Source organism: Sorex araneus, chromosome 1 (assembly GCF_027595985.1).
Source record: "Sorex araneus isolate mSorAra2 chromosome 1, mSorAra2.pri, whole genome shotgun sequence".
Classification (NCBI taxonomy): Eukaryota; Metazoa; Chordata; class Mammalia; order Eulipotyphla; family Soricidae; genus Sorex; species Sorex araneus.
Window position 1 is genome coordinate 208,759,575 of NC_073302.1, and position 288,358 is coordinate 209,047,932.

At 36.9% G+C, this 288,358-nt stretch overlaps 1 protein-coding gene, 1 long non-coding RNA gene and 1 pseudogene across 2 annotated transcripts; 2 read left to right on the forward strand and 1 right to left on the reverse strand.

Annotated features, from left to right (window-relative positions):
• The first annotated feature begins 56,394 nt into the window (after positions 1–56,394).
• Positions 56,395–157,792, forward strand: LOC129402171 (uncharacterized). The gene is made up of 3 exons (XR_008628579.1): positions 56,395–56,481; positions 150,358–150,482; positions 157,661–157,792. It is a non-coding gene; the product is annotated as an uncharacterized LOC129402171 (long non-coding RNA).
• Positions 157,793–183,828: 26,036 nt separating this feature from the next.
• LOC101555303 (small vasohibin-binding protein-like) lies at positions 183,829–184,032 on the forward strand (annotated as a pseudogene).
• A 39,711-nt stretch (positions 184,033–223,743) lies between these two features.
• On the reverse strand, positions 223,744–224,614 carry LOC129405138 (40S ribosomal protein S3a-like). The gene has a single exon (XM_055140825.1). The coding sequence runs from the start codon at positions 224,591–224,593 to the stop codon at positions 223,799–223,801; it is 795 nt and encodes a 264-aa protein (XP_054996800.1). The 5' UTR covers positions 224,594–224,614; the 3' UTR covers positions 223,744–223,798.
• Between the last annotated feature and the right edge of the window lie 63,744 nt (positions 224,615–288,358).

Consider the following 288,358-nt stretch of genomic DNA (forward strand, 5'->3'; position numbering starts at 1 on the left):
ATCTATATTTTTAAATCTATTTCTATGTCTAACATTATGAAATATTTTATCAAAACATGGTGACTGAAAAATCTCAAGTACACTAGTGTTAGTTGGAAATAAAAACAAAAGACAATCTCAGTCTCCTGCACATCTCCCTGACAATTTGTGCTGAAGTGACGTGAATTGAGAAATCTGTGTCATATCACTCAGAACTATCAAATGCATGTCTAGGCAAGCTTTATCACTAGGTCAAGTCTATTTGTGACCAAACTTTTTTCTTGCTTTGTCAATAACACTTCATGAGAACATTTAGATGTATGCATATGAACTATATACAACTATAATGAAAATTTGTAATCATGAGAAAAAATATATATATAGTAATACATGGTTTAATTTTATAGTAAGAGAAAATTATAATATGAAAATAAGTCTGATTAGCAATAAAGCCCAATAAGTTACAATTTTCTACTTCAGGACTTTTTCAAATAACAGAAGGAGGCTTAGGAGGTAGCTCAGGGGTCAAAGGCTGATGCTTATGCAAAACCCAAAATTTTTGACCCCGACGTAAGATTCTCCCATTGGTTAGTGATCTTGGTGGCCATCAGCATCACTGGACCCAAGCAATACTGCATCTCCAGCCCTGACTTTAAATGCTCCTGTACATGTGGCTGAGTATTGTTGGGAGTGTCAACTTGAAACTCCTGAGCGTAGTATGGGACGTCACCCCAAATAAAAAATATGTAGAAAATTACAAAAAAATGCCAATAATCTCAAATAATAACCATGTGGAAAGTTTTTCAACAGTTGATCAGATTATATGTATATTCAGAAAAATTGCATTTTATTTTATCATTAAATTTTCTTTCACTATACTCTGTATTAGAAGACATAAAGAGAGGAAAGCAAATTTATAGACAGTACAAAAGGTTATGTTAGCCAATTAAGGTTGAAATTGTATTCCTGCTTTACGTTTGTTTCTGCAAGAACATAGCAAAAACACTTATACTTTATAAAGATATTGGGATATATATATCCTTAGCTTTAGAGAAGTATTATAAATAAGTGGAAACTATAAAATAATCATAGCACTAAGAGTAATAGTAATAATGATAATAACAAGAGCACATAGGTGTAATAATAGTGATTTGAAAGTGTAGATATATTGAGTAAATATTAAGTTTGTGACATTATTGTTTTTGTAAATGTTGGCTTATATAATCACTCACAAATTTGAAAATGTTAGAATTTTTAACATACATTTAAATAATTAATTTAGATTAACTAATTAATTAATTAATCAAATGACATAGTAATCAATTGCTATATAGCTATGTTATAACCATATAACATAATCCCATCAACGGCTAACATCCAGAGACTATAAAACCAAGGTCCCGGAAGAGAGCGAAGAAGAGTTTCTTGTCCCTGCACCTGGCTGTTTTCACCAGTGTCCCTTGGAGGGGATGGGTTGTGTTTCCCTCCCCGCCCTGAGCAGAGCCCTGGCAGTTGAAGACCTCCAGAATCCAGCCACAGCCATGCTCAAGGCCCCTCTCCACACGTTTGGAATAGCCTCATGCATGAAGGTACTGCAGAGGAACCTAGGTGTGCGGGACCTGGGGTCTAGATCTTCAAGGCTGCTCAGATCGGGACTGGGCCTCTTCCACCCAGAATCCCTATTTTACAGTAGCTAGGCAGTTACATCCAGAAACTGCCCCCCGTGCTCTGTAATCCCATCAACAGTCAACATCCAGAGACTATAAAATCAAGCTCCCAGGCAGCTTATAGCCTAATTCTTCCTCTCGGAGAACCTGGCAAGCTACTGAGAGTTTTCTGCCCACAAGGGAGAGCCTAGCAAGCTCCCTGTAGCATATCAATATGTCAACACCAGTAGCAATGATGGGTCTCATTCCCCTGACCCTGAAGAGCCTTTAATGCAGCACCATTGGGGAAGGACAAATAAAAAGAGGCTGCTAAAATCTCAGGGCTAGGATGAATGGAGACATTACTGGGCCTGCTTGCGCAAATCAACAGGATGACAGTGATACAGTGATCTAAATTATTAGGTTTGCAATTTTAGCAAAATAAAAGGTTTGAAAACTGATAAGATTCTTTAAAATAATCATGTTAATAATTTTTAAACAATGTTTACACAGAGACTCTTCAAATATTAATGACTCCCTAAAATTTTAATAAGGTACATAATAAATTTCATTTTACACTAATTGGGAAAAAACTTAATGTTTGAGTACAAACTTTTTCATACTAAGATTTAATGACAATTAAAATTTTTGTAATGCTATCTATGACAGTGGAGATCACAGAAGCATAAAAATATAGAAAAAGAATCTTTAAGAATTTGGCAACAAATTTCAATTTTCATAGCAAAACCATTTTTTTATGTTTTAGCTTATGAAAAAAGGCTACACTAGCACAAGACAGTGACAAATAGAGATGCTACTGGCGCCCACTCGAGCAAATCAAATGAACAATGGGATGACAGATACAGTGATGAAAAAAAAGTGATCTATGTCTATCACTACCCCCAAGCCCAATTGAAATTATTTGTCAGGGATGTGAAAAAATAGCAATTGCTGTGGTTCTATGTTCTTCTAGGTAATTACAAATGGATGCTAATCTGATGGGAACATAGCAGCAGTGACTAACCTCGCACGCTTTGAAGATTGGTCTTCAAGTCAGGGAATCTTGGGGGACATCCCATATGGTTTTATGTTCTAAAACTTCTCTGCTTGTCCCTTTAAATATCAAGCTCTACTAGCATGATCAATCATGATATTGGCCATGGAAGTCTGGAAACATTCTCTTAGCCAAGGTTGCTTGGAGCAATTTACTGAGGATCTTTGTGATGCTAATTCGTGTTCCACTCTGAAAATTGAGTTTTTCTGGTCTGGGGGGATGGTACTGTAGTTAAGGCACTCACTTACCTTGCACACAACCAACCTGGGTTAGATTCCCAGCACCATATATGATCTTCTGAGCACCACCAGGAGTGAGCTCTAGGCACAGAGCTAGGAGTACACTGCCTTATGCACTACCAGTGTGCCCAGAAAACTAAAAGAAAAATCAGTTTTTGTTTCACCCTTTTTGAGGGAGTGGTCATTTTATTTATTCAAATCAGAAAAGTCTGCTTTTGACTAAATTAGCAATATCTTACATCACTCTTTGTCTTCCATTCCATTTCTGCTTTCTTTGACAAACTTTTCTCAGAAAATAGTTTTTCTTACTCAGTAAAATTGTGCTCTTGTCAATAACAGAATAAGTTTTCAGCCTCAGAGAGAATAGAAAAGATCCATTTAATTCTGGATTCTTTCTTACCTTTATGAGGTAGCTTGTTGGTGAAGAGTACAAAGTTATAATGTATTGATAGGAAATTTGGACCATCCCTCAGAACTCAAATTTTGTCTAGCTTCTTTCCTTTTTTTTTTTTTTTTGGATTTTTAGTCACACTTGGCATTGCTTGGTGGTTATTCTTGGCTCTGCACTCAGGAATTACTCTTGGAGGTTTTCGGAGAATGGTTCAAAGCCTCAAGCAAGGCAAACACCCTTCCCACTGTACTATCACTGTGTGGGCCCCTTTCTACTTTTTAACCAGACTTACAAGTGACATCATAAATGACAATGTGATCACCATCACTGTATCACTGTATCAATGTCATCCTGTTGCTCATTGATTTGCTGGAGTGGGCACCAGTAAAGTCTCCATTGTTAGACTTGTTGTTACTATTTTGGGCATGTCAAATATGCCATGGGTAGCTTGCCAGACTCTGCCATGTCAGGGGGATACTCTCAATAGCTTGCCAGGCTCTCCAAGAGGGATGGAGGAATCAAACCCGGATCAGCGCATGCAAGGCAAACGCCCTGCCGACTATGCTATAGCTCCAGCCCTCAATTCAAATATATCTTCTGTGGTGCACTAGACAATACAATAAATCGAATTCAGTCTGGGTTGATTACATTTTGCTTCCAAAAGACTTTCATCATTAAGGAGAAAGGTAAATCCTTTCTCCCAAGTCTTTCACATTCTTCCTTTTTTCTTCCTCTACTCAGAATTGAATATTAACAGAATCCCTTAAATCATTTAGAATGGAGCGTAAAGCAATATCTGATTTTTTTCTGTTGATGTAATCAGAAATCTTCTTTTAAAATATGAAAACAAATTAAAATACTGAAATAATAAGTAATAGTCTACAAAATCCAAATAATCATTTAATTTCATACTTTTCACTTATTCATGTTTTAATATTCATGTATTTTACTACTTGTACATTCTTTGAAAATTATAATTTTTAATTTTGAAATTTCATTTGTTTGAAATGATGTTAGCGATATTGTCACACTATCAAGTACACAGATTTCATTATTTAGAAGTGAACATGAATTATCAAATTTTGAGCCAATATGTCATGTTACAAATATAAAATTACAACAGTCAAGTGTTTATACAATTAAAAATGAAAGATCAAAAAAAATTAGACAGTCAGAATGTACATTCTATGCAATAGAATTTGGTTCTCAGAAAACTTAGGACTTAAAGGTATGTGTGTATATGGATTTGAAGACATAAAAATGACAATACAAGAGAAATGTGCAAAATGCCAATTTTTTCTACAAAGTAGAGAGCTACCATATTGTATGCCTATTTTTGTATCTCTGTGTGACTATAATCAGAAGTAATAAAAGAAAATTTTGGTAAAATGAATTCTGTTGTTTTGATGATGATGATGATGATGGTGGTGCTGTTGTAAATAGAACCCAGGGCCCCACCCGGGCGACATATGCTTGTTTCTGCTGAGCTACATCCACAGCCAGTAGATAAATTTCAACTCACTATTAATACAAAAACTGAACCAAGTGATCAGGACAAATATCATAATATCTTTTCTAATTATAGTTTCTTTTTTTAAATGCAGAATTTTAGTCCTTTTAAATTGATCAGCTATGCTAATTTGCTAAGTGAAATTTCCATTACCATCATCTAAGAGTTCTAATATCCACAGTTTTACCCAAATAAAGACGTCAGGGAGTTTGCTCCCTCTGTTTTTCCAGTCTTGTGTTATCCACTTCAGTTAATCCTGTAATCCTTTTTCTTCTAATTGTTCTATATCCAAGACATTCTCTGAAACAATGACTTATTATTTATTGTGCTGTTTTTCCAAGTTGTGTAGATTTTACTTTGAGTCCTTAATTCACCCAGCAACTATCTAATTTTTATTGAAACAAAATACCTAGCAATACATTATAATTTTTTACTCTTCACCAAAAAGCTACCTCATAGAGAATAGAATGGATTCAGAATTAAATGTAGTCCATATGCCACAATTTCTTTAGAATATCCATTTGCTTTCTGTGTCTTCTTCTCCACAGAGATAGATAGGGCTGCAGCTTTCCAGATTTTTTTGTTTGTTTGTTTGTTTGTTTTTTTGCTTTTTGGGTCACACCCGGCTATGCACAGGGTCATTCCTGGCTCATGCACTCAGGAATTACCCCTGGCGGTGCTCAGGGGACCATATGGGATGCTGGGATTCGAACCCGGGTCGACCACGTGCAAGGCAAACGCCCTACCCGCTGTGCTATCACTCCAGCCCCAAGCTTTCCAGATTTTGGTACTATTGCCATGTAATGGCATGTAATTAAGCACAAGTCAACTTAACTTAAAGTTAAGTTCAGGCTGTTTTTTTCCTAAGATAGATGTAACTGTGAGGCATTTATGTGTGGTATAGAAAAAGATACAGGATTGGGCCACTTAAGGGAGAGATTGCATTAATTACCAGACATTAAATAGAAGGAACAAATTATGAATATTGTGCATGCACTTTTACTACCAGTTTAACCGATTCTCTTTCAAATGCTTTGACCTGCCTTATCTGGAAGAAATTTTCTTCCTGTTTATATAAAACACTGAGCTTTTGTTTTGGTCAAATAATGAAGTGCTGTGAGACTTCTCCAAGTCTTTCAACACATGTGAATTGAAGAATTAAGGATATTCAAGGCAGGTCAAAAGACATCTTAGTATTTCAGCTCAAATTCTTTTTTCCACATATGAATTAAAATCAAATTAAAGGTTCAGTTGAATTCCTTTAGTTCTCATTACATTGTTTTGATACAGTTATCCCTAGAATCTAAAGCAATATCCAAAGCTTTCCAAGACCAAGAAGAAATCTCAAGTAACAGAAATGAGGAAGTATAGTGGTCAGAATGATTGACTGGGGTTGACTGACTAAATTTGAAGTTTTGAAGCTGATTTTATTTATTAAGTTAACAAAAGGAAACAAATTGGAATAATCATAAGGCAGTTGGACAAAAACAATCACAAATGAACTGGTAATAAACTCGGGTCATTGTATACCATGCCCCAGATTTTAGAAGTTTTGATTAATGTTTTGGGATTAGGTCTGAAACTTTGAGTTTCAAAAGTTTGAGTAAAAGGGTTTCTTTTTCTAAAACACATTGCATTCTTAGTGTTACTGCTTATTTCTCTAAAATCTGGTAAGAAATAGGGCTAAAAACCCAGAAACCACAGAGCTCAGTTATAGAGCAAATGGTCTCAAATCTTATAAATGTATAAAGAACAAAAAATGAATCATGAGTCACAAAATGACTCCTCCCTGGAAATACTTTAAATTAAATTCCGACTATAAAAGTTGTAGATATGAAATCGCTGATGTTTACAAATAGCTGATCACACACAGATCTCTCTAAATCAACTGTTTGTTTGGCACCTTAAAAATCTTCTGCGCCATCTAATGGAAATAATGCAAACTGCAACTTGCTTGGGAAGACAAAGCAGGTTTTATAGACAGGATCAATGCAGACTAGATGAAAGCTATAGAACCTAATAGATCAAATACCAACTACTAAATGTCATGTCTTGTGGGAATTGGCCCTCAGTTTTATAGTATTCACAATTCAAACATGCCCAAGGTATTATGATTTCAACATGCAAATGAATTAAAATACAATGTATCCTTTCTTCCTAGCAGACAATGAAATTGATTCAAATGAGTTGCCAAACCAAGATCCAGAGTATTCCAGAATATTTTAAAGACACTTATTCATTTGAAGGTAGGTTGTATTTAGTTTCTCACATCTATGCTACATGTACACAGCCATTTAATTCTTAAGATGTTTACTACTTTCAAACCTTGTGATTTTTATGAATTTTATGTCAGAGTCTATACACCTAGTATTGTAAACTCAAACAGTGATAAGGAGGTAATTTAAACTTAGAGTCCAGGGTATGGTTATGTTGATCTTGACAAAGTGAAATTCACACTCCCTTCTGAAATGTGAGTATTACTCAGTAACATGTGATTGTTGTTCAGTGAGAATGTCCAACAGAAGTCAGAAACGTGTCTTCCGATGACTCTTCCCTTAACTTTAAGCACGCATTCCTACTCTAGGATGCATCTGTGCCCCAGATAGAGCCAAAAACAGCGACCTACAATTCTTGATTACTGGTTTATCATAATTAAAGTCAACCATCTAATGAGAATATAGTTGATAAGTCCAACCTTTTCTGGAATCATCTGGGTTTTAAATCTTTTGAGAATATAGTGCTCTCATACTTTAATTAATTTGCATAGACTTGATTTAACTCTATATGATAATGGGGTGTATCAAATTGCAGATATTCTACCATATTTGTATTGTTTCTGTTCAAGGAGTTCTACGTATAAAATGCCCTAACTCCATAGCCACACTGTTGCCTGTGCAGGCCTGTGATAAAGGCTGCTGTCTGAGTTTGTCCAACCACATTTTGTTACTCCTTGTCCTTAGATTGGAGTCAAGCACACATAACTAAATGAAAAATGGATTTCACATCTGAAAGATATTCCACATAAAACATGCTTTAAAACTTCTTGGACAAATGAAGAAAAGAAAATGACTAGTAATTAATTGGACTCCAAGCATAAAGAAGATACAAAGAATGATAAAAGATAGAAGAGGTGTTAGTGTTGGCTATGAGTGAAACAAACCAAAAAGATGTATTATACTTTCACCAAATGTTTTAGATATGAGGGTTTTATTTTTTTCAATCTTTCTCTCTGCTTTTCAATCTCCCATGTTCACTACCTCACTGTTATGAAATATTTCTCTATAGCAACTTCCATTTAGAAGGATATGTGCTTCCTTCTCTCAGCAACTGGCAGTGCCTGAAGGAATATCTTTACACTAACCTTGGGACAGCTGAATGTCCAATCTGCCTTCAAGCAATACCTTTGACCATAGAAATACATTCTTACAGTTTAACATGTCTTTATCTTAATAGACAGTATTGACTTGTTTTTTCATCAGTCATTTGTCCTTCTGTGGAACCAGATTCTGTGTTTGAGAAACACAGTGAAATGCCCATTGAATATTTAGTAAAATATGGGCATATAGTAGATTTCCAATAAACATGAGTAATTATTATTAACATTCAAGAACTATCAGGTGAACTACTCTTTTATAATATAAGAAGCAGTGCAGTGACAGCATTGGTTCTATGACTAGGATGGATTACTTTTGTAATGTGTTCTGTATTTCTGGTGTAGAGGAAACTTAAGTGCTTCATCAGGCAATGAAGAAGGAAGGAACAATGGTAGTGAGGTCATCCAACTGCAAGGCTAGTCTGGTCATTGCTATTATCAATATAAAAATATATTTAACATTTATTTGAAGGCAGCATCTATATATCTTTCACTTTGGAATGTTTATTTTACCTTAACAACAAATTACATATGCAGAGATTTTTAGAGGGTGTTGGTGCTTAAGCAATACTCTACACTTGGCAATCGTAGGTCTCTATGACTCTATGTGCAGGATCACACTTGGTGCCTCCCAGAGAACCAAATGGTTCCAGGGATCGAACGGGATTGGTTGTGTGTGCAACACAAGTTCTTTATCCCCTTTGTTGGCCCATATGTAAGTATTTTTTTAAATAATGGAAAGGTCCTTGAGAAGAGGTTAAGTAGGCTGGAGTGCATGTTTTGTAAGCAGGAAGCCTAGTTTCTCCCCCAATACCACATAGTGCTGGTAATCAGAAATAGCCCTGAGTGCTGCCAGGTATGGCCACAAATAAAAGTAAATTAATAAGTTACAAATGAGTTATTTAAAATAATAACTTAAAAAGTTACAGTTTGGGCTGGAGTGATAGCACAGTGGGTAGGGCGTTTGCATTCCATATGGTCCCCTAGCACCGCCAGGAGTAATTCCTGAGTGCAGAGCCAGGAGTAACCCTGTGCATAACCAGGTGTGATTCCCCACCAAAAAAAAAAGAAGAAAAAAAGTTAGTTTATTTTAATTATAAACGGTATTTGGGGGTTGTTGGATTACTAAATAAATTGCATAAAATATTTTGTTGTATAGCGATATAAATCCATATTTATGTAGGCCAGCATTATTCACTGGTGGTAACAAAATTTATTGTTATTAGGATGGAGAAACTCTGTTTTGCGCTTGTGCTCACCATTCTACTTATTGAATCAGTAAACAAGTAACCTACTGTATATAAAGCCAAGTAGTAAGTCATTCCCTTTAATAGTGAAATGAATTTTATTAGATATTAAAACTCAATTATATTCAGAATTGAGTATATTCAAGTTCTGAGCAATTGAGAACTAGTTAAGTGGTTCAAATATTGCATATTGTATGCTGATTATTTTTTTAAATCTCGACTTCTCAGATTTTCTATTTTATAGATGACTTGGGCTGGAACGATAGTGCAGTGGATAGGGCATTTGCCCTGCACAATGTCGACCTGGGTTTGATTCCTCCACCCCTCTAGGAGAGCCTGGCAAGCTACAGAGAGTATCTCGCCCTAACGGCAGAGCCTGGCAAGCTACCCATGGCGTGTTGGATATGCCAAAAACAGTAACAACAAGTCGGATGTTACTGGTGCCCATTAGAAAAAAATCAATGAGCAACGGGATGACAGTGATATAGTAATACATGAGAGTTGACACATCAAATATTCTTGAAACTATAGCCAAGTGCTGCTTCACTAGCACTGTTTCTTCCATTATTATGTTTTTAAATAGCATAATAGCTTTGTTTTGGAGTATTGGATTTGTTGCATTTGAATTTAGACTCTGCCTTTGGCCCTTTCCAGTGCTAATATTAAGTTCCCTCAGTGCTAATATTAAGTTCCCTCAATATTTGAATTTGAAATAATAGTTTTATTCACCTTTCTATCCAATTTTGTCCTAAATGTTTCAGGTTTTTAAGCAACAGCCTATTCTCTTCCCTGTCACCTTCAGTTTATGAGCCCAACTCTAGTTTCTTGTCTAAAACACAGTTGCACAAAAAAGAACAGTGCTGTTCCAAACCAAGCAATAATGTAAAAAAAAAAAAAAAAAAGGATGTTTTAAAATGAGGCTTAAAAATCTGTCATCTTGTTTTGTGGAAGTTATCCTCAGAGACTCAATGCTGGGAGCTCAGTAAATTTTAGATTTGCAAAATACATTTATTCTAATGTCTTAAATGCCAAAATATTATGGGAATATTGTTCCCAAGAGCGAATGATCCGATCTGAAGGTCTTTGTGGCAGAGGTTGCTGGAAGAGCTTTGAAAAAAGTCATTTCTCTGAACTGAGTCACGGGCACAGGGGAATGTCTGAGAAGACTGCAGTGGAATGAAGCAACTTCTATGGAATGGACTTTGGCAAGCAAAACATTCGGGCGTTAGAGAGAATACAACATACATGATTTAAGCTTTGTTGGTATAAAATTATAATTAGATAGATATTTCCCCACTGGTTTTCACTGTCTATCTCCTTTATAACATTCACTGTAGAATTATAAGGAGGTAGCATCTTTGCCTTTAAGTTTTGCTACCAACTTACTTTGCATACAATAAAGTTTTTAGAAGCATTTATTCTGAAAATATCTCCATGTATTTCCCATTTTAATTTAATTTTAATACTGCCAGGCCATAAAGATAAGACAGAGATTAGGGGTTAAATGCTTACCTTGTATGAAGCTGACCTATTCCAATCCCCAGCATGACACACAGTTTTCTGAGCATCACCAGAAGTCTCCCAGAGCACAGTCCCATGAGCAAATCCCTGGTCATAGGCCAGGATGATTCTAATTCACCCCCGCTGATCCATCATACAAAATATACCCTTTATACAAATTGGAAAGTGGATAAAATATAAGAAAAATATTATAAGGCCCAAACTATATAAATAATTGTTAAAATTTTGGTTTATATATTTTCGGTGTTTTTTTTCTTGCACCTGTATATGATTATGCTAGCCTGCTATCACTTAAAAATCTATCTTTATGGCTAGAGGAATCAGTCAGTTTGGGAGATGTGTGCCAAAAGTAGATAATGGACCAAACATGATGACCTCTCAGTGTCTGTGTTGCAAGCCATGATGCCCAAAATTAAAGAGAGAGTATGGGGAATATTGTCTGCCATAGAGGCAGGGGGAGGGTGGGAAAGGGAGGATATACCGGGGATATTGGTGATGGGGAATGTACACTGGTGGAGGGATGGGTGTTTGATCATTGTGTGATTGTAACCCAAACATGAAAGCTTGTAACTATCTCACAGTGATTCAATAAAATTTTTTAAATATTAAAAATTAAAAAATTAAAAAATAATTAAAAAAATCCATCTTTAAATGAATTGGGTAAAATTAGTTTATTACTCAATTAAGTGAGTAAAAATAACTATATATACAACTAATTTGTAAAAATTATTGAGAATATTTTTGATATATCATAAATATATTTATAATTTTTTATATAAATACTCAACTATGACTTTTTTGTTGCTGTGGTTGTGATTCTTTACAATTACACTTTAATTTCTCTCCTTTACATACGCTAAGTATAATTTCAAAAGACAAAGATAGAACACTCCATTCTGTGAGGTCATAAACTTGGAGTGAAATGGTGACAGTGACAATTGAGAAAACAATATTTTTGTTGGTCCCTGATAAAGTTTAAATTTGGACATTGAACTACTTAACTGTTACATAAAACATTATTTATGTCTAATTACTTTTAAATTGCATAAAATCATAAATTTTTAAGATTTCCCAGGAATACGTTTGGCGTATGGAAAGATTCATTAACTTAAGGTAACACAGTTTTTCATTTGCAGTATCTGTTAAATGCTGTGTAATGTCTTTTTATGGAGTTTCAGGTGCTCATCATTTATGAATATTCATGTTTTTACTGAAAGTACTTTTAACAAATGATTTTACATTTATGATATTAATTCTACTCCATATTTCTAAAGTAAAGAAACAATGGGTATTTACGTATTTTATGTTCAATATGTTGAACATATCAAATTCTCTGTAGACAGCAAAAAGAAAATAGTATAAACCCATCAATATTAAATACCAAATTTCAATCACAAATGAGTTGCAATTTGATTCAATTGCAAATGTTTTTTCCTCTCATAGCACAATTAAAATTTACTCACAGATTTTTTCATTAGAAAATAAAATCAGCTGCTTAGTTCTAAAAATGTACTATGACAAGAGCAAGGGCATTTTTTTCTGCTGGTTTTGCTTTTAGAGACATGGTATTCTGGCTTTCAGAACTATGATCTCAGTAATGTATTTTATAAGGTATGAACTCTTTAACATAATGTAGAGTGCAAGGTTTTGCGAAGGACCAGCATCATAAATTAGACTTTAGTTGCTTAAGACACGAAAAGCAATATTATGTCAAATATATTTGGTATTCACATACTACAATTAAATTAAGAGAAAATTTCTATAGTAGTTCTTACTAAATCCTAATCTACCTTTTCCTTGTAAATTTTGTTTTCCCCAGAAAAGTATGAAACTTATTTACTTCCTTCATTTCTACTTTCACAAGCAAACAAAATAAGAATATGATTACTTTCATATGTAAATGATGAAACAAAACAAAGCAAATTTTCAGACTTTAATAATAAAGTAGTGGTTTTTTAGAAGAAATAAATTTGGTTGCTTAAAATGGTGAAAGGGATCAATTGCATAGTGAAGAATGTAAACTAGATTTTTGGTGGCAAATATAGTATCAGCAAATGGTGATTTATAAAGGCAGTACACCTATGGTCTGTATAATATTATAATTGTGTTATCTCAATGAGAAAAATTGATAGAGATGGATCAAAGAGTTAATGCACATGTTTTTTATGTCAGAAGCCTGAGTTCCGTTCCCAGTACTACATCTTAGAACACAGCAAGGAGCAATCCTCAGAAAATGTGCCAGGAGTAACCTCTGAGAACAGATGCATTTGGTCCAAAAAATACAAAAAAACAAAACAAAACAAAAAAAAAATGGAAAAACAGATAAATAAGACCAAGATTAAACCAGGATGCAAAACTTTCAAATATTAAGCCAGGTTCAACATATAAAATATTTTTGTTGAAGTCAGAATGAAAGATATGTACGAAAGGAAGACCTTGGAGTCCGGCAAAGATGAAACCAAAACTTCCTTGTTTCTGGTAAGTGAAGGACTCATATTGCACTCTAGAGACCACTTCCAGATATTGATAAATGTTTCCTTGGATGATTAACTAGTCAGAAATATTTCTGCATAGTTCTCAGCCAAATTTGGATGACCAAGAAATTTAAGTTGTGGGACTCAAATGTAATTACCATTTTCATTCTAAACACTGTGGCTGTGTATAAAATTTTAGGATAGTGTTTATTAGTTCCCTTTCTATCAGTTACACTTTTCCATTTCCTCCTCCCCTTAAATTATTTTTATATACTCCTCAGTAGAATCCAGAGACTGAAAAGAGAATAATTCTTGATCTCCATTCAATGTTAAACTTTTACATAGTTTAACAAATACTCTATGCCTGATCCCATCTTAAGCAAAAAATAACAAATTAGCACTCATTTTAAATTTTTTTCTCTTTTAACTCTAAGTCAGCACCCACTTTACCAAAAACTTTTTAAATGGAAAAGGAGTGATACTAATATACTGAATGTAAAATAAGGCAAGTAGTTGATCTCAGAGTGTACAAAGGCTGACCTGGCAGGACTACTGGTCAATCTTTTAATATGTTTTTAAAATAGTATTATAATATTTTAGGAGACTAGTTCTTTGGTCATGTGTTTGAAATAAGGTTTTCAATAGCTTTAAAAGAAATGGGTGTATACCTTATTGAATTCTGAAAGCAGAAGAATTCTAAGCTTTAAAAATAAGTATTCATCTTTTCCCAAAGATGATATTTTCAGTTGTAAATGAGCACAGGTTTTATTTTAAATGCAGCCTCTCTATCTCTTCTCATTCCTTTCTTTATTCCTAGTCTTTCTTAGCCCCACTTCCATGTAAAGCCACTATTAAAGAGAAAGTTGAAGCTTGGAGTTACAGAGGAAAATTATCAGGTACATAATTTGTTCTCAAAATTCAGCTACAGGAATTGAAACCCCTGTGTTTTGTTCACCGTCATCACTGTCACTCCATTGTTCATTGATTTACTCGAGTGGGCGCCAGCAACGTCTCCATTCGTCCCATTCCTGAGATTTTAACAGCCTCTCCTTACTCATTTTTCCCAATGACTGGAGGTTTTTTTCAGGGTCAGGGGAATAAGACCTGTTATTGTTACTGTATTTGGCATATCAAATATGCCACGGGGAGCTTGCTAGGCTCTTCTATGTGGGCGGGATACTCTCAGTAGCTTGCTGGGCTCTGTGATGCTGGGGACCCAGCCCCGGCAGCCGACCTCCACTACCCCACCGCCACCATGCTCCAGGCCTTGCTTTCCACATGCTTGGGCTGAGCCTCATGCATGAGTACTTGGGTATTGGTTTCATATATTGTTCTTTTTTATATCCCACAAATGAGTCCAATCATTCTTTGTCTGTCCCTCTCCTTCTCACTCATTTCATTCAGTATAATACTCTACATGTCTATCCACTTATAAGCAAATTTCATAACTTCATTTTTCTTATCAGTTGCATGGAGAGTTGCATGGTATTCCATTGCGTAGGTGTACCATAATTTTTTTTTTTTTTGCTTTTTTGGGTCACACCTGGCGATGCACAAGGGTTAGTCCTGGCTCTGCACTCAGGAATTACTCCTGGTGGTGCTCAGGGGACCATATGGGATGCTGGGAATCCAACCCAGGTCAGACGCATGCGAGGCAAACGCCCTACCCACTGTGCTATCAGTCCAGCCCCGGTGTATCATAATTTCTTTAACAGTCATCTATTCTTGGGCTCTCAGGTTGTTTCTAGCTCCTGGCTGTTATGGACAGTGCTGCAATGAACACAGAAGAGCAGAGAACAATTCTGCTTTGTGCTTTGGGTATATTCCCAGTGGTATTGCTGGGTCATTTGGAAGCTCTTTTCTAGCATTTTGAAGAATGTCCATACTGTTTTCCAAAAATGCTGATCATTTTTATATCTTTAGAGGAAATATATTATTTGTCATCTCTCAGACCTTTGCCTTCTTTTACTAATTTCTTTTCTTTCTTTATTTTATTTTATTTTATTTTATTTTATTTTGTTTTGGGGTCACATCCAGTGACCAGGGGTTTCTTCTGTTCTATACTCAGGATTTACTCCTGGTGATGCTCAGGGAACCATATGAAATGCTGAAGATTGAACCCAGGTCAGCCGTGTGCAAGGCAAACACCCTACCTAGTGAATTATCACTCCAGCCTCTACCAATTTCTATAAAGCATTTTATATTTTCTAATTTTTTGTAACATCTAAAATATGTTTCTATAGGCTGGAGTGATAGTATAGCGAAAGAGGCTCTTATCTTGCACAAGGCTGAGCCCGATTCTTTCCAGACACTACATATGGTCAGCTGGAGCCCCACCAGAAGTGGTTATTGAGTACAGAGCCAGGAGTAAGCCCAGAGCATAGGGTTTGGCCTCCAAACCAAATTAAATGAATAAAATGTACTTCATTTTCCCCTTTTTCAAGTGACATCTCTAAACATAACTTAATCTTACTCACTCCAGTGTAGACCAAGCTGATAGTAGGTACCTTGTTACCAGCAAAAATCCCATTCCAAATGGAAAGTAATATGTTTTGTGACATCAGTCAGAAAGTAGTGTTTTCAGACTGATGGGATGCTTCTAAAATAAGTAAAATTTAGTAATTGTTAGACTTCAAATGTAAAATAAGAGGCTGATATTATGCTCAGTGGTTAAACTGTGAGCACATCTACTGTAGCACTGTAGCACTGTCATCCTGCTGCTCATCTATTTGCTCAAGTGGGCACTAGTAATGTCTGCATTGTGAAACTTGTTGTTATTGTTTTTAGCATATCGAATATGCCATGGGTAGCTTGCCAGGCTCTACATGCGGGTAGGATGCTCTTGGTAACTTTCTGGGCTCTCCAAGAGGGATGGAGAAATAGAACCTGGGTCAGTTGCGTGCAATGGCAAATGCCCTACAAATGCCCTATCCACTGTGCTATCGCTCCAGTCCAGTGAGCGCATCTACAATTGAAAAAAAATTAATACTGGGTACTAACTACACTGACTATTTTTCTTTACATATATGACTTTCAGAATTTTTCACTTTGGGTGAAATAATTCTAGGATTTGCTTTATTTTTCATAGAGAATTATTATAGATTTGGTCCATTTATGCTAGATTCTTGGTTAGTAGTTAGTCTTGGTTAGTGACTATAGTCATGCAGTTTATGATTGGTTAGAGGCCCAAGGCGTTTGCTGCTATGGCACTTAAAGAAACCTCATGACTTGTTTGTGTGATCTACTTATGGAACACAACCTATTTTATTAATATGAGATATGATTAAAGCTAGAAATATGGAGAGATACGAGGAAACCCTGACTTTAGTGGCCCATAGGAAGACAAAGGACTCATATTGCTTTGGTCATGGTTGAAGAGAAAGAATAAAATACTTGGAGGCTGAAATTGATAATACTTGATTTAGGTCTTTATGGGAATATGTAATAGGCCAACAGACTCCCATTTCAAAAATTGGACCATTTAACCCCTTAACTTCAATATCTCCTGGTCCAGTCAAGAGGATAAAATTTGTAATCAAATAATTTCAGAGAGGAAAAATAAATAAATGTAAAGAAGGATCACTAAGATAAACTTGATTCAATCCCACTGCAATACCTTATCTTCGGTATCTTAGAATCAGAAGATGCTGCTATGGAAAAGGACGTTAGATAATATACTTGAATTGTTTCTTCATGAATGCATCTATTAAAACTGGTTCTCTAAGCTCATCTGTTACATGGTATCTGTTGCTGCACTGGCAATAAATCCCCAGGGATAAAGGATGAAAAACTCAGGGGGATCTGGCAAAGTCTGGAAATAGAAATAGACCATCTGCCTCATGGAGAAATTGACAAGAGACTCAGAACAGATGCAGGCATCCCTTCACCATGAGGCAGATGGATAAAGAGAGCAAATAGGACCCAAAGCTGATTCTAGAAGCACTGGAAACTGGTTCTGAAGAATAAATTACAAATTTACCAATCTTAGCTCAAAGGCTTCCGTAATAGGTTTCTACTCTGGTTTTCCACACTGTAATTTACTACTTTCCCCCAACTGCATATTTTCAGAAAGACAAATTTAACATAATCCAGATAAAACTTTTATATTTACAATGTCCTACCTCCTTCTAGGCAATGCATATTTTACCCACCCATACAATTATTTTTGTCTGCAAAATCTTTATCCACATAATTTATAATGATATTTTTATTTTATAAATATTCATCAGATATTGTTTGTACTTCTCATTCTTATTTTATAGTCGTGTTGTTTTTGGTCTGGTGTGGGGATTGTTTTGGCCACAGCCAGTGATGCTTAGATCTACTCTCAGCTCTGTGTTTGAGGGACCACATGGTGTCAGGAATTAGACTTAAGTCACCTTCATGTAAGGCCTTCACTCCTGCAATATCTTTCCAGCCTTTATAGTGATATTGTATGATATTGAGTTTTGTATTTGGTAAGATAACAATTCAAAATTTTTCCACTTAAGAGAACTCAAGATAGCCAACAAGAGGGAGTCTATCCAGTGTTCTACCTTTAAGAAAAGTGTCTGTACCAAAGAGTGATCTAAATACAGCTCCCTGCCAGAGTTCCAGCAGAAAATGTCACTGAATGCAGTCATACCCTCCTCTCCCCGTACCCCTCAATCCCCCAAGCAGGGGGATCCCACTGTGCCTCAAAACATCCCTGTGCCAGCTGAGATACAGGCCAGCGATCATGAACATGGCTGTGTTAACACTAATGATCCAAAAGCAAACTTCAGCTGTGTGCTATAAGGTACAGGAAAACAGGCAGAAGATGCACTGTGCATCCAGATTTCTTAATTCTAAACTCTGTTTTCACATCCATTGAGCATGGAAGCAAATGACTGAGAAATGCACGTTTGAGTGAGAGCCAGTGTCAGTACCCGACAATGCTTCTGCCTCACTGCTTGCTTCTACTCCTGAAGTGAGCCTGGCCCATCCCAGGCCAAGATATCAAGCTCTCTGATGACAGACACCTGCTTAGGCAAGTAAGACACATTCACACCCTGATGCCAGACTACTATCTAATGCTAGCAAGCAGGCTACATGCTCCTTTTCCTTTTTAATTAATTAATTTATTTTTTGCTAGCAAGGCATGGACAATCAAATCATGAAGGTAAGTGCAGTGACAGATGTGCTATCTGTTTATTAATTCTGGGTTACTGCATAAGTTATATATCCACCCATAGACTTGTGTAAATACGAGATGTGCCATTGCTAAGTTTTGGTATATAAAGCCCCCAACTGTCTTCCAGGCTTTTCCAATACTGCTCAGGTAGTCTGGAACATTTGTGATGTACAGTCTAACTCCAAGAGCTGTATGTGACTGTGATCTTTAATTACTGCTCAGGTTAGTTATACTTTGTCTTTGTATCTACTGCCAGACAGCAGGAACTCCGGGTGGGTCAGAGATGAAACCTATGAGACCCTGGTGTAGTGCTCCTTCAGGCCATGTGTGACCACAAATCTCAGCAGGCATTTAGGATCACACAATCTCAGAGTCAAGGACACTGATTTGATTTGATAAGCATGAATCTCGATCATTGCTCAGGCCAGATTACACATAGATTTCCACTCCTGGACCTACATAACATTAGGCATAATGAAGTATTGGAGGAATTTACACTGGTCAGCAAACGTGGACAGGCGGCCAGGAAAGGACTTTGGTTCCACCAAAACGTTCTAAATTTTTATCAAACTTCCAAATTTCTATCAACACTTCCTATCAGTGTTTAATAAAATAAATAAGTCAGTGGCATAGACCATCAATAAGCTCAGTGAAGTTATATGTCAGCATATTTAAAAAACTCAAAACAAAAATGAACTAAGTCCACAGTAGCTGAGAAGAAAACAAAACAGTAATGGGACTGGGCAACAGAGAAGAAACTAAAAATTGAAGCTATGACTCCAAGGACAAGGCAGACAAGATTATTTTAAAAGGAGAAAATAAAGGAAAAAACCATGAAAATATAATATATTTATGGGGCATCACAAAGAGCAACACATTCATATTTTAAGTATTTTAGGAGAGAAAAAAGGGGAAAATTGTTTATAGAAGAAATATTAGCTGAACATTTTCTAATCTGAGGAGGAAAATGGAGATATACACCCTAATCTGGGAAGTCCAGAAAGTTTCAAATGAAATAAATCCAAACATTAGGACAACAGGACACACTGTAATTCAAATGCTGAGAACCAAAGAAAAAGAGAGACTCCCAAAAGCAATGGAGAAAATCAGATTCACACAAAATAGAACCCCACAAAACACATCAGATTTGTCAACTGTAACTCTACAAGCAGAAGGAGTGATGTGATATGTTCGTGGCTTGAATGTTAAGAACTTCTAAGAATCCTCTATCCTGTAATATAATCCTTTATATTAGAAGGAATGATTCAAAACATTTTCAGACAAATTATAGCTAAAGGCTTTCATTGTATCTAAACCAGTTCTGCGAGAAATGCTAAATAATCCATAAAGGGGTTGGAAGGCCCTATTGGAAACAGCAAGGTATATAAAGTACATGAAACAGGGGGAAGAGAGTAAAAGAGGGAGATATCAGACTGAACAAACTTGAAATTGCTTGCTTTAAAATTAGTAGGGAAGTATAGGGGTCAGGGACTTATATTTGCCATGTATTTGTCCTGAGTATGGTCTTGGAGACCCCGGGACCCTGAACACTGCTAGACTCAGATTGGGTTGCTTTAACATTGGATTGTTTTGACACTGAGCCTGGTTGGTTTAACTACTACTGAAGTCATCCTGGGCCCACTGAGCTGTCACTGGGAGGCCACAGCAGCAAACTATTAAATAAGTAATTGAAAGAGGGAAATAGTAAACTCAAATAAGAAATTAAGAAAAAAAATGCAAAAAGAAGCAAACTGAAGGTAGTCTTTAAACAAAAAGTTGAGGTCAACATGCAAATATAGATGAGAAACCTATGAATTGCAAAAAACTCAAAATCCTCATAGTATAATTATAATAAATTTATTTTTGTCAATAATTTCAAAACATATTTAACATTTTTTTAAATATTCAAAAAGTAATATTTTAATTTATTTTTAAACTTTCATCACTGGACAGATCAACCAAGAAGAATATTAATAAAGAAATGATAGGTCTAAATCAGTGTTGGAAGAGCTTGGATTAATAGACATGTTAAATACACTATTTTCCACTGTACATGAAACCATCTCCAGATAGATCAGAGTAAAGGTTCTGAATGTCAAGAAAATGGAAATCACACCAAGTTTCCATTCAAAGCACAATATTTTGAGGACAGAAGTACATAAAAGTACTAAACCATTTGGAGATTACACATCATATTATTGAGTAACTATTGGGTCAAACAGAAAATCAAAGAAAGATATAGGAGATCTTTGTATGAATATGAATAAAGACAACCTCTGGGACACAGCAAAAACATTGTTAAACTGAAAGTTGATAGAAGCACAGGCTTACATCAGCAAAAAGGAGAAATTTCAAATTACCTAATCATACATCAAGATAAACTAAAGAAAGACTAACAAATGAAACTCAAAATAATTAGAAAGAAGGAAATAATAAAAAATTAGATTGAAAATAAAGGCTACAGAAATCAATGAAACAATACAAAAAGTCAATGAAATCAAGAATTGTGTTTTCTAAGAAATAGTTAACACTTAGATCACAGATAAAAAGAAGTTTTAAAAAGCTAATAAACTGGAACAAAATAAAAGGAGTTACAAAAGAAAACTCAAAAATACAAAGGTCATAAGTGATTACAATGAACATTGTTAAGCAACTAAACTGGATTAGCTGGGAGTGTGTGTGGGGGGGGGGTGGGGGGGTGGGAATGCATTATTCCATGACCAAATGACCAAATCAGGAGGAAATAGAAAACCTGAATAACAAGAAAATTGAAACAGCAATTAAAAATTCTCCATAATAAAAGCAAACTCCATGTCCAGTTACATTACTAGTGCATTCTAACAAACTTCAAAGAAGACCTATGACACATACTTCTTAAGTTCTTTCAGAAAAATGGAAGAAATCTTTCTAAAAGATTCTTACAGATAAATATAATTCCAATATCAATATCAGAAAACATATTATTATACAATAAAATTAGATAAAAATCAAGATCATAAGTGTCAACACCTTTAGTCAGTACATTGCTATCACTGTAATAAATTTTAAAAACTGATAAATTAGGGCCAGGAGATAGTACAGAAAGTAGGGTGATTACTTTGCATTCAGCTGACACAAATTCTATCCCAACATCGCATATGTTCCTCTGGTCCACTACTTAAGAGTCTAAATAGTGAGTGCAGAGCCAGGAAAAAGCCCTGAACACAGAGGAATGGGACCCCACTCCCCTCAAAAAGTTAATGAATCTCAATAAAAATTTGTTAAAAAACTTAAAAAATAGATGTGAGTATCTCTGATAAATATGAATGCTAAGATTTTTAAAAAATCTCAGCAAGTCAGTTCAACAATGCATTAAAAGTATAATATTCCAAAATTAAGTGGGATTGATTCCAGGATTGAAAGGATACTTTAAGACATGTAGATAAAATAATGTGATAAATCAACAAAAGAAAGCTAAAATGGTATGACTATATCAATAGTTGTTTAGTGATTTTTTTTTTCTTCTTGGGTCACACCTGGCGATGCACTCAGGAACCACTCCTGGCAGTGCTCAGGGCACCATATGGGATGCTGGGAATCGAACCCGGATTGGCTGCATGCAAGGTAAACGCCCTACCCACTGTGATATTGCTCCAGCCCGTTTAGTGATTTTTTAATAAAATTTAATACTATTTATTATTATAAAAACTCATCAAAATGAGAATAGAAGTAATTTATCTTAACATGGTAAAGGCTATATATAACAAATTCACAGACAACATCATACTCAGTGATAAAAAGCCAAAAACCTTCTATCAAGGATTATCAAGTCAGGAATATCAAGTCAGTAAGGGCATTTTTCCTCTCTATAATTTGACATGGTCAAAAAATATATAATTTAATATAGTAACCCAAAACATCAAGTACAGGGATAAACTTGAAAAAAGAAAGACTTACACATCAAGAATTGTGAGAACCATTAAAAGAAATGGAAGACAACAACACACGGAGAATGGGGGAAAATATGAATACAATACAGTTGACATTGTCAAAATGAAAATCCTAGGGACAGGAAAGATAGTAAAGTGGATAAAGAGTTTGGCTTGCGTGCGACTCAACTATGTTCAATCCCCAGCACTGCAAATGATTTCCTAAGCCTTCCAGGTGTGATCCCTAAATAAACTTTGTGGCCCCAAAGTAAACAAACTAAGCAGAAAAACAATAACAAAACACATCCTACCCAAAGCTTTATATAGGTTTAAACAAAATTCTATCAAAATTCTAATAACATTCTTCAAGAACATAGAACAAATACAACTAAAATTTATGTGGACTCATAAAACTCAATGAATATCCATAACAATTCTTAGAATAAAGAAAATTGGAAGCATTGCATTTACTGACTTTAAATTATACTATAGAGCTATATTTATCAAGAGAAAAGTCACACTGGAATAAAAACAGATTTTCAGAACAAAGGCATAGGATGGAGAACCTGAATAACCTCATATGTTTGGGCATTTAATTTATGACAAAGGAGGTAGGTATATTAAGCAGAGAAAGGAAATCTTCAACAAATAGTGCAGGAAAATTTATTACACACATGGAAAAATAAAACTGGACTCTCTTTATGCTACACACAAAAATATTCAATATTCATTAAATACTTGGTAATCAACTCAAATCAGCAAAAGTCATTGAGAAAAACATTGGCAGAACTCTCAATGATATTGACTTTTGAGGTGTATTTGATAATTTTATTCCATCAGCAAAGAAAGCAAAATCAAAATGAAATTAATTGGATTACACCAAGCTAAAAAGTTCCTGTGCTGCAAAAGAAACTTTGGTTAGAACAGACATCTTTTATTTGGAAAAAATAATGCACACAACATACGTCAGTCAAAAGAAAAATAACCAAGCTATATAATGTTCTCACAGAACTCAACATCACCAAAACCAACAAAGACAAAGAACATTAAAAAATAATAGGAAGGACACTTTTTCTACCCTGGAGAAGCCCTTGTTCTCTCTTAAACACACATTTCTTTTCCCTCCTTCCCTTCCTTCCTCCCTTCCTTCCTTCCTTCCTCCCTTCCTTCCTTCCTTCCTTCCTTCCTTCCTTCCTTCCTTCCTTCCTTCCTTCCTTCCTTCCTTCCTTCCTTCCTTCCTTCCTTTCTCCCTTCCTTCCTTCCTTCCTTCCTCTCTATCCCTTCCTTCCTTCCTTCCTTCCTTCCTTCCTTCCTTCCTTCCTTCCTTCCTTCCTTCCTTCCTTCCTTCCTTCCTTCCTTCCTTCCTTCATTTCTCCCTTCCTTCCTTCCTTCCTCTCTATCCCTTCCTTCCTTCCTTCCTTCCTTCCTTCCTTCCTTCCTTCCTTCCTTCCTTCCTTCCTTCCTTCCTTCCTTCCTTCCTTCCTTCCTTCCTTCCTTCTTTCCTTCCTTCCTTCCTGCCTTCCTTCCTTCCTTCCTATCTATTGTCATCCGATTCAGCCCTGTGGAGAACCACTATGGAGAGTTCTCAAGTTAATAACAAAAGTTCCAGTACTGGAGAGATAATAGGATCTGAGATATGTCACTTGCTTTAATTTTGACTGATGCTGACTTGATACCCTACACTGCATATGGTCCAACAACATGTCCGGGGTGGACCCCTGAGCACACAGCCAGTAGAAAGCCCTCATTGGTTTGTGGACACCCAACAAAACAAACTAACAAGTAAAATAGAATTTCCATATTACTCAGACATTATCCTCCTTGACCTATCTCCAGGGAAGAAAGAGCTTTCTTGAAAAGATACATAAATACCTATGTTTATTGTATTGCTATTCACAATAGCCAAAACTAATGAGTAGACAAAGATACTGTGGCATATATACATGATAATAAAATGCTTTTTAGGTATTAGGAAAAGTGAAACCTTACTTTTTGCTGCTACTTAAATAGAAGGTGTCATGGCAAGTGAAGTAAGTCAGAGGGAGAGGAACAAAGGATGATCTCATTCCTAAGTTATTTAAAAAGAAAGAAAGAAAAAAACCAAAGGGAATGGTCAGGGGCCAGTGGAAAAGAAATACTCTTGGACTCCTATAATAGAACTGCGGTTAACAAGGCAGGTGTGACAGAAGGGAAGGGGAGAATGAGGAGTGACATGCGGACAGCAGGATATGGTTTTAGATAGTAGCGTCGATGGGGTACAGTAACTGTATGCCAAAAAGCATATGTTAATGCAAGTATAAACCGTACCACATCAACAGTAATATAATTAAAATATGCATATTTTTACCACAGGGAAGTGGTAAAGTCTATCTCATTAAGCCCTATTTCTAATTTACCATACATCTCCGTATGGCCCCATATCAGCTATATTTACAGGTCTTGAACACGTTATATGGCTTACACCTCATCTCTTTGGCAGACAGAAATTCTGCTAGAATATTAGGGCAGAGGAAGCAGAGAGTTGATAGATCAGACTCTATCTTGTGGGGACTTAATAGCAAATATGACTGAGAGGCAAAGAAGATCTGAAGGAAACTCTGAGGGGTAAGCAGACAGCACGGTGCGGAGACCAGAGTTTCCCAGAACTCTCTGTAGAGGGTAGCTCATTTATGAGAGTTTATGTCAAACGAGCACCTTCTTTTTCTTGGCGATTGGGCATAGTATTGTGGCATTAAAGAGTAAAAAGCAAAGAATAAAAGGGCAGGGGATTCTACTGATAACAATGGACCTAGCATAAATAATTGTTTTCTAGATAATCAGCCTGACTGGCATGTTCTCTTCAGGCGTCATTTTTCAGTTGTTTTGCTGTATAAGTGAGGAATAAACCTATTCTGAGTAGGATGCTCAACCATATTCAAGGATAATTAAGAAAGAAAGAATTAAAAACAATGTACATGTTTTCAGATGCTAAAATCATTCATACTTAAGTAAATGGAGGATAAGTCCACAGATTGGTTAGGTGCTTAACATTCACCATTTCAAAGTTCTTTTTCTGTGACTAAACATCATTATATAAATATATTCTCTCTTGCTCACTCGCTCACTCGTTCTCACTCTCTGTGTGTATGTGTGTGTGTACCTTGGGCATATCCTATTCTTAAGAATATTTGTTCATTGGCTGAATTACCACATATCAGCAGGTTCACCAGTCTATGGATAGAAAAAATGCAGGTAACAGTTTTACAACCTTGCATTGGTATTCATTAGTTTAGCATCTCTATAGCTTTGGTGAACCTCAGCTGCCCTCAGCCCACGTAATTTTTGTGACCCTAACACTACTTAATGGCTGTCTATGTGGAGACAGGCTGGTGGATACAGGTACTACCTAGTCAGGTATGGTGTGTACCTTTCTGTCACCTTCTATCATGTTTTCTAGATGAATAATACCGTGAAATTATACAAATGTTATGAAGAAAAATAAACTTTACTCGATCTCTGCCAAGTTTCATAATCTCAATTTAACATCAGTTCAAACTCTAACTATATATGAGTGCAAGTATACAACACAGAAATAGAAAAAGTTAAATAGGAGACAAAATTTTTCTTACAATATCAGGGATTAAATTATTTTCCTAAATACTTCAAAATTATGCCCTCCACCTTTGATGCTCAATTCCAAGTATTTCTAAAAGGCCAAAGCCTTATTTCAGACACCGTTAGCAAACCATATGCTCCAGGAAATTGTGTGAAAGCCCCAAAGCAACAGAATTATGGATCTACCCCACTTCTTTATTATTGACAATCATTGCTGTTACAAAATTTAGCCATATGTTAATAGTACTTGAAAGCATGAAACAAACAGCAAAAATTGAATTTAAACAAAGTTTCTGACACTGTTACATGATCATGTGATGTCTAAGAATAAGGACATTTCCATCTCCTCTGTCAATGAAAAGAAAAAGCGCTTGGTTGTGTGCCACAGTCTTGCATCATTCTGATTTTTCCAGAATGGACTAAATCAATTGAAAGATAAACTCACTGCAGTCAGGCATATGCTGACATGCTGGCCCCATCACAAAAGCTCATGGACAGATTTCCTCTAGACCCAAACAAACTATGTAAAGAGTCTGTTTTGATTCTTGTTAGCTTTGCACTCTCTCAGCAAGCTGCTAAGAAAATTCAAATATGGCTACTCTTTTGGAAAGAAATGCCATTCCAGGATCTTTCAGGTTTTAAATATATATATACATATATATATATATATAAAAGACAAAGTTATTTTTGTACAACAGTGCTCTCTACAAAGCATTCTTAGGATGGTAAACAGTTCTGACAGTTCAGTTAGTTTGGAATTTGCATTCAATGTGTAGTTTACAAGACTCAGACTAATTAAAATTTATGTAAAAATTGACCCTTAATGTTATGAGAGTACTTGGCTCATTTTTCTGAATATGAGGCACTTCAGCTTGTCAGTAATGTGATCTGTGTGGTGTTTGTGCTACATTACTCCCAGATCCTAAAATTCTTCCCGATGATTAAAAGCTAGAATTATACAGGTAGCATGTTTTTTTTTTTTCTAAAAGAAAGTATGTTATGTTGGAAAGCAGAAAGACTAATTTAATAATTTAAATAATAATGAATATCAGGAATCATATTGTTTATATTTTTGGGGATGTTTACATGATTAAGTCTGGCAAAAGCAACTAGCTGGTAAAGATGTATATGATCAATTTTGTAAATCACCTTGTTCTAGCTTATCTCATGAGTGTTTACAACCATGTTAAAGAGGGGATAAGTTCTTCATTTTTAATATTGGGTTAATAAAAATTACAGTAAGTGCATTTTTAGCATCAAATTATTGCTCTATTTGATCAATTTTCTGCCTTCCTATCTTGCTTGGGTGAACTCATGCCTTGAATCTTTTTTACCCAAAATTTTGTGGTCTTGCCACCTTTCATAAAAGCCTCCAGCAACTTTTTTGTTGTTTATCTGAAGTATATATGAATAATAATGAGGTATTTTTATAAGTGACAGCAAAGACACTGCAATTCAAGTGTTCTTTTATAATAGTATATAGTGTCTCAGATAAGAAATGTGAGGTTCCCAAATGTGGATGTTTTGTGTATGTCTCGATCCCAACATGAGAAACTGGCAACATCTACCTTGCTGTGATTTAGGCTTAGCATTGGTTGTATATATCCTCTTCAGAATGGTCCCTATAATCAGAAAGTGATTGTTGGAGAAAGACATTGTTCCTGGCGTACTGGTATAGGAACTTAGGCCTAGGCTGTGTCTGTATGCACTTCACATTATAGATCTTAGAATCAAGTATCTTATAATGTTCAGAAATTTCAGTCATTGTTACTCTCACCTAATAGGGAGTTTTAGTTACTTAACTTATATCAAAGCAGTCATTTTTTTACTCCAAAAAGTAGGGTAGAAAATAAAAACCCCTCAAATCATAATGTTACCTTTTAGATAGAGCTTGATTCTGAAAAATATTAATAAAGGTAGTGTGCTTTCTTATAACAATTTCTGCATAGAAAAATATAGTAACTGTTGAGAGACATAAATTATAGAAGTTATGAAACATGAGGACTATAAATTCTTCTAGCATTAAGTAGAAAAAACAAGGAACTAAAAATAGGGGAGGTTCTCAAAAGCACAAAATGTAATTTCCACGAGGTTAAGTGTGTAGATCACATTGTAGATCACTTGTATATCACATAAGTCCTAATTATTGGAATTTAATTTCTTCTGAAAACTTCATACCAACAATAATTATCATGGATGGTATTATGGTTTGATACTTTGAGATTTGAGGAGTGAAAACATCAATTTTTTTCTCAAAAACTTTAATAATATGCTAATAATACACATTCCTGTAATGGTGATTAATACTTAATAACTGTTGTAGGAGGCCAGAATAACAAAATCTCTAACTCAAGGAAGTCAATAATATGTATAGATCTTATCCTTGGCATAGGAATCTAAATTAATGTGGACAAATTAAATAATGATATTTGAAGTATTTTAAGCAAAACAAGGAAGTATATATACGTATACACTTTTCTTTTTTTTTTCTTTTTGCTTTTAACTTATTTGTTTGGTTTTGGGGCACACCCAGTGATGTTCAGGGTTGACTCCAGACTCTGTGCTCAGGGATCTCGCCTACAAGGCTTAGGATAATACATGGGGTACTGGCGATTGAATTCGAGTCAGCTATGTGCAAGGCAAGTCCCCTGCCCATTGTAGTATTATTCTGGCCCTCAGGTAGTATATTATTTCAAGCTTTACAAGGAAGATTATCCATATATTTGGTTATTTTCCTATTATTGTATATTATTGAAATCCTTGGAAATAAACTATATACAAAACTATTTATTTTTTATCAATCTATTTATTTGTTTTTGGTTTTGAACCACATTCAGGATGCTTAGGAGTTATTTCTGGCTCTGTACTCAGGAATTACTCCTGGCCATCCTCAAGAGACCATAAGTAATGCTGGGCATCCAACCTGGGATCCTGTCTGAGTCAGCCATGTGTAAGGCTAATGCCTCACTTGGTACCCAGCTGCACTATTGCTCCTGCCCCTCATCTCATTTATGAAAGAGTCTACTGATCTCAACATATTAAGTATTGATGTGTACAAAGTCTTATTGAATGTTCTGATATCAAAGAATTATTAAAGAATTATTGGGATCTGTAACCTCTCCATGAGAATTCTGAATCTTAAATGGAGTACTTTTCATGTAGAAAAAAAACCATGGGGGTTTATTTGTAGAAAATTAATTTAAAATCAGAAAATATATGATTAGCGTGACTGAATCATATGATCTACTAAACTGTGTCTTTAATTCTTTGATATCCTTATATAGCAGTGGGACAAACAAGAAAATGAGATTATCTAAAGCTAATATGTTAAAGGTTAAAGTGGTATATGAGACTACATTTACATTTTGTACAAGTGATGATACTTTCCAGCTATCAACTGCATTGCTAATAAGATTTCCAATTCTGTCTGGTAGTTTTCTTGCAAAACTTTCAAAACCATTGTGACTTGCAACCTCTCCCTGCAAAATAGTTCTTTGTTTTCTACTTGTATTTCTCCACTTGCTGGCAGTATGAGCAGAGTTGTAGCTCTGAAGTCTGATCTGTTATGATGCCAATCTTTCTGATAGTTAAGAATATACTAGAACCAAGAATGGCCAGAATCTTCTGACCATTATTGTATCATCAAAATCTTTCCTTTTGCTGCTGGTTGGAGCCAAGACTGTCACTTCCAGACAGATTTATAGAGTACTGGTTTACATATTTTATGGCCAATTGCCATTGTATAATGAAATTTTAACCTTTCAACAGTGTGTATATGCAAAGTAACTCTGTTATTTTCATAGATATATGAAAAATAACTGGAAAAATATTGCTGGAGTGATAGCATAGAGGGTAAGGCATTTGTTTTGCACACAGCGACCCTGGTTCGATTCCTGCGTTTCTCTCAGAGACCCTGGCAAGCTACTGAGAGTATCCCGCCCGCACGGCAGAGTCTGGCAAGCTACCCATGGCATATTCAATATGCCAAAAACAGTAACAAGTCTCACAATGGAGACATTAATGGTGCCCACTCAAGCAAATCGATGAGCAATGGGATGACAATGCTAAAGTGCTATATATTTTTACCTCTCCCTTTAATTTTATTGTTTCAAAGCAAACCTGCTTGGAGTGCAATGTGCAGTAGCTTTTTTAGTAACACAGAAATTCAGGTCAAACACAGGAATAGGCTTGCACCCATCCTCGCCCATGCACATGCTCACACACACACTCACACACACTCACACACACATACACACAGAGAAATGCATACACACACATTTTTTTTTTCTGGAGTGGCAACTCTTGTGAATGGGTCTTAACTACTTGTGAAGATAGGACTGGAAAAAGTTCCTGCAAGGCAGGAGTAGCCTCATTAAGGCAGTCATCCAACACAGTTTAAGACACATAGTATCTACATGGTATGGAAACTGGTTTTACTACCAGGATTATGGGGTAATTTGGTTTGCAGGTTTGAGCAAAATTAAGCTCTTTGCAGGAAACAATAGTAAGTTCAATCTCTACCCAGGTTTTCTTTCATTAGAAGAAAAGAATTTCAGGTGAAGACAAATATCGAAATAAAATCATTTCATTGGAGAAGATATGAAACCTAAGGAAAATGTGATTTTTTTCAGAGAGAGAAGAAATGAAAGGTCAAAAGGAAAGGAAATGCATACACTAGAGCGCATTTGATTTTATCAATCAAATTGTTTTATAATATTGTTATTTATTTTTATATTTCGAAAAGTTTGCCTTTCTCATCATTTTCATTTGAATAAAATGCAGGAATGGGTTGAGACTCCAGCGCTACAGCACAGTAGTTGGAGCACATGCCTGGTATGCTATTCACGGAGTTCCAGCCTCAGCCCTGCCTGGCTTCCCAAACACCGCCTGGGAAATCTGAGCACCTGCACATTTGTGGGCACTTTTATTAACTTACCATGATCTTAGTATTGGCAGAGGAACCCAGGTGTACGGGACCCAGGCCTGAGAACTCCAAGCCTGCTCGGATTGGGACCGGGCCTCCTCCACCCAGACCTCCCATTTTCCAGTAGCTAGGCAGCCAGACCCTCAAACTGCTCCCGGCGCCCGTGTAATCCCATCAACGGCCAATATCCAGACACTAAAAAACAATGGTCCCGGAAGTGTGAAGCCGCACTGGAGGCCACATAACCTCTTATAGCCTAGTTCTCACTCTTGGAGAACCTGGCAAGGTACCGAGAGCATCCTGCCCACACGGCAGAGCCTGGCAAGCTCTCCGTGGCATTTTCGATATGCCAAATACAGTAATAATGATGGATCTCATTCCCCTGACCCCGAAAGAGCCTCCAATGTGGCACCGATGGAAGGACGAGTAAAGAGAGGCTGCTAAAATCTCAGGGTAGGATGAATGGAGACGTTTCTGATGCCCGTTCGAGCCTGATGAACAATGGGATGACAGTGATGACAGTGATACGGTGAATCTTAGTAATCTCTGGTGGGAAACTCAGACCTGAGTTCTTTCTCCCAAACAACAAAAACCAACAAAACCAAAACTGAAAAAAAATGCATTGCTCCATAAATTTGAATTTTTTTAGATATGCATATAAAATAATAATAAAAATTATTTCTATAATATATGGGGCAAGGAGAAAAATAGATGAATTTCCTAAGACTAGGTATACTCTAATACGATCAAATGATGCTAAGGATTCTTATGTCAAAAAATTATTTTATTGGAGTCAATTGTTATCTGTTTCAATGAGTGTTTGTTGTGTGTGTTCTAGATGAAGGACTCACATTGCTATCTAAATATACAGAGGTGGACTGGAGATATAGTACAGTGGGTCACTTGTCTTACATACTACCAATCTGGTTTTAATCCCTGGCACCACCATATGATCCTTAAGCACTGCCAGGAGTAATTCCTGAGATTAAGCCCTGAGCGCTGCTGGGTATGACTCCCCGATAAATAAATTAATTAAAAAATAAATGAACAGAGTCATCAGAGGAACCTTAGAATTCAGAGGCACTGGTGTTTCAAGTCTTCAGTATAAGGGGAAATCTTTTAAAGCTTCATTGAAGTAGCTTTACTTCTCTCTCTCTCTTTTTTTTTTTTGTCTTTGCAAAAATTTAATCTGCCTTACAGGTTCTGTAATCATTGTTTTGTAAAACAGAGAACTGCATCTTGGTAAATAATTCAGGAAGAACTTTTTGAGACTAATAGCTGTGCAACAATTGCATTTGATTTTCTGGGTTTTTTTTGGCATTTTATACATGATTTATTACATGAATTAAAGAAAGATTATTTTTCTTTTTATTACTTTTTGTTGTCATTGATTGTTTTATTGACAGAGCAATGGTTTACAGAGTGTAAATATTTATATTTTAGAGGTACAATATTCCCACACCACACCCACAAGCATTTCTCTATAGATAGTTCTAAAGATAAATGGGACCACATCATAACTTTTCTCAACCAATATAAAGACAATAGTGGAAAAATGCTTTCAAATTGGTCATCTGCTTTTATTTTATTTACTCTATGAGAACTGCAGTTCTTTTGATTTTTGTTGTTGCTGTTTGGCTTTGGGGCATTCCCAGGCACTGCCCAGATCTTACTCCTCATTCTGTGCTCAGGATCACTCCTGGCATTGGTCAGCAAAGCATATGTATACCCAGGGACAAAAACAGGCTTAACTGCACATAAGACAAGAGCCTTCCCTGCTACACTATCTTCCAGGACCTATTTCTTTTTTTTTCATCTGGACTTTATTGATCTAATAAAATTCCATTAAGAATTGAAATGAATTATACATTATTGTGCTCATGTTTCCCCCATACAAAGTTTGAGACCCCATCCCTTCACCAGTGCCCATCCTCTACCACCAGTAAACCCAGCATCTCTCCCACCCTCCCCAGTCCCGTCTCCCGCCCCCCACCCCACATTGCCACTATGGCAGGGCATTCCCTTGTGTTCTCTCTCTCTGATTAGGTGTTGTGGTTTGCAATAAAGGTGTTGAGTGGCCATTGTGTTCAGTCTCTAGTCTACATTCGGCACATGTCACCCCTCCCCTGCATGACCTCCGACCACATTTTACTTGGTGTTCCCTTCTCTGAGTTGCCCTAAATGAGAGACCAGCCTCCAAGCCATGGAGTCAACCTCCTGGTACTTATTTCTACTATTCTTGGGTGTTAGTCTCCTAGTCTATTATTCTATATTCCACAGATGAGTGCAATCTTTCTATGTCTGTCTCTCTCTTTCTGACTCATTTCACTTAGCATGATACTTTCCATGCTGATCCACTTATATGCAAACTTCATGACCTCATTTTTTCTAACAGCTGCATAGTATTCCATTGTATAAATGTACCAAAGGTTCTTCAACCAATCATCTGTTCTAGGGCACTCAGGTTTTTTTCCAGATTCTGGCTATTGTAAACAGTGCTGAGATGAACATATAAGTGCAGATGTCATTTCGACTATACTTTATTTGCTTCTCTGGGATATACTCCCAGCAGTGGCATTGCTGGGTCAAATGGGAGCTCAAACTCTGGTTTTTTGAGAATCGTCCATATTGTTTTCCAAAAGGGCTGAACTAGCCGGCATTCCCACCAGCAGTGTAGAAGGGTCCCTTTCTCCCCACATCCTCTCTAACAGTGGTTGCTTTTGTTCTTTTGGATGTGTACTAGTCTCTGTGGTGTGAAGTGGTATCTCATGGTTGTTTTGATCTGCATCTCCCTGATGATTAGTGATGTAGAGCACTTTTTCATGTGCCTTTTGGCCATTCATGTCTCTTCCTTGGGAAAGTTTCTGTTCATTTCTTCACCCCATTTTTTGATGGGGTTGGATGTTTTCTTCTTGTAGAGTTCAACCAGTGCTTTATATACCATTGATATCAACCCCTTATCTGATGGGTATTGTGTAAATATCCTTTCCCATTCTGCAGATAGTCTTTGTATTCTGGTCACTGTATCTTTTGCGGTGCAGAAGCTTTTTAGTTTTATGTAGTCCCATTTGTTGATCTCTGTTTGTACTAGATTGCTTAGTTACATGTCATCTTTGAAGATACCTTTATCTTCAATATCGTGGAGGGTTTTTCCGACCTTGTCTTCGATGTACCTTATGGACTGTGGTCTGATGTTGAGGTCTTTAATCCATTTTGATCTGACTTTTGTGCATGGTGTCAGGTCGAGGTCTAAGCCCATTCTTTTGCAGGCAGTTGTCCAGTTGTGCCAGCACCATTTGTTAAAGAGGCTTTCCTTGCTCCACTTCACATCTCTTGCTCCCTAATCAAAGATTAGATGATCCTACATTTGAGGTTGTGTGTAGGGATATTCCACCCTGTTCCATTGGTCTTTGGCTCTGCCTTTGTTCCAGTACCATGCTGTTTTAATTGTTACCGCTTTGTAGTAGAGTTTAAGGTTGGGGAGGGTGATGCCTCCTATCATCTTTTTCCCAAGAATTGTTTTAGCTATACGTGGGCGTTTAATGCTCCATATAAATTTCAGGATTGCTTGATCCATTTCTTTGAAGAATGACATGGGTATCCTTATAGGGATCGTGTTAAATCTGTATAATGCTTTGGGGAGTATTGCCATTTTGACAATGTTTATTCTCCCTATCCATGAGCAGGGGATATGTTTCCATTTCCTCATGTCCTCTTTTATTTCATGGAGTAGCGTTTTATTGTTTTCTTTGTAGAGGTCCTTTACTTCTTTAGTTAAGCTGATTCCAAGGTATTTGATTTTCTGGGGCACGATTGTGAACGGGATTGCTTTTTTCATGTCCCTTTCCTCTATCTCATTGTTTGCATATAGGAAGGCCATGGATTTTTGGGTATTGATTTTATAGCCTGAAACTTTACTGTACAGGCCAATTATTTCTAAATGTTTCTTTCTAGAGCTTTTAGGCTTCTTTCGGTATAGTATCATATCGTCTGCGAATAGTGAGAGCTTGATTTCTTCCTTTCCAATCTGAATCCCCTTAATATCTTTTTCTTGACTGATGGCTATTGCTAATACTTCCAGTACTATATTAAAGAGAAGTGGTGAGAGTGGGCATCCTTGCCTAGCTTCCAGAACCTATTTCTGGTTTTTATATGAGCCTCTGGGGATGTTCCGGGGTCTATGGCTACTGCAGATCTATGGAACTATCATATTCAACAGCTTTAGGCAGCCCTTTGAGCTATCTCCTCAGCCCCAAAAGCTGCAGTTTTGTGGGTGAAGAAGAGACAACAAATCTGTTGTGTCGTAGGATCTCCCTTATTTATTCTAATATTCATTCTGATATAGTGGCTTAGCATATTTTGAGCAGGAAGAAATCAAGAGGCATCTCTTTTTCCTGGGAGTTGTGAAGATCTTAATGTTCTAATCTTTTAAAATTATTATCGTTGTTGTTGTTGTTGTGTTTGGGAGCCATACTCTGCAGTACTTAGGGCTTATTTCTGGCTGTGCACTCAGGGATCATTCCTCACAGTGCCTGGTGGGCCGTGTAGAGTAAGCAAGATCAAACGGTGTCAGCTGCATGCAAGGCAAGTAACTTACCTTCACTTGCTTCAGCACTTCTAAACCTTCTTATTTATCCTTTAGATATCTTCTTACAGTGTTAGCTTTGAGTTGTGGCTATTGTTTCATTTGTTTTTGTTGACTAATTAGATAGTGGAAGGAGCAATAATATAAGAATTATTGAACAAAGTATTATCCTCCAGGTTGATTTTCATCTAAATCCCTTAAATGAAAATCCCTTAGATGGTAGACAAAGAAAAAATTTGCTTCCCATAAAGTAGTACATTGCTATGAATGGCACAGACTGGCACTGGCTGGAGCCACCTGGCACAGGTTGGCACAGACAGGCAGTGCCTGGCACAGACTGACAATTTCACAATAGAGCACTGACAAGCTGAGTATCTCCAAGAAACATGGAAAAGTTCCTCCAAAATAAAGTGTCCTCCAGCATAATTATTCCCACACTGTTGATTTTCATTCTTGTTGACTATCTTTTTAGGTATGTAAAAGTTTTATATATTTTTATACTTCTTTTGTGCATATATGTTAGCAAGTGTTACATCTTCATGATCATCTGATACCTTAATGTCCATCTCTTCCTCTCATTACTATTTTTAACAAAATATTTGTTTTATCTGATAGAAAATATACCTTCTTACATTTTGTTGAATGACAGTTTTCATCTATTCAAACAGATCTATTCATCTATTCAACAGATCTATTTCATCTGTTCACAGACCTTGTGCTTTATATTTAATTTTATCTTTGGTCCTTTAGTGGATATCTTTTAAAGGCAAGAAGGTTGGGTATGGTTTCCTTATTCATTGCCTCTCTATTTTTTTTTTGACTGGTGAATTCAGAACATTTAGGCAAATTATTGATGAAAGTAAATACCATTTTATATGCATTAAAAATGTATATATATATATATATATATATTGGTTAAACTTGGCTTTATCCCTTGCACCCCATATGGTTAGGTCCTGAACATGACTGGTTTTGACAATCCTACAGCTCCCTTTAATATTTTCTTAAAGTTCATATACAAACTTTTATGTATTTATGCATATAAAATATATAGAAATACAAAACATGCAGAATATATAAATTATATAATGTATATTAATATATTAGCATCTTGGTATCTACTAGTAGGATACCATTCCAATTTATAGAAACACCTTTATTATTTCATGGATGGCTGGTTTAGTTGCAATGAATTATTTTACTGTAGTACTCTTTCAAATATGAATGATAACCTATTTAGATAGAATGCTCAAGTTTGGAGATCTTTCCCAGGCAGCAGTCACTCTTGTCTCTGTAGACTTGCTGTTGGGAGGATTGTTAATAGTCTTGTGGGGGGTGTTCCCTGTGGCCCTACTTTAGGTTTGTTCTTTAGAAATATTCTGACTTGAGCTTTGAGCTTTGTCACCTTAATTTTAATGTGGCCTGGTGTGCATGAGTTTGTTTTATTTGAAGCTCAATTCTTCCTGGATCTGGGGATAACTTTACTTTGTAAAGTACTTACCTATTATAACTTTAGATAAAAATTCTAGTATTTATTGCTTCTTCCTTCTTTCATTTTTTTCCTTTTTTTTTTTTAAAAGTTTTTATCATCAAGGCTCTGAGGTTACTCCTGGCTTTTTACTCAGGAATTACTCCTGATGGTGCTTAGGGGACTGTATGGGTTCCTGAGGATGGAACTCAGGTTGACCTCATAAAAGGCAAATGCCCTACCTACTGTACCATTGCTCTGGCCCTTCCTCTTCCTCCTCTTCCTTCTTAAATCCCCATGATGTGAATGTTATTCTTCTTGGTCTCTGATCTGGTTATTATGTTATATTCATTGTTTTTAATTCTTTCATCTTTATACTGATCCTTTTATATAGTGTCCATTATCTTTAAGTTCAGTAATTAATTGTTTTTTTTCCCATTCTACTGTTGAGACCTCCGTTCCCCCGCCTTTTTTCAGATAAGCTACTGTATTCCTTAGATATAATATCTCTATTTGAATTGTAAACGAGCTTTTTTTTTATACTTTCTCTTTGTTGAAATTCTCTACCACTGGTCTCATTTCAATGTTTATTATTAGAAATATTGATAAAAGTCCTTTTGGCTTGTTTCTGTAACTTTATTGTGTTGCAATATTTTTTCCAAACTGTTGCTTCATCCTGCAGAATTATTATGTTCATCTATTGTTCCTTTACTTCGTGCTCTACATGGGCTTGTGCACAGGATTATGGTCACAGGCCTGGCTACAAGCAGAAATTTACCATTGAAAATGTCTTGCTTCAATCTTCACTCCCAGTTCAAGCAACCAGGAGTGTCTAAACAGCTGCCTGGTAGTAGTTCTAACATCAAGATTAAACATTCCTAGGAATGGCAAGGGTATTCAAAAGATGGAGTTCCTAGCACCAGCTCTGGCACTAAATTTAAGCAGGTCTGGGTGAAACCACAAGTTTCTGGTTGCAGATAATTGGCATTAGCTGTAGTGTGGTGGTTATCAGAGTATTCACAGGTGAAAGTACTCATCATTTGATGGGGCACATGATCCTGCAAACCTAGATGGATTTTGGTTATCTGTACCAGGACAAAATTAAAGGAAGGTTGGTGCAGAGCTCCTGCGGGTAGTGGAATGAATGCTATGTGACTGGCAGTGATCTTTCTTCAGAACGCTTCAGTTTTCCATTAACCTTCATCACAATAAATCAATGAATAAATACTTCTGGTTCCTTTCTTATTTTAAGATGCTGTTGTTGATTTGTAAAGAGAAGGAATAATTGATTTATGGAGTGCCTTTCTGGTTCTAAATCCTTATGTTATAGCAACTCGTGGTTGTGGTTGTGGTTTTGAGTATTTGCTACATATGACCTGTCAATGTTAATTGTGTAAAGTCATTCGGAAACTTAGACAAGAGATATGGGTTGACAGAGGAATTAGAAGATCGACTAGTATCTTCTTCAAAGAAAAAAATAACAAAAGTTATATTTTTTTGTTGCCCTGTATTATTATCATTATTAGTAGTAGTAGTGGTATTTTATGATTTCTTGAGGAATGGCTAGGCTCTCTAAAGTGGTGCTGAGATGCCCTGGGAGTCCCTCCTGATGACTCTTGACTAACTAGGTCAGCAGTTCTATGCAAGGTCCCAAGGACGTTGTGCTAGTCAGATCCTGTAGTACCTGGGGTTATTGGGCCCACTCAGACAGTGCGTACAGGCTTTCAGAGCTGCACCCTGGTGCTGCTTATTGGCCTCCAGTGCTGGACTCAATGATGCTTAGTGGACCAAGTAGTGCTTAGAATCAAACCAAGGTTGGTTGCATGCAAGGCATGGACCTTACATGTATATTGTTTCTCTGCCCTGTTGTTTTGCCTATGTATCTGGACCTCTGTTTTCTGGTCCACATAGTCACTCGATTTTCATAAACCCAATAGTTACTAGACTACCCATTCCTGTATCCATTAGACTGAATCCTGAAATCAACAGTTATTTGAAATGGTGGTAATCCTCTGTTGATATTTTGAACAATTAGGAAACAATAATGTTTATAATGATATTAATATGAAGCTATATCATACCACTACTTTTTTAGTGTTTTTGTCAATTAGATAAACAGTATAATCAGAGTTAATGGATTAATTGTATTAGACACAGAAATTTAGTTTTGCCTGAAAAAACGGTAAGAAAAAATTAGAAAACATAATTAAACTGTGTTATAAATATCACGCACAGCAGGAAGGGCATTTGCCTTGCACGCGGCCTACCCGGGTTCGATTCCTCCAATCCTCTCGGAGAGCCCAGTAAGCTATCAAGAGTATTCCACCCACACGGCAGAGCCTGGCAAGCTACCCTTTGGCATATTCAATATGCCAAAAACAATAGCAACAAGTCTCTCAATGGAGACATTACTAGTGCCTACTCAAGCAAATCGATGAACAACGGGATGACAGTGCTACAAGTGCTACAATGCAATACATCTCATGGTATGGGTGAAAAGATGACAATGGAAACACTATGGAAAAGTAAATCTGGACACCAGAGTTTCAGATGTTATTCTTCATTGTGCTATAGAATGTTTAATCTATTTATAGTTCACTTTTCCTACTGTAAAATAAGACATATGGACCAGAGTTTGAGATTGTCTTAACATAAATATTATACAATTCTATAATGCCAGAGCTTCTATACTTTAAATGTAAATTAGTGTTAGTTCCCATTTTACAAGGAGAAAGAAAAGAAACGAGCCATACTCCAGCTGAAGTTAGTATTCACAAACACTGGAGTATCTTAAGGCAAAGGCCAATAGCTCCTATCACCCCACCCTTGAAATAATAGCAGCTTCTTCTCTTTGCATCAAGTTGGCTAAGACACTGATTCTATAGTAAGGGTAATTAGAAAAGAAGTGTTTGCTAGGGAGTTCTGGGAAGCATCCAGGATATATTTATTGCAAGGGAAAACAGAAATTCATGTACATTAACAAGACTGTTGACTTTGAAAAATAACATATTATTAATTCAGGGAATATGTACATGCCTTATAAAAACTTAATAGATTCAGAAAAGAGAATGGTAGTGCTTGCTAAAATATGCCATTATTTCTGAAGATTTGTTTTGAAATGTTCACAAGCAGGACGAGTTGAAACCAGTACTCTTGTCTGTTTCAGCCCAGAGGGCTCTTTGGATGCACGTCTGAATCCAACAGGTTCTTACATGCCACCTGAAAAACAGTTGTTATTTGGAGAGACTTGAAATCACTTTTAAAAGGCCAGTTTAGGATTTTTTTTCCTCTAAAGCATAAATCAGTTGCTAAAGTTCTCTTTTGCTCCTTTTTCCTGTCCTTCGGTTTTAGGCCTCAGAGCAAATAGTTCTTGACTCAATGAGAAACCATGCGTTTTTGGCTTTTTCTCAAACACATAAGCCCCAGCTTGGAAAGAAATTCCCTCACTTAGAAAAGTAGATGCTATTGTTCCTAAAAGTTCCTTTCAGTGAGAGAATAAAATGCAAGAAGTGACTGTCTTCTTTCTCCTGGTAAGTTACAGAAAACTAAAACCCTAAATTCAGCATTTTTCTAATAAGATTTTCAAAGAATGACACATAACATTTTAAGGGAAGCAAAAAATTTAACCTTTAGAATATGAAAACAACAACATGAGCAATAGGCATGTAATTTCAGAAGGCAAAAAAAAACACCCAAAAACACTGCATTCTAGCAGCCCTGTTAACAATTGGCTACCATAGATTCTACATTTTTTCCAGTAATATAATTTCATAGATACTGTTTGTATTACAGTTAAAGGCTATAATCAAGAAACTGGTATTATTTTACTGTTATCAATTTTGGGAGGATAATAGGTGGAAACAAGATATATAAGCATGTGTAGTGTAAAACAAGCAATCAAGCACCTATAAAAAATTGGTCAATTTATTGGGTATCGTTCCCATAGAAATAGAATTTTTTTGAAAAGTCAAGCTAAGAAAGTCAATTTCTCAAGTTGCTAATGTGAAAAGATAACCTAGTTATGTGATCCACACAGTATGATCATTGCAGAGACTACAACTCCTAGAGAATGTATTGGTAGAATCTACATTTGATTAATTCTCTTTTACAATTCAAAAGTATGATATCAAAATACATTTTGTGGGGATGGAGCAATAGCAGAGCAGGTAGGGTGTTTACCTTTCACTCGGCCAACCCGGATTCGATTCCCAGCATCCCATATGGTCCCCTAGCACCGCCAGGGGTAATTCCTGAGTGCAGAGCCAGGAGTAACTCCTGTGTGTCACTGGGTGTGACTCAAAAAACAAAAAGAAAAAAAATACAGTTTGTGAACTTCTTATTTTTTTTAACCTTAAATTTTTTAATTTTTTAATTTTTTTATAATTTATTAATTTTTTAATTAGTCACGGTGAGGGTACAGTTACAGATTCACACATTTTCGTGCTTGTTTTACCCTCATGCAATGTTCGAGAGCCCATCCCTCCACCAGTGTCCATTCTCCACCACTTATGAACCCAGTATCTCTCCCTTCCTCCTATCCCATCCCCCCCACTCCACCCCGCCTCTGTGGCAGAGCATTCCAATTTGCTCTCTCTCTCTACTTTTGGGTGTCGTGGTTTGCAATAGGGGTATTGAGTGGCTATCATGTACAGTCTCTAGTCTAATTTCAGCGTGCATCTCCCTCCCTGCTCGGGATTTCCAATCACATTTTACTTTGTGTTCCCTTCTCTATCTGGGATGACTTTCCCCCAGCGTGTGAGGCTAGCTTCCAAGCCATGGAGACAACCTCCTGGTATTATAAACTACTATTCTTGGGTATTAGTCTCCTGCTGTGCCATTTTATATTCCACAGATGAGTGCAATCTTCCTATGTCTGTCCCTCTCTTTCTGGCTCATTTCACTTAGCATGATACTTTCCATGTTGATCCACTTATATGTAAAGTTCATTACTTCATTTTTTCTAACAGCTGCATAGTATTCCATTGTATAGATGTACCAAAGTTTTTTTAACCAGTCATCTGTTCTTGGGCACTCGGGTATTTTCCAGATTCTGGCTATTGTAAACAGTGCTGCGATGAACATATAAGTGCAGATGTCATTTCGACTGTACTTTTTTGCCTCTCCAGAAATGGATCAAGCAACCTTGAAATTTGTATGGAGCAATAAACGCCAACTGATAGCTAAAACAATTCTGGGGAAAAAGATGATGGGAGGCATCACCCTCCCCAACCTTAAACTTTACTACAAAGAGGTAACAATTAAAACAGCATGGTACTAGAACAAAGGCAGAGCCGCAGACCAATGGAACAGGGTGGAATACCCCAACACACAACCCCAAATGTATAATCATCTAATCTTTGATAAGGGGGCAAGAAAGTGAAGTGGAGTAAGGAAAGCCTCTTCAACAAATGGTGCTGGCATAACTGGAAAACCACATGCAAAAGAATGGGCTTAGACCTCGACCTGACACCATGCACAAAGATCAGATAAAAATGGATTAAAGACCTCAACATCAGACCACAGTCCATAAGGTACATTGAAGACAAGGTCGGAAAAACCCTCCACGATATTGAAGATAAAGGTATCTTCAAAGATGACATGGAACTAAGCAATCAAGTAAAAACAGAGATAAACAAATGGGACTACATTAAACTAAGACGTTTCTGCATGGCAAAAGACATAGGGACCAGAATACAAAGGCAATCTACAGATTGGGAAAGGATATTCACCCAATACCTATCCGATAAAGGATTGATATCAAGGGTATACAAAGCACTAGTTGAACTCTACAAGAAGAAATCATCCGACCCCATCAGAAAATGGGCGGAAGAAATGAACAGAAACTTTTCCAAGAACGAGATATGAATGGCTAAAAGGTACATGAAAAAAATGCTCTGCATCACTAATCATCAGGGAGATGCAGATCAAAACAAGTATGAGACACCATCTCACACCACAGAGAATGGCACACATCCAAAAGAACAAAAGCAACCGCTGTTGGAGAGAATGTGGGGAGAAAGGGACCCTTCTACACTGCTGGTGGGAATGCCTACTGGTCCAGCCCCTTTGGAAAATAATATGGACACTTCTGAAAAAATTAGAAATTGAGCTTCCATGTGAACTTCTTAAGTTATAGAAAAATTAAGGTCTGATATGATCTATAGTAGAAAGGAGTCTAACAGATTACAATATGCTTTCTCAATTATAATTTAATTAAAATGTTTCATAGTGGTTATAGTAGGCTAAGGGTGCCTTCATTCTTTTCTTATATTAATATGTTTTATATAATACATTAATGAGTTAGTTATAACAAATATTACATGTGATTTGTCATGTTCAGACCAGTAAGAAGAGGTTCATCTAGATTTGAGCTCAAGTAGTTTGGATCCTTCACAATCTGCATTGAAATGAAAAGGTATTTTAAAAGTCTTGTAGTTCAGTCCTCCAACTTTATAAGGAATCTGAAGTCAATGATGATGATAATGATGATGGAGTTTGGGCCATAAGCAGCAATACCCAGGCCTTATTCCTGGTTCTGTGGGTAGGGATCCTTCCTGATGGTTCTGGAGAACCATACTCAGTTTCAGGACCTAACAGGAGTCAACCGTATGCAAGGGAAGGAACTTAATCCTTGCACAATCTCCCTAGACTTTTGGACGTGAGTTCTAAAAAATGAAAAATGTTTGCACATCACAGTCAAAGTTAGTGACAAAATCAGAAGCAAGATCTTGATTTCATTAGTCCCATTTGAGAACTCTCAATCATTTCTTTCTTTCTTTTTTTTTATCTTGGAGAAGCAAAGTACTTAGTAATGTCTTGAGCCATATATAATTAGATCACTCTCTCTTTCCTTGGGTTTATACCAAAGTTGATGAGAAACTAACTGGGGTGTCCTGCCCATTTAGTGTGAGATGTGGATGCCATTTGCCAGACAAGACAGAAGCATCTGGAAGCTCAGAAACTCCGGAGAAAGCACACTTTTCATGTCAAGGAAGGTACTTCTTTCTTAAAATTCAGTGTACTTCCAGTATGCATTTGTCACACAATGTATACCTTTCAGTATTTGTTTTGAAACAAAAGCACAACTTCGCCTTATACTCTTCTCTCCATCTCTGTGTCTTTGGGAGAATAAAAATAGGCTATTACTGAGCTCCTAAAGCAGCTTTTTCTTCTTGGCTTTCTGGTGATATTTTAGCCTTTTAGTCCTTGCTGGATCACATATTTATTGGTGGAAGCAGAAAAGAATTAAAATTGCTGAGCTTCTGTGTAGGTCGTGAACAGTAGAGCATTGAAAATGCTGGCTAAAATAGATGTACTTTTGCAGCACTCTTCACACTTTTGGAATCATCACTGTGATAGTAGGAAAAGCTGATGCTCTCCTACATGATACATTCCCATAAAACTCATAAGAATTTTATGGAAAAATAAGGTTTTGTGAAAAATGTGCAGTCACTACATTCATTAAATATTGTTTATCATAACTATAGCATAAATCAACTACAATTTGGTTTTACCACACAAGTGGACACCTGAAATAAAGATGAAAGCCACATTATAATTGCAATTTCCTTGAGTGTATTTGGCTTTATTTAATCAAAATATTAAAAGTAAATATTAGCACATTTTTAGTATACTATGACACTCATAGTATCAAAACACTGGCCAAGTCTAAAGTGTAAAACTGTTTCATTAGATGACCAAATAATTTATAGATTAGGGTCAAGTACAGAGCCCTTTTTTGTTGTTGTTGTTCACTTGTCTATCCAGATCCTGTACTATGTATTTGGCTCTATGTTGAGGACTTTGAAATATTAAGATGAGCAAGAAAAACTTTTGGACCTAAAAGTTTATATTTTATCAAGAGATGGAAAAAAATTCAAATATTTACAGTGTGGTGGGGTACTATTGTGGAGCTAGGCAGAAGGAGACCATGTAGGACAATGGCCTTATTTGGGGTCTAGGGACTGTCTGAAAAGTCTTCTTAATTTTTGAGGGAGTCAGGTGGCTTAGAGTCCTAAGAGAAGCTAAACAAATTGATGTCAGTCACACACAATAGACGCTCTAGTGAATTCTGAAAGATTTCACTCTGGATTAAAGCATCTTCCCTACATACTGGAAGTATTCCAAGAACTTTCCTTTATCATAAGAAGGCTTCCTTGTTGGCATTCACACACTTGTTAATGAGGAAAGAGCATAATTAAAAGCTCTTTTTGTCTGGCCCCAAGGCAGAAAAGTGATAAAAGTCCATTCTCACTCCAGAGTTAGGGAGAGTTGAGTAGTTCTACTCATCTCTGCCCAAACCTTTGTCTCAACTTCCCTACAGGTGTTCCTCCTGCAGGAAATTTTCAATATAAACAACTCACAACTTTTCCATCTTGAAATCTACTTTTAGGCAGCATTGAAAGTTACGTGTGTATAAGTGAGTGGAATAAACATATTTCTAGAAAATTATTGCTGAAGAATGTTGTGACTTTGTTAGCATTTGTTATGTTAGAGACCACAGACTTTGGACAGTGAAACCTTGTCCAGAAAAAAAAATTGCAAGAGGAAAAATAGAGAGATTGTTTCTCACAGATCCTGGAGGAAGTTTATCATATACTTGGAAACCACAAAGGCTAAGTCAAGGTCCTGAGAGAGAGAGAGAGAGAGAGAGAGAGAGAGAGAGAGAGAGAGAGAGAGAGAGAGAGAGAATGGCAGGAACTCATATATTAGGGGTCATATTTAGTTCTAGGCAAAACAAACAGACCTGGCATCTTCTTTACAAGATTCAAACTCAAAAACAAAAGTTGATTCTGGGGCCAGGGATATAAAGCAGCAGACAGTGCATTTGCATCTCATTTGTCTGACTCAGGTTTGATCCCCAGTACTCTTATTGTCCCATGAACCCACCAGGAGTAATTCTTGAGTGCAGAGTCAGGAATAACTTCTAACGTCACTGGATGTGACCCCAAGCCAAACAAAAATAGAGAAACCAGTAATCTCTGCCATGGTCTTATCTATAGGGTCTCCAGGATAAAGTTCCTGAACATGAAAGGGAAGCTACATCAGGAACTTAGTTTTAATTGTGACTCTTAGTGCAGTTATGTAGATCACATGAACTGATGGGGGGCTAGTACCATTTAATGACCCTGCAAGTCACTTGGAAAGAGCAGAATCACTGCTGAAGAGACTTCACTATGGACTAGCTAACCTAAATTCCTCAAGGAGACAAAAAATGGCATGATCTGTGTAGGGCACCGCAAATATGTCTTGTGTTCTAGAGCTTAATAGGAGATGAAGCAGGGTGGCATAGTGAATGCCAAGACTTCAGGAGGTTTCTTTTTTTTTATTAGTTTATTTTTAAATCGAGAGTCATCGTGAGGGTACAGTTACAGATCCATACATCTTTGTGCTCATGTTTCCCCCATACAAAGTTCGATAACCCATCCCTTCACCAGTGCCCATTCTCCACCACCAGTAAACCCAACATCCCTCCCCAGTCCCGTCTCCCCCCACCCCACCCTGCCACTATGGCAGGGAATTCCCTTTTGTTCTCTCTCTCTCTGATTAGGTGTTGTGGTTTGCAATAAAGGTGTTGAGTGGCCATTGTGTTCAGTCTCTAGTCTGTATTCGGCCCGCATCACCCTTCCCTCACATGACCTCCAACCACATTTTACTTGGTGGTCCCTTCCCTGAGTTACCCAGAATGAGAGACCAGCCTCCAAGCCATGGAAACAATCTCCTGGTACTTATTTCTACTATTCTTGGTCGTTAGTCTTATAGTCTATTATTCTATATTCCACAGATGAGTGCAATCTTTCTATGTGTCTCTCTCTTTCTGACTCATTTCACTTAGCATGATACTTTCCATGTTGATCCACTTATATGCAAACGTCATGACCTCATTTTTTCTAACAGCTGCATAGTATTCCATTGTATAGATGTACCAGAGTTTCTTCAACCAGTCATCTGTTCTAGGGCACTCGGGTTTTTTCCAGATTCTGGCTATTGTAAACAGTGCTGTGGTGAACATATAAGTGTATATGTCACTTCGACTATACTTTTTGGCTTTTCTGGGATATATTCCCAGCAGTGGTATTGCTGGGTCAAATGGGAGCTCAACCTGGTACTGGAACAAAGGCAGAGCTGCAGACCAATGGAACAGGGTGGAATATCCCCACACACAACCTCAAATGTATGATCATCTAATCTTTGATAAAGGAGCAAGAGATGTGAAGTGGAGCAAGGAAAATCTCTTTAACAAATGGTGCTGGCACAACTGGACAACCACATGCAAAGAAATGGGCTTAGAACTCGACCTGACACCATGCACAAAAGTCAGATCAAAATGGATTAAAGACCTCAACATCAGACCACAAACCATAAGGTACATTGAAGACAAGGTCGGCAAAACCCTCTACGATATTGAAGATAAAGTTATCTTCAAAGATGACACGGAACTAAACAATCTAGTAAAAACAGAGATCAACAAATGGGACTACATTAAACTAAAAATCTTCTGCACCGCAAAAGATACAGTGACCAGAATACAAAGACTATCTACAGAATGGGAAAGGATATTTACACAATACCCATCAGATAAGGGGTTGATATCAAGGGTATATAAAGCACTGGTTGAACTCTACAAGAAGAAAACATCCAACCCCATCAAAAAATGGGGCGAAGAAATGAACAGAAACTTTACCAAGGAAGAGATACGAATGGCCAAAAGGCACATGAAAAAGTGCTCTACATCACTAATCGTCAGAGAGATGCAGATCAAAACAACCATGAGATACCACCTCACACCACAGAGACTAGCACACATCCAAAAGAACAAAAGCAACCGCTGTTGGAGAGGATGTGGGGAGAAAGGGACCCTTCTACACTGCTGGTGGGAATGCCGACTGGTTCAGCCCTTTTGGAAAACAGTATGGACGATTCTCAAAAAACTAGAGGTTGAGCTCCCATTTGACCCAGCAAGACTTCAGGAGGTTTCTAATCCCAGTAGAGAGGAGTTGACAGCATCATATGTGTAAGACACTGAGAATTTTAAGCAGAGGGGTAACCAGGTATTTTTGAATGTTTGCTAGTGATAGCAGTAGGTAACACAAAACAAAACGGGGAAGAGCTTCAAGTAACTCTTATTTCCTAACACAAATAAATGGATAGTGGTGTCATTTATTCAATTAGAAAATATAGGGAAAGTAAAATATGGAGTAGAAGTTGTGCGTTCACTGTTATGTTTTGACATTCTTTTGTGGATATCTAGATCAATTTGATAAATTACCTATTAGACATTGAGAATGAGATTTTAATTTCAGGGAGCTCTGTGGTAGAGATAAAATTGGAATTGTAAGCCAGAGAAATAATATAGGAAAATACAGATGGTAAGTTACGTGGCTTGCACGTTGCATACCCAAGTTCAAACAATAGCACTGCATTTGGTACCTTGAGCTCCATCAGGAATCACCTTGATCACAGAGCCATGAGTAAACTCAGAGCACACTGGGTGTGGCCTCAAAATAAAAACAAAACAAAACAAACACAGACCAAAAAAATAAATAAATAAAGGAAATCTGACTACAGCCAAGAATGAGAGCTGAGGCCTAGGAGGTGGGATAAAGACTGCAGGATCAAAGAATTCACATCTAATAACAGTGATTTGATCAGAATGACATTTGAAAGGTATTTAAAGAAAGTTGAGTTTCTTTACAGATACTATTATGTCACAGAATTAGGAGTTTCCTATCTGAAGCCAGAGAAGGCAGGGCAAAGCCAGTAAAGACACTATTATAGAGCAAAGACACTATCAAGATATTTTTTCACTTATAATTTACCCAGTCAAGTTGCTCACACAGAGAAAATTCTAAGATGACTTACTTCTTCCTGTGTATTGTTTGCCCCATCACCCTTTCATTACAGATTACAATACATTTCTGCAGTGCCTTTCTAAACCTATGGATATGCTCAGTAGAATAATTGTTGAAGTTAGCATATAGTATGATGTTAACCAAAAAAATGCTGTTATCAGATTTTCTGAGATGATAGGTTAAAGAAATTCTAAGATATCACTTCTAAATAAAAGCTGGGTGCAAGCAGAATATTTTAGGAAACGCTTATAGTATTGAATTCAAGGCATCTTAGATGAAAAGTGAGAAAAAAGTCTTTAGTAGATTCATAAGCAAAAAGGCTCTAAAGTAAATTTTACAAAGTAGACAATAACATACTTCTCAACACCTCTTCTCAATTCTGGACATTGTAATTGTCTTGAGATAATAGCTTAAGCAGCAATATAACAAATAGCTTGTTATGTATCTGACATATTTGAAGGAAAATAAACCTTTGAAATACTAACTTTTGCATACTTCTGGTCACTAGGGTTTAATGTTCTTGTGTATGTAGTGTATCTGGAGTTCTTCTGGAATAGTATTAACTAGTTTGTTTTTACCAACTGTTTTTTTTTTATGTCAGATTTGATCTTCTGTGTAAGACAAGGGCTATTTCTGGTAGGAATGAAGTGACATAAATATTTTACAAAAATATCATGCAAACACCATCTCTAATCTCCTAATCATCAATTCTGCTGTCATCAAACACACCCACTTTACTAGAAAAAGAATTCAGAGGGGGAAAGTGGAGATGATCTTCCTAATATGAAATATCCAGAAATATAGTTAGACTAAAACTTGCAAACACGTTGTTGCAGTTAAATGCCATTCTATCTTTGACCCTTTGTCATAAATATAAGGTTTCTCTGAAATGTTGTATGAATGAGAATACTAACCAAAGCCAATTACTTTCAAATGTCCTATTTCCAATCTACAAATAATTCTTGGATATTTTCTGTGATTATAGACTAAATGCTACTAACCATAAATTTACATGAATGAACACAATGTGACTGAAAATATTTAAATTCTGCATATTTCAGTTCCCTTGATTGTAAAAGCAGAAACTAACATTTGATGTAGGTGATAGTATATATGAAATTTATTAGATAAGTATGTTAAATGGTCCATAAATAGCACTGGTTTCATTCTATGTTCAGTTTAATTCTCTCTACATCACCTATAGCACTGTAATTGTTGGGCCTGTTTTAGGAATGCAGTGGCGACATGCATGGATGCTTTTGAGGAAAAACACACATCAAAATGTTGGTTGTAGCATTTTGATGGAACTTGACATCATGGGGTCATTTATCTACTTTAAGCTGTTACACATCTATGCCAATGTACTGAGACTTACATGTCTCATTGTTCTGTATCACTGTCATCCCATTGTTCATCGATTTACTCGAGCAGGCACCAGTAACATCTCTATTCCTCTCAGCTCTGAGATTTTAGAAGCCTCTCCTTACTAGTCTTTCCTAATGATTGGAGGCTCTTTCAGGGTCAGGGGAATGAGATCTATCTTTACTGTTTGGGCATTGTTCTGTGTAGGGAAGCAAACCCCCTCAAACCCTTTTAATGCTAACGTAAACAAAGAAAAGAACATGGGAGCCTCCTTTACCTTTTTAGAAAACAAGTATTGTTTGAGTTTGAGTTCAAGGTAATGTTGGGGATCCAGGAAGAGAATTCTTCCGATGAAAGCATTCACTTGGAAAAGATAGTGTCTCATTTCCGTTCAAATTCCCTCAGGTGTATTTACCTGTCAAGATGATAAAGTTATTTTTTGCCTTCTAAGGACACAAATTTGAGTAAACTTGAATTGTTTCTTCAAGTAGTCATATTAGGTTGTAGTTCTACTGGTAATATTAAATTGACCCAGAGGCTTTATTTTCACAGGGGGATACTTATTTGAGCTTTTAAAAGATGTGTGTTTTTTATTCATGACCAAAGTGTTCTTCAGCTGAAGAAGTTAACATGTTTTATGTCCAAAGTGTTATACTACCATCATCCTCCACTCATGCTGCCTCTACAAACTGGTTTGATGTCCTTGACAGCATCCGAGAATTTATAGCCTATGGGCCTCAAGGGGTTCAGTTTAATGATTTTTTTTTTTAGAAAAGCAAGGAAATATAATTTCAGAGAGCCCTATAGTCCTACATTAAACCCAATTCCCCAAGGTGAATTTTTCCTTTTCCTGTTCAGACATACTTGCCCTTTGCATCAGGGGTATTTCAGAGGGCTCCTTCCCTAGGGCACCTCATGACCTGGTTTCAAATAAACTTGTAGGGAAAGAGGCTATGGATTCAATTGTTAGTACTCCATTTACACTAAAATGATTTGAAATTTAGCTTTTTCATATCACATTTGAAATTTTGCATAAAATATTTAAGAACCACTCATCAAGAACTTCAGATCTAATTAAAAGAAAAGCCAAAATACAAAATGGCAGTTTTTGAAATAAAAATCATCTCTAAACTAAATGACAATTATGAGTATTTAAATAAGCTGTAGGAAACAAAGGGACTTGTGGAAGTTCTTCTAATCAATCCGCCCGAAAAACACTGTGCTTTGTGTTTCTCAGGCTTTCTATGGGATAGGGAAAATAATTGAAAGCTGTGTTTAGTATTTATTATGTGCTTTACTATTCTGGACACTTCATAAAGTACTTTATATAAGTTGATTAAATATTTTGTTCTTGACAAGTTGATAGTTGGAATATTTTAAGAAAAAGCACATATTCTGACTAAGATTCCAGAAGTTGTACTTTGACCTACTTTGACTTGAACCCTGTCTCTCTGTACAGAACCTATAGGCAATGCAACCTCTATATTTGCAAGCAGAAAGGAAATGGAGAGAAAGTGATTTTCTGCCCAAGTGACAGCAGAGGATTTTTCCAAGCTCAAAATAGGGCTTTTGTCTAACCCTTAGATCTGAAGAGATTTGATTGCTGAAACAGGAGAATTATTGAAAAAAAAGGGAACTCAGAATTATTGAGAAAGAGTTAACAGGGTGAGGGAGCCCAAAGGGACCCTTCTCTGTTTCAGAGGGGCACAGTTTAGGGTTCATAAGGGGAACCAATGTTCCATGTTGTCATAAGTCTGGTCAGTTTGGTTGTGTCCATCCATATTTGTTCAGGTTTAGGGTCCTTTGTGGCATCACATACATCCTGCCAAGCATGATACACTTCAGCCTGGGGGCTCTGGGAGACATGTTAGGACCTATCATGGCATGTTGCTTCCTCCTGTGTAAGACCCTGCCAGGTCTTTTAGGGGAACTTTTGGAGGTTGCTAGTTCTGGGTTCTACATCAGAATATCCTATTATGAGACAGTTAATATGAGAGGTTATTTGGAGGTGGGGGTGAGGATCAAGTGTGGGTGGTTTCAAATATATAGAAGGTTATAAGGAGCGGCAGTAAAATATGACTATCCTCTGTCATGCAAATCTGATTCATTCTGTTTGGGAATTTTAATTCCCAAGCAGGAATCTGCATACTAGAGAAAATGTAGAATAAGACCAAGTTAAAAATCTTTTCCATGAATGATAACTTAGAGGCTATGCTTTGTGTCTAGTGACAGGGTATGCTTGCTGACTGTAGGTTCTGTCTCTGGATCACAAACATAGGTAAATGATATGATGTGTTGATATGTGACAATACCGCATTTTTATAAATGCGATAGATGGTTTTCTGTTAGGCAGCTCAGAGAGCGAGGTGGGGGTGGGGGGGGATTGAGGGAGGGATGGTGAGGGAGAGAGGGAGGGAGGAAAGGAGGAGGGGAGATGGGTGATCAGGACAGAGCTTTTCCCCCTAGGAAAGTTTCATAGATCAACAGGTGGCGGTGATTCATAGCTCTGAACACAAGAAACTAGGACATATTTTTCTTTCTCCGACCAGATTCCACCCGTGAAGCAATCTTCTTTAACTTTTATGTTTATCTTTCTGTACCTAAACCTGTCACAGAATTCAGCTTTTACCTGTGCCATCTTGGACTGCTTTCATTTCTCAACTGCTGAAGGCGTCTTTCTTCATTCTCATCTGTCTTCATCTGTGTTAGGTTCCCCCACTCCCGTCTGTGGACTCCCTTGCTTATCCTTATCACTTCCCCCTTCACTGGACCGCACTGCCCCACCTTTTAGAGGTCTCTGGAGTGTGTTTCTGATTTTTCTTTCCCCTCCCATTAATAGCTCCTTGCTGCCCCCTTCTGGCTCAAATTACAGCTAATGTTACCATTTGCATACTCAGGGGTTAGAGTTAAACAGCCACTTGCAAGAAAAGATAATTCTTCACTTTCGTTTTTCTTTGTCTTAATACAAATATCTCTGTATGCTTTAATCATTATTTTTCTACTACTCTTTTACTAGCAGTGAAACATTTTTCGGAGATTTATTGTCACTTATCATATATATATGTATATTTTTTTTCTCCCGTAACCATAAAGTCAATAAGATTCTTTCAGTTTAAACAAAGTGCATTTTTCTTTTCATGGTATTGTGCATAGTAGTATGATTTTGTAAGCCATTGGAATACATAATCAGCGAACATCTCAGTTAATTCAACCACAACAAGTAACAGCTATTAAAATCATTGTACTATCTGTACCTTTTATTTGTATGATTTTATATGCATGGTTCTGTCACCTGTGTTGCATTTTAGCAATATGGAATTAGCTGTTTTTGACACTTTCAAGGCTGAAGCTTCCTTTGGGGGGCCATTAGGCCATCACACTCACAACTTGGTTGGGGTCTCAACTATCAGAAGATTATTAGCATCAGTAAGGCAGATGCTTCGTCTGTATTCTCCTCTCACTATAGAATGCTAGGTTCTTTTATGCTGTTATGCGTAATAAATGTGGTTGACTGGCTGTTCTGATTTCATGATGTGTTTTCCAAAATGGCAATAAAAATGATAATGAAATGTTAAGTTATTCTCAGTGACTAAATTCCTGCCACCAAGAACATCATAAATCGTCATTTTAGTGATCAAATCCATTTGACCATAAATTTCAACTAAGTCACAATAACCTCTGAATTTCTCTCCAGCCCCCTTAATTCCATATGTTTACCAAGTACCTGCAACATGGTGGAATGGCCTTTCAATTAATTCAAACACAAGTGAAAAATACAGTATATATTAAGGTGGCTTGTGAAATGACAAAAGCTAAAACAACTATTCTATAATAATTGGTATCTGTCAAGAGCATTTTAACACAAGTGCTTTTGTTGTCAATAATTCATCTTTCCATCTTGCCTCTTCCCTGACCATAGAGAAATTAATTCATGCATATATTTTATGTAAAGTAAAAAGCACAAGATAGAATCAAAAGAAAAGTCACATACCAATGAAATACTCAAAATGACCCAACTCTGAGGGCTATGCTCTTTCTTGCTAATGCTTTTAGCTAAAGTGCAATCATTTTCCAAAGCCTGAAGAAGAAACCACTGCATTACTGCAGTGATAAGTCTTGATGCAAGAAGTTTTGTTCTATCCCCCCTCTATTTCAGTGATTGAAAACTCAAAACAAAATGCTTAAAAGTCAAGACTGGCTTGTATAGATATGTTTATAATAAAAGGAGGTGACAAAAACTTAGACAAATATTCTCCATTTTTTTTGTCTCAAGATCACTTTGACTATCTGAAGTCTTTCATGGTAAAACTTCATAAGAATTTTGGTATTTGTTCTACTTCCATTGAGATTTTGATTGACTCTACATACTGTTTTGGGTAGCCTGATTACATTTTAACAATGATATTTCTCCTAATCCATGAGCATGAAATATTTCTCTTATAATGACATAGAGCTTTTGATATAGAAATCTTTGCTGCTTTATTTTTTATTTTGGGGTCACACCTACTGTGTACGAGACTTGCTTTTGGCTCTGCTCAGGGATCACTTCTGGCAGTGCTGAGGTGGGTGTGAGGGAATATAATTGGTGCTTGATCAAACACTAGTCAGCCTGGTGCAAGGCAAATGCCCTGCTGCTATACTAACCCTTCAGCCTTTTGATGTATAAATTCTTTTAACTCCTTTGTTAAGTCTATTCCCAGGTACTTAATTCCTTCTAATGCAAAAGGAAATGTGATATTTAGAAATGTCTTTCTCTTCTAGCTGATTGCTTACATACAGCAATGCAAAGATTTTCTGTGTTGATTTTTAGCTTGGTATTTTGCTGTATTGATATGTATCAATAATTTTTAATTGGAGTCTTTAGGATTTTTGAGTCTATGAAGTTCCTGAGCTGTTGTTTATCCCCAAAGTAGTGTATGATTCCTTCTAGTTTGAATGAGAGTTTAGCCAGATAAAGTATTCTTGGTGAAGCGTTGATTTCATTGAGTTTTTTCACTATATCCCACCATTGCCTTCGAGCTTGGAGGGTTTCCTCTGATAGGTCTGCTGTGAGTCTAAGGGGTGCTCCTTTGTATGAAATTTCCTTCTTGGACCTTGCTGCTTGCAGTATTGTGTCTCTCTGAACGATGTCCATCATTGTAACTATGATATGTCTTGGGGTTTTTCTGTTAGGATCTCTTTTAGCTGGCACACTTCGGGCACCTTGAATCTGGATGCCCGCATTGTCCAGCTGTGGGAAGTTTTCCACAATGATTTGTTTGACTGTGTGTTTTTCGTTGGGGTTGGTTCCCTGTGGTTCTGGTAGTCCAATGATTCTAATTTAATTGTTCCTCTTGAAATCATCCCCTAGGACTCTGATTCTGGCTAGAGCTATTTTGAGGTCTCTTGCCATGGTTTGTTGTTGCCTGTAGGCCTCTTGCAGCTCATCTTCAAGCATACTGATTCTGTCTTCGGCTGAAGTCATCCTATTGTTGAGGGCAGCCAGAGAGTTTTTGATTTCATGTACCGAATCCTTCATTTCTTTTTGAAGGTTTTTCATTTCTGCTCTCATTTCTTCCCGTATTTTGTCGGCTGTCTGTTGTATTGTTTCTGCCAGGTCTTCCTTGAAGTTGTCCATCTTTGCATTGAGTTCATTGAACATGTTGAGGATTTCAACTCTGAATTCTTTCTCAGAGAGGTCAAGTTTGTAGGAAACGCCCATTGAGGTTTCCGGACTCCTTTGATCGTCCTCTGCTTGCAGTGGGGATTTTCGCTGTTTCTTCATGTTGTTGTTGTGGTATGAAAGTGGGCCCTTGAAGATGAGTGTCCCTGTTTCCTTTTGTTGCGAAAAAGGATTGTGGATAGGCTCAGTTAATAGTGGTTGGCTTTTTACTTGCCTGTTGTAGAACCTGGTCTCCTACTGAGATGTTTCCTTCAATTCTTATGTGAAGTCTTGTGTTTTATTGTCCTACTGCTTGCGAATAGCTAGATGTTAGTCTTGGATAGGACGTTGAGGGAACTATCTGCCGCTGCGTGAGCTTTGGCTGCCGGTAATGAGACCACGCCCACTTTTATTAGGCCACGCCCCTGATGATTAGGCCACGCCCCTTTCCCACAACCCGGCAGCGGCGGCATGCTCAGGGCTGCGGAGCAGGCTGGGTCCGGAAGGGCGGGTCGAGGGAGCGTCACAGACCTTTGCCGGAAGACCAGTCTTTAGGATTTTGTATGTATAATATCTGGTCACCTGCAATAGCAGTAGTTTTATTTCTTCGCTAATTAGAATATGTTTTATTTCTTTTTCTTGCCTAATTGCCCTTTATAGGACTTCTTGTGTTGTGTTGAATAATAGCAGTGATAGTGGACATCTTTTTTTTTTTTTTTTTTTTTTTTTTTTTGTGTGTGTGTGTGTGTGTGTGTGTGTGTGTCTGACCTTAGAGGAAAATCTTTCAAATTTTTACCATACAGTATTTTGTTAGTTTGAAGTTTGTGGTATAAGATCTATCCACATTTTGTTAAAAGGTTTTCATGTTTATTTGGGGGAAGCCACACCCAGATGTACTCAAGACTTCCTCCTGGCTCTTCTGACCTTGGTCTCAGGGATTGCTTCTGGTAGGGCTAGGAGGGCCATATGGGGTACTGGGACTGAATCTCGCACTGCTGCATGCAAGACAAGCACCCTGCTTGCTGCTGTATTATCTCTCTAGCCCCAGTTAAAAGTGATGTTTTTTTAATTATAAATGAATGTTGATTCTTTTTTGAAAAAGTCTGTGTTTATTGACATGATCACGATTTAATCCTTCCTTTTATTGATACAATGCATTACATTAATTGATTTGTAAATGTTAAAGAATTCTTGCATCTTTGGAGACAAACATATGGCTAACATAAAATGTATGAAGCACAAATCATAATTACAGTTAGATGTAACCTCAATACAGACAATAGCTGTAGTCGAAAGGCCAGGGAATATAAGTGCTAACAGAAGGATGGAGAAAAAGGAACCCTCATTCACTGTTGGTGGGAATTTAAATTAATCTATTCTCTCTGATCAACAATGTGGAAATTTCTTAATATATTAAAAATAGATCTACTGAATGACCCAGCATTTCTACACTTAGGTATTATGGAAGAACTACAAAAACATAAATCCAAAGAAGATATATGCAAAACAATGTTTATTATAGCACTGTTAACAATAACCAAGAGAAGAATCCAAATGTCTAATAACATATGCCTAAAGAAAATTAAATATATATATATACATATATATATGAATGGCAGCCTATGTACTTATAGAAAAAACATACCATTTTGGTCTTTTTTTAACAATATATCTTCACACTTTAGAGCAATTTTAGGTATTAAAAACAATTTGTGTAGAAATTTCTCATAATTTCCTGCCTCTACATATGCATAATCTCCCACATATTATATTCCATGGTACCAGAGTAGTACATTTAGGATATTATATGAGTCTACCTCAGCTCAAAAGTTTATATTATAGTTTACTCAGCCATTATATATTATGTGTTTGGACAAATCAATACTTATATTAGTTGTATATAATTATATTTGTCGTGTTATCATTCCACAGTTATTGTGTTGTACATTATCATTTCACTGTATTAAAAGTTTTTTGAGGAAAGAAGAGAAAATACCAGGCTTAGGGACAGGTACCTAAGGGCAAGGCATGTACGTGAGCCAGGGTTAGTCCCTGGCACCATGTGTCCTCCTTCCTGCCATTGCTGGGGGTGATGCTGGTTCCCCCCACTCCCAGAACTCCTGAGGTGACTCTGGAGCGCCCTGCCAGGGTCCGAGCATAGAAACCAAGATACCTGTATTGAACTGCTGAGTATTTCACAGCGTGGTCTCCAAGCCACCACACACTCTTGGGAGACTTCAAAATGTTTTTCAGCTCCACATACTCATTGATTTCTTCTCCTAAATCTTGGAAAGGACTAACCCTTTTATGGTCTTTTTAAATTTTGCCTTTTCCAGAAATTTCATATCATACAGTATCACACTTTTCAGAGTGGCTTTATTCATTTCATAACAAGCATTTACTTTTCCTGGAAAGGAATATTGCAACCAAACTCAAGAAACTGATATTAAAGACCAATTTTATATTTCAATTGTCTATTCAACACCCTAAATTATCTTAGAAACTAGTATTTTTTAAAGTTTGTGTGATATCTTCCTCAGGGCAAACATTGAAAAAGCAATGTTTATTCTCTATCTTCTTAGTATCTATAAAATATCCTCAAAAAAGACACAGTTCTAGAAATCCCATTAAAAATTCTGTTGATGCTATTTTCATTTTATTCTTTCCACCCTTTCCTAGATAAAGCCTGAATGTAGAAGAAATTTATTGCCAGCTTTTAAATTCTGTGTAATTCTTTTATTTTCTACTTGGTTATAACAGAGAATGATGAGGATAATAGAGCTGAGTTTTATAAACTATATGTGAAATTTAATTTTAGATAGTGAGTACCCTGGGGTACTGTATAATATCTCCTTTTTTCTTTTTGAATATACTTCAAACTTTAGAAGTCTTCAGATAACACCTTTAGATGAAATCAATCAGGCACTTAAGCAGAATCAGATTATTGCAGGAGATGCACACATGTGCCCATGTGTGCTCAGACACACACACACACAGACACAACACACATACACTGACACAGACGTACCCCAATCCTTTCATGATATCCTTTTTGGTTACTCAGTGTTCAGTTAATATACATATAATCATAACATCACCATCTTTTTCTATTTCTTTCACACACATTCATATATTTTTCTGATAACTTCATTTTTAAATTTTAAGCATTGACAATGAAGACTTCATGATAAGAGATGAAACTACCTCCTAGAGAAACTACCTCCTGGAAAGCACAGCACTCAATAAAAGTTGTTCGTAGTTCCATTTAATGTTCTAAATGAAATGACATATACAACAATATTTATTTTCTTAGCAAGAGTGATTTGTAGCATTTAATAGGCATAATAATGAAGTGAACTTTGTGCTCTTCTAAGAAAATATCAAATGACTTCAGAATCTTTCAGAAACATAATAATTTGACAAGTTATTCTCCTTGGCTGCATTATTTTAAATGCAGCTTAAAAACTAGTAGTCCAAGTTCTCTGATCTGACAATGAACAATTAAGTGTGCCACAAAGCACATATCCTCTATTCCTACTATTTTCATTGCATTTAAATTGGATAAAGTCATGGTGAATAGCCCCATTGTTAGGAATATCACTGACTCTTTAGATTATGTGTTTTCCTATTAAATATAGGTATACGGCAGTATAGTTTTGAACAATTGCATAGGATGTTGCCTTAGTTTTCAAAATGGCTAATAGGGAAGTTTGAACTTGGCGTGTAATTTGGTATCTTTAAACCAGAGCTTCTTGTATTTTTTCACTTCATGACCCCTTTGAACCCAAGAAAATCAAATATTAACTAATAGTAGATTAGTAGATATAACAAAATGTAGTTTAAAACATAATTTAAAAAGTGACCACTTAAGAAGGTAGGCTAAATCTAAGATAAATTTTCACTGTGTCACTGTATCACTGTCATCCCTTCGTTCATCGATTTGCTCAAGCGGGCACTAGTAACGTCTTCATTTGTCCCTGCCACATGCTAGTGTAGGCTGATGGCATCTGTTCGCTCCAGGAACACGAAGAGCACGATTTTGTTACTGTTTTTGGTATATCAAATACATCACGGGTAGATTGCCAGGCTCTACCATGCAGAGGGAAAAAATGAAAAAATAAAAATAAAAATAAAAAAAGAGGTTGCACGGTCTCATTCGTGATCCTAAAAATCCAGTAAAAAAATTGGGTCACTTTCTTCCAGGAGCTTTGTTTTATAGTCTCTGTGTCTTGGCTGTTGATGAGATTTCATGGCAGTGGGGGTGGGGGTGGGGAGTTTGTGGGTGTGTCTGCCAAGCTACTGTAAAATGGGGAATCTGGGTGGAGGAGGCCCACTCCCAATCCAAGCAGGCTTGGAGATCTCAGCCACGGGTCCCACATACCTGGGTTTCTCTGCCATTTCCTTCATGAGTGAGACTCATCCAAGCTTGTGGAGAGTGGCCTCGAGCATGGCTGTGACTGAATTCTGGAGGATTTTGGCTGCTGGGGCTCTGCTTGGGGTGGGGAGGGAAATTCTATCCTCCCCCCTCTGAGGGGGCCCCGATGAAGACAGCCTGGCATGGGGGCAGTAGATAAATTCTCAGAAACCATTAATAACATAACGGGGAAAATTGATCGTACCATCTCTGTGATTTCAGGATGCCTGGTAATTATTGTTAGTTCTATGCAATATATCTGAGTCCTGTTAGGTTGATTTTTATGGGCTTCCTTATTTTGCAATCCTTGTACTGTAAAGGTTATAAAGGAAGAAGTATGTATGATAGTAAGACTCGTACTAGCTTTCACTTTACTGTTTTTGACTTTTTTTGCGGGGAGAGTGTCACACATCTATATTCAGGGCTCACTCCTGGATTTGTGCTTAGTGACCACTTTTGGCACTGCTCTGAGGAACAGCTATGGTGCCAGGGATCGTGCAAAGAAAGTACTTTACACGTTGTGCTATCTCTCTAGTCCTTATGAAAATTTTAAGAATGACTAGAAACTATTTTTTTCTCATTTACAGACTCCTCCAGAGGCCCTTGATAGATTTGCCATTAGGCAGTTTGTGTGTCTAATTTGGATTTCCTTGGAACTTACTTGAAGGGGAAACTATTTCTATAATGCTGAGGACAATTACCAAGATTCATCATTTGCATCTGTTAGTCTTCTGGAAAATAATTTTCTTGAAACATCTAGAGTCATTTATCCTGGAGGCCTCAGGGAGTGATTTTTCCATAGGGCTCTTTTAAGGAGCTGACATCTGGCCTGTCTTTTGTTTCCTACTTAGAGTAACCAAGAGTAGAGCAGAAATATCTTTGTTTGCTTGTTTGCATGTTTGTTTGTTCTGGACAGTGACCTGGCCATTCTAAAGGCTTACTTACTCCTAGCTCTGCAGGTAGAGATCACTCTGACAGGACCAAGGAATCTTATGCTGTCCTGCGTCAGCTGCATGCAAGGCAACACCCTATGTGCTGTACTCTCCAACCCCTGAAAGATCTCACACTAAATTAGTTAAATCACTTTTTCCATAAACATCTTAATAACACTATAGTGCAAACAAAGATAACTATAGCACTTTTTATAAATAATCAAAGTTATCCAATATCCCTTCAGAGTATTTATTTCTCATATATAGACTCTATTGTAGTGATAAAAAAGATATAAACTTAAAGGCAAGGCTATGTAGCTTCAAACTTTGGTTCTATATTGGAAACTCCCTAACTTACCTGTTGCTGGTATAAATATAAATATGTTTATATTTATACCTATATATATTGACAAATATCACTTGTCATCCATTGGTCTTCTATTTGCTCGAGAAGGCACCAGTAAAGTCTCCATTCATTCCTGCGTGTGTGCTAGTGTAGCCCAATGATATCTGCTTGCTCCAGGAACAGGAAAGGCCTCAAACCATTCATTCAGGTTTTGACAAAGAAGTCTGACCATCTCGTTGGTGGGAAGCCACGTGGTCTTTTGATGTCCTGTGGAATCCAGTCGGTAACAACTCTAGTCCAGCGGTCATCTCTGAATTGCCTTACATGTCCGGCCCATCTGATTTTTGATGCCTTTGGCAAACGAGACAGCATCCCTGATTTTTGATCATTGATGGAGGTCAGAACTCTGGATTCCTTCTCTCCCGTGAGTAAAACATGATACTCCTAGCATGGATATTTCCATTCCTCTTTAAGATACCCGAATAGCATTCTCATCCTATCTGCGTAGGGCCCAGGTCTCTGAGGTGTATGTTAGTGCAGGAAGAATGGAAGAGTCAAAACGATGTACCCAGAGCCAGAGGTTCTTTGTCTTCTTAACCACTTCTTCGATGCTCTTGAAGGCATTCCACGCTGCTCTCTTCATCCTGCCCAGTTCTGACGCCAAGTCATTCCTCATGTTGAGTTCTCGACCCAGGTACACATAGCTGCTGCATTCAGAGATGTTCATTCCATTAAGAGAAAATGGAACGTCAGGGACAAGTTCATTTTTCATGAACATTGTTTTGTTGAGATTTAGCTGAAGTCCGACCTTTCCACACTCTTAGTCAAAGTCTGCCAGCATTTGTGCCGCTTGGCTAATGTTTGGTGTTATTAGAACGAGATGTCATCAGTGAAGCAGAGGTGGTGTCGTTGCCAACCGTCTATCTTCACTACCATTCCTTCACATTCCAGTCATCACATGATGTTCTCGAGGGTGGCACTGAAGAGTTTCGGTGAAATGGTATCACCCAGCCGAACCCCTCTCTTTGTTGTTTTTTTTTCTTTTTTGGTCACACCCGGCGATGCACAGGGCTCACTCCTGGCTCATGCATTCAGGAATCACCCCTAGTGGTGCTCAGGGGACCATATGGGATGCTGGGATTCGAACCTGGGTTGGCCACATGCAAGGCAAACGCCCTACCCGCTGTGCTATCACTCCAGTCCCTGAACCCCTCTCTTTATGTCAGTGGTCAATGATCACTTCCTTGTAGAACGGTGAGGTCCTGGTGGCAAATCCATAATCAGCTCCCAGAGGATCTTGATGTACTGAGTTTGAATGCCCTGTTTGGCTAGGGTTTCAATGACTGCTTCAGTCTCAACAGAATCAAAGGCCTTCTTTGAAATTTCTCATTGAAGTTTCATGAGAGTTCAAGATACTGCTCTGAACGTTAGATAGAGCAGTATCTTGAACTCTCACGAAACTTCAATGAGCTTGGTCACTGTGTGGATATGGTCAATCATACTGAATCCTTTTTGGAACCTGGCTTGCTCACATGGTTGTCCTTCATCTACTGTTCTGCCTATTCTATTCAGGATGTCTCCAGTGAGCAACTTGTAGACCATGGACAACAGGCAGATTGGGCGATAGTTGCTGATGTCGTGGATGTCTCCCTTTTTTTTTTTTTTTTTTGCTTTTTTGGGTCACACCTGGCGATTGCACAGGGGGTTACTCCTGGCTCTGCACTCAGAAAGTATTCCTGGCGGTGCTCAGGGGACCATATGGGATGCTGGGAATCGAACCCAGGTTGGCCGCATGCAAGGCAAACGCCCTACCCACTGTACTATCACTCCAGCCCCAGGATGTTTCCCTTCTTCTTGTACAACAGAAAGGTTCTGCTTGTTTTCTATTGGGGCATTGGGACAGAAGCTTGCATTTGGACAAGTAACGTGTCAAGAGCCGAGCCAGTATATTGATAAGTACTGGCAGCAGATTCTTCAGGTGTTCGGGTTCAACATTGTCTGGACCGGGTGCTGTATGCGTCTTTACCAACAAAATGGTGTATTGGATTTCAGAAGGTAGACGTTGGGAACGACATATCCATCCTGCGGAATTTGGTATGTAGACAGGTGGATGTGGCTGTCAAAGAGATCCGAGTAGAAGTTGTGAATAATCTTTTCCATTGCCCTTCTGGAAGATGTGCTAGATCCATCAGGATGTCAGAGGGCAGTCATCTTGGTCTTGTAGTTGGCAAAGGATAGGCGAATTTTGCAAATAATTTTCCCAGCTTCTGCTGCATCGGCCAACACTACTGCTCTACTCTCTTTGAGGTCTTCCTTTATCACTTCTCTGCACAGCTTTGTGAGCTCGGACATTAGCTTGTGGTTGCCTGAGGCTCATGCCAAACCACATTGGCGAATGAGCTCGAGAGTTTCAGAAGACAGGCCTCTGTTTGTGGCTTTCCCACTCTCTGCACTCTTCGTGCAGTCATGGAGGTACTGAACCAGTCAATCGTATTCCTTGTCGATGTTGTCAATGATGGCATCTTCCCACGTTGCTACAAAGTGCCAAAGAGCTCCCAGTTGATGGTCATTCTGGGATTTCTCTTCTTAAACTTAAACTTTGCAGTCCTTTCTCCCCACTCTGTGAAGTAGAATTTTGCACAAGAAGACAGTGGCCTGATCCCGTTTGGAATTTTGGGACAACAGCGACATCAGTCAGGCAAAACCTTCGATTGAATATGATGTGGTCAAGTTCATTGTGGAACTGTCTGCTGGGAGACTCCCATGTCCAACGTTTAGATTTGGTCTTGTGGAGTTCTTCGGGCAACCTTCTTGGTACTACCTTGGTTTAAAATCAATGACCTTGTAGAAGGTGTGATCTTCTTTATAAAACTTCTCCAACTCCCTGTAGAACTTCTTAATTTTTTCTTCATCATAGTTGGATATTGGTGTGTAGACGACGAGGATAGAAATTGCCAGCAGTGATTCCACATCTATTAAAGCATAATCATCTGTGAAAAACTAAAGCTCGCTGAGGGGCGAGTGCACTCACGGGCTCTCTGGGCGGCTCTGTCTCACCGCCCGCGTTCACTGTGTGGACTGGATCGGGATGGCCAGTGGTCAAGGACAGGCGAAGGAAGACCCTCCCCCTCTCCCCTCTCCCCTCTCCCCTCTCCCCTCTCCCCTCTCCCCTCTCCCCTCTCCCCTCTCCCCTCTCCCCTCTCCCCTCTCCCCTCTCCCCTCTCCCCTCTCCCCTCTCCCCTCTCCCCTCTCCCCCTCTCCCCTCTCCCCTCTCCCCTCTCCCCTCTCCCCCTCTCCCCCTTTTTGCTCAGGGTGCAATACATTGACTCACCAAAGGCACCAAAATATCTTACAGGAAAAACATTGAGGCAACATTTTTCTCTTGTATCTGCAGGCCAGTAATCTAGGCCTCCAGAAAGAAGATACAAAACCAAAAACTAAGCCTTCCTTGGGCTGAAAGGACTCAGATTTACATATCAAAGACTGGGCTGGGCTGCCACATGAAATCTACATTGTCAATTACAAACTAGGCAGCACCTGAAATCTACATCCCAAAGACTAGGCTGGGCCACAGCCTGGAATCTACAATGTAGCAGAATACCTATTCTCTAGGACAGATACTCTTTCAGCAGGACCCATCAATAATGAAATCCCATGGTTGTGTTTCTCCTCTCCTTGTCCAACAAACATATAAGCATTCTTAATATTAATTGTTTTGTATGGGCATAGCAAGAGATACATTAAGCTTTTAGAATTGCTCTCCTGGGGCCATCTCAATCTCAGACTACAGTGCTCAGGCCAGATTAGTCTTTCCTATTCCTAGCAGGGTCCTAGTCTCGTCATTACTTTTAAGATCATGACAGCACTTGTCCATGATCAGACTCTTAACTTATAGTTAAGAATAAGGCACTTTGGGGTCGGAGCGATAGCACAGCGGGTAGGGCGTTTGCCTTGCACGTGGCCGACCCGGGTTCGATCCCCGGCATCCCATATGTCCCCTGAGCACCGCCAGGAGTAATTCCTGAGTGCAAAGCCAGGAGTAACCCCTGTGCATCTCCAGGTGTGACCCAAAAAGCAAAAAAAAAAAAAAAAAAGAATAAGGCACTTTGGCCAGGCCCATCTCGATGCCAGGGTAGCACATAACTTACTGCTTGCCCTGGGTCCGTCTCGTCCCCCACTGGGACCCTGCCTTTTAGAGGGCTAGGAACTGAGGGCAACCAAGGCTACAGTCAAGAAAGCAGATGCCCTGGAATTAAAGCCAATTAAATCCCAATTGCAAAGGCATATTAATAAATGTCTTTCTTTGTCCATATAAAAGGGACTTGCTCTGAATAAACTATGCAAAGGACTCAAGGAGAAGAGGAAAACATTATTTACAAGTCAACAGAACACAAAGAAAGAAGCTACAAATAAACACAGAGGAATGGGAGCACTGTGACGGGAGTAAACCAATAAACCTAAACTACCTGAAGCTATGTAATCCTACAATCATCAATTCGGGTTGTTAGGCATTCAAATGAATCAATGCTCATGGCCAACTTCGCGTTGAAAAGGACACCGATGCAACTGATGCCTCTTTTGTCGTATGTTCCGAGGAACAGTTTTTGTACAGTGTCGAAAATGGCATGATGTGATTTGATTCCTTCTCGTTTCGGTTAGACAAATGATGTCGTACTTGATCTTCTGGCTTGCACCATCAGGTTCTCGATGGATGTTTCTGATGTCAGCATAAATGCGTTGAATGTATAGACAATCATTTTTGTCTTTCTTCATTTTGGCAGTCTAGTTTGTCCCTGAGATTTTATCAGCCTCTCCTTGCTCATCCTTCTTAAGGCTGCTCTACTGGGGGGCTCTTTCGGTGTCAGGCAAATGAAGCCCATTGTTGTTACTGTCTTGGGCATATCGAATACACCAAGGGTAGCTTGCCAGGCTCTGCCATGCAGGTGGGGTAATCTCTGTAGCTTGCCGGGCTCTCCGAGAGGGATGGAGGCTTTTAGGGCAGCCTCCAATTACTCTTACAGGTAATCCTATGGTTCATGCCATATCTGAATCCCATCAGATATGGTGCGGAAATTATGGAAAATAGGTATTAAGTGTCTGGAAAGTGGCCTAGAGTGTGTCCGTGGCTGGGTAGTGGAGGTATATATATATATATACATATATATATACACATATATATACACACATATATGCATATATATACATATGTATATATGTATATACAGATACACATACATCTATACATATATCATATGTATATATACATCCATATAAAAACTTCCTTATATTTGCAAAAGTATGTATATTGGTAAAATATTATGTAAATATGCATATATAGGTGTTATTTTAAGACCATATACATATGTAGGGCTATAGAGTGGTCAAAAAACATATTATGCAAGTCATAATAGACATTGCAGGAGTGTATATTTCTAAAACATTTAGAATAGTGATTCATAGTAAATACCTTTGAAGCATTTTATGAGTAAATAAAATTATCAACGATGTCCTACAAGAAGGAAATTTTAAGACTAATAAAAGGAAGCAAGACATTGAAAGTAGCACGTATGGGGTTATGCTAATGCTAGATGGCATTGCTTAGATTTGTTTTCATGAATAGACTTTATATATACCTTTGCTGGATTGTCTATAAATTTATTGAATGATCAAATACTCTGTTCATTCTTTGGTTATCATTGTTTTTAATAGAAGTTCTATTTTATAAAATATTTTTATTTGATTTGAACAAAGTTGCAGTCCTGTTGGTTCACAGGATCTATCACCATAGAGATTTTTGTAAGGAAGCACTTAGACAAAGACATTAAATTATCATTTATTGATAAGAGACTAAAATTAGTAAATTAATTTTTTATTTATAAATCTTTAATAGTCATTTAACTTCAGAAAGAGTCATAGACATATGGTCTTTCAATATCTTCCAGTCAAGATATTCTAAAATCAATTTTTTAACTTCCAGAAATAAATCTAACTTGGTTATGTCATTTCATTTTCCTGATTATAGGTATTTAGTGTCTCTCCATTATCCATTCAAAACATGCTTCAGTTGACATATAAGGCATTTTGTGATCTGGTCTTTATTTCTTTTATTTAAAATTTTTTTTGGCCTAGTCTCTTTATAGTTCTTCATTTCTAACTCACTTTAGCTCTAGAAATATACATATTTGAGTAGAATAAACCTTTTAACTATTACCTGACTAAAACTCCTCTCAAGTGCTTGTAATATGCTTTCGACTCCCACTTTCCTACTTTGTACTACTTCTCTTCACTGTTTCACCAACATAGGTATATTAAATTCTCTCCTCCTATTTCCCCTTTAATAAAGATCTTATAAAGGGCCTACTGTGAGACTATTTCAACTACTTTACATTCATTATCTCATATAATCTTCTCAATATGTTTGTAATACAAATATCCCTTCTCCTTTTTTTCAAACTAGGGAACTGAGTGGGTGATATGCTGAGAAGTTTATACTATCAGTTGATTAGAGGATAAGAATTTGGAGGGCATTGTTGTACTATACTGATGCTCGTGTGTATTTGCATTTTTTCACGCATCAGATCTTTCTAAGTGTTTAAACATATGAATCTCTGCTCTATGACCTTTATAATCTAATGTGTTCACAACATCACAGATGCTCAGTACATAATACCACAATTACGTCATTAAAATATTTTAATGTTTATAATTACAATAATTGAATAAAACCACATGAATCCTCAAATGTATATTGTTCCTTTTACTTTTTTTCTCTATCTTCTACAATTTTAGCTTTATAAAAATTCCAGCAATGATGCTACCCATGTTCTTCAATGGATGTGAACCTTTGTGATTCCTGAGGAATGCTTGGAGAGCTATAAATTTTCCCCTTAACACAGCTTTAGCTGCATCCCATAGGTTTTGGTAGCTTGTGTCTTCATTCTCATTTGTTTCTAAGTATTTTTTGATTTCTTCCTTGATTTCCTTCCTGACCCACTCATTGTTCAACATTGAATTGTTTAATTTCCAGGTATTTGATTTGATTCTCTGTGTCGGTGAGTGGTTAGCTTCTATCTTCAGCGCATCGTGGTCTGAAAAGATGGTTGATACAATTTCTATTTTTCCCATTCTATTGAGGTATGTTCTGGGGCCCAGTACATGGTCTATTTTAGAAAATGTTCCATGTGCACTGTTGAGAGAGTTCTCCTCAAACTTTTCCAGGAAAGTGAAAAAACAGGAACTCTCCCAAACAGTTTCTATGAAGCACATATCTCCCTAATACCAAAAGCAAACAAAGACACCACTAAGAAAGAAAATTATAGACCAATATCCCTGATGAACACCGATGCGGAGATCCTCAACAAAATATTAGCAAATAGGATCCAACAACTCATCAAAAAGATCATACATCACGACCAAGTGGGATTCATCCCGGGGATGCAAGGATGGTTTAACATTCGGAAATCAATCAACATAATTTATCATATCAACAAAAGTAAAGATAAAAACCATATGATCATAACAATAAATGCAGAGAAAGCATTTGACAAGATCCAACATCCTTTCATGATGAAAAACCTCACCAAAATGGGGTTTGGAGGAACTTTCCTCAAGATAGTTGAAGCCATATACCACAAGCCTACGGCAAGAATTATCCTCAATGGGGAAAAACTAAGGGCCTTTCCTCTAAGATCAGGCACAAACAAGGATGCCCACTCTCACCACTCCTCTTCAATATAGTACTGGATGTACTTGCGATAGCTATTAGACAAGAGAAAGAGATTAAGGGCATCCAGATATGAAAGGAAGAAATCAAACTCTCACTATTTGCAGATGATATGATACTATATCTAGAGAAGCCTAAGCCTCTACTAAGAAACTCTTAGAAACAATAGACTTATACAGTAAAGTTGCAGGCGACAAAATCAATACCCAAAAATCCATGGCCTTCCTATATGCAAACAATGAGGCAGAGGAAAGGGACATGAAAAAAGCAATCCCATTCACAATCGTGCCCCAGAAAATCAAGTACCTCGGAATCAGCTAAACCAAGGAAGTAAAAGACCTCTACAAAGAAAATTATAAATTGCTACTCCATGAAATAAAAGAGGACATGAGGAAATGGAAACATATACCCTGCTTGTGGATAGGGAGAATCAATGTTGTCAAAATGGCAATATTCCCCAAAGCATTATACAGATTCAACGCGATCCCTATAAGGATACTCATGACATTCTTCAAAGAAATGGATCAAGCAATCCTGAAATTTATATGGAGCAATAAATGCCCATGGATAGCTAAAACAATTCTTGGGAAAAAGATGATAGGAGGCATCACCCTCCCCAAGCTCAAACTGTACTACAAAGCAGTAACAATTAAAACAGCATGGTACTGGAATAAAAGCAGAGCCATAGACCAATGGAACAGGTTGGAATATCCCTACACGCAACCCCAAATGTATGATCATCTAATCTTTGATAAGGGAGCAAGAGATGTGAAGTGGAGCAAGGAAAGCCTCTTTAACAAATGGTGCTGGCACAACTGGACAACCACATGCAAAAGAATGGGCTTAGACCTCGACCTGACACCATGCACAAAAGTCAGATCAAAATGGATTAAAGACCTCAACATCAGACCACAAACCAAAAGGTACATTGAAGACAAGGTCGGCAAAACCCTCCACGATATTGAAGATAAAGGTATCTTCAAAGATGACACAGAACTAAGCAATCTAGTAGAAACAGAGATCAAAAAATGGGACTCCATTAAACTAAAAAGCTTCTGCACCGCAAAAGATAAAGTGACCAGAATACAAAGACTATCTACAGAATGGGAAAGGATATTTACACAATACCCATCAGATAAGGGGTTGATATCAAGGGTATATAAAGCACTGGTTGAACTCAATAAGAAGAAAACATCCAACCCCATCAGAAAATGGGGCGAATAAATGAACAGAAACTTTCCCAAGGAAGAGACACGAATGGCCAAAAGGCACATGAAAAAGTGCTCTACATCACTAATCATCAGGGAGATGCAGATCAAAACAACCACAAGATACCACCTCACACCACAGAGACTAGCACACATCCAAAAGAACAAAAGCAACCGCTGTTGGAGAGGATGTGGGGAAAAAGGAACCCTTCTACACTGCTGGTGGGAATGCCAACTGGTTCAGCCCTTTTGGAAAACAATATGGACGATTCTCAAAAAACTAGATTTTGAGCTCCCATTTGACCCAGCAATACCACTGCTGAGAATATATCCCAGAGAAGCAAAAAAGTATAGTCGAAACAACATCTGCACTTATATGTTCATCGCAGCACTATTTACAATAACCAGAGTCTGGAAAAAACCCGAATGCCCTATAACGGATGACTGGTTGAAGAAACTTTGGTACATCTATACAGTGGAATACTATGCAGCTGTTAGAAAAAGGAAATCATGAGTTTTGCATATAAGTGGATCGGCATGGAAAGTTTCATGCTGAGTGAAATGAGTCAGAAAGAGAGGGACAGACATAGAAAGATTGCACCCATCTGTGGAATATAGAATAACAGAGTGGGAGACTAACACCCAAGAATTGTAGTAATATGTTTCAAGAGGTTGACTCCATGGTTTGGAGGCTGGCCTCACATTCTGGGGAGAGGGCAACTCAGAGAAGGGATCACCAACTACAATGTGGTCAGAGGCCATGCGGGGGAAGGGTGTTGCGGGCTGAATATAGGCTAGAGACTGAACACAGTGGCCAGTCAACACCTTTATTGCAAACCACAACAACTAATTAGAGAGAGAGAACAGAAGGGAATGCCCTGCCACAGTGGCAGGGTGGGGTGGGGGGAGATGGGATTGGGGAGGGTGGGAGGGATGCTGGGTTTACTGATGGTGGAGAATGGGCACTGGTGAAGGGATGGGTTCCCGAACTTTGTATGTGGGAAGCATAAGCACAAAAGTGTATAAATCTGTAACTGTACCCTCACGGTAATTCACTAATTAAAAATAAATAAATTTTAAAAAATAAAATTAAAAAGATAACTAGTATTAAGATGTTGATTGAGTTTTTGGACTGAGGAAAGGATAAAAACATCTTAGAGGTATTTTGTCTGCTAGCAGTCATGGAGGGCTTTGGAATACTCTAGGTGGTGTTTCCTTTGAATCTGGTGGGCCACCTGGAAGGGCTTTCTTATGTTGATTTTGCTGGGTATATGCTGGGCCCAGAGACAAGTAGCGGTGGAGAGACTAGTGAGAGAAGGAGAATCCAGAGAGCTGAGATTGAGGAATGAGGGCCTAGGAAGGAGGAGTAGCACTGAGAATCCAGAGGTCAGAATTAGAGTCAGAATCCAGAGGAGAGAGAGAGCCCAGGCTGAGAGATGGAGCATGGAGAGATGAGCGGGAGAGACATGAGGGGCAGTGTGAGGCTAGAATGGAGGCTCAGAGAGACTGGAACGGGTGCGTGGAGAGAATGGAATAAATGGTAACCAATCAATCAGCCGGCTTGGCCCTCGTTTCTTCTTTTGTCTGGCCCATGGCCTGAGCCACCCCACCGACTCCCCAAACCCAGGCGCCTATGGGGAGAGCTGCTGGGGCTCTTCCCCAGCTGCCCTGGTCAGAGACTTTTACAGCTAATGAAATGCAGAATTTTGATATACCCAAAAATTTATTTTGATATTTTGGAGAGAACCACGGTTAATCTAGAGGACCAGTAAGGCCATGCCAACAGGGCTTGTAGACCACTTGGTTACAGGATCAAACCAGAGTCTTACAATAGAGCAAGTGCTCTATTACTTTAACCCTATGTCTGGCCTTAAAATGATATTTTAATAATGTATTGCCAAGATGCTTTTTTCAAATAATTGTTAAATTATTCCATTTTACTTTACCGTTTTTTGAGGTACCACAATTTATAAAACTTTTAATTATACTTTTTTATGCATACACTATTCCCATACCATACCCATCGGAGAGCCCTTTCCCTTACCAATGTACCAAGGGCTCCTACCCACCACCAGCCCTGTTCAGGCAAGCTCAGTTTTGTAAACAGAATTTCCAATTCTAATGTCTTTGGACACTTGTTTTTCCCCATACTATGTTGTTTTTTTATATCTTACATATTTTCTAGTAGGTAGGGAAAAGGATGTATAGATTACAATAAACATAGACACATCAAAAGAGAATGATTTGTTGGCTTTTCTTTCATTTTAATCCCTAATTTCTGCACTACTCATAATTATTTGGGGGTGAGTGCTTTCAAGAAATCATCAGGAGCTCAGGGGTTCCTTCATATGATATTCTGACAACTGGATTTGATATTTCAATGCTCAGATGAGGAATTTGGTGATGGCTTAGATCCAGCAAGGTCAGAGTTCACCAGACTTATAGCTGTTCATATTTTAAGGAGCTATATTGTGCCGGGGATTAAACTGGCGTCCTTGCTCTTGGAAGGCATGAATTCCTGACCCCTGAGCTCTCTCCCCATATTGTTTATATGTTTTTTTTATAAGTCTGATTAATTTTCTTTCAGACTTTTAATCATTCATTCTATTGTCCTCTACAGAAACACTCTAATCCCTTTCTTTCTTTAACGATATTTCATGGCTCTTGCACTGGGATCCCAGGAAAAACGCCGCATCTTTACCAAGATAAAAAGTATCTGTAGTTTTTCTTTATCAAGATAAAAAAGCATTTTAGCTAACTCCATATGACAAAAAAAATTAGCCAACTCATCTTAAAAGTGGTTTAATATGATTGGTTACTACTAATAGAAACTCACTTAAATTACTCTGCAATTTTAGGCTTAAATTAATGCTATATTACCCCCACCCCCATCCCATCCTCTCTGCCCAAGTATTTTGGTCCTTGGGAAACATGACTTTGGGACAATCAAATAGATGTAACATGGTCAAATTTTAGGGTCTTTTTCTGGAGGAATTTGGGGGGTAACCACACCCATAGGTGCTCAGGACTTACTCCTGGAAGGCACCCTATGGAGTGTCAGGGTTTAAACCTGTGTGTAAGGAAAGCTCCCTTCCCAAGGTACACTTTGGCTCACAAACATCTGTTGCTTATAGTGTCTTTATTTTTTCTCATTATTTATAGAACAATAACTCAGAAATTTATCACTAAGAATATGTTTTTATGTTAAAATCTATCCGATTGAATTTAATGGTGTATGTGCAGGAATGTGTAGGTACAGATTTATTGCTAGAATAATTTTTGTCCTTACTAGTCTGCTTTTGATTTTCATTCTTTGTTCCATTTGCTCTCCTACAAGATTTCCGATGTAATTGCCTGCTATATCAATTTAGTGGCCCCACCTACTACCAGACACAATGGCCAATTCTAAGTTCTATTTTATTTCACAGGTCTTGCTCTAAAGATATCAGGTTTTATATTTACCATAAAACAATATTTTCTGTAGCCATTATTGTTCTCACTTCCCAGGAGTAAAATATTTAAAAATGAGGCCCAGAGATGAACCAAGAGCCGCGGCACGAGAAGCAGAGCCTCCCTCCTACTGACTGTGATCCTGAGGTCTCCTAACCCATTTTGGCACCAGAGCAGATTCTTGCAGCCATGCATTTTGACTGCGAACTGAACTACAACCTCGTGCAGCCCGGGGAGGGATTTTTTTCCCTCTCCACCCCATTTTTCTGAGCGAAAATGGCGGCAGCGGCAGCAACCACGCGGTGAGAGCCACCCTCTAAGACCCCTACACCAGGAGGTAGGACTTTCTTTAGTGACGTAGCCTGTAGGTGATCCTGGGAGGGGAGGTGTTCCCGGCGCGCCTTCCGCCCAGAGATGAACCAAGAGCCGCGGCACGAGAAGCAGAGCCTCCCGCCTACTGACTGTGATCCTGAGGTCTCCTAACCCATTTTGGCACCAGAGCAGATTCTTGGAGCCATGCATTTTGACTGCGAACTGAGCTAAAATATTAGAAACCCAAAACCGCGCGGCCGCTATCGCGGCCGCGCGGACTCAAAATCTTCACCTTTACCAAGGAAGAGAAATTATTAGACGATGCTTATTCAGCAGGCCTGATTGTTGGGGAAAATTTCCAATCAACAATAGTGAGTTCTGTATGGAAATATGAAATGTACTCAATATATAGAGAGAATAATGGGAATATCATCAGCTACTTAGATGGGGGGTGGGGTGGGAGGTGGGTGTATTGGGGTTTTTGGTGGTGGAACGGGTGCACTGGTGAAGGGATGGTGGTTTAATCAGTATTTGACTGTGACTTAAACCTGAAAGCTTTGTATTTTTTTTGTTTTCACGGTGTTTCAATAAAATATTTCTTAAAAAAAAAAAAAAAAAAAGTAGATAATGGACCAAATATGATGACCTCTTAGTGACTGTGTTATAAGACATAATGCCCAAAAGTAGAGAGAGATTATGGGGAATATTGTCTGCCATGGAGGCAGGGGGAGGGTGGGAAATGGGGGGAGTATACCAGAGATACTGGTGGTGGGTGGGGAATGTGCACTGGTGGAGGGATGGGTGTTTGATCATTGTGAGATTGTAACCCAAACATGAAAGCTTGTAACTATCTCACAGTGATTCAATAAAATTTTAAAAAGAAAAAAAAAATATTTAAAAATGAAAATGTTCTAATAAGCAAATAAAAATCTATAAAATAAAATAGTGGTTCTAAGAACATGCTACAGTTGGATATTATTTATGCCACTTAAATCAATCTGCAAATTGTATCTAAATGGTAACCAGTAGGCAACAGAATAAAGAACTTAGTGTTGTATGAATGCAAATAAAGTAAATCACATTATTTGTTTCTTCACATTTTCTGGAATGTGTCACTAAATATGGTTGAATTATTTTTGCAAATTTATGAGAGCACTTAAGTTCAATAATATCTATTTCCAGGAATAGTCAGAGTAAAACCCAATTGATAAATTCAGTTTTTATCTTTATATTGGGAAATAGTGTTAAAAAGAAATCTCAGACCCAAAATGGAAATACTGGTGCTAAATTTTTTAAGATTCAATACTTGACCTACTTGTTTAAATCTGCTCTAAGAATGTATCCTTAACTAGTCAATATGAAATTTTATGACCAACATCAGTAAATAATTATCTCTATTTCCCAAAGGAATAGGAAACAATATGTCTCATTTCTTTTATATTCCTCATCTATAAGTTATATAAGCCTCAAAAATCATTTTTTATTTTACCTTTTCCTGAATGCAAAAGTAAAAAAAAAACCCTTTTATTTTGTTCATTATTTTTTTAATACCCCTCTCCTTGTTTGATAAAAGCTGCCTTCCAATCAAATGCATAAAATTTATTTTTAAAATGAAATCAAAGTTCTAAAAAATAAATAAATAAATAAATAAATAAATAAATAAAATGAAATCAAAGTTCTGATAAGTCTGTGTAGACTAGTTCTCAGTTGGACTGATTTTTATTGATTGGTCTCTTTGTCAGTTTCTCATTTCTCCTTCCTCCTTTAATGATGGACCTCTCTTCTTGTCTTTGAGACTCTGGATGAGCTATAAGTCAAAATCCTGAAGATTTACTATTATCAACCCATCCTTCTAAAATACATTTTATTTTGTTATAGTAAAATTCATGGAGTTAACTTATTTTTATCATTGAAAGATATATTTATGAAGAGAAGTGTGTCTGATATTTACTAAGAAAAGGTTTTATTTTTCCGTTTAGACAATCACGATATATCTATAAAACCTAACTATTTGTGTATTTCCTGCAATTTTTTAAATTAAGAGTTATTTCTGTGCCCTGCCTAGATCAGTGTTCAGCTCACAGGCTGGGAAAGTAACAGAGTGATAAAAGTGTCTATCTAACCATTCCCTCCCACCCCCATCCCTAATACTAAAAGTCCCAGATCAGAATGAAGACTAAGCAACAAAGTTATTAGTTTTGTAACAGAAGAGGATCCAGCAAGTATGATCTCTAATGCTGTATACCTTCTCCCTTCACACCAATAGTGTTTCTTGAGAAAAAGAGATGCCTTAGAGCCATGAACATATCAAACTCATGGATTTTTTTTTTTTTTTGCAGATTTTCCCAGGCTGGCCCTTCCTTGCCCTACCCAGTCTAATTCTGTCCTTAGGGGCATATTTCAACATTCCTCACTTGTTGAAGATTCCAAGAGGTTATGCAACTTCTTAATCTCTTTGCAGATCAAACTGTATGAAAACTTAATCTGCGTAGTTCTAAAGTCTAGAAACATTTCCTGGTTTATGAGAGTTTTATATCAGATGGGCAACCTTAGCTTGATGTTAAGTATGCTAAATTGAAGTTCTTACGGATCACAATGGAAATGTGAAAACAGAAGAAAGGAGTTATAAAAAACTTCTATAGATTCATCATGATGATTCAGCAACAGACTATGTGAACAAATATTTGATCAGACAGATGTAGAAATCTTTATTCCAAGACTTGAGTAAAACTCTAAGAAAGAATTATAGATTTTCAAGATGGATTGAAGAATAGTGGCTGATAGGGAGATAGTACAGGGGTTAAGGAGCTTGTCTTCCACATGGACAGTACCCTTTAGCTCTCCCACACAACATACGATACTCTGAACACCATCAGCAGTAGTCCTTGAACACAGAACCACAAATAAACATAGAGTGCCACTGGGCTTCACCCCAGCTACCCATACTCTTCATCCCTCATAAAATGAAGTTACTGGATTTGGGAATAAATGTTAAAAAGGAAACATAAAAAGAAAACTTAAAACTTGTTTGAAAGAAATTGGTAATCACACCCAGAGGCTGTAGTAAAAAAAAGAAATCATAAATTAAACATTAAGAGAAAGAAATAATGCAATTAAGAAGATTCATATATGAAAATCCTCTTTGGATAAAAAGGCAACATGGGAAAATTAAATAAATGGCAAATGAGTAAGTAATATAGATATAGATGCTAAAACAATAACATTTCTGTACTAAGCAGTGACAGTCTGCTACATATAGGCTATGTTTGTAAAAAACATTTTTTCATCTAAAAAGTAGGGGTGCATAAAATGATAAATTAGACTACACTAAAGTATTTAAAAGTAACTTTCAAGGACAATTTAAAATATAAAATGCAAGGCACAGATTAGAAGAGTGTAACATGTATCTGACAAAAGACTTGCATTCTGATTTTATAAACTACTTTTATAAAAATATTAAAAAGATAAGCATACATCCAAAAGTTAAGAAAGAAAGAAAACAAATAGAAAGATACAGCATTAAGAAATCTTCTAATAAAAGATTGGCATTAAAGAAAGGTAAATTGGCATAAACACTGATAAAACATTCATTCTCACACTCTCTCTAGCCAGCACCTCCAATTTAACTGGACCCAACCCATATCACGTGTTTTTTATAATCAAGGACTGAGCAATGGCATTTAATTGAACCTTACAGATATCAACACAGTCAGATAAAAGAGGAGATACTGAGCTCAGATCAATATGGATATGTACATAAAACTTTGAACATCAGAGTGCTACTTTTCTGAGATAAGAATGAGCATTTGCATTATTAAAGCATGCTAAACTTGAGCCTTCATGAAGAGAGCAGATATCATCTCTGCTTCCATTATAACATGTTCTCCTAGCAACTCTGAGGTATCAAATTCCTCTAAAGTCCATGTAATTTCTGTTTTTAGTATTCAAGTTATGATCTCAGTTTTACAAGAGATTTCTCTGGTCTTCAAAATCATCCTCTATGGTGAAGATTCCATAGGTCTTGCGTGGCAGGCTATAGAGCTTTATATGGGGACTGTGCTACAGGAATAGCAAATGCAACTTCTCTTAACTCAATTTTAAGACACTATAAATAGAATAAATCATAAGTAACTCACAATGACTTATTGGGGCATCAGATCCATGCAAAATGGAATTCACCTTTATAGGTCAGATAATTTATCCTGTGACAGCAAGACCTTAGGTACTTTTTGCTATACAGACAATTTGGGTTGCTCATTTTAGCAGTTATTTCTTCATTAATTTTCCATATATTTTGGAGTACGTTGATCAATTTAAGGTAGTTTATTTTAATAAACTATTTGCTGTTTATTGCTACCACCCCAAACACATACTAATTTAGTACATAGATAATAATATATTTTTTTTATATTCTTTCTCTTCCCCTAATCAGTTCTTGGCATGTAGTCAGTAGTTAAGAATCCACCCAACTTATTTAATTAATATAATATTTAAAAGATGTGTGGATTTCATAAAATAAACACAGACATTAGGAAAACTTATTTCCAAGGTAACTTGTCAAAGACTAGCATTCTGAATAAATGAGACCAGGAATGTTATCATTTTTAATTCCAAGATTAGTAGAAATATCAGTGTCATGCTTGAAAGAGGTTTATTTTTGAAAAGTCTTGGACATAAAGGAAGTTCAGAAATCTTTCTGAAATGTTCTTAAAAAATGTTCTTAAAACTATAATTTAGGAAAGAAGCCAAAATATGTAAATAAAAAATCTCAGATTTCAGAGTGTCAGATTTCAGGAATATGATTTCACACATAAGGCAATTATAAAACTTCTCTCATAGTCTCCTTTTGTTGATCCTTTAGTACGTTTTTCTTCTTGACTGTATGTGTCAAATCTTACCCAAGTATTGGTTGGGTGTTTTGGGGATGAATCTGAGACAACCAGAGGCATCTGATTCCTTCATAGTTAAGTCAAGAAGTATTTAGTGCTGCTTTGCCAGACTTTAAAGACAAGGAATGGTGAAGAAAGAAGTGTAAAAGTAGCAGAATATACTGACTGCTAAGGATCAGGTCTTTATGCAAATGAGTTTGTTATTTGAAAACGCAATAGATTCTGTTTGTGAGAAGCTGTTATTTGGATATATGTTTCCATTCCAAGACTTCTTACCAGTAAAAATGTAGAGCATTTGCTAATCAAACAATAAAAATCCAGTGAGTTAGAATTAGTGACAATACTGTCACTCCTTCAACATTTCTCTTTTTCTCAGAATTAAACTTTCTCCACAGGAAGCAGGTTTTGCTGTTGATTTTGTATGAAGACATTAGAAGAGTGAGCTTTTTTCCAGTTGCTTTAACGTGAAGTCTTCTTGGCACTCAAGACCAAGTTACCCAATTACAACCTCAATATAGCACTGTAGCACTGTAACACTGTCATCCTGTTGTTCATCCATTTGCTTGAGCGGGCACCAGTAACATCTCCATTGTGAGAAGACTTGTTACTGTTTTTGGCATATCAAAACGCCATGGGTAGCTTGCCAGGCTGTGCTGTGAGGGCGGGATACTCTTGGTAGCTTGCTGTGTTCTCCCAACAAAGGTCAATCAGTATAATTGAGCTATGGTTAGAATTGTTAAGCCACCTTGAAAAATGAATTGAATCAGCCTTCCTTGGGAATTTTTTTTTTGCTTCTTTTTGCATTTCTTAAGAATTGCCCTGGGCAAAAAATTGAATTTTGTGAGAACTGCTATAGGCATTCTTTTACAGTCTTTCAGTCTTTCTCTCTGCACCCAGTGATCCTCTGACCTTGTAATGCATCCTGAAATACTCAAGTAACTCACCAATATTTCCAAATTTTTGACAAGGATCTACCTTCCTTTATCCCACAATTTCCAATTTTCTTAGCATATTTTCTTTCTGATAGGTGCTAAGAAGAAGTCAAGCAGAACTAACTAAATCACACTATTTTGTCAAAAATCTAATTTCTCCATAAGTATATTGACCCCCAAAATAATTTCAGGCAAAAGGATGTATTTGTGACAGTTGTAAAAGGTGTTAATTTAAGAGGTGTGGGAGGTACCACAGGAACATCCCAGTTTTTAACTCCTGCTCTATGTCTTGTTTTTTTTAATTCCAGAGGTTAATTGGATATAAATCATTTGTGCCCTTTTAATAAAGTTGTCTATTATTAATATTGGAAATGATAGATACTACCCTGGCCTTTCAGGTGCTGGGGCTTAGCCAGGCCAGCCCAGCAGCGCTGTGGCCTTCCAGGGCCCACTCAGTGTACTCAGGGCATTCAGTGCGCTCTGACATGTCCAGAGGATTGATGATGTGCCACTGGGAACTGAACCCAAATCATGCATGTGATAGACATGCACCTTAACCAGTGTACTATTTTTTGGATCTTTGGTTTTCTGTTTTTTTTTTCCCATGAAATCAGTAGTTTGCTCATAAGTAGAAAGGATCTTTCTCTTGGTTCCTTTCTCATTTCCTAGAATTGAAATAGTTCTCCTTTGTAAGTATGTAGAGGCTTTATTCCATAGTTATTACATCACTGTAACTCAATTATTAATCTGACCCTTAATCCGAAGTGTACAGTGAAGTCAAATTTTTCTCACTAATCCTGATAATACCACCAAGTCTAGTAGGCATTTCCGCATTAGTCTTTTGACTGATCTCCCCTCGGAGGCAGACCCTCTCCCCCTGTTCCAAACTTTCCAAGGATGAATATGTGATTTGCTCATAATCAATTTGCTCATATTCTCATTCGCTCACATGTGCTCCTGTTCAGATGCTCAAAAGTGATTTGCTCATATATGAATGCCTCAGAAATGCACTTGGGTCTATCTTTCTAACATTTGGTTCTATCTTGCTTAATGTTGATTTTTCTTATCCACAACTGCCAGTACTCAGAGATGACTCTTGGCAGGGCTTGGGAGACAAATGTGGGTCAGCTGCAGGCAACCTAAGTGCCTTACCAGCTGAACTACCTCTCAGCTCCTGAATTTATTTATTTATTTATTTTATTGTATTTGTGACTTTTTTTTTTGAGTCATTGTAAGATACACATTCACAGAACTGTTTATTATCGGGCTTCAGTCACACAATGTTCCAACACCCGCTTGTGTACATTTCCCACCACCAATGACCTCAGTTTCTCTCCCGCCACCCTCCAACCCCCATTATATTTTTTAAATCTTCCCTTAGCCTCATTTTTATATCTAAGGGGTTGCAATGATTGTCTTTATTTCATCATTAGTTTGCTATGAACATTAAATGTTCCTAAACGTTGCTTCAAAGGTGCCTGACATATAAAAAGAAACTAAAAACTTGTTGATAACTATTGACCTGGTGACCCTTGTGTAAAATGCATAGTTAAAACACAATTTTGTTATTCTTGTTGGAACTGTGCCATTCATTTAGAATATGCAATCAATGGAACGAATGACTCAGCTCTTAATTCAAGCTGTACAGAATCTTGGATCTCAATTTTTGGATATTGCACAATTGCCTTTCAATAGAAAATGTGACAAAAACATGTTCAGGTTTTGCATGCTGCCTTTGTTTTCACAGATGGTGCCAATAATATGGCTTTCTTTTCAGAGATCTGGCTAGAGGCTGTGGGTTGAACCCATGGTTTCACACCTGGCTTAACACCTGGTTTCAGGACAGCCTTGTCGTAGACTGTTGGGAAGAGGTTTTGTCAAAGTGAGATTAAACCCGTTTGCTTGAGTGAGGGGGCTGAGCCTGGGCAGTGGCATGAGACATGCTGGGGACAATGGTTCAGTGTGCTTTCCTTGGGTCCTTTCAAAAGCCAAGAATCACCTCACACTTCGGTGATGGAAGACTGACCCCGAACTGCCCTCTGAGTGACCATTTAGCCTTCTGACCTCTAACACTGATTCCGGACTGAGGTTGAGGTTGAGGGCACCTCACCCTTCCCCACCCCTGCACAGATGCTTTCGGCACTTGGTGACGCTGAGGTGCAATGCTTGTAAGTATCAACCTCATGGCAGAGAGAGAGAAGAGGAAAAACTTCCCCGCAAGGCTGCTAAAGAGTCAATAGAGAGAGACTCGCTGTAGCTGAGTTTGAATTTACAATTCACCCAGAAAACAGGATATGCCTTTGAAAAAGATACAAGTCAGGATACATTTTCTTCCTTCTCACCTACACAGCCCTTTTGTTTATTCCTCCTCCTCCTCTCAGCCTCTTCATTCCTCTACACCTGCTCTTTCACTCCTTCCATATATTTTGATCTACAATTTAATTAACTGTGAATGGACTTTGGAATTCAATTCAAGGAGCATTAAAAGTTGTATACATTCATCTAAGCACATTTCAAAACAAGATGTTAACTACTTCTCTCACCACCTTTCTTGCACATTTTACTAGAAAATTTTATTTAACCTAGAACCCTACCTCTGCCCACCTTTCTGATTTCTAGCTGCATTTTACATCAGTTGAATTAGATTTTATATAAACAAAGTTGCAGATTATGTAGTATTTTATGTTTTTTTATTCAATATTAGTTCTTCAGAGGATGAACCCATCAATATTCCCATCAATATTATTGTATGTATAAAATTAATTTTAATTTTAAATTTAATATATGATCAACAAAACATACATTTTAAAATCAGTTTTGCTTTTGTGGTTATTTAGACTATACTAAGCTTTTTGTTATTAATAAAGCAGACTTATAAACTAATTTGGGAGATTATAATATTTTGTTTCTTTTGGAAAAATACTTGAGAGAGAAATTTCTGAGTCATCAGAGAGATGATTGTGGGAATTTATAAGAAACTTATTTACTTCTGTCACTGGGAGCCATCATTTTGTACCTAATAAGTAATGTGGGAAAGTCACGGTTACATCTATATCCATCTGCAGTCAGTATTGGTAGATATTTTAAAATTATGAAAAATTTTGAGTACCTTTTATGTGTTTATTTGTTATTAATTGTTTCTTTTTTAAATAATTTGTTGAGATTATTTTGATACTTTTTAATTGGGTATTCATTTTGTTTTCCTGTGAGAGAAAATTATATGCATTCGAATAATAATATTATCAATAATCAGTAAAAGACACCAAATTTTATTAGTGTCTTTTACTTTTTCCATTTCACCTCAATATTACAGAGCACTTAATATCTGTTTTAATCTTAACAGAAATCCTATGGAACAAGCATTATTATATACATATAATACAGAGGCTTTGAGAGATTAATTTATTTATGCAAAGAACCTATGTAGCAAAATTTGAATCTAAACTACAAATTTTTATTTGATTTTCATTTGGGAAGAAGCCCCTCTAACTCAATAGTTAGAGGGGCTGAGAGGCCACACCCAGAGCTAATTTTATGAATCTGGCAACTAAGAATTATGTTGGTCTGTAGAAATAGCTTTATTATCTCAGTATAGTAAGTAGGGGATGGCCATGTATTTGGTTTGATCCCCTGTATTTCTCTGAGCTCCAGTAGGAGTGAGTTTAAGCACAGATCCATGACGTAAGACCTTAGTACCACCAGCTATGTAATAAAAAGCAAACACACATATATGTATATATATTATTCGCATATATAAAGCTTTGCCCAGATTACCTAGTAGCTTAGATCTGATTTATTTAATATATGTAAAATAATATTCAGGAAAGACAAACCCTTGTTTTCTCAAGCATGCTTGTTATTAGCTAAACCATAAAGAGAGCACATATGTTAGAGCAGAAACCACAGTGAAATAAGTATCATTGTGGTTTTTGTCAAATGTTTATTTATGCAAACTCAAAATTTGTAGGAAGAATTCAACAAATCACTATGATTTAGTTATTTCCTTACATTCACCTCGGGGAGGATAGTAATTTTCTAGTTTATTTTTAATCATTGGTAATCAGGGATATTTGACTACTGGAAATATCATCCAGATTAAAATCAGAAAAATATAACAAGAGCCAATAATAGAAAGAAATATAATTTTCCATCCTAGGATTTTTTTTAAGAATAATTGCTTAAAATTTCCACATATTTTTTGTGTCCCATCTGAAGCCAGTAAGTTTAAATCTGACTTTTTAATGAAGATCTTGCCTATTGATAACACAGGTTCTTAGAGATTATGTTGTTATTCTATTACAATAGCACATGGATTGTAATATTTAAATTCAATAGATTTTGTTAGCTCTTCAACTTTTGAATTGTAGGTGGAAGATTCAGCTTTTTAGGCTCTTTAAGAACATGCAAATATTTGTACACCAAGAAGATATCAAATATTAGATCACCTTTCTGTGAGAAAACATTATAAATCATAGCAAGCAGCACTTTTTTTTTCTTTTTGGGTCACAACTGGCTATGCACAGGGGTTACTCCTGGCTCTGCACTCAGGAACCACTCCTAGTTGTGCTCAGGGGACCATATGGGATGCTGGGAATAAAACCTGGGTCGGCCGCGTGCTAGGCAAATGCCCTACCCGCTGTGCTATTGCTCTAGCCCCAACAAGTAGCACTTATTTCATGAGCTCCCACTCCTGAAACTTGGAGGATTAGGATATTTTTTGTTCTATTTCCTGTCCTAAATATTTTAATTTGATTGAGGAAAACATTAACAATATTGAGTAAACATGGGAAATTCCGCCTGAAGATGAATTTTGGGATGTCTGAAAAATTGTATGTGAAAATGACTCTGAGACTCTTACTGATATTATTTGTTATTTCTGCCTCTACCCCAAAAGTAGAGGCAGAAATAACAAAGATAACTATGTCAAACTAAACTTGAAAAAGTATGATCAACAAAACGAAAAGCTTTAGAATGGAGAAAATACTGCAAACCATGTATCTGATAAATGGTTAATAGTCAGAGATGTGAGGAACTTAAATATTTCAATAGCAAAAAATTTTAATAACCCAATTGAAATACTGGGCATATGACCTGAACAGATATTTCCCCCCAAAGAAGACATATGGAAGAGAACATACGAAAAGGTATTTGAATCAATGCCCAATAATAAATGAGATGTTACATCATATTTATTATAATGACCATTTAATAAAAAATAAGATATGTAAGGATATAGGGAAAATATTTATCTCTATTGATGGGAATGTAAATTGATAAAGTCATTATGGAAAACTATGGAGAACCCTCAAAAAAATTAAGAGCACTCTTGGTGTAGTAAGCCCAAAGGAAATTATAAGAACTATCTGTACAAAGTTCTGTACAAAGAATATCTGTACGTACTCCATGATCATTGCAGCATTGTTTTACAATAGCAATGATGTCTAAACTACCTTAGAGTTACCTTTTAGTGCATAAATATATGTATGACATATGTGCACATCTATGTACATATATAATATAATCACATGTGCTTAGAGAGATGCTGAAATAGACATATATCTATTTTGCATATAATAAAGTTATTATTTATTATATAAATTCATACAATGGGAAAATAATAGACTAAATCTGAGGGGGATTGTGAGAGTTAAATATTCTAAAGTCTTTAGCAGAATTTTTAGTATATCATAATAAAAAGGTGATAGTAACTAGAATATTAACTATTGTCGTACTTTTTGCTTGACTTTAAAATTAACCCTGTGGCCTATATATTGCTTTATAGCTGAGAAAACATGCAATGTATAGAAATAAATAGAAAGAGGTTGCACAGCTTGGAATAATAATAGAATCAGGACTGATGCGTATGTTACTGCCCAGTCTGTGATTCTATGATTTTTTACAAAGTCCACATGTTATAGAACACTTTTGAAGACGGTTTAATTCCTACCAAATTCAAAGTAAGTACTATTTCCTCTGGGTAACCAGTCATAACAGTTTTTACAAGTATGAAATTTTAGATTATAGGCAACATATTATCAAAATATCTACACCTGCTGGTTTTGTGTAAATGTTGATGTCGTTTGTAGATGATGTGGAAAGTGAAGAGAGGATGTTCAAGACTTGAGATGCTTGATTATAATGTTTTTTTTTTTTTTTTGCTTTTTGGGTCACACCTGCAATGCTCAGGGGTTACTCCTGACTTTGCACGCAGGAATCACTCCTGGCCATGCTCAGGGGACCATATGGGATGCTGGGAATTGAACCCAGGTCCGCCGCGTGCAAGACAAACACCCTACCACTGTGCTATTGCTTTAGTACCATATTATAATGTTTTTTATAGGTTAATATAGCTGTATGATTTGAGATGTCACCTCAACTTTATTCAGTTTTTTAATCTATGAAACAGACTTTGTGATGTCATGTATCACTCTGCCAATGTAGCAGGAAAAAAAACTAATGAATCAGTTGACAATGAAAACAGAATATATTGGATTAGAGATGAACCACAAGTCATATTCAGAGCTAGGTTGCTGAATCTAAGTTTCCTGATCCACTTTATGGTTGGGAGAGTTTAAACTCTTCAGATCCCTAGAAAGCAGGGAGAATCTGAAGAGTGTCTGTTGCCATGGTAGGAAATATTCCGGAGATACTGGTTGTCTCTGTGTTGAAGATCTAATTATAAACACAGTAAGATTCAAATTGTACAGCTATCACTGCACTCTCACAGAAATGGTCATAGTATGGGTAGCCCATAAAGACCAAGAAATGGCATCCTTTAAATAACCCAACACTATTTTTTAAAAATTTATTCTTTTATTGAATCACCATGTGGAAAGTTACAAAGTTTTCAGGTTTAAGTCACAGTTATAGAATGCTCGAACACCCATCCCTTCACCAGTGCACATATTCCACCACCAAGAATCACAGTATACCACCCCTCCCTACCTCCCCAGCCCCCCACCCTGCCTGTGTAACTGATAAATTTCACTTTACTTTGATTAAATTCAATATTTCAACAACAAAAAAATCCTCACTATTATTATTTGGAGTTTCTCCCCCCTAAAGTCGGACCTGCTAAAAAGGAAGCATTTGATAATTTATTTTCCATTGCTGAGAATGAAGAGATATGAGGTCAAGAGGCCGCACTAGCAGCTGCAAGGTTTTAGATTTCTGTATTTTAGTATTTTAGTAACTAAATCCAGAGAAATATCTGCCAGAGATTGCATCATTGCAAGCTTGTACCTCTCAGCTACTTTATATTCCACATATGAGTGCAGATCAAAATAACAATGAGATATCATCTCACACCACAGAGACTGGCCCACATCCCAAAAAACAAAAGCAACCGGTGTTGGCGTGGATGTGGGGAGAAAGGGACACTCCTTCACTGCTGGTGGGAATGCTGACTGGTTCAGTCCTTTTGGAAAACAATATGGACGATTCTCAAAACATTAGAAATTGAGCTTTCATTTGACCCAGCAATACCACTCCTGGGAATATATCCTGGAGAGGAAAAAGGTATAGTAGAAATGACACCTGCATTTCTATGTTCATTGCAGCACTGTTTACAATAGCCACAATCTGGAAAAAAACAGAGTGCCAAAAACAGATGACTGGTTAAAGAAACTCTGGTACATCTACACAGTGGAATACTATGTCGCTGTCAGAAAACATGAAGTCATGAAATTTGCATATAAGTGGATCAACATGGAGAGTATCATGTTGAGTGAAATGAGTCAGAAAGAAAGAGACAGACATAGAAAGATTGAACCCAACACTTTCTTAATTATTTTTTTTCAGGAAAGTAGTGATTCTAAAACACAAATGGAAATTGCCACCTAATCAGAACTATACAGTTATATATCAATTAGATTGCAACTTCTGTAATTAGAACGTGACTCAATATAAATAAAATGTAATTCAATAGAATGCAATTCAATGAGTCTTTTTAATATGAAAAATCAACTTTCTGAAATTAATTTAAAAACCTCAAGTAAGAGTAATTAGTTAAAATTATTCTACTAGATAAATTTAGAAAAAGAAACTCAGGTGTTTACATTATTATTGTTATTATTATTTATAATAATATAAACTATTCTGTTTATATATAATTTATATATAAAAATAATATGAGTTATTCTATCATTCTTCAATCTAGCTCAGGCCTCACTTGTGTAATGTTAAATAGTTGATATCCATGCTCCTATTTAACTCACGAAGTCACTCTATGAAATTGAAGTTAAGCCATTTTTTTTTTTGAGAGGAAAAAGAAAGCCACAAAGCCACCGTGCACTGTGTGACATCTTATAACCTATCGGAGAACCTGGCAAGCTACCGAGAGTTTCCTGCCGGCATGGGAGAGTCTGGCAAACTCCCCGTGGCGTATTCATATGCCAAAACCAGTAACAATGATGGGTCTCATTTACCTGACCTTGAAAGAGCTTCCAATGTGGCACTGTTGGGAAGGCCCAGTAAAGAGAGGCTTCTAAAATTCTCAGGGCTAGCTAGGATAAATGGAGACGTTACTGAGACCACTCGAGAAATTTGACGATCAATGGGATGATGATGATTATTATTTAGTTTTGGAGATATGCCTCTTGATACTCAGGGCTTATTTCTGGCTTTGTGCTAAAGGATTATTCCTGGATGAATTCAAGGAACAATATAGAATACTGGATTTTAAATCGGTCTTTAGCCTGTCACTAAACTTCTCACAGGTGACATAGCTTGGTTTGCTGGATTCCTGATGCTTAATCTTTTCATCAAATGAATCTGGTACATTCATTTTCAACTTGCATTTGTCTGAAAAATAATTCGAAAAGGAGTTTATTGTTATAATATCAATTGAGAAATCCATAATATCCCTAATATTAATATTAGTGATAAATATGGATAATAATCAACTATATTAGTAGTTAATATTAATTTAAATCTCATTTGTCCAATTTGAAAAAAACTAGAACATCAATACTCTCCTCTTCGAATTGCCTTTAGGCATTGTTGAGAATAGAGTTCAAAAGTGCTGGGATGTTGTTGTGTTCAACACTTGTCAGGTTCTTTCTATTCTAATACTATTAGTTTCCATTAGTTCACATATAGTCTGTGCTTAGACTGTTCCTAGGAATCATGTCATTAATGTTCAAAATATGAGGAAGTTAAACCCTCTGTAAAGTAAGCCATTATCTCCAGGTCCGCAGAGACAATTTTCTAATTTAGATATCTCTAGTAATGGACACCATGCTCTTGATCATCATGTTGGCCTGTAACAAGTTACCACTGATGGTGACTTCTATCACATTATTTTATTGTTCTCTAGGATTTTGAACACCAAATTCAAAGTCAGTTTCAGTGGGCCAAAGCCAAGTGTCAGAAAAGCTCCGTCCTTCTGGAAGCTCCAGGACAAAACCCTTTCCTTGTTTCATTCACTTTTGAAGGATGCCTGCATCCTTAACAAATGACCCTTTCTTTTATCTTCTTTCATCCTAAAAGCCAGTAGTGAATATTGCTTCCATCCTCATGTTACCTTATTTCTCTGAAGCCATTTACATTTGGTTCATTCTCATTCTTGAGAACCTTTTGTGAAAACCTGTATCACTGTATCACTGTCATTCCATTGCTCCTCGATTTGCTTGAGCGGGCACCAGTAATATCTCTATTGTGATACTTGTTACCATTTTTTGGCATATAGAATACTCTGTAGGTAGCTTGCCAGGCTCTGTTGTGCGGGCGAGATACTTTCGGTAGCTTGATGAGCTCTCTGAGAGGGACGGAGGAATTGAACCCAGGTCAGCCGTGTGCAAGGCAAATGCCCTACCCGCTGTGTTATCACTACAGCATTGTGAAAACCTAACACTATTTTGTGGCTCATAACTTAATATCAAGTTCAAAATTTATTTTTCCATATAAGGTAATATCCATAAATTCCAGAGCTACGAACAGGCTATCTACTATACCATGCAACTGGGTTTGATCCAGATTTGACCCTATGATGTCTAAACAAATGCCTTTTCATTGATACATAATACAAAAATTTGCCAAAATGGAATTTTCCCCCCTAATAATCTTGTTACCACAGCCTTGTTAATTTTGTGTCATATGATAATATGAAGTTTTCAGAGTAATCTATATTTAATAATTAAAATACTCAGTAAATATCATAAAATCCATTTCACAACGTTAAATCAGTAGATTTATTTATTTCTCTTATTTTTCTGGCAATGCAACAATTTCTTACCCATTTCTATCCTATAGTATTTTCAAAACCCATATTGTTTGGTGTCATTTTTAGCAGTATATGATCATTTTCAAAATTTCCTAGGAGCAAAATTTTGACCTTTTGTAATTGAACTTTTTATAGAAACTCAACTGAAAGAAATACTATTTATGGAGAAATTCCAGAAAGATATTCATTTCACACATCCTTCCAGTTACCTTACATTCAGTTGTAAGTTAAACAGTTATTGAAGGGTTTATGTTATGTAAATGAATCTTTGCTCTCCTGAAGAATATCTTGGTCTTTGCTGTATTTGGTGTGAGGAGACTGGCTTAAATTGAAGGGCAGTGGGTGAAATAATCCATGGAAAGTAGCTCAGACAAAGTATTTGTATTAGAACCCAATTTAACATAATGTGCACTCTTTCCTCTTTCTTTTCTTTCAGAGCCAATGAGGGACTGAAACTCAAGATTTTTCCATTTTAAGCAGTCAGCCTCCTACTTTGAAAGCATGTGGGGCCTTTGTTTGCCTGAGAATGACAAAATCCCACTTTTCCTTCCCGTAACAGAACGGCATGTGTTCTTACAGGTGGTCACAGCATATTCCTCACATTTGCAATCTTTTACATTGGCTTTCTGTTATGTTGCCAGGATTGATTCTTGAATTCCATTTTTTCCTGATTTCTTAAAGGTTCTTGGCACCACTTTGTCCACTTGGCTTAGCTGATTCTGCTTCTACAACATCTGTTTGCTTGATTACTTCACTTTGTTTAGTATCCAGTAGATTTCAGACTCTAGAAATACAGACTTCTACCTGGTTATCATAGTTAACCTTATTTATATAGTTTTGTTTCAGTTGATTCTACAATAGACTTTTTCTAACACTATTTTTTTTTCTTTTTTAAAAAATCCTATTTCTTTCTCTTTTTTATTCTGAGAGTTTGTTGTCTGTTTAAAGAGGAAAAAACTGCCTGTGACTCAGAAATAGAGATTCAATTTTTAGTTTGCAGATTTTTTTGAGCGATTTGGAGACTCTTACATTTTCTGTTAATCTTGACCCTGTGTTTTAGATGTCTTTATTCAGGATTAATGATCACATAGTATTTTTTAGAGTGAAAGATGTTGGAAAGGAGGTGAGCATGATATTAATAATGATATAAATGTATATAGAGATTATAAAAACTATGCATATTATTAAGTAATTTTACTGGAAAAAAATCTTGAGACATACCAAGAAATTGAGAATTACTTTTTCCTGACAAGAGTCTTACATTAATGTACCATTCCCTCAAGAAGAAGACAAACTAGAAGTTGTATACAGGTAGGATTCCCATGTCATTTTGAATTTTAAGGTATATTCATACAAAATGTCAGTTGAAATCTGCTACATTGTATTAGGCTATATTTCTTTCAGTATAGACATAATATATGCAATTGAAAAGAAAAAAAGACCATTTTCAATTCAATCAAATCCTAAGATCAAGTGAAGTTCATGATAGAAATGTATTTCACCTTTATGTGTTAAAGTTAGGAATTGTGATGGTCATAGCTATGTGATACAGGACACACTTGTATGTTACACACTTCAAATGCATGTATATTAGAATTACTAAGTTAATTCATATTTAATGCATGACATGAGGCAGCAATGTAACTAAGAATATTTAGGTCTTTTTTTTGTGGTGGTTTTATTTTTGAGTCCACAGAGACCCAGAGAATCCCTAATTCTCAGGGATTACTTCTGGTTCATTTGCTCAGGTGTTACTCAAGGCTCTTCATTCAGGGATCATTCTTGGCAGAGCTCAGTGAACCATATGGGTTGCCAGGGATAAATCCCAGGTTGACTGCAAACAAGACAAATACCCTACTCTTCCACTCCAGCCCTATATAGCCCCTATTTAATGGTAGTTTGAGGGTGGCTAAGTTTTCTGGAAGTCATCTATTATCTATTAATTATCTTTTGTTCAATTTGCCAATAATCTGTAGTCATTTGAGCTTTGTTCTTCTTTGGGAAGATAGAAACAGTAGTTTTAGAAGTTATGCTTAAAGAAAAACAAAATTAAAGATTAAAATTAAATATTATTAAATGTTATTAAATATTGTTAAATGCATGAGTTCAGTGAGGCTTGGTAAAGACCAGGACACAAGAAATATTGCTAGAAGAGAGAAAAGTTATGTCATAATAAAGAATCGGGTTCATAGGTGTGTCTTAAAGCAAAGCAACTAGGATAGAGTGGTATAAAATATGCAAGTTGCTTGACACAAAATAGGTGAAGAAAATATTGTAATTGCTACTCAGTTTTTTTTTTAATTGTTGCTCCTAAGAAGGTAAATTAAATCATTGCTCTACAAAATGTCTGAGAAGTATGTGGAATATCTGAGTGTTGTGTGGAATTCTGAGTGGTACGTGGAATCTGAATGTTTTACAGCTTAATGCATTGTAGATTCAAATAAATATTGAAAATGGTTGAAGTTGGAGTGTATGAACAAAGTTCCAGAGGAATATTGTAACCCAAAGGCAAATCTTTCTGGAATGCTGACCATTCAGAAGCACATTTTCGCCTGTAGCAAAGAAAGCAAACATGCCTGAGATCAGAGCCCTTCAACAGGTCTTTAGAGCCAAAACTCTGGGACCCCACCTACAACTTAGGGCGTCTAAACCTTCCTGTATTTGAGGTGCCAGCAGGGAGAGCCTGTACTCTCCACATTAGGAAATGTGAATCTCAATGAGGATGTGATCCTGGCAGAGAATGCCTTCTCTCTTAGGTTGATCCTTTACAGTGTTTCTTTTGATTAGGAAGAAGCTTGGTATCTACTCAGACATGACAAAGCACATTCAGAAGCTATGTGACTACATAGTTCTGAGAAGGTGGGCTGAAGCTCCCAGGCTTAGATCTATTTAACCATTGATATGCTAAATAAATCATTAATGGGAATTATAATATTGGATTTGCTCCTGGAGCTTCAATAGCCTTCAATAGTAAGGTGTTCAGACACAATACTTTTGAGGTTTCTTTCTACTTTCAACCAATTAAACTAGTTTGAAAAGTTTCCTTCAATTAATCATTAACAATCTGTCTGAGCCAATTTATTAACATCTTACTGATTGATCCCCATAACTAATAATTTTTCTCTAGAGATAATTTATGCCTAGTTAATGGTAAATTAAGCATGATCACATTAATTTATTTTTCCTCTTTTTTGTTGGTATTTTTTCCCTTGGTTGACCTACCTAGATTAAAGTATCACCCATTTCCAATGAACTGATTATTGGCTAGGGAATCAACAGAACTCAAAAACTAATATTCAGAAACTTTAAAAAGTCACTCAAATTGACACAGGGATTAATTTTCTAGAAGGTATAGAATTTTTTGGTGAGAGAATCAGAGTGAAAATATTTCCATTTAGTTGTCTGGACAGCTGGGGCAAGTTTAAGGTTTCAACATCAGAGGCTACAGTAATAAATTAATTTTTTTCCCCATCTTGTTTCTTTGTCTGGAAAATTCTGGAAGAAACATCCCTTGTTTCTTCCAGACAAAGAATTTTGCTATGTTTTAATCAAGAGAAACATGGCAATGTTTTCCCTGGGTAAATATTTGAAATAGAAATTTATGTATACTCAACTGACTTTCTTTCTCATCAACAAAATTTAGTGTTGACACTGATTTCTGGATATTGAAAGTGTACGGAATTATTGGTGTGATCTTGTCGTGATATTGAAGTTGTTGACGTAATGATGTGAGTTGATCTAGTTTGCATTCATTCATCTTCACACTACATTACTAATATCCATGAATATATATGGAATGGTACAATAGTGTAAGACCATTGTCAGGAACTAGTAATCGTCAATTCCTTTGTATGTCTCAAGGCCTTTTTTCCCAGTAAAATTAACTTCTTCAATATTTTCAAAACCTTTGGAGATCATTTCCCAAAAAGGGATTTTGTATACTTTGTATTTGATTTATATCTCCTTGGAAGAATACTTTCATAAGGGACAAATCACATTATTTTGATTGCTGTCTTGGATTACCTATGAAGGCAGTGCAAAGTGATAGCTAAAGGCATTTTTAGTAGAAGATATCTATACATAAAATTACATTTTTTAAACTTAAATTCTCTCAGAGATTAAAACTCTTTTAATAGTAATTTGTAGTTCAGAATTTCTTTGGTCATGTACTATCGACAATGTTCAGAAATTAAAGATCCGCTTTCACCCCTCCGCCATGCCTCGCCAACGTCTCCAGACTGTGGAATGTGGGGACTCACACTGTGAATGCTCTGAAAAATCAATTATTGTCAGATTCTGTTTTCAGGGCTGCCAGACAATATTTTGGCTCAACTTCAGTCCATTTGGAACACAGCTGTTAAGTTGTTGACAAAAACTAAGGAAATATGAACATGTTCCACCCTTAAAAAAATACAAACCTATTTGTTGGCAACGGATATGATGGGTTTAAAATTTTCTTATTGGTGAACTAGTTAGCACCACTTTCTGGCCTCCTTTTGGCTGAACTGGCCATCCCTATGTTCCAATACACAGGGTGCCCTTCACTCACCACTTGAAATATTTAGAATTTATTTTTTATCATAAACTTGAGCTTTAAGTTATTCTTCTAAAAACAACCCTATAGATAAGTTTTCCTGACATTTAGTGTCTCATTGCTCTTTCTACTTCTTGAGGTACATTAATAAAATAGATTACTCTGTCAAGTCAGCATTGATTTACTTTTTAAGGAATTAAAAAGACTACATTAAACTTTTCACATTTCATTTCAACTAATAGAAAATACTGTTCAGTTAAGTTTATACCTAGAATATTATTTAAGAAAGCAGGAAAATGATACATATTCAAATATATGCTAATTTTATTTATATTAAAAATAAAATAAGTGAGGGATAAATCATATTTTTTCTCCTAGCTTTATTTGAACACTGTGGTTTACAAAGTTGTTCATCAGACAGTGGTTTCGGGCACTCAATGCCCACCTGACCTGCCCTCAGCCATTATTTCCAGTTTTTCACACATTACCCAAGTCAGCCTCTTAGCAGGTACAAAATAATTTACTTTATGTTGTTTGTTATGACAAAAAGGTAAGTGAAATCATAAAAAAATATCATTAAAAGAAATTTTGTGAAAATTGTTATATCTCGGACTGGAGCGATAGCACAGTGGGTAGTGCGTTTGCCTTGCATGCAGCCAACCCGAGTTCAATTCTTCTGTCCCTCTCGGAGAGCCCGGCAAGGTATGTAGAGAGTATCCTGCCCAAACGGCAGAACCTGACAAAGTACCCGTGGAGTATTCAAGTTGCCAAAAACAGTAACAAGTCTTACAATGGAGATGTTACTGGTGCCCAGTTGAGCAAATCGATGAACAACAGGACGACAGTGCTACAGTGCTACAGTTATATCTCACAATGATGTTACTAAAATTAGTTTTTGAGGATTTACTTAACTGTTTTGCTGCTAGTTGCACCTTCTGTGTTACTGTTTTTTTTGCTTATTGAGGATAGCAAAAAGTAGCTTCTATGCTACTTTCCCATCTAATTTGCTGTGCTCTTCTGGGCTGTCAGTCTTATGAATTTGGAGGTGACTTCCGATACACCAGTTTTCAGACTGAAAACTCCGGGCCTTCTCAGAGTGGAAACAGGCAGCCTTCCCATACCATCTCCACTCCTATCCCCAACTGCTGGAGGTCCCGATAGTCACACCAACATTTCACAGCTTCTGCCATGTAAATGGGCCACCTTCACAAGTTCAAGACTAATCTTGGACGAAATGTCCGGCCAATGAATGTCACAGTTATACCAGTCATTGGGCTGAAAATTCTGGGACCTGTTTAGGAGGGGTAAGGCCCAGACTTGTTCCATTTTATAGGCACTGGAGCTATTAAAAAAATACATATATTGATATATTTATTTATTTATTTTAGCTCTTTATTTCTAACGGGTTTTTGCCCTAAAAACGTAATATACTATTAAATTGTTTTCACTAATAAATTTTGGTGGACTGGAGCGATAGCACATCGGGTAGGGCATTTGCCTTGCACTTGGCCGACTTGGGTTCGATTCCTCCGTCTCTCTCAGAGAGCCTGGCAAGTTACCTAGAGTATTCCACCCTCATGGCAGAGCCTGGCAAGCTACCCGTGGCATATTTTATATGCCAAAACCAGTAACAACAAGTCTCACAATGGAGACGTTACTGGTGCCCACTCAAGCAAATCGATGAGCAGCAGGGTGACAGTGACAGTGACAATAACTTTTGGTAGTTACATTAGTATTATTCTGAGTTGGCCAGCTTTATATAAAAAGATAAATATAATAAACAACTAATTATTTGTTTTTGAGAACTTAATTGGTGTGCTTATGTGTGTTACCTATATTTTAAAAAAATTAGGGGTTGGAAAGATAATAATGTGGATAGGGTGTTTTACTTGTACACAGCTGACTCTGTTTCAATTCATTAGGCCTAGATAAAGCCTTGTATTGTATTTCTGACATTCCCCAATTTATTCCTATGATAGTAAGTTGGGAACTTCATTTTGAGAACCATTTCACTCAAATTCCCTTATTTTGTTCTGTTCATTTTGGAGGGAAACAGGGACATGAATCCATATGGCATAAAATTTATTTTATTAAAATATTTTTATTGACAAATCAATGATTTATGATATTGTGGAATTTCAAGGGTTTAGCTACCCACTTTTACAGAATTTTGTGTATCTCTGTCAGAGTTCCAGCATTATCTCAACAACCCCAAAACTGCCCTGTGACTTCCTCCTGCATCTTTCTCTGCTTTTCTGTGGCAAGCAATGAAGTGAGCACTGAGTCTAGGAGGAACTTTTGTTGTTTCTTGCCAGTTCATTACCATTAGTTATACATAGTCCACAGATGAATGAAACCATTTGACAGGTCCATTTTGTTTCAAAAGGAAAAAATTCTCCTTTAAGATGTATATTTTTAAAAGTTTTAACTGAAGATCTGTGAGCTAGACCATTAAAAATCTGTTCATGATTGGATTTCAGTCATATCATGATCCAACACCCACCCTTTTTAAGAGATAATTTTTCTGGTCTGGCGATGTAGCTCAGTGATAGAACACTTACCTTGCTTGTGGTAAGTCCTGAGTTCAATCTCTGACATTATGAATACTGATGAGATAACTTAATAAGTAGCTAAACTTAACTCCACATAACAGAGAAAGTGTCACTTTTTAGTTTTGCCGCCAAATGAGAGGCAAACGAGATGAGTTTTTATCTGTTTTTAATGGCTTAATGGAAAAAAATTGTACTTATGGGGTAAAACTGACATATCAGCTGTAGATTATTTTTCCCATTTTTTTCCCATAAAAATTTAGTGTAGTCAGACAATTTCTCACCTACTCATCTCCAGCTAAAACAAGACACCATCTGCTATGCATCGACTTAATCAGTACCGTGACAAATGGGAGCACACTCAGAACTCTGATACCACATACCACTCACCAGGGGTTTCTAACCAGATCTTGGAAAGTTCTGATCAGAGGCTGAGAGGACAGCTGGTCGTTATACTGCAGCTGGATACAATCAGAGACAATTGCTCCAAAGACTCCTGTCAAATAAGAGGGTCAGAGATCCTGACTAGGAGGGTGTGTGGAAAACGAGTTACCTGGGGCCTGGGAAGATTCGGAGCTAGATTGACTTTTCAAGAAGGTTAAGTTGTCTTTTAAAAGTCAGTCTCTTTTATATTTGTGTCCATCAAACATGAAATGGGGAAATGTGGAGTTTTCAGCATGGCCACATTGTATGCCTGGGCTAACACTGGGGTGCAAGTTCACAGACAAAATGCCTTTATGCATGGAAAGGAGGATCTAATTTCTTTTCACGCTGGTCTTGGATGACCTGTAGACTGAAGCCAGGCAACCTTTAACACTTCAGAAGTCTCTTCCAGCAGCACTGAAGTCTCTCTTCTCTTTGCTTAACAACTCATTTGAGTTCAAGAGCAGGGAAGCAGGTGGGAGTTTGAAATGGAGGAAAAAAAAAAAAGTCAAAGCAAAAGGAAACATAAAAGGCAATGATCCAAGAAGGAAACAAGGAGAGTTGGAATTTGGGAGAAGGCAGGCACAGGCAATGAGGTTAACAACTGAAGTTTCAGGTGTTGTTTCCTGTTTCTGTAGAGGGAATGAAGAATCAATTTAAGTTAAATAGCAAATAAATTAAGGACAACAAAGCCATTCAGATGTTAACTCCAACCTTATAAGTCATTTTGTGGGTTCATGAAATGTTTTATGTCCAACTATGTTTGCAATTAAAAAGAAGAATTAGTAATTAAGAAAATAGAAGTATGGAGCAATTTCATAGGAATTTTTGTACAACTTCCTTCCACAAGTAATATTTGGAAAAGAATGTGGAGAAGTTTAGTTTTGTAATCTAGCACATGGAGTAAAATTAAGCAATAGAAATAAAATAAGTCCATAAGAATAAATTCTACATATATATCCTATATGTTCTCATATAGATATTTATTCTAGAATGTTAAAACATGTTTAAGGAACAAATGGGTTATGGTTTTTAAAAAAAACATTTAGTCCTTTACTGTTTCTCTATTTCGTGGCAAACATATATGAGAACCAATTGTATGCCAGACTCTTATTCAAGTGACAAGTGGTAATGAAGACAAGAGATAACTTTTCCAACTATCAACTTTAAAAGCAAGAGAAAAACTGAAATATTTTGCTAAAATAAAAATATTGAGCTAAAATCCAAAATTACGATTCATATAATTTTTGAAAGAACCCAGGAATATGTACTTTTATATATAGCTAGGTGATTTTGGTAGCACTACTGCCATCCTATTCTTCATTGATTTGCTCGAGCAGGCACCAGTAACGTCTCCATTGTGAGACTTTTTTCTGTTTTTGGCATATCAAATGGGTAGCTTGCCAGGCTCTGCCATGTGGGCAGGATACTCTCGGTAGTTTACCGGGCTCTCTGAGAGGGGTGGAGCAGTTGAACCTGGGTCGACCGTGTGCAAGGCAAATACTCTACCCTCTGTGCTATTGCTACAGGTAGCGTGGCCGAGCCATCTAAGGCACTAGATTAAGGTGATTTTGATACAAAAAAATTCCCTAAGCTACCAACTGTTTTTTATAAGCACTGTAGAACTGTCGTCCCATTGTTCATCGATTTGCTCGAGTGGACATCAGTAACATCTCCATTGTGAGACTTGTTGTTACTGTTTTTGGCATATCAAATATGCCAGGGGTAGCTTTCCAGGCTCTGCCACGAGGGCAGGACAAGCTACTCTCGGTAGCTTGCTGGGTTCTCTGAGAGGGACAGAGAAATCGAACCCAGGTCGGCTGCGTGCAAGGCAAATGCCCTACCCGCTGTGCTATCGCTCCAGTTTTTTATAAGAGTAAAATTTATCTCCTAGCTCCATATCTGTTTAGTCAAATGGTCTTCTGGACTTTTATGTGGCCTTAAAATGTCAAATGCTTTCTGGAACATTGTATGATTGAATCTCAATGCTAAATTACTTTGTAAATCATGGTGCCTTACTTACACCACAGAGACTAGCACATATCAAAGGAGCAGATCAACCAGTGCTAGCATGGATATGGGGAAAACGGGACTCTATTTTATTGTTGGTGGGAATGCCAACTGGTTCAGCTCGTCTGGAAAACAATATGGGTATCCCTAAAAAAAAAAACAACAACAACAGAAATTGAGCTTCCATATGCCCTAGAACTTCCGGGAATATATACTATTTCTGGGAATATATCCTGGGAGTTCAAAAAAGCATAGTAGAAATAACATCTGCACCTGGTAATCATTGCAGCAGTAGCCAGAATCTGGAAACAACCCAAGTACCTGAGAACAGAGGACTGATTGAAAAAATTATGGTACATCTACAAAATGGAATACTATGCAACTATTTGGAAAGATGAAGTCATGAAATTTGCTTATAAGTGGATGAACATAGAGAGTATCATGCTAAGTGAAATGAGTCAGAAAGAGAGGGACAGACAGAATGACTGCACTCATTTGTGGAATATAAAATAACATGAGACTAACACACAAGGAAAGTATAGACAAGAGTCAGGAGTATTGCTCCACAGTTAGAAGCCTGCCTTATGAATGGGGGGAGAAGGCAGCTGGGATAAAAAAAGAGATCCTAAGTCAATGATGGCTGGAGGGATTGCTTGGGATGGGAGATGTGTGCTAAACATAGATAAAGGACCAAACATGATGGCCTCCACTATCTGTATTGCAAACCACATTGACCCAGAGTAGAGAGACAGTAAAAGGAAATTGTTTGCCAAGGAGGCAGGGGGTGGGGTGAGATGGGGTGGGGGTGGCAGGAGGGACACTTGGGGACACTGGTGGTGGAAAATGTAGACTGGTGGAGAGATGGGTGTTCTATCATTGTATGACTGAAAATCAATCATGAAAGCTTTGTAACTATATTTCATGGTGATTCATTTGAAAAATTCAAATAAAAACATAGTGCCTTAAGAAAAAAATTACCTAAAAAATAAATAAACAAGAAGTCAAATGCTACATATTTTTTAAAAAGTGAAGTTGAATAAGTCTAAACCCATACTTCTTTCAATATTCCAATTTCTGTGTGTAGCATCATTTAGGTACAAAATAATAAGCAGGGAATAAATTTCTTCACAAATCTAGTCACACATGCTTAGTAACTACCTAAGTAATATAAAGTCTATTTATCTCAATTGTTTCTACTTTAAGTCAGTCTCATTGAACACCATCTTGATTGTTTCCACCAATTTTGTATTGTACGTTTCTCAGAATCTTCCCATCCAGTCTATATTCAAAGCAGTTGGCAATGCGAGCTTGGGGGTTGGAAGGGGAGCAATCAAGCAATACTCAGGGCCTTAGAGGTCACACTTTGAAATATCAGACAAACTCGGGTGGAGAGTTCATTGTCAGTGCTCAGGCCTAGGGGAGTTAGGGGCCACCAAGTTCACACTGGATGGTGCACAGGAAGCCCATCTGTACCAGATAGAGAGTCTGGGAAATCATGCATGAAGAGCTTTCACTCCAGCCCTGTGAAGCATCTCCCTCTGTGTCCTTCCTAAAATGGAAAACATCGTATAATTCTCCTGCCAATAGTCCTTAATTTTTACTTTTTAGTTTTGGCGCCACCTGTAGAAGTGCCCAGGGACTACTCTTTTTTCCTGTGCTCATGGATTATTTATGGTGTTGATTAGGCGACCATAATTAGTGCCGAGGGTCAAACCAGGGGTGCCTGCACACAGACGAGTGAATGGAACTCCTGCATGATCTCTTTGACCGATGACAGTCCCTTACTGATTCAAAAAATCTCCCACTCAACAAAATTAGGTTTTATAAATAGGTAAATTTAATATGATGTGGCAGTCCCTCCTCCTTTTTATACTCTCCTCCAAACTTTTGGCAAATTACAAAACAGCCATTACTTATACTTTCCAAATTGTAGGTCTTTGTTCTTTCTTATTCTTCCATTTGCTAGAATAGTTTTTAATGTCCCTGTCCATATGATGAATGCCTGTTCATCTTTTAATACTCACTTCACTTTAGTATCTTTCAAGCACCCTTCAGAACATCCTCAATCCTTGCAAAATTTTCTTTTCACCCCTATCTTACTGTATACTTGTCCGATTATACCAAATCCAAATCAATAGTAAAGTATAGTGCTTCTTTCAGTTTGGACAGTAGTCTGTATCTTTAACTATTAAATCTCATAATCCTTTCATAGATTACTTTGTCTAGGTAATACAGGTCTTGGATTTTTGTTCCTGGGTATAAAAGACATTATGATTTCTTCTTCATTCTAGCTTATAGGTATTTCAAAGAAAGAATGTGATTACTAGTGATATTTTATAATAGTTAAGAAATGGCTCAACTTAATGGTCTAAGCTATTTTTTACAACTTTTGGTCTAAAAGTGATTGGGATCTGCTTTAAGAGTGGACTACAAGTGCTTCTTTAACATTCCCTATCAGTCCACCAACTTCTCTCTGTGCCTTAGATAATTTATAATCTAACACCAAATGACCCCCGCTATATATTCCAGGTCTTGTGAAATGCTCAAGGATAAACTCAAAACTTATCTTATTTGCAATGTAGTGGGGGAATTTTTTAAAATAAGTACACAACTGTTCACCCCATGTCCGGATATATTTTGAACTGTTCTTCAATCAGTAAACACAGGTTCATAATTTTCCATCTTCAGTCAAAAACTACCTATGTGCCTAATGTGCGATACTTGGTAGATGATGATTACCTCACACTTTGGAATTCCTTTTTGTTTGAAATGCACTTCACCATGCAAAAGTATCCTTATTTGATTCCTGGCAGTTTTATAAGAACAGAGTGAAATTTAATAGCGAGTGATCATGTCCTGACATATTGGGACATGTGACACATTTTTTTTTCCTTTTGGGTCACACCCAGCAATGCTCAGGGGTTATTCTCGCTCTGTGCTCAGGAATTACTCTTGGCAGTGCTTGGAGGACCATGTGCAATGATGGGGACTGAACCCAGGCCCACTGCATGCAAGGCAAACTTGCTACCCACTGTACTATTACTCTGGCCCGACATGTGACACATTTCTAATCCTCTAACTAAATATATTTTCAGAAACAGTATGTAGAAATCATGTACATTTCTTGCCTGTGCTCTTTTATTCATACCTTTCACTTTGGCTGAAAAATTAATGAACAAATCAAAGATTTACCTACAGGTAAAAGTCTCTTGAACGATTTTTTTAGAGATTCCAGATGTTTAAATGCACATTTAGAGCAGTTGCTAGAAAAAAAATTTTCAGGCAAAACTGTTTACCCCTGATTTATTCCTCAAAATAATTCCTGTGCTAAAAAATCCTTAAAATTATGTGAATAACAAGAGAAATCTGCCTATGGATAATTGTCAGTTATGAGGAATAGAAAGATACAAATAGTACTTTAAAAAGATATTTGTCTTTCTGTATTTTAAGGTTCAAATTATGTCTCCTGATTTCTGAAGCACCAATCTTGAGTTGTTTAAATTCAAAGACCTCATCTGTATTGAACTGGGAATTGCCATGATATTAATACCTGCATTTTTATGACACATTCTAAAGTCAATAGGAAAGAGGTTTCTGAATAAAAGCCTTAAAATTACCTTATGAATTATTAATTACAGGGCATATTACCTTTGAATTATAAAGGCCCAGAAAAATGGAAAGGAGAATTGAAAAACATCAATCTCAGGTTCTTTAAAAATGTAATACCAATCATTTGAGCAGTGTACAAATCTTTTATTAAAGATAAAAAGGAGGTGATACGTTTTTTATTAACTGGAGGATATGTTCAATCCACATGATTAAAAATCTCATTACTAACTCAAGTCAGAAAAGTGATTTATTACTGAAACAGAATGGGAGGCATTCGGTTGTCCATAGCAGCGTTTATCAGGAGGAGAACTATCAGTTTGTATCTATTTTAGCATGCTTAATATTTTTTTTAAAGGTGGCCTTGCCATCTGTTTGAAGAATTGAAGATATTTTTCAAAAGTTGGCAAGCTACCTTAAAAGCAAAAACACTGTTTTTTTTTTCTTTTCCATTTAGCTTAATTTGTTATGGGAGTAAAGATTCCTTATGTGTTTTAATGTAAAACTTCTATTACAAAGGTAAAATGTTTCCTGCCTTCAATATTTAAAGCAGTTTCCAGATCATTAACATTTATTATTAGAAGATAGGCATCGTTGTTTATTTTTTAGTGAAAGGAGAGCTGCCATATATATTTGATTTTGCAATGAAAAAGAGATGATGATTATTATTATAGGCATTGGAACCTGTGATTGTTACCACTTTGTTTTAAAGAGTAATCAGAATAATTTATTATGATTTAGACTCTATTGGGTATTATTTTAATATATAAGATATGATATTTAACAAATCTAAGTAATAATATTAAGCTAATTATATATTTTTATAAGAAAAGATCACTTGTTTTAATTTAATTTAATTTTTTTATTTTTTAAAATTTAATTTAATTTTCATAAAGTTGCTCACAATAATTGATTACATTTAATATTCGAACACCAATCCCACCAACCATTATACCTTTCCACCACCATATATATATTTTTTTATTGAATCACCATGTGAAAAGTTACAGAGCTTTCAGTCTTAAGTCTCTGTTATACAATGCTCAACACCCATCCCATCACCAGTGCACACATATTCCACCACCAGGAGCCACAGTATACCTTCCCCCCAGCCACATCCCTCCATTCCCCCCGCCTGTATAGCTGATAGATTTCACTTTACTTTGATTACCTTCAATATTTCAACAAAGAATTCACTATTATGGTTTGGAGTTTTCCCCCAAAGTCAAACCTGTTGAAAAGGAACCATTTGATAATGTTTTACATTGCTGACAATTAAGAGATAAGAGGTTTTGGATTTCTGTATTTTAGTAACAAAATTCAGGGAAAATTCTGCCAGAAATTGCATCACTACAAGCTTTTACTTCCCTTTTGTGCTGCTCATAAAATGGAAAAACCAAGAGAGAAAATCCCTTCCCTCCTGGCGCCGCGTGGGGCAGTGGCTCAGTTCACAGTCTACAGACATTTCTTCAAGCTGCTGGTTCCCAAAGTAGTTTAGTTGGCCTCTGGGATCATGCTCGTGCAGCAGTGGAAAGGCCACACACATGTGGTCACTGTGCTTAAATCTCGGCGGAGGGCGGGGGCCAGTACCACCCTCATCTCGAGATCTCCTGTGCGTCCCATTGCTGCTGGCTCATACCTCTTTTTTTTTTGTGCTCATGAAATGGTGGTCACCATGCTGTGCTCGGAAAGGAAGAGCCAAGAGAGAAAAACCCTTCCCTCCTGGCGCCACATGGGGCAGTGACTCAGTTCACAGTCTAGAGGCATTTCTGTGAGCTTCTGGTACTCAAAGTAGTTTAGTTGGCCTCTGGGATTATGCTCCTGCAGCAGTGGAAAGGCCTGTTTTAATTTTTAAAATAACCCCCCTGAAAATGTCGCAGAAATAGATGAGGAGTTGTAATTTCAAGTTGTGCTTCATGAATGTTGAAAGGACTCCAGAAATTAGTCATTATTTGCTCAGTGCAGAAGGGGCAGAATTTTATTTAAGGAAAGTAGGAAACTGCTATCTTCTTACATGGTTCGGCTGAGGGTGAGCTTAGTGCATTGGGAAGGTAGTAAGGCTATACCCTGGTGAGATACAGTGAGGAAATAACCTTGGTAACTCATATAGCGCTTAAAGTGGTGAGTTTGGATAAACTTAATCAAAACCCACACATGGAAGATTTATGATCAAATGAAGTTATAGGAAGTAAGTGAAATTTGTTAGAACAAAGGTCAGGTGGGAAGAAAGAATGAAGAATTTTCCAGTGGGCTGGGACATTGAAGCCAAAAGACTAGCTAAAAATGATTCCATGCACAGTATGTGATAAGGTCCCAGGCAATAGTAATTATAATGCCATGTGAATAAAAATCAAAGCCTAGAGTAACATCAAATAAACCACCTGAGAGAATTGCCTTATAACTATGCTTTCACTTTTAAGCTCATAGTTTGAAATAATTCAATACTTAATATACAGGTTTTTATTTTACTTTTAATATCTTGTTCCTTTGTCATGACTAGAAAAACATCCTTGGTTTCACATATTTGTGAGAATGCCCTAGTTTTCAAGAAGCATCTAGATACTTTAGTCTTAATGTCTCCCTTTTAGCAGAATCAGATGTCAAACTCTTAGAGTTTCTGTTCTTCCAGCTGATTGGTTTACTGTTCCCATTTAAACCAGAGACAACTGAGACTGCACCTGTGTTTTAACTTTGGAATGATGTCTTTAGGGACTGTTGTTTATTGGCGGTGGGCAGACTTCGAAACAGTGCTCAGGGGCTCTGGGATCGTACTATGACAAAACTGATTCTGGTTGTGTGGGTTGATGCTTTGACCTAAATAGTGATGGTTCCTGTGGTGCTAGGAACCAAATCAAGGTCTAACTAACACTTTGGTCTAGTTTGTGGTGCAGCTTGCTCCCGCCTTTGAGGCACCACCCCATCCACACTACGGACTGTTTATTTTCACTAACACAAGGGTTACCTTGATTTCAATATTGCTTTGGAATTTTAATTTTGCCTTTGTAAGTATTAATACACTTGTATCTCATACACTTGGTTGCTAGTATCATAATGAATGAAAAAGTCTCACTTGTTTAAAAAGAAAATTGTACTCAAAAATGGTTGCCATAGATATGTTCACTTCATCTTATTTGGTCTTTGTATGCATCTATGTCTTCGCTGCTTTATATAGTGTTTTCTGAAATTAAAAAAAAAGGTTTACAAAGTCTCATGCCCATCTATCTGCACTAGACATTTGTGAGTTATATATGCACTTATTTTTAAAAAAAGGAGAAAGACTGCATCAAATGTAAAATGCCCGTTACAAAGCATCCTATTTCTTCAACTGTTTCATTCTTTTGAGTATTTGAATTTAGACAAATGCCTTTTCCCTGTATCTTTTATTATTATTTTTTAAAACACTAGCACATTCTTATTCAATGAAAACAAGGGAGAGAGGGATTATTCTAGCCATTGAAATAAAAATGTGTGTGAATCTGACAGCTGGAGCTTGGGTGTGCGATATTGCAATTTTTGCTGTAAGAAAAGAAGATAAAATGAGGGTTTGAATTTCATAGCATAAGGGGCTACCTAAATAGCAGCTGTTAGGTGTGAGATCCATGCTGAACATTAGAAAATGGTGAGGGTTAGGTATTCCTAAACTCAAAGACTTGGATGTGGGTGTGGGGGAAATACATGTTGCTTTATTCAAAGCGACTTTTTTTTTTCACATTTCTAACTCATGGCAATTGCTTTCAGGGTGGAGAGCTGCACATTCATAATTTTTTTTACTTGCCTGAACTAAAAATACCTGCAGACTTAGAGTTTTCATTTTGAAGGAGCTGAAGAATATCCATAGATTACATGAGAGGGCACATATTTTGAAATTGCTAAAATGGCTAATAACATTCCAGTAGGTTTGATGCTGAATTTCAAAATGAAATTTATTAGGAGTTTGACTTCCAGATGACAATAAAATCATCTCTTTCTCTCTGGATAGCTATTAGATGATCACTATTTGATTCATTTATTATTCCCTCATATCAAAGATTTTTAATGGGTCCTTCACTCCTGAAAGATTGGTATCCTAATGTTTTATTTCCCCTTTCCCACCACCATATACCTTCTCTATGCTTCAATCTCCAGAATTCCTTTTAGATCCTTAAATACATATTGTTTTTCACTTTGATAATTTCAGAACACTGTGATGTGCAGCAAATGATTAAGCTATTCCTTTTCTAACCCTCTCACTTTCTCCCAAATAACCTCTGAAAACATTTTCTTGTGAGTTCTTATATAATGCTCCTTGTAGTAGATTCCCAAATATGTTTCTCAGAATATTAAGACAAATGAATGATTCTAAAATTTTTGATAACAAAAGTTGCTTAAAAACACTGAAACAGTTTTATTTATATGATCATACTGTTAGTTGATGTATTAGAGATTGAGGCAGACTAATAATATATGTTTTTTATAATAATACATTTAAAACCAGGAGTGATTTTTCTATATATAACAGAAGTGGAATATTACAACAATGTATTATAAAAGAAAATTTATAATTTTTATTGAATAGTAATTCTCCTTATTTCCTTCTGGTAAGAATTGTATGATTATATGGGGGTGGAGAGATAGTACAGTGGGTAGGGCACGTGCTGTGCACTGCAGCTGACCTGGGTTCAATTCCCAGCACCTTACATATTCCCCATGAACACACCAGCAGTGATCCCTGAAAACAGAGCCAGGAGTAAACGATGAGAACTCTGGTTATAACCCAAACAACAACAACAAAATAGAAAAAAATACATGATTATAATTATTTAAGTTTATGTCCCTTTTATCTATCATGGAGGCTATTCATATACCCTTAGAAAGCATATGTTCTTCTGGTTGCAATGTCTATTCTATACATATCTATTAGATCTTATTGGCTCAATGTTCTATAATACTTCTATTTTCCCCTATAATTTGTATTTATTACCAAAATTAGAGTAATGATGCTCCTAACTATCATTGCTGAGTTGCCTACTAATCACATCACATCTGACAGTTTTGTTTTATGAATCTTTGTGCTCTTAGTATGAGCATTTCTTATGTCTTTCTCATAGATTTAGCCTGTTATCATTACATATATCCTTTGTGTAACAGCATTTTGTCTGTTTGTTTTGGGGTAACACTCAGTAATGCTAAAGGATTATTGCTGGCTCTGCACTCATAAATTAATCCTGGCAATGCTTGTAGAACCATAGAGGAATGCCAGGGATCAAACCTGGGTTGAATGCAAGGCAAGTGCCCTACCTGCTGTACTATTACTCTGACCCCAAAGCAAGTTTTGTTTGTTCGCTTGTATTTTTGAGCCACACCCAGCAGGGTTAATAACTTAATACTGGCTCTGTATTTAGGGATCACTTCTGGTGGTGTTCAAGGTACCCTATGTAATGCCAAAATTGAATTCAGTTTGGCCACATGAAAGGCAAGTCCCTTATCCACTGTACAATATCTTTAGTCCCATCATTGTTTTTCTTTTATAGTTTATTTATCTAACATTAGTATTACCAATCTAGCTCTATTTTGAGCACTATTTTTATGGTGTGTAGGAGAATACACACACACACACACACGTATATACGCATCTTTCAATCTATTTCTTTTATTGAGTCTAAAAGTGACTCTGGTGGGCAGTGTGAAATTACTATTTCTCAGGTGAGCCCTTATGAGTCCAGTTAATAAGATAACAAAATTAGCGTCTTTGTATGCTGAAGGCCAGGAATAACCCCAAGGACAGAGCCAAAGAATAGTCTCTGAACACCCCCTCCAAAAGAAAACCTCAAGTTGATATCATTTCCCCATCTCTCTCAGATATCATGTATCCATAAAGTGAACAATAAAACAGGGACTCAATACCTAATTGTCAAATAGCTCAAAGCTATACCAATGTGTACTTAAAAGTTTACATATTTTGTCTTACAAATAAAACTATTCTGCTGATGTAATTGAGAAGTGACAAGCAAATTGTTGTGAACAATATACTACTAGTCAAGGTCAATTTTGTTTGTTTTTTTCCCTTTGATTTGTTTTGTTTTTGTTTGGAGACCCCACCCAGCAACACTCAGGGGTTACTCCTGACCCTGCTCACAGGAATTGCTGCTGATGGTACTCAGGGGACCTTATGGTATTCTCAGGGACAGAACCTGGGTTGACCAAGCACTATGCCCAATGTACTATCTCCTTGATTCCCAAGATTACTGGGTATTAAAGGGAAATGTCCAGAATTGTATTTCCAGAATGGCAGAGTAAGAACTTCCAAAGGAACCAATCTACTAGAAATCAATGAAAATGCTGGCACATATAATCAAAATCAATCTTTTCATGTCTCTTGGAATTTACTTTGAACAATGAACCCTGAATAATGATGGTGGATCATTGAAGGAAAAGCCTTTATTCTGGGTGAGCTGAGAGTTTGCTATTTTTCAAAACTTGACCTATTCTAGTCTTCCTCTCTCTAGCTCCTTGGTAGCATTAAAACAGGGCAAATACCTTGGAACAGAGCCCTGCCAGGTTGGCATACTTACAGAGAGTGAAGCAGTGATAGAGAATGAGTTCAGAGACCAGATAGGATAAGAAAGGTGATAGGAAGAGACCAGAGTTGAGGTCCTATGGCAGATTGTATATTGTTTTGTGCATCCTAGTAAATCTGGATATTATTCTATGACTGGGGGAAAATAGAAGTTACTGAGTAGGACAGTTGACACTTGCCAGATGTATGCGTTAATGAGATTACTTTAATCTGTGTTTCCTCCGAGTGCTTTACAATCTTCATTTTTATCATATTCTCACCTTTTATTTCTCCTGAAGAAAGATTCCTTTGCCTTTTAAGTTAGCAAACATTTGCCAACTATGGATATGCTCTAAGTCACTAGGAACACCACACCTGTGTGGAACATGATGAAATTTTATTTAAAGGTTACATAGGACTCCACTGTACTTTCCATATTCATCAAAAGAAATTCTTCTGTATAAACACCTTTAAAATAAAAGTCATCATCTGAAATTATATTATAGAAAAACAACTATTTATCATTTATGTTTTAATTTTGAAAGATGGGGAAAAATGTTTACTATCCTTCTGTTGGTTGTTTTCATGTAATTATAGTTAGAAAGAGCCAGTCCTAATGTATTTTATTGGTCATTCAAGTTAAAATTAATGCCTTAGATTTTAAATAAAATAGTAATAATATCCAATCTACTTTTATTCAAATGCATATTGAAAAATCTTGATCCTTATTTAATATTTCTCATCCTAAAACACACAAACTTGAGGATTGGGATTGACTAAAATTTTGAAGTACTTGGCAAGTAAACAAGCTAATCTTATTTATTTTTTCCTTGTAAGGGTGTTGGGTGAAGCCACACCAGGCTGTATTCACGGCTTACTCCTGGCTCTGCACTCAGAGACCACAACAGGCAGAAAGTTATGGGGTGCCTGGGATCCAACTCTGGTCAGAAACAAACAAGCTCCTTACCCCATATACTATTGCTCTGGTCAGTTAATTTTAATTCTTAATGAATTATGTCAAGTACTCCCTCTGCTCATTCCAACCTGAGGTTACTTCACCAGTATTTTGTAGAATGCGTCTAATTAAATTCTGGTTGTGTTTGAGTTTTAGTTAACCTAAGACTACGATCAATTCTCAGTAAAAAGTTTTGGAGTGATGCCATCACTTTTCTCTGGTGAGCTTATTTTTTGTGGTAACTCAGGATCTCATATTTGAATACAATTATATTAGAGAGCACAGAATAATTTGTTTTACATATTCAGAGCTAGATCTTTTGAAAGATGTCATGCAAATTTATGTAAATTAGAATGCATGTTTATGTAAAACAACATGTGATTATGCATCCCTAAATTTACAAGAAAAATTCTGCTAGTCTTCTCTTAAAGTAGAGAAAACACAAATATACTCACAATCCCAGTTTGGACTAGGATTCTTGCTAGAATGGTTTGTCTGGCATGTGGAAAGGCTCTCATGTGCCATGGCATTGGTTAAGGATTCTGTTTCCTTTGCTGAAACATGGTTTCATCTTGAGTGTCAGAGGATGTTGCCAATTTTATTTCCCTTCCTCTGCTTTATTTCATTTCTGTGATGAAAGATCTTGGTTTTCACTAAGTAATTCAACATGTTTTTTATGGATTGTTCCTCATTTTTATAAATAAACATACATTGGTTGTGGATACCACATTTGCCTTTTTGTAATGAATTGTCATAAAGAACCTGGTATTCCCAACCTTTGGAGACATTCCCTCTGCTCTTTTTATTTGTGCAATGAATTGGGTTACAATTCTCTTTGGCTTGGTTAACCACATGTATAATATTGTTTCTATCCAACCTTTCAAAGTAACCAAGTTGCAATAACTAATTGTGCCTACCTTCATGCTTAAACTAGACTATTCCAGAGAATAGAGGAAATTTGACTACCCCAATTATGGCTCATTTTAAATGTTTGCTTTACCTTTGACAAGAATATGTGACTTGTCTATTGAATGGGTTTAATCTTGTCTAATAAACATTTTTTTCAAATTTCACATTTTTGTTTTCGATTTGGTGATAGCTAGAATTCTCAGATAAGAATGCTTTATTTACCTATTTACCTATCAATTATTTTAACTATTCCTTGTAATTTCTCCCAAAATTATAAATCATAGTTTTTTTGCCCTGTTGTGTGGCTTAAAGGTAACTTTTTTAAATTTGTGGTGTACGTGTGGTGTGTGTGTGTGTGTGTGTGTGTGTGTGTGTGTGTGTGTGTGTGAGAGAGAGAGAGAGAGAGGGAGGGGGGGAGAGAGAAAAAGAGAGAGAGAGAGAGGTGTTTCCACCCTTAACCACCAACCTCAGGCATTGTTTCTTTTCTTTACAAGAGCTGTCATTTGCTTTCTTTCTTCATCTTCGCATATTGACAACTTGAGAAAAAATTTACCTTCCAGTACAAACTTAAGGATGTGACAGAAAAAAAAAATCACTGAATGTTGTATTAACTAAATAGTAAGCACTTTTACTTGCTGGAGGTGGTTCCATTCCACTGTTTGATAATAGCTGGAATAAGACATCTTGAAAAAAGAATTACTTGTGAAATTTCTAGTTTACATGTGAAATTTCTGAAAAATTTTTTGGAGGAGATATTATCCTAGCATTATTGTGATTTAGGTGACAGAAAATTGTACAGATTTCTACTATCAATTATTTGGAGTCTTTAAATTCCTTTCCATGGATGATCAATTGTCACAAAAAATATTTTATTAGAGTATTTCTAAGTAAGAGAGAACATAGTTAAAAAAGCGTCTGCATCTTTGACAGCAGGTAGCAGGATGGTGTTAGTGGAAACTAGAAAATTCAGGAGACTTTACTCAATGTATTTTTGAAGTTTACCTTTGGGTGATATTAAATAAGTTAAGTGTGATAAATTTCTTCAGAAAATGCATTCAAAGTCTGGAGGAGCAAATGAAACATTACATGTCTAAATATTTAGTATATAATAAATAATATAATGTCATGCAGATATAGAGTAGAAATTAGATATAATAGCTTGCTTATTAACTATCTTGTGAATGCATCAGTGTGCAATTCCAGATTTGTTTTGTAGCAGATGGGATTTCTAAAATCCCTAATCTTCTAAATTATATTTTTAAAAAAAGAGACAAATTAATCAGATTAGGATGTGTAACTTCCTCTTGGATAGTTAGTCATGATATTATGTTGCTTAATAACCTTTTTTGAATAAGAAAAAATATGAATAAATGAATACATGAAAAATTATGGTTTCTAAAGTAAAGTCTTATGAATCAATGATTATACCAACATAAGCTAGAACAATGGATAAAAATGGAATAAATATTTGGGAACATCCAGATTGCTTAAGTTTTTCATAATGTGTTTTTTAGAACTGGAGTTTGAATTTATGAAATTTTTATTTCATATTTAATTAGATTCCCTCACTTCCTATAGTTTTATTTTTATTAATGTATAGTTTATTTGTTACTGACTAAATTTCATTTTATGTAGACAAAAAACTGTATTTTGCATCTGTCTCTAGGACAGAGATAATCTCTGTTCTGAAACTCTAATGTTCTTCTTGTTGTGAAATTCAACTTTAATTTGAACCCATCATATTTATAGAGAAAGATCTTATTTAGTCTCATATTAAAGGGTTAATGGTAATTACCCTTTCTTTCTTTGGAATTTAAAAGACATCACCATAATGACATATTTATGTCCTTAAGGTACAGTAAACTTGTATGCCAGTAAAATGTAGCTCAGTCAACATAGCAGGCGCCTGCTATTCAGATTACCGAGTCTTCCTTCTTTGAAGGGAGCCAAATGCACAGAAAAGTAGGAGATTCCAAATCTTCATGGAGGAAAAGATAGTGGTACTTTGTTCTGCTTACTTATTATTTGTCTTATAGTTATAACAGGTTTATGGGGATAATCTTGGAATATTTTATTTGCTTTTCAAGATAACCAAAAATCTTTGAAAATACTGGTGAAATATAAAGAGTGCTGGGATGTGAATTCTTGAGTATGTAATGAGCTTAGGTTTTATGTCCTACCAGTAAGATAATTCAAATAATTGACCCCACTACTTACAGTCCTGAAATAAGAGACATACTCAGAGAAGAATAATGTATTTTTTTCTCATTTCTCTTGGCTAATCAGCATTTCTGAATCCTTTTTGTATATTTTAACGTAAAGAATGAACTAAACGGCACCATTGAGGCTACAAGTATATTAAAAAATTCATTGTCAAACATGTTACAGGATTGTAGCAAAACATAAAATGCTAACAACAGGCTTGACTCCATCTCTCTCTGACTTGATCACATCTACACTTGCACACACACATAAAGACATATCAAGACAATCCATTTGTGCAAGATGCTTCCTTCTGTACATTATATGATTTGTGTCTGCTATAGATCACTGTATCACTGTCATCCCGTTGTTAGTCGATTTACTCAAGCGGGCACCAGTAATGTCTCTATTACACTCAGCCCTGAGATTTTTGCAGCCTCTCCTTACTTGTCTTTCCAAATGATTGGAGGCTCTTTCAGGGTCAGAGGAATGAGACCTATTGTTACTATTTTTGGCATATTGAATACGCCACGGGTAGCTTGCCAGGCTCTGCCATGTGGGCGGGATAGTCTTGGTAGCTTGCCGGGCTCTCCGAGCGATGTATGTATATATCTGTTACTGTATTTGGGATATGAATACGCCCTGGGGAGTTTAATAAATAGCATTGTATTTAGAGTATATATTCTTGTGAAAATTTTCTACTACCCAGCAAGTATACCCAAAATGAAAAGTGAGTAACTGACCAGGACAGGTCAAATAAAGTGGTACTAGATATTGCTACAGTAGAAACTGTGTTTAATGTTTTAATATATGAATTGTATTCAGAATCTAAAGATAATAAAACTGTAACCTCAAAAGGACTATTGTGAAAGCTAACATTTATTAGGTATTCACTAATTAGCACTTAATTGCTAAACATTTTTAATCTTCATTTAAAAAATATTTTTTAAATTGAGTCACCATGAGATACACAGTTATAAAGCTATTCATGATCTGTTTTCTGTTATACAATGTACAATGATCCAACACCCATCCCTCCACTGTGTTCATTTATTCATTTTCTACTACCAATGACCCTAGCTTCCCTCTCACCAACCCTTGTTCCTCGGCCTGCCACTATCTCTCTCTCTCTCTCCCCCTCTCTCTCTCTCTCTCTCTCTCTGTCTCTGTCTCTGTCTCTGTCTCTGTCTGTCTGTCTGTCTCTCTCTCTCCACCCCCCTTTGGGCATTGTGCTCTGTAATACACATGCTGAGAGGTTATCGTATTTGTTCCTTTACCTACTTCCAGCACACAGTTCTGATCCAGAGTGATTATTTCTAACTATCTTTGTCATATGTCCTTTTGTCATATGTCCCTATCTTTGCATAAGTCCCTTCTTTATCCCAGTTACTTTCTTCCCCAGTCCTTGAGGCAGGCTTTCAACTGTGCGCTGAAAAATCTTCATTTTTTGCTTATTGTCATCCTAGCTTGTTTATCATCTACTAATTTATTTTTGCATAAAAATGTGAATTCTATATCAAAAGGTCAGACAAGTTACTTTGCTTGTATGGCAAAGATTGCTCTAAATCCAAGGTACCACAATTACAGTTTAATATGTTTTGTCTTCTGTAGCTTTACCAGTTCTTTTATATCATCCTCATTTTCATTCAACACTGATAGAGATATATGGTTATTTTGAAACAATTATCTATCTCCCTTGATAGGTGATTAGATCTAAAAAGTAACATGTTTTTCACATGGTATTATTTATATTTATACACACATATATATGTACTAATTAGATAATAGCATATTATACACATATATAAATGTAATAATTTCAATTTATTCACAGAATTCATCTTAAGATCTATTTAAAAACACAATGCAGAGTGCTGAATGAAACAAACACTACATTGTTAGAGTTTAAAAGAGAACATAATGTTTAACAGTTGCTAGGCACAATGGGACACTCATTCCCTCCCAGTTTATTAAAGTAATGCCATTTATTGTTTGACTGTGCCAACTATTTCAGATGGCTTTGAATACTAACTTGGTAAATGCTTTACTGAAACAGTCATTAAGTTCTCCCACTCCTGAGGCAACCAAATTTTTATCTCTCCAGATGAAACAAAAGTGATCTGAATGTTGCCCAAATCAGCATCTGAGAGGGAGGAGAAAGGTCACTCTTGAATGGAACCAAGTTCTGACTACTTTGCAAAAAAGAAAGTAAGTCAAATCGTAAGTCATGCACTGCTGATTTAACGTGTGGGAACAAGAAAGACAGGAAAAAAAGATTAGAATGCTAGAGAGTCATGTACCTACTAGTATCATAAAATTCTTTTTGTAATTCAAGAAAAACGACATTTTGTTGGAAAGAATCCAAATTTGGCAACAATACCTTTCTATTCACATGTCTGAAAGGTTATCAGTAACTACTACTGGATTTGAGTAATTTTATAATAATGATTATCTCTTAGGAATTATAAATTGATCACACTTTAAACCAGGCAATTAATCTAACCCTTTAGTTTGGAAATTTTTTGTGCTCTGTGGAGGGTAACTATAATTTAAGGTGTTGTCAAAGCAGTATCTTGGCATATAACTATACATCCATTCACAAAGGCAATGGCCCTGCCACTTATCTTTCAAAATTTCAACTGTCATTTTCCTTGTACGTCATTCCTCCCTTCTATTTCCTCTTGAACCTATTTTTAAACTGGTTTCACATATGTATAATGAAAACGGCTAAATAAATCCCTATATATGGTAGACACTTCTTGCTATTCTTCAAAAAAAAGCCTAAGTTAGAAAACTGTTCTTGTGTCTTAGCATTTGAGTTAGATGCAGACACAGTCATGGCAGTAAACCTGTGTATCTGTGAATATTTGATTTGCCTGATGTTCAAAAGGGCCAATCAGCTAACAAACAGGAAAAATGTGTGGAGAAAAAAAATATTTTTATGAAGCGGGCAGGTAGGAAGATGGTATACTTGTTTATGTCCTGGAGAGAAATTATGCTTTCACTATTGCAAGATTATATAAGAGAGAACAAGGAAGTCTATTTTACAACAGGATGTACTGCAGATTGAGTGCCAGGGTGGATAATGCATTTCATTGTGAACTGCTTCTCTAATATGTCTGTTGTGCAAATCTAAAGATATATAATTAAGGGGGTCTAGTGAGATGGCTTTTGTACGTAGACTTTCTGAGGATGGACTAAAATAAGAAATAACAGAACACCACCCATATTCCATTTGTTTCTTTTTTTAAATATTTTTAGCAAATATTTAATTTCTCAGAATTTCTTTTTATTATTTTTTTTATTGGATCACCATGTGGAAAGTTTCAAAGTTCTCAGGCTCAGACTTATGTTTCAGTTATACAATATTCAAACACCCATTCCTTCACCAGTGCCCATATTCCACCACCAAAAACCCCAGTATACCTCCTGCCCCTGCCCCCCACCCCCAACTGCATAACTGATGAATTTCACTTAATTTTCTCTTTACCTTGATTACATTCCATATTTCAACACAAAACTCACTATTGTTGTTGGAGTTTCGCCCCAAGAAAGACAGCCCTACTACCAAGGAAGCATTTGATAATTAGTTTTCCATTGCTTACAATGAAGAGATATGTAGCCCCACTGCTCCAAGTACATAACTCTTATTACTCTTTTTTTATTTTTCTCCTCCTCCCCCTTCCCGTACCTCATAGTATAGTGAACGTCACACCGCATTTCTCCTCGAAAATAGGAAACAACTGGGAAAGAGGAATAATAGCGTGGGGCTATTGCGTAGTTCACAGTCTAGGGAAATATCTTCTACTTTGATTACCTTCAATATTTCAACAAAAAAAAACTGTTATTGTTTGTTTGGAGTTTCCACCCAAAGTCAGACCTGCTAAAAAGGAACCATTTCACATTGCTGACAATTAAGAATGTTAAGTCGGTTTTGGATTTCTGTATAAAGTCCAGGGGAAATTCTGCCAGAAATTGCATAGCCCAGCTCACAGTCCCAGTGCATTGCTGTAAGAAGCTGCTCTGGATGCCAAAATGGGTTAGGCCTCTGGAATTAAAGTCTTTAGGCGCAGAGGGTCCGTTTAACTCTCAGCAGCTCGGATTTATCTGGGCTGAGGGCGTGGTGTAACACCCACTTCCCATGATTCCCTAGGAGCCCCAAAGTGTAAAAACCGTATACCTCTGAGTTAGGAGTCTTAGAAGGTGGCTTGCGCTACGTGGATATTGCTGCCACCGCCATTTTCCGTGCAGAAAAACAGGGTGGAGAGGAAAGATCCATCCCCGGGCAGCATGGAGTTGTAGCCCAGCTCGCAGTCCCAGTGCATTGCTGTAAGAAGCTGCTCTGGATGCTAAAATGGGTTAGGCCTCTGGAATCAAAGTCTTTAGGGGCAGAGGGTCCTCCATTTGTTTCTTAGAACTGTTTTGGCTATTTGGAGAGTTTTATGGTTCCATACAAATTTTATAAGGTTTGTTCCAAGTCCTTGAAGAACAACATTAGGATTTTAACGGGGTTTCTCTGAATTGGTATTATGCTTTGGGTAGGAAGGTTCTTTGACAAAGGTGATTCTTCTAATACGTGAACAGGGACCATTTTCCAATTTCCTGCCATGCTCTACTATTTCTTTACACAGTTATTTATAACATTTACTAAATAAGTCTTACGTTTTTTTATTAGGTTGATTCCTAAGTAATTGACGTATTTGAACACTATTTTAAAAGGGGTTATCTTTCTTTTTCTCCTAGCTCAGTATTTGCCTTGAGAAATACCACAGATTTTTTTGTGTTAGTTTTGTAGCCCCATACTTTACTGTACAGGCTTGTTGTTCCTAATAATTTATGAATGGAGTATCTATGGTTTTCTGTATATGTTATTATGTCACCAGCAAATAATGATAGGATATTTAGTGTTTTCCAGTTTGGATTCCTTGATTTTTTTTCTTGAAAACAGAAGGTATTACAACCTTTTGAATTTTGAATTGTACTACGAATATATCATAATTAGAACTGTATGGTACTGTAACAAAAATGGATCCACAGACACATGGGAAAAAAGTTAGGTGACTGAGATATACCCTCAGATTTGCAAACAGTTAATTTTCAACAAAGGAACCAAATATATGAAGTAGAGAAGGAACATCTTTTCAATAAATGGTGTTGGGAAAGGTGGATAGCAAGGCATTTTAAAAAAGAAACTAGAGGGGCTGGAGCGATAGCACAGAGGATAGGGCATTTGCCTTGCATGCGGTCGATCTGGGTTCGATTCCCAGCATCCCATATGGTCCCCTGAGGACTGCCAGTAGTAATTCCTGAGTGTAGAGCTAGGAGTAACCCGTGTGCATCACCGGGTGTGATCCAAAAACAAAAACAAACAAACAAAAAAATGAAACTGGAACTGTGTCTCACATCACTCATAAAAGTCCATTTAAAATTTATCAAATTTTATTTTGTGGATTCTCAATTATACGAGAACAATGAACAATAAAATACAATAAAGAAAATATATGCAGAATGCTCCTGAAAATTGACTCCAGAGGAGATTTCCAACAAACTGACAACAAAGGCACAAATAGCAAACCAAAAATAAAGAGATGAGATTATATCATGTTTAAAAGGTTTTACATAGTAAAAGAACTTCAAATGGGATAATATGTTTTCATAAGATACATTAGACAAAGGGCTAATATCCAAATTTGTAAATCTCTAAACAAGAAAATATCCAATAACTTTAAAAATAGAAAGAGAATATGAACAGACACTTCTCCCCAAAAGGCATACTACTAACTAGTAGGCATATGAAAAAGTGCTCATTATATTAGGTAACTGTAAATCAAAACAGATATCAACTCATATTAGTAAAAATGGCATTTATCAAAATGTCTGAGATGTTGGAGGAATATCACAGGGGATAAAGCATTTACCTTGCTTGTGGGTGACTTGGGTTAGATCCACAACATCACGTAAGTTCACATGAGCCTCACCAGGAGTGATCCCTTAGTTGGAATTCAGGAGTAAGCCCTGAGCACTGACGGGTATGGTCTGTTAAAGGTAAACAAAACAAATATCTGTAAATAATAAATCTTGTCAGGAGAGTGGCTAAAAAGAAACCCACATTTACTGTTAGGACAAGTATAATTTGATTTAGTCACTAGAATTACTATTACTATCACTATCATCCTGTTGATTCTTGATTTGCTGGAGCGGGCCCAGTAACGTCTCCATTCGTCCTAGCCCTGAGATTTTAGCAGCCTCTCCTTACTCATCCTTCTTAATGGTGCCGCATTAGAGGCTCTTTCAGGGTCAGGGGAATGAGACCCATCATTGTTACTGTATTTGGCATATGAATATGCCACAGGGAGCTTCCCAGGCTCTCACGTGTGGGCAGGAAAACTCTCGGTAGCTTGCCAAGTTCTCCCAAAGGAATTTGTTGGTTTTAATTTAGAATTCAGATTTTATTTACCTTTGGAATAATTCCACCGAATCACCAAAGATAATTAACTCATAATACCTGTAGCCACCATAAGCTTTTAGTCTAATTCACATGCCTTCTTTACTGCCTGGTACTTACTAGTTTGGTAACTCTTCAATAATCCAGGACCTAAAATGCTGACATAAGTTTACTCTGTATCACCTAAGTGCTGAGTGTTAGTAGCCTGTCAAAGCCTAAAGCTTCTTCTCTAGTAGGAAATCTATGCAAATATTATCAGTATTTATTAATAATAGATTTTAATAATAGATTTCCCTTCTTATCTGAAGGTTTGAGTTATCACTCCTTTTTGTTGTTATTGTTTTGGTTTGGGGCCCACATGCAGTACTGCTTGGGGGCTATTCCTGGATATTGTCTCAAGTCTCCCCGCTGACAGTATTTAGAGGGACCATCAGTAGGCCAGGAGAGCAAACATGAGTCAACAGATGCAAGGCAAATGTTTTGCCTCCCATTCTTCTCTCTGTGATTTTTCTTTTATGAAAGACTTAGTTCAGTATCTGTTTACACTACATGAGAGACTTTAGAAGAGGATATTGAATCCCAAAGCAATCAGTGGAAAGAAATATTAGCATTTACCAAATTTTGCAAAAGTCCTTATTGAGGTAGCTGTGTACCCAAGGCAGTAAGACTGATTCTCCCAAATTGTGTATGTTTTCAGCTTTTAGTAAATGTTAGTGTTACTTTATATTTTATGTGATTTGGTATGATTTGGTAGGTATTTGGGAGGTCTGGGAACACTACAACTTTTTCCATGTGGAAATTGCTTCTTCACTTTATGCCACATTGGCTTAGAAATGGAAATTATAAGAATGTTTTACTTTGACTAGTGGGGAGAGTTTCATTGCTTTGTTCACACTAAACCTTCTCCTGGCAAGTATCTAGGCATCTCACTTTGGCTTTGACCTTCATCTACGTTAGTCTAGAAACTGATGCTGTCAATGCTATTCTTTTTCAACATTTTGATGCTACTCCTCTTCTATTTAGCTAAATTTAGTATAGAAATCTGCTACCAGTGCTATCATCATTCAGCTCTGACAGAATACAGTTTATGGATTTACAATCCCTGTTCATTTCTTCTCCTCATTTTTGGTGAGTTTGAGTTTTTTCTTATTAATTTTTTCAAATGCTGTTTTATATATCGTGAATAGTAACACTTTGTCAGATTAGTTTGCTCAGATTAATGGAATAAAATTGAGAACACAGAGACAGATCCTCAGGTTCATGTCCTTCTAATCTTTGTTAAAGAAGCAGAGTATGATAGAGAGCGAGAAAAGTCTTCTCAAAAATTCCTGTTAAGAAAAATATTCAATCACATTGAACAAACAAACAAAAAGAATTCAGAAGCCTATATTACACCATGCACAAAATCCAACTTAGACTGTATTAAAAGTCTTGATATCAAACTCAATTCATATATTCTATGGAGAAAAATGTATATAGACCCCTTCATGACCTTGAACCTAAAGGCATCTTTAGTGATTCATTGTCATTGGTCAAGTAAACTTAAAGAAATGGGACATCAAATTAAAAAGCTTCTGTACTACAAAAGAAACAGTGACCAGAATAAAATGACACACCACTCACAGGGAGAAAATATTTGTTCTTTAAATGATCCTAAAAAGAGCAATTTATTTTAACATTAGGTGTTAATGAAACATTTTTTTCTCTTTTGTTATTTTTTTAATGCAACAGGAGAGAAGAAATCAATGTAATTTGTGCATGCACTTACTCATGTATATTTTATCAATCATATATTTTCAGGAACTATGTTAACTTTTTTTTTCATGTGCTATGTGCTCTGGACTGGAGCGATAGCACAGCAGGTAGGACGTTTGCCTTGCATGCAGTTGACCCAGGTTCAATTTCTCTGCCCCTCTTGGAGAGCCCAGCAAGCTACCGAAAGTATCCCATCCACACGGCAGAGACTGGCAAGCTCCCCGTGGCATATTCGATATGCCAAAAACAGAAACAAGAAGTCTCACAATGGAGACATTACTGGTGCCCACTCAAGCAAATCGGTGAACAACGGGGCGACAGTGCTACAGTGCAGTGCTACTTCTGGCTCTGCATTCAGGGTAGCTCAGTACTGGCTGGCTCAGGAGACTATAGGGGCTACCAGATACCAGAACCTTGGTTGGTTATGTGCAAGGCAAGTGCCCTACCTGTTGGACTGTCTCTCTAGCCTTCTAAATATGATTTTTAAAAAAGGCTTAAATAAAGAGAAATTTCTTGACTGTCAATGTAATAAGGCATTAGAATTCAAAGGAAATTGTTATTTAAATTATTAAATTTTTTATTTAAATTAGTATCTAGATGATACTCTAGAAATAAATTAATGATTATATTTAATTATAATTATATTACATTTATAATTATTGCAACTGCCAAGCATTTTAGCATGACCTTATATTGGAACATACTGTCATTCAATATTAAAAAAGCAGGAGTGGAGAGGAGACTAGGAAGAGGGAGTTGGAACTATAATAGAGGGGAGACTAGACACTGGTGGGGGGTGTGGCATTGGAATGCTGTACCCTAAAACTCTATCAGGAACAGTACTGTAAATCCTGGCTTCTACAATCATTTTTTTTTAAAGAGTCCAAAGGGATGAAGAGTAACTGACTTTGTTTCCTATATGGAATCTAGTTTGTCACCCCTCTACCCCTACCCACATCACTTGGAAGTTCTTGGGTAGTACATGATTTATGTAGTCATATACTGGTAATAAAATTCCTTTAGTAACTTTCAGTTGCAATCTAATTTTAACAATGGAAATGACCATTTTCATAGTCGAAGGGCTGAAGACTTAAGGATGCTTCTCTTTCTTATTCAGGTGGAATTCTAGTGATACAGATGTGATTGAATTTCTCTTTCAACATTTTCTCACTCTCCCATTAACTCCGTTAAAGCTTCTCAAGCTCTTTTGGGGAAGCTGGTGGCAATGTGGGGCCCAGATGACTAAAGGACTGGAAATCCATTCTTCTATAGTTGTTTTTATGACTTGGAATTGATAGACTTTGAGGTTGGTAGATATTCAAAACTGGCTCCTTTTTGATTTTGTTTAGCGTTTTTTGGCTATTGGTATTGGTAATATTGATCCAGACATCGACACAAGCACAGCGTTATCCCCCCTGCTCACTCTTGACCCCAATGGCACTTCACTCAGCTTCTTGTGAAATGATTGTTGCGATTTATTCATGACATTTCCAGTCCAATTTCTCTCTGTAGTATCCTATTGTCATGGGATACTCATGTATCCTGGCCATTCCAGGGGACTGTGGTTACTCTTGGCTTTTCAATCTTCTGCCACAAGCTACTGCATTTAATCTTTGGTGGAGTTCAAATGCCCTGCACCCTCTCACATTTCAGGAAACATATCACAAATAGCACATGGTTCTTTTGGTCTTCTTTGCTGTTGGGGTGGAAGGAAAATAGTTCTCTTCCTTTCCCCATGGCAGGGAAGTAACCTAGAACTCAGCAACTTCCTCTGGTGAATTATTATCTTCTGGACTCTTGAAACTATTTCTTTTTATGTTTTTAAAACTCCATATTTTTCTCTTTATGAAAGTAATGAACAATTTTGATTTTTCCTCCTTGTGCTCTCCTACATTTACTAAGTCTTTTGTAATAAAGTGCATATCTTTAAATGTTCCACAAGTAAAAATTGTTTAAAATGTGAGCTGAATTTTTTAAATTGAATCAGCATTATAGTTACAAAGATGAGCATGATCGTGTTTCAGTTATGCATCTCTCCACCAGTGACCCAGTTTCCCTCCATCACCTCCCCCAGCACATCTCTATGCCAGGCACTTTCCTTCTTTCTTTTTTTGTCTCTGTCTCTGCCTGTCTCTGTCTCTATAAATGTCCTTTTGGGGCACTATGGTTTGTGATATAGGTACTGAGAGGTTCGTTATGTTTCTTCCTTTACTTGTTTTCAGCACGCAGTTCTTATGTAGAGTGACCATTTCCAACTACCTTAGTCATGGTGGTCCCTTCTCTATCCCAACTGTCTGCTCCCCAGCATTCGTGGTAGGCTTCCAACTGTGGACAAGTCCTCCTGGCCCTTGTTTCTACTGTCCTTCTGTATGTGCTGAATATTTCAAAGTTACTTGAAAAATGACAGATTTCAATCGTTTCTCAGTACAAAATATGTCATACCATTACCCACTCATCTAACACAATTATATGCAATTCATAGTACTACTTTTAAAGGTTTAATGTGATCCAAATTTGGCATGTTATTTTATCAATAGTATCTGAAACGAGGGTTATTATTAGAAAGGAACATGGAATAAGATTTCTTCATTCTTCTAATGGCACAATGAAAGGCCTTCTGTTTGAGATTTCTATTTTTTAAAAGATTTTTCTTGCCAACGGGTAACACAATTGGACGTCTCTAATTCCACTTTCTTTTGGTCAAGTGAAGAGGAACTCCATGGCAATAATTTTATAAAATCTGAGGTCAATATTTGTGATCCATAACAACATGAGCACTTCGGTAAACGTTTTTTAAAAACATCAAAAGGGCATTAAATGGATACTCAAAGGAAATATTTGCCATTTGAGAACTGTGTAAGAGGAAAATGCCTGGGCTGTAAAATTTCAGTGTGTATTGGGGGTGTGCAAGTATGAGTAACTGATTGCCCAATTGCATTCAATCTCTTTCCCTCTCTGAGGCCTGTGTTATCTTAAGAGTATTATAGCTGACAGCTAGGATAAAAACAGCTCATCATTTCCAAATGATTTCACAATCACCCATGTAACTAGGGTTCTTTATAATAAAAAAATAAAGTTTATGTTGGCAAACTCAAAAAGAAAACAGAGCCTTTGAAACATTTTTAAAGTTTACCTTGTAAAAATTAATCTAAAAGAACAATATGAAGATATTTTTGATGATTTTACTTGTACCTAGAGCTCTGAGATTACTCAGTACAATTTATTTTATTGAATAATAACATTTAAATTTAAAATGTGTTTTTGTTTGTGAGTGAAATAATTCATTAAGCTATGCAAATTTTTTATGGTTGTTGAAATTTGTACCTACCAATGATCACTATTAAATTATTTGCTCATTCTTTTTGTTTTGTTATTTTTTGCTTACATACTAGTTCATTGGTTCTCATACTGTGAACCTTGGACAAATATCATTATCTCTCTGGAACTTATTAGGACAATAAACTCAGGGGTCCTGCCATAAACTAACTGAATTAGAAATTAAGAATTGAACTCAAAATGTGTTTAACAAGCTGATAAACTGATATTAATAACACTAAATATGAAAACCATCAAAGTGAAAAATAAAGAGTTTAAAATACAGGAATTTAGTGTGTTTAATAAGAAGCTATTTATAAAGCTAGTGCATTGCATTTTAATTATATTTTGATAGCTCAACACAAGAAGTAATATTGTAATGGAATTGAAAAAATTATGGAAAAACTTGCATTGGTTGTACATCTGAGATGGTATTTATAGATTCGAATATTCTATAATTTATATCTGTGAGGAATTAACTTCAGTTTAACTTCAGGTCTCTACAGTCTTCATCCATAATGACTATTGCCGATATTCACTTCAAAGATGAAGTTCTTTGAAGACCTTTTTGATGAAGTTAAGTATATTTTAATTAAGTTACTTCACTTTGGGCAAGAAAAGTATTTGAATGATTGAGTTGGTATACTGTACTATATACTGTACTAAAATTTGCACTATGAGTTTGGAACATTATTTTATTGTTCTAACTAAATACTAAACATAATAAACTACTGTAGGGGTAATGAATGAGAAGAAAGTGATATTAAAAAATAAATCCCATTCACAATTGTGCCACAGAAAATCAAGTACCTAGGAATCACCTTAACTAAGGAGGTAAAGGACTGTACAAAGAAAACTATAAGACACTACTCCAAGAAATAAAAATGGACACAAGGAAATGGAAATACAGTCCCTATAAGGATACCCATGATATTTTTCAAAGAAATTGATCAAACACTCCTGAAATTCATATGGAACAATAAACCCCCAAGAATAGCTAGAGCAATCCTTGGGAAAAAGGGAGTCATCACCTTTCCCAATTCAAACTCTACTACACAGTGGTAGTAATTAAAACACCATGGTATTGGAATAAAGACAGACTTGCAGACCAAAGAGGAATGGAAAGAGCTATGCTAGGAGTATCACATCTCACTCAAGTGAGAGAAGGAATCTGGAGTTATGACCTCTGTCGACTCTCAAGAATCAGGGATGCTGTCTCGTTTGTCAAGGCATCAAAAATCAGATGGGCTGGTCATGTAATATGATTCAGAGACAATCGCTGGACTAGAACTGTTACCAGACTGGTACCAGCTGTGTGGCTTCCCACCAACTACATGGTCAGATTTCTTCATCAAATCCCTAAATGAACAACTTGAGGCTCTTCCTGATCCTGGAGAAAGCTGATATCATTGGGCTGCACTAGCACTCGGCAGGGACAAATGGTGACATTACTGGTGCCTGCTTGAGCAAATCGAAGATCAACGGGACAACAAGTGATACAAGTGATACAAGTGATCATATAGGTCAGATTAGGAGTGAGTTTTTATAACAGTTGCTGTCCAGTGAAGAATGACTTATAAAACAAGAAGTACAAAGAATTTTGTAAGGGTTTCATAAGTTTTTATCCACAGGGCGATACCATCATAGGTCAAATTTTCAGTTTACTTCTTGAACTAAGAGGTATCTGGATAATAGCAGGAATTCATATTCCGAATAGCAAATAGAACAGTGTTGCATAATTTTGTGCATGGGTTAATAGTAAACTATTTGTAAGAAGGAAGTCAGGTTGTGCTAATAAAAACAGCATTGGAGGTATATATTATGATATAAAACACAAATATATATTTCATTTCTGGGAAAATATAAGAAGTTACTCTAACAATAATATTTTAACCTAGCATGAACTAAATCAGGAATTTGTCATTAGAATATGTATAGAGAATAGGGTATATGTATTAATCCTAGATACTTGGTAAATTCTGTCACCTGTACAAATAGTAGGTTTTCATCAGTATATCCCAAATTTTCTGCTTTGCAGTAATTCCGTGGTGACAAAAGAAAAAACAACTTTTGTTAGTTTTTCTTTCCCACATAGAATCAATTTGTAGATTGCATAAACCACAGAATATAATTCCACCATTTCAGCCAGAAACTCTCCCATCTGACCAAGACAATCACAAAAAATAATAAACTGCTAAACTTGCTCTAATGAAAAGTCATTCTTTACATAGCTTACATGAACATAAGATGACAAGTCACTCACTATTATAAGGGTCCTTTGTCTGAATCAAACAATAAGCCAGCTCTTACACACACACACACACACACACGCATGTACACACAGACACACACACCACTACTCTATTGTGAACTGAAAGCAATTTCAACTAATGCTGCGTTCAAAACTCAAACCAAAAGGAGGCCCATCTGCTCGGAAGGCCAAGAGCCCATTGTATGGCTTGTCACTCCAGTCTGTCATGAAAATGGTCACTTGAAAAGAGTTTGAAATTTAAAATTTAATACTGAGAATTCTGCAAACTTATATTGACTGACTTCTGTCCAATGCATAGTAAGAGTGCTTTTTGCTGGCTTCCTGCAAAATGTGCACAGGACATTCTGATAGGTATATTACTTCGGTCAGTTGCCATAGCCTAATGCTTCTCTTTCCCTGGAATTATTTGAGTACTGACAGAATATAACTTTATGTGATAATTGGAAGGGTCAGGCTGGGTCTAGAGGCAAATGCTGATTGAACAAGGTCAGAGCCCTCCATGGTGTATTCTAACATCTATTTTCTCCAATTAGACTCTGACTCTGAGTGAAAATTTGGAGCTTATAACTTGTCAAGCAAAAAAATGAAATGATGGATTTAGTCAATTGCTACATGGTAGATATGCAAGTGACTGTGCTTCTCAGTAAATAAAGTATACCTTTAATTAAGAATGACTGTGATACATTAATTTTCTTGTGTCATTTAATAAAGCACTATAGTGTTCTTGGTAAAATTATTCATTCACTGGTTAATTGCAACTTAATTTTCATTATAAATATAATTTTATTATTGAAAAATATTCTAAAATTTTGATTAGTAATTTCCATTTTTTTTTACTAATTTTGTCTTTTCAATGATTATCTCAATGATGTAAAACTACACCTCCTAGGAATGTTCATTAGGCTAATTTTAGGCTAATTTCAGTTAACTCATTTTTTAAGAAGATGCTTTAAAAACCTCTTTAGCACAAGTCCACATAAACCAAACTAACCTCCTTCAATTTTTGTGTTGAATACAGTGTGTGATAGCATGCTATTTCTTAAACTCACAAAGTCAACTAAACTACTTGATAAAAAAATGAAATATATTAATCATATCTGTGTTATTCTGCTGAATAATTTGAACAACTGTTTAAATTCTCCTTTCAATTTTTTTCCAAAACAAATTTATAAAATTATCAATCATGTACCAAATGCTTCTCTTTCTTAGAAGTGATCACAATTTATTTATAAATTTCTGATAGACCCTATTTCATAAATTTTAAAACAGTTTTTCCTTTATTATGTGAAAATACTAATTCAAGGCAATTAGATTTCGATAGAAAGTAGTAATTTTAAAATACAACTGGTTTTAACTCAGAAATTTGACTTTGATTTTCAACTCTTAGATTCTTTTTACTGGTTTTGTTAATTTAGTCATCGCATCAATAATAATCATCATTTTAAAATAAAATAATATATAAACAGCATATAGGACAGAGGAATGTGTTTTTTTTCATTTATTTATTTATTTTTAGTGTGTAAGTCAGGCTTAATTTGGGCCAGAGAAATAGTGCAGAAGGATAGGTGCTTGCCTTGCACACAGCTGACCCGGGTTCCATCCCTGAACCCCATAATTCCCAGAGCCAGAAATAATCCTTGACCAATCTGGATGTGCCTGCCAAATATACAAAAAAAAACATATTGAGGGTTGCCTGGAGAAAGAAGTCAACACAAAACGTTTTGATTAACTCATTACTCATCCTCCTTAAGACGGGTTCTAACTTGCCTGCAGTTGAAACAAATAGACTATTTTCAGTAGTGGGGAAATTTTATGCTGATGTAATAATTAAGAATACCCAAACATGGAGGAGTAAGGTCATCTCTGGAAAAAAATAAAGTGATTTTTTTAAATGGGAGCAACTGCCGAACAATACTTAGGAAAGCCCAGGGTGCAGTGTTGGTGCCTGGGGCGTTCTCATGGCAATACTCAGATGACCAAGGCATTTCAATGACAAGGCCCAGCTGTGTGGTGCTGCTCGGACTGACAGTGCTCTGTGCTGGGGAGAGTGAGCATGTTGTGTTAGAAATCGAACTGAGGACCTTGTACAAGCAACATATGCACTCAAGCTACCTGAGTCAAATCTCTGACTTTTCAGTCACATTTTGTAGATTCTATTATGGCACAAATAATTTATGATCTTAGTGCTATACATAGGGGAGAAACATCTGGTTAAGTTATAAAAACTGAAAGAGAAGTTTTCTAAGTCTTGATCACTGGACCTAAATTATCTCTTCTTTGTCTAATAGCTGACGAAAGTTGGCTTTTTACGTATGTTTCCTTTCCAAATATCAGGGTACTAAACCTTGTAGGCTGAAGTCCTGGAGAAGGAAGATGTCTTTTTCTTGGATCTAGCATTATTTGCTGGTCACTTTTGTGTGTCATGCAATGTTGCCTTGATTGGAATTCTGAAATCAGGGCCCAGCTGAATTGGCCCTTCATGCTATGGTTTTCTGACTCTTGTTACTATCTGTGGACTGTGGCTTAGATTCATGGCCTACTTCCCTAACTGCTTACGAGTAAGGATTTAGAGCTTGTCCCAGTAGAAATAAATTAAGAACCCCCCATTTTTGAGTGTCCTGCCTTGTGCTCCACCTGGTGTGATATGTCAGGAGCCTGACCTCAAGTTGGAACAAAACAGATCCTGGATGATGTCACTCAAAGGTGGGATGTAACAAAACCAAAGTGAGGGAACAGACAAAGTCGAACTGAAGCCAACTCTTGGATTTTGATGATAAAACTGAGGGTTATGGGATGATGAGAGGGGATGGAGTGTCTGGAGGACTGGGGTGCAGCATTTCAGAGGAGGGTGAAGGGTAGTAGTAACATAGGTTTGCAGAGCTGTGAACCACAGAGTTGCAAAATAGACATAGGACAGGGGCTAAGGTGCATGCTTACACGTGAGCTTATCCTCCCCACCCCTATCCCAACTCCCCCACCAGTGTCATTTGGTCCCTGGGAATGGCCAATTATATTCCTGGAGACTTCTAGGCGTGCTACAGGTTGTCTGTACTACATCACAATACAGCCTAAGCAGTTCTATGTCCTCAGACCAAGGTATAGAACTGCTGGCCAGATAGCTGAAGATTGCCAGAAAGCAGCTTCAGACCTCTGAGGACCACTTGGGAGCACCCCATCCCCAAATATAAATCAGGAACCGGGGGAAAAAGCTTGGTTTTATAAACTCAAGCTCCCAGAAGTGACTGCGTGACATCTTATAACCTCCAATTTTCCCTACTACCTCTAAAGCTAACCCTCATTGTAGGCCCTCTGAGTTTTATTTTATATTGCTTGTTATCAATAATTTGCTAGTGGAATGATCAAAAAATGTATCCTTAAAAGAAAGTTAGTGAAAAATGTTGTTTTTCATCACGGAGACATTAAGTTCTTATATTCGATATGCCAAAAACAGTAACAGCAAGTCTCATAATGGAGACATTACTGGTGCCTGCTCAAGCAAATCAATGAGCAACGGGATGACAGTGATACATTGTTACAGTGATATGGTATTACTAAGATGTTACTACGTTAAGGCTTTTATGTAGATTGAGATTGATTGCCTTCTCTATAATATCCCATCCTATCTGATATGTGAGTCCTTGTTTATGACTGAGGTAGAGTTTAATGGACTTAAAACTTTAATGTATCAACAACTGGAGATACATTTTAACTGGGTGGTGGATTTGGGGATTGTATATGAGTGCCAGGGCTTCAGTAGTGCATGGATCTGGGGAAAGGTACTCCTCCCTGCTCCATGGAAACTTGGAGATTTCAGTCACAAAAATACCTGAACATCTATAATTTTCAGCAGATTAATGCTTGGCTCCAAGTAGTGAAGTCTGCCCAGGGCATTGCCATGATTGTGGAGTCTGAGAGCTTTTGGCTGCCGACATATCGTTTGATCCAACACTGCGCTCACCTACCCTCCTCAGGGTACTCTGGTCAATTTTGTTATTATATGTCTGACTATGGATAAACATTTTCACTCATTTTATAATTTAGCTTCCTGTGTCAAAGACATAAATAATAGTTTGCTAAATTAAATACATATGATGGTTTAGTGAAGTATATTAAGAGTAACTATTTAATGCAGAGATAGAAATAATCTATGAGCATTGCCAAGTGAGAGCCAAAATGTCCCCAAAAGTTTTTAAGCTAAGAAAAACCAATAAATATAATAATCTTTTATAATTTCATATTTGGTAATTTATATATATGATGGGACTCCACCCAAGCTGTTTTCACTTGGGGCGTCCCAGAGAGGGGACCCAGCCCCAGCAGTCGATCTCCACTACCCAACTGCCGCCACACTGCAGGCGGCTTTACAGATGCTCCGGCCGAGCCTCACACATGAATAAAGTCCCACAGAACCCAGATAATGTGGGAATTTGTGACCTTGGATTCTGGACAACGGACCCGGAAGCAGCGATCCTCTGCATGCTATCCCCAATCTCCAGTGACCAGGGATCACACCCATAAACCACACCCTGCCACATCCTGCCAGCACAGATAATCTCCTCATTGGCCACCCTCCAGATCTCAATGGCTGCTCCTCCCAGACGGGAGTATAAAATGAGGCCCCCATAGCCGTGCCACCAGACTCCACGCCAGGCTGTTTTCACTCGGGGCACCCCAGAGTGGGTGGGTGAGAGCCCTCCCCACCCCAAGGAACCCAGCCCTGGCAGCTGACCTCTACTACCTAACTGCCACTACGTTCCAGGCCGCTTTCTGGACCGTGTGGCCTTAAAGTGGCCGCACCACACATATAAGACATTTCGTACCCATTTTCCATAATTACCACACCATATTTGATGGAGTTCAGACTTTAGGCAACCAATCATAGAGAATTATATATATATACATATGTATATGTATATATATACATATGTGTGTGTTTGTGTGTTTGTGTGTGTGTGTGTGTGTGTGTGTGTGTGTGTGTACCTCTCGGAGAGCCTGGCAAGCTACTGAGTATCTCGCCCTCATGGACAGAGCCTGGCAAGCTACCTGTAGAGTATTCAATATGCCAAAAAGAGTAACAATAGGTCTCATTCCCCTGACCCTGAAAGAGCCTCCAATGGTTGGGAAAGATGAGTATGGAGAGGCTGCTAAAATCTCAGGGCTGGGAGGAATAGAGATGTTATTGGTGCCCACTTGAGTAAATCAACAAAGAACGGGATGACAGTGATACAGTGAGATATATATATATGTAATGTGATTATCGCAAACTCCCCCCACACAAACACACCATGTAATCTCATCAATGGCCAAGATCAAGAGACTATAAAACAAAGCTCCCAGAAGAGAGTGACATAATTTTTCCTTATATCTGCTTATAATCCTCCTACAAAACATTTTTCATTTCTATGAAATAAAAAGTAACCATGAATTCCTTCACAGATTTTGGAAAAGATAAATCTATAGTAAAAAAACTTTAAGGGACTATGAAAATTTCATTGTTACTGTTTATGTTATTCCTTACTTTATCATAAGAATTTCATCTATTTTTTCATAGTGATTTCTGGTAACATATAACTGAATAACTTTGATCAAGCTGCTGTTTTTTACCAACTGATAAGAAACTTTAGTATTTGTTTCTGTGTTAGAGTCTAGATAATGGAAATCACATTCATGTGGCAATTGAGTTTGTTGTACTTCAGTAATATGATAGTTTCTGTGTAAGAGATACATAGAGTGGTGTTATGAGTTAATGATTTAAATTGGAACCCTTCTACCATCTCTATTCTAAGTTTTTAATTATGATACTTACATAATTCTGTTTCTAATCATTGTGTATACATTATTTTGAACAAGACAATGTCTAATTCACTATAATTCGATTTCTTATTCATATTGTGCCAGTAAGACCTTTTCATAATCTCATATTGCCAGCTTACAAGGGAACTTACCTCAATTATACTTTGCTTATTTTTTTGAAGTTGTCAGTCAGTATAATCATTGTACTACTTTAAGCACTGCTATTTTATTTATATCTGAGTGATTCACACACATTAATATATTAAAAAACACTAATTATATGTATATTTTGCCTTCCGATATTATACTATTAGTAACCTAAAGAGAATCTCCTCAGAACAATTCTTTTGGGGTTAGGAATTAATAATTCTTATTTATTAAATTAAAAAGGTAGGTTTGATTCCTGTCTCTTTCTGTACTGAGGGATCACTCCTAGCATGGCTGGGGCCATATGTGGTGCCAGATGTCAAACAAGAGTTGGCCAATTGCAAGGCAAGTGTCCTACTCCATATACTATTATTCCAGCCCAAACATTCTCTCTGTTATTATAATATGCAACCTTCCTTGTAAGTTTTTTTTCTCTCTAAATGTTCTTTATGGACATCTCTCTAAATGTTCTTCATGGACGTCTTTTGACATCTAGGATCATTTGGTCCTCAGATGGTTTATAGGTTTTAAAATCTATACTTTTATTTGTAATATATATGCTATACAGTGATTGATTTATTTGAATTTTAGAAGAATAGAGATTTCATAAAGCTACTCTTTTCTCAAAAATTGGTTTTATGATAGTTAATTACCCATTCACTTAACTAAATCAATTTATAAATACCAAAATGTATGCATCAGGAACCTATCCACCAAACTGATCATTCTTCACTTCATCCAACCATTCATCCCTGAGATTATTTTTGGACAGTTAGGTATTGTTCTTTTTTTAAAAAATAAATTATTTTAACACCATTTTAACACCATGATTTATACTAAGTTAGTCATACATAAGACAATTGCTTTAGGCATTCAATGTTTAACACAATTCCACCACCAGTGTGTGACTTTCCTTCCGTTAATGCCTCCAGTTTTTCACTCACCCCCAACCCCAAGTTTGCCCCCTTAGCTGGCACAAACAAATTTACTTAAATTTTCTCATTACAATACAAAGTGAAATGGAATTATAGCAAAATAGACTAATAAAAGTTGATTTGTGACAATTGTTATTATCTCACAATGGTGTAACTAAAGTCATTGTCTGAGGATTTACTGGGCTGGCTTTTGCTAGTTGAGTCTTCTGTGTTGTTTTTGCTTACTGAGCTTGGTGTTCTTATATAGTGTTTTGGCAGTTTGATGGGGTTCAGTAGCAGAGCTGGACCATTGGTATGTCCAGAGGGTGTTGGGTTGTGGCTGTGAGGTGCTGTGCCTTCAGGCAGAAAGGAGAATCTGCCTGCTTCTATTCCAAGAAGGTCCCAGAGCTTACAGGTCTTGCTAGGGAGATTTAGCTGCATCATTCTTTTGCAAATTAGTTGCAGAGAGTTGGGTATTTTTCTAGAATAATCAAAAAAGTACAATTTTAGTGCTTCCATATTAGACAATAGAAATCTGACTTAACCAAAGAGTAAAATAGAAATTAATGACTTACTATTCTAAGATACAGGTTTAGGTTTCTTCGAAAACATATTAGTCAAACAATCTTAGAAATTATGGCAGTATCTTTGATGCAGTGCTCACTGGAATTCTACAGAATATGCTATAATTATCTGACGAAGATTGTTTCAGATGAAGACGCAGGTATGTTTAAAACTCAAAAGGCTTACAAATTTTTCTAGAGCAGAATATAAGGGGAAAAGTGATGAGAAACGATACCAGAGAGAACATTAAATAGAAATTAACCTGAAAAGTCTCTAAAGAACATACTTTAGAACCTCTCCTTCATCCTTATCTTAATAATTTTTAATATTAAAGCAGATGAGTTAAGAAGGAAATAAAGTAAATAATATTCAACCATTTGAATAACTACTTTTGATGTTAAAACAAACTAATAAAGCTATATTATACATTGAAAAACTTCAAATGATAGGGCTGGAAAGCTAGTCCAGCTGGTAAGGCACTAGTTTTGCACATGACCAACCTGGGTTCCATCTCTGGCATCCCCTATGGTCCCCTGGGCACTGTCAAGAGTGAGTCCAAAGCACATCACCAGAAATAAATCCTGAGTTTGCGCTCAGACCCCAAAAGAAAAAAAATGAATTCAAGTAATACAAAACATATACAAAAAGAATGAAAGACTCAACCCATCAAAATAATTAAACGCTTTGCATGTAAACTAGTTTTAGAATGTTGTAGTTTCTTCAAGAATGAAGAATAGGATTAGGTATCAATTATTAGTTATTTATATGACTTTATTTTATAATACCATTTTCATGCAGATTTAATGTACTTTGATATAACAAATATTGACTCATGTATCTATTTTTAAGCACTACATATTATTCTATTATATTTATATAGCTAATTATTATTTTGAGATTTTAAACTTACCCTTCTAAAGTTACCCTTCTTTATGGAACTATGTAAACCATGATTCCCCTTTTATATGTTGTCTGTCACACCACTCTTAGGCTTAGGTACTGGGGGGCAGGGGGAGAGAATGAAGTGTAATCCCTTATTTTATAATTTCTAATCTATTTTTGTATTCCTAATCTACTTTCTATTCTATTCTATTCTATTCTATTCTATTCTATTCTATTCTATTCTATTCTATTCTATTCTATTCTATTCTATTCTATTCTCCCATTCCTATTCCCATTCTGACTTACACTCATACTCCTACTATAGTCCTATTAATATTTCCATTCCTATTCCTATTACTATGTAATCACCTACTTTTTCTCTTAAAAATATAAATATTTAAATGTATTTTCATTTTCCCACACACCCAGATAACACTTCCTTGTATCCAATCTGAGGCAGAAATGTCACTTCAGGAAACTTCTTAGAAATCTTCGCAGGAACATACCACAAATTTTCTAATCCCTAGTCATGTGTGTCTTTATACATTTCTGTCACAAGAAAGTTTAAAAATATTTTATGATAGCATTGTTATAAGGACAAACATACTGTTACTTAAACATATAAATATTAATACATAAATATTTTCTATGACCTGGATTATTTATTTATTTATTTATTTTTTATTGAATCACCATGTGGCAAGTTACAAAGCTTTCAGTCTTAAGTCTCAGTTATACAATGCTCAATCACCCATCCCTTCACCAGTGCACATATTCCACCACCAAGAACTACAGTAAACCTCCCTCCCCCTGCCGCCACCTCCCAGCCCCCACCCCACCTGTTTAGCTGATAAATTTCACTTTACTTTATCTTTACTTTGATTACATTCAATATTTCAACAAAAAAATCACTATTATTGTTTGGAGTTTTCCCCCCAAAGTCAGACCTGCTGGACAGAAAGCATTTGATAATTTGTTTCCATTGCTGAGAATGAAGAGATATGAGGTCGTGTGGCTACACACATTTCCTCCAAGGCACCTACATTTTGGAAATATGAGGAATTAAACATGCTTATGAAAACAAATATAGTTAAAAATTATATTTTAGTTGGGGGTTGTGTCATTTCTAGTCATGGAAAGAAGCTACTTCAGCCTCTATGTTCAGGGATAATTCCTGGTGGCGCTCAAGGGACCATAAGAGGTGTTATGTATTGACCCATAGGGGACTGAACCAGAATTGGCCACACTAAATGCATGTGTCTTAACACCTATGTTATCTCTTCAGACACTTATAGATAATTTTCATTTGTATTGATTTGATTATGGCCAGATGTTTCTATTATGTATTTATTTTAATTTTTTTCTTTAAACTGAATGGTTTTCTATTGAGTGTTGAGTTTTTCCTCATTGAGTTTTCTGTTGCAGCTATTTACTTGATTTCTTTAACTTTCCTTATATTTTTACCTCGCTAGTTAATTTATCATTATCTTTAAGTCTCAGGCTAAAATTCTTCTCTGATCTGATATCTCTCTCCAAAACACTGAAACAGTAATTCACTCTGAGTATAGGTAATATTTAGTCATGCTTAGGCTTTTAACACTTATTCATCATGATCATGATCACAAAATCCCTGTTAATCATTGATTTCTCGAGCGGGCTCAGTAACCTCTCCATTCATCCTTTCCCTGAGATCTTAGAAGTTTCTCTGGGCTCAGCCCTCTCAAGATCACACTGGAGGCTCTTTCAAGGTCAGGGGAATGAGATCCAGCTTGTTACTGGATTTAGCATATGAATACACCATGGGAAGCTTGCAAGGCTGTCCCATGTGGGCAGGAAACTCTCAGAAACTTGCCAGTTTCTCCCTGAGAGAGAAGTAGGCTACAAGATATCACTTCTGGGAGCTTGCTTTTTAGTCTCTGGATGTTAGCTGTTGATGGAATTACACACACCTGGGTTCCTCTGCCGGTACCTTCATGCACGAGGCCTGTTCGATCAGTGGAAAGGGCATCGAGCATGGCTGTGGCTAGGTTCTGGTGGTTTGGCCGCCGGGAGCTCTGCTCAGGGTGGGGAGGGAAGCTGGAGCCCATCCCCTCCGAGGGGCCCCGGGGAAGATAGCCAGGTGTGTGAGCAAAAGACTCTCTGCCCACACTTATTAATATACAGTTAAAATAGCTTTTATTTTCTTATTTCCCCCACGAGGTTATATTTTCCAAATTAGAGCTCTTGGATTGTTTCCTGAATAATTTTACGTGATTAATTAATTCTGATTTTTTTCTTTTTAGGGGGACACACCCATCTGTGCTTACTCCTTCTTATTCCTATCTTTGCATTCAGGAATAACTCCTGGCAGAGTTCAGGGACCATATGGGGTGCGAGTCTTAACCTGGGTTAGTCACGTGCAATGCAAATGCCCAAATCACTGTATCTCTCCAGCCCCAGCATCTGACTCTAAAAGTTCCTTAATAATACACATTTTATTGTATAAAGAAAGAATGATAAAGAATGGGAAAACATTAATATTAAGTATTAATTTTAATATTAATATTAAGTAGTGATCTTGGTCTTAAGTTTGAAAATTATTATCTTTTTAATTGCATATCCAATTGATTGGGATATTTCACTGATTATTTCTAGGTCTTAACTTTTAAAAAGTACCATAAATAAAGTGGTTCTACTTTTTTCCACATTTTCAAAGTTTTCAAAAATATTTTGATTATTTGTAGCTATGGTAGTTCATGGGCTGGAGCGATAGCACAGCAGGGAGGGCATTTGCCTTGCACACAGCCGACCCAGGTTCGATTCCTCTGCCCCTCTTGGAGAGCCCAGCAAACTACAGAGACTATCTTGCCTGTCCAGCAGAGCCTGGCAAGCCAAAAACAGTAACAAGAAGTCTCACAATGGATACGTTACTGGTGCCCGCTCAAGCAAATGGATGAGCAACGGGATGATTGTGATAGTGATACAGTGATGGTAGTTCATAATAGAGGAAATTCTGAAGAGCAGTTACAGATGAATTCAGAAACTCATATTTCAGTATTAGCTACACTAATTGTAGTTTTGTGACCCTACCCTTAACACTTAATTGTCCTGATCCCTTGTCACCTCATCTTTAAAGTAAAATCATATAATTATCTGCCATATAGTGTTGCTCAGAGAATTAAAGGTTTAACATCTATTAAGCAGAGCAATTAGGATACTAAGATATCATTATTATTAGTAATATCTTCCTTTCCTAGGGAACTGGAGCTTCTTTAGAGTATGGTAATTGGGAATTTTTTCATGGACCTCTCACTTTTTAAGGATGAGGAGGTAATATATACTTAGAACACAATGAAATTAATCTAGCAATTACTACAATAAACTGTGAAGAAGAAAGTAGCCTATTAATTTGCAATAGAGTTTAAACTCATATATAATGGAATACATTATCTCATGTACATATCTACATTCTTACATACATGTACGGTGTTCAAAACCTCATATTTCCAATTTATCTTTAATTATGTAATTTTTTCCCTCTTTTAAAATCTTCCCGGTGTTCATTTTAATCTATATATTTGTGAGAGGTAATGCACACTGTACCTTGAACCAAAAAAAGAACTGATTTTGATTGGTGTAAAGTGAAAGGAGGATTATATTTGTTTGTTTCTTTGTGGTCATACCCATAGATTATTCCCAGAGATTACTCCTGACTCTGTGCCCAGTGATTACTTCTGGTGGAAACTGGGGATCACTCTCGTCAGCTGCATGGAAGGCAAGATCTTCACCCTTTGCCCCAGAATTATCCCTTTGCCTAGGATTCTTAATTGGTCCCTGTACTTTCTAATTATTATTCTGCAATCTTCAGAAATTGATTGAATGCATTGTGTTTATGTGCAAGCTTGTGTATGTTTGTGTGTGTGTATGAGTGTGTGTGTTTTATCAATTTGGTTATTGAAAGAAGAGATAGCTGCCTGAATAATGAGATTTCAAAGATCCTTGAGTACAATTTTTTAATATCTATCCTTATCATACCTAATGTTAAAGGAGCATTTTCATTTTTGTAGGTTAAGTCTACCAAAGCAACTGTAGTACATTCAAACACTGTAGGGAAGGTAAACCATTTCCTTTTGTTATCTTATTTTTCTTTGTTTGGGGAGGTTACACCCAGAAATACTCAGGTATTGCTCCTGGTGGTGCTCTAGGGAGTGCCAGGGATAGAACCCAGATCAGTCACATGCAAAGCAATGCCTTACCAACTGTACTATCCAGGCCTACTTATTGTATTTTGGATTTTTAATTTATTGCTAGTATGAAGGCAAATTAATATGGATTAATTGTTTAAACAAATAAAGATCATGAAAAATTTCAGAAGCCCATGCTTATAGTTATGTAGAAGTAACAAAGTAGGGGCTGGAGCAATAGTACAGTGGATAGGGTATTTGCCTTGCAAGCAGCTGACCCGGGTTCGAATCCCAGCACCCCATATGGTCCTCCGACCACTGCCAGGGGTGATTCCTGAGTGCAGAGCCAGCAGTAACCCCTGTGCATTGTTAGGTGTGACCCAAAAAGGAAAAAAGAAGAAGTAACAAAGTAAATTTTTAAGATCATATTTACGTGTATGGCATATATATATATACACATACAATAAAGGTGAGAACAATCTAATCTATCACCTATATATGCATGTAAATAAATATTAAATAATTTTAAAGTTAAATTTTAAATATTTAAATAAATGTTTAAATATTTCATATTTAAATAAATATGAAATAAATACATATAAAATAAAAAAGTTAATTCAACTTAATAATTTTGTTTTGCATCTGTTGATCATATTATTATTACCTTAAGATGTGAACATTTCTTAAAGTGTCCTGTCTTGATATAAATTATTTCAAGTCTGAAATTTAGTTTACCTCATCTATGTCTATTAATGTAGTTATCTATGAGTTACATATTTATAAATCATTTTAACTTTTTCCTAATACATTCTAAATATTTGAAATAGGATGACAATATATTTGTTATTTTTAAATATTTTATTTTCTATTTGAAGCACTGTGATATACAAAACTTTTAAACTAAAAGGGAAGAATTTTCAAGCCCAATTCAATTTTTACCAGCACAAGGAGTTGAATTGTAACTAGTTAATTCTTTTGATCAGTCATGAGGCAACTTGTGCTTTACAGAAATTTAAATGAACCATTGGGTGATTCAAACTTAATGAGCTGCTGGGTAAAATCTCAACATAATTCATCATCATCATCATCATCATCATCCCATTGATCATCGACTTTCTCGAGCAGTCTTAGTAATGTTTCCATTCATCCTAGGCGGGAGATTTTAGCAGCCTCTCTTTACTCATCCTTCCCAACGGTGCCACATTGGAGTCTCTTTCAGGGTCAAGGAATGAGACCTATCATTGTTACTGGATTTGGCATATAAAAACACCACAGGTACTTACCAGGCTCTCCCCCATGCGGGCAGTAAACTCTAGGTAGCTTGCCGGTTTCTCCAAGAGGAAGAACTAGTCTATCAGGTGTTGTCAGGCCACATCACTTCCGGGAGCTTGGTTTTATAGTCTTTGGATATTGGCTGTTAATGGGATTACACGTTGCTGGCAGCAGTTTCTGGTGTGACCGCCTAGCTATTGGAAAATGGGGGATCTAGGTGGAAGAGGCCCAGTCCTGATCGGAGCAGGCTTGGAGATCTCAGCCCCGGGTCCCACATACCTGTATTCCTCTGCTGGTTCGTTCATGCATGAGGCCCGTCCAAACGCATGGAGAATGGCCTTGAGCATGGCTTTGGCTGGGTTCTGGAGGCTTTCGGCTGCTGGAGTTCTGCTTGGGATGGGGCAAGTTTGTTCCCCTGCCACCCCGAACATAGTAAATACAATAGATTAATACAATAAATGTAGATTTAGTAAAATGAAAAGTTGATATCACTTCTAATAGTTATAGCTTAGCAAAATAAACAGAAAAAATAATATATTTAAAATTTCAGTTCTAAAAACAGTGAAAAAAGGTTTTTTTTTATCAAGTTACATATAAAATTAGTAAGAACACTTTAATTCAGTTTAGTAAACCTATATTCTGTATCTACTGTTTAACTACCTGATACAACAACATGCTCTAGAAATATATACAAAATCAAACCCAGATCAATTGTGTGCAACATAAGTGCCTTGCCTACTATACTCTCTAGAAAGTATCACTTTTCTTTACCTAAAATAGTCTCCCAAATGGTCCCTCTTGCAGCCTCTCACTTTCTGTTCTAATTTCTTCAGAATATAGTGATATCCTTATAGTGATCGGTGATTAGAGCCTGCCCTATATCCTTATAATTAAGGGTATTTAGAGCCCACCCTAAAAGCCTCTATCCCTCTCGGAGAGCCTGACAAGCTACTGAGAGTATCCCGCCCACACGGTGGGAGCATAGCCTGGTAAGCTACCTGTGGTGTATTTAATATGGCAAAAACAATAACAACAATGGGCCTCATTCCCCTGACACTGATAGAGCCCTCAAAAGGGCAGCATTAAGAAGGATGAGCAAGGAGAAGCTGATAAAATCTCAGGGATGAACAAGACTGCCAAAACGAAGAAGGACTTAAATGACTATCTTACTTAGAACCAATGCATGCTGGCATCGAAAACATCCATTGAGGACCTGATGGTGCAAGTGCAGAAGATAAAATATGACATCATTAGTCGGACTGAGAGCAAAGCATTGATCACATCATGCCATTTTCGACACTGGAGAAGAACTGTTCCTCAGAACATGAGGCGATAGAGGTGTCCGAGTCAGTGTCCTTGTCAACACGAACTTGGCCATGAACATTGATTCATTTGAATGCCTAACAATCTGAATCAGACTATTATGCTTGAGTAGATGTGACTCACTGCTGGCAGTTTCTATCTTTGTCATCTATGCACCAATATCCAACTACGATGAAGAAGAAATTGAGAAGTTCTACATGGAGCTGGAGCAGTCCTATAAAGAAGACCACATCTTCTACAAGATCATGGTTGGTGATTTTAATGCCAAGAGAAGACAGTGAAGGTTGCTGGAAGAACTCCACATTGGGACCCATGGCCTAGAGTGGAACGAACTGGGTGAGAGACTGTCTGAGGCCATCATGTTGACCAAGACCATCCATGGTAACTCACAGTTCCAGAAGGCTGAATCTAAACGTTGGGCATGGGAGTCTCCCGGTAAACAGTTCCACAATGAAATTGACCACATCATATTCAATTGAATATGATGTCACTGACTGATGTCACTGTAGACCCAAAATTCAAAACGGGATCAGACCACTGTCTCCTTCGTGAAAATTCCACTTCACAGAGCGGGGAGAAAGGACTGCAAAGTTTAAGTTTAAGAAGAGAACTCCCAGAATGACCACCAACTGGGAGCTCTTTGGGACTATTGTGGCAACCTGGGTAGATGCCGTTGTTGACAACATCGACAAGGAATATGATCTACTGGTTCAGCACATCCATGATTTCGTGAAAAATGCTGAGTGGGAAAGCCACAAACAGATGCCTGTCTTCGGAAGCTCTCGAGCTCATTCGTCAATGTGGTTTGGCAAGAGCCTCAGGCAATCACAAGCTAATGGCTGAGCTCCCAAAGCTGTGCAGGGAAGCGATAAAGGAAGACCTCAAAGAGAGAAGAACAGCAGTGATAGCTGATGCGGCAGAAGCCGGGAAAAGTATTTGCAATGCTCGCCTGTCCTTTGCCAACTACAAGATGAAGATGACTGCCCTCCGACGTCCTGATGGATCTATCACATCTTGCAAAAGGGCAATGGATAGGATTATTCACGATTTCTACTCATATCTCTTCGATAGCCACGTCTACCTGCCCACATACCAAATTCCGCAGGATGGATATGTCTTTCCTAGTGTCTTCCCTTCCAAAATCTGACAGGCCATTTTGTCAATAAAGACGCACACAGCACCTGAGCCAGAGGAGGTCAGATCCGAACACCTAAAGAATCTGCCGCCAGTACTCGTCAATACACTGTCTCGGATCTTCACACGCTACCTGTCCGAATGCAAGTTTCCATCCCAATGAAAAACCAGCAGGAACATTCTGTTGTACAAGAAGGAAGACATCCATGACATTAGTTCCAAAAAGGATTCAGCATGATCTACTATATCCACATAGTGACCAAACTCTTTGAAGTTTCTCAGTAGTTCAAGATGCTGCTCTGTCTAAAGCTCATCAATTTAAAGAATGCCTTTGATTCTGTTGAGACTAAAGCAATCACCGAAGCCCTAGACAAATAGGCATTCAAACTCAGTACATCAGGATCCTCTATGAGCTGTATTACGAGTTCACCACCAGGACCTCACCATTCTACAAGTAAGTGATCATTGATGTAAAGAGAAGGGTGTGGCAGGGTGATACCATTCCATTGAAACTCTTCAGTGCCATCTTCGAGAACGTCATGCGATAACTGGAATGGGAAGGAATGGGAGTGAAGATAGACAGTCATCAATTACACCGCCTCTGCTTCGCTGATGACATTGTTGTCATAACGCCAAATATTAGCCAAGTGGTGCAAATGCTGGCTGACTTCCACTGCAAGTGTGGAAAAGTTGGACTGCAGCTGAATCTCAGCAAAACAATGTTCATAAAGAACGAACTAGTCCCTGATATTCCATTTGCTCTCAATGGAACGAACATCTGCAAATGCAGAAGCTATGTGTACCTGGGTCAAAAACTCAACATGAGGAACTACTTGGCACCAGAATTGTGCAGGAGGAGGATATCAGCGTGGAACACCTTCAAGAGCGTCAAAGAAGTTGTTAAGAGGATGAAGAACCTCCAACTCCGGGCACATCTTTTCGACTCCACCATTCTTCCTGCACTAACATATGCTTCAGAGACCAGGGCCCTATGAAAACAGGACGAGAATGATATTCAGGTATCCCAAAGAGGAATTGAAATAGGTATGCTTGGAATATCACATTTCACTCAAGGGAGAGAAGGGATCCAGAGTTCTGATTTCTATTGATGATCAAGAATCAGAGACGCTGTCTCTTTTGTCAAGGTGTCAAAAATCAGATGTGCTGGACAGGTAATGCGATTCAGAGATGACCGCTGGACTAGATCTGTTACTGACTGGATTCCACTAGACATCAAAAGACTGTGTGGATGCCCACCTACGAGGTGGTAAGACTTTTTTTTTCAAAACTTCTTTGTCAAACCAAAAAAGTTTTTTTTTTAATTTATTTATTTTGTAATTGGTGAGTCACAGTGAGGGTACAGTTACAGATTCACACATTTTTGTGCTTCTTTTTCCCTCATGCAATGTTCGAGAGCCTATCCCTCCACCATTGTCCATTCTCCACCACTTATGAACCCAGTATCCCTCCCACCCCCCTATCTCATCCCCCCACCCTCCCCTCACCCCGCTTCGCCTCTGTGGCAGAGCATTCTAATTTGTTCTCTCTCTCTATCCTTTGGGGTGTTGTGGTTTGCAATAGGGGTATTGAGTGGCCATCATGTTCAGTCTCTAGTCTACTTTCAGCGTGCATCTCCTCCCTGCTCGGGATTTCCAATCACATTTACTTGGTGCTCCCTTCTCTATCTAGGATGACTTTCCCCCAGCGTGTGAGGCTAACTTCCAAGCCATAGAGCCAACCTCCTGGTATTATATACTACTATTCTTGGGTATTAGTCTCCTACTCTGCCATTTTATATTCCACAGATGAGTGCAATCTTTCTATGTCTGTCCCTCTCTTTCTGGCTCATTTCACTTAGCATGATATTTTCCATGTTGATCCACTTATATACAAAGTTCATGACTTCATCTTTTCTAACAGCTGCATAGTATTCCATTGTATAGATGTACCAAAGATTCTTTAACCAGTCATCTGTTCTAGGGCACTCGGGTTTTTTTCCAGATTCTGACTATTGTAAACAGTGCCGTGATGAACATGTAAGTGCAGATGACATTTCGACTATACTTTTTTGTTTTTCCAGGATATATTCCCAGAAGTGGTATTGCTGGATCAAATGGAAGCTCAATTTCTAATTTTTTGAGTAGTGTCCATATTGTTTTCCAAAGGGGCTGGACCAGTCGGCATTCCCACCAGCAGTGTAGAAGGGTCCTTTTCTCTCCACATCCTCTCCAACAGTGGTTGCTTTTGTTCTTTAGGATGTGTGCCATTCTCTGTGGTGTGAGGTGGTATCTCATGGTTGTTTTGATCTGCATCTCCCTGATGATTAGTGATGCAGAGCATTTTTTCATGTACCTTTTAGCCATTCGTATCTCTTTTTTTGGAAAAGTTTCTGTTCATTTCTTCGGCCCATTTTCTGATGGGGTTGGATGTTTTCTTCTTGTAGAGTTCAACTAATGTTTTGTACACCCTTGATATCAATGCTTTATTGGATGGGTATTGGGTGAATATCCTATCCCACTCTGTAGATTGCCTTAGTATTCTGATTCCTGTGTCTTTTGTGGTGCAGAAACTTTTTAGTTTAATGTAGTCCCATTTGTTTATCTTCATTTTTACTTGATTGCTTAGTTCTATGTCATTTTTGAAGATACCTTTAGCTTCAATATCGTGAAGAGTTTTGCCGACCTTGTCTTCAATGTACCTTATGGATTGTGGTCTGATGTTGAGGTCTTTAATCCATTTTGATCTGATCTTTGTGCATGGTGTCAGGTTGAGGTCTAAGCCCATTCTTTTGCATGTGGTTTTCCAGTTATGCAGCACCATTTGTTGAAGAGGCTTTCCTTGCTCCACTTCACATTTCTTGCCCCCTTATCAAGATTAGATAATCATACATTTGGGGTTGTGTGTTGGGATATTCCACTCTGTTCCATTGGTCTGCGGCTCTGCCTTTGTTCCAGTATCATGCCGACAAACTAGTGGTGTGAGGCTCTTTGTGTTCCTGGAGCGAGCAGATACCATTGGGCTACACTAGCACATGACAGAGACAAATGGAGATATTACTAGTGCCTGCTCAAGCAAACTGATGAGCAACGGGATTACAAGTGGTACAAGTGATAGTGATATCCTGAAACACAAAAGCACCATCATATTTTAAAAACCTTCCAGTTATTTCCCATTACTGGTACCATACAACTTAAGATCTTTATCATGCACTACTATAATAATAAGTTGCCATATTGTTTTGTTACAGAACTAAGTATATTACATTCATTATCTCATATAACATTCACAATAGTCCTCTGATATTCTATTATTTTCACTAGTTTATGAGGTGTTTATATCTTAATGAAGTTAATTTACACAAGTCACACATCTGGGAAGTTTCAGAGCCTTTGTTTAAACTCACTTCTATTTTATTCCAGTACTTTACCATATATATCATCAAAATATTCAACTTATGGAAAATTTTAAATTCTTTTCCTCACTTGCAACAGGTATTGTTTTCTCCTCAGGCCAATCCTTCAACTATAAAATCACATCTCATTCATAACATACTCATCTAGGTATAAAAAGTATTCAATATACATGGTTGTTTACAAAGTATGTTCGGAAAATATTTGTGTAAGTTGCTATGTTCAGGTGGGACCTCTAAGATGTACACTAGTCAAATGGCATGTAGCTACAGTTCTAGGTAGCTAAATTGATCAGAAAAGAAAGTGTCTTACCTGTCTTTGAAAAGAAAGAAATCTTCCATGACTTTCTCCCATTGGAGTCTATTGATGGGAGTTCTATCTTCACATATTTAGCCATTTACAGTTATCATGTTCCAAAGAAGTATTTTTCAAACAATAATGGAATTGACCAAGAGTTAAAGAGATGTTATCTAGGAAATTAACATTGCCTTATTTGGTGCCTATTCAGCAGGCTAGAGGGATTATATGTTCTTAACCAAAGAACAACTTGGAGACTGTAGTCTTCTGATAGTAAAAATGCTGGTAGTTAGAATGGATCCGTACATTTAACTAAAGTTTTCTGTCTAAGTGTGAGTCATTGCATTTATCAAAATTGAAAGACTACAGAATTGACAATTGGGGTATTATAATATATCTGACAAAATTTTCCCAATTCCACATGCAAATAATTATAAATAAAACAAAAAGTCAGAAGAGCTGGTAGTTAATATTTAATGACCAGTTCTCTGGCAGCAGTGTACATTCCAAAGATTTCCCAAATGGTTATGTTTATACAGCTATAAACTCCAGAAGGCATGGCTTTCTTTGGCATTTTAGAGCACACTTCAAGAGCAAGCATTCCCCTTACCTGAGAACTTTAAAAATATTCTAAATTTCCATCACCAGCAATGTACTGGTTTCTTGCTATTTCTGAATAAGTGAAAATTGGAACCAAAATTATCTTCTTGTTTATTAGTAAATAGGTTATAGGAATACTTAACTTTCCCAGCTTCATCAAAATAAGGACCTTATGTACAAAGAGGCCAAGCCATTTTATGATCAGCTACATAAACTTTGTGTTCTTGGAATATTAAGGAAACAAATTGAAATTTAAGGAAATGAAAGATTTAAAAAATTGTAAACCTTAATATTCTCACTTACTAGTCTTAAAACATATAGAAAATTAGATCCATCAGAACAACACTAAAAGTTTTGTAACTCTTTATATTAGGAATACTTAAATATTTTTGTCTATTTTTATTTAATAATTTAAATTTTATTTCCACTGTGATGTCTCATTTTTAGTATACAATGAAGATTAATAAAACTTCAGGAGTATATTGAAACGTTTCTATATGTGTGTAAGATTTACTGAATCCACCACAATTTTTTGAAGCGAAATGAACAGCTATTATAGGATAAAATAACACACTGCATATCGGAAATATAAAGTATTGTTGCTTTTATAGAACAATACTAAACCACAACTGAATTTTTCCCTTAGAATTTCATGGTATTACATTATTTTTATAACTGATTGAGCTAAAGAATTCATTTAGCATTAATAAATAGTCTTTGAACAGTTTATTTCTAATTGGATATACTATATGTGTACAAAAACATTCAGTATTCACAGACCAAACCTTTAATTATTAGCATGAGAAACTATTAACAAGAAATTATATGGCTTATGGGGGAACAAAAGCAGATATAAATGAATAGATGAAGATGTTTTTGAAAATAATAACAATTGCAAGATATATTTAGTTTTTAGTCTTACCCAAAATACTGTTGTGACTTATTCCTTGCTCCTTTAATCTTTGTAACCATCCTCTAGGACAGGCATTGCTATTCCTGTTATGCAGAAGACACTAACCAATAGAGAGGTTAAATGACTTGCTTCAGGATGTTCAACTTCTAAATAAAGTTCCCAGGATTCGAAATCTAGAAAACTTAACTGTGGAGCCCATACTATTAACTGCTCTGCTCAATTGCCTTTTGATTAGCAGCTCAGTGAAGCTGGCAAATATCACTTATTTTTTTCAATCTATTCAAATATTATACCTGCCATGCTATTTCTACTAAGTTGTTTTTAGGATTAACTGTAATAACATATTTAAAAGCACTTTAAAAAAAGATAATGTGCTCTTCAAATGTGATGTGATATTACATTGGATACAATGGATAGTTACCCAGAGCAATTGTCCATTAAATGGTCAACAATGAGTGTATTTGGTATACTAATAACCTGAGCCAATCTAATAGGTTTCTCCTAGATATACACACATTAGTTCTTCTCAGAACTGATGAGCAAGTAAAGACTGAAATTGTCTTTACACAGTTATTTGGAGACACACCGGCATATTTCTGGAAACAGGAAAGAACTGCTGTAATTGTTTGCACATGCAGACATTGTCTCAAATATGATTTTGCTATTTCTGAGATTCCCTTGTCATAACTACCAAAATGACACAAGCAGTACTTTTTTGTAATCTCCATATTTGACGCATGAAAGAAGACTTAATTCCTGTTTGAATAAACAACATAATAAGGTTATTGAGATTAGAGACCATTACTATATAAAATTATGTCTAAGTGGCAGATATAATTAACATTGGATTGTAATTACACTAATTACAAGTCACATTAAGACACTCCAGTAATGACAAAGTGAGAACCCTATAATTGAATGGAATAAGTAGGGAAACATGCTGCTCACACTAATTACCTAAATGAGCTAATATGTCTTCAGAGTGACAGTCATGTTCAATGTTATTACGCAGACAAGGCAGTTGAGTGAGGTATTTTTTAATATATATAATTTTTTTTTGCTAATTGTCTTCCTTTATTCTCTATAGGACCTAATTCAAGTCATCAACTGCTTTAGAATTTCTCTCTTAAGCCAAAGAAACAAAAACTGCAGTCAGAGCTGTTTCTAGCCCCGTTGGAGGAGAATACAGACAGCAAAAATCCACAAAGCCAGGTAAGATGCCAACGTTATGGGGATAGAATACACTGAACTCCTCTTGGTTCATTGAGCAGACAAATGCCCTCCAATATCTTTACAGGTGCTTTCCCAATTCACCAGACCAAAGCACTCCAGCTCACTATATAGTTTGCAGCATTAAAAATCATCATGTTGCAGATTCTGAATTACCAAATATGGCTTCCAGCAGCCTCACACCAGAGAGACCCAGGAGACTGATAAAAACCTGAATTATTCAAGGCATTTAGTACTAACATTGCCCAGGAACTCAGATTATTTTCAGTCCAAGCTGTTAAGTGAAAATATAAACTAATAGGAAATATGAATTTATGACACTGTGAAATTGTTTATTTTTTATTTTCTACCACACCCCTCAATGCACATAACTTTCTTTTATGCACCTCTAAACTTCTGGGATACTACTTGGGTAAAACAAGAAAATGAAGGGAGCCAACTGCAGCTATTTAAAACCTTTCTTTGAAAAGAAAGGTTTCTCTCTCTCTCTCTTTCTCTCTCTCTCTCTTTTTCTTTTTCCCCAGGCAGGGAAACCACAATATGTGGAAAACAGAATTGATGCACTTGAATTGATAAACAATGCTGAGCACAGCTTTCTTTTTCTTGTGTTGCTTAAGAAAAGAATTTTTGTCAGGCATGCCTTTGTTTGTGGGATTTTGGACACAATTCTATGCATTTCCAGTAGTCTTGTATTAACACACCTGAGATTTCCTTTTCCTTGTCCAGAAATTGCAGTTATGACTCTACATATTTGATCTTGTAAGTTTCTAGTTAAAGCAGTAAACAAAATATGCAAGGTTCATTAATAAATAGATATTACATTAGTCCAAAGATGGCAATTTGACCATCCTACTTTGTTAATATTTGGCATGTAACTCAGAAATAATGACCCAGTTCACTTGAAGTACTCTACTTCTAGGGTTCTGCAATTTTTGTAATCAATCATGTTTTAGTTCAAGAATGGAGTTAATGTTGAATTTGAATTAGAGGTTATACTCAATTAATTCTGTGGTTGTATAATCAAGCATTAGGAGTTTACATAAGAAGATGTTGATTGAAATAAATAGAGTTGGAGGCCAGCCTTCTCTTAATGGCCATGCAAATAAGAGCCTAATGGAGCTTGGCATGTTTAATCTAAGACCAGGAGTGGGGTGACTTAGATTTTATCTGTAGACTTATTTTGTTCTCACTGATGATTTTACAAATTTATATTTTATTTCTGTTTTTGTAAGATATGATTTCAGTGGTTCCTTACAAGTTTTTCAGAATCCCAAGGCTTTAGGAAATTCAGAAACTTACTTCATTTATGTTAGTACCTCATGGCAAATAACTTAATGAATATGGCTAAGCACACAATACCTAATTTCAGGATTGGCAGTTTTTTCCTTCTGTAAGGACCAGATCACAAACTCTTGTTTTTTTTTTTTTCAGGTCACAAATGGCTTCTGTTTTCCATATAGTTATATGAATGAATATATATCATGTAATATATGTTTTAATCATTAATATATATTCCTTTAATCTTTAAAAATTCAAAAATATTCACTCACTAGTCTTATATCTTCCACCTATCTAATTAGAGCTCATAGGCAGAATTTGAATGACAATACAGTGCTTTATTCAGAACATATGTATTACATATGCAATTACGTCTGTAATTACATACATATCACAAAAATGAATAATTGCTTTAAAATACAAAGTAAAACTATTTAAGTTAACTTAACTCTTTAAATTAAGTCTTTAAATTAACTCTTCCTATAGCACTGTATTGTCATTCAGTGACAATTGTTAATTGATTTGCTTGAGTGGGCACCAGTAATGTCTCCATTGTGAGACTTGTTGCTACCATTTTTGACATGTTGAATACGCCACAGGGAAGTTACCAGGCTCTGCCGTGTGGGTGGGATGCTCTCAGTAGCTTGCTGTACTCTCTGAGAGGGATGGAGGAATCAAACCTGGGTCGGCAGCGTGCAAGTCAAATGACCTACCCACTGTGCTATCGTTTCAGTCCCTATAGCACTGACAATTAAATATAGACCTTATATAGGTAAAAACATAGTTTTCTTCTGTTGATAATGTATAAGTTACCATACTACATGTGTTAGAACTTAAGAGAGTGGTAGGGTCTTCACAGCCCTGGAAGCAGCCTCACATGAATGAGTGATTAACTCATGTGATGAAACCTTCTGTGCTAGACTATAGATGAGGGTCTGAATAAATATAAGAATTTGATCAAATAAGTAATGATATTAAGGCAATAAGGTAATCCAAGTATAGGAAGAGTTACAAATATGGAAAGGAGAAAAAAAATAGAATGAGTCAAAAAGTTTTCAATATAGTTGGATATAGGAAGACATCAATGCAGATACAAACTGTGCATTCACACACAAACACTTATAAATAAGTTCACTAGCTCTGTTTACTTACTGAAAGTGTCTGAGAGTAGCAAAACTAAAACAATGATAAAAATATGTAGACCCAAATGGTAACACCTAAGTATCATTCTTCTCTTAAAGACAAGGTTAATTGAAAAGTGATTGATCCAAAAACTGAGACAGGGAGCATATCACTCCAGAAGATAATTCTTGTTCTAAAAACAGAGTCACATAATGATTAAATTATGTATCAGGAATCACATTGGCAGCAAATAAATAATGACAATGAACAATATTAGTGAATAATATAATATGAAACATAAATAAATAAAGTGCTAAAGATAGGAACTTTGAATTTTTTCAATGTTCTTCATTATAAATGCTTTTATTTATTAAAGGGCTCTGAAGGGGTTAATTCAGAGGAAAAGTCTGGCAGACACCATCTTTTCCAGTGATTAAAGTGAATATAATCATTCACTGACCAACCTGAATTGTGTTCCAATTTAAATCTGAAAAACACAGTATCACACCTGCTTTATTAGCCTTTCTATTAGTCTTAGAAAGACATAAACAGGAATCTAATAACAAGAAAATATTAGACAAAATTAACCTAAGAGAATTTGAAAAAGTAGCTGGTTTCTAGTTCTTCAAAAATTCATAAGAGTAATGAAAGAAATGCCAGTTGATAAGAATAAAGATATCTGTTAGTTCAATCACTGTCACTGTATCACTGTATCACTGTCATCCCATTGCTCATCGATTTGCTCGAGCAGGCACCAGTAACGTCTCCTTTGTGAGACTTGTTGTTACTGTTTTTGGCATATCAAATACGCCATGGGTAGCTTGCCAGGCTCTGCCATGGGGGCGAGATACTCTGGGTAGCTTGCCGGTCTGTCTGAGAAGGGCGGAGGAATCAAACCCGGGTCGTCAGCGTGCAAGGCAACTGCCCTACCCACTGTGCTATTGCTCCAGTTAAAAAACTTTATTTTTGTAAAAAAAGATATAGAAATATCTAAAAAAACTTGGATAATCTCTAAGGATAAAAAGATATCAACATTTGAATATTAGCTTTCTTATTTTGATTAGTACATGTGGTTATGTGGAAGAATACTCTAGGAAAAAATGCATAGAGAATCACGTTAATAAATTACTATTGAATATCTCAGAAAAAATTCTTGGCCTTCTCAAGACATATAAGAATTTACAAAATATTTAAACATTTTCTGTGAACTTTCAATAATTTCAAAATAACATAATTTTAAATGAATTACCTTACAAAATACTAAAATGATATGAAAATGAATGTTGTAGGAGGATTTCCCATAAAGATACAGCATAGAAGAATAGATAGAACATGAATTTTAAAATCTAGAAAATATACATTGCAATCTGGTTAAAGCCAACATTAATCAGTTAAATAGTTGTAGTGAAGCCATTTAGCAAAATTAAGTGAAAATCATACATGCTGCATCTACAATGTAATCAAATGGATGAATTACTTAATGAGAAATATATTCTATTTAACATAAAGAAGATGTACACTAAAGCTAAAAACACAGATATAATAATAATAGCATTATTAATAACAGCAGTAATAATAACAGGATGATCAGTAGCAGCAATAATAGTGTTATCAATAATGTTATCATAAACAGTAGCAGTAATTATATAGTAGTTATAATAGTAGCAGCTACAGGCTCTTTATTATCATGGCATCAGTAGCTGTTCTTTGTCATAAGTCGCTTCACAAGATCATTATGGGCTCTCTCTCGCAGAGAGACAGCTGGTTTAGGCAAACATCTATATGGATTGGCTTTAGTTACCATAGTCCATCCTAAGAAGTACCATACTGAAGATATGTGGGCATAGTTACATGGATGGAAACCATCTTTATAATCAATGATGAGTTCATTGCCTGAAAAAATGTGCTAAAAGTTCATGATATTTCCATTTAGTGATTTCACAATGTTTAATACTAAGTTTTACAGAAAGATGCTGGTACACCTTCTCTCCCCAGTCAAGCATGTAGATACACACCGGTCTTAATCCTCACGTTAAGCACACCCATCTCTATGTCCTCTGTGGCTTCCTCTGTCAGTAAAACGTTTTCTTCGACTAGTGGTGAAATTGGTTGAGAGCTATGAACTTGTAACAAAGTGTTAGTGAAGGGTTCTCTATTCCTATTATGAATTTTCTACTATAATTCTAGGTTTTAGTTCTCAAATCTTAGATCATATTTCTATCTTCCTTATTTGGACTTCTTCTTTGACTTTAACCCAATATGAACTATCTCTTATTCCTTTTGCAATACCTAGGGATTGATTTTTGAGTTGTAAGCAATGACTGGATCTATATCCAATATGACTTTTGGGTTATAAACTTATGCTGAAAGACCTCTACAAATCATCTCTTTATTTAGAACTAGATGAATGATGTGTGTTCTTCTGAGTCCCTGCTTAAAAGTCCATTTGTAATGATCTCTGCCTATGCTAGAGAACATAGACATCTAGATGATTAATTCCTTATTTTCCCTATTTTAATTTCCATAACACTTTCAGATAGGAACAGTCAACCTTGTGGAGGTAGACTCAATCTCCTGTCAGTTTCTGCAATATCTTGACTAAATTAGGAAATACCCAAATGCTTCCGTCCTCCCGTCTGATGGGACTTGGGATGAAGACTGTCAGGAGAAGAGTTGATTCTGTCATGACTGATGGTATTTCCAGTGGCTCTGTCAAAATCTTAGCTGGCAAGAAACCTGTGACCAGATCCCCAGGAACTTACCCACTGAGATCCGTGTCATTGTGCCCACTCCTTCTTATTCCTTTTCCCAGTCTAGCTTAGTCCAAAGCCTGAGCATTTTCACAGTTTCTGATTTTTACTTCTGGCTGGAGCGAGTTTCCTTGTCAGAGGACTTATTTTCTTTTTCTTTTTTGGTGCCAGCCTTTTTCCTCAAGAAAAGATTCCTGACTTGTATACAACCTACTTTGCTGGTTGGCATATTATTCCCTGTAGACAGTTCATCTTGAATAAAATACATTTCCCCACCACAAAAAGTAAACTATTTGAAAAGCAGTCTGTATTAGGCTTCTTTTTGGTAGGGGGTGCATATGAATACATAGTAGAGTATACTATGCGATCCCCCATAGTACACCCTACCTACCAACCCTGCATACTAACCTACCTTCTTTACCTGCCCAGACTTCCTGTTCCCTAGTTGCAGCCAAGTTCATGTGCTAGTTCTTGTTTTGCCATCACCCTTCAATTTTAGAATCATTCTGCACCATACAGTATCCTACCAGACTAATATTACTTTTCATAACTTTACATGTGAGACATCATTTATGGAATCTGCTAAGTTGCCATTGTACATTTAAATTACTTCGAGAACACCAAATACACTTTGGGATCACTTGGGAACTAGAGGAAGACCTCAACATTGTTAGCACTTGCTTTACATTTTGGAGTTCCAGATTCGATCCCTGATACCCCATGCTCCTCTGAGCTCCACAGGAAGTATCTTCTGAGCACACAGTCAGAGATGGTCTTAGCACTTCTAAGTGTGACTCCCAAAAAAATGAACTATACAAACCAAACCAAATGAACCTATCTGAGTTAAGTCCTTACCTTGATTCCAGTCCTGAGTAAGTTAGTTAACATTTCTGATTAAGGGGGTGCATGATATAAGAATATTGAATCCATCACACGGGGATGATTCACACATGTGAAGGTTAGTAGGTACTGCGAGCAACAGTTATGTATAGCATGTCACTGTGCGAGAACATTGTTAAGCATTTTACCTAGGTCTTTCTAACTTTGGAATTGCACTTAAATGCACATTGTGTTCTTGTTTCATGGATGATGGAATAAAATCACCATGTGTGGTTCAGTTATTTGCCTTAGGTAACTGCAATAAGCAAGAAGCAGCGTTGGAATTCAGCTTCCAGGCCTGGCTGATTCTTAAATTCTGGCATGTTTCACTGTATTTTGTCACCACTGAGGGGAAGGTTTTTCTGCAAAAGAATCAAAGAACCACACTTCTCTGTGGCATTTCCTGTTTTGCTTTTTCAAATATCTCTTTAGCTGTTGAACAGTTTCCAAGATCAAAGACTTGTTGGTATCGCAGGACTGCAAAGCTGCAGGCTAGAAAGAAGCATTTTTATCATGTTTAAGTTTTAACTCATTCACTAGTAATTAGTATTTAAATACCAGATATGGTGACACTAAACAGAACTTTATGAAAAGTCGCATTTCTGCTTCTCGTCTAACTGAATTAATATCTTGAATAAAGACTGGACTCTGGACTTTCAGGGTCTTTTAGAGGAATTTGTGGGACCAAAATGAAGTTATAAGGACTTGAGCCTATTATGTATTAGGCACTGTGGATAATTGTAAGAGGAATAATTAATTATTTGAGATAACTGGGAATGAAAGTATTCATAAAGTTCTGGTAACCTCCTCAGGAGAATATCTTCTGACTCTACGTACTCTTTAAACCTGGTCTCAGTGTTCTACTTTTATTGGGAGGAGGCAAGGTTGACCCACAGTTGGTGATTCTCCAGGTTTGCTTGTGGCTCTCTGATCATGGACCACTCCTAGTGGGACCAGGATGATCATATTCTGTGCCAGAGATAGAACTCCACAGCTGGATACGAGGCAAGTACCTACTGTACTATTTCTCTGGTTATCTTAGTTTTCTTCCTCTCAGCTTTTAAATTTTGTCTTATTTGTTAGAATTTATTCTTTTCCCCCCTAATTTCTTCATATTTCCAATCTTCACAGGAAAATGGGCTTTCCAAATACCAGAGCATGTCTCAGAGCAATTGGAACATAAGCATACCAAGTAAATAATAATCCAATTAACTGTGACAAAATTCCAGAGAAGATTCCTTTCCTTTGTGAGAAGACCCATGTAAGGTAATGCCAGATTAAACTCAATATAGGGTGTCGAGAGGCCAGAAAATACAATGGTCTTTTCATTGGTACTCCCTTTGCACATGCGTCTTCAGAGAAATAGTTCAGAAATAGAATATTCTGTCATCACCCTTACATGAACATTTGGGAAGAAAACAGAACAACAGGTGGGCTGAAAAAATGGCTACAGAAATGTTTGACTCTGGTACAGCTGTTCAGAAAGTCCAATGTGTACTTCAAAGGTTGTAAACAACCGAACAGATGATTTCTTTTTGCTTGTTCGCATTCCCCACCAGCCCCCTGACACAGGCTCTGATATAGGTCAGATCACATAGACATGATGGAGATGTAGGTTGTCAGATTATGAAAGTGATTATGGTCCAAGCATGGTTCATACAGCAAAACCCCCAAATTTTCCATGTTTAAAGTACCATATTGGGCCAAATAGATAATACTAGATAATATAGTGGGTAGGGCACTTACTTTGCTTGTGGTGAACCTTATTTTGATCCCTGAAACTATAAGTCTCAGATGTCTTGAGTTTTTCTAGGAGTTATTCCTGGGTAGAGAGCCAGGACGGGGCTCTAAAGCATGCTAAGGAAGACACTGAATGATATGGGCAATGTAAATTTACACCTGCCTCCTATGCTTATCACATCCATAGATGACTTACCTGACCCTAGAAACTTCATATCCTAGTATAGGATTTGTATGACTAAGAAAATATTCACAACAAACTCTTAGAAACAATTGACCTGTACAGTAAAGTCACAGGCTATAAAATCAATACCCAAAAATCCATGGCCTTCCTATATGCAAACAATGAGACAGAAGAAAGGGACATGAAAAAAGCAATCCCGTTCACAATCGTGCCCCAGAAAATCAAATACCTTGGAATCAGCTTAACTAAAGAAGTAAAGGACCTCTACAAAGAAAACTATAAAACGCTACTCCATAAAGTAAAAGAGGACATGAGGAAATGGAAACATATCCCCTGCTCATGGATAGGGAGAATAAACATTGTCAAAATGGCAATACTCCCCAAAGCATTATATAGATTTAACGCGATCCCTATAAGAATACCCATGGCATTCTTCAAAGAAACAGATCAAGCAATCCTGAAATTTATATGGAACAATAAACACCCACGGTAGCTAAAACAATTCTTGGGAAAAAGATTATGGGAGGCATCACCCTCCCCAACCTTAAACTCTACTACAAAGCGGTAACAATTAAAAGACCATGGTACTGGAACAAAGGCAGAGCTGAAGACCAATGGAACAAGGTGGAATATCCCTACACAAAACTTCAAATGTACGATCATCTAATCTTTGATAAGGGAGCAAGAGATGTGAAGTGGAGCAAGGAAAGCCTCTTTAACAAAGAGTGCTGGCACAACTGGACAACCACATGTAAAAGAATGGGCTTAGACCTCGACCTGACACCATGCACAAAAGTCAGATCAAAATGGATTAAAGACCTCAACATCAGACCACAAACCATACGGTACATTGAAGACAAGGTCGGCAAAAACCCTCCACGATATTGAAGATAAAGGTATCTTCAAAGATGACATGGAACTAAGCAATCTAGTAGAAACAGAGATCAACAAATGGGACTACATTAAACTAAAAAGCTTCTGCACCGCAAAAGATACAGTGACCAAAATACAAAGACTATCTACAGAATGGGAAAGGATATTTACACAATACCCATCAGATAAGGGGTTGATATCAATGGTATATAAAGCACTGGTTGAACTCTACAAGAAGAAAACATCTAACCCCATCAAAAAATGGGGCGAAGAAATGAACAGAAAATTTTTCCAAGGAAGAGATACGAATGGCCAAAAGGCACATGAAAAAGTGCTCTACATCACTAATCATCAGAGAGATGCAGAACAAAACAACCATGAGATACCACCTCACACCACAGAGACTGGCACACTTCCAAGAGAACAAAAGCAACCGCTGTTGGAGAGGATGTGGGGAGAAAGGAACCCTTCTACACTGCTGGTGGGAATGCCGACTGGTTCAGCCCTTTTGGAAAACAATATGGACTATTCTCAAAATACTAGAGGTTGAGCTCCCATTTGACCCAGAAATACCACTGCTGGGAATATATCCCAGAGGAGCAAAAAATTATAGTCGAAATGACATCTGCACTTATATGTTCATTGCAGCACTGTTTACAATAGCCAGAATCTGGAAAACACCCGAGTGCCCTAGAACAGATGACTGGTTGAAGAAACTTTGGTACATCTATACAATGGAATACTATGCAGCTGTTAGAAAAAATGAAGTCATGAAGTTTGCATATAAGTGGATCAGCATGGAAAGTATCATGCTAAGTGAAATGAGTCAGAAAGAGAGAGACAGACATAGAAAGATTGCACACAACTGTGGAATATAGAATAACAGACTAGGAGTCTAACACCCAAGAATAGTAGAAATAAGTACTAGGAGGTTGACTCTATGGCTTGGAAGCTGGTATCTCATTCTGGGCAACTCAGAGAAGGGAACACCAAGTAAAATGTGGTTGGAGGTCATGCGGGGGAGGCGTGACGCGTGCCGAATGTAGACTAGAGACTGAATGCAATGGCCGCTCAACACCTTTATTGCAAACCACAACACCTAATCAGAGAGAGAGAATGAAAGGGAATAAATACCCTGCCATAGTGGCAGTTTTGGGTTGGGTTAGATGGGACTGGGGAGGGTGGGAGGGACGCTGGGTTTACTGGTGGTGGATAATGGGCACTGGTGAAGGGATGGGTTCTCGAACTTTGTATGGGGGAAACATGAGCACAAAAATGTATCAATCTGTAACTGTACCCTCACAGTGATTCACTAATTAAAAAATAATAAATAAATTTTAAAAAAAGAAAATATTCACAACAAATGACTAAATGACAAAAGAATTATATAAGCACATACAGTCTTTGAAGCAAAATATCTCTTTTTATCTACAACAGTTTATGAATAGGAATAAAAAACAGGTAGAAAATGAACATATGATGGTGATACTAGTGATTATCACCAAGTAGTAGAATCTCAGGTGATACATGATTTCATCTTTATGGTTTCCATGTCAATTCCAGTTATCAGAATAGCTTAGAAAAAACATGCAATCCTATTGGGCATCATTAATTCAGGTAACTCATACAATGCGTATATCATTTCTCACATTTCTGCTTCTTGTCCAGTGGAATGGATATCTTGGATCTTCTCTGAACTGCAGGCCTGGAGGTACCTGCTCTGTCAGACCATACCTTCTCGGCTCCTAGCTCCAAATCCTTCAATCTTGTGATTCTGAAGGTATTCCTCTCTGTTTTCCTCTTTACACAGCACTCAGTAACTTAACACTCCTGTCCATACTAGCAGAGAAATTTTGGTCGATATTTCACTTTTCAATGTCTCCTTAATCTCAGCCACATCTAGTGTCAAAGACCGTATCATGGAAATCCTTGAACCAACTAGTTCCCTGGCAGTTTCAGATTAACTTTATATTTGTAGTAGCAAGGACACCAAGATATAATGAACACTGAAAGAATCAAATATTGAATCTGTTGTTTTATTTAAAAAAAATCAATCACTGGTTTAGAAACATTTAGAAACACTTGTTTAGAAAACATGTCTTTTGTATTTTTCCTTAGGCTGGAAAGGACAAAGAGAATAGAACCCACTTCTCCCATATTAGTGCCTTCCTGTCAGTCTCTAAGAGTTGTCCTTCATTGGTACATATTTTTAAATTATTTCTACCCTTGTTACTTCCTAAGAGAGCCATGCTGACAGATTTGCCTTTTTTTTTGCCTTTTAATTAAAATATAACTCCTATATTTTGTTCTAGGGTTTCTGTTAGATAACTGATTATTTAAGTGAGGTGTTGAGGAAAACTGATAAGGAATAGGTATGCTAATGTCTACACTGTTAACATTAACATTTCTTCAGTGACCTTCAGAATTTTGGGTCTGGTGGATCTATTGGATACCATGAGATATTGTGAAATTAAAAAAAAAAACAGTGTAAGAACAGACAGGACTTTTATATCCCCTGATGATTCAGGCTGCAACTATTTGAGCTCAAAATTTGGTCAGTTCTTACTTTCAGAACAAATTCTCTATATTCTGCAAAGTTTGTTTCTGATTTCTGTGCCATGTCTAATAATTAAATTGGTATGTAAAAAGTAGTTATTTGAGATTATTTCTAATGTTCATTTCAAAGATAATTTGATCTTTCTCTGAATTTGTTTTATTAATGTGAGTGCTGTGTACTTTATCAAAGGACTAGCAAAAATGGGAACATAAAAGGTATCTGTGACATGGTATATTAATAATGCATTGTTTTGCAAGAAAGTTAGGTATAGAGAATTTTAGTTGGCTAGAATAATAAATTCTGTCACAGAATAAAATTATTTTACAAAACCTCTGATCATAACTGAAAGGTCAATTGAAATGGGCTGATTGTAGTTTGCAATTAAGAGGTCCTTAACCTATACTGCATTGCTCTTAACTTTTTTGCTGGACATCTTTTGCTGAAATTCACACTTAGGTTTCTAATTAGATCTTTATTTGTTATTATTCTTATTAGTTCTGGTATTAGGAAGGAGTAGAGACAACCACTTTTTATTCCAGTCATGTATTCTTCCCCTCCACCTTTTTTCCACGCTTTGGCTTCAGTTGAATTGATTGCTCATGTCACATTATTTTAATGAATATATCAATTTTTGCTTTTTATCATGCTAAGATACATGATAAGTGAGTCTACTTTTTTATTTGGTTATCTCATTATAATTCAGTGATGTGTGTATATCAATTCGAAATTTAAAGAAGTGAAAAAAACAATTTTAAGACTTGTGAAAACATTCTATTTCTGTGTCTAATTTTTTCATCTAGAAATTAAGACTATTAGTATCTTTTTTTTAATCTCACAGAGTAGTTGTCAAGTTCACAATGAGATATTAAAATTGGGAGTATATTTTTAAATTATAAAATCCTTTTTAAGGACAGGGAGATAACTTATAGGGATGTAGCACTAGACTGGCATTTGAAAGGCATTGAAGTCTACCCCTGGGTGTTTCCATGAGAACTGCGTGGAGAGTCATATGACTGTCAGGACCACTGGGCCTGACCAATGCACATAGACAAGGCCAGGCACCGTTGGTCAGAGAGCCTGGTCAATACTTTTGGGAGTGGTCACCATATTTTTTAACTTTACTTGGCCTCCAACTCCCCTGTACTTAAAAATTCTAAAATCCTGTTTAGATATAGAAAATATTTTACTTACATTGCATATATTTTCATGGTTATCATTTTAAAATTGTATTTTAAATGCAAATTTGTTATTTAAATTAGTTTTCCTCAACTTAATTAATCCTTGACAAGGACTTAACAACCCTGTGATGAGATATAACAATTTTCACATAAACATTGAATTTATATTATATGATATAAATAAATTTATATTAAATAAATTTATATTATCAAGTATAAGAATTACTTGACTCTCAAAATAACTATTTCTAATTTAATAATCTAATTTTTATACATGTATTTTGTCCTTATAGAATTATAGTGACTAATTTAAGTTATAGTTCATTAAAATGAAGTAATGCAAACTCTGATTAAGCTTGTGACTATTCTGTTTTGCCATGTGAGTAGGAGACAACAGAACGTGTGCTTTAGGGAGCTATATAGTTAAGGAAAGTTGTTCAATCACTAGAAAAAATTCTCTACTAAAACATAGCCATTCTGTAAATTACTAGGAGAATATTCAGTATCAATATTCAACCAACAGTTTTAAGATTTTCCTTTTTATTTTGAGACTCTGCATCTATTTATCTATTAAGCAGGTCAGATTAGCATTTACTTTCTTTAAAACATCTTGTACTACATTATCTCTGTATAGTTGAATCTATTTAAAATGAATGAGAATAAGATAAGTATTCATGTTCCTTGGGATTCTAGAAAAGAACAAAATATGACAATTTTATACAATAAATATATGAGAATTCATATTGATAAATACATATTAATATAAAATATATTCATATTTTTCAAAACTTAAAATAATTTTATAAACTCTGGCTAATCTGTCATTTCCTCCATGGAACTCTGCATTTAGAAAGAACTTCTATAGGATCTGCATATGTAACCTACTTTAAATAGATATTTTTAAATTTTTCCAGAAAATAAACAGGAAGTAAATCTAAAAGTAATTTAGAAAAGCCAAAAAGATATTTTTCTTTCCTTCCTAGAATCTAACTCAGCTTCCACACCTCCCCTGTCTCTATTTACTTCTCATACAGGTTTTAATTTAAAGAACCAGGAGACAACTATAAATTAGGAGGATTTGAGCTCCTCTGAATACCTCAAACCAAAATTATCCACATTCTTCTCCCCCTCTCTTGTCGTAATGCCCTCCTCCAGTTAAGATGGAGAGTTGTATAAGCTGCAAGAAACTATTTGATCATTGAAGAAAGACATAATGTTCTGCTTTTCAGCACATTTTAATCCACAGCTGGTGCACAGATTGGCATAGAGTATATGTTAGTTTTAGCTGTGAATTTTTTCAAGTTGAGGTTGCCTATATTTAGATTTCTGGAGTTTCAGAATTGCTGAAAGTAAATGTTTGAATGAGAAAAATATTGACTAGTAGAAATACTGTTTAATAGAAGTGTTGATTTTGACCAGCCTAAAATTTTCTCATGTTGGATTAACATTGTAATAGGAGAGATGAAATTGTAGTATAGCTAGGAACCCATCTCTATCCCATTATCATGTATTAAAGATTAAACTGTGATGTGGAATTTTATATTTAAGGAGTGTTTGAATTCTATGGAGAAAATATGCTTTTGTAGATTTTCTTAGAGAGCAAGGTCTTATACCTTAGAGATGGAGAGCTCAACAAATATGCTTGATCTAGAATTACAAAGTTATTTTCAAATTCATTGCATTCTGAAAGTAAAGATTTGACTATTGATTTTTTGACTGCCTGATAAAACATGATCTAAATCTACAGGAGTGAAAGCAATGTTGATCTGTATTACATCTTTTGCAATAACTTTTAATTTATTCAACAAATATTTGTTGAACACTCAATTTAATACCAGGCAAATTGTTAAAAGCTGAGGATAGGCTAAATAAGCACTCATAACAATATTAGAGCAATTGCTCTAAGGTGTAAATGAAACAGAAAAGACTTTTTAAAACTTAATCATTTCTTATATATGTTTGTAATTAGACTTTTATCTAACTAGTTTTTACCTTATATTTCATATAATTTATATAAGAATGTAAGGTTCCGTCCCAGTGGAAAATCAGTAGGACCCTTCTGTTGTACAAGAAGGGAGACATCCACGACATCGGCAACTATCGCCCAATCTTTCTCTTGTCTGTCGTCTACAAGTTGTTCAATCATGTCATCCTGAATAGAATAGGCAGAACACTAGACGAAGGACAACCATGCAAGCAAGCCAGGTTCCGAAGAGGATTCAGCACGATAGACCATATCCACACAGTGACCAAACTCATTGAAGTTTCTCGAGAGTTCAAGATGCCGCTCTGTCTGACGTTCATTGACTTAAAGAAGGCCTTCGATTCTGTTGAGACTGAGGCGGTCATCGAAGCCCTGACCAAACAGGGTGTTCAAACTCAGTATATCAAAATCCTCCTCGAGCTGTATTGTGGATTCACCACCAGGATTTCACCATTCTACAGGGAAGTGATCATTGATGTAAAGAGAGGGATACGGCAAGGTGATACCATTTCACCGAAACTCTTCAGTGCCGCCCTTGAGAACATCATGCGACAACTGAAATGGGAAGGAATGGGAGTGAAGATAGATGGTCAGCAATTACACCACCTCCGCTTCGCTGATGACATCGTTCTCATAATGTTAAACCTTAGCCAAGTGGCACAAATGCTGGCCGACTTCGACCTCGAGTGTGGAAAGGTCGGATTGCAGCTGAATCTCAACAAGACAATGTTCATGAAAAATGAACTGGTCCCTGAAGCTCCATTTGCTATCAATGGAACGAACATCTCCGAATGCAGCAGCTATGTGTACCTGGGTTGAGAAATCAACATGAAAAATGACTTGGTGACAGAACTGTGCAGGAGGAAGAGAGCAGCGTGGAATGCATTCAAGAGTGTTGAAGAGGTGGTTAAGAGAACGAAGAACCTCCGACTCAGGCACATATTTTCGATTCCACCATTCTTCCTGCACTAACATATGCCTCAGAGACCTGAGCCCTAAGCAAGCAGAATGAGAATGCTATCAAAGAGGAATCGAAAGAGCTATGCTGGGAATATCATGTCTCACTCAAGTGAGAGAAGGAATCCGGAGTTCTGACCTTCGTCGATGGTCAAAATCAGGGATGCTGTCTCATTTGCCAAGGCATCAAAAATCAGATGGGCCTGTCATGTAATGCGATTCAGAGACGACCATTGGACTAGAGCTTTTACAGACTGGATTCCATGGGATGTCAGAAGACCTCGTGGCCACCCTCCAACTAGATGGTCAGACTTCTTCGTCAAATCTCTGAATGAACGATTTGAGGCTCTTTCTGTTCCTGGAGTGAGCAGGTATCATTGGGCTACACTAGCTCGTGACAGGGACAAATGGAGATGTTACTGGAGCCCTTGAGCAAATCGAAGATCAAGGGGACTACAAGTGATACAAGTGAAGTGATATATAAGATTAACCTTATAATTCATATAATTCAGATGGATTGGTTTTGTTCAGTATGAGGTACATGAAATGTAATCTGTTAAAGCAACAGAAACTATGGGTCTGCAATGCTAAACTTTTGTACCCCCCTTATTTATACATTATTTAAACTGAAAATTCTTTTATTTCAGCTTGAAAATTAATGTGTACTTTAACTGGAATGTTTCAAAATAAATCTATATAAATTGATTTCTTTTGATAGATATCTCCACTTTAAGACAAGGAATTTTTAATTTATTTACATCATCACATCATGAATCATAATATATTTTAAATTAATATATCTACCCGGGAAGAGGGGCTGGAGTGATAGCACAGCATGTAGGGCATTTGCCTTGCATGCGGCCGACCTGGTTTTGATTCCTCCGCTTCTCTCAGACAGCCGGACCAGCTACTGAGATATCTCACCTGCACAGCAGAACCTGACAAACTACCCGTGGCGCATTCAATATGCCAAAAACAGTAACAGCAAGTCTCACAATGGAGACTTACTGGTACCCGCTTGAGAAAATCAGTGAACAACCAGATGACAGTGATAGTGGCCTAGGAAGAGAAAAAATGGCAAAATATACTTAGAGTTTTTACAGTGTTCATAGTCTTTGAATTAAAATTATTTCAAATATGAATGTCTTAGAGGAATAAGTATATACTATTATTTACACAAGGAACTTCAGAATTATTGTATAGCAAAAAAGATGCAAACCAAGTGTATATTATAAAATATTATATATTATAATACAACATACATGAATTATAATAGTATGCAGAGTAAACTTTGAAATTATTATCATGACGTGGAAAGCTAGTATAGGGGTTAAGGAACTTGTCTTGTACACAGCCAAGTCTAGTTCAACCCCTTGCACTACATATAATTCTTTGAGCGTAGCCCAGTGTGACCATAAGCAGAGAATCAAGAGCTCATTATCTTTCCAATATAGCAAATTATATTTCTATTTAGTGCCACTGAAGCTGTTTATGTCAAGATAACAAATAAAGTTTACAGAGCAGTTAGCAAAGTTGCATTATTCTTCTCAGATCTTATTAGACTTTTCTGTGACATCTTTTACACAGCTGACCTCTCCATTTGAAAAGTCATCTTGGGATTGGCACCACTCTTTCTAGCTCTTTCAGCTCTGCTGTAAATAATGGGGTGTTCCTAGGATCTCCCTTTTCTAGTTATATTTTCTGTGTGATTATTATGTTAATGATGCTGTATGCAAGTTTGTAGGTCAGCAATTTTAAAAAGTTTGGTCACAGACTTGACCTGTAGAATAGATTCTATGATGTAATTTGATAGCTCCACCTGGGTATCTGAAAGTAATTTTAAATATAACTTAGCCAAGAATAGAACCTGAACTTTTTGACCTCCAATTAAAATGTCCTTCACTTTCTAAAATCTAGTATGACTACAAACCAATTTTATCAATTTAAAATTAAAGATTATCTTTGATTCATTCTTTCCCATTCACCTTCCTCAGAACCTCCTTTATTCCATAAGCAGTTTTCATCAAATAATATCCAAAAGTAAAGTCTTCTTATTTATGCACTACTATGCGCATTCAGCACATCCAGCCCTCTTATTATAAGTTCAATTTTATTTCTTTAGATACTTCTTAAAATCTAGACTATTATTTTTACTAGGCATTTATTATTAATTCTTTTTAATACAGTAAAAGTCTCTAAGTACAAATATGATTAAGTAGTTTTTTCTACTGTGAATTTATTATTTTCATACTATACTAGTGAACACATTTGGATATTGCCTACAATGCTTTCAGTTTAGAAGTAAACATTTTCATTAGAGAAACAAATGTATTTTGGTATGTGTGATTTAAACTCTATCGTTGGAAGCATTTTTGTTCTTTAAGATACAGCAATATCACTCCTGGGAATATACCCTAGGTATCACAAAACACAGCACACATGTGATCTGCACTTCTGTGTTTATCGGAGTACTATTCACAATAGTTGGAATCTGGAAACAACCTGAATGCCTGAAAAGAGATGACTGATTAAAGAAACTATGCTATATCTGCACAATGGAGTACTTTGCAACTGTTCTAAAAACTAAAGTTATGACATTGGCTTGTAGATGAATGGATATTGGAAGTATCAAGCTGAGTGAAATGAGTCAGAAGGAGAGGAACAAACATTGAATGATTGCACTCATTTTGGGGATGTAAAATAGCATAATCACTGTATCACTGTCATCCCGTTGTTTGTCCGTTTACTGAGCAGGCACCAGTAACGTCTCTATTACACTCAGCCCTGAGATTTTAGCAACCTCTCCTTACTCCTCTTTCCCAACGATGGAGGCTCTTTCTGGGTCAGGGGAATGAGACCTATCGTTACTGTTTTTGGCATATTGAATATGCCACGGGTAACTTGCCAGGCTCTGCCGTGCAAGTGAAATAGCATAATACGAGACTAATATCTAAGAGAAGGTCCAGGAGGATTGGTCCAGTGTTGAAAGCCTGCTCCAATGCTTAGGGAAAGGGCAATTTGGATAGAGAAGGGACCATTCTGACAAAGATAGGATAGTTGGAAATAATCACTCTGGATAAGAGTTACATAGTGGAAGGAGGTAAAGGAACCAATCAGATAACCTCTCAGGATCTGTATTGCAAACAACGATGCCCAAAAAGGGGGAGAGGGAGAAGAGATAGACAGGGAGAGAGAGAGAAACACAGAGACAGAGACAGAGAGACACAGAGGCAGAGAGAGAGACAGAGAGAAAGAGACAGACAGACAGCCAGAGACAGAAACAGAGTCAGTGACAGAGACACAGAGACAGAGAGACAGAGAGAAGGAAAGTGCCCACCATAGAGACAGGCTATGGTGGGAGGGGTAGCAGGAAGCAAAGGAGGCCATTGGTGTTGGGAAATGTACACTGGTGCATTGATGAAGGGATGGGTGTTGGAACATTCTGTGACTGAAACTGATCATAAATAACCTTGTAACTATATCTCATGTCAATTCAATTTAAAAAATGCATAAATAAAAACTAAAATCACTTATTCCTGAATTTTATGTAGAACAAGGTTTAGGAACCAATTTAAAGATGTCCAGAGGAGCTATTTCAGTTTTATGTATTATCATTTCAAATTTGAACCTGAGGTGAAATCCTAGCATTCCTCTTTCTGGAGAAGGAAAAAATACAGCAAAAGTAACAGTGTAGTAATCCTTATAGTTAATGATTTGCACCGCTTCATAGCTCACTTTCCTCTGTTGAGTCTTAAATACCTATATTCAGATATTCTTGGCTAGGTTATATTTCTCCTGGTTAATTATGATTCAGGATTAAGAGTTAGCTACTCTATGAAGATTACCATTTCAACAGAAACAGAGTCAACAGATCCCTTTTGTGTATTCCACAACTCTGTGTACATGGAGTATATATAATCATGTTAAAGCTCCTAATCCACAAAATTTGCTAACACATATTTCCTGGTTAGTTTATGAAGTCTTTAAGGAGAAGACCATATTCAAGTCTATACCAAAATAACTAACATAATGTCTGAAATAAGAGTAAGTACATTACACTTTTTAAACAGCTTTTTAAAAAGAGTAAGTAATTTATAAATTGCTTGAATAGTCATTTTTTAAAAAATCACGAACACAAGTACTTGATGGGCATCAATCAGTACTATGGTATTGAGTGTGATGTGACAGCATATTTTTATGTGATACTGTAAAATATAGGTATTCATATAAGCTAATTTCTGATCAGTATTTTTAAGAAAACAATGTGAAAATATAATCTAATTTCAAGAAATTTCCAATTATTAAATTAGTTATTTTGATTCAATCTCCACTACAATCCTTATTTTATTCTTCAATTGGGTATCAGTGAATATATCCTCTTTAATTTTAAAAAATGTGCTATGAATAAAAGGCAATAGATATTTACTCATATTTTCTACAACATGGAATGAAATTACTTCAATTTCTTTAATCTTTCCTCAAAACATATTTTTCAAAATTGGAGTTATACTTTTGTGAATATCAATTTAGAAGCTATAAATAACATGGTTTAAAATTATTAAATGCTAAACAGAGACAAAATGACAATTAATATATTTCAAATTCAAGTTTCATCCTTAAAATAATTTAACAAGTTAGGTAAGGTGCATTGTAAGCATTATGTCATCTTTGGCTTCTAAACACCATTTTTAAACGTCCTGCAGATGCCAAAAAAGGAGAGCAATAGAAACACACACACACACACACACACACACACACACACACACACCAGCAGGCAGAGGTGAGGAGGCAAGAGAATCAGCAAAATACTCAGCTTTGTCAGAAATCAATAGCAAATAAAACTGTCAGATTATGAAACCTTAGTTCTTTGACTAACGACATAGAGTTTGAGAAGTGAACATTGTATTGTATATATTGAATTTTAATATATCCTGTTAGAGAGACTGCTGGTGGACCACCAGTAAGGTCTAAGGACTTGGAGTGAGAAAAAAACTTATTTTCTGTTTTTTTATATTTTCATTAACTGAGGCACAGGTAATAAGAAAACTTTGGGATTAAGAGGATAGTTAAAAAATCAGGTTTGTAGATTTCATTAGCTGTCTTGTAAAACTCATTCTACATACATTGTCTTTTCTAAAATGTAGCTACTTTGTAGCCATCTTATTCTGTTTGAGTCTTCAAATACAAGTTTTTCAAGTGTGTTAAATTTAATTATAGTGAGTATAATCGAAACCGTTCATTCTTGCATGTAATTTGGTCATATTATTCTGTGGCCATGAAATGACTGACTCTTGAATATCAACAAGCTTTATTGTGAGCGAGAAGTCCTATTTTGGGACTTATGTAACCTCAGTGTTGAAGTTCTATATAATTCATATATTTATTTATATATTCAACTATTTTAAATTTCACACTAACACGTATTAGTTTATGTCATAGGTGTTAACTTGAATAATCATCAATTTGTGGATCTTCTTTGTATCTCTATAACAAAAGGTATCCTTTTGTGGGCTCATTTTAAAAATCATACCTTTATACAGTAGCATTCTAAGGGTCTTATTTTTGTTTTGTACCGAACTAGGTTGTTAGGACGATCAAGGAAGATGTGATATATAAAGTGTTATGTAAATTTTTAGGGACTATCCAATTACAAAGCATTCATTGTTTTTATTAGAGCACCTTGTGTATGCCGGACACTGATAAACCTTGTAATCAGCATGATTTAAATTGACACTAGAAAACCCAAATAGGTTTATTATTCTAACCATTCAACTGTGATTGCACACTTTAGAAATGGAAAAGCTGTTTCCATTCACTGATGGATATTCATTAATTTAGTCAGGAAAAACAATTTAAATGCAACATATTTTATCATTTCATATTATCTCATGGGGAAATTGGTCTCCCTTTGGTCTTTAGCCACAGTTTATTGTCAATGTCATTATTGATTTAGATCCAATGTGATTGTGGGAATAAGTAATATTTTTTATCGGTGATTCAGCCATAAGTCCTTTTATTACCAATTGTGAACATTTACAGTTTATTTTTATTGCCCAACCACATGTCATTGCAGAGTTATTTAGGCAAGTACCTTTCTAGCAAGAAAGTCTATTTCTTTGTTAGTTCCACTTTTGGCAAATCCACATGATTCCTTTTCTGATTAATTGCTGATGATATAATTATGTTACATGATGCAGAGAGTTGGCTGAGTACTTTAAATTAAAGATAATATCCCAGCCACATTTTAATTATTTAATTTTCAGGATAGATTTATTCCCCCATTTCAATTTCAAAACTGACATCCAATGACACACCACAATTTTATATTTAAAACATTATTGCAATAAAAAGCAATAACATTTTTGTTAATGAGTTCAATTTTATTATCTTTTTTAAGATTTACACTTTTTGTGGTCTCAAAATTTGTCAGGAACTTTTTAGGCTTTTTTTGCAGCACAGGAAAAAGGTCTCTGCAACGTATGATCTGGCTATTGAGAACTATAGACATTTTTTTAAAAAGTTATCTTAAGAGCTTTGGGAGCTAGATATCAGAATTTTTTTCAAAAAAGTTGCACCTTGTAAATTTTTATAGACATGAACTTGAGTGGATAAGCTCCAAGTAAAGCATGTCCTACTGAAGATGAGAATTTTAGGACTTACCTATAAATGCTTTGGCTCGGTAATGCTCCCATCAATAGTCAAACATGGTGGATTCCACCATACCATGACATTGGTGGCTGTCTGGTTAGCTTGTATCTTTTCTCTGGATGTACATGGGTATCACTTGACTGTTTTATCCTCACTACTGCAACCACTGCAGCGATATCCTCAAGACAGATTTCGTCTCTCTGTGCAACATGAGAATATAGGGCAGCCAGGGAGAGTTAAAACTCATGTATTTTATTGATCTCATGGGATTACTTGGTTCACCATGACGTGCACCCAAATTATTACAGGGACATTTACAAACAAGTCACTCATAGAGTGAAAAGGAAAAATGCAAAGTAAAATCTCCCACTGATATTGATATTCATTCCACTGTGTAAGTTACCTCTTCTGTTCTAGGAGAACTAATTGAGAAGGGGAATGTAAATGCTAGAAAATAGCCATTGGTCTGTGAAGCTTGGATCACTTACATTTCCACCAACAGTGAATGAAAGCTCTTTTTACTCTACACCCTCACCAGCGCTGGCTATTTCTGACCTTTCTGATTAATATAGGCCACTCTTGAAAGTGACAGAACTCATCTTTCTTTAAAAATGTGTTTGCTTTGTTTTGGGGTCACACCCAGCTGGCTCAGATCTTCCTCCTGGCCCTACATTCAGGGATCACTCCTGGTGGGCTCCGAGACTATATAGTGTGCTAGGAATTGAACCCAGGTCAGCCTCATACAAGGAAAGCAAAGCACCCTGCCCATTGTACTACCTCTCCAGTCCTTCCTTGTAATTTTGATTTATTTTTCCTTGATGATAATTTATAATGAACAAATTTTTATAGGTCTGTTGACTATTTGTGTGTTTTAGTTTTGTTGTTATTAGATCCTTCATTTAGTTCTTTTTCCTTAGAACTACTTGCGTAAGAGCTATTTCTTCATCTTAGGTACTTGTATTTAATTTTTTTAAAAATAGATTGTAAAAATTAGAAGTCATTCCCTCTGGATGGAGAGATAATACAGGGGCTAAACTGCATTCTAGCTGGTCTCTGGCTCCAGGTATGGTCCTAGATCATATTCAGGAGTAAGCCCTGAGCCCAGCTTTATGTGGCCTCAAACGGAACAAACAAAAAACATTTCTCTTCTAAATTGTGGTTTTCACATTAAAACATAAAAATTACTTATGTGTCGATTTTGTTGGCCACTTCATTGGTTTATTATTTTCAACAGATTTTTTTGTGGAGTCTTTAAGATTCCCTAGGCATATTAGCATGTCATCTGTAAATAGTATTTACATTATTAATTCCACAAGCTTGGTTCACTTTTATCTCTTTTTCTTGCCATGAGTATTTTAATTATAGTTAAATATATCTTATCAAATAATTCATTTGAACAGTATCCACTTTCAGTTAGTTGTAGAATTTAAATGTGTTTATAGTGAGGCATTTTGTAACATACTTAATGGTGTCTTTCTGATATTTTTTATAGTTTAATGACGATAATGGGTTGGCGAAGGAGAGACATCATTTAAAGATATTTAAGCAATAAGAAAAAAAAACTAATATATTTACCCAGAATGTTACTCTATTTCTCTTCCTTTGCAAACACCCATATTTTTATTTGGATTAGCACTGTAACACTGTAGCACTGTTGTACTGTTGTTCATTGATTTGCTCAAGAGGGCACCAGTAACGTCTCCATTGTGAGACTTGTTACTGTTTTTAACATGTCACTGTCACTGTCACTGTCATCCCATTGCTCATCGATTTGTTCGAGCGGGCACCAGTAACGTCTCTCATTGAGAGACTTATTGTTACTGTTTTTGGCATTTCCAATAAGCACGGGTAGCTTGCCAGGGTCGATACTCTCGGTAGCTTGCCGGGCTCTCCGAGAGGGACGGAGGAATCGAACTCGGGTCACCGGCTTGAAAGGCAAAAGCCCAACCGCTGTGCTATCGCTCCAGCCTATATCTAAAAAAAAATTGTTAATCTCATTTATCAATGTTTTATGTACAAAATCAAAGAATATATGAAAATATGCCCACTTATCTTTTTGCACAGTAGCATTTTCTTTAAGTGTAAAGAGTAGAAACTGCTCTACAACTCAGGATGGCTGGTGTTGAATCTCTCAGATTCTATGTGAATAGAAAGTGTTTTCTTTGTTTTATTCCTTTTCTGCACCTTTGCAACGTATTATTTTTTTCTGGGTATGAAATTCTCCTCCACATTTTTTCTTTATAATCTTAATTTTTGTTATTATTATTGGTTTATGATTTTGAGGGTAATCCCCATAGGTGTCTAAGGGAAGATAGAAATTGAATCTGGGCTTCTGCATGTAAAGCCACCAGCTGTTATTTTTCTGTCCCTTAGCTATGCACATAAAGATCAAGAGAATGGAGAACTAAGGAAACTAAGGAAGGTAGAGGAGAACTATAGGACAATGGTGTAAAAGAAATTGACATATTGATAGAGGTAGATTTCCGGGCTCTCTGAGAGGGATGGAGGAATCGAACCCAGATCGGCCTCATGCAAGACAAATGCCTTACCTGCTGTACTATTGCTACCAAGTGTATCTCGCTTCCATGGCAGAGCCTGGCAAGCTACCGGTGCCCTATTTGATATGCCAAAAACAAGTCTCACAATGGAGACGTTACTGGTGCCCACTCGAGCAATTCTATGAGCAACCAGATGACAGTGATGCAGTGATACAGTGATACTACTGGTAGAGGAATTGGTGTAGTAGCATTGCAAGCATAAAACTATGACTTGAAAATGGTTGTTTTGAATAGTTTCAAAATCATTATATTATAAAATATTACCTTAAGATTAATTTAAAAATAGGCGCAGAGGGTCCACTTCATGCTCAGCAGCTCCGGATTTATCTGGGCCGAGGGCGTGCCAGTTGTACCCCCTTCCCATGAGTCCCAGGGAGCACCAAGTGTAAAATTCGAATACCTCTGGGTTAGCATTCTTAAAAGATGGCGCCTGCCACGTGGGTGTCGCCAAGCCGCCGTTTTCCATGCAGGAAGACAGGGTGGGGAGGAAAAAATCCACCCCCGGGCAGCACAGAGTTGTAGCCCAGTTCGCAGTCCCAGTGCATTGCTATTCGATGCTGCGCTGGATGCTCGAATGTGTTACGTCTTTGATTCCAGAGATGTATTTGTCATTGTCACTCTAAGAAATCTCTTTCTCATTATTTCTCTAAAGGAACAAGCAAATTATTGCATAATGTATTTTGTTCTAAATTTTTCTTATTTTATGTGAAAGGGTAGAACAATCGCGGGTACCTCCCTGTCAGGGAATCGAACCCGGTCTCCTGCATGACAGGCAGGGATACTTACCACTATACTAATGAGGGCTGGAGTGATAGCACAGCGGTAGGGTGTTTGCCTTTCAGGAGGCCGACCAGTGTTCATGTTCAAGTTCGATTCCTTCGCCCCTCTCGGAGATCCCAGGCAAGCTACCGAGAGTATTGCGCCCCCACGTGGCATATTGGATATGCCAAAAACAGTAACAACAGGTCTCACAATGAGAGACGTTACTGGTGCCCACTCGAACAAATCAATGAGCAACGGGATGACAGTGACAGTGATGTGACAGGGTAAATTTGGTTATTTTAGCTCTATTTTGGCCAGAAACTTCCTGTATTTCTACATTTTAAAATTTATTTCTTGTCTTTGGATTGTATGGAATTTTTAAAAATATAAGTTATATCTTTCTAAGAATTTTTTTTGCATGCTCACAACTGATTTTTAGTACTTGGAATTCCATTATAAATACTTGCTTTACTTTCTTCTACTTCAACTTTTATTTTATATTTGTCTTTTATGCCTTTTGATGTTCATTTTCTTCTTTATTTGTGAACTTCTTATACTTATTTCCTTACACATAATCTATATTTACCAACAGTTTTTGAAAGTACAATGCAGTTGCTTTACCAAATTTTACTATATTTTAAAATTAGTTTATTTGAGAATTCTCATTTTACTATTTGTTTTAGCATATTTTTGTGTGTGGTGCAGATGGTACAATTTACATTATGTTTAGTTTATCTATGTTTTCCAAATTTTCACCATTGAATTGATACTTTAATATATAAATTTTAATTTTATTTAAAATTTTTTTCCTGGTTCTTTATTTTTTTAAAATAAGCACTGGTTGATGCTTTAATGTTTACTAATCTTTGCGAGATGAAAGATTATTCCAGTCAAATATTCCCCCAAATCAGGGTGGGTGCAATTTCCTAGACTCTTCCCACTCACCTCCTGGATGATATTTAGACTTTTTTTTAAAATCTCCTTTTTAGATGTTAAATTAAATAATTTTTTGTTATGAATTCATGTTATCATTTTTAAAAATTCAAAGGATTTGGACCAGAGGAGAGAAAATAGAATGGACATATTAGGAAAGCTTATGCTTTCAGAGTTTAATTTTTGTGTCTGAAGATACCTGTTCTCTTGGGGTTCAGATTTCCAAATCCAATTGTTCCATTCTTGTCTTCATTCAGTTTCTAGGAATAATTTCATTGATACTGAATCCCTAAGCCTCAAAATCACTCCATCACAACAGGGGGTAAGCCCTTGGCCCTGCCAACTTTCTTTTTAGTATAAATATATTTACAAATACTCCAATGAGAATCTTTTTTTTCTCCTTCATATTAATTTTAGAAACATTATTGATTGCCAGACTTATAAACACATTTACGGAATATTTTCAAAATACTTGCACTTTAGAAATGTTGAATTGTATTTCCTCAAACATAATTGACAATGAGAGCTATGCCATTACTATAACACTTTTTTTCTCTCATTATTTTAACTTTAATTGCTTAGTGTATTAGTGACATAAAATTTAGTTATATGTGTGCTCTTGCCATTTGGACTAACTTGTTTGATTACATCCTTAAAGCATTTTTTTCTCTAGGATTAACATCTTATACTTGCATTTTCTGTCCTTTTTCTTTTTTCTTTTCCTTCATTTAGGCATTGGTCTGACAATCTCATGTCCTCACTCATATGCCCTAGGTTTTTGCTAAAGAGTAACAGGAGGTTTGACTCTAGGTTCAGAATTCTGTAATTCTGTGTTTGGTAAATTTCTCCCTGGTGGCCAATGCTTCAGTTTCTTAGAACAAACTCAGCTCTTGTCAGCTGAGCAAGCTACCTAATCCTGAGGATCTATTTCTCTTCCTCTAGTTAAGAATAAGAAATGGGGTTGGAAGATAGTTTAAATGGCTGTAATGCATGCTTCACATGCAGGAGGTACAGGTTAGATTCCCCAGTATGACATGGTCTGCGATGAATGTAGGGAGTAACACTTATACCACCAGGTGTGTCACCAAAACAAACAAACAAAAAATAGAAACTTTGTTCTTTTTGTAACACATTTTCTGCTCTTTACAGAGAAAAGTATACCAGGAAAGAGTAACAAAATAAAACAACTTGTATAGGCTACACACCTTTACAGTTTATGTGTCAAGATTATGCGAGCTCTTATAGCCTACCTTCGCATTGTATTATCTTATTATCATTTGTTCACTGGGTTTTGGTGGTCTTTAGAAATGGAAAAGAGTTTCTTGGTAAACTTGAAATTGACCAGACACAATGAAATACTATAGTGCCAAACCAGCTGCATTTTTTTAAAGTTGGATAACATTTTATTTTATTTTTTATTTTTATTTTTATTTTTATTTTTATTTTTATTTTTTGCTTTTTGGGTCACACCCAGCGATGCTCAGGGCTTACTCCTGGCTTTGCACTCAGAAATTACTCCTGGTAGTGCTTGGGGGACCATATGGGATGCCGGGGATCGAACCCGGGTCGGCTGCGTGCAAGGCAAACACCCTACCCGCTGTGCTATCGCTCCGGCCCCTAAAGTTGGATAACATTTTAGAGTTATAAATCAACTGTTATTTTGTCTACAGTTTTGTGGCTCAGGAATTGGCAAGTACACAGTGAGGAACTCATTTTGTTCTGTCAGGCAGGAAGCGCAGTTGAACTAAGAATTGGAAACTCGAATTTACTAAAGGTTTGTTCATACACACAGCTGGTGGTTGATGTTGATTTTCAACTGTGTCTAAACTGCAGGTGATAGCTGATGTAGCTGCCACTTCTCTGTGTAATGAGGACTATCTCTACTACAGCAAGATGCAGTGATTAGTGTCCTGAAGCAAAGAAGGCATTCAAAAAACTGCACTCTTTCATGAACTCACTTTAGAACTTCCCTTGTATTATTTCTGCCACTTTCTGTGTGTTTCAAGTTTAGTCATTAAGTTTCCACTACATTAAAGACAGGAAACAATGACCTGTGCCTCAAAATGTCATCTTTCAATAAGGCATGTTCTGTGGGATGTATTGGAGTAGTCACCTTTGATGAAAACAACCTGCCAAAACTCTCTTGGAGATTTAGATACAATGCCCTCACAATTTCTAAACTCAGTCACATATAATCTTCCAACCACATTTAGTTCTCTTTTTATTTCTTACTAAACATTCATTTTTACTTGGTTCTCACTTCCAAAAGCTTTTTATTTTCACCACAATCATTTAGATTTTAAAATGATAGTAATTTTTTTCAATTTTCACAGGAGAAAATTGTGCAAAATATTCTTACGTGCATCTGATTTTACTAAATGTTTTGTGGGTGTGTGCAAGGGGAGATAAGAGTGCTAAAGGTAAAAAAGATAGCATAGCAATATAGGGCAAAAGAGTTGGAACTTGAATCTGAATACCCCCGATATTAAAGGCCTCTTTGAATGAGTGTTGAACTGTACATCCTCAAAATGATATACTATAAAGGAACTATTTCTTTAACACCTAAAGCCATCTCAGTCCATTACAGCACAATAAAGCAAAATTTTATAGGTTTCTTTCTATGATTTGAATCCAGGATAATAATTTGCATTTATATCTGTGGAGAAATTAGAAATTTAAAACTACCTGAAATGGATGACTTAGGATGACTATATTTAAGTTACAGTAGTCCGAACAATGAGATTTTCTTTTAGAAAATTTATCAAGTACCTTTTAAATATGACATACTCAATTTTAAAGATACTCCTTTTTATTATGGGAATATAACAATGACACTCATATCTTCAAGTTTTTCTCACTAGGAAGACAATGTTTGAAATAGTTTGGGACATTATAGACAATTTATATACTATATTGTTTGGTATATATTGCAAATATTTTGGATTTTGAGAAGGGAAATGTATAAATTAAGTATTTATATTGTTTCACCAAGCAGGTAGGAGAGCCCTAGAGGTAGTTGGTGAATAAAATCTTTATGATTAATTTATATCATGAGACAAGGCTTTCTGGTTGTTGAGGACAGTGTTAAGTGTATCATGACTTTCACGAAAGTGAAGCTTTGCAATCCCTAATTGCCATATGAATCTCAAATTGTGGTTATATAGTATTGTAGTCATAGAGGAGCAATGATGTGAATTTAGAACGTATTTATGAATATTTCTGATAATCTTCCTAATGAGGTTGTAATGGTTGTTGTCAAAGAAAGTGTTCAATTTCATACCAACTTTTATGTGTCACTGTAAACTTTTCTTGTTGGTATAAACTGTCTCTATTTTTTGAAAATAACTCCCTTTCTTAAAAGGTATCGTAGGTTATACCAAATAAGTATCTACCTTTGCATGGTAACTAATGGTGGAATCTGTGAAGTTAAAGTCGAGGTTAATTTAGTGTAGTTCCCTTTGATTCCAAAGAGACAATTTATTTATACCCAATTAGCATCATAGTTAAAATCAAAACTCAAATTTCTTTATTTTTATTTCTATGTTCTTTCCTTTATACAGTAATGTCTTGTATAAAAATAACCATCAAGGGCTTTTCATTTGGCATATCAAGACCATCCAGATCTGATTTAATAAAATGTGAAAACAATTTATGTCATTGATAGAGTAAAACCTTAAAATCTGCTGTATAAAATGGCTCTGGCTGCATCTACCTTTTCTCTATAAATATTATATTTTCTTAATTACTACTGTAGCCCAAATGCCCAGTGTTTAGAAATTGGAATGAGTTCATATAAGCACTTATATTATCAGGAAATATAAATAGCTTCTTTATTCATGGTAACATTACTGTGTTCCTAATATAGTTTTTATTGATGGACACTTGAACTGTATCAATCCACTTAAAATTCAGAATGGTTCTTTTGTGCATGGCTTTATGGCAAGAGCAGTATAATTTAATTTAATATAATCTTTTAAAAACAATGATGTTTGTTTCATAAATGAATATTTTATATGTTGTGTTTAATTAAAATAAAACTATGCTACTGATCTAGAAAACACAAAACAGACTTGAGTTCATATTTATGAAGTGTAGCAATATTGGCAAGGCACAACTTATCTTGTTTATGAGACATGCTTGCTATTACTTGTACAGATTGCAGTCATTTTATTGCTTAGCTTTACATGGTTTACAACCCAACAAATGCAATGAAACTGTCATGAAGAAAATAAGCCTATAAAATTTTTTTTTTAAAAAAAGAAGGTGGCACTCACAGATCACAGTGCAAGTTTTGCTGAAGCTTTGGTAAGTTTTGAACCGTATATACTATTAGGCAGGATATATGCATAAATATGTATATTTACATATATAAGGCATATATATGTAAATAAATAAACATATAAATATATATGCTGAAATAAGAGAAAAGATTCTTTTAGGCTCCTTTGCTTTGTAAAAAACTCTGTTGAGGCCTTCTTGCCTTTGCTTTATCTTATATATATATATATAATGTAAAATAAAAATGAACATGGAAATAAAGGGTTCCTATATTATTATTTTAAGTGTTCAAGCAGAAAAAAAATGATTTTTTTTTAAATTGGTATTTAATGGAATTAGAGTAAAAATGTGTAGTAAGGTCATATGGAGGTTGTGTTGTTTGAGAATGTGTTGACTATATCTGTGGAGTAGTTTATATCTAAAAACTTGGGGGTTTGACCCCTACAATAATTTTCATGAATTGCGGAAGCGACCCTCTTCTGGACCCAGCCTAATATAGATTTTCTAGTCTGTTGTGTCACTGCACAACCAACTAATGGTTGCAGTGTGCTTTCTTAGGATGAAAATCACAGAAAAAAAATAAAGGAGTGAAGATCTGAATTCTAGTCTCTTTGCCATTAGAGATCATGCCTGCAAGGCTGTGGGTCAGGACTCTTAACTGCCCGCTAAGACAAGGCTCGTGCTCCAGTTCCTTGCTAGGTTAATGCTCACCTAAATGTCTGATTACCATTCTGCAGGACTCTGGAGCTCTGCCACATTGCCTTGTTTGTGCCAGACTCTTTCCGCAGGGAAAACTGACCTTTTTCTCATTATGTTCCACTCTCATACCCACTCTGCTTTCCAATCCATTCATTGTCTGCTCACAGATGGTGCCTCCCTTGATTTTTTTTTCTGAACACAGTTTTTCACAATTTATATATGTTCTATTTCAGTGTACCATCTATTAGATATTTGGTTCTACCTTTATTACCTCTGACTTACTACCACTGACTTACATATAAAATCTAATGGTGCACAAATATGTACTTGAAATCACACAATGCACATGCCAGAAAAGGGGCATTTAGATTGGCATTATAGCTCAGACCCAGAGTGCATAACTTGCATGGGTGATGCTCTGGGTTCCATTCCTAGTATTATAAAACAAGATAAATTAGTAACAATAAATATCCATGCCATCTCTCCACATCTCCCTCCCTCTGGCCCTAATAACAAATAGGAAATAAAGAAAAAAGGAAGGAAAAGAAAGAAGAAAATAAATGGGAATTTAGTCATCAACTATACTCAGAGGATTCAACTTTATAATTAGATTTATTTTCCCAGTCCCTATACAAGTAGGCAAGTTCAGTCCTTTACAAGTTTCTTATACTGTCAAGGACCCTCCATTTCTCTTATTAAGACAGCTTGAACTGAATTAAATTTGATTAGTGACACCCTTGATGGCTTTATTATTTTCCCATGTGCATTGAAAGAAGTGAATGTAGAAATTCTGCAGGCAAAAATTCAATTTCAGTTATGTAAATTGTTAGCACATGTAATATTATAAAACACAAAGGTTCTAAAATAAAGATTAGTAGTTTTTCATCTGTGACACTTCCCACACTAACTCTCCTCAGTTTTCCCCTTAAGTATGATGTTTTTAGTTTTTATTCACTTTAGCATTCTTGCTGAGATAATATATGCAAATGTCGTGCATATAAGCATTTATATGTATAGTGATTACAGTTATATGAGCACATGTATGTAAAACATTATATAATGACACATACATTTTACATAATAAAATGCTTTAATAAACTGTTATATACTTTTATTTTTTATATTTATATATAAAGATAATTTCATGTCAAGCAACCCCACTGAGACAAAGTACAAGGCAAGTATGTCTACTGTCTCTACTTTTATTCAACATAGTAATAGAAATCCCACAAGAGCAATCAGGCAAGAACAATTAATTAAAAGGATCTAAATTGGACAAGAAGAAATTGTCACTCTTTTCAGATGACATAATACACTCTTTAAAAGATTTTAAAGAGTCCTCCAAAAAAAAGCTTCTAGAAACAATAAATCAGCAAGCAAAGTGGCAGGCCAGAAGTCAACATACAAAAATTTATTACATTCATATATGCAAATAGTGAATTAGAGGGTAATGAGATCAAAGTACCTATTCCATTTTTTTAAAAAGAAAAGTGTCTAATATTATTGAGCATCTAGGAATCAACCTAACAAATAAGGTGAGAAATCTGTACTGTAAAAACTTTAGATCACTGAAGACTGAAGTACAAGAACTTAGGAATCAAAAAATATCCCATGCTCATGGGTTGGAAGAATAAACATTGTTAAAATTACCATCCCACCTTAACTTTTCTATAGAGCCAACACAATTCCCATCCAAAGTCAATGGACATTCTTTAAGGATTTAGAAAAGTCAGTCATAAGTTTTATAGAATGAAAAGAGACCCTGAATGACTAAAGTCATATCGAAAAAATAAGAAATTGGGAGAATACCTAATTTGGAATTGTAGTCTAAAGCTAGAATGATCAAAACTGGTACTAGAAGACAAATCCTTTGATCAGTACATCAAAATCAAATACTCAGAGACAGGAGTCCCGGAGTTCAGAGCTAAGAATATTCTGAAGCCAAGTCATGGGTACACCTGCAAGTAAGGAAAAATCCAAAGTTAAGGAACCTGTTGGCAGAGTGGAGAAGGCCAAGCAGATATCAACCCAGCAGGAGCTGAAGCAAAGATAAAGAGCAGAGATCTACGCCCTCAACAGAGATGATGGAGCGGAGCTGGAGCAGCAGCAGTTCCATGAGTTCTGCAAGCAGATGCTGCCGCCCGGAGAGTGAGATCCCGGGCTTCGGGGGCCAAGAGACCGTCCCGGAGGCTTTTTGGGGAGCACATTCCCACTTTAAATTGCAATGATCATTTGGAGCCTTACTAGACATGAGGACATTTACATTATTCCGAAAATTCGATCGGTCTGAACTTGTTTGTCGCTTCTACTACAGTGATGTCTCCAAATTGGCCAAGTGCTCACTGAAAAGGCTTGTTTTACCTTAAGATGATAAATTTTTTTAAAGAAACATTTTTATGTTATTGTAGGAGGGAAAAATCAGTGTCTCTTGTGAAATTAAATCTCAAAAATACAAATAAAATTAGTAAAATGTTAAAAAAAAACACAAAAAAACCCAAATACTCAATGACAAAATACCATATTTACAGACAGATTACTTTTAGAAAAGGAGCAGATAACATGAAATGGAATAAAGTTGGCCTCATCAACAAATTGTCTTTGGAAACCAGGCAAAAGTTAGTAAAAATATTAAAATTGGAATTGTATCTCACACCTTATTCAGAAGCCAATTCAAAGTTGACCAAACCTCTTGAGTTCTGACTGAAATTATAAAGCATATTGAAGAAAGTATAGGCATAAATCTCCAATATTTGTACCTCAGAGGTGTCTTTAATAATCTGATGTTACTTACAAAGTCAACAAAATAAAAAATAAAGAAATGGGACAACATAAAAAGTTTCTGCAGGGACTGGAGCAATAGCACAGCAGGTAGGGCATTTGCCTTGCACGCAGCTGACCCGGGTTCAAGTCCCAGCATCCCATATGGTCCTCTGATCATCACCAGGAGTAATTCCTGAGTGCATACCCAGGAGTAATCCCTGAGCATCACCGGGTGTGACCCCCCAAAAAAAAAGTTTCTGCATATACCAAGAAACATGTGCTAAAACCAAAAGACAGCTAACCAAATGGGGAAATAAATAAATAAATAAATAAAATTTAAAAAAAAATTTTATTTAACGCATCGGATAAAGGGTTGATATTCAGGATATATAAGTATATATACATATAACTATATATATATAATGATCAACAACTACCAAAACATCCAGAAATTATATCTAGAAATGGAGCGAGGAAATGAACAGACACTTCCCAAAAGAAGTCAGATAGCTAATAGGCACATGAAAAAGTGCTCAGCATCACTTATCAGAAGGAAAATTCATATCAAGACAATAATGGGATGTCATCTCACACCAGTGAGAAAGGCACTATCAAAAATAGTGGAAACAATGTGTGTTGTCAGGGATGTGGTGGAAGAGGATGTCTCATCTCATCTGGTGGAATTATTTGTCTGGTATAACCACTGTGGGAAAGGGTATGGAGAGTTCTCAGTAAACTTATAACTGAGCTATGTATGACCAGGCATTTCCACTGCTGGCCATCTACCCCCAAGGTGGAAAATCATTCATTCAAAAGGATATATGCAAGCCAATTCTCATTGCTGCATTTAGTGCAATAGCAAAGGTATGAAATCAAGCTAGGTGTTTATTGACAGACGAATAAATTATGAAGACGTAGTATATATTCACAATGGAATACTACAGCAGTAAGGAATGATGAAATCATGTTATTTTCTGCAACCTGGTTGCCAGTGGAAGATATGTTGAGTGAAGTCAGTCAGAAAAGAAAGGCAAATGGAATCATCTCACTTATCAGTGGTACTTAGAATAGCAGGACAGGAAATGTAATGTAGTAAAGGGAGATGCCCAGATCATCCTGGTCACAGAGTAGAAAAAGAAGGACAGAGAAGGAAAGAAATTAGAAGAAAAAGAAAGACGATAAAGGGAAGTGATGGTGGAACAGGGATCAGAGGCCTCTGTTATTTTGGGTGAGGGAGAGTAGTATACCAAAGTAGAGACTTAACAACCCTGAAAATTAGATCTAAACTACAATCACAGAGCTTTGAAATACACCTGTCAAGGTGGCAGGTGGGAGGGAGAAACAAAGCATGGAAACACTGGTGGGGGGAAGTTGGAACTGGTGGTGGGATTAATGTTGAAATAGTGTCAGCTTAAAACCACACTATCAATAACTATGTAAGTCATAGTTCTTAAAGAATTTTTAATTCCATATCATATAGAAATAATTGTTTCATTTTTATAAATGATAAAAATAGACTCTTCTATTAATAGAATGTTTATAATATTTTCAATTACAAATAAGATGAAGATGATTATTTGTCTTTTGAAATTAGTTATATACATATACATAGATACACACATATATGAAAAAGAGAAAGAGAATAATTATCTATCATTTATCTACCTGTTTACATATTATGAGTATCCAGATAGGAGGGTTTTAGCCTAGTGGTTGTATGTTTGTAATTTAAATAAAAGTATTTAATTTCTTTCAATTGAAGTTGCACTATTAGGTTATAACTATAAATTATTATAAAAATTAATGTCTACTTAATTAAAGAGTAGAAAATAGATGAATCAATTGGATACTTTGAGTGTGGGCAATAGAGGAATATATCCCGAGCATCAGCAAGGGAAGGGAGTCCTTATTTTTGGTTACAGACAATTGAACGTGTGTGGAATTTCTGTAAAGGGGATTTTTTATAACTTTTTCTTTAGAAAAAGTTTCTATATCTAACCTTTCCCATGCCTGTATATATCTATCATCTGCCTGAATTTAATTCTTTTTAAAATGGTTTCAAATTTACAGAAAAGTTACAAAATAGTGTGAAAAATAGTTAAGAGTTTCACAGCTATTTCATCTGCATTTTCAAATTGTTGGCAATTTAGCATGCATACTTTTCATTCCCGTTTTCTTTCTCTCCAATGTATGTGTGTAACTATCTATAGCTTGATTACTTGACTATAGAAATGTAATATGTACATAGATATGTATAGATATATATAGATGTATATAAAATATCAGTATTTACAGAAAACCACTTGAGAATGAAATGCAAAAGTAATATCTTTAGGGTGTAATTTCTAAAAGAAGCATTTTCTAACTAGCCATAATATTAAATCAGGAAATTAACATGATTTTATTATTATATCTATTCCCCAATCTTAATTCAAATTTTTCTTATTTTTCAAGCAAGACCAGATATTAATTTGAACTAGATATTCCCTTTTATCTGAAATAGTTCCCTTGTTTTTCCTTGTCCTTTTTGGGGGTGGGAGGCACAAATTACTGTTTTCCTTTATGATATACATTTTCACTATCTTTCCTAAAATGTTACCATATAAAATTATGTGGTATTTGCCCTGTTTCAATGCCTCATTTTTTAAAATCTCTGGTAACATATATGCAATGTGATTTAGATATAGAGATTCAAAAATACAACACCTAAAATGTTTAAGGAAAAAATAGTCTCAAAGGAGCATGGGAGCAAATCTTAATGAGTGCTCTACTTATGGAAAGGAAGTACCTTGAGACCAGAGTGCATTGTGTATTGGGATGAATTTTTTTCAAATTTATTTTCTTGGTGACATTCTGAAACTGTCCGAAGCTCATTTATGATCACTCTATCTCTACCAGCTTCTTTTTCCTTCTTTTTTGGTCACACTCATCAATGCTCAGGGGTTACTACAGCTCTGCACTCAGGGAATTACTCCTGGAGGTGGTTGGGGGCTCAAATTGGATGCCCGGGATTCAACCCAGGTTGGGCCCCTGCAAGGCAAACAGCCTTATCCGCTGTACTAGCACTCCAGCCCTTTTATCAGCTTCTTTAAAAGGAACTCTCCTTTAAAAGAAACTAACTCTTCTTTAAAAGAAAACCTTCCTTTCTTTGATTTGATCTTTTTCTTCTCCATATTTTTCTAGATTCATATTAGTTCACTCTATTATAGTTTCTTGCAGAAAGTCTGTTGCCCCCGCGCTTGGCTGTCTTCCCCAGGGCCCCATGGAGGGGGTGGGCTCCAGTTTCCCTCCCTGCCCTGAGCAGAGCTCCCCCAACCAAAGACCTCCGGAGCCTAGCTACAGCCATTCTCAAGGCTCCACACGTTTTGGACGAGCCTCACGCATGAAGGTACGACAGAGGAACCCAGGTGTGGAGACGTGGGGCTGAGACCTCCAAGCCTGTTCGGATCGGGTCTGGGCCTCTTCTGCCCAGATTCCCCATTTTCCAGTATCTAGGTGTTCACCTCCAGGGACTGCCCCCAGCGCCGTGTAATCCCACCAAAGACCAACATCTAGAGCATTAAAACCAAGCTCCCAGAAGCGACATCTTATAGCCTACTTCTCCCTCTGGTTGAACCTCGCAAGCTACTGAGAGTTTCCTGCCCACCTGGGAGAGCCTCGAAAACTCCCCATGGTGTATTTATATGCCAAAACCAGTAACAAACAGGGCCTCACTCCCCTTACCCTGAAAGAGTCTCCAATGCGGCATCATTGGGGGTAAAGGATGGGTAAAAAGAAGCTTCTAAAATCTCAGGGCTAGGACGAATGGAGATGTTACTGAGACTGCTCTAGAAATTTTGATGGTGATGATGATGATGATGATTATAGTTTCTTGATTTACTTAAATTCACTCACAAGAGTTCCACAATAAAATTGAATTTAACTTAGTTTTGGACAAACAGGAAATGTGATTTAAACTAGTCCTTATGTTCAAGGGTTATTGTGTTTATAGATCCGGATAATATGACAGAATAAGTAGAATTTAATATATCAGAACATTTAAAGTATCTTAGGTAGACTGGTATCTCAGTTATGAATGAATAAGTATTCTAAGTATTTTTATTCAAGGGGTATCATCATTAACTTTGCTGTAACTGACAAAAGCATATATGTACATGTGTGTGTGTGCATATATATATGTATATATATATTTACATATATATTGATTTGCTGTTGTTTTGTTTTGGGAATGCTCCTTGCCCTGTTCAGGACTTACTCCTGGCTATGCACTTCAGGATGACACCTGGAAGGCTCAGAGAACTGTGTAGAGTCCCGGGGATTGAACCTCAGTTGGATGTGTGCAATGCAAATAACTTATCTGCTGTACTATCTCTCTCTGGCTTCATATTACAAAAATATACAAACACACATATATGTATATACATATATATTTGAGAGTATTTTGTGCAAAGAGTATTTTGTCATAGAATTTATGATAGAAAAGAGATGCTTAATATATTTAATAATGAGAACTGGAAAAAATCCACAAAAGAATAATAACTCTAATCAGAACAGTCAGAGAGTTAGATATGATATAAATAAAAAGATTTTTGAACTCATTTTTTCATTCTGTGTTGTATCTCCCATTTTACTCTGTATTCTTCTGTGTCACACAAAGGCTGACACCAATTGGTTGATAAAGTTGAAAATATTGCTTTTCTTAGGAAATCTATCTAAATACAATTGTATCACTGTATCACTGTCATCCCATTGTTCATCAATTTGCTTGAACGGGTGCCAGAAATGGCTCCTTTTGTCCCTGTCGCGTGCTAGTGTAGCCCAATGGTGTACTGGGGGCTCTTTCAGGGTCAGGGGAATGAGGATCGTCAATGTTACTGTTTTTGACATATCAAGTACGCCACGGGTAGCTTACCAGGCTCTGCCAGAAAAAAAATTAGAGTTGAATATTTAAGAATGCTCAACAAGTATTTCCTAGCAAGATAAGCCAGAAATACTGGCCACTCAATCACAGCCAGAGGGTGTTTAAAATGCTCCGCGCCACACCTGACCTGGGTTCAATCCCCTTCATCCCATATGGTCTCCTATGCACCGTCATGAGTGATTCCTGAATGCAGAGCCAGGAGTAACACTCCAGCACCCCTCAAAAACTGAGGAAAAAATTATTTTGTGATAGTTGTAAGCTCTGTTGATTTTGCAATAATTGTAAGCTCCGTTACTGTACTGGACAAAAAAAAAATCAAGCTCACTGCATTGTTTACTTTAAATCGATTGAGCCATGATTTATAGCTCAATAAAGCCTGTAAGAAAGGCATCTAGAGGTGCTGGGGCAGTAGTACGATGGGTAGGGCGCTTACACTGCATGCAGCCAATCTGGGTTCAATCCCCGGCATCCCAGGTGGTCCCCTGAGTTCCACCAGGAGTAATTTCTGAGTGCAGAGCCAGGAGAAATCCCTGAGCATTGCCAGGTGTTGCCCAAAAACAAACAAAAAAAGGCATTTATAATCAACTGTGATACAAGAACTTTTTTCCAAATATATCAACACAGAGTTCTGCCGCTGTACAAACACAATTACTGGTTAACTATTAAAAATCACTTCTCCCCTTATGCTCAGTATACATTTGTCTTCCTACAATATTATTTCTGACAATATTTCTGAGAATATATTGTATGGAGATAACTTTTATATTAATTTTTATAACATAAATAACTTTCTAAAGGACATTATACCCTATTCATCTTTATGACTTCACTGCCAAGTACCGTGCTCCACGAAATCATGGGTTCTCAACAAATGTTATCACTGTCACTGTCACTGTATCGCTATCATCCTGTTGCTCATTGATTTGCTTGAGTGGGCACCAGTAATGTCTCTATTGTGAGACTTGTTACTGTTTTTAACATATCGAATACACCACGGGTAACTTGCCAGGCTCTGCCGTGCGGGTGGGATACTCTCGGTAGCTTGCTGGGATCTGCAAAAAAGATAAAGGAATCAAACCCGGGTCGGCTGCATGCAAGACAAACGCCCTATAGCACAGATAAATTAATGATCAAATGAATGAACATATCAGTTTCCCATCCTAAATATTATGTAAGTAGGAAAAGAAGGTCATTATTACGATTTCATTATTTCAACTGTTCTCTTTGTCCCAACTATAATGCAGTGTATGTGCAACTATAATGCATAGAAGACTCTTACGGTGCAAATCTTGTGCATCTAGTTCATTTGCTGGCCTGAGAGGGATGAATAGATGAGTTTCAGATGCTGTTTTTATGCCGTCCGTCAGACATCCCCTGTCCCATGCCATGTACAGACACATTCTGTTCACCAGCTGCTGGTTTCAGTTTGTTCTCATTATGTCGTTTCCCGGGCCCATGGTGACGCTGCTCCCACTGGACTCTTTTCCGTTACCGTGTCCCCTGGTCACATCATGCAAGCACAGATATGTATCTACATTCTGCACTGTCCTCTGTTGTTTTTCCCTCCAAGGAATGTTTGCCAATGTATGCGTGCGACTTCCCCAGGTTCCTACTTGTTTAAGCCTTACTTGTTCATTTTAGGGGATTAGGTTTGTTGCAGGAACACACCAGAAAATAAAATTGTTCTTAATGCTTGGAAAGGGAAAAAAAAGAAAAAGAGAGAAAAAGACATTCTCAGGATTTAAATTTCCATGAATTTGAAGAACATTAGAGTCATCAGAGTACCAGAAGGACAGGGAACCAACCCCAATGAAAAAGCCACAGTCAAAAAAAATCATTGCTGAAAAGTTCCCAGAGCTGGAGAATGCAGGCATCCAGATTCAAGGAGCCAGAAGGGTTCCAGCTAAAAGAGACCCTAACAGAAAAACTCCAAGACATATCATAGTTAGGATGATGGACATAATGGATAGAGACACAATACTGCAAGCAACAAGGTCGAAGAAGGAAATCACATTGAAAGGAGCACCCCTTAGATTCACAGCAGACCTATCGGAGGAAACCCTCCAAGCCCAAAGGCAGTGGTGGGATACAGTGAAAAAACTCAATGAAATGAACGCTTCAACAAGAATACTTTATCCAGCCAAACACTTATTCAAACTTGAAGGAATGATACACTCTTTTGTTGATAAACAACAACTCAGGAACTTAGAGACTCTAAATCAAACCTAAAAGAAGGGCTAATGGGCCTACTGTAAGACAAGAAAAAACCCTACAAGCACAACAAATCCTTACAGAAAGATGGCACAAAGCCCCATGACTATAACTTCTCTCAATGACAATGGTCTTAATTCACCAATTAAGAGACACAGACTGGCAAAATGGATTCAAAGACTCAACCCAACATTCTGCTGCCTGCAAGAAACACATCTGAATAGTCATAACAAACACAGAATCAAAGTCAAATGATGGAAAACAGTCCTGCAAGCAAACAACTCCCTCAAAAAATCTGGGGTGGCCTTACTAGTATCGGACAACATAGAATTCAGGTTGAAAAAGATTAGAAAGAATAGTGAAGGCCATTTTTTATTAATCAAGTGACATGTACAGCAGGAAGAAATCACACTCCTAAATGTGTACGCACCCAATGAGGGACCAGATAAATACCTACAACAGCTGCAAACAGACCTTAAGAAGGATATTATGAGCAACACAATAGTAGTTGGAGACTTCAACAGCACCCTATCACCTCTGGACTGATCAAGAAGATTAAAACTCACCAAGAAAATACTGTCTTTGAAGGAAGAAATATAAGAGAGAGTGCTAAGAAATCGATATGGGCTTTATATCCCAAAAAAGGAGTACACATTCTTTTCCAGTACACATGGAATATTTTCCAGAATAGACCATGTGCTGGGCCACACAACATACCTCAAGAGAATTAACAAGATAGACATTGTACCAGCTATCTTTTCAGACCATGATGCACTGAAGTTAGAAGTTAATCATGGACAGAGGCAGAAAACCAAATCAAACACCTGAAAATTAAACAAATCGATGTTGAACAATGAGTGGGTCAGGAAGGAAATCAAGGAATAAATCAAAAGGTACGTGGAAACAAATGAGAATGAAGACATGATCTATCAGAACCTGTGGGACACAGCTAAAGTCATATTAAGGGGAAAATTTATAGATCTGCATGCATTTCTCAGGAAGGAAGAAAATAACTTGACTTCACAGCTCAAGACCTTAGAAAAGGAACAAAAAAAGGAGCCCAAACCAGGCAGCAGGAAAGAGATAATAAAACTTAGAGCAGAAATTAATGACATGGAAACCCAAAAGACAATCTGAAAGATCAATGAAACCAAGAACTGGTTCTTCGAGAAAATAAACAAGATTGATAAACCACTAGCAAGACTCACGAAGAGAGAGAGAGCCAAATCAGAAATGAAAAGGGGGACATCACAACAGAAACCAAAGAAATTCAAAAGATCATCAGAGACTACTTTGAAAATCTGCATGCCATGAAACAAGAGAACCTAGGAGAAATAGATATATTCCTAGATTCCTATAATCTCCCAAATTGAACCAAGAAGACCTGGAGTACCTGAATAGTCTTATTAATAAAACCCAGGTCTAGATGGATTCACTAGAGAATTCTTTCAAACATTTAAAGTGGACCTATTGCCAGTTCTTCTCAAGATTTTCCAGGAAATTGAAGAAGCAGAAACCCTCCCAAACAGTTTCTACGAGACTCATATCTCCCTAATACACAAATCAAACAAAGACACCACAAAAAAAAGAAAACTACAGGCCAATATCCTTGATGAACACAAATGCGAATATTTTCAAAAAAATTTTAGCAAATAGAATTCAACAACTCATCAATAAGATCCTACACCACGACCAAGTGGGATTAATCCCGGGGATGCAAGAATGATTTAACATCAAGAAATCAATCAACACAATCCATTATATCAACAAAAGAAAAGATAAACATCATATAATCATATCAATAGATGCATAGGAAGCATTTGACAAGATCCAGCACCCGTTTATGATGAAAACTCTTGCCAAAATCGGTATGGAAGGGACTTTCCTCAATATAGTCAAAGCCGTTTATCACAAGCCTATGGCAAGCATTATCGTCAATGGGGAAAAACTAAGAGCCTTCCCTCTAAGAACAGGGATGAGACAAGGATGCCCACTCTCTCCACTTCTGTTCAGTATAGTACTGGAAGTATTTGTAATAGCAATTAGGCAACAAAAAGATATTAAAGGTAGTCAGGTAGGAAAGGAAGAAATTTAGCTCTCACTGTTCGCAGATGATATGATACTATACTTAGAGAACCCTAAAACCTCTACCAAGAATCTCCTAGAAACAATAGACTCATATAGTAAAGTTGCAGGCTATAAAATCAATACCCAAAAGTCCATGGCTTTCCTATATGAAATAATGCGAGAGAAGAAAGCGACACGATAAAAGCAATCCCGTTCACAATTGTGCCTCAAAAAATCAAATACGTCGGAATCAGCTTAATTAAGGAGGCAAAGGACTTGTATAATGAAAACTACAAAACGCTACTTCAGGAAATAAAAAAGGACATGTGGAAATGGAGAGATATCCCCTGCTCATGGATTGGAAGAATTAATATTATCAAAATGGCAATACTCCCCAAAGCATTGTACAAATTCAATGTGATTCCTATAAGGATACCCTTGACATTCTTCAAAAAAATGGAGCAAGTGCTCCTGAAATTCATATGGAACAATAAGCCCCCACGAATAGATAAAGCAATTCTTGGGAAAAAGAAAATCGGAGGAATCAACCTCCCCAACTTCAAACTCTACTACAAAGCGGTAGTTATTAAAACAGCATGGTACTGGAACAAAGGCAGAGCGGCAGACCAATGGAACAGGGTTGAATAATCTGACACAAACTCCCAAATATATGATCATCTAATCTTTGATAAGGGAGCAAGAAATGTGAAGTGGAGAAAGGAAAACATGTTTAACAAATTGTGTTGGCAAAAATGGACAGCTACATGCAAAAAAAATGGGCTTAGATATCCACCTATCACCATGTACAAAAGTCAGATCAAAATGGACTAAAGACCTCAACATCAGACCAGAATCCATAAGGTACATTGAAGACAAGGCAGGCAAAACCCTCCAAGACATTAAAGCCAACGTTATCTTCAAAGATGACATGCCACTGGCCAAGCAAGTGAAAACGAGATAAATAAATGGGACTATCTCAAACTAAAAAGCTTCTGCACCTCAAAAGAAACAGTTACCAAAATACAAAGACAATCTACAGAATGGGAAAGGATATTTACCCATCTGATAAAGAGTTGGTATCAAGGATATACAATGCACTGGCTGAACTCTACAAGAAGAAAACTGCCGACCCGATCAAAAACTGTGGTGATGAAATGAACAGAAACTTTCCCAAAGAAGAAAGCCGAATGGTTGAGAGGCACATAAGAAAATGTTCAACATCACTAATCATCAGGGAGATGCAGATCAAAACAACCATGAGATATCATTTCACACCACAGAGACTGGCCCACATCCCCAAAAACAAAAGCAACCAGTGTTGGTGTGGATGTGTGGAGAAAGGGACTCTCCTTCACTGCTGGTGGGAATGCTGACTGGTTCAGCCCTTTTGGAAAACAATATGGATGATTCTCAAAAATTTAGAAATTGAGCTTCCATTTGACCCAGCAATACCACTCCTGGGAATATATCCCGGAAAGGCAAAATGACATCTGCATTTCTATATTCGTTGCAGCACTGTTTACAATAGCCACAATCTGGAAAAAACCAGTGCCCCAAGACAGATGATTGGTTAAAGAAACTTTGGTACGTCTACACAATGGAATACTATGCAGCTGTCAAAAAACATGACGTCATAAGTTTGCATATCAGTGGATCAACATGGGAAGTATCATGTTGAGTGAAATGAGTTAGAAAGAAAGAGACAGACATAGAAATATTGCACTCATATGTGGAATATAAAGTAGCAGAGACGTAAAAGATTGCAATGATGCAATTTCTGGCAGAAATTTCTTTGGACTTAGTTACTAAAATACTAAAATACAGAAACCCCAAACCATGCAGCCACTAGTGCAGCTGCTCTACCTCATATCTCTTCATTCTCAGCAATATAAAACAAATTATCAAATGCTTCCTTTTCAGCAGGTCCGACTTTGGGGGGGAGAAACTCCAAACAATAACAGTGAGGTTTTTTTTAAAATATTGAATGTAATCAAAGTAAAGTGAAAGTAAAGTGAAATTTACCTGTTACACATGTGGGGTGGGGGGCTAGGGAGGTGGGGGGGGGAGGGGGGAGGTATACTGTGATTCTTGGTGGTGGAATATGTGCACTGGTGAAGGGGTGTGTGTTTGAGCATTGTATAACTGAGACTTAAACCTGAAAGCTTCGTAACTTTCCACATGGTGATTCAATAAAAGAATAATAAATAAATAAAATATAAATTCAATTTAGGGCTGGAGCAATTAGCACAGCGGGTAGGGCGTTTGCCTTGCACAAGGCCGACACGGGTTCAAATTCCAACATCCCATACAATCCCCCTAACATCGCCAGGAATAATTCCTGAGTGCATGAACCAGGAGTAATTCCTGTGTATCGCCGGGTGTGATCCAAAAAAAACAAAAACAAAAGCAAATCAATTTATACACTTATTTTATAGCTATATGTCATACACACACAATTTTATTTTGTGTTTTTATTAATTACATTATAGTAGTCTAAGGATTTGGAATCAAACACTTATCCCTGGATCCTACTCCTTGAAAAGACTAATTCTAGTGGGGATGGATTTAGCAATGATTTTTTTTTAATTTATTTATTTTTAATTAGAGAATCACCGTGAGGGTACAGTTACAGATTTATACACTTTTGTGCTTATACTTCCCTCATACAAAGTTTGGGAACCCATCCCTTCACCAGTGCCCATTCTCCACCACCCGTAAACCCAGTGTCCCTCCCACCCTCCCCAATCCCATCTCCCCCCCACCCCACCCTGCCACTGTGGCAAGGCATTCCCTTCTGTTTTCTCTCTCTAATTAGCTGTTGTGGTTTGCAATAAAGGTGTTGAGTGGCCGCTGTGCTCAGTCTCTAGCCCTCATTCAGCCCGCAACTCCCTTCCCCCACATGGCCTTCGTCTACAATGTAGTTGGTGATCGGATTTAGCAATGATTTTTCTGCATCACCGGACTACTCTTGGAGTATACACCTAATTAATAATAATAAATTTTAGCTTATTTTATGCCCCAGTAAAGACCTAACTGAATTACTAAGTGCTTTATACGCCCTGCCAAAATTCTCATCAGGATATGATATCTTCTTCATTTTGACCTCCTAAAGTACACTGACTTTTAAAAGCAACAATACTAGGATTGTGCTAGAGTTAAACATGGATTGGTTTCAATTTTACCTTTATCTTTTCTACTCCTTTACCTGTAATTTTTGATACTTTTTCAAAATGTTATGTACTTACATTAAATTAGCACATTTAGCTTCTTTAGTAGAATAGAAAATGTTTGGATTAAATTCCCATGATATTTAATGGTATTGTTGTGCTCTTTTTCTAGGAACGAAACTAGGGTCCTTAATGAGTAAGACAGAGGCTACTTGGCGTTTGGAAGAGAAGCACTGGGAGGGGAGATCATAAGTGAGACAAACATCAGGGAGAGTCCTGCACTATGCACAATAGCCACACCTAAAACTTGGCAAGTGCGGGCTCGAGAAACAGACCCTCTGCTCCTAAACACTATGATTGAGAGGTCTTCTAACTCATTTTGGCACCCAGAGCGGCTTCTTGCAGAAATGCATCTAGACTGTGAACTGAGCTACAACCTTGTGCCGCCCGGGGAGGGACTTTCCCTCTCTGCCCTGTTTTTCTGTGCGGAAAATGGCGGCAGTGGTAGCATCCACGTGGCGAGAGCCACCCTCTAAGACCCCTAACCCAGAGGTAGGACTTTTTAGTGACATAGCCTGTAGGTGGTCCTGGGAGGGGGGGCGTTGCCGGCACGTTTTCTGCCCAGGTAAGATCCGGAGCTGTGGAACGAGAAACAGACCCTCTGCTCCTAAAGACTATGATCGAGTGGTCTTCTAACCCATTTTGGTACCCAGAGTGGCTTCTTCCAGAAATGCATCTAGACTGTGAACTGAGCCAAAATATCAGAAACCCAAAACCAAACCGCATGGTGGTGACAGCGGCCGCGGGAACTCAGAGTCTTCACTCTCAGCAATGAAAAGAAATTATTAAATGATGTCTTTTCAGCAGACCTGATTGTTGGGGGAAAATTCCAAACAATAATAGTGAGTTCTCTATTGAAATATTGAATGTATTCAAAGTATAGAGAGAATAAAGTGAAGATCATTAGCTACTTAGGTGGGGGTTGGCTGGGAGTGGGGTTTATTGGAATTCTTGGTGGTGGGATATGTTCACTGGAGAAGGGATGGGGGTTTAATCAGTGTATGACTGACACTTAAACCTGAAAGCTTTGTAATTTTTTTCACGGTGATTCAATAAAATAAAAACTTAAAAAAAATAAAACTTGGCAAGTGCTTTGAGCTGTCTTTTACTAGGGAACTTAATACAATATGAAAAAAATTATCAAAATTTCTAAGATTAAATTAAAAACTTGAAAACTAAAGTATAAGAGAATTTTGGGGGCTTGCTGAATTTTTTTTTGGGGGGGGGTTGGAGCACACCTGCTGATGCCCAGATGATGCTTGGGAGACCATATGCAGTTCTGGGATGACAGCAGGGCCAAACACATGCAAGGTAAGTACCTTAACTTCTGTACTATCTCCCCAGTCCAGTAAGAGATAATAAAAATCATATGGACTGAGGTTGAGAAAGGATAATGTAGTGGGGGATTCATTGAGTAAACATTTCAAGAAATTAGATAACATGAATTAATTTTGAGAGAAGAAAATTTAAACCTCTTAAATAATTGGATCATCAGAAACCATAATTAAATGCTTCCCTCTACTCCCTAGACCTATATATATAGCCAAAATTCTTGAGGTTTCTGGTTGGAGCCAATATGTAGGCTGCTGAAGTTAATTTTCCTACACTTGACCCTGGTGTTCCATTTTATTTGCATCCCTTCTAAGATATTAACCACTGATTAAATTAAAATCTAAAATTGTGATGAGAAAATGGTTTCTTGGGACACTACAGGACAATTCATCTTCCTGGGTACAGACTTCTAAAGATTAGATCCATCTCTACTAAATTTGAAGGCCCTGATCAGAGAGTGCCCTACCTCACACACTAGGGAACATGTATTATGGAAAGAACAAACTTCTTCCTTATTTGCAAATAGAATAGCAACCACTAAATTGCTAGAAACATTTTGAGAATTTAAGTTGATAGTGTCAAGTGGAGATGCACAGGTTCAGAGATATTTACAATTGAAAGCCAGAAGGTAAATGGAACGGAAACTCCTCTGCCTTCTCCCACCTTCTCTGTCAGCTACTCAGTGATTTCCTAGTGGCCTGAAGTTTCTGCAAAGACAATCATTTTGCTAATGACTGTAATTCATCACAAGAGGTGCTTAGTTTTGAAAATGAAATATGATTGATGGTGAGGGTTTTTATTAATTATACTGCTAGATTTAAAAAAGAAGAAATAAAAAACCAGAACTGAGAAAAACACATTTTACAAAGACCATGAGAGTAGCTAAGGCACCAGGACATGTAAAACTTCTTTTAAAATAACCTGTAGCTTTATATGAAAGAAAAAAAATGATAAGAGACCTCCAGACCTTGCACCAGGGTGACTATCACCTGTAGCACCACAGAGAAGGTGAGTTAATCTTACTACCCATCCCAACATAGTCCTAGTAGCCAAAATCCTACAGGCTCATGGCTGATCTCCACAGGCTTGGGACAAGCCTCATCCATGAGAATGAATTTGCTGAAAAACCCAGGTTTGCAAGGTTTGTGACTGAAATGTCTGGGCTTTCATGGAGTCAGGAATGGGCAACCACCACCAATTTCCCTGTTTTCTCAGGAGCCTGGCAGTCACGCCCACGAATTGCCCTGGAGTCATATAAACTGAGATGCAGAGATGACTTCAGACCACAAAGTTAACCATCCAGTTTAAAACTTAATTCAGGATCACCATATTTAAAATTTTAAAATTCTTCATACATTTCATACTCTATAAAACTGATCTATAAGAGTAGCACAGCACATTTGATGGAGTGTAAAGTAGAAAAGTAGAAGGCAACAGATCTCATCCAGATCTCTCTCTGTCTTTCTATATATATATGTATGTACATATATATATATGCATACAGGCTCTTTCATATATATATATTTATAGTTACAGTCACTAAGATATTCAGAGGTAAAAACTAACAGAGTGGTAACATTGTATGAGGATCTATGATTTGGAATACTAATTTGCGTCCTGAATATTGGCCTATTTGCATTTACCTTTGCCATATAGGTTCTCTCAAATTTATTTTTAAAACACATATATTGGTTAAGTCAAAATAAACATTTACTTATTTTTTAATCATTTGGGTCTTCTTCTAGAAGTTCTGGGGTGTATATGGCAGGCAGAGCTTCTCCTGGATGATCCGTCTGATCCAGGAGTGGGGTGGACATGAAGCAGCAGAATGATACCCTGCAGTACTCAGGAAGGCATGTGGTACCAGGGACTGAACTCAAGGTCTCATACATTCTAGTCATGTTCTCGATCAGAGAACCATATGGCATCAATATGCAACCACATATGCAGGTCAGCTGCATGCAGGACATGCACTTTATCTTTATCTCTGCAGCCCCTTAAAGAACTTTTGTTGTTGTTTATTTGTTTGTTTGTTTAAATTCTAATTTGGGCACAACCCCTGATAATATTCTATAGCAACTCCTGACTGTTGGATGGAGAACTGTTTCTTGTGAGCTCGGGAGATTACACAATGCAGGTGGTCAAACTCAGGCTTCGTCCATACAAAGTATACACAAGAGCCAATTGATTTATCTTCCTTGCCCAAATGAAGCAATTATACAAGGCCATTATTAATCAAGTTATTAATATTCTTTACTAAGAGTAATGAAGTAAACTAATCTGGATAAAATGGAGTTCTAATCTGAACATAGGTTAAACAAAGCCAATTCAATTCTTATTTCTCTCTCTAATCTCTTTTGAATCCACATTTTTCACTGAAGAGCAGGTTCTTCACAAGTAAGTAACTTTGCTGAAAAACATCGAAAATCATCCAGTCTTAAAAACTGTTCCAGGAAATTTAAGAAATTTTCAGCAGAATTCTTAACTTACTAACAAATTGTATTTTTTTGGAAACCAACTGAAATATTTTGTCCCAATGATTGGAATGTTCACATTTAGTTTGTCAAACAAAAGTTTAAAAATGTATTGTTAGAAATGCTGCAGGCTTTGTAAACTGGCTTTTCACTGGCTGAATGTTAGAGCAGGACCAAATGTTTATTAATTCTCTCTGCTACAGAGCTAATAGAACTTCTTTTAATTCAACAAACAGAAGCCTGTGTTCTTTGGATGGTTATTTTATTTGCCATAGAATCTGCATGCTGTTGGCTGACAATCACAATGGCCATGTATCTGTTTGGCTCTAGATGGTTCTACTGAAGAAAAAAAAAGAATATTTTGATGTGTTATTGCAAGAGTTCTAAAAATATATGCTTGTTCTAGAATTACTGACAAAGTTTCTCGGTATGATTTTTTTTCTGGGGCACGTTTTTAGTATAAAACTGCTATAATTCTCAAGTTGAAAACTAATTTATCTACAGATAAAAACATTCTGTCCAATGGTTCAATTGTACTTAAGACCCTGTCTTGAAGCAATTATTATCTTTATTAACATACAGTTTAAAAAAATGTCATCAATTCGTTTCTCTCCTAGCACATAACCCAGACACCATGGTCAGTGACAATGTGACAATGAGGGTAAAACTGGTTCTGTGGACCACAGGTGCTGAGGAATGAATACACAGAGTAAGGGGCACAGAACTCTGAGCTAAAGCTCTCCACCCTGTGTTTCAATCTTGGCATCTGAGCAAACTGACTCATCACTTCAGTCTTTACTTCGCTCATGCACAAAGTGGACATGTGATAATTAAGGTTCTTCCACAATAATAGTATGATAATTAGATTAAATTTTATTATGGAAGAAGCCCCAGCACAATCCTGACCAGTAGTCATTGCAACCAGAGAACTGTGGTTATTCCCCTTGCCCTTCGTCTCTTCTCCCAGTCTCTTCTGCTTTTAAATAGTAGAATTCTGGTGCATGTTTTTATTTGGAAATCAGTTTTTCTTTTATAAGACATTCAAGTATAGATATGTTCAGGTTCTTGCCTTTTTAATTCTCCTGTTTACTTTTAATTTTTTTGTTTGTTTGATTTTTGGCCACAGTCAGTGTGTTCAGGGCTTCCTCCTGGCTCTGAGCTCAGGCATCACCCCAGGCAGTACTCAGGACTACATAGAGTGTCAAGGATTGAGTCTAGGTCAGCCATGTGCAAGGCAAATGCCCTACCCACTGTACTATCTCTCTAACCCCAAATCTTTTAAATAACTTTATCTCTAGTTTAAATCTATTAACATAGGGCAGGACAGTTAATATAGGTGTAAAGTACTTGTATGTCAGCAGCTGGGATCAATCCCCAGCACCACTCATGGTCCCCTGAGAACCAACAGAAGAAATCCCAGATCCAGGAGGAAGCCTTGAGAACCATACATGTGTCCCACATCCCTATTATCCAAAAATTCAATCAATTAACTTTTATTTTCTGATTTTAATCAGTGGCAAACTCAGAAATCAGATATCATCCCAATTAGAGCTTGAAATAAATTTGGCATAATTTGCCTAGAATAAGCAACTGGGGTTTTGATTCTCATAAAGAAGTCTTGTGGCCTGGCCTGAGTGGTTTTATAGTGGTAGAGTCTGTTTTCTGGAGACCTCATTTGCTTTTGAAAGTGAAGGTGTTAGAAAAACCACTTTGAAAAAATTGAGGTGTTAAAATATTAAAGTTCAATTTGGTCTCAGGTTCTGCTATGCCCATAGATAATCTGACAAAAGTGTAGTAAAAAGCACAATACATAGAGAGTATTGTGAAGATCATGTAGCTACGTTTGTAACATGAGTTAGTGAGACAACAAACAGATGTATAATCTTAACTATTTTGCTTCTCTATCCAACTGCATTTCACATTCTCTAGCCATAGGCACATTGCCTCTCCCTGCTTCAAAATAATTATGTTGAGAATAATAGAAATGACCACAATGCTCTTGAGACTATGCTCCCAGAACCAGAAGCAGCACAACTTTTAGAAATGCAAATTCTCTGTGGCACCTTAACCCTGTTGATTCCAGCTCTCCAGCTGGTCCAATAAAGGGTCAATTATTCCCACAGGTAATGCTAGCATGGGCTAAATTTTAAGATCTATTGACCAAGGCAGACAGTCATTTTAGTCCTTCTTCATTTTTGCAGCCTAGTTCAGCCCTGAGATTTTAGCAGCATCTCCTTGCCCGACCTTTTCATCGCTGCTGTATTGGGGGCTCTTCAAGGGTCAGGGGAATGAGGCCCATTTTTGTTACTGTTTTTGGCATAACAAATACGCCACGGGTAGCTTGCCAGGCTCTGCCATACAGGTGGCATGTTGTAATGATCTGCACGCTGACAGACACATCACACACCTTGTGCATGGACGTGCTGCTCACTTACAGAAAATACTAGCCAGATTGACACAGTTGATGCAAGAAGTCCAGCCCTGCACCTGCCTGCATCTCTGGGCAGCACATGTTGGTTTGTTCTTCGGCAGTTGGCACCGTTGCCACCCCCTCGCCACAATGAGGTGGTGAACCATCGAGGGGCTGCCAAAATGAAGAACTAAAATGACAGTCTGAAATTTTTAATGCATGTACACTGGCATGGGAAGCATCCATCGAGGACCTGATTGTGCACGTGCAAAAGATCAAGTACGACGCCATTGGATTGACCAAGACAAAAAGGCATTGAACCCATCAGGCCATTTTAGACACTGGAGAAGAACTGTTCCTCAAAACATGCGACAGTAGAAGCGTTAGTGGTGTTTGTGTTCTCGACAGCATGAACTTGGCCATGAACATTGATTCATTCAAATGCCTAACAACCCAAATCAGATGATTATGCTTGAATAGATGTGGCTCACTGCCGGCAGTTTCTATATTCGTCGTCTACACACCAATATCCAGCTAAAAGGAAGAAGAAATTGAGAAGTTCTACACAGAGTTGGAGAAGTTCTATAAAGAAGAGCACACCTTCTACAATGTCATTGATTTTAAACCAAGGTAGGACCTAGAAGGTCTCCCGAAGAACTTCACATTGGGACCCACAGCCTAGAATGGAATGAACAGGGTGAGAGATTGTTTGAGTTCATCATCTTGATCAAGACCATCTATGATAACTCACAGTTCCAGAAGGCTGAATCTAAACGTTGGACACGGGAGTCTCCCGGTGGACAGTTCCACAATGAAATTGACCACATCATATTCAATTGACGGTTTTGCCTGACTGATGTTGCTATTGTCCCAATATTCCAAATGGATTCAGACCACCATCTCCTTCATGCAAAATTCTACTTCATGGAGCGGGGCAAAAGGGCTGCAAAGTTTGAGAAGAGAACTCCCAGAATGACCACCAACTGGGAGCTCTTTATCACTACTGTAGCAATATGGGAAGATGCCGTCTCTGACAACATCCATGAGGAATACGGATCTACTGGTTCAGCACCTCCATAATTGTGTGAGGAACTCTGAGAGAGAGAAAGCCACAAAAAAAATGCCGGTTTTCAAAAACACTTGAGCTCATTCACCAACATGATTTGGTGTGAGCCTCAGGTAATCACAGGCTAACATCCGAGCTTGCAAAGTTGTGCAGAGAAGTGATAAAGGAAGACCTCAAAGAGAGAAGAGTAGCAGTCTTGGCCAATGTGGCAGAATCCAGGAAAAGTATTCGCAGTGCCCGTCTGTCCTTCACCAACTACAAGACCAAGATGTCTGCGCTACGACATCTTGATGGATCTATCACTTCTTTCAGAAGGGCAATGGAAGAGGTTATCCATGACTTCTACTCGGATCTCTTCAATAGTCATATCCACCTGCCCACATACCAAATTCCGCAGGATGGATATGTCATTCCCAATGTTCTCCCTTCTGAAATCTGACACACCACTTTGTCAGTAAAGATACGTACAGCACCCAGTTCAGACAAGGTCAGACCCAAACACCTGAAGAATATGCCATCAGTACTCATCAATACACTGGCTTGACTCTTCACATGCTACCTGCTACCTGTCTGAATATAAGGTTCCATCCCAGTGGAAAACCAGAGGACCGTTCTTTTGTACAAGAAGGGAGACATCCACAACATCGGCAACTATTGCCCGATCTGTTTGTTTTCTGTCATCTACATGTTGTTTACTTGAGTCATCCTGAATACAATTGGCAGAACACTAGACGAAGGGCAACCATGTGAGCAAGCTGGGTTCCAAAAAGGATTCAGCACGACTGACCATATCCACACGATCATCTAGCTCACTGAGGTTTTTGTGAGAGTTCAAGATGCTGCTCTGTCTAACGGTCATCGATTAAAAGAAGGCCTTTGATTCTGTTGAGACTGAAGTGGTCATCGAAGCCCTAGCCAAACAAGGTGTTCAGACTCAGTACGTCAGGATCCTACTGTATTATGAATTCACCACCAGGATCTCACCATTCTACAAGGAAGTGATCAACGACGTAAAGAGAGGTTTGTCAGGGTGATACCATTTCACTGAAACTCTTCAGTGCCACCCTCGAGAATGTCATATGATGACCGGAATGAGAAGGAATGGAAGTGAAGATAGACAGTCGACAACTACACCACCTCTGCTAAGCTGATGACTTCGTTCTAATAACACCAAACATTAGCCAAGTGGCACGAATGCTGGCCAACTTTGACCGTGAGTGTGAAAAGGTAGGACTGCAGCTGAATCACACAAAGACAATGTTCATGAGTTCATAACTAATTCCTGATGTTTCATTTGCTCTCAATGGAATGAACATCTCTGAATGCAGCAGTTATGTGTGCCTAGGTTGAGAACTCAACATGACAAACTACCTGGCACCTGAACTGCGCAGGAGGAAGAGAGCAGCATGGAATGCGTTCAAGAGCATCGAAGTGGTTAAGAGGATGAAGAATCTCTGGCTCTGGGCACATCTTTTTGACACCACTGTTCTTCCTGCATTAACATACTCCTCAGAGACCTGGGCCCTATGAAAACAGGATGAGAATGCTATTCGGGTCTCCCAAAGAGGAATCTAAAGACCTATTCTTGGAGTATCATGTTTCACCCAAGTGAGAGAAGGAATCCAGAGTTCCAATCTCTGTTGACCATTGAGGATTAGGGACATTGCCTTGTTTGCCAACGTGTCAAAAATCAGATGGGCCGGACACATAATGTTGTATGGAGATGACTGCTGGACTAGAGCTGTTGCTGACTGGATTCCACGGGACTTCACACGAACTCCTGGCCACCCACCTACAAGATGGTCAGACTTCTTTGTCAAGACTTGGAAGGAATGGTTTGAGGCTCTTTGTGTTCCTGGAGTGAGCAGATGCCATTGGCTACACTAGCATGTGATATGGACAAATGAAGATGTTACTGATGCCCGCTGGAGCAAATTGAAGAGCAATGGGATGGCAAGTAATACAAGTGATTGACCAAAGCAAGTGCTATTTAGGTGTTTAATTTCCAGACAATATCACCTGGGTAACTCATTAACCCTCTAAATTATTTTAAAGTCAAATTAAAAACAGTAAAAACAAAGTAAAACAAAACCCAAAACTCCTATTGATTTCAATGTAAACATGAGTTAAGACTTTCTCCAGAATTTACTCTCAAAGTGAAATCAAAATACATTGCTGTGGCCTGATCATTTGAAAAACCTTCAATGATTAAAATGTTTCCTTTTAGCATTTGAAGTTCCTGAACTCCACATTTTTACTGCTCTCTTCTTTGGGTAAAGCCTACTGACAAAATCAGATATTCTCTGTAGGAGTTGATACTTGGAATAAATATATATTGCCATAGATTCTCCTATTGATAAAATAGTTCACTTGTAGCAATACCTCTCTAGTATTCTCTTCTCAAACATCCTCTTGAGGTAGAATTAGCTCAAAGGCTAGATTTGTTTTATTACAGTACCACATCAACTGTGCTCTGGGATTACTCCAGGCTGTACCAGGGTTCCAGGGGTCAAATGTTAGTGCTGAAAATCTAAAGATTGGCTGCATCCTAGACTCACACTTTGCTTGCAGTACTATCTCTCATGGTCCAGGAAGACAAGCCGGGAGAGAGATGTGATGTCTTGCCTCCAAAGTTTCTGCATCTCAAGTATGCAGATATTTTGTACCTCTTGAAAGTTCTATCTGACCCAGTGTTGCTGGTCTTGGGACTATACAAATCTTTTCTTTGTGGAAAGAAAGGTTTTTATAGATGTACTTAGTGTTTTCTGGTAAGGTAAAGAAAAAATATCATGATGTGTATTTTCAAATAGGATACCCAAGCAACAAAGCCACCAGCTGAGGATAAAAATATGTCAGAACAGCAAAAAAGGATAAGCTTTTCAAATCTGAAACCACATGTGATTTCTACTGTTATTTACAAATATTTATGTTTTCCAAAACTTTGGTTATAAGAAATGACAGTTGCAGGTTATTCAGAATGCAAAAAAATTGCACTGACCCTGTACACTTGATTCAGAATGTTCTGAGTGAAGCTTTGAAATATAAAATCCAGATTTGCTGAAAATGGTTATTTGTTTGGTGCAACTCTTTATTCAAGTGAACTGAAAACCATGTTAGTACATTTTGGTTTTCTGGTCAGAACATGAGGTGCTCAGGGCTTACTTCTAGCTCTGCATTCAGGGATCACTCCAAGTGGGCCGGGGCAAATATAGTGTGGGGTATCCAACCAGGGTACAAGGCAAATATTTCACCTGCTGTACTATTGCTCTAATCCCTTTATTAAACACTTCTGGAAATTCAAGAATAAAATGGAAATGTTTTTCTGAGAAAACTTATTGTATACTTTTACTTTGCTAAAATAATCACAGATTGCCACTAAGACACTATTCTCACTTTTCATGTCTTCATTTGAAAATTGTTCAATTCATGATTCAAAAATAATAGGAAGATCAAATTTTGTATGCTGTCCATTGAATCTCAAGAAAGGTGTGACATCCTTTGATAAGTCTACAGTCCCCAGTTGTGAAAATTGATTCAGACAAAGAGCACATGGGAATTGCATGGAGCTTCATTTTGACAAATTCCTGTAGCTGTTCAGTTTTCCATGTGATGATAGCAACCATATTCCTGCCATACTGACAAAACTTTCTACAGATAGGGGTGTTGTCAACAGACTATTGTGATTTGAAAACATACAGCATTTGTTTTTTAAAAAAATTATCAGCAGTTGATGCTAGCTTTTTATTTTCACACTTCTTTTATAGACCCCCGGCTCAGATTCCAGAGTGAATCAGGATAGTAGCTTGCTTACAATGGGCCTCAGATGTTCCTGCATAGGAAAAAGCGTTTCATTCCCAGCTGCTCTTAATTAATAATTTGGTGCTGTTTTTCTGAGGGTTATGAGTGGGGAATAATTCCCTAAGAGATGTAGCTGGTACTTTTAAATCTTCAAGTAAATTATGAAGGCATTATAAAATCTATTCATTGAAAAGAGAAGAGAGGTCCAATTCGTGGAGAACCAAGTTAGTGGTTACCAGAAGGAAAGGGAGATACGGTAGTCACATGTATAGAGAAGTATATATTTGAACTTTTACGCGTGAGCTTTATCATACATATGTTTAAATTACGCATAAATAAAGCTTGATATCTTGCACTGATACTGAATAAAAATATAAACTAATAAATATTAAATCTTAAATATGTCAGGTTTTGGTTTGGATTTTGGTTTGGTTTTGTTTGGGGACCACAGGCAGCGATGCTCAGGGATTACCTATGGCTCTCAACTCAGGAATTTCTACTGGCGGTACTAAGAGGATATAGGACACTGGAGATCGAACCTGCTGTATTATCTCTCCATCTCCAATTCAAAACTAAATTTTTAAAAATGTTTAGTGAATTAATCATGGCAACAGAATACTGCCCAAAGAAATATTTCTATTTAGAAATTTAATGATATAAGTAAAAATGCAACAGAACTTGAGCACTATTAAACTATTAACTGAGCACATTTAGACAAGAATATTAGGCAATATTTGATGACTATATATGTATATATATATTTATACACACATATACAAGTAGCACTGTGGCATTGTTGTTCCATTGGTCATCAATATGCACCAATAATGTCTCCATTGTGAGACTTGTTGTTACTGTTTTTGGCATACTGAATATGCCACAGGGAGCTTGCCAGGCTCTGCCGTGAAGGCAAGATACTCTCAGTAGCTTGCTGGGCTCTCCGAGTGGGGCAGAGGAATTGAACCCAGGTCGGCCGAGTTCAAGGCAAATGCCCTACTTTTCAAACTCTGAATTATAATGTAAAAAAATGTGTATGTTTCACTAAAGCGTATTGACTTTCCACATATATGTATCTGTGATTGTTTGTTACGATGTCCTTCTGTGAATGTCCCCTTTTGCTTGGCCCATTCACTGAATCTGTATTTGAATTATCATCTAACTGAAATAGTAGTATAAATGGATGCTGGCAAAATAGAGCATCTGAGGGTCCATTCCTTAAACCCCATTAGTTTGAATCTGGGTGGCTCAGGCATTTGTTGGCATTGCTATCTTTTGTTTCTCCTGTGAGGGAATAGCCACATTTATTAATATATTCCATCAAGTCCTCATCTTTGGTCCCTGCATTCATCAGAGAAGCAGCAGGGGAATAGAAGTAGTTGCCTGCCTATCAGAGAAAGGTGCCAAGTTTCAGGGTCCTTCGGGAAATGTCTTTAGTATAACATTGCAGAATTTTTCCCAATTTTGATGCTGTAAAAACAGTTAGTATTCTGCTCAGGCTTATAGGCAATTCTTGTATTCACGCCATACTAGGTGTTATACTATAGAAGGCATAAAAATGCTGCAAGCAGTATGTTTTCCTTTCTGGCATTTAGGAGAAAATAAATGTGCAGGATTTTGAGTGTCCCTCTGGATCTGCATGTTTTCCTCATAAGACTTATTTGTTAATATTATACAAATACTTTTGTGAATGGTACCTTATAAAATTAAGGAATATATCTCACTTTGTTATTCTCTTCCAGCAATAATATACTTCTGATCTTGGTTTAAATGTCATATTGTGTGAATATGCAAACATCACATCCGCCTACATATGTTCTGTTGCTTAGTAATTCTTGGCACTGTAGTACAGTGAATTCTGTGCCTAATAAATGAGATATCCATCAGAAAGAGAAATGAACTCTGTGCTGGTTCTTGAATATGATATAATTATTTCAGATTTTTGTGAATGTAGGTTACATTCTTGTGCATGGTAGTAAGGAAATTTGAAAGGCAATTAAATTTAGGACCAATATTTGTTTCCTTATTCACCATAAAAATATCTATCATTTAATATTTTCCCAAGACATTGGCTAATTTTTCAAAGCATATAACTGTATAAATATATAGATAGATATACAAATATATGTTGTGTGTATGTATGTATGAATTCAATTCTAGTTATAAAAACGTTGCCTTTACCATATCTGTAAAAATCTATTCAAGAGGCAGGAGTGACAGTACAGCATGTAGGGTTGGTTGCATGCAGCCAGCCCCTTTATGATACCCAATAGCCTATATGGTCCCCAGCACCATGAGGATGAGTTCCTGAGTGCAGAGTCCGGAGTAATTCTTGAGCATCATTATATGTGGCCAAATAAAAGCAAGAGTGAACACTAATTTATATCTTTAAAATCAGTGGATTATGTTCATTTCATATAATTATTATAACTACCCTTCTCAAATTTGAATTCAAACCTTGATTTTTGTAATATAAAATCATTAATCTCTGCAATTGTGATAATTTTTGGTAGGATACATCATTAGCTTCAAATCATTGACTTAACAAAGGTGTATCTCTATTAGCATTATTTGTTCTATCTCTGAATGTGACTGACACTATTTCTTTCTACCCTAAGCAATTATATGTTTTTATCTAGGATGATTTTCAGTTCAACAAACAAGATACCAGATGTCATTGAGGCTGTAATTCTTTCTGCCTTGATGTTCATTTGAAGATCACTATTTACTTAATCTTTTCTTAATTATAAAGACTAGAAATATAAAGATAAGTATACTAGTCTCCTCAGGAAATTCTGTAGAATAGATTTTTACTTTATTACATAGTAAAAAATATGTGAGAAGCATTAAGAACAGTGCATATCATATAATCAGGAAGAAAAGACTCATTTGAATATCTCTTAAATCCCTCAACATGTCAAAAATATATTAAGAGGGAGGCTATTGAAAAAAATTGTAAAGAATCATTAATTTTCTTTGAGTCACAACTTGTTACCCGTTCATTCATGAAACAATTAATTCAAAAATTGAATGAGTGCAGGGTGCCCACACTTTTCCTTCAAGCTAAATCGATAAAGAGACCAGAAAGTCTGAGACATGGGTCTCACCATTTGGAGGGGGGGTAGGCACTACACTGCTTGGCATATTGAATTTACAACTACTTGAGTCTGCAAGGACAAAAGTAATGGGTTTTCTACCACATCATAGTACCACATTAGTATGCAAAACTTAATATACATTACCCCTTACCTCAGAAGAATGTGGACTACATCTATGTGAGATGTACAAGCCAAGTTATTTACAGCCAAGTTATTTTTTACTTCAGCTAAAACTCTGTGTTTCTGTGCTGTTGTTTGGTCTTTAAATGAGTCACTCTTTCACTTTGCCTGCTTTTTTTAGATATTTCACATTTTCAGAGTTTAAGCAGCCTACTATGGCCTGGTAGCTTTCAAGGTTTTCCAAATATATAATGGACTCATTTCTAATAACAGAACTTTTCAGCTGGTCACATTATGTTCAACTAAACAAACTTGTTTTAAAATCTTGTTAAATTACCATTTAATAGTTTTCCTTTTAGGTTTACTTTATCCAAAGTATCACTTAGTTACTCTCAACTCTAGAAAAATGGTAATTTGATAATTAAATTACACTTTCACTACTCATAACCTATAAATTTTATCATGTTGGTTTATCATCATTCCATTCTATTTCACTATAATTAATAATACTTAAGATACTTTGTCATGGATCTAGATTCCCACCTAATACATTTCCTGCATATTATTTTCCCAATGAATTATATAATCAGTAACAAATATGGTGCTTTAAAAAATCTAAACATATCAGTTCTTTAATTACAAATCTTTCAATAACTTACTAAAATCCAATCTTTGAAGTATGGCAGACAAATGGTTCCTTGAATTGCCCCTCCCTATAATTATGATGTAGCTCTTCTGCACTTCACCTGTAACATTTTATTTAGTTAATACATAGTCTATCTGCAGTTGCAACTCATAATGTACTGTGTTTCCTTCTCTGTCACTATTCTTATGCTACATTCTCTGCATAGAAATCGCTCCTCATTTGGATTCATATTTTAAGATTATGAACAGGCATTAAAATTATGAAGCTTTTGAGTAACCAGTGTATGGTTGCAAAACTCAATCCAAATATTTTCAGCTTTGTAGTACAATTTTAATAATATTTACTTGTTTGGTCCATTGCCATACAGTGCTATTTTTTAAATCTTCAGTGGCTAACTAAGTACTTGTATATTTGAAGGGTTAGAAAAATGAATGAGCGAATTGCTACTAGTTCTGCTGAATAATTTATACTTGTACACTTTTTTGTGAAGAAGCAGGCAGGAGATTTTTGCAGTAGTAGACCACAAATCCATGTAACATTGTTGATTATATTAAATATACCAATGCCATAGCACTGTAGCACTGTCTTCCTGTTGTTCATCAATTTGCTCAAGCAGGCACCAGTAACATCTCTATTGTGAGACTTGTTGTTATTGTTTTTGGCATATTGAATACGCCACTAGTAGCTTGCCAGGATCTGCCATGAGGGCGAAATTCTCTTGGTAGCTCGCCAGGCTCTCCAAGAGGGATGGGGGAATCAAATCCAGGTCAGCCTCGTGCAAGGCAAATGCCCTCCCCACTGTGCTATCGCTCCAGGCCATAAGGAACTCATTTGAAGAATTGTACTTTTGAAATAACATGTGATATGGATTTGAAAAAAGATATGAGTCAAGAACAACAGGAGATCTTGGTAGTTTCCCAAGATGATTGTACTTAAAGTGGGAGTGAAGAGAGGAAATGAGTAGGTTTCTGATATGCCATCAAGAAAAAAAAAGCCAGGAAAGTAAAATCTATCAGCTGCAAGTGGTAGTGATAAAAAAAAAGGTTTCACATGTCCCAAAAGGTTTGCAATGTAATTGGGATTTCTTCAGTAGAAACTCGGAATTAAAATGTAAGTAGCCCCTCCCAGAAATTGGAGAAATCCTAGTTTGCATAGAAGTGATGTTATAACATACATTAAAATTTGTCAAATTCTTCTGTACTTTTTGTGAACCAGTAACTGGTATCAGATCTGCTACACCACTATAAACAACTTGAAAATTGGACCAAATACAAAATAATGGATTTCAGGTTTTGTGTAATAGATAGTAAGGAATGCTAAGGAAAGAAGATAAGTGAGGGCCAGAGAGATAGTACAGAGTTTTAGGTACTCTCCTTGCACACTACTGAGACAGCAAGCATGGCTCCCATCCCTGACACCACACCACATATTGTCCTCTGAGTACCACCAAGTGTGAGCTCTTAGTCTGGGTCAGGTGGTCCCTGTGCACTTCTGAGTACAAGTGAGGAAATAAGAACACAGGTGAGAGGAGAGCCACCCCTTCCCATCAGACTCTGCTTTGTAATCCAAGGCCAAGCATTTCTTATCATTGGATGTTATTCATTCCATGTTTTATTTCTTTAAATACCACATTGGAATGAGATCACCTCTGAATTATTTCACTTAATATGACAGTCTCCAGTTATATCTAAGTTAGAACAAAAGGAATGATTTCAACTTTCATTTACTGTTTATTTTTTAATCTGTTTATTCTGGGTTGCTCTTGATTGTGCTCAGGGCTTACTCCTGGTTCTTTTCTCAAGCATCACTAGGGTGGTACTTGAGGATACCATATGCAGTGCCAGGATCTAACTAAGATTGGTCATGTGAAAAACAAGAAACTTTACTCATGCACTATCTCCCCACCCACAGATTTCATCTTTTAGCCTCATTGTATGTTAATGTGGCTACTGTACTACAACTTTTCATCATCTGTTGTTGGACACTTGGGTTTTACCATGTCTGGCTATGATACTGAGTGATACAATACATGCAGGTATGCATCATAACAATTATTAAATTGTTTAAGTTGTTTTGTGTTTGGGGAATAGGTGCCAATAAGTGAAATAACTGAATCATTTGGAAGTTCTAATTTTACCTTTTTGAGAAATCATCATACTGTTTTCCATAGAAGCTAAAACAAAGCACCCTTAACATACCACCAAATAGAATCATAAACTATACATGAGTAAAGACTATTCTAAACTAAGCTAAATAAACATTTTATTATGTTAGGAGTATGTCAGATTGACCCAAAAGTAACTTAACTGACCCTCACACCATATTTAAAGATTTCTTTATAGTGGAGCTTCCACTCACCCGCATCAAGGAGTTCTTTGAGCACCACCATGCCTGGACCTCAAAGCTCCCTGAGCACCACTGGGTTGGTCCAGTTCATCCCTTGCACTGCAGGGACTGAGCAATGAAGCACAAGCCTAATCCATAGAGGATAGTTAGGAGTGGATCCTAGGTCCCCAGTCCCTGAACACTGCCTGAGAGAAATATCTCTCAAAAGGAAACTTGACCAAATTGACCCTCTTTACATATATTCTGCTGTTTCAGAATAGTCTATACAAATATAGAATTGATTTGTAGTGCTGTTTTGTTTTGAAAATATTTCTGAATCTATTGCCTATTTGTTCTTTTTCTGGGATGAATTTTAATTTGGGGGCCACACCTGAGAGTTCTCAGGAATCACTTCCGCCTCTATGTTCAGGGTCTAATGTTGGTAGTTCTTAGAGGACCATATGTGATCAAGGGACTAAACTGGTCCAGCTACATGAAAGGGCTACCTTTTACTATATCTATCCGTCTCCAATTTAGACATGTTTTAATAGTTTAATAATATGAGATGGAGTATGTTCTATGAAATAAACTTAATTAAAGCCAGTAAAATGTTGTCTCTTTATAAAATATGGGAAAAATAAAACACACTATAACTGCCTGAAGTCAAAAGATGAAAATGAAAATTAGAAAATACTTGAACTCAGGAAAATATAGAATACAGAATAAAATGGAATAAAATAGAATATAAAAAAATAGAATATAATCTGATCTAAGAAACTTTCTGACAGAATTTTGGGAAAATATTTTAATAAATTTAATTACGTAGAATGGAGATAAGAAGCAGAACTTGTTATTTAAAAGCATAAAATGGACAAGCAAAATATTAGTCATGAAAAAACTTGGATATTTTTTAGAAATTTAATAAATCGTACATATAAATGACGTCTTATGGAGTCCAGTCAGTAACAGCTATAGTCCAACTGTCATCTCCAAATCGCATTATGTGTCTGGCCCATCTGATTTTTGATGCTTTGGCAAATGAGACAGCGTCCTTGATCCTCGATCATCGAAAGAGGTTGGAACTCCAGATTCCTTATCTCACTTGAGTGAAGCGTGATATTCTACGGGATTCCATGAGACATCAAAAAAATGCCTGGCTGCCCACCTACAAGATGGTCAGACTTCTTTGTCAAGACCCTGAATGAACAGTTTGAGGCTCTCCGTGTTCCTGGATTGAGCAGATGCCATCAAGCAAATTGGTGATCAGTGGCACATATAAAATGATACATATTTGGTTATGATGATTAGATTTCAAGGGGATTAGACTCAGCAGTAAAACACATACTTTATTTGCATGAGGCTTTGGGTTTGACCCCAAAATCCGAATCTAAGATATAAGAATAGGTGACAATTGCTGATAGCAGAAATAAGAGAGGAATCATCAGAGCCTCTTGTTATTAGCACTTTAATAACTATGTATTATGATATTTGATGAAAGACTGTGGAAAACAGTTAAAGTAGAATGCATAACCAAGTCAAGAAACAAATTTTATTTATTTTTTAGTTTTTGGGGTCATACCAGGTGATGCTCAGCGGTTACACCTGGCTCTGCATTCAACGATTGCTCCCAGTGGTGCTTGGGGACCATACGGGATGCTGAAGATTGAACGCGGGGAGGCCCGTGGGCCACATGCAAGGCAAATGCCCTACCCTCTGTTTTATTGCTCAGGTCCCTCAAGAAGAAAAATTTAAATGAATAGTTTCATACTAAATAATGGAATTTACTCTTGAGTAAGAATGTTATCCTCAGGAAAATTCGAGTCTTCAACAAAATCACTAATAAACTCTGCCAAAAGCTTAAGGAGAAAATAATAGCAATCCTGCACTTTTCTCTTCATAAAGAATTGAGAACACAAGAGATGGTGCAGTGGCTGGGGCACTTACTTACACATGGTCAGTTCCGGTTCCATTCCTGGCATCTATATGCTCCCCTGATCTGACCGGGCATGATTCCTGAGCCCAGAAACAGGGCGATACCCTGAGTGCAGTCTGGGGTAGCCCCCAAACAAAACAAAAAAAGACAGAGAGACAATACCAGAAGCTTGTGTTGGATGCAACTCCCCCTGTTTGTGGCCCTGGCACTAAAACTGGTTTCTAAAACACCTTTAGATGTGACACAAAAACTAGAAAAAAAAAACATGCATGTGTCTGGAGAGATAATACAGGAGGCAGGACACTTACTTGCTTTGCAGGCTGCATACTGGCATGGATCTCCTGAACTCCATAGGGTAATGCAATTCCCTTGGGGAGTGATCTCTGAACTCAGAACCAGGAACAAGCCTTGAACACAGCTGGGTTTAGGCCCCCAACCCAAACCAAAATGTATGGTAAATTCTTTTCAACTGATTTTAGGAAGAGAGTATCACCTTGACACCAATACTAGACAAACAATACTGTTAAAAATGGAAAATAAGTTTTTGCTTTCTTTGAATATGGATTAAAAACTCTATTATTGACTCAAATTACTAAAAAAATGATAAATGCTGATCAGTTGGAACTTTCCCTATTAAGGCAAAGTCGTAATAACTCTGAAAATGCAATAATTTAATTGACCATGTCAGTAGGTTAAAGAAAATGAAATTTGGTAATTATCTCAAAAGATCCAGAAATAACATACATATACACATATATGTATATATGTATATAAACTTGGTGCCTGTTTATGGAAAATTTTTAGTATTTTAAAATGAAAAAAGACATGTTTAATATAAAAATAAGGTAGTGTAAATGGCAAGAATTATTTTTTTATGAATCAGAAACTTGATAAAAGAATTGAAAGTCAGAGCATCGTATTTAGTGGGGGAAAAGACAGTGCTATTACTCTTCACCTTGGTAACTGTCACTTGTCACTGTCATCCACTGTCATCCCATTGCTCATGGATTTGTTTGAGCGGGCACCAGTAATGTCTCTCATTGTAAGACTTATTGTTACTGTTTTTGGCATATCGAATATACCACAGGTAGCTTGCCAGGCTCTGCTGTGTGGGCGGGATACTCTCGGTAGCTTGCTGGGCTCTCTGAGAGGGTTGGAGGAATCGAACATGGGTCGACCGCATGAAAGGCGAGTGCCCTACCACTGTGCTATTGCTCCAGCCCACCTTAGTAGCAATCTAAGAATATCAACCTTTACCACATATGCTCAGAATTGTGTTTGATGTTAGAAGATTGAGATAATGGATCAGTAGGATTCAGTCTGTATGCTAGTTAGTTGTTTTTAAAGAAAGATTTATTAAAATGCAACAATACAACTTATTCTTATCTTGTTATTAATTTTTTCCTACATGGAATATTTAAGAAAATATAACTTAATAGTATAAAACAGTTTCTGTGTGACTTTTAAAGAACATTTTGGTAATCCCACAAAAAAAATTGTGTGTGTGTGTGTGTAAGAGGAAAAGAAAGAAGGGAAAGATTAGAGAGAGATTATACAGTAGTTAGAAAGAAATAAATAATTTTTATACAAAATATTTACACAAAACAAAACTATGACTAGATGTATGAAACAAAAGGCCTACTTTGTCAAAATAATGCAGGTTCTACTTTTGAAACTTAATAAAGAAATAGTTTTCTTTTATTTAAGGCTTGTCTAAGATCAAAATTTTTGTCAAATCCTCTTCCCTGATATCTTCAGCACATACTTTTCCCCCCATCCTTGCCCTTCCTATCGTCACTAACCTGGTCCCATTTTCATTTCCTTTGATCCTCCTAATAGTTATGTTAAGTCTTACCTTGTAAATTTGCTTTAACTTTTGATATTTCTTTGTAATGTAGGGATAAAAATTTTTGTCAAATATTTTTTTTAAAAAATGTAATACCTGTCTAGGCCGGAGAGATAGTGCAGTGGATTGGATGATTGCCTTGGATGAAGCAGACCCAGGTTCAAACCATAAAATGCAAATGTATGTGGAGTAAACACCATTTTTTTTCTTTTGTACTCTGGAACATACCTAAAGGTGCCCAGAGCTTATTCCTGTTTCTGCTTTCAGGGATCACTTCTGGAAGGCTGGGGGCAATTTGGAATGGAGGGGGTCAATACCAGGATCCTAACTGTTTCCCTTCTCATATCCTTTACAGCTAACAATTTAGTGAATTATGCATTCTCACAAAAAGTATTATTACAATGTAGTCTTCTAAACATAGAACATGTATTAAATATATGTGATTTGCATATAAGCCATATAAAACAATGAGAACTTTATTTTTTTACAATATGAATAATATAAATATGGAGGCTATTTTTCAGGATATTTTTGGAAGTACTCATGAACTTAATATATTTACTCTAAATTTCAATTGTAATTTCCTTAACACATTGTCAGTCATGACTTATAGACTATTATTGTGTAGATGGCAGAATTAGGGTCATATCCAGTTGTGCCCAGGGTTTACTCCTGACTCCTAACCTCAGGTATCCACTCCTGGTGGCACCCTACAGGGTCTAAGAAATTAAACCCTGGGGTACTGCCAGGGTGCTGTATGTCAGGCTGGCACCTTACCTGACATACTACCTCTGAAGTCCCTAAATAGCTTTTCTTAAAAGTAGTCAGAAACAATAATGTATTTAAAGAGGAAAAGCAGTATGAATCATGGTTAACAACTCCTCAGAAGCAATGGAGGACAGAAACAAAATAAATTTTCTCGGTGTGAGTAGAAAAATACATCAACCCGGAATTGTATATGCTGTTAAAATGCTCTACAAAAAAGTTCAGTTTTTCAAGTATTTATATTTAACTTTTTTTTCCTCTGTGTCAATAAAAATATATAAGGAAATTCTTATTATCAAGAAAGTAAGTCCTGAGGCTGGAGCGATAGGGCATTTGGTACAGCGGGTAGGGCATTTGCCTTGCCCTCGGCCAACCTGCGTTCAATTCCCAGCATCCTATATGGTCCCCTGAGCACTACCAGGGTTAATTCCTGAGTGTGAAGCCAGGAGTAACCCCTGTGCATTGCAGGGTGTTATCCATAAAGAAAAAAAAAAAGATGCAAAAAAAAAAGTGAGTCCTGATTTTCCAGTCTAGATAGAATCCTAAAATATTTACTAGCTCGGCAGATATGAGCAAGACCCTCCAGAGTCAAATTATAAAACCAGGCATAATGTTTGTAATTACCTCTACACAAAATGCAGTTTAGAAATAAGATACATTTTTTTTGTAAAAAAAAAAAGTGCTTGTGTAGAAAAATTTTAGACTTCCGGTGTGTCAACATTAAACGTATGATACTCAACAAAATCTGCATACTCTGAAACCCCGTTCACAAAGCAATCCTTTGATAATTAAATGATTTTCCATCTACAACTCCAAGAAGGAAAATGAAACATATATGCAGCCCATTTAGCAGTTTCATTTTGCTGTTAAATTATTGACTAGATTTCTACTTGATGTGTCTGTTCACATGAACTCATTTAATATGAGTTAGTCTCCTTGAACATTATCATAATCAGATTCCCTGATGATCTATCTTCTGACCTTTGGGACTTTTCTGAAGCCAGATACAGAAACCTTTATCAGACAATAAAACCTTATACCCTCCAACAATTGTTCCCTAGTTTTTATTTTCTATAACCTCAAACTTATAGGAAAATTGAACGTAAGGAACTCCTATTAAGATCCTTTATCCATATTTCAAAATAACGTCCCCTATGTATTATTAATGTATAATCATTTTCTCAGTACATATACATATTCATACATATTAATAAGTACTTAGACTATTATTTTTTTCTAGGAAAGTATTGGAGAGGACTTGCTCCTTTCCCTGTATATGTTTATGTGCATTAGAAAAACTGGGTATTCAGACTGTGAACTAAGCTTTTACCCCGTGCCAGCTAAGAGGGGAAATATCCTTCCTTGGTTTTTCTTCTCTCTGGGAGGAATCGGTGCGGTGTCCGCCATATTATGGAACTTTTAAAGAGGTATGAACTTGGTGGCACGGAAAAAAAAAAATGTGTTTTGAATTTGAAACAGTGGGACGCTCGGGCAGTCTCGGGCCGGGGCCAGTGCCGGCTCCAGCTCCGCCGAGACTCAACCCAGGTGGCCATGCCTTTGCACAGCCGCCTAGCTGCTGTACGACCAGGATCCAGAGCCAGCTATACAACTTGGGGGTCCCAGAGAGTGCTTGCAGCCATGTGCCCAGACTGTGAACTAAGCTTTTGCTCCATGCTGCTCCAGGAAGGAAAATGATGCAATTTCCAACTTAAATCTCCCTGGATTTAATTACTAAAATACAGAAATCCTAAACCACTCGGCCGCTACTGTGGCCTTGCAACTTTATTTCTCTTCATTCTCATCAGTGGAAAACTAATTATCAAATGTTTCCTTGTCAATAGGGCTGTATTCTTGGGGGATAAACTCCAACAAGAATAGTGAGTTCTATCCTGAAACTCCAACAACAATAGTGATTTTTGTGTTGAAATAAGGAATGTAATCAAGGTAAAGAGAAAAGGAAGTGAAATTTGTCAGTCTATGTGGGGGGGGCAGGGGCTGGGGGGTGGTGGGTATACTGTTTTTGTTTTGATTTGTTTTATCTTTTTTTGGTGGTGGAATATGGTCACTGGTGTAGGGACGGGTGTTTGAGCATTGTATGACAGAGACATAAACCTAAGAACTTTGTAACTTTCCACATGGTGATTCAAATAAATAAATAAATAAATAAATAAATAAATAAATAAATAAATAAATAAAAACTGGGTATTTTTCACCTATAATAACATATCCACACCAAAAAAAGCAGTATTTTAATGCAATACTGTCCCCTTGTCCACAATCTGTGTTCAAACTGTTTCTCAAAACAAAGTACTTTATAGTTTCCCCCCCCCCCTGCTACTCTAATGTTCAATAGACAAGCAGTCATTGCTTTGTTAACATAACAGTTCCTCACCTAATAATTGTCTTTTTAGAGATTTTGTGCTTTGGTGTTATTGCACACTGATAATTTTGTATGTGTTCCATGGAGATTGGCTAGTGTTTGTTATTAGGTTCAAGCCACACATTTTGGTGAAAAATGAGTGGGCTTCTCTTTTTTTTTCTTTGTTTTGGAGGCCACACTTGGCTGTGCCAGGCCTTTCCTGAAACTCTGCACTCACTGATCACTTTTGGTGCTGTTCAGAGGAATAATATAAGGTACCAGCATTCAAACCTAAGTTATCCACATACAAAACAAACAACTTACCTATACTATGGCTTTGGCCCCTCTTGTTCCATTTTTAATGAATCATATCAAAAAGCATGACGATAGTATTTTGTACCAATTGTGGCTATATAAACTTTGATAATTTATTTTTTAAATTTTTAAAAATTTTATTGAATCACCGTGAGACAGTTACAATCTTTCATGTTTGTGTTACAATCTCACAATTATCAAACACCCATCACTCCACCAGTGCACATTCCCCACCACCAATATCCCGGGTATACTCCCCGTTTTCTACCCTCCCCCTGCCTCTATGGCAGACAATATACCCCATACTCTCTCTCTACTTTTGGGCATTATGGCTTGCAACACAGACACTGAGAAGTCATCATGTTTGGTCCATTATCTACTTTCAGCATGCATCTCCCATCCCAACTGATTCCTCTAGCCATCATTTTTTTAGTGATCCCTTCTCTATTCCATCTGCCTTCTCCCCTCCAGCTATGGGGCAATCTCCCTGGCCCTTGTATCTACAGTCCTTAGGTGTCAGCCTCATGTGATGCTACCCTGCACTCCACAAATGAGTGCAGTCCCTCTATGTCTGACTCTCTCTTTCTGACTCATTTCACTTAGCATGATACTCTCCATGTTTATCCATTTATAAGCAAATTTCATGACTTCATCTCTCCTAACAGCTGCATAGCATTCCATTGTCTAGATGTACCAAGGTTTCTTTAACCAGTCATCTGTTTTAGGGCACTCGGGTTGTTTCCAAATTTTGGCTATTGTGAACTGTGCTGCAATGAACATATAGGTACATTTGTCATTTCTACTGTGCTTTTTTGCATCCTTGGGATATATTTGCAGAAGTGGTATTGTGGGGTCATAGGGAAGCTCAATTTCTAGTGTTTGAAGGACTGTCCATATTGTTTTCCAGAAAGACTGGACCAGTTGGCATTCCCACCAACAGTGAAGGAGCGTCCCTTTTCCCCCCCATTTTTGCCAGCACTTGTTGCTTTTGTTCTTTTGAATGTGTGCCAGTCTCTGTGGTGTGAGATGATATCATATTGTTGTTTTGATTTGCATCTCCCTGATGACTAGTGATATGGAGCATTTTTTCATGTGCCTTTTGGCCATTTGTATTTCTTTTTTGAGGAAACTTCTGTTCACGTCTTCTCCGCAGTTTTTGATGGGGTTGGACGGACGTTTTTTTCTTATACAATTCTACTATTGTCTTGTATATCCTGGATATTAATCCCTTATCAGATAGATAATCGGGAAATATTCTTTCCCATTCTGTGGGCTTTTTCTGTATTTTGGCAACTGTTTCTTTTGAACTGCAGAAGATTCTTAGTTTGATGTAGTCCCATTTGTTTATGTTTGCTTCCACTTGCATGATCAGTGCTGTTTCGTCCTTAAAGATGCTTTTAGCTTCAATGTCATGGAGAGTTATGCCTACATTTTCTTCTATTAACCTTATAGATTCATGTCTGATATTGAGGTCTTTAATCCACTTTGATCTGACTTTTGTGCCTGGCATTAGACAGAGGTCAGAGTTCATTTTTTTTTGCAGGTAGCTATCTAGTTTTCCCAGCACCACTTGTTGAAGAGGCTTTCATTGTTCCACTTTGCATTTCTTGCTCCTTTAAACAGCATGGTATTGGGTTTAAAAACAGACCTGCAGACCAATGGAACAGAGTTGAATATCCTGACACAGACCCACAAATATATGGCCACTTAATCTTTGACAAATTTTGATGCTTTAGTTAAGGTGGTATCTGAGATTTCTCCCAGGCATTATTTTGTGAAAACTATTATATTATTTTTGTGAAATTTACATCTGTGTTTGCAATTATCATTGTAAAATTGCACAACAGGAATACAGGTTTTTGTTTTTTTTTTTCAGCTGGTCTACGTACTAGTACCGGTATGAAGAAACTTTTGATTCCACAAAAAGTCATTTAAAAAGATAATTTAAACTTAAATATAGTTTGTATAACATTAGATGTAAAATATAGCACATGAAATATCAGTATAAATAATTATTTTTGTTTCTGCTCTCGTAATAAAGTATTTCTCTCATTTTAATTTTTCTCTAGGTATAAAAATATTGCTCTATTTCTCTATTGTATTTCATTAAATCAATGCATAAGAACTTATTTAGCCATTCACAACAATTTGCTATTTTTTAAGTTTTATTATTACAAATATGCACTGTAAATATTCTTTTTTTTTTCAGAAATAAAACTTTTATTTGTTACCAATGAACATCTGGATTTTAAACAGATTCTTGGACTGGAGGTTCGTACCCATCAGCCCGCTCAACTTTAGCGCCCGTCTCATCTCCAGTAGCTTTTCCAGAACTGCTACCTTCACCATGAAGCTCTATGAGTTTTCCCAATTCAAACTTAGGTTTCTTCAGCATTTTCACTTTTCTAACAAAGACATCATGGAGTGGGTAAATAGACTGGCAAGCCTTTTCTATGTCTTTCCCAATGCTGTCTGGAATCAATTTATTGACCACCTCTTTTAAGTCATTTGTCTGCACCTCTCGAGTCATGATCTCCATCATCTTCTTTCGAATCTGGCGAACCTGCTGATGCTGAGCATAAGAGGTCTTCCGGATCTGGTTATTGCGCTTCTTGGTGAAACCAAGACAGAACAGACGAAGCAAATAACCATCGGTAGTCTTGACATCAACATGAGCCTCAATCATGGTCTGCCATTTTTTGACCATGGAGCACATTTTGTCACGGGTGAGGTCCATGCCATGGAAGTTTGTCAGGCAGTTTTTGCCCTGAACATCCTCCGTAATCAGCTTGAATTTCCTAAAAGCAACTTCATCATTCTGCAGATCAGCAAGGCTCACTTCAAATACACGACCCTTGAGGCCATCGGATGCAATTTTGGTTCCCTGGGTTCTAGTGACGAGCGTTTTCCCAATGTTTCTTATATTAAACATCGCGGGTGCTTTCACGTCATACCAATCTTTCTTAGAAAATGGATCAACCACTTTCTTCTTGGCTCCTTTTTTACCGCCTTTCGTAAGGCGCTTGTTTTTGCCGACCGCCATGGTGCCGCTCGGAGAGCCAAAAAGGCGCACTGTAAATATTCTTGTAAATATTTGGAAAATTGTTCATCATAGATCTTAGGGATAGAATTGCTGAAGTGCATGTTCTCTGTTTATTCACTAGTGGTGGTGGTTTCCAAAGAGGTTTTCAGAGAGGTTGTACCAAATTTTATTGTGGATAAAAGTTAAATGGCAGTTATAATTGTTCTGAATTAATGTCATTTTATTTTAAAGTTTGAAAAATAAAATCATTATTCCTGGTGACACTCAGGGACCATAAGCAGGGTTTGGGAATGAACCAAGTTTGGCCAAGTGTAAGGGAATCAACTTGACCCCTTTCATCTTTCTCCAGCCCCATAAAGTTGCTGATTTTTGACATTTATTTCATAACTTTCTTTCTTGATTATTAAATTTATTCTGTGGAACATATCTATAATCGTGGTAAATTTTATGGCTTTTTTATACAATATTATTACACTTTCACTACCACAAAATTCCTAAGGACCTCTATTTCTGTCCTAAGGTCACTTCTAGAGGCACCTTTATTTCCCATCCCAACTACCTTGTAATTTCAGTTTTGTGCTCAAAAACCAAGTCATATAGAAGTGTTGTTTACTTTTAATTTTGCCTCTTTGTAAACACAATGGCCACTCTCCACATGTTCGGATGAGCCTCACACATGAAGAGACTGGCAGAGGAACACAGGTGTGTGGGACTTGGGACTGAGATCTCTAAGCCTTCTCGGATTGGCACTGGGCCTTTTCCACCCAGACCCCCCATTTTCCAGTAGCTTGGCAGTCACACCCACAAACTGCCCCTGGCGCCGTGTAATCCAACCAACAGCCAACATCCAGAGACTATAAGACCAAGCTTTGCGGCCGCACAACATGTAATAGCCTTGTTCTCCCTCTTGGAGAACCTGACAAGCTACCAAGAGTTTATTTCCCACATGAAAGAGCCTTGCAAGCCCCCATGACTTATTCATATCCCTAATACAGTAAAATATATATATGTATGTACATATATACATATACATGTATATATATACATATACATGTGTGTATATATATATATATATATATATATATACCTCTCAGAGAGCCCTGCAAGCTACCGAGAGTATCCCGCCCACAAGGCAGAGCCTGGCAAGCTACCCGTGGCATATTCAATATGCCAAAAACAGTAACGATAGTTCTCATTCCTTGATGAGGAAAGAGCATCCAATCGTTGGAAAAGATGAGTAAGGAGAGGCGGCTAAAATCTCAGGTCTGAGTGTAATAGAGACATTGCTGGTGCCCGCTTGAGTAAATCTAAGAACAACGGGATGACAGTGATACAGTGATACAGTGTACACAATGAGTGGAATCACCCAGCAGTGCTGTTCCCCTTTGACTTATTTCAATTAACAGAATGCCTTTCCATTTCATTCAAGTTACGTATCCTACTTGAAAAAAAAGTCTATGATCTCTGGATATAACCCCCTTCACCTTTGATATTATTGGTGTTATTATCTCTTATTTCTATTTTCACTAATTCTAGCTGTTTGTAAACTTTATTATTATTGTTGAAGAACTCTTAGATTTTCTTGGTTATCTCTATTGTAAATTTATTTACTACATGCCAATATTTTTAAAAAATTTCATTCATCCAGTTATTTAATTTTCTCAAAATATTCTAGTTTTTTATTTTATACTTTTCCAGTTCTTTAAGTTAAGATTAAGTTCTTCTTGTTTATAGTATACACACATTTTATCTCATAATATTTTATGGTTAATATATTTAAGAATGTTTAACCAATATAATTATTCTTATCCAAAAGAAGTTTCAGTGTATATTATTTAATTTCCAATTTTACTTTATACTTTTGTAATAAAGAAAGCTCTGTATAATAATGATAGCTCTGTACCTGAGCTATCCAATAGAAAAGATACTAATCAGTTTGAACTATTAAATATTTTTATGTGTTAAATACTAGTATTATTGAAGAACTGAACTTTAAACTTAAATTTTATACTAATCTCATTTTAATTAAGTATAAATGTAGTCAGTTGTAGCTACTGTTATTTCTATTAAAAGTAGACCATAGCCACACTTTCAAAATTTAATATTTTTTAACAATCTGATTTTTGCACTAATATATTGGAGTACAACACTGAGAGGTTGCTGTTTCAAGATCTTTTGATCTCTGATAGTTTAGATAATATTCTCTGGAGTAGAGATAGTAGTCTTAGAGGAGTAGGAATGGGAATTCATAGATAACTGCCTAGTCTTCACTCTTTTAAAAATGGAAGTGTTAAATGTTTTAAGGAAATGCTATAAAATTATTATTGAATCTCAGAGACTTCAAATACAAACAGAAAATCAAACAGACAAAAAAAGTGCCACTCAAACCAAAATGTTATAACCTTTCGGGCCTACTATGTACAAAACTTCCCAGTAATAGTTCACTTGCCTTTAGTAACAATTCACATCAGAATTTTACCATAAAGTTGGCTGCAGAGAAAAAAATGAAGCATTTCTTTCTAGAATATTAAGGATATTCTAGAACTTTACAAGAAAAAAAAACCCAGCCTATCAAAAAATGGGGAGAAGAGATGAGTAGAAACTTTCTGAAAGAATAAATACAAGTGGCCAAAAGATTTATTTATCATGAATAACTTTGTAATTCCATGATGACAAAATATTAAAAAAAAATACTCTAGAAACTAAGCTAAATTTGATCCGATGCACCACCCATGATCCTCCAAGTAGTGATTCTTAAGCACAGATTGAGCACAGATTCAGGAGTAATCCCTGAGCACCAAGAGAGGTGGCCCAATCCTTACACACACACACACACACACACACACACACACACACACACACACACACTCAGAGTTTAAGGGACATTTCAATGTATCAGCATGAAAATTCTTTATTGGTAAAATACATTATAGTTCCTTTATGAAACATCATCATTTGAGAGATAAGTTTTAGAAGTATAAAATCATAGAAAATTTTCATTGATGTAGACTGCTTTGTGGAACTCCAAAAATATGTCAAGGGTAACAAATATATCTGACATGTCCAGTCAAAGATCTGTTTTAAGCAGAAACCAAGGTTTAGAGGACACTGTTACATTTTAATTTAGTACTTCAACCACAAAAAGAAGTCTTTGTTTCCAGTCAAGATGAACACCTGTGGAATCCTTAAACACTTACAGACATGTCTTTCAAAGTTTTATGCTACAGTGAAGATTTAATCTATTAAAATGGCATAAATAATGTAGACATAGCCTTGGGTGCCAGCTTTCCCAAGGCAGATTGAAAAATATAACAACAGTTAAGAATTCTTTTGCTGATTTCCATTTAGCTCAAATGTAACATGTCAGGAAGGGCAGGGGAAACTGTAATCTTAAAACAGACTTTATAATGTTATTAATCATTTTTGGTTAAAACTAGAAAATATCAAAACTTGAAAATATCAGAACTCTAGAGATGCTAAATGATAGAGAAGAAGAAATATGCTAAACGATCGAGTAGAAGAAAATCTTAGATAATTTCATTCCCAAAATGAAATTATTTTAAAACTTCTGAAATGAAAGCAAAATTTATTATAAAAATAGTCATTTTGTCCTATATCAAAGCATAGATTTTTTATATCCTTTTAAATGAATCTAAAGATGTATCAAAGTTTATCCAAGCCATTAAAACTTATACACCACAATTGAAGGTTGAGATTTCACCTAAATTTCAAACAAATAATTTAAGAATGACATATAATGTGCCTTTTTTTATATTGACTACTACAAGAAAGCAAGAAGTGTGAGATGTAACTACTTTGAAAGGCAGTTAAGATCTAGTGAGAAAGATGCTGAGGAAATATTTGAGCAATAACCTAAAGGAAAAACATGGTTTTTGGTTAGATTATCCTGGAAAATCTCACTGGTATGAGAAAAAGTGAGCTTTAATTAGCACAAATATTGGTAGGGATTGATGTCTTGAAGGAGAGACATTTTTGACAGGCGTGTTGATAAAGAGCTGGTGAGACTAAGAAAGTAACCAATATTATTTAGCTAGAGGGGAGATTTATTTGAGGATTAGGGAAGCAAGTCTGAAGGTACTATAATTTTTAAAAACTGGTATGTAATGTTAATAACAGTTCTATGGAAAGATTATGTTTTTAGATACAACCAGTATAATATATGTGTTTAGTATATATCTGCTAAATTTGTGAAATGGAAGACTATTCACTGGGTTTTTATTATTGATCTTAAAATAAAGTTCCTATGTAGAAAGAGATAAACCAAAATTAGCTGTATTTCAAAAGAGATGCTCATTCCATTTAGTAAAGACTTAAATTCAAGTGAAGCAGTATGAGAAAATGGAACTTCTCTCTCAGTCTACACATTAGTGCAGGTAATAAACAAATAAAACAAATTCTGTTTCTGAAGAATCAAAGAACTCTGAGCGTTCTAATGCTCTCTTTTACACAGTGCCTCACAAACGTTATTTTTGTTTTGCTTTGCATAATCTTATCTTCTCAAAAAGTTTATCCTCCTACTCTCTTCCCTATCTTTCTGGAGGACAGACAAGCATATACAAATCTGTCATTGGGGGGAGCATCCTTTGATCATCTCAGGTAGTATTAGGTCCAGTTTAGTACAAGATATGCTAATCTTGTTATATTATACATTTACTCCATTGTATTTAAGTATATATGTATATGATATCTATTGGCTATTCCCCTCTGTGTGTATATATGTACATATATATGATATATGACATCCAGTGGATTTTTCCCCTTTGAAAAAGTCTTTGTTTGTCTCCGAAAATGCTTATCTCCCTTTTTCTTTAACTCCCCTCACATTTCTTTAGCTACATATCTTTAATTAAAAATATTCTACCTTTTAAAAATAAATAGATATCTCTAGACATTTCCTACTTCAATTTAAATTTTTCATATCTTAGGTACTTGTCTGTTTTATTTTAGAAATCTGCAGGTGAACTTAAAAAAGTGGATGGGGCAGAAATCAGGGTCTATGTTTTAGTATATACTTCTTAAGGAAAATACATATATTTTTCCCCTCTCAGGGAATTTTCTTGCTTTTCCAAAACCAGGCTTTAAACATTATCTATGCATCTAAAAGTAATATATTCTGTATACTATAATGTTAGATAATAGAATAAATAGTCAATAATAAAATTATATGCAATAATAAGATATAGATACAATATTATATGTACTTTAATAACTAAGAATATATTTGAAATATTTATTTACAAATGATTGGAGTTAGCGAACTTTTACAAACAAAACATGTTATTTCATGATAGCCAATGGAGCCATGTCTCCCATTTTGAATCTGTACCTCATTCGGCTAGACTTATTCTTTGCCCTATCAACCATATGCTCTTAATGAATTTCTCTCTTTCCATCTGTCTTCCTCCTTGCACAAGCACAGCTAGTCCTTGAGCAGATTGTTCATCTGCTCTCAGTTTAACTTCTTACAATGGTATCAGGTCTTCTAATTATGGAAACTTTGGGGACTAAAAAAATAAAATAAAATAACACAGGATAACTGATAAAATTGAGTCAACTTTCAGGAACTCTGTGTGATAATACTTTATTTTAGTGATCAGAGTAATAGTATAGAATGATTCACGATCACGAAATCCCGTTAATCTTAGATTTCTCGAGTGGGCTCAGTAACCTCTCCATTCGTCCTTTCCCTGATATCTTAGAAGTCTCTCTGGGCTGGCCCTCTCAGCACTGGGAGCTCTTTCAGGGTCAGGGGAATGAGATCCAGCTTGTTACTGGATTTAGCATATGAATACACCATGGGAAGCTTGCAAGGCTGTCCCATGTGGGCAGGAAACTCTCAGAAGCTTGCCAATTTCTCCCAGAGGGAGAAGTAGGCTACAAGATATCTGGGAGCTTGTTTTTAAGTCTCTGGATGTTAGCCGTTGATGGGATTACACACACCTGGGTTCCTCTGCCGGTACCTTCATGCGTGAAGCCCGTCTGAACGTGTGGAGAGGGGCCTCAAACATAGCTGTAGCTAGAGGTTCCGGTGGTCTTTGGCCGCCGGAAGCTCTGCTCAGGGTAGGGAGGTAGCTGGATTTCATCTGAGGGGCCCCGGGGAAGACAGCCAGGCCTGCGGGCAAGAGACTCTCTTGATTAGAATGATTGGAGGTATAATTTTCAGGAAAAATAATTGTGTTGGCAATTTGGAGGCAAATGTGTAAAACAAGAGTGAACTTTGAACAAAGAAGAGGGGAAATAAAAGGGGAGGAATGAATTGGTATGGAGGACATAGTTATAAGCAGGAGAGATTCTGTAAGTCAACATTAGAGGACTTAGACCTTCACAGTACTAAGAAAGTCTATTCCTCATTGTTCTATGTGACTGAAAATACCTAAATGCAGCCTGAAATATCTAGCCTGGACAGAGAGATGCTTTCAAAGACAAGGTCCAACTTACCCATTTTATCCAACTAAGGACAAAATAGAACATCTTGTGTCATCAGTGTTTCCCTTATTCTGCAGAGTGAGTTTACCTGATATCAGTGAAGTCAAAACATTTCTATTATAGTAGCTGTAAGAGCATGTGGGAATATCTAACTCAACAATTTTATATTAAACACAATGAGGTAAATGCAGCCAATGCTGAAAAAGATAACTATGAGAAGACTTTGTTTTTGCTAAAGTCATTTTTCTCACAGTTGCAGTTTTCAAGAACCTATCAATGGCCCGAGTGAAGACTTTCCATGATGTATTACTAAAGCCAAACTCCTGTATCAGAATGGGATAGATGTTTCTTCCTTCTTTTCTAATTCTCTTCCCAGAAAGTTTTGTTTAAAGACTAAAGGAAGAGATTTAAATGTAATTTTAGGCTGAGAAAGTGCTGGCCTAAGGTCTCTGAAAATCCACGATATATTTTATTTATTCTTATTTTTTTGAAGCAAGAAACTGAACTCCAGATATTTCACATACCTCATGAGAGGTAAACTGACTCTTTAGATCCCTGATGATGAACCATTCCTGAAAACCATGAAAGTATTAATATATATTTTTCTCAATCGGATTAGAAAGAAACTTGATCAATACTGATAATTTCTCTTGGTATTAATTTTTATAACTATTGTATTGCTCCAGTAATATAGCTATATAATAATTTTTTCTTTAGTTCTATTTACTTGCATAAATTTAATAAACAAGTACATTTTTATTTTGATTATAAGTGATATAGCTCTGTTCCTTACCTCATATGACTCAAGCCAAACACTAAGATTGGACATTATTTTTATGTTCACATTTTTTGATTTTTAATTTTTTTATTGATCCACCGTGAGATTCATTTATTTTTTATTTCTTAATTTTATTGAATCACCATGAGATAGTTACAAGCTTTCATGTTTGGGTTACAATCTCACAATGATCAAACACCCATCCCTCCACCAGTGCACATTCCCCACCACCGATATCCCGGATATACACCCTCTTTCCCACCCTCCCACTGCCTCCATGGCAGACAATATTCCCCATACTCTCTCTCTACTTTTGGGCATTATGGCTTGCAACACAGACACTGAGAAATCATCATGTTTGTTTTATTATCTACTTTCGGCATGCATCTCCCATCCCAACTGATTCCTCCAGCCATCATTTTCTTAGTGATCTCTTTTCTATTCCATCTGCCTTCTCCCCTCCACTCATGAAACAATCTTCCACCTATGGGGCAATCCTCCTGGCCCTTGTCTGTAAAATTCATTTCTTCAGAATGTTTTCCCTTCCCTATACTCATTCACTGCTCTTAACCCATTTGCAAATGATTGCAACCATTCTTAAGATTGGCATATGTTAAGGACAAATATGTTTCAAAATTCCATATATTTACCAATATAGAAATAATATGTTCTGTAAACAAAAGCTCTTTAGTATTTAAGGACCCAAGATCTACTCCAAAGATCTATTCTGAACAGAGTTTATCCTTCCTGACCCAAAGATCTATCAGGTTAGCAAGGGTACATTTCAAAAAAAATTTTTTAGATTAATAGAAATTTATTTTTATTTATTTATGGATCTAAACTTTAATACATAGAAAGAGTTATTTGCCAAAGACCAAAATCACTGACCCAAAAATGTTTTTTGGTTAACCCAAACTCAATTTTTTTATAATGTAGGAGCATTGCTATTTATTCAGCCATTGATTAAGCTGATTGAATTGAGCAAGAGCTCCACATTACTTTTAATTTTTTATTTTTTTTTTAAATTTTATGAGTTAGTTCACAATGTTTGATTACATTCAATATTCAAACACGAATCCCACCACCATTACACATTCCCACCACCAAATTCTGAAAGTTTCCATGCCAAACTCCAATCCCTGTCCCAAAAAACAATCAAAATAATATATTTTGCATTGTCTGTTATGAAGAAATGCTAAACATGCTTACAAAAAAGTGTTCACATAGGAAATAGTGTGAAGATTGTTCTATTTTGGCAGGAGCCATTAAGACATCTTATAGAATATCACTAACATGTTGTTAAAGTTTGGGTGATGTGAGCTTTGGTATCTGAAAATATGTATATATGCATATATATACATATTTCCCTCTATGATTTGTTGCTTACTATCTGAACCCCATCAAATGTGGTGTGGTAATTATGGAAAATGGGTAGGGACTGTTTTATGATGTTTTACGATATGCAACTGCATGGTCCAGGAATATGTTTACTTATATGTGAGGCTTGGCCCAAGCACATGAGGAGCGGCCTTGAGTGTTGCAGAGGTGGGTTATGGAGGTTTTCGGCTGCAGGATCTGGGTGCCTTGGGGAGGGGAGGGCTCTCACCTGCCCCCCTCTGGGGTACCCCAGTGAAGACAGCCTTTTTCGGGGTCAGGACATTCTGCTGCGCTCTATTTAGGGGAATTTTAGTGTATAGTCCCTGGGTCTTGGCCACTGATAAGATTACATGGTGCTGAGGGCAGTTCGTGGGTCTGACTGCCAAGCTACTGGAAAACTGGGGACCTTGGGGGAGGAGGCACAGTCCTGATCGAAGTGGGCCTGGAGCTCTCACTCATGGGTTCCCACCTATCTCTGTGCTACCAGCCGTCACTGCGTCTTTTGACCCCTTTTGAGATTTATGGGCCTCTGAAATAAGGCCAATAAATGAGCTTATTAGCTGAACTGGAGGTGGTTCGTGGGTGTGTCTCCCACATACCTAACTTTTGGCCATTTAATTTTTTGACAAACTTGGTCCCAAGTTGTTGGGGTATTACCAAAGGCAGAGCAGCAATTTGGGGGTATCTGGAAATCTGGAGACACCACCATCATTCTGTTCATGCGCTCGCCCCACTGGTACAGGTTGACCTGATGGTGGCACCATATCCCCCAAACTCAATTTTATGCATTTTACTTTTGAGAAGAAAAGATATACAGCTTTGCAGCCATCTTTTCCCTGTTGATAGACAGCACTGTTCTATTTAGAAACTGCTCCTTGAGTCTGGATCCTATAATACAAACATAACTTGTAATTTAAGTCATTGAAATATTGGTGGATTCTTACCCAATCCTAAAAACAAGGTGTCTTTTCCTAACTTATATTTTGCCACTATTTTGTCTTTCAAAAAAATAAAGAAACAAAAATTCCAGAGGCTTCTTTTGAAATTTGAAGTTGGAGAGCTGCTCGTATAAAACTAGTCAAGGCACAGTGAAGACTGGTATTTTAAGACCATATTAGTTGAAGACAAGACAGCATATTCTGTTAGAAACAATGAGAGATGGGCCATGGAAATAATACAGCATATAGGGAGCTAGTCTTGCACATGGGTGCCACATTGTTAACACCTGGAACCCTTTGTAGTCCACTGAACCCCACTGGGAGTGACCCGTGAGCACAGAGAGAGGAGCAAGCTCTGAGTATAAAATTTTGCTCATCACCCAACATCCCTTTAATAAAAGAACAATGGAAGAACTGAGTAATAAAGATGAGTGATTCTTTCCTTTAGTGGGGACTGAGGGATACAATTATATATGAATAAAGACTGAATTGGCAGATCATATTTTTTTAAGTAAAAACAGATTTTATTTGGAGGCTTTTAGGAAGGGGAAGAGGGAAAGTAAGAGAGAGTATTGTGCTCAAGAGACAACGAGACAACACAGACTTCTCCAAAGGTGGAGAGGGCCCCTACACACACCCCAGCATTAGATATACAAGTATAAAAGTACACATCTCAAGAGGTGAGATGAGGGTGACACAAATGCTTGGGTTTCACATGTGCTTGGCCACTTGGGCACAAGCAGCATATGTGCTGCCATATTATCTTAACCAAGTCTAGGTTAACAACCCTGAACAAGTTTTTAAATGTCTAAATCTCAGTTTTCCCTAGATAATAAAAGATCAAATGTACCTCTCATTTTTAATTTAAGGATTAAATGAGATCATGCATATTATAATATCTAGAACAATGCATTTGTATTTTAATGAATCAATAAAGGAAGCAGATACCTGGGAGGCAATTGAGTCACACTTCAAGGTTCTCATTGACTGTACCTGGCTCTGTGCTGAGGAGTGAATTTTGGTTGTACTTTGAGTACCATAGATGGAGCTAGGGACTTGAACCGGGGTTGTGGCAGCTGCATGCAAGGGAAATGACTTACCTCCTGTATTATCTCTGCTGTCCTGGAAACAATTATATTTATTCTCACCTAACCTATCTCAATTCCAGTCTGATAATAGGCTTGCTTTGACAAATCTAAAAATAATTATTTTCATTCATATGAACAGCTTACCAGTTATGCCTAATGGTGTGTAGTACAATAGCTACATATCATTAAATATGTGTCTGATTAACTTTCTTGCAATTTTAATTGCAACACAGAATTTCTCATGTGCGTGCTCAGCCATCAAAGACCATTGCTCATGAAACATGGTTGACTGCTTTCAACCTGAAGAATTACAGGGAATTTGATCACATGTATTATAAATCACAGAGCTGAGAAGAGTGTAGAATGAAGAAAAAAACTTCATGGTTGGGTGTCTTGAAAGCTAAGGATAGAATAATAGGCGTTAGCTTTGCAATCTCTCAGTATTCTAAGCAGTTTCCTGCTAACTATTCCTAGTGGTAAATATCTACCTTATAGAAGCGTGTGAGGAATACTACCTCTATCTAAAAGGGTAGCACCATAAGAATCTTGGAATTCTTATTTTTGTGGACAGTCCATTTTTATTATATATGTGTATTTTTCTAAATTAGGACTTCATTTTGAAAGTCTTCCAGAAACCCATTGTGCTAGTCACCTTGACCTTTTGTATGATGTTCTCATGTCCTCTTTTCTCACTTTCTGCAAGTGCAGAATATGAGACACCAGCATTATCTGTCCAAGGTCATCAGTTTGCAAATGAAGAAGAGGAACTGAGCCAGCAGTGGGCGTCCCACCTCTTCCTTTATATCCCTCTTTCTCTTAGCCCATGCCCACTGCTGGTAAAACAATCTAAAGCACACATTCTTCTGGTGTTGAGTCAGTGGCATCCTGTGTCTTCCCAAAGGGAGGAAGCACATTTGAATCAGGAAGAAATGGGGCTGCCAAATGGAAAAGAAATCAAAGAACATAGACTAGCTAACTGGGTCTGTGCTGTAGATGTGGCAAAAAGCCACATCAAATGGTTTTTCAGAATCAAGGAACTTGGAAAAAAGTAAAGGTTCCATTTTTTTAGAGTTCACATTCTCTTCCAGTAGGCAATCTGGAAAAGGAAATAGAAATAATCTCAAATTCAAACCTGTCTTCATGGAGTCTGAGCCCTAAGTTCCCAGGATACCTGACTTCCTTTGGTTTCCCTCCTCCCGACACCCCCTCCCCCAAAGGCATTCATTCTTATTTGTTACCTATTCCTTCACCTGGTCATGACTCAAAGTACAGATCAAGTGATCTGTGCTGTATGGATGACATCTGCTCTACACTCTACACTGTTACTACTATTCAGAAAGTTCCATTTACTATCTTCCTCCTTCCTCAGAAAACATGCTGACTTTGTTAAGAGGTAGATAAACTTTCGTTCCAAGCTCCATGGGTAATGAATAAACAAATTAGACTTGACTGCTCTGCATCTTCACTCTCTCAGGCACTGACAACAATATATTTAACTTGATTAAAGTGAGCGAGTTTAATTCTCAATTGCCAGGTTAAATATGAAAATATGAGCATGTATCTTTGATATACATTATTAAGGAAATTGTAATTTGTCTCTTTCCTAAAAAATCTTAGTCCAGAAGAAAATAGATATAAATATGATGATGTCAAAGTAGGGTTAATGGAAGAGAGTATACAATCAACTTAATAAACTTTCTATTTTTAATGATCATTATTATGACCTTATGAAAATTTTTTGAGAAACAATTTGACTATACTGAGCAGAAATCTATGATGTTATTTGTTCATCTATATCTTGATATAAATTTTATTTTAATATTGACTAAAATTACATTTTATACTTAAGAAAATCCTTAATAAGGGGTGTGAAATTAGGAATTTGACACAGTTCTTTGTTAATTAATTTATGAATGAAGCATGAATTAAGTCACTTGAGATTATATTTCTGGTAATGATAAATTCTGGTTATGATTTTTCTGATTATATGCCATGGTTTGGAATATTAATGACATAATTGCTAGGAGAGTTGCTATTCATAAGCTCAGATAATTTCCTCAGTTCCCTAGAAAATCATCATGGTAAAATAAAGTTAATAGTTAAAAAAAGCCATGATTTTTAAAAAGCCTAGGTTTTTGTGACAGATTATTATTTTTGATCTAAATATATGTGGCTTTTAATAACTAAATACACTTTTATCAATTTCCTTCATAGCAAGTGAATAATGGGAAAATAACTTATTTTTTCTGTATTGAGGCATCAAATGCTCATTAATTTAATCATTACAAGCTAGAAGTTTTAAAATGTTATCTTCCTTAAACAACATCATTTCTACTACTAAGGATTCAAAATATAATTTCTCTCTACATATGTGTATATATAGATATATATATACACACATATATGTGTGTTTGTGTGTGAGTTTATATCAGTAAATATGTGTGCCACACAACTGATGCAAAATTCAACCCATATTTTGCAAGAGAAATCCTATGAATTATTGGTGTTGTCAGGATCATTTCTTTGTAAGAGTTGATTATTCTAGACCCCTTTTTTGAACATAATATTAATTAATACTCATATGCAAAACACATGGGCTAGGTGAATGACTGAGAACAAATCTACAATGTTTTATATTCATCTATAATTTTATGTTCATCTAGATATATGTAATGTTTTAAGTTTTTCAGCACCTATCCCTGAATTAATCCCAATCCACGTGTATAAAAAGGGGAAAAGCCATTTTCCTTCACCTTGGATATAACTCATTTCATGTACCACTTGGCAGGGCAGGAGCCGGTTGTCAGGTATAAAAATATTCAACAGCTTTGATCTAGGAAACTAAATCAAAGCAGTTTAGTATCAAAGTATATTGTCTACCTTAAAAGCTACTAAGAGAAATGAGAATGATATGAAGCCTGATGAATATTGTTATTTTACATAGCAAAAACTGCTTTTTGTGATTGTAGAAAAGTAGAATATCTGCAAAAGGGCCATGAGATTGTTTCTGCATTGAGGTCTCTGAAAACTTTGTAGTGACACTGTTAGGGGCAGCAGATCTCTGCCCGGGGGAGGCTCAGAGAGACAAAAGAACAAAACCAAGACAACTCTTTCTGCAAATGCATGGGGTTTATTTAAGCCAATATAGCTATATTGGGACCTTCAACTGTGCCTCAATAGCGTGGCATAACCGAAGGCCCTGAACTCAAAAAGCTAGCTGTTTTTATACCCTTTTGGGGGAGAAATGAAAATCTCACATATCAAAGGGAATCACATCTATACATCAAAGGGGATCACACATAGGTCACTTAATTTGCATATCTAAACATTTGTTGACTGTTAACTATTTCCCTGCAAATGTTTGCTTATAGTTCCTAGGGCAGTTTGTTGGTCCATTTGTTGACAGTTTCCTGCCCAGCGGTAGGTCACAAAGAAAACCTCTTTCAAAGCAGTTGAACAGTTACAAAGGAAAATTTAACCCTTAACCTGCCCTCCTCTTCAACACAAATATATTAATGGTGATGATGGAGGTAAATATTAACATATAATATGCTATTATCTGAGAAATAAAGCTCACAAGGCTGGAGTGATAGTATAGCAGATAAGGCATCTACTTTGCATGCAGCTGACCTGGGTTTGATCACTGGAACCTCTATTGTACCCCAATTCTTGATTGCGGAGCCAGGAGGAAGCCCTGAACATTGCTGGCCATGCCTCAAAAACATAAAAAAAGAAAAGAAGAGATAAAAAGTGTTAGATAATTTGCATGAGTGTAATTGTTACACAATCTTTCATTTGTGATTTTTATCACCTTTTGTTCTTTAAGTTAAAATAAAACCACAAGCATTTCTCATCCAACTTCAGAATTATAATATTATATAATTCATTATTACTTTTAAAATAAAGATTGTGGGGGCGGGGGAGGTCATACCTTGAAGTTCTCAGAGCTATGACCAGCTCTATATTTAGGTGTAACTCATAGTGGTACTAGGATTCTATGTGGTGTCAGTGGTTATAATCTAGGTCTGTGGGATGGAATCCAAACACCTTAGCCCTGTACTATCTGGCCTGAAAAAGAGACGGCTTTAGAAAAATTCAGTAACTTGTCAAAGGTTAAAATCTGTTCACTATAATAAATAGTGTGATAAGAATAACTTGAGCTAAGTTTAAACGGTGTTAGGATTATTGAGAATAGTGAAAAAATCATTAGACTTCCTTTCCTTAAAACATTATTCACTTTAAAAATAAATATACTTTCCAGTCTATTTCATCTTCTCCAAGGGTGAAACAAGAGTTCTTCATACTCTTTTTATAAAATTATTGAGCAGCTACTGCATCTTAGCTACTAAATTTGTGTTAAGGATACAGTTCAGAGGAAAATAAATATAGTTAAGAGCATCATTGTGATAAGATAATCAAACAGGGACTGGAGCGATAGCAGAGCCGGTAGGGAATTTGCTTTGCACGCAGGCTACCCGGGTTCCGGGTTCGATTCCCAGCATCCCATATGGTCCCCTGATTACCTCCAGGTGTAATTCCTGAGTGCAGAGCCAGGAGTGACCCCTGTGCATCGCCAGGTGTGACCCAAAAAGCAAAAAAAAAAAAAAAACCAACAAAAGAAAAGATAAATAAGTCATTAATTATTTTTGGAACTAGTTCTTCAAAGGCAGTGCAAATGTATATGGATAATTGTGTAATTACAATAGGGGACAGGTGGCAGTGGAAATCCATGTCTCCAGCTGCCCACATTCAGTAGTCTCACACTGCTTCCCACACCTCAGGGAGGTCCATGGCGTTGGGCAGGTGAAGGTACGAGGATCAAGCTGGTTGCTGATTAGTTACCATTTATTCAATCTTTTATCCCTCTCATCTCTCTCTTCCTTCCTAGCTCCTCATTCCTCCATCTCCACTCTCTGAATTCTCCTTGTGCTCTCTGGATTCTGCTCCCCCTTCAGTAGTCTCTCCCCCTAATTGTCTTTCTCCACCTTGCCCTCTAGGCTACACACAGTATTGTAGCAAAACATAAGAAAGCCCTTCCTGAGGGCCTACCAGGTTCAAAGGAAACACCACCCAGAAGCATTCCAAAGCCCTTCCTGACTGCCAGCAGGCAAAATAGCTTTTAAGGTGTTTTTCTCCTTTCCTCAGTCCAAAAACTCAATCAACACCTTAATACTAGTTATTTTTGTATGGACACAGTAAGAGATACATTGAGACTTACAGGGCAGCTCTCCTGGTGACATCTTACCACTGACTCGGACTACAACACTCAGGTCAGATTAATCATTCCTAACCCTAGCAGGGTCCAAATGCAGTTATTACTTTTTGGGTCATGACAGCATTTGTCCATGATCAAGCTCTCAACTTATAGTTAAGCATTAGGCGCTTTGGCCAGGCCCATCTCGATGACAGGGTAGCACATAACTCACCGCTTGCCCTGGGTCCTTCCTGTCCCTCGTCGGGACCCTGATTTTGGGGTGCTAGGAACTGAGGGCAACTGAGGCTTAGGTCGAGGGACCAAATGCCCAGGAAACTATCCTATAGAGTCAAATGACTCCCAGGTTACAAAAGCATAGCATTGCTACAAGTCTTCCTGTGCCCATACAAAAGGACTTGGCTCTGAATAAAGGACTCAAGGAGAAGAGAAAAACAATGTCTGCAAGTCAACAGAACACAGAGAAAGAAGTTACAAATAGACACAGAGGAATTGGAGCACTGTGATGGGAACAACCCAAATAAATCTAAACTACCTGAGGCTATGTTCTCCTACAGCTAATTTTATATGTGTGTGTTTGTGTATGCCTACACACATAACACATACATGCATATATATGTTATAGGTGAATTTGTACAGTTTACAATCTGTATAATAAGATTATCTTTATACAAATACTCTTGAGGTAACTGTAAATTTTGAGTGACATGTATGCATTGTGGTGAGTTGAGCTGGATACAGAAATATTAAACTATCATGGAGGAAATGCATCTGAGTTTTCTTTTGTTTAAAAAATTATTGCAAAACTAGTAGCTTAACATTGCACCTATTTATTATCCTAAGTTTCAAAGGCCAGAAATCCAAGGTGGATTTTCCATGTTTCTAAATCTAATCTTCAGAAGAAATGCATCCTTTCTATATGCTTCAACGTAGATTCTTTTCCTTTCCTCTTACACATTCTGAAAAGCTTCCAGAATCCAGACTTATAAGCACAGCCCTTTGAAACCTGCCTTCTATCTCCTCTGCCTATAAGTTTGCCTTCTTCTTCACTGATAGGGACTTCCATGATTACACTGTGAACACCCAAATCATGCGTATATCTTCTCATTTCAATTTCCTTAATCATTTTGTAGTTACACTTTGCCATGTTATTGGCTACAGGAATTGTAACTAATACCCTTAGTTCCCCAGATACAGCAACATAAGACATAGATATCTTTATGGCAGAGGAAATATAAGTATTTTAATTTAGCTTTTAAAATTCATAAACTATATTAAAATATATAAAATGAAAGACTTCTACGTTAGAGTTGTGAGGAAAGTTTTTTCAGATGTTTTGCTTTCAACTTTGCAACTCAGCTATGTTTCTAGTCAAAGTGTGAATCTGAGTATAATTAAATCTTTGACATATAGACTATAGCACTTACCTTCCTCAGACTGACCAGACCAGACATTTGTTTTCCAAATGTCTTCAAAGAGCAATCTGACTGTAAATTAGAACCACTTTCTTTTGGAGTATAACAAATACGTGTTATTTGTGTACCTTTAAAAATGGATTTCTATTTGCTAAGAGAATGGACAGAAATATATAATATCTAGTGTATTTCAGGCTGTGTCTGTTATCAAAGTATAAGATAAGGGGCCTGAGTGGCATTACAGAGATACAGTGCTTGCCTTTCATATGGCTGGCCCAGGTTCCATCTTAGGCACCAAATATGGGTGCCTGTGCTCTGTTAAGAAAGATCCCTGAGCAAAGAGATAGGAATAAGCACTGAGCACTATATGGTATGTGCTCCAATTGAACAAAAAGAAAATGAGTAAAGGACTGTATACTCCTAAGTCGTTGATCAGAAAATAAAGCGAATGAAATAATACATAGGTGTTTCTGATCTAAATCTATACAGAATTTAAATATTATATTTTATACTGTTCATTTTATCGTCATACCTGTGTTACAGCTACACACTCATACACTCATGCTGAAAGGTAGAGTGATTTTAAGGAAGTGAATTATGCAACAGTGAGATGAGGCATTTCAGAAATTTATAGGACAAGGAAACATTCTAGACAGTGAAGCAGGGTTTCCATATTGCAGTTTCTAATAGAAACCTGTCATTGATTGGTTGAAATCTACCCAATAATCGAGGGTAGACTGCATTAAAGTCAACTGATTGCAAATATTAATTGCATTTGTAGAATTTACTTAAAAGCTTTCACTGTAATATATTGGCTAGTGTTCAAAATTCTAGAAACCCATAGAGCCTCACGAAGTTAATATATAAAATTAGTCATTACAATACACAAGACCAGGGGCAATATTCCTGTTGTTTTAATTAATGCAGACAGATAATGTTGAGCAGAAAAATCTTGAAAATTATTACTTATTTTCACTAAGCCTTCTATTAAGACAGACTTGCACTTGAATACGATTGCTTAAATTATTTGAAAATTGAAAATTTAGAAAATTTGAGATTTTATATTTAATAATGTATATGAATTATTATTGATGGTTATTCCTGTAATGACTCATTGCACCAAAATCAGTTCATGTATTAGGACAAGGACATAAGTCCCTTTGTAGATTAATTATTTGGGGAGCCTGAATTCACCTACAATGAATCAGCCATGTCACTTTAGAATATAGTATGTAACATTCATTGTATCATTGTATCACTATCATCCCTTAGTTCATTGATTTGCTTGAGCAGGCACCAGTAAAGTCTTCATTGTGAGATTTGTTACTGTTTTTGGCATATCAAATATGCCACAGGTAGCTTGCCAGGCTCTGCCGTGGGGGTGAGATACCGTCGGTAGCTTGCTGGGCTCTTCGAGAGGGATGGAGGAATTGAATCTAGGTCGGCTGCATGCAAGGCAAACGCCCTACCTACTCCAGCCATCCCAGCAGAGATGACCCTACATAATAAACTAAATAAATAAATTATACATTAAGTACTTTAAACAGTCTTAAGTTTAAATGTTAAGTCTTAAGTGTTAAGAAGAAAACAAAGCAGTAGAGGAGAAATGAAGTATATTAGGGGGGATGAGGAAAATTTTATCTAAGTAGTTAAAACAAGAAAACCAGAAAAGCACTCAGAGAATAACTTGAATAAACTTAGAAAATGTAAGAGGATTAGGCAAGGAAATGTCAGGGGTAATAGCATTTCAGGCAGATCAAACATACACTGGTGGTGGGAAATGTATACTGATGGAGGGATGGTGTTAGAACACTGTATGACTGAAACCTAATCATGAACGTGGTAAGGGTCTATCTCACAGTGATTCAATAAAATAATGGTTTTCTTTTCTTTTTTTTTTTCTTTTCGGTCACACCCGGCGATGCACAGGGGTTACTCCTGGCTCTGCACTCAGGAATTACACCTGGAGGTGATCAGGGGACCATATGGGATGCTGGGAATCGAACCCGGGTTGGCCATGTGCAAGGCAAATGCCCTACCCACTGTGCTATCACTCCAATCCCCAATTAAATATTTTTTGTTTAAGAAGGTAGGTGTTTCATCATTGTATGACTGAAACTCAAACATGAAATCTTGGTAACTGTATTTTGCAGTGATTCCATTAAAAATAAAGGTGGGGGTAACAAAAGTGGGTACAGCATGCAGTGTTTGGATACAGTGGGCAAAAAGATCTTTATCACTGGAATTAACTGATCATGGAAAGAGTAGTATGAAAAAAATCAGAAAAATAAATGAGAGTTATAAGAGTGGGTTTATGGTCAAAAGGAGAAATACAAAGAAAAAATTTCTTTGAATTAGTTGTTGGCTACCAAAAAGCAAATTGTAAATGGTGGTGGGGGGGTGCAGTTGGAAGAAGGTGAGACAAGTGGTAAAGAACATAAATTGACATATAGTGAGGGATTCAACATTCACAAATATTCATTTTCAAAGATGTACACGTGAAGCTTAAATAAATGACAGTAGCTGGAAGAGCAACAGGGAATAGAATTCTATCCAGGGAGAGCCATGGAATATAGGGAGATGAGGTGGCATAAAAGGTAGAGACTTAGAAGGAGAAAAGAGAAATAGAAGTTAAGAGAAATGAGACAAGTACCGGGAAGTATGTAACATTCACTTTATTATATTATGACAGCTGTGCATAAGCAAGTTGAATTGCAAATGTCTAGGTATCACATTGATAAATATAAATTTTCCACATGTAGAGATAATGTTAATGTATAGAGAAATATTAAGATGGTTTATTCATTGAATATAATGAGGAAAAAAATGAAAGGACTAGAGCCAAACTATTAAATTAAAACGTGAAGTTGAAAGGAATTCACTAAACTTTTTGTTCTTGGTAAATTACATTTAACCAAAATAATTTTAAAGGCAGGTATATTGAACTAGTTGTAGATAGAACACATGCCACACACTTTTAAGGCTCTAAATACCCACTGACATGGGATCGTGGGAATTGTGGTACCACACGTGTTTGGGTATGACCCTGAAAGCTTCCAAGCACTTCCAGAAAGAACACTGACCACAGGATTCAAGACTGCCCTGCCAAACATTGCCATGAATGACTCCACGTCCACCACTGAGTGTGACCACTGAAAAAATAAAATAAAGGGTTATTTAAATATATATATGTATGTATATATATATATATATATCAACTTGTTTTGATTATGTGGAATGATCCTTGTTTTTGTATCTGTTCAGGTTTTACTTACCACTATCTTACAGATATACTAGCCAGAGTCAATTTTCTATTAATAGCTCTTCTCAGATAAGTAGGTTATGCCCTGGGAGAGAATTTTGGTGATAGTAAACATTTGGTTTCGAGGTAACTGAGGTTACACTTGGATTCTTTACTTATAAGTTCTCCATAGAAACAAAACCAACAGGATATGGGTGTGTGTATGGTGTGTGCACAAGAGAGGGAGAGGGAAGGAAGGAGAGAGAGAGAGAGAGAGAGAGAGAGAGAGAGAGAGAGAGAGAGAGAGAGAGAGGAGAAATTTTAAGAAATTGAGTTACTTGATTGCAGAACCTTAGTAAATCCAAAATATTTAAGGTGGAGATTCATGACAGTATTACAGATTTGGGTTTCCAGATAACTGTGGTTGAATTTGGATTCTGTTGCCTGAATGCAGTCAGCTGGCAGCGTTTCCTCTTACTGGGAATAGGTCAGTAATCTTCTAGTTGTACTGTTTGGCCAACACCTACCCATTCCACAAGTAAATTGGCTTTACTCAACTCAACATTTAGTTACTACATGTTACTTATTAAAACTAGCATCTAAAATATATAAAATAATTATGTTATTTCTTAACTGTGACACATTTAAGTCAATTTAAATTTACCCCACATAGAGTATTAACAGATTTAAAGTATAAGTTAGCGTAGTTTATATAATAATGCAAGCAAGAGGGGGCAGGAAATCAATATGAAGTTTTAATGGATTTGATACTAGTAAGTTCAGGTGTAATTCAGATTTTATAATATGTGAATAAAACCAATATTAACTACAAAGAACGCTATTAAAAATTATTGTAGAACAGCAGAAGAAGGGTTTACGTATAGCTCAAGAGGAGACAAAACGATGACTTTCTTTTGCTCGTAAAATAGTCCTTTAAAAAAATAGGCCTAATCTTTTCCTCCCTAATGGTGCTCTGTACCACTCCTCTACACCGTTGAGAACAGCTGTTGAATGGCATGCAGGACTGAGCATGGGGCTTCCTGGCACCCACATGGTTTTCCTGAAAGCACAGGGGGAGATTCAGCAAAGAAAGACTGTCAGAAGGTTCCAGAAACAGAACTGAACTCAACAAGCTATATCACTGATTTGTTAGCCACTTGGATTTGTGGTTAATCTTTTTTCCTACTGTGCCATCAAGCAAATTATAGTGAGTGATGGAGGTGATTGCATTTTTCTGCCACTGTCTAAACAAAAGTTCTGATCGTAGTAAGCTGTGAAAATAGTTACTCACCTTTTGCTTTGGAAGTTTTATTTTTTTCATTTCCAGTTTGTCAGAGAGATGAGTATTTGAATGATCCAGGCTTGTTTATGCTCTCATTACCTCTATAGATCAATTGCAGATAGTTTTTCTATAACCTCTTCAAGTCCATATAGAATGCTGCTATCTCTTTTAGTACTACTTCCTGTGCTGTTTTCTGCCCCAAGAAAATAGCCCAACTAAAGTGGAAAAAGAACATTTTCAGTTTATTCCTATTTACCTTCCAGACTCAAAGCAATACTAGAGAAAACTAATCATTCAATTCTCTATATATCTACATATATATCATGTATCTTTGAAAATGAACATGGAATTATATAACATATGAAGATCAGTGACATTGAAGAACCTTTGGAGAATAACTTTTCTCATTTGTAAAGGGTATTATATTTCAAAAAAGATATGGAAGAAATATGTCTTGTATCATTTGTATGTAGAATTTTACAGGAACGCATACATTTTTACAAATCAAAGTAAAAAAGAACATACTGGATACATATGTATGCTGTGTACAAATGAATTAGCAAAATGTTATCTTGGCTAATTAGTTATTATTAACATAATTACATTTATTCTGTTCCCTAGACTTTCTTTTAATATCTCCTTTATTTTTCCAAGTTCTATTAATTAAATATACTAAGCATTGAACTTGAAAAGCATTCACATATAAAACAGCTATTGACATCCTCTACGTAGGCACTTGGGCCTACGTGGTATTCCCTTCTCTATCTGAGCTGAACTTTTTACCTAGTATGTGAGCCCACTTTCCAAGCTGTGGTGCAAACACAAAAGTTCATAAGTTTGTAACTGTACATCAGTGATTCTCTAATAAAAGATTTTTTAAGAACCCTAAAAAAAACCCCTAAAAATAATTAAAAAAGCAGCTATTGACAATCATCAAGCCACTACTTAGCAATTTTCTTGCCCCATGTATTCTAAACTGGCCCTATATATATATATATATATATATATATATATATATATATATTTTACAGGGAGGACATTATTTTTTTTAATAAGTGAGTCACCATGAGGGTACAGTTATAAATTTACCCATCTTCATCCTTGTGTTTCCCTCATACAATGTTCGAGAACCCATCCCTCCACCAGTGTCCATTCTCCACCACCAATGAACCCAGTATCCCTCCCACCCTCAAATCCCATCCCCAACCCCCACCCCACCCTTCCTCTGTGGCAGGGCATTCCATTTTGTTCTCTCTCCTTTTGGGTTTTAGGTTTGCTGTTGCGCGCCGCTTCGACCAAAAAAGAAACACGCAAGCCGCAGATTCTCCTTGCAGCGATTTATTCAGGGACCTTCTCATGCATTGGGGAAGAAGGGGAACAGGGAGCAAGAACGAGGAACGAAGGGGAACCGACTACTTAGATGGCTTCCCCCCTTATATATCCTTCTCGCTGCTTGTTTATGCCCAAGTGCCTACAGCTGATAGGCTAGTTACACCTCGTGGGCGAGAAGGGACATCCTGTTTCCTTATTAGGAGTTGTTTTCGAAGCAGGTGCAATAATAGGAAACAGGTGTTGTTTTCCAGGCACAGTGCAATAACAGGAAACAGGTGTTGTTTTCAAGGCATGGTCCCGTGGAGGCTCTCCACAGTTGTGATAGTGGTATTGAGTGGCCATCATGTTCAGTCTCTAGTCTACATTCAGTACACTTCTCTCTTCCCGCACGGGGTCCCCAACCACATTTTACTTGGTGTTCCCTACTCTATCCAGGCTGCCTTTCCCCCAGCATGTGAGGCCAGCTTCCAAGCCATGGAGCCAACCTCCTGGTATTATATACTGCTATTCTTGGGTGTTAGTATCCTACTCTGTTATTTTATATCCCACAGATGAGTGCAATATTTCTATGTCTGTCCCTATCTTTCTGACTCATTTCACTTAGCATGATACTTTCCATGCCAATCCACTTATATGCAAAGTTCATGACTTCATCTTTTCTTACAGCTGCATAGTATTTCATTGTATAGATGTACCAAAGTTTCTTTAATCAGTCATCTGCTCTCGGGCACTCGGGTTTTTTCCAGATTCTAGCTATTGTAAACAGTGTCAAGATGAACATGTAAGTGCAGATGTCATTTCGACTATACCTTTTTGTTTCTCCGGGATATATTCCCAGAAGTGATATTGCTGGATCAAATGGAAGCTCACTTTCTAATTTTTTGAGAAGCATCCATATTGTTTTCCAAAAGGACTGAACCAGTCGGCATTCCCACCAGCAGTGTAGAAGGGTCCCTTTTTTCCCACATCCACTCCAATAGTGGTTGCTTTTGTTCTTTTGGATGTGTGCCATTCTCTGTGGTGTGAGGTGGTATCTCATAGTTATTTTGATCTGCATCTCCCTGATGATTAGTGAGGCAGAGCATTTTTTCATGTGCCTTTTGGCCATTCGTATCTCTTCCTTAGAAATGTTTCTGTTCATTTCTTTGCCCTATTTTCTGATGGGGTTGGAAGTTTTCTTCTTGTAGAGTTCAGCCAGTGCTTTATATACCCTTGATATCAACCCCTTATCGGATGGGTATTGGGTGAATATCCTTTCCCATTCTTTAGATTGCCTTTGTATTTTGATCACTGTATCTTTTGCGGTGCAGAAACTTCTTAGTTTAATATAGTCCCATTTGTTTATCTCTGTTTCCAATTGGTTGGTCAGTTGCGTGTCATCTTTGCAGATACCTATAGCTTCAATATCATGGAGGGTTTGCTGACCTTGTCTTAGATATACGTTATGGATTGTGGTCTGATGTTAAGATCTTTAATCCATTTTGATATGATTTTTGTGCATGGTGTCAGGTCGAGGTCTAAACCTATTTTTTTGCATATGGTTGTCCAGTTATGCCAACACTATTTGTTAAATAGACTTTCCTTGTTCCACTTCACATTTCTTGCTCCCTTATCAAAGATTAGATGATCATACATTTGAGGCTGTGTGTAGGGATATTCCACCCTTTTCCACTGGTCTGCGTGTCTGCCTTTGTTCCAATACCATGTTCTTTTAATTGTTACTGCTTTGTAGTAAAGTTTAAGGTTGGGGAGGGTGATGCCTCCCATCATCTTTTCCCCAAGAATTGTTTTAGCTATCCGTGGGCGTTTGTTGTTCCATATGAATTTTAGGATTGCTTGATCTATTTCTTTGAAGAATTTCATGGGCATTTTTATAGGGATCGCATTGAATCTGTATAATGTTTTGGGGAATATTGCCATTTTGATAATGTTGATTCTCCCTATCCATGAGCAAGGGATATGTTTCCATTAGGGAGGGCATTATTTTTCCACTTCATAGATACTGTGCTGGATTGATAGCACAGTGGGTAGTGTGTTTGCCTTGCACGCAGCCCACCCATGTTCGATTCCTCTGCCTGGAGAGCCTGGCAAGCTACCAATAGTAACTCGCTCACACGGCAGAGCCTGGCAAGCTACCCGTGGTATATTCGATATGCCAAAAATAGTAACAAGTCTCACAATGGAGACTTTACTGGTGCCCGCTCAAGCAAATCGATGAGCAATGAGATGACAGTGACAGTGACAGATACTGTGCTGCTAAGCAGTTTTAACTTGTAAATTATTGTGTGTTTGATATTGCTACTTTTGAGGTGTATATTGCAGCTTGATACCCCATGGGAAACTGACTGAAAGATTAGCATTTAGGAAGTTTTATTACGTGTAACCAGGAGACCAGTATTGTAGGAAAAAAAGAAAGGTAGCAGGATAGACATAGGTAGAAATTGTTAAACTGAAATAGATCTTCAGAGTTGTTGTTAGCTAAACCCATGGATCCAAATCTTTATATTCTCCTTGGCCACGTCATTGGATGATGACTGTCACTATGTAGAGTTCATGTTATTTGCAATGGTAATGTCCACAAGAAGCTAATATTTAGTGATATTAAAATGAAAAGATAAGTAAAATCGGTCATTATTCATAAAATTAAATTATTATTGTTTATGAAATAAAGAAGACTTTATAGGCAAGAAGAGAAACTAAAGGCAGAGATCAAGTTTAGCCAACAGAAATGGCTGAGCCAACTTCAAAATTTGGAGATAACGATTGAACTGCAAAAATTAGAAATTACAATAATTTGTATTGATTCATTTACCTATTTCATATTCTATCTTTAAGAAATTATTTCTCCTTAAATTTTATTATTTTATATTTAATGTACGAGTTAAAATCACTGACAATGAACTTGTAGAAGATGTGGTCTTCTTTATAGAATTTCTTCAGCTCCATGTAGAATTTCTCAATTTCTTCTTCATAGTAGTTGGATGTTGGTGTGTAGACAACGAAGATGGAAACTGCCAGCAATGAGACACATCTATTCAAACTTAAGCATCTGATTCAGGTTGTTAGGCATTTGAATGAATCAGTGTTCATGGCCAAGTTCATGCTGATGACACCAACACCACCAATGCCTCTACTGTTGCATGTTCCCAGGAAGGTCACCTGAAGAACACCACATTGTGACCCACGACCTAGAATGGAATGAACAGGGTGAGAGACTGTCTGAGTTCATCATGTTGAACAAGACCATCCATGGTAACTTGCAATTCAAGAAGGTCAAATCAAAACATTGGACATGGGAGTCTCCCGGTGGACAGTTCCAAAATGAAATTGACCACATCATATTCAATTGACAGTTTTGCCAGACTGATGTTGCTATTGTCCCAAAATTCCAAATGGAATCAGACCACCGTCTCCTTCATGCAAATTTCTATTTCACAGAGCGGAGAGAAAGGACTGCAGAGTTTAAGGTTAAGAAGAGAACTCCCAGAATGACCACCAACTGGGAGCTCTTTGGCACTATTACGGCAACGTGGGAAGATGCCATTGTTGACAACATCGACGAGGAATACAATCAACTGGCTCAGCACCTCCAGGTCTGTGCAAGGAATGCCGAGAGTGAGAAAGCCACATACAAATGTCTGTCTTCGGAAACTCTCGAGCTCATTTTCCAACATAGTTTGGTGTGAGCCTCAGGCAATCACAAGGTAACATCCAAGCTTGCAAAGCTGTGCAGAGAAACAATAAAGGAAGACCTGAAAGATAGAAGAGCAGCAGTATTAGCTGATGCGGCAGAAGCCAGGAAAATTATTTGCATCACCCACCCGTCTTTCGCCAACTACAAGACCAAGATTACTGCCTCTGATGTCCTGATGGATCTATTACATCTTCCAAAAGGGCAATGGAGAGGTTATCCGTTACTACTTGGATCTCTTCGTCCACCTGCCCACATACCAAATTCTGCAGGATGGATATATCCTTCCCAGCATTCTCCCTTCTGAAATATGACATGCCATTTCATCAGTAAAGAAGCATACAGCACCTGGTCCAGACAAGGTCATACCCAAACATCTGAAGAATCTGCCGCCAGTACTCGTCAATACACTGGCTTGGCTCTTCAAATGCTATGTGTTTGAATGCAAGGTTCTGACCCAGAAGAAAACCAGCAGGACCATCCTACTGTACAAGAAGGGAGGCATCCAAGACATCGGCAACTATGGCCCGATCTGCCTGTTGTCTGTCATCTACAAGTTGTTCACTCAAGTCATACTGAATAGGATTGGCAGAACACTAGACGAAGGACAACCATGTGAGCGAGCTGGGTTCCAAAAAGGATTCAGCACAATCAACCATATCCACACATTGACCAAGCTCATTGAGGTTTCACAAGAGTTCAAGATGCTGCTGTATCTAATGTGCATCAATTTAAAGAAGGCCTTTGATTCTGTTGAGACTAAAGCGGTCATCTAAGCTCCAGCCAAACACGGTGTGCAAACTCAGTACATCAGGATCCTCCATGAGCTGTATTATGATTCACCACCAGATCTCATCATTCTACAAGGAAGTGATCATCGAGGGCCTTTGGCTGCAGGCACATCTTTTCGACTCCAACATTCTTCCTGTAACTAACATATGTCTCAGAGACCTAGGCCGTACAAAAACAGGATGAGAACGCTATTTGGATCTCCCAAAGAGGAACTGAAAGAACTGTGCTTGGAGTATCATGTTTTACTCAAGGGAGAGAAGGAATCCAGAATTCCAACCTCTGTTTACCATCGAGGATCAGGGACACTGCCTTGATTGCCAAGGCGTCAAAAATCAGATGGGCCTGACATATAATGCGATTTGGAGATGACCACTGGACTAGAGCTGTTACTGACTGAATTCCACGGGACATCAAAAGAACTCCTGGCCGCCCACCTACGAGATGGTCAGACTTCTTTGTCAAGGCCCTGAATGCATGGTTTGAGGCTCTTCGTGTTCCTGGAGCGAGCAGATGCCATTGGGCTACACTAGCTTGTGACAGGGAGGAATGGAGACATTACTGGTGCCTGCTCAAGCAAATTGATGAGCAATGGGATTACAAGTGATACAAGTGATACATGTTAATGTAGGAGTCTTGCTATTTATTTATTGACCCATTGATTAAACTGATTGATTTGGACATTAACAGCACATTACTTTGTAAGAAACTTTTAGTTGAACATCCGTCAGAAAGACCATTACAAAGTTGTTCACAGTTGGGTTCCAGTCATACAATGATCCAGCACCCATCCATCTACCAGCGTACATTTCCCACCACCAATGTCCCCTGTTTCCCTACCACTATCCCCCAACACCCCAAACCTCCACTCCCAGCCTCCCTCTATGATGGGCGGTTTCCTTCTTGCTCTCTCCTTTTCCTTTTGTGCATTACGGTTTATAGTACAGGTGCTAAGATTTCATTGTGTTTGTTGAGGGCATTCAATATTTTTATCGGGACTGTAAGGCTGATGTAGCATTTCAACTAGTTGGTCACTTTAGGGTGTGGATATGATGACCGAGGTTTCTGGAAGTACAGAGTTGGGGGAAGTAGCCCTTCCCGACCCCAAGAAAGCCTGCAATTTCAGTCACAAAACCTGCATACCCAAATTTTCAGCAGATTATATCTTGGTGAGATTTGTCCTGAGATGGTGGAGTCAGGCTGTAGGTATGGCGGTGATTTTGGATTGTGGAAGTAAGCAGCTGCTGAGGGTTCTGCTTGGGCAGGCACAGTCTAGCCCCCTAACCCGTCCCCCTCCGATTTACCCCAGTCTGTTCAGCCACACACAGGTCCGAGATTAACTGCAATTTTTGATCTCTTTTGAGATTTACTTATGGCTCTCTGAAATGAAGCCAACAAATGAGTTCATATAGCTGAGCTGAAGGTGGTTTAAGGGCATGGCTCCCAATATCTATCTTTTGGCCCTTTAATTTCTTGGTAAAGTTGGCTTGCAAGTTCTTGGGGTCCGGCCAATGTCACAGTGGCAATTTGGGGGTATCCGGAACTAAAGTCACCATCAAGCTGCCGCTGCACTCATCCTGCGGGTTGTCCTGTTGGCGGCACCCAACCCCCATCTCCTTAAATTTTAATTTTAAGGAATGGCCCTTTAAATGTGAGTAGTAAATTAATTTTTTTGCTTTAGTTTTGGGTGACATTTTGGTGACTACTTCAATTTATCTACTACTGTTATTTCAGCTTTTCTGTTTAATTTTGATTCAATCTTGGGAATTTGTTTGATTATTAAATCCCCTAGTGTTTCTCAGTTTTACAGGAGAAAATCTTGTTTCATTTTGATAGCACTGTAGCACTGTCGTAGCACTGTTGTCCCGTTGTTCATCAATTTGCTCGAGTGGGCACCAGTAACATCTCCATTGTGAGACTTGTTGTTACCGTTTTTGGCATATCAAATAAGCATGGATAGCTTGCCAGGCTCTGCTGTGCGGGGCGGACACTCTCAGGAGCTTGTCGGGCCCTCCGAGAGGGATAGAGGAATCAAACCTGTGTCTGCGTGTGCAAGGCAAACACTCTACCCACTGTGCTATCACTCCAGCCTATTCTCCTAATTACTTTCCTTCTTGGAAAGATTTCTTCTTTCTTCCATTATAGTTCTTTTTTTTTTCTTTTTTTTTTTTCTTTTTGGGTCACACCTTGGGTACAGTGGTTACTCCTGGCTTTGCACTCAGGAATTACTCCTGGCAGTGCTTAGGGGATCATATGGAATGCTGGAGATTGAGCCTGGGTCGGCCCTGTGCAAGGCAAATACCCTACCTGCTGTACTATCACTCCAGCCCCTCTTCCATTATATTTCTTCTTCCCTATTTTCCTTTTCCTGAGCATGACACCTGACCTACTCAAGACCAACATGTAAGTGCAGAGCTTGTCTAGAAGACATGAATTCATTTTTGCTGGGTTTTTTTTTTTTTTGGCCTGGAAATGAGTTGATCACTCTGAAATCTGAGTGATTATTTCACAGGATAGAGGATTCTTAAATGTTCTTTTTGTTCATAACTCAATATATTATTCAATTCTAGTCTACTGTAGAGTTTTATTTGAGAAATCTGTTGAGTCTTATGAGAAAACTTTCATAAGTAGGATCCATTATATGGCACACTTTCTGCTTTTAAGAGTCAAATTCATTATTGCCATTTTGGTTACAACATGTCTTAGTGGGCTATAACTTGCTTAATAGATCACATAAATTTGGGGGAAGGGGTGGGGATTTAGTCACTTATTTCTTAAGCAAGTGTCCATCAGCCTAGAAACTGCTTTGTCTCAGGGTGGGCCTAAGCAATGACATCCTTCAGCACGCTAGCCAGTGGCACCAATGATAAAGCTAGGCACTGATTCTGACTCAGATGTTCAATTTTTAACCGCTTGCTTCTCAGCTCAGTGGATGTGGAAACAAAGCTGCTGTTATCTGGGAAACCTGAATGCTCAGTGTGGTGCCACCCAGTCTCCAGAAGCTGCATCTGAAATCTGTTCTTGAAGTCAGTGTTCTCGGACCCTTGAAGTGAGTGCTCCCAGAGTGCTTCCTTCTTTTGTGATGGTCTTCTGCTACCACAACCATCCCCAACTCTGTAGTGAACCACCTCCCCAAGGGCTGTGTCCAGTTAGTAACATTTTCTGTGGGGAACAAGTTGGGACTTCGCATTTAATTCCATTTTTGATGTAGCTTAGTATGCATTAATGATGGGAAAGTAAGTATTAGAGAGATTCTAATGGACCATGTTCCTTCTTATATTTCTAAGCATAACGGGGGAAAATCACAGGATAAAGGTTAATAAATTTTAAAATATTGAGAAAATAAAAAATAAATTTTCTTCCTTAGTAAGAAGACAGATTATTCTCAGAAATGTGAAAAAAATGTCTAAAGGTTAAAGAACACCAAACTGTAAGGTGATTAATTACATCCAGAGACAAATACATAAAATAAATATTAAAATGAAAGAATATCAAGATTGTTAAAAAAAAAGGGTTTCAAAAGTAGTTCCCATATGCTTTTCTTTTTTTTTTCATGTAATGAGGTCTGAATAGGTAACTGAGGACTCAAAGAAAAATGTTCCTTCAAATACAAAACTGAGTGTTTTAAAAAAAATATTTGCTTACTTAAATAAAATGAAAGGTTTATTTTTTCATTTAATACTTTTCTCTAAATTTTAAGTATTTAATTCATTTGGAAATTTTTACAAATAGTTAATACTTTTAAAGAAAACTTAAATGTCGTTTTTGTAAACCTATTTTTGCAAGTTACTTCTCTGTCATAATAAACTCAAATCATCACTATCATTTTTCCACATACAATGGCTACAATATTAAGCTTTGTCAGATCAGGGCCCTTGCAGGAACTTTATCCAGAATATTTCTTTTTCTTCCTAGTTCTGTTATTCTGGTACCAGTAGAGGATGGCTTATGGTGTGACCCCCAGGTTGCCAGAGACTGGGGGAAGCAGGCAAAGGATCTCTGCTCCTGGATCCCATTGAACCCAGAGTTCAAGATTACAAAGTTACGCATTACTTGGGTTCCGTGGGACTTTGCTCATGCTTGAGGCTCGGCCACAGCATTTGGAAAGTGGCTGGAGTGTGGTGGCAGTTGGGTAGTGGAGGTCAGCTGCTGGGGCTGGGTCCCTTGGGGCAGGGAGGGCTCCAGAACTCATGGTTGCTTCTTCTGGAAGGGAGCATAAAATGAGGCCCCCATAGCCATGCCACTGGACTCTGCGCCAGGCTGTTTTCACTCGGGGAGCCCCAGAGGGGGGCAGGTGAGAACCATCCCCACCCCAAGGGACCCAGCCCTGACAGCCGATCTCCACTACCCAACCGCCACCATGTTCCAGGCTGCTTTCCACACACTCAGGCCAAGCTTCACACATGAGTCAACATATTCCTGAACGCTTCACGGTCGCATGACACATCACCATAGAGGGAAATAAATATATATGCCTCTCATAGGGCCTGGCAAGCTACCAAGAGTATCCCATCCGCATGGCAGAGCCTGGTAAGCTCCCTGTGGCATATTCGATATGTCAAAAACAGTAACAATAACAGGTCTCATTCCCCTGACCCTGAAAGAAGCCTCCAATTGTTGGAATAGACAAGTAAGGAGAGGCTGCTAAAATCTCAGGGCTGCGGCAAATGGAGATGTTACTGGCGCCCACTTGAGTAAATCAATGAACAAAGGGATGACAGCGATACAGTTCTGTTACATTTAGTTCCACTGCTTCTTTGCCCTGCTGCTTGCATGATTAGTGAGTTGTAAGGTTGTAGTGTGTAAGAAAACACGCAACCCGGAGATTCTTCTTCAGCTATTTATTAAGAAACCTTCTCATGCAAACAGAAAAAAGGACGAACGAAGCAGGGACTAAGGACGAACGAAGGAAAAGGAACCAGGGGGAGCCCCTAGCTAGGCAGCTTCCCTCCTTATATACCTCTCGCTGCTTGTTTTCGCCCACGTGTCTGCATCTGATAGGTTAGTTACAGCTTATGGGCGTGGCAAGACATCCTGTTTCCTTATTAGGAATGGTTTTCGAAGCACACAGGTGTTGTTTACCAAGAAAGGTGCAATTTACAAGCACAGTGAAACTGTTGTTGCAAAGCACGGTCCCGTGGAGGCTCTCCACAGTTCCCCCTTTTTGTTTTAGAACAGCCAGTCTGCGTAGCAACCTCGGCCCCCTTGGTCTTACCCGTCATTGGGAGCCCTCTCGCTTGTAGGTCCCTGTCTTAGGTTGGTCCAAGGGTCAGGTGGGGTATAGTGCACCCTTTCAAACTCCTCAACTACAGGAGGTCCCCTGCAGTTAAGGGCTCTCAGCTGCATAATACCTTTGCTACATCCAGCTAACCTGATTGTTCTAAGCGAGATTATTATTTCAAAGTTGCAAGCCAAAGCTGCGGGGATTGCTGTGCCTCCAGGGCCACGAATGCCTGTAAATATCACGCTTTTGTAAATAGCTGTTCTTGCTGCATTTTGTATAGACACCAGGCAAAAAACCAAAGCAGCGAGAAGCAATAAGGACAGTCTGCTCCCACCCCCACCCACTCTTTGATAAATGGAGGGGACTTTCTACTCTGGTTTTATCAAGATGGGTAAGGACAGGATTAAAGCAGGCCATGTTGTAGCAATGGCCCAGAAAGCTGCTTCTTCAGCTCGTACTGACACAGGAACCAGGCTGAGCAGGAGCACCAGTTTGCACATCTTGGTCTACTGGAGGCGCGGTCTTCTGTGTCAGGTGTTCAGGAATTCACACTGGTTTTACCCTGTCCTGCGGAAAAACACAAACAGAACTCCTGGCCCAGGTTAACACGGGTTCCTTGAACTATCTTAGTAAGGTTGCCTCGGCAGTCCTAGGTACAACACAGCTCACGCTTGAAAAAATACTCTAAAGTTACTAGAGGCCTCCGCAGCCAGGGCTTTTATCTTCATGCCTGTGAACAGAGTCAGAGAGAAAATCCAATACAAAAGGATATCCTAGAGATAAATGAGAAGGTGTTCTTGTTAAATCATTCCTTTCTCCTTCAGGAACCTGTGAATTTAAAGGAAAGGGTAAAAGTAAAGTATTATTAATTAAAAATATGGAGGCCTGGCATTGTCCAATCCACGACCTGAAAAATAAGAGTATAAGGAAAGGTCTTAATGTGACCTCATGAAATGTGTAAGGAGCTAGAGGCCTTTGCTCTAGGTCCTCTGACGCTGGCTCCTCTTCTTTCCTTGTGACTTCCAGCTGAAATCAGTTTGGCAATGAATCAGAGCTGGAATTTGAAGGGTTGTGAGACTCTGTTGGTCTGAGATCCAAATCAGGTGGTTGAATTCTGCTTCTGATGAGACGTAAAGGGATCCAAAGTTTCTTAGCGGGGTTATCATCTGTTGAGACAAAAGCATAGCCTTTTCCTCGAATGAGGAGTTTCCCTGCTACATTCAATTGAGAAAATACCTCCTTTTTGTATTTGATTTAACATTCCATATATCCACTGAAAATGCAGAGGTGGTGGGCTTAAGGCCGCAGTGTTCTATACTGAAAAGGGGTTGTAGTAACTGTATCAGGGCAGGAAATAGGCTGCGCTTCCTGCCGTCCCTGGCTGCAACGATTATACTGATTGGAGCTCTGAAACTCCACACTGGGGAAAGGGGCTGAAACTGGGAACATCCCCTGATTTTGTGAGGCCTGAGGCTGTCCCCCTTGCACGTTTCCCGAATTGCGGTTACCCACTGCATCAAAATTAAAGCGACAATCTCTGGCCCAATGATTTCCCCTCTTACACCGGGGACAGGGCCCGGGAGGTGCAAGTCTGGCTCTGCAGTCTCTGGCCCAGTGGTTTCCCTTCTTACACCTGGGACAGGGCCCAGGACGTGCTCTAGTAGCACAGCTTGGGGGCGCATAGCAATCTCTACGAAAGTGGCCTGGTTTTCCACAATTAAAACATCTTTTCTGAGCTTGTCTCTGTAAGGCATAGACCTGCACCTTATGTTTCGCAGAGCCAACATTCCAGCATGCTTCCAAGTACCCGAATATGTCTTCCTTCTCCTTAATAGGGCCCAGAATGGCCTGGCAATCCTCATTAGCATTTTCAAAGGCCAATAGTTTAGTCAACAGCTCCTGAGTTGCCTTATCCTTAACCTGCATTTCAATAGCTTTCATCAACCTTCCTATGAAATCTGCATAAGGTTCTGAGGCTCTCTGGAAAATCTTTGTAAAACTTCCCTTAAATTCTGCTTCTGCCTCAACCTTCTCCCATGCACGCAGGGCTGCGTCATGGACATGAGCAAGAACAGCACGAGGCAAGGTGACTTGCCTTTCTGGGTCGCGCCATTTCCCTTTACCAGTTAACATCTCACAAGTCAATTTAATCCCTGAAAAGTTTTGTCCAGCATGGCCTAGGCCTTGAAGCTTTGCCTTGGCCTCATTATAGAGCCACATTCTCCACTCCAAGTACTGAGAACGGCTTAAGCATGTCTTAGCAACCATGTGAAAATCTTGAGGCACCCAGTAGGATTTTTTACTCCAGTATGCAAGATACTCCCTACAGTACAGAGATGTAGGCCCGTATGAGACACAGGCCTGTTTGAAACGACTGAGAGAATCCATCCTTAACCTGTGACAAGATGGATGCTGCTTCTTCTCTGCCTGGACTGGGCGATTGGGAGCATGTCCCGAGTGGCCTGTAGGCCGCTTAGCTGAGTCACTCTCGGACTCAGAATCTGAGTAAGTGATAGACTCATAACCCACATCACTTCCATCTAATACACTGGAAGTAGAACTATATTCACCAGCCTCAGAAGTATTTTTCCTATGAAAACCCTTTCGAGACTTAGGTGTGGGAGGAGCTGAGGCCGTATTATTCCTAATGTTCTCCACATCTATTGCACTATTCAAAAATAGGAGAATAGAATTAACAATCTCCCATGTAGTCCAGAATTCCACGGGGATCTCAGTCCCTTTCTTAGATGCCTTATAGACATTTTTCCTAACTTGTCTCCAAATCCTGCTTTCTAGAGTTCCTTCGTCTGGGAACCATGGGTTAACCTCATAAACTACTTTAAGGCAGGACCGGAGTTGGTCTCTGGAAACGTAGAGTTCCGGGTTTCCTATTCTGCGGGAGAGAGACTGAACGAAATCCACAAATGACTTGCCCTGTTCAGTCTGGCTCGAGAACATACGAAAGATCTTGGGAAGGCCCAGAATCTGTCCCATCTTAGTGGGGGATTGCTGCTAGGATTCTAAACCGCAGCACACACAAAAAAATCCTGATCTCCCGCTCACCTTCTAAAGTGGGGCGCACCGAACGCTTATTCTTACCTTTAGTTGATAGTTCGGGCCCACCCAGGGACGCCAGCTGTAAGAAAACACGCAACCCGGAGATTCTTCTTCCAGCTATTTATTAAGAAAACTTCTCATGCAAACAGAAAAAAGGACGAACGAAGCAGGGACTAAGGACGAACGAAGGAAAAGGAACCAGGGGGAGCCCCTAGCTAGGCAGCTTCCCTCCTTATATACCTCTCGCTGCTTGTTTTCGCCCACGTGTCTGCATCTGATAGGTTAGTTACAGCTTATGGGCGTGGCAAGACATCCTGTTTCCTTATTAGGAATGGTTTTCGAAGCACACAGGTGTTGTTTACCAAGAAAGGTGCAATTTACAAGCACAGTGCAACTGTTGTTGCAAAGCACGGTCCCGTGGAGGCTCTCCACAGTAGTGATCCTCTTCTCATGCTCAACTGTCTACCCAGACCAGATCTAATTGCAGTGGCTTGGCAACTGCTTTTTCCCGGCCATGTCCACTGACCATCATCTCATACCTTTCAGAGATAGACACTGAAAGCTCCAGGCCTGCTGCAGTTCACAGAATCTAGAGGACTTTTAAAATGTTTTTTCCTCTATATTGAGATGATTACATAAGCATATGATAAATTAAAGTGAAAGATCACGTAAATAGAATAGATTTTCTAAAATTAAAACATCTTTTCATTATTGAGTAAACCTTTATCATAAAACATGTTTTATGAATTTATTCACCAGTCATTTAGATAGCATTTTTGCATAATGCTTATAAATTTAATTAGCCTATAATGCCTCTTTCTTATTTTGTCATTTCCCAGTGTTAAATATCAAGGCTTTTTTGAGTATCTTAATATAGCTTGGGTTTACTTTTAATTTTTTTGTCCATATTGTGAAACAATTTGCATAATATTTGAATTATTTATTAGCAGTGCTTTTCTATGAGTAGAATTTAAGCTAGCAATTCTATTTTCTTCAGCTATTATCTTTTAGTCTTTACATATTGAGTAAAATTTTGTAATCTATCTTATGAACAAATATGCAACATTTATATTTTCATAAAGTTAATTTATTTTTACTCTAATTCTGTGTAGTTTGTATATTTGTTTTGATATTTCTTTATTCTTAGCTGTGTTTCTAAATCAATCTTTTGTTTTAATTCTTTTTGTTTTCACTGAAACATTCTATTTTATTTCTCTTTCCATTACGTTTCTGCATTTATCATCACTGTGCTTTTATTATCTTTGAATGCCCTCCTCCATTTTATTTGTTCATTTTATAGATATGATATTTTTGGCCACTAATGTCTTTTCAGAAACTTTAAATTCTGTATTAGCTATAATCTACAAATTTGGTTCATTGTAGTTAAACTATTTTTTCAGTTATAGTTTACTAGTTCTATTGGTATCTATCCAAATGCTAATTTTTAGAAAGTATTTTTATTAATTACGGCAATGGTTTATAAGACTGTGTGGGTTAACGGAAACTTTCAAACATCTTCAAATGTCTATTGCTACATCATGCCCACAACAAAATACTTCCTTCTCCTTTATCACCTCTTCACCTCCCACTATTTTTGTGGTTTTTGGCCTTACCCAGAGGTGCTCAGGACTTCTGGTTCCACTTGGGGGACCATATGAAGTGCTAGAGATCAACAGAAGTCAGTTTGTACAGGGCAAGTATCTTTCTTTATCCCCTTTGGGTATCCATACATCTGTAGAAACTAAGGGAAGAACTAAGAGTCAATCTGGACATTTATTTTTATTTGGTGTTGTCTTTCTTTGCTTTAAAAAAAATCAGTACTTACGGGTAATATTAGGTATGTGTTTATCTACCTGTAACTTTTTTCACTTAATATGTTCCCTTCCAGTTCTGTCTAATTTATAGTAAAAGATGAGATTTTATCTTCTCTATGCCTGATTAGTATTCCATTGGCCACAAAAAATAAATAAATAAATAAATAAATAAATAAATAAATAAGACATGTTTTATTTTCCTTTGTGATACACTCAGCTGTGTTTGGGGTTTGCTGCTGCTTCTTTACTCAAGGATCACTCCTTGCTGGGCTCTCGGGAGCATGCGTGGAGTCACGGATTAAATTTGGATGGGTGCTTGCATTGCACTACACACAGTACTAAGTCTCTGACTTGTGTGCTCTTTATCTACTCAACTATGAGCAACTTAGCAGCTTTAAAATTTTGACTATTGCAAACTGTACTGCAATTTACACATATCATTTTTGATTAGTTCATAATTCTTTTTGAATCAGTGTTTTTTTCTGATCTTTGGAAAGATTCCTAGATATAGAATTATTGGAAAATATGATAGCTCTATTTTCACTGTATCACTGTCATCCCGTTGATCATCGATTTGCTCGAGCAGGCACCAGTAACATCTCCATTCGTCCTAGCCCTGAGATTTTAGCAGCCTTTCTTTACTCGTCCTTCCCAGGAGTGCTGCATTGAAGACTCTTTGAGGGTAAGGGGAATAAGACCTATCATTGTTACTGTATTTGGCATATCAAATACACCACAGAGAGCTTGCCAGGCTCTGCCATGCGGGCAGGATGCTCTCGGTACCTTGCCAGTTTCTCTGAAAAGGAGAACTACACTATAAGAAGTCGAGGTCAATATTTCGGCCTAGCTCCTCCAGGAGTGTTGTTTTATAGTCTCTGGATCTTGGCCATTGATAGGATTTCACGGTGCCAGGGGCAGATTGTGGGTTTGGCTGCCAAGCTACTGATAAATGGGGGGTCTAGGTGGAAGAGGCCCAGTCCCGATCTAAGCCCTGCGTCCTACACGCCCAGAGCCAGGAATAGGCCCTGAGCATTACCAGTGGACACTACCTAACAAAAAATAAATAGATAAATAAATAAAAGTCTTGTAGTCCTCTGGGCCTATGATACTGACTGATGTATAGATGACTTTTTTCTTATGTTTAGTTTATTTTTTTCTATTTAATTGTGACATTGAGAACTGTATTTTCAAATGCACAATATGAAAAGTCACAAAAATATTAATTGACTAAATGAGGTCTCAGTGGTTGAATTGATGGACTTATTTTAACTCCAATGTCTAGGTTTTTATAATTATATTTTCATTACATATGAGGGGAGGTAGGACTGGTCTCGAAATGTCGAAGGTAACTAAAGTAGAGAAAGAATACTTTGCAAATTGCCACACAAGCAGGGGGAGCTATGGAATTGGGGGGGGGATACTGGGGATTTTGATGGTGGAAAATGTGCACTGGTGAAGGGATGGTTGTCCGATGACCATATGATCGAAGCTCAAACATGAAATTTTTGTTACTGTATCTCACGGTGAATTAATAAAAAATTAAAATTTTTTTAAAATGTCTAGTTTTTTAGCGGTAGTTTTGTTTAAGGACAATTGTGCTCATTGATAAGCAGATAAATGTTTTACAGTGTTTTTAAGAGTTGGGCTGTATCTGGGTAGTACAGTGGTGAGGGCACCTGCCTTGCACATGGCTGATTAGGGTTTAATTCCCAGAATCCTATCTGGTCCTCTAAGCCCCATTAGGAATGATCCCTGAGAGCAGAGCTAGGAGTAAACCCTGAGCACCACTGGATGTATCCCATAAACCAAAAAAGTAATGCAAGCAAATTGTTCAGTGTGAGGATTTATATCTATGTGATAATCCTCCTGTAATAAACAATCTTAGTTTCATGTCTCATTTTACATTAGAACTTCTAAATTAAATGTAATTTAAATGTCATTTTTGGTGTTAGATTTGTAAATATGATGAGATAAAGTCTTTGTGGATGACAATGTGCATAAGAATACTAGGCACTTAGAGTGGTAATTGCAGCAATTTTTGATACAGAATTATTGAGGACTTGTGTCTAAGTTCTTAAATATTAATGACAAAAGTGTTATTTGTCACAAAACTGTAATTTTGGAAAGACATTAGGGCACTTCTGTGTTTTACTTCTGTGTTTTTGCCCCCGCGCTTGGCTTTCTTCACTGGGGCCCTTCGGAGGGGGTGGGTTGAGCTTCCCTCCCTGCCCCAAGCAGAGCCCCGGCAGCTGAAGACCTCTGGAACCCAGCCACAGCCATGCTCAAGGCCCCTCCCCACACGTTCGAACAAGCCATGAAGGAAAGGGCAGAGGAACCCAGGTGTGTGGGACCCGGGGCTGAAATCTCCAAGCCTGCTCTGATCGGGACTGGACCTATTCCACCCAGACCCCCCATTTTCCAGTAGCTAGGCAGCCACACTCACAAACTGCCCCTGGCGCCATGTAATCCCATCAATGGTCAACATCCAGAGACTATAAAACCAAGCTCCTGGAAGAGAGCAAAGCAGAGTCTCTTGATCCTCTCCACACGTTTGGATGAGCCTCACTCATGAAGCTCTATTTTAATATTTTAAAAATCACCAAATATCTATTTAATATGAAATTTCTACTTAATGTATCAAAAATCTTAAAACTTCTCATAGAACCTGCACCAATTTATATTTATACAAACAGTGAATAAGAGTTCCCGTATACTTTATAACTGTCATTCATTCATATTAATTTACTATTCTCTTTGTTTAGTTTTTTTGTTTGGGGGCACATCCAATATTTCTTAGGACTATTTCTGGTTCTGCATTTTAAGATCACTTCTCTTGTGTTCGAGGATCTAACCCAGAAAGGCCAATTCAGAACAGGCATTTTACCTGCTGCATTATCTCTCTGGCCCATCATTTGAATCTTTTACTTAACTATTTTAAGAATCCTATTTTTACCATAAATAATCTAGTTCTGTACTCCATTTATTATTTTAATAAGAATTTTATTGTACTATTTTAAATATTCTTTTACTTATTTAATTTCTGCCAAATCTTTCCCCATTCTGGAGGCATTTTCAGTCATTATTCTTTGAAAATTCCTTTGCTACTAAGTATCTTTTTTATTAAAACTTTTAAATTATCAGGAGAGCTTTCTTTATCATAGCTCTTTTGTATTGTCTTTCATTTTTCTTATTCTAATCTTATGTAGCTTCTACTTCCAAAAAATTGAGTTTAACTTAACATATTTTTGATAGTTTATTAATGCTATTTGTAATTTCTTTAATTTTCCTTTAAAAATTATTTTCTCTTTCTGTTTGCTTATAACCTCTTTTTCTGTGCTCCATAGTTCAAATTATTTTAAACTATGTATATCATCATTTAAAAAATATTTTTTGCATTTTGTTTTTGCTATTTTAAAGAACATTGCATTATACGTTATGAATGTTTTTGTAAGTATCATTGAAAATGCACTGTACTACATGATATTAAGTTTCAACAATCAAAATTAAATTCTGTCCTTTTTCACAAATATATCTCATTTATTTTTATATACTCACCCTACTTTATCCTTCCCTTCTTGAAATGACTAATTGGTCTTATATCCTAAGTGTTTATTTTTCTTATATTTAGTAACTATATGCTATTCACGAGTGAAACATATAGTATTAGTCCTTCTCTATACAGCTTATTTCACTAATTGCAATATCCTGTAGAGCCACCCATGAAGTACAAGTAGCATGATTTTTATCTTTTTTACAGATGCATGGTATTGTGTTGTGTAAACTTTATCCAGTCAATAGTTTACCAACAGTTAGATTGTCCTTAATTCTTAGCCTTGTTGCAAAGGGCATGCATATAACTATATTTCATGAAGTTATGATTTTTTTCACCTCATTGGACAGTGCTTAGGGCTTACTCTTGGCAGGGCTTGGGAGACTATGGAGTGCAGGGGTTAAACCTAAGGCTTACAAGTGCTCTACCCTCTGAAGTCTCTCTCCAACGCCATTAGGTTATTATTCTTGTACTTTTAGGATAAATGTCTCAAAGTCCATTATATGGAATTTCTATTTAAATTTTTTGTGGACTCTTCATACTGTTTTCCATGATGCTAAACTGATATGCATTACTAAACACAGTCTATAAGGGATCCCTGCTTTCGGCATCCTGTTTTTGCTCTTGAAGTTTGTTTTCTTTTGTATGTTAGCTACTTTGATGGATGTGAGGTGAAGTCTTATTGTACTATGATTTATATATTCTTAATAATATGATGAATATTTTTCATGTACCATTTGGAAAAATTCCTTTTAAAAGTCAAGTTTTGTTTTGGTTTGTTTTTGCTGTTGAATTTTTTTTATATATTTTGGACAGTAGCCCCTTGTTAAATACTTGATTTGCAATAATGTTTTTCTTTTTATTAGGGTGTTTTTGTTGATGTTTTGGTGCAAATTTCTTCATTTCTGCAATTATTTTTGGTTTGATCTAGTGCCGTGTGTTTGATTTTTTTCCTTGGCTTCCCAAGTCACAGAAACAGATGATTCATAGATCCATATATCCATATATATACCCATATATCTCTAAGATATATGTCCAAGAAGCTATCCACTGTCTTTTAGTTTTAAGCCTTATATCCAAGCCTTTATTCCATTTGGGATGACTCTTTGTGTGTTGTTTTAGATAACAGTCTAGTTAAATTCTTATGTGTGTATATATAGCCAGGTTTAGCTTCACTGTTAGAGATAATTTTTTGGTCAGTTGTAACTGAGTAAGATGGCTTCTTGGAGGCCAAGGCGATAGTACTGTGAGTAGGGCACTTGCCTTACTAATCTTGATCCCTAGAACTAATATGATGCCCTGAGGAGCAGAACCAGGATTAATTTATGAGTGGAGAACCAGGAATACACCCTTGCACCAATGAATGTGGTACAAAAAAATTAAAAGAAAACACACACATAAACACACACCGACACGTAGTATATGGCTTCTGAGTTGCAAATTAATTGTCTATGGATACATGTTTTTAACTGTGGGTTCCCAGTTTTGTTTCACAGAAACATGTGCATTTTTTATCTCAATATCAATTTTTATCTCAATATCAATTTCTATCACAATTAAGTCAAGGATTATACCTACAATCTAATTTTTTAATTCATCTTTTTACTATTGACATCTTTTATGTATTCAAATAAATTACACACTCTTGTTCTACCTCTGTGAGGATTGTTAATGGTTTAATAAATAAGTATTACATTTTATCTTTTTTGTAATAAAAGGCCACTTTAATATTGTTCTTTTTCACTTTGGTAACTTTTAACAATGTCTACTAGTTTTCTTGTAAGGGTTTTAAAATTGTCTTTCATTAAATTTAACCCAATGTATTTCACTATTTGTATGTGATTGTAAATGGAATTGTTTCCTTGATTTTTCTGTAACTTTATTATCTGCATACAAGTATGATACTATTTTGAATATTAATTTTGTAGGCAAAACTGTGTGCGTTTTCTTGCTAATAGTAGTAGCAATTGCACTGGATCTTTGGAACTTTTTCACTATCACAAATAGTGGTAATCTATTACTATCACAGATAGTGATGATTCTACATCTCTTTCAAGTAAAAAATTTGATTTTTTATGTCAAATTTTTATCTAATTGCTTTTGCCAAAATTTCCAATATAGTTTTTAATAGTGTTAAGTTTGTAATAGTGTTATAGTTTTTAATAGTGTTAAGGAAATAGTAAGGAAAATGGTTATCCTTGAGAATGGAGAAAGGAACTGTAAGTTTATTCAACTGACCAATAGGAATTTCAAAATTTAAAAATAACTGAATATAATAAATCCTTGAAAGTTATAAAAAACTGGCAATTTAAATGCAAAACTGGCCTAACCAAATGCACTGAAGTGGAGCACAAAACAAGGAAGTATTATTGAGACAGTTGTGGAAGAAAAGACAAGGTAATTTAGAAAGAGTCACTCATCAGACCTCCATTTTTGACTATTCAAAAGAAAATGTAGTTCACTAGAGAATGGAATACTATATTCATAATCCTCAAAGATAAAAACTGATAAGCAAAGCAACTGTATTTTGCAAAATTCTTAAAGGCTCTCATCACTTGTATCACTTGTCATACCGTTGATCGTCAAGTTGCTTGAGTGGATGCCAGTAACATCTCCGTTCGTCCCTGTCATGTGTTACTATAGCCCAATGGTATCTGCTCGCTCCAGGAACACGGAGAAACTCAATCTATTCATTCAGGGTTTTGACGAAGAAAACTGACCATCTCGTAGGTGGGCGGCCACGTGTTCTTTTGGGGTCACATGGATTCCAGTCGGTAACAGCTCTAGTCTAGCAGTTGTCTCTAAATAGCATTACGTGCCTGGCCCATCTGATTTTTGACTCCTTGACAAACAAGACAGTGTTCCTGATTCTTGATCATCGACAGAGGTCAGAACTCTGGATTTCTTCTCTAACTTAAGTGAAATGTGATATTCCAAGCATAGCTCTTTTGATTCCTCTTTGGGAGACAAGAAAACTTTCTCATCCTGTTTTAGTAGGGCCCAGGTCGCTGAGACATATGTTAGTGCAGGAAGAATGGTGAAGTCAAAAAGATGTACCCAGAGCCATAGTTTCTTCATCCTCTTAACCACTTCTTCGACACTCTTGAAGTATTCCACACTACTCTCTTCCTCCTGCGCAGTTCTGGTGCCAAGTCATTCTTCATGTTGAGTTTTCTACCCAGGTACACATAGCTGCTGCATTCGGAGATGTTCGTTCTTTTGAGAGCAAATGGAAAGTCAAGGACTAGTTCGTTTTTCCATGAAAATTGTCTTCATGAGATTCAGCTGCAGTCTGACCTTTCCACACTAACAGTCAAAGTCAGCCAGCATTTGTGCCACTTGGCTAATGCTTGGTGTTGTTAGAACGATGTCACCAGCAAAGCAAAGGTAGTGTAGTTGATGACTGTCTATCTTCACTACCATTCCTTTCCATTCCAGTTGTCGCATGATATTCTCAAGGGTGACACTGAAGAGTTTCGGTGAAATGGTATCACCCTGCCAAACCTTTCTCTTTACATTGACAATCACTTCCCTGTAGAATGGTGATATCCTGGTGATGAATCCGTAATACAGCTTGTGAAGGATCCTGATGTATTGAGTTTGAATGCCCTGTTTGGCTAGGGCTTTGATGACCACTTCAAAGTGTCTTGAACTCTCGCAAAACTTCTATGAGCTTGGTCACTGTGTTGATATGGTCGATTGTCATGAATCCTTTTCGGAACCCAGTTTGCTCACATGGTTGTCCTTCATCTGGTGTTCTGCCTATTCTATTCAGGATGACTCAAGTGAACAACTTGTAGATGATGGACAACAGGCAGATTGGGTGAAAGTTGCCGCTGTCGTGGATGTCTCCCTTCTTATACAACAGAACGGTCCTGCTGGTTTTCCATTGGGACGGAACTTTGCATTTGGACAGGTAGCGTGTGAAGAGCCGAGCCAGTGTATTGACGAGTACTGGAGACAGATTCCTCAGGTGTTTGGGTCTGACCTTGTTTGGACCAGGTTCTGTAATGGAGGTCGGCTGATGAGGTATTTATCTGGTGTGGTAGGGTGGGTTGTCTGCATGTGATCCCTGGGGTGCTGGAGATTGGGGGAAGCAGGCAGAGGATCTATGTTTCCAGGTCCCCTTGAACCTGGAGACCAAGGTCACAAAGTACTGCTTTACCTGGTTCTGTGGGGCTTCACTCATGCATGAGGCTATGCCTGAGAGTCCGGAAAGTGGCCTGGAGCATGGCAGTGGCTGGGTAGTGGAGGTAGTGGAGGTCGGTCGATGAGGCTCTCCTAGACAAATGAAAGCTGGAAGAATTCTCCCACTTAGACCTCTTGTTTAAAGAGGAGGTCTAAAAACATAAAAATGTTTAAAGAGCCCCTTCAATATAAACTAAAAAGAAAAGCCTACACAGTAATTAACAAAGAAATAAAAATGTAGACATCTAAAATACCAAAGATAAATGAACATTGTCCATTTTTCATTTTTCAATAATATCCTTAATGTAAGTATACTGTACACACCAATCTGAGTTACTAGATGAATTAAAAAATAAAAACTCTATTCTGTTTACAAGAAGCTCATTTAAAATATACAAGGGATGTAAACTTATTCTCCATACTTAATATAAAATATTAAAAAATAGAACTGCTATCCTTAGTAAGATAAAATAGACATCCAGTTAAAAATTAGCTAAAATCAAAGTTGATCATCATAAATAGGAAGACATAATGGCTAAGCATATTTACATACCCACATGTAGTACCATCAGTTAATATAAAATAGATATTAACACACCTACAGGGAGGCATTACAATAACACTAAAGAAAGATACATTTACCACTCTACTTAGTCTAGTAAACAGATCATTTAGCTGAAAAAACACAAGAGATTCAAAGTCCTTAAATAAAAACTTAGGAACATAATTATAGATATTTACAAAGAATATCACTGAAACTCCAGAATGTGCATTTTTAATTGTCTACTAGAACATTATCATAAATAAACCATACTTTCAAATACAAAAGAAATCTCTATAATTTCATAAAGATTTATATATACTAAGTATCTTTCAGACCACAGTAATATAATAAAAGAGCTTGGGGACCATACTGAGTGCCAGGAAACAAATAAAAAATACAGTGGGATAATCTTCAAAGCTAGGAACAGTGATCAGAAAGTCCACAAGAGCTGGTGCTTGTAGGAGTATGAAGAAATATGTATATTCACTGTTTATTGGTGGGACTATTGTCCGGTTCAAACTCCAGAAAACATCATGGAAATGTCCATTACAGAATGAGTACTCATCTATCTTATGATCGAGTCACTTCCTTTTTTTGTATTAATCAAATTGTTTATAAATATTAATTCAAAAAGATAAATGCTCAATTCTGCTCACTGTAACTCTATTTACAATAATAATGATTAGAAATAAATTTGTGTCCAATGATTAGTGCATATAGAAAATGGGTGGTATATATTCACAGTGTAGTACTACTCATAAATTTAATAATTTACTCAAGTAAATATAACCAAGTATTAGCTTAGTTTTGTTGACTTGCTTATTAAATATGTTCTTGTCTGTATATGTGACATAAAGAAGCTAAAAAAAAGTAGAGAGTTCAAGTGAAAATTAACTTCTATACTCTGAGAGCAGAAGTGAAATGAATTGAAGGGAAGGAGAAGGACGATGATGAGAAAGTTGATTGGTGAGAGAATTAGTGAGAATTGGTGAGAGTTGATTGGTGAGAAAGATAATGGAGAAAGATGATTGGTGGAGGGAACCAGTGGACTATGTTGAATGCATAGTGGTCCTTTATAGGTGATGTGATATAGTAACATATTTAGAAGAAAAGTATAATTGTTCATCTAAAATATCTATAGCTATACAACCTTTATCTTACTGAGAAAAAAAGGAAACGGGACTGTTAAAGTTGTTTGATTCCCATTAACTTACTATACAAATGGTTATACCTACCTATCAAAAGTATAATTATGTACTGCAGATTTTGAATGCAAAGATGGTTCAATGCCCCATAAAGGAAGAGCAATAAGTAATGCTACTTACCAGAGGTGACAGTGGAGCTGAGTATTACTGGCTAAAAATCAAATTAGCTATGGGCAGGAGTACGAAAGAGTACAATCCTAAAATTCTTAAGACCACAAGGTAAGCATGATTGAAACCCATCTCATCTAAATAAAATCATGCACCCAAAATCTTTAAGAATCTCGATGTGATTTGGAAAGGATTCAATTTTCCATCATTTGAAAACCTAATCTATGACATAAATTTTTATTAATGCATTACTATTGACCACAACTGATTTACACTGTGTTGATTATACTTTCTTTTTTTATTGTGTCTTCTTTGTGTCTTCCCTTTTTGTCTTCCTTGTGTCTTGTTTTATTTTTTTGTCTTCTTTGGCCAATGCCTATATATTTAATGAATTTTTGAATCTTGAGATTATTGTCATATTGTCATGAAAAAGTTCAACCATATTTTAAGTAAAAAAGATGACTAAAATTTTCTCTAAAATGTAAATTATTTTAACTTTTAATTACTTGTTTATGAGCAAAAGGGACAGTTTGCTTTGCTTTTATCATCCATATACTATCCTAATACTTTTATCACATTAAAAACATATTTAAAAAATTATCCTTCTTATTAACAGATTAACTGGGGACAATGAGAAAATGCTTTTATATTTCTGAAAGTATTAATATTCATTTATCTTCAAAGTGTGTCTATAGTAATACATAAAAACTTTAATATCAAATTATTCCTTTTTCTTGATTAAACTTGATAGCATTTTAAGATAATGTATTTTAGCTTCTTTGTTTATGTAAGAGTTCCTGAAATGAATTTTTTCAAGCATAGTAATGGGTATGAATTCTGCTTGCCTAAAGGCTATGAAACCCAAAAACTGTGAAATGGAGTTCAAGCACAGCCTTTTATTTCTGGCAGAAGTTCAGCTGTGGTTTGGTGTGGTTTGGTCAGCGGTTTCAACAGTGGCTTTAAAAACTTTATCTACATATAAGCATTTTTGTACAGGGCTTTTGTGAGTATTGAAAAGTGAGTTCTTTATTTTTCCATCCATTATGCATTTCCTACTTTACTTGAATAAAGAACACTCATTGAATACATTTGCTCCTTCCACAGGCAATTGAAATATATGAATAATTGATACACTTTAGATAGATTATCTTTCATTGAAAATCCCTTTATATTTTATCCTAGGATTTTATCTTAGGCGATAAGGTGCCTGTAAACTACATTTCAGAATTTCAGTCTTATTCAGTGCCTCCAAAACTTCTCCTTTAAATAGTTTGCTCAAAAATTTAATTCAAGATTGGAGAAATAGTAGAGGAGGTAGAGCACCTACCTTATAGGTGAAAATTTGGGTCTATCCCAAAGGAACCCATGTGATCCCCTGAGCCTGTAAGGAGTGATGACAGAACCAACAGCAAATCCTTGAGAACAGCCAGGTGAGACCCCCAAAACAAAACCAAAAAATTATTCTGTTATGTTTATTTCCTCTAGTTTTCTGATTTTTTCAGCTCAAAAATGAGTCATGATAAAATGAATTGGGTAAAAATATATCACAATGAAACTATGGTAGAGACCCAACAGACTTATTTTAATTGAAAACAAACAAACAAACAAAAAACCTTGATTGAGATCCAGGGAGATAATTCAAATGACTTAGGGCATATGCTTCACATACAAAAGTTGAAGATTGATCTTTGGCATCACTTGATCTCATGAGCACGGCCAGGTGTGGCCCAAAAAATAAAATAACAACTTACAAAACGCAAGTTTACATTCAAAAAATCTTTACTGAAGGCCTACACTTGATCCAAAGCAGTTAACAAAGATGAAACTGCTCAAGTAAACAGCTCAGAGTCAAGGTCCTTTTTAGATGTTTTTTATTTAAATGTGCTTCTAAAAGTTACATTCAATTCAAAACATCATTAAAATACTTCAAATATCTAGTATGATTTACAATTTAAAAGGCTTTTCACATAGAGCATTTTTATTAACTTCATATGAAAGGACTTAGATCTGAATTCCAATTTTATATCATCTGCTTAATGGCTGTTTGAACTTTGGCATGTGCCTTTCTCTTATTCCATCTTCAGCATACTATAAACAGTGGCTTTTAATCTAGTAGCCTTTGTTCTTTTTTAATAACTACCTGAAGTAGCTCACAGGACAGCCCTGTTTCTGGGTTTGCTTTCCACTGACTTCAATTCTGGATGAGAAGGAATGCTTTAGCTAATTCCTGGGTTACCTCAGCTATCCCTAAGAATTTTCTCTACTGTCCCTTCACTGTTTAAATAGTTCCCACGTCTGATATCTCTCTATTTAAAATAGAGCATTTGATAGATATTTGTTTTCTTGATGAGAACCTGGTTGATAAACCTCTGTACATTGCCATTTCCTCCTTTGAAAGTGGAGGTAGAATTACTAACTCCAGAGGGATGTTTAGAGAATTACAATTGTAACGTGCCTGAGGGATGAAGTCAGGGGTTAGAATAATAGAAAGATCAGCAGTGGGGCAGGATTACCATCTGCAAGAGGATCTGGGAGAAGCTGATAGAGGGGGAAAAAAACCAAAACATTTACTATTCTCATTGTCCTGAGAATCCTATACTTGTAAAAAAGGTGATTTTTTATTTTTATTTTAAGATAAAGATAATGATACTTACAGATATTAAGCAAACATGGAATCAGACCCAAGTCTATCTCAGGCATTTTTTATCTTGTTGTTCTTTTCTGTCTCCCAGGATGACTCCTATTGGAAAAAATCCAGATATAAACTGTTTACTAAACATTGTTGAATTAGGCAGGCTCTGTTTTCAGAGATGGGAATCTGTAATCACTGACAAAAAGCAGAACAATATTTCCTTGTTTACTTTACATGACTTGAAGATCCTATTTACTTAAAATACTCATATACTTTCTACAAGATTATGAATAGCTTTATATTAGTTTTTATATATATACATATATAATACCACATTTTTTTCACTCCTTTGTCAGGGTGATTAATTATGCTTCAGAATTATTTTGTTTCTAATAGCCACTGCTGTTCATGTAAATGCCACCTCTAAGCATCATGTTGTCGCCTTTATTCTCCTTATCTATAGGGTTTGTCAATTTATGTTTTTTCACCAAATTAATTCAGATTGAAAAGGCCCAGAATATTTTCTAGAACAGCATATATATCATACACATGAAAGGAATTCATTAAGATAAACATCGCAGGTGTGGAAGTTCAAGATTATAATAAGTGTAAATTCCCAAGTTAGGTTTTGAGTTAGTAAACTTTAGAAGGAATTGAAGTTTCTGTATGATAAAAATAGGGTCGTTGAAATTGTTGAAAGTTGTTCCTTTTAGTTTTGGCAACTTTACAGTCAGAAAAATATAGTTTATTTAAGGAAAATAATGTGGAAAAGGATTTACTAGCATGACAGGATATATGACAAAACTTCAAGAGCTCCTGACAGCTGTGGGGAATGAGCTAATATTTAAAGTAATGCAGCGGAGAAGGCAGGTGAGCACAGACCTCAGATTTCCCACGTAGAGGTACCTGGGGGGTCTCTATACAGCTGTGGGAAGCAGTGGTTTGTGTATAAAAAGTCTAACTATATACAAATACATGAAGGAGCCATTATTGATAAAATAAAAAGAAATCCTGAAGACTGGAAATATCCTTTCAAGAATTTTGTGCATACTTATTTTTTTCCTTTGTTCCTTAGGAAATGCTTTGTTTTTGCATTCAAATGCCTAGGGCCATACCACCTTGATCATCATTTCTTTAGATGTTCTAAATTGCACAGAGTATAGTTCAAAATTAGGCTTTGGGAGTTTGGACAAAAGAGATCACCTAGGAGACTGAGGTGTGATAACTTCAGAATAATTGAGCAATATGAAAGACAATAAAAATATATACTCCACAAGCTCGGATGAGCCTCACCCATGAAGGAACTGACAGAGGAACCCAGGTATGCGGGATCTGGGGCTGAGATCTCCAAGCCTTCTTGGATCAGGTCTGGGCCTCCTCCACCCAGATCCTCAGTTTTCCAGTAGTTTGGCAGTCACACCCACAAACTGCCCCCAGAGCCATGTAATCCCATCAATGGCCAAGATCCAGAGACTATAAAACAAAGCTCCTGGAAGACAGTGATGCAGAATCTCGCACAGCAGAGCCTGGCAAGTACCTGTGGTGTGTTCAATATGCCAAAAACAGTAACAGTAATGGGCCTCATTCCCCTGAGGACACAATAGGGACGAATGGAGACATTACTGGAACCCACTTGAGCAAATCGATGAGCAACAGGATGACAGTGCTACAGTGATACAGTGATTCTTAAGATGGAAACAGAAAAGTCTTAAACTGAAATAAGGAAAGTTAGAAAATACATCTTGACCTTGAAACTCAAATAATAAAAGTTAACTATGACCTTTTATGGCTATGTTTTAAATACTATTTAATCTTCTTGTAAGGTTTATAGTTCAGGACACTCTGTGATTGAGGAAACTGAAAAGGCATATTTATTTATAGTTATCAGATATCCGATGCTGGGCTCCCCAAATCTAAAAACAATCTTTTGAAATATCACTCATTATCCTGACCCGTGTTTGATTCCTCCGCCCCTTTTGGAGACCCCAGAAAGCTATCGAGAGTATGGAGCCCGCATGGCAGAGCCTGGCAAGCTACCTGTACGTATTGGATATGCCAAAAACAGTAACAATAAGTCTCTCAGTGAGAAACGTTACTGGTGCCCGCTTGAACAAATCGATGAGCAACGGGATGACAGTGACAGTGACAGCATCCTGAATTTAAATAGGAGCCTACAACAGGAGTGTATGAAGGACAGTCCTTTGGAGCTCAAAATGAAAAGGCACAAAGCATGGGATGAGTGGACAAACTTAGTCTATGAAATGGTGTCAGTATTTACTTTTTTTAGTCATGAAATGGTCCCTGGATCCAATTGCAACATGTGTCTAAGTGAAGACTTTCTCACACACACAGGAAATTCTCAGATTCCAGCAGGATTTTAGTGAGTACAATTTAGTTCTGTTAGAGTTTGCCTGGAAGCAGCCTCAGATTCATTACTTTAAGGGCTCAGTCTCCTCACCATCCTCTACCTTAAAATGTCAGTGACAAAGTCCCAAGGATGTGTCTTTCAGTATCCAGTACATGGATAATTAATAAATAATTAATGGATAATTTATTCCTAAGACTCCAACATGAAATTTTTGGTGCCAATTTCAAGGCAGGTGCTTCAGAAGAACCTGTGCTTCTGACTGGCCATTATTTATACGTTACCCAAATCTCCTAATGTTTTCAACTAATTTTTTAGAGCAGCTCATCTAAATCAGAAAATGAGTTTATGAATTAGTTTATTAATTTATGACTTTAAGTGATATTAATACATAGCCCTAGTATAGCCAAATGAAAGAGGCAAGGTATGAGAAAGAGAATTTTTGTTCCATTCTGAGACACATCACTCTCCACTCTCCCTACACTCAACCTGGAAGCTCTCTGAACCCTGTCCTCTTGGCAGAGGCTACATAATTTAGCCACTCTTATTAAATTATTGACCAATGTCCTGTGGTTGTGGCCCCCTGGAGCTCTAGGACATTCTTAGAGTCCCCAAACTCTGATCAAGAACTTGGCTGTACAAGTTAATCACCCCCATTCTTCAGTATTTCCAAAGATTTCTTCATTTACATAATGCTGATAGTATTAGTGAGACTGGGAGATTATCAATTGGGAGATTCCAAAGCCTTGGGGATCTGTGAGTCAGGAGCTGTGGGTGAAAACCAAGTGCATACATGAAATATATTTTTGTCATCTGGATGAACAAATATGATTTTCCTGTTAGTCACTAGTATCTTAATGATTTGTAAACGAGCAATAGATAAAGGTAACTTAATTGTGAGATTAGGCTAAAAGAAGACCTTGGTGTGTTTGTGTGTGTGTGTGTGAGGTGTGAGATGGAGGTAGGGGGTGGGCGTTAAATGAAATATATTTAAAGCAATTGGCACTAATTAAATATATGTGATTTTTTTAACATTAAAAGGATAGAGATCCTAGGGTTTGCATCAGACTTAAATTTATCTATCTAAAATTCTCTTCACAATTTCAACATACTACCTGTACTGAATGTGAATGAGTAAAGCTATAAAAATATACAAAATGTGGTTGTGCTATTAATCAGGTGTGATCTTTCAATATATCATAAATTTCAGTGATCAATGTCAAGTCTCATCCTGATGACTTGGGGACGAAACCAATGGATCAGCCTGACAGAGACAAATAAGAAACTAAACGAGTACGTGAGAGTCTCATAGGAGTGGGGGCTACCTGGTAAATTTTCAGATATGTCATTTGAGAAAGATTCAGGATAATTCTAAACTCTACATCAACAATTCTTTATGCTTCTAAGTGAACTTGTGTCATCTCCTGCATGTTTTGTTCCCTTAAAATCAAATCAGCACTTAAATTGTTATTATTCAAAGCATAAATTTCTGAGTTTCAAAAAGATAAAATTAAATACTATAGAACCCATTTCTACTAAGTTTATACTTTCATCTATTTGATGTTTAATTCATTTGGAACATTACCCAGATAATATATTGATATCTAAAACTTTAAACATTAGTAACAATATAAGCAATATATATGTGCTTTACATTTCTATTATCACTTTACTATTTATAAAGTCAGTGTGTGTGTATAGTGTGTGTGCATGTGTGTGTTTGTGGGGGTGTGGTGGTTTTGGTCCATACTCTGTGGTGCTCATGGCTCTGTGCTTAGGGATCACTCACAATCAATATATAAAATTAAAAGCAAAAGTTTTCATTTAAAAGGATCATAATATAATCAGAGATTCATAATAATTGTTTTGCCTATTATATGCAATGTTAGTGTTTTTTGTCATATTTTATTTAAGAAAATATACTGCTTTGTTTTCTGAAAATTCACAGTCAGAGAATGCCAAGTAAGTGAAAAAGAAGAAGCAAGAAGCCATCAATAATAGACTTAACCTGGAGAATGCATGTAGAGGGTCTCAGGAACTTGCTTTGAAACTTGTGGATCTCATTGATTTTAGGGCTTGATAACTGACTACCTACTCAAGCTACCTTGGAGTTATTTCTAATGTAGCTCATCAGCTATCTAAAATGCCTTGGTCATTTACATGGATATTTTATAGAAGTTCACTCTGAACTTTCTAAAAACTCTTATCTGGGAGCTACTCAAGTGTCTAGATAAATTTAGCTCCTGATGAAAAATGTGATTTTCTTCCCTTCCAATTTTCAAAGTTCGCACATGTGTTTATTAATGCAATTAAAATACAATAATTGGTGTTGTAATGTTACCTTCCAGTATGGCATCGTTGGAAGGACGAGTAGAGAGAGGCTTCTAAAATCTCAGGACTTGGATGAATGGAGACTTTACTGAGACTGCTCGAGAAATTCGATGATCAATGGGATGATGATGATGATGATAATGTTACCCTATTGGAACCCAGACAGAGAAAAGGATTCTTGCACAGTAAAACCAAGCCCCATGGCATCCTATGGCATTCATTTACCCTTCAGCATCCTATGGCATTAGTTTACCCATAATTAAGCCTCTGATAACTAAAAGCAAATTATACATATGTTCTTTATATGAATAAAGACCTGATGAAATTCTTCAGAGTAAGGAATGACACACATTCCATGTATTATGTAAAGATCAACATAAATGTTGCTGATCTTTACATAATAGATATTATTTTTCTACCCTCATCAAATCATTATTTGGTAGCTTCCAGACCAGATTACAAGGTTAAATATGAACACAACATATTGTACTTTTTCTTGATACTCATAAAAGAAGCTATAAGTGGACCTGATGAAGAGAAAACAGATTTATTGGATATTCTTTACAGTGTCAGGGATGGAATCAAGGAGATAATATATACAAGATATGTGCTCTAGCTCTGAACACACCCCAGGCTTATGATTGTGGGTTTTAAATTTATAATTGTGACTTTGGAGATGGTGACTGTATTTGTGTTTGGAGGGAGAATAAATAGCATAGAATGCAATAAAAATGGCATATTTCCCATTGATTAATGCATTTCTCAAATATGTCCAGTTCAGTTAGAACATTGGGACTAAATTTGCAAAAATTTACAAATATTTCTGGTCCAGTTACACCAAATGTTATAAATTGCCACAAATATAACCCCCTTAAATCAGTGGGGTTCCAATATTTAAAGCTGGATATGGCTATGTGACTGGTTTTAAACAGTAAAATGTGGGTGGCTTTAAAAGACAAAGCAAAATGTGTCATAACTCCCTATCCCGCTCCCTCTCTCTCTCTCTCTCTCTCTCTCTCACACACACACACACACACACACACACACACACACACACACACACACACCATTGCCCTCCTGCTATTGGACTGTTGCAAAACTAATTGTATTGTGCATCTGTATTATATGATAAGGATGGTGTTTAATACCTTCTTGCTGAACTCTAGGAGCATAAAATGAATGGGAAAAATATTGCACCAGGAACTAAAATATGGGGGAAGTAATCACTAAGATAGACTAATGGGTCTAATGCTGTATGTATGGAACTCTGTTATTAATATTATTGTGAGTCACAGTGAATACTCTCCTCCACCATTACCTTATGTTCAACCCCCCAACACCCCTTACACCTATACATGCCATAGTAAGCTCAGTTCTTCACACCATTAATTAGATTCTATTGCCTTTGGGTATTTATTATTTCCTTTGTTATATACTGCGTGTGAAGAGAGATTATTCTTTATTTGTCCCAATCCTATGACTTCACTCAGCAATTCTCTCCAGATTCATCCATGTATCAATCAATTGCATGCTTTTGTTTTTTCCTTATAGCAGAGTAGTATCCCATCGAGTTTATGTACAGTAGTTTCTTTAGTCATCCGTTCTTAGACACTTGAATTGTTTCCAGAATTTGGCTCTTGTGAATAGAACTACTATGAACGCAGACTGTAAATATTTTTTCAGAATAGTTTTTGAGCCCTTGAGGCAAACGCCCCAAAATGGAATTGCTGGGTCATATAAATACTCTATACTTTGTTTTAAAAATCAAATCACTGTGACATACACAATTATAAGGCTTTTCATAATTTAATTTCAGTCACACAATTCTCCAACACCCATCCCTTCACCAGTGTGCACATTTCCTTTTCTGCCACCAATGTCCCGTTTCCCTACTTCTACAGCAGAACCTTCAGACATCTCTGTCTCTCTCTCTCCCCCTCTCTTTCTCCTTCCCTCCCTCCCCCTCCCTCCTCTCTATTTCTCTCTCCCATCCCTCAATCTCTCTCTTTCCCCCAATCTCTCTCTCTCTCTCTCTCTCTCTCTCTCTCTCTCTCCCTCTTTATCTTTCCCCATCTACCCCTTCTCTCTCATTTTCCTGTTTTAAACACAGTGGTCTGCATTACTGTTGCTGAAAGTGTCTTATGCATATCACCTTATTCCCTTTCAGCACTCAGTTTTGTCCTTTCTATCAATCATTGTTATAATGGTTCCTTCTTTGCCTCTCACAACCTGTGTGGCAAACTTTCTCAACTGACCAGTGTTCCTAGCCCTTTTTCTATTATCTCTGGGTATTATTATCATACTATGTTTTGTTTCTTTATATGTCCCACAAATGAGTACGATCACTGTTGTCTGTCCCTCTTCCTCTGATTCAGTGCATTCAGTCAATGCTTTGTAGTTTTGTTTTTTTTTTTTTTTTTATGAGTACCCATAGTATTTTTGAAAACCTGGTTGAAGTAGCCCACATTCCTACCAGCAGTAGATAAAGGTTCCTCATTTCCCCTTTTCCCATCTCAGCTAAACATTGATTGCTTTTGTTATTTTCTGTGTGACAGTCTCACTGGTGTGAGTCTATGTCTCATTGGTTTCTTTTTATTTGTATTCCCCTAAAAACTTACACATACTTAATGGCCATTTATATGCCTTCTTTGATAAAGCTTCTGTTAATAAATTCTCCCCCATATATTGATGAGGTTGATTTTATTGTTGGTAGTGGTGTTATATTTTATTCTTGTTTTATTTATGTTTATTATAAATTTGTAATATGAGTGGTGGGTAAATATTTTCTTCCAGTCTCTGGGGCACCTTTTTATGATGATTATTGTTTTTTCTGAAGTATAGAATCTTTTAAGTTTGACATAGCTCTATTTCTTTATCCCTGCTTCCATTTATATGCTTAAATGCATTGAATAATTGAGTATGCCCCTAAATTCAATGTCATGAAGGGTTCTGGGACTGGGATTTTATTTGAAGGGAGGTTTCGAATACTGTTCCAATTTCTCTAATTTTTTTTCTGATTTTTTTTCAGATGCTCTGTTTCCTTTTGGGTCGGTCTAAGGATGTTATAAGAATCAAAAAAATCATTTATTTATCTTAGGATTCTCTAATTTTGTGTCACAGAGATTTCTGTGTCATAGTAATCCTTATTACTTTGAATTTCTATGATATGTGTTGTGATATCTTTTTTTTCATTTCTAATTATCAGTCTTCTCTCTTCCTTTGAGTCTAAATAATGGTTTGCTTATCTTTATTCTTTTAAAGAACCAGCTCTTGCTTTCCTTTTAAATGGTTTTAACTTTCCATTTAATTGGAATATAATATAACATGGAACTGATAATAAAATTTCATCACATTTTCAGATTATAGGGAATAGAGGGACAGTAAATCGCCATGCCTGTTTTCACATATATAATTTTTATGAACACCGTTTACCAGCAATTTTATGTTCAGAGTTTCAAAAATCGTTAGAATCATTCTATTGGTCAATCAAGACCAGTACCAGTCTAGATGCTTGTAGATAAGAGATATCTTATTAATTTTTCAAATTCTGACTTGAAAATGTATACAAAAGAAGAAACTCAAAAATATTCTGGATTTTTGGAAAATAGTGGTATGTAAAATTAAAACACTAATTAAGGGAAATGTACTGAAATAAATGTAAAGACAAGAAAAATGGTTACTCTCATTGATTAAATTGCTTAAATTATTCAGCTTATAAAGATGAGGATAATAATAACTAACTCATTAATTTGCTTTCAGATTTGACCAGTGTGTCAGGCACAAGAGTTGTTACATGCTAATTTCTAGGCTTTTAGATTTTCCTTTGGGGCGGGGGTTTATTTCTCGGCCACACCTGCAGTATTTAGGGTTTCTTCTGGTTCTGCATTTAGAAGTTAATTCTGGTAGTGCTCAGGGGACAACACGGGATGCTGGGAATCATCACAAGACAAGTGCCCGATCCACTGTTTTTTTAATTTATTAATTCATTTTTATTTTGCTTTTTGGGTCACACCTGGCGATGCACAGAGGGCACTTCTGGCTCTACACTCAGGAATTACCTCTGGCGGTGCTCAGGGGACCATACGGGATGCCCGGAATCAAACCCAGTTTGACCATGTGCAAGGCAAACGCCTTACCCGCTGTGCTATCTCTCCAGCCCCCTGATCCACTGTTTTATCACTCTGACCCCTCATCTTTTAAAATATGAGGCTTTTAAATCAAAGAGTGATTTCTTAGTAATTACTTTATATGTAAATATAAATATGCCTGTCCCATTGCACCACTGGCTGTTGCAAGTGCAGTATGAAAAAACCCAATGTGGATATTCCACAGGAGTAGCTGAGTAGTCCTTAGACACCTGAGGAATAAAATAGAAATACCCACTCCTAAAGAATCTAAATCAAATTCCATTCCTAACAAATCTCCTGGGTAATGTAATGGGTATCAATCTTATATTTCATTTGACATTGTCACTGACCAAATGTTTTGATTTATATACATATCAATTATATATCAATTCAATTTATATGTGTATATATATCAATTAAATTTGGGATTATTTGACAATTTTTACACATACACACAGCAAATTTTCCTAATGCTCTCAAATAATAGAATGGCTCTAATCACTCCATGTCAGTTCCTTTTTCCTTCTAACAGTCCTGTTAACTCAGCTCTTTGGCAGAATCTTTTAAAAATGTTTCAGCGGCTGAAAAAGTCCAGAAGGCAGTGAAGTGGGGCCATGAAACAGGGCAATGGCTATTGGATATTTTCTTCTGACTCTAACTAGAAAGTCATGGAGCATGAGAAACACTTTCTAGACAATGTGAAAAGAAATAGGAAAATACATTCTAATTAGTCTCCTGCATAAATATCCACAGAGAACAAAGAGCATCAGTCAGGAGGCTACTGTCTCCCTAATTGTGTTCCAAATTGGAAATGGCAACTTGTTTTCTTCTTCACATAATAATTTTCTAAATAAATTACCCATCCTCCCTATCTGCTATTCTTTTGATAATTCTGTTATTTGAGAAAAAGACACTGTGGTTGAGGAAAACATAGATCATGAAGCATCTCCCTGACTGAATGGGGAATTAAAATGAATATAGAGATTATGATGTGTTGAATATCAGATGCATTTGTTATGATTTGGATGCTATAACCTTTTATAAGTTACATGCATCACTTATTGCCTATTAGAACAATTACACTCGGTAAGCAACAACATTGTTTCTTGAAAATCATAAGAATATATGGTATTGCATTTATATTAAATTATTTTAGTAGTTCTTTAATATAAATATATATTTGGGGGATTTAATAATAAAATCTTCATTATAATTTAGTACATGTATCATTAATTTAGGTTTATTCCCTATAACTCTCAAATAATGAGAAGTTTGTTTGCTTCAGAATGTTTCCTGATCCATCTTTTAAAATAACTATTTTTTTTCACTTTCTCTTATAAACTCCATAATTTTTCTTTGAAGGGGAGGTTTGGACCACTTCTGGACGTGGTCAAAGATCACTCTTGGCTGAGCTCCTGGAACCATAAACTATGTTGGGATCTAACCTGGGCTGGCCATGTGCGAGGCCAGCACCCTAGAGTGTCAGCTGTATACCCACTATACTATCTCTCCTGCAGAGGTAATTCTAATTTTGTAAAGAAGAATCACCGTGTTTCAGTTTTGTCAATGAAAAAATCTCAATTTTAGTTTAAAAAATCAGAAGTAGCTACGCTTTGATAGTCAATCTCAGGTTTGATTGTTAATAATTTAGGTTTATAGTCACAGAATCTGCTTGTATTCTGAAAATAACTATCATGTATTAGGTGCTATGACTATCATAGCTATAGAATCTTTATTATGGTCATAAGCTAATTTATTCTGAGCCCAACTGGGAGCAATTTTTAAGTTTCTTAAGAATATAAATTACTGGGGCTGGAGCAATAGCACAGTTGGTAGGGCATTTGCTTTGCACACAGCTGACCCGGGTTTGATTCCCAGCATCCCATATGGTCCCTCAAGCACCACCAGGAGTGATTCCTGAGTGCAAAGCAGAGTAACCCCCGAGCATTACCAGGTGTGACCCCAAAAGAGAAAAATGAAAAAAAGAATGTAAATTATTCATTCATTTATTTTTTTAATATGTAGGTCCTATGTATATATATAGGTCTTTGGAAAGTTTGGTTTGTGGTCTAAATACTCATTAAATTTTCTATATTAAAAGTGATTGGTGAGTGAGTTAGCAAAGTAGAACAGTGGGAAAGGTATTTGCCTTGTGCACTACTCACCAAGGTTCAATTCCCAGGCATCCCCATATGGGGATGCCTGGGGATGGCCCCATACATCTTACAAGAAGTTATCCCTGAGCACAAAGCCAGAAGTGCATAAAACTAAGGCTCGCCGAGGGGCTCACGCACTTTCGGGCTCTCCGGGCGGCTCTGTCTCACCGCCCACGTTTGGTACCCCGGAACCGCTATGTGTGCTGTCAGTCAAGGGCAGGCGATGGAAGGAAGAAGGCCAAACTGGTTGCTCAATCAGTTTATTTCATTCTCTCTCTCTGCTTCTCTCCCAGCTCTCAGTCTCTCTCAGGATCTGTGGATCTGGCTTCCAACCCACTCTTACAGCCTAGTTAAATCCCCCCAGCATGAGGGAGTTGGGGTCTACACCTAGGTGTGGTCACAATCAATAGGGTAAGGTTCCTTTTCCTTAGGGGATGCTTCTCCTAGGACTTAATTCTCTTTCAGCAGGAGGATCCACCCAAGGGCGGAGTCCCATGAATGTGTTTCTCTTTCTCCTCAGCCAGCAAACATATAAGAATTTGTAATAGTAATCATTTTGTATGAACACAATAAGAGATGCATTAAAGCTTATGGAATTGCTCTCCTGGGGCCATCTCGATCTCAGACTACAGTGCTCAGGCCAGATCAGTCTTTTCTATCCCTAGCAGGGTCCCAGTCTCATCATTACTTTTGGATCATGACAGCATTTGTGTATGATCAGGCTCTTAAGTTATATTTAAGAATTAGGCACTCTGGCCAGGCCCATCTCGATGCCACGGTAGCACATAACTCACCACTTGCCCTGGATTCATCCTGTCCGTCATCGGGACCCTGCTTTTGGGGTGCTAGGAACAGAGGGCAACTGAGGCTTAAGTGGAGAAAGCAGATGCCCGGGAGGGAATAATATTTGAGGTCAATTAAATCCCAAGTTACAAAAGCATAATATTGTCTTCTGGTGTCCATACAAAAAGGACATTGCTTTAAAGTAAATTATTCAAAAGGCACAAGAAGAGGAGAAAGGCAATATTAACTTATATAATATAAATTCAGTATCCTAGGAAGGTCTGACCTTACAAATTAGCAGAGTCAGATTAAGGGAAAGCCATGGATTAACTGTTTTGGGGAAGAGAGCATGGAGAAGTGATTATAGCTAAACAAAGGGATGGGAGAGATTCGGGAACACCTTGATGGGTGTGACTGGGGTAAGCCTAAACTCCGGGGAAAACTGGGACAAGCTACTCGTGGCAAGGAGGGAGAGGACAAAGTAATGTCATCCTACACAGAAGTAAGCCCTGAGCACTGATAGGTGTGCTCAAAAAACAAAAGCAAAACAACAAAAATTCCATAAGTGGATTTTGCTGCTGCTGCTGCTGCTGGTGGTGGTTTATGCCTTTATCTTGCAGTGCTCCTGGGCTACTTCTGACTAAGTGCTCAAGGGTTGCTCCCAGTGGTGTTGAAGGAACCATGAAATGCATAGGAAGGATTGAACGATACCTCCCACGTATAAGACCTGAGCTCCAGACATTGAACTATCCTTCCAATCCTATGGACAGATTTTTATCTTTAAAAGATCCATTCTTCCAGTGTGAATTATAACATATATAATGTTTAACAAAGAAGATATCACGAATCACAATCACAAAATCCCATTAATCATCGATCTCGAGTGGCTCAGTAACCTCTCATTCGTCCTTTCCTTGAGATCTTAGAAGTCTCTCTCGACCCCGACTCGGCCCTCACAAGGATAATGCACTAGAGGCTCTTTCAGGGTCAGGGGAATGAGATCCAGCTTGTTACTGGATTTAGCATATGAATACACCATGGGAAGCTTGCAAGGCTGTCCCATGTGGGCAGGAAACTCTCAGAAGCTTGCCAATTTCTCCCAGAGGGAGAAGCAGGCTACAAGATATCTGGGAGCTTGTTTTTAAGTCTCTGGATGTTAGCTGTTGATGGGATTACACACACCTGGGTTCCTCTGCTGGTACCTTCATGTGTGAAGCCCGTCCGAACGTGTGGAGAGGGGCCTCAAGCATAGCTGTAGCTAGGTTCCGGTGGTCTTTGGCCACTGGGAGCTCTGCTCAGGATGGGGAGGGAAGCTGGAGCCCATCGTCTCCGAGGGGCCCCGGGAAAGACAGCCAGGCATGCGGGCAAGAGACTCTGCCAACAAAGAAGATATAAAATTTAAAATTAATTTTATTATTATTTTATTGAGATGACTTTAAATAAAAGTTATAGAATCTTAATTCTCAAGAAAATTAGTATACAAATGTCATTTTTCAAGAAATAAATATAGAATGTAAAAAAATGAGAGAGAGAGAGAGAGAGAGAGAGAGAGAGAGAGAGAGAGAGAGAGAGAGAGAGAGAAGAAAAGTGTGCACCATAGAGGCAGGCAGGGGAGGGGATCAGGAGGGACAATGGGGACATTGGTGGTGGGAAATTTATACTGTAAAGGGGTCTTGGAAAATTATATGACTGAAACTCAATCATGAACAACTTGCCATTTCGATGGTAAAGAAATGCACAGCACCCGGTCCAAACAAGGTCAGACCCGAACACCTGAAGAATCTGCTGCCAGTACTCATCAATACATTGGCTCGGCTCTTCACACGCTACCTATCTGAATGCAAGGTTCCGTCCCAATGAAAAACCAGCAGGACTGTCCTGTTCACAAGGAGACATCCACGACATAGGCAACTATTGTCCGATCTGCCTGTTGTCCATTGTCTACAAGTTGTTCACTCGAGTCATCCTGAAAAGGACTGGCAGAACACTAGATGAAGGACAACCATGTGAGCTAGCCAGGTTCTGAAAAGGTTTTGTAAGAGTTCAAGATGCCACTCTGTCTAACGTTCATTGATTTTAAGAAGGCCTTTG

Bases quoted from the DNA above. Each gene is read 5' to 3' on its own strand.
- LOC129405138 (XM_055140825.1), bottom strand. From the start codon at position 224,593: ATGGCGGTCGGCAAAAACAAGCGCCTTACGAAAGGCGGTAAAAAAGGA.